This window comes from Ammospiza caudacuta, chromosome 5, assembly GCF_027887145.1.
Source record: "Ammospiza caudacuta isolate bAmmCau1 chromosome 5, bAmmCau1.pri, whole genome shotgun sequence".
Taxonomy (NCBI): domain Eukaryota; kingdom Metazoa; phylum Chordata; class Aves; order Passeriformes; family Passerellidae; genus Ammospiza; species Ammospiza caudacuta.
The window spans coordinates 69,030,007-69,318,364 of NC_080597.1; the positions used below are offsets into that span (position 1 = coordinate 69,030,007).

At 37.9% G+C, this 288,358-nt stretch overlaps 1 protein-coding gene across 1 annotated transcript; it reads right to left on the reverse strand.

The window, feature by feature from the left end:
* Positions 1 to 17,145: 17,145 nt before the first annotated feature.
* On the reverse strand, positions 17,146 to 182,475 carry SEMA3A (semaphorin 3A). The gene is made up of 17 exons (XM_058806151.1): positions 182,211 to 182,475; positions 134,494 to 134,651; positions 131,803 to 131,865; positions 115,243 to 115,362; positions 84,242 to 84,335; positions 77,355 to 77,474; positions 54,623 to 54,765; positions 53,382 to 53,496; positions 53,215 to 53,284; positions 52,020 to 52,164; positions 46,400 to 46,619; positions 41,278 to 41,369; positions 38,509 to 38,550; positions 32,854 to 33,011; positions 28,692 to 28,759; positions 22,904 to 23,046; positions 17,146 to 21,388 (listed from the first exon to the last, which is right to left on the reverse strand). The coding sequence occupies exons 1-17, from the start codon at positions 182,320 to 182,322 to the stop codon at positions 20,933 to 20,935; spliced, it is 2,319 nt and encodes a 772-aa protein (XP_058662134.1). The 5' UTR covers positions 182,323 to 182,475; the 3' UTR covers positions 17,146 to 20,932.
* Positions 182,476 to 288,358: the final 105,883 nt, after the last annotated feature.

Here is a 288,358-nt window from a genome sequence, read left to right on the forward strand (position 1 = left end):
TGAATGTTTCTATTATTTTGTGGTCGAGAGCTCTTCATTAGCTGAATGCTGTCTCCCAATGAAGAGCCCCCAATCTGTGATGAAAACGTCTTTGCTTTCCTTTGGTTAAACTAAACAGATTGATTCATCCTTGTTAGTTGAGTTTATTGAAACAAGAGCACTTGAAGTTAATAATAACACTCAAAAAGGACAGACCCCCATCTTCACTGGTGCCCTGGGAGACAGGGGGTCTGCAAAGAAGAATTAGCTGGGGAGAAGCAGAGTGGAAGAAGCTGGGCAATGCAGCCTCCTTCAAGCCTTTGATAGATTTTTGTCTTGTATAAACAGTATTAAGAAGTACACAAATGCTCTCTTGTTTCTGAGGAGCTGGAAATCCTTTGTAATTCACAGTGTATTGAATCTCACATCTTGCCTGGAAGCTAGACAAGCATTATCCCTGTTTTAGACAGGGGGAAATGGAGGCAAAGGGAATTTATATGATTTGCCTCAGGAGCAGATTATCCTTCTGCCTTATCCAACAGCCTGAGCCTCAGCTTTTCAGTGGATAAAAACATTTATGTTTGAGTGGATCTGCAAGGGGATAAAGTTCAGGAAATTTCCTTCTAATGCTACCTGTAGATCTGTCAGTCCGCAGAGATGAATATATTTAATATGCATGATTATTTTCCTCCATATTGCATAACTTCGAATTTCCTTTCTATTCGAAGAGGACCTGATTCAAAGCCTGTTGAAGAATGAAAGTACTCTTACCAGTTTTGAATTATGCATAAATATGTCTTCCATTTTAAAATGTTATGCATACACTAATGGAACACTATTATTTCCCAGGGAGGCATTAAAAAAATATTTTAAATAATCTTATCTACTGTTTCATGTAGGCAGAAAGATTATCAAGTTATAAATTTAAAATCTAAGTCAACAAGAAAAAAAGCTAGTGATGGTTTAAAGTAAGTTCATAGCCTTTCTTGTCTCCATGTAGTTTGCTGCTGGTGTGCTATCTGTGTTAAAGATTAAAACAAAAGAGAAATTTGGAGATTCACAGATCCCCATTTAAATAAAGAAAACATGGCATTTTCTCCAAACCTGTTGCTGTTAAATTCAGTTTTGTGCTAGAGAAGAGCCACTGGATGGCAGCCTTGCTCCTTAGAAATTAGGAGCTGAGCAAGCTGTGTCACAAACCTGCAACCCAAGTGTGTCCCTGGCCTGTGCCCTTAGAAACCGAGGTGCCTTTGCCTGATTGTTCAGAGGCACGGAGACTCTTCACATGCAGGTGCACTTAATCTGTTCAAGATGTAACAAAGCCCTATAAAGCCACACTTTGTTGCGTAAAATGTCATACCTCCGCTGATCTTTCATGTTTATTCAGCCTTTTTGGGGGAGGAAGGGGGTGCCACAACAAAAGAGAGGTAGAGTCAAAAGTATCCAGCTTGAATGTTTAAGCAATAAGGAGATTGCTCCATTGTCTACCGTAAACCCCGCCAGTGTGCAATTTCCTTTTTCCTGTGCTCCAAATTAGTTGGTAGGACCAAGTTCCCCCAGGTGGGAATAAGTTCTCCAGACATCTTGGAAAAAGCTGACCAAAGGTTCCCTGTACAATTCCATATTCTCCTTGCAACAGCTGGGGAGTTTTGCCAAGATGCCACGTATCCTATTGTTGTCATTCCCACAAACCTGCTGACATCAATGTACTAAGTTTGATATTGAATCTTTGTACTAGAAAGATATGTTTTGAAACAACAATAATCTACTGCTTTTACAGTAGTTAGATCTGTTCATGCTTCTGTGAGATGACTTTCTCCAGATGAATAAATGGAGGCAAAGGGTAGGTCAGAGCAGGCAGATTAACACACTACAAATGCAAATCTTTGCAGCATCCAGGCATAATAAATGTTATCTTGGTGCAATTCTCAGCATGTTGGTAAGATTACAGCTGAAGAAATTTCACCTCTACTGCCTTGGACACGTGGTGTATGTATTCAGTTACCCCTCTCAAGCTTCTTTCCCCTGCCAAAGGCCAAGATATCCCTCCTTCATGACCTCCTTCTTCCAGCTGGCACAACAGCTTTCCCTGTTGTGTCTGTCACCCTGTAAGCAGCAATATTATCACTCTGTGATTTACCATGCTGCTGTCTGCTGACCTTTTGGTGTTTGGCATTTCAGCCCCAAGGAAGTAGAGCCTGTTCCTAAATCTTCTCATCTCTCTGAACTACTAGAGCAAACCCATGGTCAGCAAAGGTTTCTGCCTGTTCCTGTGTGGCCTCACATTGCTATTTAGAACTTAATACAAGTTTTTCCCAACAGAGCAAGGACACTGCTTAATCAGTGAGGATTAGTAAGGAGACTGCTGCCCTGTCTCCCCATGCATTTCCCACTGAAGGAACAAGTAATCTGCTTGTGAATGAGCTCTTCACCCTCCTTTGTCTGTGTGTGTCATGTAATGGAAATTCATTAGATGTTTTAGTACTGGTGGTAATTCCAGAGCTGATACCCACATATCAAGGCCAGTACATGCTGCAAGCTCATGAAAAATCCCAAGCAAAACTGTTCCTGGTTATTCATGAACCTCTGAAAAAGCCTTGCTCCAAAAACATCAGTCTGCTGTTCCAAGTGGAAGAGAATCTGCATCAAAGAATGAACTGACACACAGGTTTCCAGGAAAATACTTGCTCCATTTTATGCATACTTTATGGCAACCCCCTTCCATAGAAGGAACATTCTTAAAAAAATAAAAATTTCACAAAATGAAGTGTGTGTGCTCCACAAGCATGTTCTTCCCTCATTAGGCCTGTGAAATGAAATGTCTGTTACTGGGAAAGAGACACAGCAATTTTAAAAACATTCAGTATCTGTACCTCATAGTTCTCATATGGAGCGAGGGCCTGGGACAATGTAAAGAATTCACACCATTTCAGCTGAACTATGCAGATGAGGTGCTTGAGGCAGTGAACTGGTGACCCAGACCTCTGCTGAGTAGAGAAGAGTGCCTAGGGTATCATTTAGTCCCTTAAATTAGATGTCTAAAGCCACAGTGTGAAGACTATTTCCTTTTTCACGTATTGTATGAAGATGTCAAGATCTAAATGTTTCTACCCAAATCATACTGCATATTTCTGTGATACTTACTGATTTTCTGTTCCAGTGCATTTGTTTTGCACATGGTAAAGTATTATACTGTGCTGCAGATGTAACATGTTCAAAACTGGCCAGGTGGCTGCCTCTGGAGAGCTTTGGATTTGCCTGCAGAATATGCAGCTATCGCTTCTGCTCCTCCGGAGGGAGCCGCAGCAGAAAACACAATCAGATGAATTTAAAATCCTCCACAAGTTACTACAGCACTTCAGCACAGCTGAGACTGAGAGCAAACAATCCTTTCTCACTTTATCAATGCAATCTGAACACAAGCCACCCTGGAGCCTAACTCTGCATTACTGAGTGCAAAAACACCCTTTTTAAAGAGCAGTCACCACATCTGAAATACAACCCCAGACAAGCAACAACCATTCACTGAGATATATCCAAAGAACATACCAGCTTCTTTCCAAGCACACCACAAAGTACAATGCACAAGAAGTGCTAAAGGAAATCTGAGCCACTGTCACTGGTTTAGGCTCGTGCCTCTCGTGCCTGGTGAACGAGGTCCCTGCCCTCAGTGACTTTGCTGATAGACTTCATGTGAAGAGGCAAATCTATCATCCACCCTGCACTCTGCCTAAGGCTAAAAACATCTCATCAGATATTTTGTGCCATTGCCTCATAGTAAACCTTCTATTTATAAATGATAGGTGATAAATTCTTACGGAAATAAAAAAAAAAAGAAAATCTCTTTCCACCCTTAATATCCTAGATTACTGTAAACATCAGCTGAGCCAAACTAAAGGAGGTTTGGCAGTGACAAGGGATAACTTTTTCAACAACATTCTTTTAAAAAATAGTGAAAATGCTCTTTAAGTCATCAGTAAATAGCATACTCCTTCAGGGCACTGATGGGGACTATAAAGGACACATAACTGAGAAACCAAATATGTATAAAATAGACTTTATTAGTTGTAGTTATGACCTTTGGTCTTGTTTGTCTTACCACATAATAAAATGTATTTACAATACAATGACTATCCAGAATATAAAAATTTCCATTTCGGAAAATGCTACTTATTCAAATTTTGAGCCAGCTCTGTAGGGCCTGGGATCTCTGAAAGCAACTAACCACTTGCATCAAGATTCAGCCTTTAGTTTTCTTTTTTTAAAATAGGCCAGGCCTCTCAATCTGGACTGCTGGAGCAGTCACCAGTTCAAGATCAGACCTCAGGCCATCATTTCTCTTGAGTGGGGTGAATAATCAATGACACTACAGATGTTTTCTTACTTTTTTCCTTTTTCTCTTTCTATCCTCCTTTCCTTTCCTTTCCTTTCCTTTCCTTTCCTTTCCTTTCCTTTCCTTTCCTTTCCTTTCCTTTCCTTTCCTTTCCTTTCCTTTCCTTTCCTTTCCTTTCCTTCCCTTCCCTTCCCTTCCCTTCCCTTCCCTTCCCTTCCCTTCCCTTCCCTTCCCTTCCCTTCCCTTCCCTTCCCTTCCCTTCCCTTCCCTTCCCTTCCCTTCCCTTCCCTTCCCTTCCCTTCCCTTCCCTTCCCTTCCCTTCCCTTCCCTTCCCTTCCCTTCCCTTCCCTTCCCTTCCCTTCCCTTCCCTTCCCTTCCCTTCCCTTTTTTCCTTTTTTGTCTTCAAATATAATTATAATCTACAAAGAATGTTCAAAGCCTTTGTTTCCACAACCGAATAAGAGTTAAATAATTAGAAACAACACCACATTTAACACTGAAAAAAATTAGTGTTTCTTGTAAGATTTCTGAGTCACATTCCAAGAGCTTATTTTAAAAATATTTTTTCTTCTTTTACTTTTTCTGGTCTTCTATTTCTTTAATTTTTCAATTATTCTTTCTTCCAAACTTAAACAAACCAGTGCCAAGACAAGATGTCTTTTCTATGCCACTGTTTTTGGCAAAGGTACGCACCTCCACTCTTTAAGTGGTAGAATTTGAGATTGCTTACAATGTCCAGCTAAGTGAACTAATTTACCTAATTTATTGTTATCAGAAGGTAAAGGCTGCTACTATCCTTATCCTGTAACAAAATGTGGAAGCGAATAAACATTTGAAACAGAAAGTATCTTCTTGCACATCTTGCTTGGGTCCTGCCAACACAAAGCCAAGACCCTCATTAGGGCAGCTTTCTCCCTTACAGGGGTCTGGTGGCCCATCTGTCCCACCTCAGCTCTTCTCTGGTTTGAGGTTGAATGTATTCCTCCACCTGATGCTGTATTTTCATTTGTGGCTATTTAGAACTGCTTGACAGCAGAACTTCTCAATGACATAGAAAGGGCAAATCCTATGAACGAGATAGAGCGCTATCTTTCTGATTCTTATGTCCTGGATCTGCTCCCTCTTCTCCAGCAGTGTCCCTGTCCATCATTCCTCAAATCCCTCAACTGATGTGAGATGCGGGTTAGCTCTCATCTTCCTTTCAAAGGGCATTACTTCTAGGGGGATGTGGGCTCTCTTATTATATGTGAGAAAGGATATTCGCTGTTCCTCCTTTTAGCCAACTTTTACCATGAAAAACCAGATGCAGATTTACCAAAGGTTGAATCTGAATACATCAAAGCCTGTCAAGTGAGGCTATCTGAAAACTGAGGCTGCTAACTGAGGCTATCTGAAAAGTTCTGTGCATCTGTATAGTGTTCTTCATATATTACCTCTATGAAATCAAAAAGTAGTGCTATTACAATGCTCAATTAACATAGTACCTTTATAATTCATTAATCTTCACAAGTTGTTCTAAGTCTGCTGCACTGAGAATGAGAAATAACAATAATAAAATTATCAAAGAAGGCTATATTATTTGTTCCAGGTTCTTCTTCCTCAGACAATTCCCTTCAGTGGTTGCATTCTCTTTTGTGGGAACAATCTTCAGATGAAGGTAGCTGAGGACATCCTGGGTGGAAGGGTTATATATGAAGAGAACAGGTGGAAAAAAACACCAAGAAAAACATTCTTTTGGATCATAAGAAAAGCAGAATCATATAAACAGAAAAAAGGCAAAAGAGAATAAAATACAACTGACAAAGATCAAGCAACTCATGTGGAGGAAAGTCATCCCTTTGTGGGAAATGGAAAGCAGAAGGAAGTGACCATCAAGTATTCCCTTTATAATGGGCTGACATCACTCGCTTCTCTGCCAGACAAGGGTATCAAATTGTTCGTGTTCCCATTTTAGGGCAGTGGGGAAAGTCATACCTGGCTGTAAATTTTACTACCACTATGTTTTTGTTCTCTGGAGACTCTAGTCTGACAGCAGGAAGACAAATATTGATACATCAATGAATGAATATTCTTCTGGGTGGTGACCTTAGCGAACGCTCTTGTTCTACCCTAATAAATAGTAATTCAGAAAATTGTTGTCATTCAGTCTGCTTCTGACAAACAAAAGGGAAAAAAAACAGGCCTTACTTCCTGAGTCACTGGATTATCAGGAGTAGTAGGAAATTAGTGTATTGGGAAAGGAAGGAATAGTTTTATGCAGATTTGTGAATCTCTGAGACCTCATCACTATTGGTGACCTTCATGACCCTCCTATGTGAAAATCCAGCTGGACACCTGCTTCTCCCACTTTCTGGTTTGCAACTCTTTACCTATTATAAGTGTCTGAACATATTATGTTCGCCAAAGAAACACTAAACTCCCTTATGTGAAAACTAAGCCATATGGAAAAATCATATTTCCCAGATAGTTGATCAAATATATTTCATATGTTTGAAAGACACTGAGTAGTTTAAACAGAGCTGGCTTGAACTCATACCACATATAATTTTTGCTATGAAACAAGATATGTTATAAAACGAGTGAGAATATGAAAAAAAAAATTTGAAAGGCTATATTATACACACACACAAAAAAAAGTAGTTAGTTTCATATCAAACAAAAATTGTGGTAAGGAATTTAGGTAATTTTGTAGATGATTAGGTTATTTTGTGAATGATTCTGGGGTAGTGCAAACACAAAGCATGTGGAAATATATATTGCAAACCCATTTACTAAAGAAGAACAAACACTTTTGTGGTTTCAGGCTTGGAAAAGCCAGGTTCATTTTCTGGTTGAGGCACTCAGGCACTGTTACCCATCCACTTGGGTTACCCTTGGCCTGAGTTCTCAGCTGGAGAGCAGTGAGAGCACTACTTCCTACATGTGACACAAGGAAGAAAGAAATCTCTTACCAAAAGCATGAGAAAATTAGACATCTAAGTGCCTTTATAGGTCAAGTCCTATCCTCATTATATGTCTGAAAAATTTGCTCTAATTGCTTATAATTCATAAAAATTGATGCTAGCTTTGTCAAGATTTGATAGCTCTAAGCCCCAAACAGTTTGAGGAAAATAATACTTACTAAGAAGATTTTTAGGAGAAATTCAATTTTTTTAAAAAGGAATTTTCCAGTTGATTACTCTTTCCCTACAAAACCTGTGCCATTTCTTGTAATATTAAAAGAAGCCCATGAAATGAAAAACCATTCATAAAAGAAGTTAAGAAAAACAGAAATGATTTTTAAGAAAATATTGAAGTCATTTTGGCTGTCTCAATAATAAATGCAAAAAACTAATGTTTGATAAGGATCTAATAAATAATTCTTCAATTTAGTTTACAATAATTATTTGACTATTTATGGAAGAGGTACTTTTAATCTACTAGTTATGAACAAACGCCAAGATAAATAATCACTGTGGTTTCAAATATATACAGATGTCTTTCCTCTTTCAGTCATCTGTTATTGCATTCCAATCCCAAATTCTGACTGTGGGCAATGTGCTAAATGTTCACATATATACACTGACATCCTCTGCAACCTTCACCCCCCTCATGGAAAACACACAAGCTCATACCCGAAACAGTGAATCCATGAGGGCATTTTGAAAGTTAGATAAGAGCAATGCATATCATAAACAACATAAAATAATCCTAATTTTTATTGATTTGAATCATACCTCTAGAAACAAAGTGGCTACTTATATAGTTTTAATTTGATTATTCACTGAATTCAGTTGTTTTTAAACAGCTGTTAGAATGAATTAGGAAGACACTAGGCTGCACTGTGCATGTAGGATCAGGTTTATTTTTCTTTCTAGTTATTCCTCATATGGATAATGAGAAACAAGATGTAATCAGTATAATTTTTAAAGAAGACTTATCACAGCTGTCATCATAATTGGTTTCCCATCATGCTTATAAAAATAAAATGGATAATGATAGAAGAAGTATAATCCCATTTTTTGCATTGTTCTACAGAGTTTCAGCTGTGCAATTGGTTTTCTCACAGTCTTCAGTGGAAATGTCTTTGGCATTTCATAACACAGTGCTCAGCAATAGCTTGTTAGCTGTTGTGATAAAGCAATTATTAGATTAAATAGAATCTCAGTATTGTCTGGTGGTTCTTCCCAGCTGACTGACTATTCTATTGACCTGCTCTTTCTTGATTTAGGCTTTAATTACCTTTTTGGCATAGGTCATCTTCTTACTTGTGTATTGTATAAATTAAATATTGTAATTCATAAGTCTTTTTACAATCTTGCAATATACCAGTAAATAAAAAATAGCACTGAATGCTACACAGGAGTTTTAAGTATCTGTTGTCTCTCAATATCTGACAGTTATGTTTATATATTTACCTGCAAAATACTTCTCAATGTGGAGACATAGTGTGTACTTTGGGATCTTATTTTTAAGAATCACATTATTCAATTTAAAGCAGAACAGTTGTTGAACTACAGAAAAAATTATTAATGCTGAAACAAGAACCAAATCAGCTTTTAACCTTAGCAGAAATACATTGAGAATATCAGAGAGAATGCAATTAGCAAACTTCATAAGAAATTAGAAGTCAGAAAATTAGAAACTTCGTATGAAATTAGGGGTAGAAAACAAAGCCTAGGTGAATCTTTTAATATAATTATTTAAAGGAAGCAGAGAATGACTGCAGATGGATTACTCAAGCACTGTCCAAGTAAAAGTAACAAGAGGGCATTATATGAATTTATCAGATATCAAACATTTGAAAAGTAGGAGATTATTCTGAGGAATTATCATTGTATTTGTTTGTGATTTTTTTTGTTATAGTCATATGTCCCAATTGACTTTCTACCAGTGTTTCAGACAGGTTGTTGGGCAAGATCGCTGTTCATTATGCTCTTATTTTATGAAGAGTTAAAAAGGAATTCTTGGGTCCTAATAACGAAGCTTTGCAACTTAGAATTTATAGAACTGTGGAGTAATTGAGGCTGAAAAATGTCTTTTTGTAAAGTCCAACTGCAAACCAAATCCTGCCAAGTCCACCACTAAACCACCTCCCTAATCACCACATCTACAAATCTTTTTAAATAACTCCAGGGATTTAACAACTCCAAGCACTTCCCTTTGAAGCCTGTTCTGAATCTTGACAATCCACTCAGTGAAGACATTTTTAGCCTAAACCACCATTTATCCGATGAAAGAGATAAACAAAGACACACATACTTCATAAAAATAATACAGAAATTTACCATGTTATCCAAAAAGATATGCAGTCCAGCATGAGGAAACATTGGTTTACATTACCTTCATAATGACCCACAAGCTAATTAATGTGTTGCAGATTTATTTCAGCTTCTCAAAGCTCTAACATGATTATATATAACTTTAACTGAATGAACAGCCCTGAACAGATCCAAACAACCTACATTTCCACATTCCTCCAGAAAGAGAAAACTGTCCTTGAAAACTTCGATCATAAGGTATCCTTATGATGAACACCAGGAACAAAGTACTCCTGTGAGTAGCTTATCTCTTTACTACCCTTGAAGAACAGTTTTTCTCTGAGGCAACTTGTACTTCTCTTCTGAAACATGGAACTGAGTGACACACATCAATTATTTAAGACAGGTATTGTACTTTTTATATTAATCCATTCTTATAACGCATCATTCCCGAGAAGATGCTGCAAGAAAAAAATCCAGACTTGAAACAGTTGGCTTAAAATTCAGTCTGAGCTCTTTTTATGATGTGAAAATATCCTTCTTGGTAATATTAGAAGCTTATACTCCCTGGAGGTGTTTATATGAGAAACTGACAGTTCTCTTCAGTTTTCTTCTCCAAGTCTATTTCAAATATCAAGATCTTCTGCAAGAGATCTGGAGGGTGATTGTATGGTGTTGAAAGTGTTGTCAGTCACCTTTCTGAGCGACCACAGACTGCCATACAGCCCAGAGTGAGTAAAAAAAATGTAAACTTTTATGCGAATCAAATAGGGTGTTCAAATTAAAGTTTCTTGCCATTGTACCTAAAATTCAAATGCAAAATCAGGACTAAAGTATGTCTTATCTGTAACAAGTTCGTTTTCTAAAATAAAATGCAGCTTCATTTAATTTCATGGAAACATTGTTTCTGCACCTCCTTCTTTTAAGTCACTACCAAAACAGGTTTCCATACAGAACCTGACTTTGAATGCCTCAAGCCATTGCTTTTAGTGACTCATGGTAGGAAATGCAAATCCTGGATTGATCCTGTTCCATTGAAGACAATGGTGCAATTTCCAAGAGCTATGATGGAAGCAGATTTCAGTAGCTTCCAAGAACTTTTCCTGGGTTTTAGCAGTTCCTTATGCCTATAATACTTGAATGAACTGGAAGAGCCCTGTGCATGAGCATGTATCCCTTTAACCTTCTAATAGAAAACTGGGTCTAAAGAGGTTACCAGTAATTCTAACTGCTTCTTGTATTTATTTTGGAAATATTTCATATTTTTAATTCTTTTAGCATTGTAATTCTGATACTGTTTTGATGATTTGGATAAATCCTTATGGAGATCTCTGGTGGTGGGGTAAATTCCTGGCTTGAAGGAGTGACAGAGGTAAAATATTGCAGGCTTCATTCAGGATCAGCTGCCTGGTAGGAATCATTGGAATAAAGGATTAAGAATGCAATTCCTTGGCACTAACAAATTAACTTCCACTTTGGGAAGTCAGTTGAAGGGAGGAAATAGTAGTACACTGCCTTGCCTGGAGAAAAAGAGTGAGTATTCCTCAACAGATCACATTACCTCTGTGGTATATGTGCTGGTTCTACAATATAAATCTAATTGACCCAAACTAGTGTAAGAGTCAAGGTTTAACAGTTATACATTCTATTTTACAGACTTGGTAAGCATTTCTTTTCCTAGTGGCATTTATTTTTACTGGCTTGCAAGGAACACAAAAATGTTCAATGCTTGTAATAGAAGCAACATTTATACTTGTGAATATAAATATAAAACAATGAAATATTAAAAAATGTTTCTAGCTTTAAAAATAAAATAAAATAAAATAAAATATAGAAGACAGTGAGACTTAAAAGGGAAACTGCATTTTGTGTTCTTATTCCCTATTACACTAAAATGATGTTGGTTTTTAAATATTTTCTCATTAAAAAAAATCCATATATTGTGTTGTGGTATTTTTCATTTCCATCCATAGACCACCTCTAACCCTTTAATGGTTCTAGAAAGATTTTTCATGATTTACACAGAGATTACAAGCAAACTGTAATTTGTGATGACCTGGAAATATCCCTGGAGCTCTACTTAAGGTTTCAGCTTCTTCCAAATCCAAGAGCTAAAAAAAAGGATTTAGTGTTAACAATAGATCCAAATATTTGCAGAAATACTTCTCTGTCAGGCAACAGTATGTACAACTGCCAACATATTGTGCAAGCAGAGTAGATGCCAAACAGGAGAATTTCTAGGAGACAAACATTATATGCCAAGCATGCCTGTGATCCATCCTGTGTCCAAAGATGATTTTCTCAGCTGCATTTTGTCTGCTGTTTTGACATGCAACTGTGAACTTAACTACAAGTAGTTTAATTTTCCTACATTCAGCCATTTCTCCCCCTCCAGCTTGTGAAGATCACAGATACAGATGTGAGACATTTATCATAGCTTGAAGCCCTGTTATATTCAATTGCTTTACACTGGCATCGAACTGTTAAGCTTTCATAAGTAACATTTTGAGCCACAGTGAATAGCACAAGGACTGAATTCATACCTTTCAGTACCCTGACTGTTTGATGGATTCCAGTCAACAGAAATGGTGGTGGAGCACACAGCTTTATTTATTTGGGTGAGGGTCTAGCTAAGTATACTGGTTAGCATTAAAGACAAAAAATACAACTTGCTGATTTCTAGAAGCATTGGCATGTTTATAAGAGTGGTATGTGCATATCTTTCATTACTAAAGAGAAATACAGTGAAAAATTCCACAGGGTTCTAACAGATCCAGATCAGTTCCAGCCTTTAAATTTCAAATACTACAGCGCAAAAACCATAATTTCTCCTAAACTGTCTAGAATGCAAAACAGCACAATCAGTCTTATTCATCTCTACTGGACATCAGACATCTATTCAACTGGGGAAAGAACTGGGTCCACATTATCTTCACATAGAACAGCAACTAAATTCAGCTTAAATGAAGAGACAGGCATGAAGCAAGAAAACATTCGAGTCCAGGACACACCTTAGGAACAGCCACATGTGATTAAGACACAAATAATTAGAGAAGAATGTGCTTAAGCTGCTGTCTCATTCAGGACTTCTGATAAGTACACAGATGTTTCGAAAACAACACAAAATCCAGCCAGGTGAGCAGCTGTTCATTATACTTACTAAGCTTTATACCACTCATAATTTTTTGTAGTGCAGTCACTAAAACAACTACCTGACATGGCTAAAGTTGTAATCTTTTTTAGCTTGTTTTCAAAATGGAATTTTGATAATTGTCTAGCAATTTACAGCAAGGAACTGTAAAATTATTTGTTGATTAAAAGCTGATACTTAAAATCTTTAACTTGTAGACAAATTTATAAAGCCCTAACAATAGAGCTTTAGAATAAAAGTGCTGACAAAACCCTTGCAGAAAGAGAAGCAGCAGTCTTGCTATAATAATAAAAATAACAAACAGAAGAGGTAAGTTAAGCCTCCTTCAGAGGAACTGGCACAGTCTCTTTGTTCTGATTTATGGAGCTATTCAGCGTGGTATTGTTCAGCAAAAGCAGTTTGTAGGAATGCATGCTCTCTATGCAGTGCTACAAGGGCAGAAAAAAAGTGACATATGAAACTTAAGGGCTTAAGGAAATCATGACTGCAGAACATAGCTGAAATGTCTTTATTTCTTTTGTCTGCCCTTTTCCTCTCCTGCCTGCAGCTATAGCAAGAAATGAAGAAATGAGAAGTTCAAGTCATATTTGATATTTACTTGATGTAGCAGATCTAATAGAATTACCATAGTCTCTTTATCCTTTTTCCATGCAGAAACATGCATCTCCATTTGCCTCTGCATAAACAATCATAATTCATGTTAACCTGCTTAGAAGAAAACACGACCATGAAACTCACAGAGAAATTAATACAATGTATTAGGATAAAGCATAAAAGTAATACAGGTTGCAGGGGTACCCCATGTTGAAAAATGAAAACTTTTTTTCCCGGGACACAGGACCAGATTTAATTTACTGTAAGGTGGAATGGCCTGAAAAACTACTGGGCCTGTTCATGAAATCAGATTTATCCTTTCAAAACCCGTCCCAGGTGCCTCAGACACAGCTCCGTGGAACGTGGCTGTGCACAGGCAGACCTGGCAGGCCCGCACATGGGGAGAAGGCCAGACCTTCATTGTCTCTGATTAAAGAAAAAGTGTTATAATCCTGTGTACATTAATTCTTAGTAACTGTCTGGTGTAAATTTACCTTTTTATTTCAACATCAACTAACCCGATCCAATCCAATTGGAAGCAAATTGTGCTGTTACAGTACTGTTGATTTACTGTAGACTTTCAGAAAGCAGACAACTGACTCTGAATGTGGCAGACAAGTGACCTCAGGTGATTAAAGCAATTCAGGAAGGGTGTTTGAGTCTCCTTAGCTGCAAGCACCACGTACACCTGACTGAACTCAGGAGCCCTAATGCCCCAGCCCACTCCAGAGCTCATCCCACCCTGCCCACAGCCTCAGACACTCAGTGCCTGCCCCAGAGAGGCTGCAGGATTCCATCTCCAATCCCACACAGCCCAGCCCATGGGCCATTGTATAACAAGCTCTACAACAAGCTCGCTCTGCGGCCGCAGGAGCTGGATAAATGCTGGCTAGCTGTCCCCTTTGTGACCAGAGAGGACCACAAGATCAGCCACCCCGGGCTCTCCTCAGGGAACCTGTGGGTAACGGTGCTGTCTGTGGCGTGGGTGGCACAGGCAAGAGTGTGGCTACGAAGTCCCGAGGCGAAGGAAGGAGAGAGCAGACGTCCGTGTACATACCAACGAAACTTTATTCCCAGACAAAACCAAGGACAAGTATCAAGGGAGAGGGCTTTGGGGAGGCACTGATAATGAGAGTGGGAATGATAGGAGGAGACATAAAGTAACCAATAGGCAAAGGTCAGGGGAGGAGTGAGAGACACAGCTGAGCCTATAAGGATCACATAGGGGAGGGAAGAAGCTCTAGAGGCAAATCATATCTCAAGTTAGGGAAGATTGATACAGAAAATTCTCGGAATTAAGGGGGAGTGGTTACAATGACAGACAGGGGAAGTGGGCAGCACCATGAGGGAGGAAAGAAACTAATAAGGGCATAGGGGGAGGAACAAAGAAGCAATCATTTTGAGGGACAAGCCACTGACGGGAAAAATAGGTGGCAAATAACTTGGGGAGAAACCATTCTGAGGGGATTACATGGGGGAAACCAAGGATCAAACCATTTCTTAAATTTATACAAAGGATAAAAAACTTTACAACAGAACCAACATAAATGCTTTTAAAAACACTTGACGCCACAGGCCGTGTCAAGCCAGATCCACCTGGGGACTGATGCTCGGGAGATGTGCCTGAGGCCAAGGCTGGAGCTGCCGCTTCTGTCCCCTTGCCTGCCCTGTCCTGGATATAGAGGTCAGGCTCTGGCTGGCATGTCCTCAGAGACCCCTTACTGCCCCCAGACCAGAAACTTTCCATCCCTTGAATTTTCCTGACAGGAATCTTCTCACATGGTACCTCATAGCTCAATGAAGACATGTTTTTGCTGCCCACCAAGGCCTGATTTTGTACCTGTGCATGAGAACAGGATGTTTTTAGGCCTAGTATTAACACATGTCACAAGAGAAGCAGCTCAAGGTTGGCTGGTTGTCAGAAATGGGGTTCCTCAGGTGTGTTGAAGAGTGTAACCTTCAACAAGGCCTGTAGAAACCATAAAATTACTTATTCAGGTTAATATTGAGATAAGCAGAAGCCCATTTCCTGAGGGGTGAAAAATTGCTAAGAGAGAAATGGTAGTTGGTTTTCTTAAGCTAAGTGAAACTTTTACAGTTTGGATACTGCTTCACTAGAGCTTTGGGATTTAGCTTGGATTATCCTGAAGTTCTCTAAAATGTCAATCTTTTATAAATTCCAGGACAAAAAAGTCTCGAATAAGGCCTCTTCTCCACAGTTTCTAGGTTTTCTATGAAGCTGCTCCAGCCTTTCATGCAAGTATTTATGGGGAGCAAAGAAGCTGGCTGAATCACTATTACTCTGATCTGCTTGTATCCTGTTACTGAGCATTCTAGGGATAATAGTCCCTTTGTTTTATGCTTTGGAAAAAAACCACCATAACTTTGCCATTAAATTGATGTTTGATGGGGAGCTCAGTGAATGTGACCTGTAAGGAAAGAGAATAGTGTATTTCAGTCTTCACAGAGGAAACATTTATAACAATTTACAGTCAAAGCCACCAAGCATATTTAGAGATGTACTAGAATTACATCTAGAGCCTCAAATCCTTAAGAGAAAAGAGGATTTCATCTCAGTGAAAGCTGGCTGTTTAAATGTATATCTACATATCTGTGCATTTATATATAAGAACATATATGCATTATATCTTAAATATTTCTTCTTTCTTCCCACTCATTGTCATTGAAGGTGGCCGCTGGGTATTGTATGTAGGTCCTGGCAATGTATAGAGTAGTAACAGAGGACACTCAGCTGTGCTCTGCAGGGAGTTCTAGCAAAGGACACAGTGTGGCTGCATCCAGAAACAAGGCTCTTCCTTTGAATTTCTAAGCTATGCACTGGTCACAGAAATACAATGTTATTGCTTTTGCAATTAGCAGATTCATGGCTCGTGATATTAATTTTGTCCTTTTTGTATTTGCAGCATCTTTTGTGACCCACTGAGTCGCTTGGCTGCTGCTGAAGGCTTATTTGCAATTTCAGAAAACAGCAGTAGCCATAAAATTCCCTTACAGCATCCTTTTGAACTAGACTCCTCTATTATCCTTGCTCTACAGGAAGGAGCATGGTGAGGCTGAATGGATTAGTGACAGCTCAGTACTACTGGTTGATTCTTCAGTTCTGTATGTGCCAAATAGAAATAATGATACTTTCCTTCCTCCACTCCTTGTCTAGTGTATTTAAACTTCATGCTTTCCAGAACAGCCATTTGTCTTACTAGCTGTTTGCACAATGCTTAGTGCAACAGCATATTACTTTTAGATGGAGCCCCTAAGCACTTCCAAACAGCTGCTAAGTTTACCTAAGGATACAAGAGTACGTTGGTAACAGACAGAACCTGATTTATTCCACTTGCTGTCTGTGCAAGTTTCCAAAGGGAAGCAGCATAGCTGTCCTGAGCCATTAGCATTGCACAGAGTGAAATTTCATCAAGTACAGCAACTTGCTCATATTCACACGGCTTCCAGGCTGATTTACAGTTTGGTTCATGGGCAGAGTGGAGAGTGGGGGTGTGTGTATATGTGTGGCTTTATCTGCACAAGCTCAGCAGCTGTGCCAAAAGATAGGCTGAAGATAAGTTCATGCCTTTCATTTCAGGCTTATTAGTTTGTAGCCTTCAAAAAAAGAAACAAAAAATGCCACTAATACTAATAGCAATCCTTCTGGCCTAATAAACAGAACTCATACACATTGATAGCATTATATTGGCAACAATGCACTCCATATGCTCATGAAGGTTACAGGGCACATTTCCGTGTAAACAGTCAAGACACTGAACTTCAAATATTTGGAAGAAATGTTTATTTAACAACTGAATACATGCTAAAAGAAATAATTTACAGCAGCAGTTTCATTACACTTTCTCTCCAGTTTTCTAGTTCCCATCTGAATTGAAGTGATAAATACAGAAGTGGAATTATTTACTACCCAGTGAGGAATGTGTTTAAAGAACAAGCACACAACTCAGACACTGGTATAGCAAATAAACCACCTTATCACCTGTGTGGCAAAATCTTGCATTTTAGTATTTTGCTGAACACACCGAAATGGAGTACCTCTAGATAACAGTACTTTACACTGTACCTCCTTACCTAGTCAAAAATATTTACATCTCTTTTGACTAATGTGTAGGTAGCAAAAACTGAACTATTAAACACATACCATTGATATTCACTAAATAATACATAAAAAGGAACAGTAAATGCGCATTCACATGCATTTAATTTAATTTTTTTTACATAGTGACTTTATTGGGTCATGAAGATTTAACTTTGTTTTGCAAAGATGCATGTTTTCTCAGTTTGATATTATAGTTTAACATAACCATACAGTTTTTAGGAGCCATAGAACGAATTCCCATTTCAGTGATCTGTGCAAGTGCAAAGAGTATAAGAATAAGATTAAATATATTTTTGTTCCTTGCAGATGGATACCTTAAAACAATGAAAATAGATCTTTCTGGTTATAAATTAAATCCTTTATTTCTCTCCAGCTTAAACACAACTTTTTACTTACTTCTAAAGTCTGTAACTAGAGGTTTAAGGGGTTTTATTGGCCATTTACAGAAATACCATTTTAATCTTTATTTTCAAACTTTATGTTGCTTTTAACAATAATGACATAAATGGGGATATGAATCTTACTGAAGCTGCAGGGCATCTTTCTATACATTAATTCATTAAGGCCTAGGCTTTTTGAAAAGAAGTTCACATCAGTATTAAATGTTGCTTTAACTTGACCATAACATGAACCTAAAAAATCAAAAATTTCCACTGTTGGCTTGATCTTTTGCCCTCTTCTTTATATAAACAAATACAAAAACTTAAACAAGACTACTCATGTCAGTGAGGACTGGGCTGAAGTTTGTAAGATATGATCATATCAATTGTTCAATGAGACTGCCAGGTCAGGGTAAAAATGCTGCAACTTCCGTAATTTTGTTCCCACAGATTATCTTTCTCAGTATAGAAAAACATATCTTGGAATTCTGATTTTATTTAATATGTTTACTCTTCAGGCATTGTAAAAGAGGATGGTTTTGTTTCTTTTTTTTTTTTGAGGAGTTTCTATAGAACCAGTTGCTCTGAACATGGAAGAAAAAAAAGTTACATAGCAATTCCATGAATCTGTAAAAAAGGAATCAAAGTGATTTGGGGTCTATTGAAATCAATCTGAAATTTTCCCACTGAATTCTCTGAGGTTTATTTTAAAACTGTTTCCTTTTGTAAGAAAGAGTATTGTAGTAACTAGATAGTAGAAAACAGCCCTTTACAAAAGGCTAAAGAATGTTCTGTGATTAAAATTAAATAATTCATCTGACAACAGTGCTCAGAAATTAACCATAAACTGAGCTGAAAAATGAATACTTCTGTACAGAAAAGTACATAGTCGAACATATGTTTTAATTCATCCATGTTCAGCACATCATGCAATAATGGGAATTTACCAGCATACTGAAGTTCACAAGAGTCAGGTTAAGCATAAGAGAGACTTAAAGCTGCTTTAAAAACAAATTCCCAAGTGCTTTCTTAAATCATGGCCCTACAGCCTTGTCCTAGCCTATTCAATGACTTTTTTCCCGAAGAATTAAATGACAAAAGAATCCTGCAAGTTCATCCCCTCCAAAGAATTCAAAGGGGACTGAAGTAACTCAGCTGTTAGTGAAAATCCAATTTCTAATCCAATAGGCAAGAAGCCAAGGCTTCACTAAGCAGAAGGATACTTGAGTTAGTGAGTGGCAAGGAGGCTGGGGCACATTGCGAGAGATGCTGTCACAGCAGTTGTGTTATATTCTATCTGATAAGGCTGGTTGATAGTGTAGCAATAAATTGATAAATTAAATACCACAGAGTGAATAACAACAAAACAGATCAGTCATCAGTGCAGACACACTTTTATATAAAAGCTCCTTTAGCAAGGTAAGGATTTTGTTCTAGTAATTTTCCCCACAATGACATTACTTGAAATTATGTCATTTACAGACTCTACCAAGATAAAATATGGGAGGCTGGAGAAAGATGATCTCAAAAGAACTGGACACCATAGAACTGGGGACCAAAGGCACATCTGTGCTGAGGTGAATCAATCCACTACTTATAACCCTAAACTGACACTCATGATGCAAGTACATTGTCTGTTTTACTCTGTTGCTCTTCTGTATATAGAATAATACAGAAGTGCAGGACCAAATTTTCTGTTAGCATAAACTAGTCTTTAAGCTGAACGTCACCTATTTACTACTTCAGCAGATTTCACCCACAGGTAAAATTGTCCCTCAGGTCTTAAAATGGGGACCTGGCTTTGGGGTTGTTATTTAGGTGGCCTAGTGCTGTTTCTGTGCATTTTGGTGATCTGGCCCACAGAAAGAACAGAGCACTGAGAGTCAGTAGTGTGGACAAATCTCTACCACAGAGCTGGGAACACAACTCCTTAAACTGAATGTGAGCTTTGCTCATGGGTATATGACAGTCTATGAGCATCAGTATTTAAATATTAGCATTCACAAATATGAACCAAGAAAGCAAGAGTGTAATTAGCAGAGGGTATTTTAATGCTATTTGTTTTTTTTTAATTAAAAAAAATATACAACTGAAAATCAATGCTCTCCTCTTCATTGGTTCAGTCTATAGCAAGGTATTAACAAGTTGAATAATTTCAAATACCATACTTAGAAAAACAGAATGCAGAATACTTCCATGCTATACAGTGACTTTCATGTTAAAATAGCTTAGTTTAAAATTGCTTTGAAGTTACATGTCATATAGATTATTGACAGGGGAGGAGGCTAACTGCAGTGTGACCAGCTCCCCTGGAAGTTTTCCCAAACAAAAGAGTAAAGCAGTCATAATTGGAAGTTGTCTTTTTTCCTCTAAACCAATAATTAGAAAGTACAATATTTCTAAGACAAAAAGTCTAATCTATTTTAGAAAGGAGCTAATGTTTGCTGCATATTTTTTCATGGTACATTTAAATTATACTTTTAATAAAATACATCTTTAGATCAAAGCTGAAAGAAGTCATCAGTAGTAGCCCAGTGTACTCCACATTTTTTTCTTCCAGATGATGGATGGCTTATGTTGTTCAGATTCCCACAATCAATCTCATTCAGTGTTGTTTTTCCTCTTCTAGCACATATAAACAGGAGAACTGGTAGACAAAACAAGAACAAAATCCTTGTGTCCAATCACGTGTTTCGACGTTCATCAGCTTAATGAGTTCATGCAGTTTTATATAAGTCTAGAAGTGGTAGTGCTGATGATGAAAGGTGGGGCTTGTTTTTCTTTCCTGTAAGATGACAGCATGAAATACACTATTTTCTTTATATCTCCATCAAAAGAGAAAGCAAAACTTGTCTGCTGAATACTTGCAGAAGTTTTTGAGCAGTAACCTAGGTCCAGGTGAGTTATCATCCTTGAAACTCTGGTCTTTCTGGTCTTAGAATCAGAGCAGAGAGGAAGGACTTGCAAGGAAAATTAGAAATGGATTTTATTTAAACCTAGTGGAAATTGTTTGAACTTTCCACTCTTGTAAACATCCACATAATGCCATGAAAAGGTTCATGAATATTGCATTTTTTTCCAGTTATCTGTCTATACAAGTTTCTACTTGGATGAGGTTCCTAGAGGTAATGTAGCTCAGACACTACGTGGTGCCCTCTCAAATTCATGGGTCCTCCTGTTTCTACCTTTTTTATTCTCTTGTAGGTGCTTCCACTTATTTGTGTTCACCTGCGCGTTGGCAGGCCGCTGCCGGCGCTGTTTGCGGTCTCTTTTCCAAACCTGCTCACAGAACTCATCCATGGAGTTGAGATTGGGGTGGTTGATCAGCTGCATGAAGTCTCTGTACCAGATCTTCTGGCTGGGGGTCATGCTGTTGGTGGCATCCTTGATCTTGGAGCCGTCACCATCCTCTTCTTTGTGGAGCAGCTCTTCCAGGTGGTCGTTGTCGATGACCTCGAGGGTCACCTTGAGCAGGGTCTGCATGAAGCCGTGCTCCACAGCATGGCAGAAATAAACACCAGAGTCCCTCCGGTGAAGGCTGCGTAGCAACAGGCCCTGTTCTGTCCGGATCATGTGGTCACCCACTTTTATCTGTATTGGGAAAAAGTGGTCATTTCAATGGTTATTTTTCACGCATGTGCTACATTATCCTCTAACCATGCTACTTCTTTATTACTGCTCCTTTTAACTGGCCAAGAATGCCCAAACCCACAAAAATGGAAAACCCTTTGCCAGTCATCTGTTACCATGAAAGGCTCAAATATTTTGAAAAAACTGATATAATGCCAAGAGTTTGGGGAAATAGGAATTTACTCCTTAGTAACTACTGCTGATGAACAAAGATCTGTTTCAACAATGTCAGATGGAGTTGCTGGAAAGATTACAGAAGATCTGAGCCTGTAATCAGCGGAGTAAACATGGATTCATTTGGCTGTATTACTGAGGTTAGTATCTGTTATCTGTTAGTCAAATCTAGGTCCATTTGCAGGAAAGGTTCTTTGTCTTCCTGTTGTTCCTTATTACAAAAACCCTCATGCATAGTAGTGGGTTCTGCCTAAGTGGAAAATTTACAAACAAGCAACTAAGGATCAAATCTAAAAATTTTACTATTCAAAAAGCAACAGTTTAAAATACAGGGGGTTTTTTTCCTGAATTAATTCATATCTACAATGGAACTTCATTCTCTGAATGCACATGTTGCTGTAGACAGAAAAGGCACAGACCTGTTTGCTGTTCTCTCACCAAGTATAAATTCTTAATAATTTACTACTTATTCCAACAAAACAAAAATATTTAAAGCAGCTAATGTAATGATTCTGAACATGCTTTAAATATATGTATGTATACTTACAAATACTTCAAGGCAACAAAACAGTTTTTGTTCCCTAGCTTGACCTCAGTACCTACCAGAGTAGACTGTTCTCCTAAGATGTTTGTGACCTGGCTTGATACAACTTGAACACTTGGATGATTAATAATATAAGAATGCCAGTGACAAGAAAAGGAGAAAAAGTATCAGCTTAGTGTAATACAAACAGGGAAATAAGTGTTTCAGCCTCTCTGAATACTGCTTTTGGTGAAAAGAAAAGTTTCCATACTCTTGTGTCCACTACAGTTCTCAGTTCTTCATTCAGACTCTGTTGTCTGCAGTGAAGTCTCAGAGCATGCAGCACATGGGATGCTCCTGCCAGTGTGTGCTTCAGTCAAACAATATGATCAGGGGAAAGCAGTTAAGCTTTTTTTCAAAGGCAATTTTAAGGCCTTGTGATATTTAAATTGGGATAATCTTTGTGTGATGTTTCAGGTGACAGTTAGATGGAATTCTAGCTTTTTTTCTGGGATCTCTGATGCAAACCAGTGTGTTTTGCAGGGAGTCTGAGCAAGGGGAGGATATGAATGCTTTCTGCTGTAACAATCTGTAAAACCTATTAAGGACCTTAGAGGATTTTATGGTAATAAGAGTGAGAATATGCTGAAGAACAATGGAAATCATATATTACAGAAAAATTCTGCTCAACTAAAATTATTCTGGGAAGGACTCAGACTGAAGTCTACCTTTACAGAGAAAATTAGTTGCATCTCTTTGTTTTTCTTTTTCTACTGTACCTCTTCTTTGCGATCATCGTTTTGCTTCTGGAATTGCCAGTAGATTACAGCACGCTGAGATTTCGGGCTGCACTCAAGGAAAGTGCTGCTGTTCTCTACTCCATAGATAATCTTCTCCTCCAGGACCTGACCACTTGGGTTATCTGCAAAGCATGAAAAAAAAAAGAAAAAAAAAATCCCATGAAACTTAATAACCCTTAATTGCTATGTAATTTTTTTTTAGAATTTGGACTTCTTTAAAGTGTTTAAAGATAAAAACTTAAAAAAAAAATTCCCCATATTAGTATACTGTTTGAAAAATCTCCATCAACACCTCTATCTTTGTAAGGACCCATGGTATGTTTTTAGTTTATTGTTTTGTTTGGTTTTTTTAAATTGTATTTTAAATCCTACCAGCTGTTAACATCTCAATATGTGAAGTTAATGAATTTAATAGTGAAATTTTTTGTAAGCCTCATTATTATTCATCAAGGAAAACATCTAGGACATGACTGGAATTTTTAATAGCAAACTGTATGCAACGAGAAAACTCAGGGTGTAGTTGCAGAATGTTTGTAATGATGCCTCCTGGGCTCTATGGTCATAATACTTTAGAGCAAAGTAATAAAACATGAGGCTATTTAAAAGTAGAATAATGTTTTTAGATTATATGGCACTGCAGTTTGCTGAAACTGTTAATGATCAGGAATAATGTTTTTGAGGAAACGATCTTCAATTAATCATTTCCTCTCATACTGATATAATTTATGGAAATGTAAGGAGGTTAATAAACCAGACATTATGGGAGGGGAAAAAGAAAGTTAAATAAATTACTTCCTTTTGTAACAACAATGTTTCAAGATATTAATCAACTTGCGGGAAATATCACATAGCTATAGGACTTATATGGTATTTGATTCTTCTCCAATACCACAGAGGCTTTCAGGCATCATGTTTCAACTCTCCACCTTAGCTCTTTGAAATGCTGGTATGGACTTAAGTGACAACAGAACAGTAATCCTGAAGAGTAGATGAGGAGGAAGGGGTGGGTAGGCTGTTGAACACTGTGTTGATCTCATGGGGTATCCCGAGTCTTTGCCATTCTTTGTCTTTCTTTCCATTTTTCATGTTTGAAAAGTTTTTCACATTTTTAGCACTGTTTTGATATGCTTTAACAGGAAAATTATGTCTATTTAAAACCCTATTTAAAGAGAAATCCTTTGTCAAGTTTTGTTAGCTCCCAACTCTGCCTTTGTTCTACTGACCATGTTGTTTAGCAAACACAGGCTGTTTGTTAGATGGCCGTGACAAAGGTAAAAGTAAAATTGAGCTCCTGACTTATGCTGATACAGAATCACATGTGACTTTCAATAATGACTTTCAGCCTGGGAGAGGATGGCAAAAGGGATGTGGAGCAGAATGGTGCTTGCCCAGTTCTCATAAAACATCAGATGGCCTATTAACACTAAACAAATAGGAAATGGGTTTGCTTGCCCTTCTCTGCTGGATTGTGGACCTTTTAACCAAGTGAATGGGGTGTTCTATTAAAAACTGAGTGAAAAAACTTTTATGACATCTCTCATAAACCATATTCCTGTGAAGAATGTCAGTACAGCTGTGGGTCAGGAAGATAGGGAGCAGTGAAGGCGTGAATTAGAAACAAAGGAGCAAAAGAAAGGTAAAACAGCTGTAATAGAATATAGCCAAGGTGGTGAGGTGGATGGAGCACAGGTGAATTTATTGAAACAGAAGAACTGAAGTATGTGAAAATATTGACTGAATAAAGTTAGAAGTGATAAGATAAAGATTGGAAATGGTAACTGATGGGTCCAGATTTAACACTGTGAATGGCTGATGTACTGAACTCCTCTGTTTCAAGCCAGATGCTCTACTTAAGGAACAAAATTCACATGATTGAACAGGCAGCCAGATATCCTCATGCAGAGAAAAGCTGTTTGATATCTGAACTGGGATCCACAACAGACAGCACATACAGGCCTTCAGCATAAGACAGTAGAAAATATTCCCTTTTACAGCCTGGGACACATATGTTACTGCTCCAGTGATGTGTTTCTGGGAAACAGTGATTTACAGGCTTCCATAATAAAGAATGGAAACACAGAGATTCCACCCTAGGATGCACGCTCTGTCTCAGTTCCTCAATTCCCAGGCTCCCATCTCCAACAACAGCAATCCCATAGTTTGGATATTTGCATTGGGAGTAGGAATGTCAAGCCAAATTTCTAAGCCTAAGTGAACTGTGGGTCCTCATCTTCAGCAACCTAAAAGGATGATTTAACCAGCAGATTACTCATTAGGGGGCTTGCAGCTCCACTTCATTATATTTTCCTGAACATGGCTTAGTTAAGTGAATTACACAGGGGCAGAGCACATGTTACACTGTTCTCATTAGATCCAGGGCAGGCAGTTTTCTAAATCATAAATATTGGTAAAAAGTACAGAACCAGGTATTTCTTTTGTAAAAGTCCTGTGGCCCAGGAGCAGCAGAATATTTTTAAGTATGTAGAGAAGTTTATGCTGGAAAACTTTCTTAGTATCTGAGAATCTAGTAATGAGTTTTATTAGAAAATGTGCACTCTGGCACCATTTTAAATTTCTGTTTCCTTGGATCTGGTCTATGATATTCTAGTGTGTTAGAGAACACCATGAAAAGTGGGTGAAGTCCTCTTTACATTTTTTCACAGCTACAGAAAACACAATATGAGTGACAGACACACAATGAGAGAGGAAGCCTTTTAGAGAGCCTTCAATTTCCATTTCCATGATTTGAAGGAGCAGAAGGCAGGTCCAGAAATGTCTGTGAAGTTCACAAAATATTGAGCACATGGAGTGCAAGAAAGTAAGCAATGATGCAATAAGTAAGCAATCACAGGATCAGAGTGAAGCTTTGGGACTGAGAAGACGAAGAGACTGGATGGAAGAATGAAAGTCTGAGAAGTTCAGAAAAGCAGCTGGAGGAATTAGAAAATTATAGAAGTTGGTAATGAAATTCAGCCCAAAATCCTGCCTGAAAGCAGTAATTCCCAAAATGAACCCAACAGCAGTATCAGTTTACTACCCTGATAAATATCCTTTAAGTACATAATTTGTGACATAACTGAAGAGGTATGAAAGGCTAAGTACTTGTACCAAGATTGCTCTGCAGATGAATGAATCTCACAATACAGTTTAATTCAGAGTGATTCTTTGAACTTCCTCTGGGATGAATCATGTTAAAAAAAAAACCCCACCTCTCCTTTAACAAGTTCTTCTTCAGAAAACCCCAAACTTTATTATTTCTTGATAGCTCTAGTATGTTACACTTTATGTAACATTCTCGTTTAGCTGCCACAAGGGTGACCACACTTTTAGATTTAAACAATAATGTCTGGGCAGTTGTACAGTGAAGGCTCCTCAGCTCTCTCTAATATTGCTGTGCAGTCATTTTATACTTACACATTTGCACCGAAGAGCAGCTGAAAACACTACATAAACTTTATTAAAAATATTATTGCTTCAGACAGATTGCAAAGTTGGTTTCTGCAATGTCCTTAAAAGATATACATTAAGACAATATTCTTTTTTCATGGTTTTGTTGGTTCACATGGAGAATCAATTGGAACTTCCTAAATGCATCTGTAGACAAGTAGTAAAAGAAATTAATCTTAAGCTTTTTTTGGTTATAGACAAAACCAATTCTTCATCTGTTGTACAGGGAACTATTGGTCACAAATAAGGAAAAAACTCAGCATAAGTTGGCATAGGAAATTTATAGGCCATGAAGTCATCTGTACTATGTATGAACACAGTAAATGACAAGTAAATATAGATGTTACAACTCAAGTGATTTAGAGAAAATTTCTTTTCAGACCAATCTAAACCATTCATTAAGTATTATGACTGTGTATCCTTCTAGATATCTAGATGTCTAGAATCCAGAACTGCATTCCCTCACTATTTTCTGTAATGTACTGATCCCTCTAATGCTGTCTTATCTTGTTTCATATTTGCTCTGCTCATTTTGGCAAAGCTGTACTAAAACTCATTTTGATCAGGTGTACCATATAACTTTGTCCAGACCTGGAGCTCTCATGACTGTATCAGGGAAAAAACTGCATTTCTGTACTGCTGTGAAACTGGAATACTCTCTTCTCTTTGGACAGAAAGTACCTTTTTCAGACAAATATGTTTACCAAATATGGGAGGACATAAACCTGAAGTGTTTTGAAATGCTTTTTGCATCTGTGAAAATAAAGAAAAAACCTACAGTTGTATAAAGCACAGCTAGCAAAGGCTCATGACTTCTACAGAACATTAAAATGAACAGACCTGTGGTAGTAGACCAGTTCACAGTTTTACTCAGAGAATAAAAATGTAAAGCTAAGAAATGCTTCTGCCGGTATTGAAATCAATGTTTAGTGCCTGGTGAAACTTTCCTATTCTGGAATTGAAAATCTCAATCCCAATATAAGGATGGTCTTATCTTCACTGTGTAAGTATTACCTGATATTATGCAATGGGAAATTTGTGACCTTTCTACTAGTCACAATTGACTAGCTCAAATCTAAACTAGTTGTACATTCATGAGTTCTCAAAATGTGACAACTACATACTGATCAGAGTCTATTCATGCACTTTTAAAACTCCTTTTTCCCTCTGAGTAACTTGGCCTGAGTCTGACAATCAAAAGTAAAAAGAAAAGCCATAATAATGTCAGCTCTGAGTTTCAAAAGATTGAGAAAATTACTATTGGTAGTGAATTATCGTTAACATAAAAGTAATATTTAGGACTATTTATAATTTTTGCTATTACATGGACTGGAAGGACATGAGGATTTTGAGGTATCTCCACTTTCAGTCACCTCCTTGTTTTCCCAGTGGTTTAACCCTGAGATTAGGTCAGTTGGTTAGAGCATGGTGCTACTAACATCATGGTTTAGGGCATGAGGATCTCTGTATGGGCCATTCAGTTAAGAGCTGGACTCAATGGGTCCCTTCAAACTCAGAATATTCTGTGTGAAAAGTTCCTCTAGATGTGCCACAATCATGAGGAATCACTTTTTTCCAGCAGAGGGAAGCATTGCCTAAGCATTCCCTTCCCTTACAGCAAAATGGACATTTTTAATTTTCTGAGTGAAGGTCTTCTGAAAAGTTTGGCAACAAATCAGTAACTGTGAGAAGTTTGTCAGTCAAACAAGTCAGAAAAGGAAACTGATCAATACACTGTGAAAATGAAACAGCTGACAAAAAAAGCAAACCAAAATACATCTAAGAAAACCCATGCTGAAAGCACATGGGTATATGCCTGCTGCAAGAACATCCTGATCTTCAGAGCTTTCAGTGTGACACTTACAATAAAGGTCACTCCATATTTTGCCAAGGTGGTTACAAATACATTTGGTTTGTAATTTGATTTTTTTATTGTCATCTTATGCAAACTATGTACAGCAACATGGACATATTTCTTGATGTCATGAAGAAAATACAATTCTTTTCTGATATAATATGCCTAATGTGATGGCATGGTATTATCAGGGAAGAGAAGCAGGAAAATTAAAATGCTTAAACTGTTTATTTGAGGAAAACAAAAAAACCCCCAAAAAACCAAAAAACCAAACCCAAAAAAGACTTCAGCGTCTGATCCAGGCCATTGTAAGCTATCTAAATTGGGATAATGATATATTATATTCATCTTTTGCAGATGTTCCAGACAATTGTCACCAACAAATCATTCACATGCTTCCTGTCCTACCCTGTGCAGAGTCTGTAGGTTACATACAAATGCACTTGAGTGGTGCCCATAACTCACTGTGATGCTGCAGGTCTGAGCAGTGGGTGAGTGGGTCCCCGTTTCTGATGTCTTGTCGTCTGGTGCGCCTGCAAAGATCACATTGAAATCTGTCAGTGCCCTTCCCAGTGCTCAACAGCACCAAATGGAACATTTCTATAATTACAGAGGCCACAAGTGCACCTAAACAACACTAGGAAGGAAATAATATTGTTACTACTATATTATCATTATCATTTTGTAGACTCAGGCTTTACACTTACAGGCGAAGTCTTCAGACACTGGTAAATACCTCTTGCACTAAGATACTAAATAAATAAATAATGTTCAATGCTAATTATTAGTATTAAATAAATACCAAATAAAATAAAATATGAAGTTGATTTTAACTGTGTGGGCAATACTGGTGATAGATAAATTCATTACTTGATTCACAGATAGAGGGACTGCTGAAGCGTTAAAATATAAACCGTAGGGTTTAACATGCATCAAAATACTCATTTGTGCAAGTTCAGAATACTTTCAGTATTGCAGCAACTTTTACATAGATGAAATGTTAAGATGGGTGCCTTTCAAAGAATGGTAAAGTGCTGTATTTTCTACAAAATTTAAATTAAAAAACATAGATCATTTCAGCTACCATGGGTTTCACTGAAACATTTCTCATAAAACCTTTTACAAAACTGTTCTCAATTGTCTTCAGGAAAAACAAAATAAAAACTTCAAAAGAAAGATGTTGAAATGTCATTTATTTTTTTTTTATATTCTTTTGTAGCTTGAGTCTGAATTCTACCTTTGATTGAATGTCTTTTTAACTCAGTATATTCTTCTCCCAGTTTGAATTCTACTGGCTCTTTTGAAAAACATGTTGATCTGTGCTAAAAAAAATGTAGTATTTCATTGAAGAGAGCTTTTTAATACAGTTTTGTTTTGCATGTGTTTTTCTGTCTTTGTCTGCTCCTAGTTTTGTTTAAATAGCTGTGACACAAAATTCAACTGAGCCAAAGAAAAGCGCTTCATATGAAAAAGAAAGAGAAAAAGAACCAGGCAAACAAAGATGTGTTTCAAGTGTGAGTACTTTACTTTAGGAATCGGAGAAAGCCTGAGGGCTTGCAAAATTAGAGGAGAACAAAGAGGATTAGGCTGCTGAACAATGCTGTGATTTCAGATTATGGTTATCCAGCAACGGATATGCAAAAGTCAAGTAGCCTTGTAAAAAGCCTTGTTGGTCCCTCCCTTGTGACAGCAGCCCACATTTTTAAAAGCCATTGTTCTGCAGCAGAGACCACGTCTCTTCTCCACACCAGCCCTCTTTGCAGGCTCTCACTGACAGCCCAGCAGCAGCTCACACCAAGGGTTCTCACAGAGGCACAACTGCACAGCTGAGCCTTCTTTCCCGAAAGATTTTAACCATACTCTTTTCCACTGAAAGCTACTGAAACGTTAAACCTGAAACTATTTTCCTGAAGTACAGCAAAAGCTTTCCTTTTTAGAAAAAAAAAAGTTAGATAAACATTTTATTATATTTTTCTGAATAAAAACTTCTTTAGAATTATGAGTTAGGACATCTTAGAACACTTTAGTAAGAAGGAATCTTCTGCTGAATGATATATGATTAAAAAATGTATTAATCATAATTTCCAATATCTTCGTATTACTCATTACCAATGACAAAATCACACCCAAGATATAAGGAGCCATAAAATTTTGCTACCCCTTCCTAAATTTTAAACCAGTATATTTATAGATGCAATTTGTAAAAAGGAAAACTGTGGAAAGACTCATATTACTGTTAATGGAGTTTGAATGAAATGTTTAGTTGGGATTTCAGGAAAATGTTGCACATATCGCCATTGTATCAACACAATGATTTATGAAATATGAACCAGAACACATCTGCACAGGGTAAAGTGAAGTGGTCACACTACAGGAGCTCTGAACTGTCATTTAGACTTGTAAAATGCACAAAGAAAGAAAAGCAAATAAAATCATGGCTTATAAAATCTCCAAAAAAAAAAAAAAAAAAGAAGTAGAAAAAAAGAAACAAACAAAACCCAAACCCTAAACCCAACTATGAATAAAACATCTGTACAATTGCCTCAGGAATCCATTTTCCCAATATTTCTGGAGCCTAAAATGACAAGAATTTATTATTAGGAAAATGTTGACATGTAAACTGTTTCCAGCAATGCTGATTTTGTCATCAATGCACTCCAAGCTGGCTTGAGGCAATGGGTGCTGCAGGTACCAGGTGAACAGAGGATCCTCTCTCCCAGTAACACAGACTTCTACTCTGCTGCTGCTGCCAAGGAAGAACTGAGGGCAAGTGGCAGAGACAGCAGCTTTTTCCTACGCATTTGTCAGATCCCAGCTTCCCAGCACTAACTTTTCCTGTCACAGTGGCCTCCAGAACAGTAAATTCTGCACCCCAAGTTTTTCCTGTAGCTGTGCAACCCAGTTTGGCCCCAGTAACCCCCACACCTAAATCCTTGTAAGAGGTCCCAGTCACTTTACCCCTGATGGCAAGGTGAGCTCCATCTGCAGCAGTAAGCTGGAGAGATAAGGAACAAAGGAACAATAAGGACAAGGACCCTATTTCTTCCACCAGTGTAAGCAGAGGAATGATGTGCTCTATGGATCTTGAGATTGGCTGGGAGTAGGAATTTGTGCTCAGAATGCTGAGAAAAGATGAAGTCCAGGGATGGAGAGTAGCAGAAAACAGTGATTTAGTGACTCCTGATCTTACTGTCACCTTGGGCTCAGAGAAAATACTCAATCATATTGATTTCTAATACTAAAGAACTTTTCAGAACAAATCAATCTTTCAGACTGTCCTTGGAAACCTCACTGTTCCCTCTCCTTTCCTTCCTCTTCCAGAGAAACTGCCATGCTACCAGCAAAAATAAAGAATTTAGCCCATGTAGCTGAGAAAAATTGACTGGCTCTTCTCTTGGGATGGGTCCTTTATTTTCTAAAGAATTTCATAAAAAGCTTTTCTCCTATTAACTTTGTTTCCTGGTGCAAAAATAGAACCTGATGAGCAGCTTTTGTCATCAGTATTTGTTTAGGATACACTGTAATGCAAACCTCAAAATTTTAATTCCTTCCATCTGAAACGTCTGTGACAATTTCTCACCCTTTAGCACATTTCATCTCCCTCAAGAACCGATCAAAACCTGGAATTTGGCATTCTGACACTCTCAACTAAGTATTTGCTACAATTAATTTCATGTATATAAACTCTTATGTATATAAATCCTTGTATCCTTTGTTTCTTCATACGTGCAAGATGTCTGGCATACTCAATTTAATGTGAGCACTTTTTTATTATTTTACTCAATTTATCAAGGGAATCTTAAACTACACCAGTGTCTGCTTCTATTTGCAAATGTTTACCAGTTCAGTTATTCCTAATTTCTACTTCAACAGCCAGGAGCTCTTCAGTAACTAGCTGTATACTGTTAGAGAAAGCGTTTCAAAGACAAGAGGAAGCAAAGAAATTAGTACTCTAAACCTTTAGATCAGGCAACTAGACTTTTAAGTTTTTAATAAAACTCTTATTTTTGATTTGGGGAGTCAGCTTTCCACCGATGTTTGCATTGCAAAGCCTTTAGCATCTCTGAATCCTTTAGTGCAGAGGGACTGTGGAACAGTGGTTGGTCTGATCCAGCAACACCTGGACACACATCAGCACATACAAGTTATACTTTTGAATAATAACAATAATGTAATATATCACTAAAAAAGACGAGTTTCTATCAGTGTCCAAATATTTTAGAAGTATTGTTCTTGACTCAGAATTCATGAAAATGTAGGATAACTTCCTTTGGCAAGTAGTGATTTTTTGTTTTTATTTTGAGTGCCCTCCCCATGTTAGAGAAAATGATTTTTTTTTCTTTTTGCTGTTTACCAATGAATATAAAGTTAGGAGCTAATTTCAGAGACAACTCTTGCCTGAATGTTTTCTTACAGGAGCTTTTTAAGCCAGCCCAAGAAGTAGCAGTGGTCACTTTAAATCAACCAAGACTTCATATTGCATGTAGCTCCCACAATGATGTTTTCTTTGGAAGAGAAAGGGCTCCAGTTAACCATCCCCTAAAAAATCTCCAAAGCCCTCTGGTCATATGGAGACCATCAGTTAAAACAAATATCAAACCATGCAGACATGCAGAACTGTCCCTACCTCTTGGCAGTGGGGAAGTAACGTGAGCAGGAGGAGCCATCCCAGGCACAGTAAGGGTCCCTTGCAAGGCAACACTCAGCACAAGCTTTTCCATACACATCACAGCGGTGCAAAGGAAGCTGTGAAACTCCAGTGGCTGAGCCAATGTAGAGCTGTTGCTGTTGTAAAAATTAAAAAAAAAAAAAAAAAAACAGTTCAAAAAATGTCACAAATTACAATTTTCGTTTTTTAGGAAAGCATAAAAATGTTATTATAATAATCTGTTAGGATCATTTCAAATACAATAAAGGATCATGATCCTGATGTATGCGAAAGGAATGAGAACAGAATTGTCCCCAGGGTAAAAAAAAAAATCAAATAGGAAAAACTTCATTTTTTCATGAAGCCCTTGTTGGGTTCCCTAAACAGAAAGAAAATTAAAGTACTCTTCAATTTTTTCCTTTTGTATTCAGATCCTCACACTGGGAAAACACCCAAAGTCAGTGACAGAACATAACAGAGAACATGCATTTGAATTTGAACAAAAAGAAAACCAACACCAAAAAGACAATACATTTCCTAGCATTACTTCAGTTTATGCATGTGAGGGGGGAGCCCGAAGTAAATTATTTCAGACTGATGCTATGATATTTCAGTTTGGAAGTGGTGCTATGCATGCACTTCTTTGCATGCCTGGTAATTCCAGTGTTTTGTATTCTTTTCTATAAGTCATGACTTAACTGGAACATATCTTTAATGAGGGGAGAGGTTTTGTTTTGTTTGGTTTTGGATAAAAACCAGTGTTGAGTAGAAGATGCAGTTCAAATGCAGAAGTAAATAAAAAAAACATGCATGTAAAATGAAATACAGCCTTGCATGGCATCACAATAGAATATCTTGTCTCTCTCAATTTCCTCTCTGATATCAAATTCATGTGGTCCACTAGGGAAGCTGGCCCCAGAGGGATATGAGTAAACTGAACTTCTGATCCCATGTGAAAGTCCAGCGAGATATTTCAGATTAGGAAATTTCACAAAGAAAGCAAGTATTAGTGGGATGCAAAACTAGGGGAACACTAAATAAATAGATACCCAAAGATTCAAGGGTATAATCCTTCTGCTTTGGAAACACTGACATTTTGCTATCAGACCTTGACACTCAGCACCCACAGCAGACCAATGAATAGCTGTCTTCAAGGTCCTACTCCAAGCAGTCCCATGAAGAAAATACATTTTTTTTTCACTTTTCTTTCTTTGAAAACATAAAAGTGGTGTGAAAAAATAGGATTTCAAGAAATGTTATCAAAATTCTTCATCTCCTGCATTGCAATGTCCCAGAGGCACCATTTTCAGGGAATGCAGGGATGGAAGATGGCAGTGGTCACCTACCAACTAGACATAATGAGGACCAGATAACAGGAGATAACAACACCAAAAACATTCATAAGAGGTGTTGTGTTAACTTCTTTCAGAGACAGCAGCTTGGCAGTTTATACAGCCATATTAATTGTAACAGAAACATCCCGTGCATTAATATAAACACCGGTATTTTCTCAAGGAACATATGACAAGGAAAGCCCCCAAAGGAAAATTCACTGGCAGATTGAAAACTAAACCCTTTCTAAGCAGCTGCTTCCATCTATTATAGTTTCATAGCTGGGTTGTAAACCCACATTCTCCAGGCAAAAATCTCTGATCACACAGGGCTTTGCACAAAGCCTGAACTGTACAAACCCGTCCCAGTCAGTGTTGTAGCCTTGAGAAGAGGGGACACACAACAGACTTGATGAGCTGCTTCTCTCTAACTGAAAGGACTTAATCAAATACCCACCTTAGGGCTACATCCTGCAGTAAAAAGAGCAGCAATTCAAATCTTAGGTGACCTAAGTGCTTCTCAAGGGAAGCCTCTTCTCTTTACTGATTATGGAGCCAGCACAGGTCAAATTAGAGCTTCAGTTAAGTATCTTAAATGTCCAGATGGTATTGATCTGAGTCCTGTGTAATTGGGGCATTAATATCTGTATAAGCATGTAGGAACGTGTGGTGCAACTAATATAAAAATCAACCCAGAGAATGCACATGGGAAAATAAAGAATGGTGTAATGGTTTCCTATGTACCTCTGTAACCAATTTTATTTTGCAAAAATCCCCTCCCTGATTTCTAATAAATGTCTTTAGAATTGAAGAATGACCAGGAACCCAAGAAAAAAAAAATGAGGCCAAAACAGGGTTACTTAAAAACTATATTCCTTGTAGATAAGTTCATAGTTCAGCCAGTGAGCTGCAGCATATATTTCAGGTGCTGCACAGCCTTAAGGCTGCTGCCTCGTTTGCTGCTCTTCTGATCATGGTTTTAGACTCCAGCTGGTGATCATTATTCTGGACACTAACAATATAAAAAAATCCAGGCAGTATGAAATTCAGAAAATAGAAACAGAATTATTTGCATCAATGGTCTGACCTTACTTTGCCATACCACAGTCAAACTGCTTTTTCAGCCACCTTTTCCAAGACATTGTTAATTTAATGAATGAGATTATCAGATCAAACCAGACAGTCAAAAAAGAAAAAAAGTTGTCCTCTAAAAATTCTCGCACAAGTATCAGAACTCAAGAAAAACTGAGGAGACTAATATTTTAAGCAATCCAGTGGTTTCTGTTGGCCCCACAGTGCTGCCCAAAAAAGCAGCCTTTCCCCAGACAAAGTCAGAAAAAGGGATAACAGAATGTGGAAAATATAATGCATAAGAGGAAGAACTTCAGCAGAATCTTTAAAGGAACTTTAGGGAGCATGAGATTCAAGTACCATTTGATTAATTTAATGTCTTGAGAAGTAATGCAGGACAGTTCAGGACACTGTTTAAGTGATATATTCATTTTGAGCTGGTCCTTTCTATAGGCTCACTGTCATATGGACAGAAATGTTGATGTCTGAATAAAATTCAGTACTTGGTGAAATAAACTATAAAAGTAGATATTTCTGAAGGTGTCTGCCTTGCTTTTGCTTGAAAATCTTATACAAGAGAAACAAAGCTCTTTGTAGCGATTAACCAGACAAGGACTTTTTCAGCCAAGGATCTTCTTGTCCTTTTCCCATGCCACCAGAAACCCAACAGCTTCTGAAGGAGCATCACAAAGCTGACCCTGAGAAAAAGGCGAGAGGTTGTTCTGCAAAAAGTCACCTTTGACTGAAGCCCAGGCTGGACGTTTTGGCCTGCTTCCATGTTTGTAAGGGAAAAATTATGGAGCTTCACCTGGCAGGCTCTAAGCCAAGAGGTACCATGTGTCCCAGGGAGCTGTGAGCTGAGGCAGCTGCAGGGTGTTGCAGTGGCTCAAGGATGCTCTGAAGGTTTGTGTCTATTGCTAACAAAGCATAAACTGTTTAAGTGATAAGGTTACACAAGCCTAGGGCTCTGAACACAATCAGGGGGAATGTGTAGCTTCAGTGAGAAAATATAGACACAATTTCTGTGAGTTAAAGACAGCAGAGTGGAAAAAGAATGTATTAAGGCTTAGTCTTGCACATAAAAGCTAAATTTACTCATAAGCCACTCTTGCTCAAGGGCTAAATGCAGACTCAGAGAGAGACAGGAGCTTTAGAGCTTAATATAATTTAAAACCTAAGCTAAGTTCTGGTCCTGAAGAATTTGTAGATCTTGGTCTTTAGGAAGAGTAATTTGTAACGTAACATATTGGCATGATGGCAAAAGAGGTAGCTTTGAACAACCAGAGTAGTAAAACATTCAGAAATAAGGAGAAACTCCCTGTACCATGTTTTTATAATTGGATGAAAGATTTGTTAGTGAAGAAACAAAATGAAGTGATTATTTTTAAGGCATTCAATAGAACATGCTGGTTTTACTATTTACATTTCATGCTCTGGCTTTCCACAATGCATAGAATTATCGTGCTGTTTACATGAAAACCACCCTGCTTATCAGAACACAATGAGTAAAGTGTTTGAGTTATAGAACTACAGTATTTTTAAATCATAAATGTAAAATGGAAACATGTTGCCATATACTTATTTCATGCATACTGCCAAAAGCTTGTCATAGTGTATCATGATTCTGTCATTTTTAGCCTGAGGCTGGTTGATTTTTCATGAGTTTTACTCTGCCTGAATAACTTGTGGTTTATGCTCTTTTTTAGCTTCAGACAATTTTAGCAGTGTAAATTTGTTTTCAGAAAACTCAGGGAAAATTGTAATCTCTCCTGAATAACTAAAGATGCTTCGGAGGAAAAGCTGTATGAAAATGCACGGTCCATTTTCAAATATAACTGGCTGCTTTAATGGAATGTACTTATAAAAATAATCCAAATCAGAGCATTTTGGTATGATGTGGACATATATACAACTTGACAGGTCTGTTTTTAAATATCCCAGTATTCAATAGTATCTTTCTCTTTGTCCTGCCATTTTTGCTGATTGAGGTGGTAAACTGTTAGAACAGTGTCCCCCCCAAACATTTTCTGTCAAATACATGAATGCTTTTAGACAACTTTCCTAAAGACAGTGAATTCAGAGTTAAATATACAGCATTTCAAATATAATATTCGCCTCTGTCCATTACAGAATGAATTTGACTTCTGTTTAATAATGTATAGAGTGAGGTAGAATTAACTAAATTTCACTTATAACGTGCACAATTTTTAGTGCACCTAGTCCTGAAAGTAATACCAAATCTCCTCTTTCCTGACAGTGACATGAACAAAAAGAAGTTCCCTATATTTACCAAATTAGCTTCCAAAAGAGCACATAAATGAAAAAGAAAAAAAAAAAAAAGTTAAATTTGACACTACATTTTATGTCTCAGACTCCTGAGACAGGAAATGACAGTGGCTGGGATCCATCCACCTAATTCCAGGCAAAACTGGAAGATAGGCCCCTAATACTCACTTCATTCCTGGACTGCAAACCAATGTTCTTTGCACACCCACATAATTTATCAACTGCTTCACAAATTTGCTTAGAAATGCAGGAAACACCTTTACTGTAAGGCAGACAAAACTTTACCTCTATCCATCAAGAAGTTCCGTTCATTTTAGTTATGGTCTCGTTTTATAGTACATGTTTTCTCTATAAGCAGCTTGCTATTAGTGTACTCAACAGAAAGTAGGAAATATAAATTTTAGAGTGTGAAACCCTTCTCTTAACCACATCACTGAACCAGAAGGCCTTGGAAATTTAGACTGCATCAGATCTGTTGATCTTTTGTTAAAGCTGAATGACACAATGGAATGGACATAGCACAGAAAGACAGGAGGATGTCTCATTCCCATCCTTTGCTTCCACCATCTTCATTTTGTACCAGATTATTCCACAGTGACTACTAGTCCCATTAAAGAAAGGCATCAAGTTTGGCCACTCCTTTTGAGTCTCTCTGTCATGGGAGCATTCTATAATGTGGACTTTTAATTTTATTTTTTTTCTAGAGATCCACCAGACAGCTGGTTAGTTTGCATTTAGTTTCCACCTTACCAGTCAGTAACACAAACTAGACTTTTCCTTTCCCCACTGCATGTCACATTTTCCTGAGAAACTACTGCTGTTTATGTAAAGAGATGGGATGCTGCTGCTGCAATTAATATGTCTCTGCTGACTGCCAAGTTACTGTCTCTAGACGACAGAGACCAATAAATATTTGAAAGGTATTTAACATTTGTGCACATATTACCTGCTTTGTGGAAATCTTCATTGCTGAAATAACCGTGGGCTCCTAGGGAAAAACGGAGTTAAAATTTAAAATGAGCTATAAACATAAAAATTCTGTTACAACACTATTTGCATAAGGTAAACCCCCTGAAATTAAACTAGAAACTCCCTAGTAATAGTCCTTGTTGTCATTTGCAGTGGAATAATTTCTAGCTGTAAAGGAATTAGAATGCATGTACATATCTGGGTGCATCTTTGATTGCTATGTTGATTGTAGGTATTTTATTTTCCATTATGAAAAGAATTTAATTGTGATCACTTTGTCACCAGTTCCACATCTTGAATTTTGTATCAACGCTTAATACTAAAATTGCATTTCAAGAACTTCCCAAGTAATATGAAAATAATAATGGCTGTATGAAAATTCATAGATACTATCTATTAAAGGTAATAACACTGAAAGAAGCAACTCATTTTAAGTATATTGAGGTGAAAAGCCCATTCCTGTGAAATTTTATTCATAAGAACAAGTTTTAATCCCAAGTATAATCTTTTTAACTGCTCCACACTATTCACTTATAAAGAAGTTACATGCATTTTCAGAACATGCAACCAAAACGAGCAAGAGGTTCTTAGCATTCTGGAATATCCATCATTTAATCAACTGTTACAATTTCTAGGTCCAGGTTCTTGGATGGATTTTAATTTTAAAAGTGGCATAATTAGACAGTGTGCGACTCAATTTTGCATGAACTTTATTCCATCTAGAAATCTGCTATTGATCATACTTTTGATCATCATACTTTTGGTTGTGCACATTAATAAAGTGTTTATTAAGCTTTTACACTTGTATAGTTTTCAACTTGCTTATCCTGAGAGAATTTGATATGGGTCAGTGGATGGTAAGCATGGACTCACCCTTACAGAGGGGTTAATAGAGCTGGTATTAGAAATCATCAATTAAATGTAACATTTGAATGAAAATTGAACTCATTAGTTTGTTTGCTCAGCTGTTCAGAGAAATATTGCACAAATGGGGTTTAAAGAGGCATTTTTTATCAATGTAACAGATATGAAAGACTTTCAGCTCTGTGGAATTTTAAATGAAAAGCATTGTACTCAGCACATTGCAGCTTAACATCAAAATGCATTGCTCATGATGCACATATACTCTTTACAACTAAAGTAAACTTACATTTGGATGAGGGACTTGTAAAATCTGTTGGAAATTCCCTATTGAAAGATTCATATCTTATACACACAAATTCTGCTAATTCCACTGAAATACATTAATGCCCTCTTTAAGGCTTAAATACATGTGTAAAGAGATAATTGAGTTTTCAAGTAAATCAGAACACCCAAATACCTTCATGCAATGAAAAAATACACATGTAAAGTAAAATTTAAAATTTGAATTTGCCATTAACTATTCTATTTCTGCAAAACCTTTCTGAAGTAAAATGAATTCCATTTATTTTCCTTCTTTCACTTCTATATTTTTCTGATCTCCTTTAGCTTGGCACTTCTACCTGTTTCATGGAAAAGATTCATATATTACAAACAATTTCCAAATTGTTCCAAATTACCCTGTGTTCATGTAATGTATTTTGCATGCATAACAAGGAAAAATAAATTGTCTAAATTCCTTCTTATAGTTTCTATGTTAAGGAAGAAAGAAAAGAACACCCTAGATTTCTGTCCTCAAAAAACCCCATGGATTGCAAGAACAGGGACACATATTTTTCAGAGGTATCTTGCACTCAGAACAGAGGTTTCTGAGCAAGACTGGTACCAGTAACATCAGCAATGCCCTCAAGAAGCTCTGTTCAGCTAGATGGCTGACAGAGACAAGATTGTCTCTGCTCAGAAAAAGAAGGTGAAGGGATGGCAACAGAGTTTGATGAGGATGTGGTGGCTGGGCCAGGACATGGTCCCTGTCAGCACAAGAAGCTCCTGGAGCGTGCCAGCAGCATCTTCACACTGTCACACCAACCCTGTGCTCCCAGCCAGGGATAACCCCCAGCTGCCTGGAGATGGGAAGGGGTGCCATAAAACGGCACTGACAGAATAACGCGGGGAATGTAAATGATTCCTTGTTGTGTACAAAACACGAGACATCCCTGGGTTCTGTCCAGGAAGTGTTTGAAAGGTTTGCTCAGCCCTGCCTTGCAGGGCTGCCTATGGGATGCTGTATTTTTTAGGTGGCTCAAACGGGAAAAATGGAGGAGATTGATTTCACCAAAAAGTATGTGAGTTAGGGGGTGTTTATGGTGCCTTGTGTCAGACCAAGAAAATGAGACCCCAAAGTGACCTTTGAAAATATAAACACTTTGTTCCTCAGATTATTAAGCATATGAAATCTGCGCAGATCACTGTTTTACCAAAAGAATCTTCCTTGTTACAATATGCTGATAGTCTGAATAGTTTTGAGAATTGATGCATTTATAAATTTGTATATTGCATATCACTTTGGGAGGAAACAGACAGGCACTGTCCCCAGATCCACACAGGTAGATATTTAACTCCAGCATGCAACAGCTCTAAGATTCAGAAATACTAATTTACTTTTGAAACCACTGAACAAGAGCCCAGAATGCCATTTCTTTTATCATTAACCTCCAGCTCACACTGAAAGTTTCAAGGTTTATTTTGACTGGTGTCAGGGTCTCTAAATGACAAGCTAATTAGAGGGGTATGCCAGGCTATTCCTTGGCTAGACTGCAAGAAGTTGAGTTTGCAGCTGTCCAAAGAGAAATCTACAACCTGACACTTGAAATTTAGCTGCACTTACCCTAAAGACTGTCATTTCTTCCAGCAAGACTTCCTCTAATTCGTGCCAACTCTCCTTAGGAATTGAAACCACTTTAAGAACTGTTCCAATATCTTGAAAAGGGAAAAAAAAAAGTATTTTCAGGTGCTTAAGATGAATACTTCTGCTTTGTAGCAGCCAGAATTTCTTGTAGCATATAATTATTTCACATATAAAGACTATGAAGCTACATTTCTCTCAGCGCTCATTCAAAAGAACTGCTATTTAAAATAACCTCAGAAAACAACGAATTTCAGTAGAACATTTAAGTATTTGAATTATCAAAATGCAATCAAGAAAATACATACTATTATAGTTATTAAGGAATAGACAGGACTGAAATACTTTAGGTGACAGTATAAAATGACAGATTCATGACTGGGGAAGGAAATGCTCTAAATTTACCCAGGTGTATTTTATAGTCCATTTTGAATATGATGTTTTTCTTTCTTAAAATGCATGTGAAGATGCTGCAGTATGGCTATAAAACCATCTGGACAAACATTCTTAGACAGATGAAGCTGTTGGGTCTCTTAAGTACCTGCGATCTTCCCTGTGTCAAACAAAGTACCTAAGATGTATAAGCCCCTTAAGGCATCTCTATTTCTCTGTGTGTAAGATGCTGGTTCTTCACTGAGGGGTGAAAAGCATAGAATTTGTGCCTTTGGTTTAGAAATAGGTGTTGTCCAGCATTTTGGTAATATATCAAATTGCATTTTTTGAGTTTTGCAACAAGCTTTAAAATGAACAAGGCCAGCACTGGAAATTCCAGAGCCACAGCCTTTGGCTTTGTGAACATGGTTGAGACTGAAGACCATCTCTGTTATTCAGCTTCTGCATCTGTAATTTATTTCTTTGTTTCTACGAGCACAATTTCCAGGAAACAACAAAAACACAAAGAACCATTTCTGGGCTGGCACACATCACTGCAGACTCTCTGAAATGGAAACAATCTGTATGCGACTTTTCTTTTTAACCAGCCAAGTGTAGTGCCATGTAAATGTATCACAGGTAGAATAACTATGTCCCCAAGGACTCTTCATGTTGCACATCCTACAGCTTTAATGGTTTAGGAAAACACAAGGCATTTTAAGTGGATAAAATTCTCAAATAACTGTAAAGGTTGACATTCTTAAAACAAGAATTTAACCATCAATTACACAAAAGCATATATATACATATATATATATATACATTTTATAAATATATACATAGTTTGTGGGTGTTAGCTGAAATTTCTGAATAAAAATATGACAACTCCTATATCGAAAATGCACATAAAACTGAGACAAAGAAATCACATGCGTTAGAAATATTTTTATAGGGCAACTGACTTAAAAGGTATTGAATCAAAAAGAAAATACTGGTACTTAACTTCTTTACATGGTTTTGTATTTAAGTATTCTAGAAAACTTGGAATATCCTGTAGAACTGAGATTTTTCATTTTTTCCATCTGTTTCCCTTTAAGCAGATGTTGATTTCTAGATACATATTTTTTGAATTTTAGAAAGATGCAATTTCTTTTCCCTTGGAATATGTACATCACTGTTTTCTTTCATTAGCCACAAATTAATATATTTTTTTAAAAACACAAAGCGTTAGTTATTTCTTAAAGCAACAACAAAGCAAAGCACATCTTTCTTTTTATTCAGGCATCTACATGTTTAAATTAAGCTACTAAAATATACTAGATAAGTGAGTTTGGATTGGTTTTCATTATGATCACTGCAACTGATTGACTATATTTAGAACAAGAAATATTGAGAATGTTTCAGAACAAATGCAATATAAACTTTAAATTAATAAGAAAAAATCCGCATTTCTATTACAGAGTAATTCAGAATAACAGAAAATCTAACAGTAGCTATATTTGTAATTTAATTGATGAGCTAATTTCCTTAATTATCCTGATAATATGATGACTGTGGTTTTGAGGAAAATACATTTTATGGGTGAAGAACAGGGAACTCTGACATAATAAATATAGCAAAGTGTCACAACTCTATTCTGTGCTGGCCTAGGACTGCCCTCAGTCACAAACCATTAAATGCCATATCCTAGAAATCAAGGGAGATTTTTCATAAAACAGACTGAGTGGGCATTGAGCAGACACAAGTTTCCCATAATGTTGTTTCAACAAAAGGTCAGACTTTTAAGTGGCTCCTCCAACAATTACAGTTGCCTGATCTCAAGAAAGCCTCTGAGGTCAAAGATACACTGAGTTAATCACTGTGGAGACTCTGGTCAGGCCACAGGTACCAAAGTGGAGCTTTATCTGGCTCCTACATCAAGTTTTACAGAGTAGTATTTCAAACAATTTCACACAAACAGAATCAGGCGTCTCCTTTAGGATCAATAGGCTCTGCTTAGTAAGATAAGATTACTGTTATTAATTTGCTTTACTGACAGAGGTACTTTAACTGTGCCAAAGGATGCCAAACATCAGACCATCAGGATATGCATGAAATCCTGTTTTTCTGATTACTTTCAAGCACACTGATAGTATTTTATTTTCATTGTGAAACACACTGGTACAATCAGAGTGGGAAAGAAACTGCTCAGCTCAAGATTTCCCCCACAGGAACGGAAAATGTGACCACACTGGATGGCTATTAATTATGTTGTGTTCAATTATCATCAGTTATTCAATGAAAAGGAAAAAAAAAAGTATTTCTTCAACATAGTGCAGTTCAGCAGCACATGGGAATAATGTAGATTTCTCTAACAGCAATGGGAAAATACAGAGAAATATTATCTAATCTGATGGGACAGACCTGCACAGAAAAACCCAGTCATACCCCCGGGAGCATAATTCTGGCTTTGTCGTAGTTTCAGATCACTAAGTGGGAAAATGGACTGCGACTAGAGTCCCTAATCTGCTTCCCAGTTAGTTCTTTGCTTGGGAAGAAGTAAAACATGCTGATTGTGTATCTGTGATTCCTCTGACTCTGAGCAGCTGGCTCAGGCAGGCAGGGCTCAGTGCTGCCTCTTTGCCTTTCTCCCCACGTGGAAGAAACCTTTTCTTGATTCTGAAAACCACAACAAGGACAGTGAGCTCAGAGGAACATGAAGCAGCTTCTGTGCTCCAGCTCCAGGCATGGGTGTTGCAATGCCTGCTCTTGTCCCATGAGGCTGTGACCTCCTGCTGGAAAAAAAATGGTTTCTATGGGCAAAAGTAGTATTTCAAAACATAAAGACACTCTGCACTTAGACAGGATTTTAGTGCTGAAATATCTTTTGGCAATTGCAACACTTTTCTTATAGTTTGTGGGCAGGGCTATCACCAGCATTGGGTGGAATCCTGAGCATTTACCACACATCTGAATATTAGTGGTTTAGGAAAACCCTAAACTCAAAGGTAAAAATTATCATTTAGGTTCTTTTAGAGGGAAATCTTGCCTGACTGATTTACCTAAGAACTTCTAAACATAATAGCTAAATAATCAGTGTATGCAATAATAACTACCTAGAAGCTGTAGCTCAGTTTCAAGCAAATCTTCCTGCACTGCCTGAAACAGACAGGAACATCTGTCTTACTTTTGATCTTACTCTAACAGCAGTCTTGAGGAAAGTACAGTGAATCTCTGGAAAGACTTTTTGCTTTCCCTTGCAGAAACCAATGCATCTTTCTTAGCCCACAGGCCAAGATTTGGAGAGTTAAATGCCACCTCTTTTTCTCAAGAAATATACTTAAATAAGTTCCTTATGTTTGTTCAGCATCATACCATATATGTGACTAATTTGTTTTTTGTGGGCCAAATCAGGTCATAGAGGACTTGTTGAAAGGCACCAAACACTGTGAATTGTGGATGACATTCAAGTCTCTAATGTGTGATGGAAAATATATATGTAGTGTAAAATCGTATGAAAATACTTGTCAATGTTTTATGCAAGAACATACTGTAGCACTGGTATCTAATAACTCAGTTTACAGCTTTCAAGTGCTTTAAACCTTCCTGCAGAGCTGTGTTTTCTGCAGTAAAATGTTCTAAATTGTTATTCTTGCACTGTGTTTGGTACACAAAACTTCACCAGCTCTCAGTTTACTCATAATACATTTCAGGCATCAACATGAAAGAGATCTTACATTTAAGATCTTACAATTGCTTTGGAAATTTGAACCCAGGTTTAGAGTACCAGAACTGTATTAAAGTATGTAAAAAGTTGGACTGTTATAAGACGGACACAGAGGTATTTTTTTGGTCCAACATTGAAAAGAAGCAGTGGGGTTTGATTTGGTTTGGCTTCACAATGCCAATGTCTAATTACTAGTAATTTTGTTCATTAGAAGTTTAAAATACTTTTATTCAACATAACTGAAGCATCAGCCAACTAATGTAAAACTTTCACAGATGAAGAAACAGATCCACGAGATCCAATTGTTACTCAGCAGAGTTTTGAAACCACTGAATTTAAGAAAATGCCTATCAGCTAATTTCTTGACACTCTTTCTCAATATTACCTTTCTCAAAAAAATGTCTTTTCTGAGTGCATATTTACACTTCTCTAAGATGCCCAAGCTGTATGATTCTGCAAATGCTATGGAAAGGATATCATCTTTCTATTTGAATACCAGCTCTTCTGAAAACACTCCATTTGTGCCAGATATCTTCATCTTAAGTAAAATGAAGCAGCCTCTTGGCTGAAGGGCTGAGCATCTTAAGGCAATACTTGAAATACTTGAAAGGCACAAAAGACTTTTACCATACCTGGATATTTGCCTCATTCACGTTAATACTTTTTATGCTGCACTTCAAAATGGGTACCTCAACCCCTTCATTTTAATACTAAATTATAATTAATAAGGCAAGACATTTCTAATAAAAATCCCTAATAGCAGTAGTTGGAAAGAGGGTGGTTTGATCTTAATCCAGATGGCAAAGCTCCTAAAGAATTAAGCTGTGCAGGCTATGGCCTGAACCTGTAACACTGGATGTTTGCAACAAAGACCTCCCCACATGCACAGTTTTGGGTCCTGCCCCAAATTTTCACATGTTTACACAATTCAGTCAATGTTTTGTCTTTCAGAGCATGAATTTTTATCTGCCTTAGGTTTCCATCAATCCTGGAGGAGCATTGCAGTGTAGATTCAAGACCTCTCACCTGTGCCAATGAACATCACGTCATACTGGCCATCTTCTGCATCCACCCGATCCACCACGATCTGTGTGAACTGGTAATCCACGTCTGTTTTGATCATGATGGGACGGTTGTTGATGGGGAATACTGGGTTGTACATGGCAGGATGGCTTCTGGCAAATGTGATAACTTCATCAGGAAGGTCCTTGGTGGAATCAAAACCTCCAAATGTCTTGCTGGGACACTAGGGGAAAAAAAGGAAATGTTTTACATTTTATTATTTATCATCCCATCTACAAGTGTTTTGTGACAGACAGCAAAAGTTAATTCTGTCACTCATAGTCTCAATTTTTTAATTTATTTGCTATTTAAACCAATATGGTTAATAGAATGCAAATGATCCTCATAGATCACTTTACTTATTCTTTTTCAGTGCAAAAGGCTTTTAAGTCCAGTTGTGATTAGTATTAGTCTTTATTTGTCAGAAGGAAAAAATCCTGAAATATCTAAATCATTTAATACAAGGCAAGCAATTCAATTTGGTTACGTATACAACACAAAATTAATTAATTATGCCATCGTCCTTGTTTCAAAGTAGTTGACTGGAAGTCCAAATTGCTAGGTGGGGAACCAAATGCTTAAATCCTGGGACAATGCCCTTTTCTACTGACTTTTCAAACCTCTGCTTGTCTCAACAACTCTGTGTCCTCCATGTAGTCCTGATAATGTGGATCCTGTTACGCTAAGTCAAATCTAGTGAGTCATGTCTTAAAAGACACAAATCTTTTTTTTTCTCCCCTCTGACTCTAAAGAAAACCTTCTGTGAGTGTTACTCATCATGCTGTCCACATGAACTCTTAGGTGAGAGGATCTCATTAAGGAACTGCAGTAACTCCTCACTGTCCTGCACAGCTGGTGTGTCCCATTGGGGTGACTCTGGTCCCACGATGTAAGACAAGAAAAAATTTCCCCTGTATATACCCAGGGGTGGGCCAGACAGTTTTGCCTCTCGTCTGTGAGAACCACAGGGCTCTTCTTTTCACATTTAGCTTATATTTCGCCACTCCAAAAGCAGAAACCAGAGGCGGGTAAGGAAAGGAGAGGTAAGACCACGGTCTTGGTAGACACAAAAGTCTTCCTCTGCTTTCACCTACTACATATCCCCATCAGGACACTCTGTGCCTGATCACCACCATCTGCCCTCATCTCTACTGTAGAACTGGTAAGTATTTCATGAACAGTTACCTGTAACATTGTCATAAGCATTAGCAGTATATTAGCACTGTTCAATGGGTGCAGGAAACAAGCCACAATGACCAAAGGCCAAAGATACTTGTCAAAGATCTTGGTGACCCCAACTGCAGATCTGTTCAGATAACTCTTGAAGACATATAAAACACTGAATCGCAGCTGAAATTAATTATTTTCCAGTATTTGACCTTCAAATATAAACAACTGGTGGTAAAATGCCCAAGATAATTTGCCCTTTATATCCAGGTATAAAATACCTTCCAATTAAATTAAAAACCTAGTGGACAAGATCTTATTAAGCAAGAATCCAGACCTTGCAGGATGCTCAACAGAAAAAAATCAATTGTCTTTGCTATCACCTTGATCCAAATTATTAATAATTCAACAGAAATGAAATTTAAAAATCAATGTCTAAAAAGAGTAGTTGCTGTACTCAGCAAAGGGACACTTCCAGCATGGACATATAAAGTGTAAATTGTCCCTTGTGGGCATATTTGTTAGTAAGCAAATTCCATATTTGTTAGTAAGCAAATTCAGTTTGTACAGAAGGTAAGAGAGGAGAGAAGAAGAATATTTGATTAAGGCATGTGGAGCAGACAAAGCAGAAATCAAATTAGTTATCTATTTTCGTTTTTCTAGATTTTTTAACCTTTTTCTTATTATTATATGTTGCTGCTCTTTTGTACAAAAATATTATGAAGAGAAAATCAGACGGACTTTTCATGATTATTGGCCAAACCATTCTCTGTCTCAAAAATAGTGTTTCAAATGCTACACTTAAAATTTAAGTTTGCTTTGCATCTCGATTAATATTCCAGCTACAGTTCAATGCTAATTACTTGGATTAATTAGATAACAATTAATTAGATAATAGCTGTAAAGTACTCTATGCATAAAATTCACTACACAAGAACTAAGTATTGTTAATTGCAGCTGGGCAAACACTGAAAAAAAAATACTAAATGAACTTTCATTTCAATTGCAGGCAAATGAATTTCAGCTGTGTTTCAACTGCTTGAATATTTACTTTCTGGCTCATTTTCTAAGAAAGGATTTTACTTGCAGCAATACGAAACAATCTCCCCAGGGAAATGGTCACAGCACCAAGAGTGCCAGAGCTCAGGAAGCATTTGGACAATGCTCCCAGGCACAGGGTGTAACTCCTGGGGTTGCTCTGTTCAGAGCCAGGAGTTGGATTCAGTGACCCTTGTGGTTCCCTTCCAGCTCAGGATATTCTATCATTCTATGGACCAAGATATACTTTGCACAGAAAATTCATAAAACTAGAATTAGAGTCATAATTCTCTGTGTTTGAATAAGACTCTCAATTCTGAGACCCCTATTACTCCTTGGATCCCCTGCTTTTCTGAGAATAAAAAAATTACTGTAACCCTGTGTCTTTACATGTGAAGTTTCAAGTGCATTACCAGGACTAGGCCTAGTAAGGAATCCAACAGAACAAATCATTATCTACATTTTGGTAGGAAGAAAAAGGTCTTTGGTCATAACTCTTGGTACCATGAAGCAGAGAAAACCTGAGCTCTGTAGCTGAATTCACAGAAAGTCAGATTGGAATTCAGCATGAGCTACCTGAGTTAAGATGAGGTATACAAAGAAGTCCTACCTCCTCTCTCAGAGAAAAGAAAAGAAAAGAAAAGAAAAGAAAAGAAAAGAAAAGAAAAGAAAAGAAAAGAAAAGAAAAGAAAAGAAAAGAAAAGAAAAGAAAAGAAAAGAAAAGAAAAGAAAAGAAAAGAAAAGAAAAGAAAAGAAAAGAAAAGAAAAAAGAAAAGAAAAGAAAAGAAAAGAAAAGAAAAGAAAAGAAAAGAAAAGAAAAGAAAAGAAAAGAAAAGAAAAGAAAAGAAAAGAAAAGAAAAGAAAAGAAAAGAAAAGAAACTCAAGTCCTGTAGATCCTACAGGAAAAATTCTGGCAATTTCTTTGTTGCATGTGAAGCTGATGCAGAATTGTTTACCAAGCTTTCTGATTTTTCAAAAACCATTTATTTTCCTTTTCTTTTACTCATACTGGGCAAATCACCAGATGCTCAAGAAGTTTACTGGCACCTCACCTATTAAATTCCTGAGATAATTCAGCACTGTTTAACTGCAGTGCAATCTGGAAATCAATTACTCTAACACCAGTTTTTTTCCTCCCATCCCTTTCTTCATTTCTTGGAAAAGGAGTCCAAAGGTCTGACATCTGAGGAACTTCAAAAATATTTTTCTTCTTTATTTTCAACAGATCTTCAAATCATTGAAAACACACACAACTTCATCACTTTATAAACAAAAAAGCTTCTTTCCAGCCAGAAATGCACCTCATTTTACAATTCAGTTTTATCCTATCAATACAACAGAATGATTTTAGCAACTGTGAGGGCTTGCCTCTTTTTTTAAAGTGGCAGAGCCCAGGATTATAGTCCTGGCATTGTGCTAGGACAAACTGCTGCCCTCTAACAACACTTACAGTGGCATGGCCTCCTGCACTACATCTGTGGGGCTAAGCAGACCTTAAAATTTGGGATTACATTTGATTTTAGGCAAGAAAACAGCTTATGGTGGAATCCGAACATTTTGCACTTTGCAAATCTTAATAAAAACAGTAAACTCCATTCTGATAGAGTAGCCAGAAACAAAGTATTTGTAACCAAACTACATTTCCTTACTTTGACAAAGGCTCTGGTGTCTTAGCTCAATTTGCCACTTAAGGGCTGGGTTCTGGCCCTTGTTTTTCTGCTTATTCTGGGGAAGTTGATATCCTTGTGTCATGTACAACTCAGACCAAGACCCTCAGAGAAGCTGAGGAGTAACTCCCAGGCAGAACTGAGGCCAGAACTGTCTCAGGACACAGAGCTGCCAGTCTCAAGAGCAAATATTTGAGTTGTGTATTTAGAATCTCAACAGAGCTGCATCTCATCTCTGCATAGGAATGAATGCAACAGAGTCTGTGTGCAGCAGTCAGTTCTTTATCTCAGTCTATTTCTGTAATAGAAACATGCAACATTCTTCATTGTCCATAGTTCTACATAATATCTAGTATCTGGTTTTGTTCAGAAAGGTTAATTGAAACTGCAGTCAAAGAGGAGTACAAAGGAACAGAATAATGAACATTAAGTCTGTTAAACTGAAAAGGTGAGAACAGCTGTACAAGAAATACCAAAAATATCTACACATTCATATTTTCTAGATTTGTAACACAACAGAACTTCAGAAAAAAACCCAACTCCCTGACATAGCAGAATTAACTGTAATAATTCAGAAAAAAAACTTCACCATCAGATGAGAAATGAAACCTCTTTTATGCTGCAGAGCTTGTATTTTAAGTCTGGAAAAAATTGGAAATTCCTTTACTTGCAGTGAAGGAGTGAGGAGTGCTGAGGAATCCAGCTGTCAGGGAGCCACTGTTTTCTTTTACTTAGGAAGTAATTTTCATTAGCTGAGCATATATATCAGTTGAAAGATCAGATTTGAAAGGACAATTTCAAACATACCAGAGAAAAGTAGAAAATATGATGAACTAAAGAAGCAAAGTTATTCCTGTTTTCTTTTGTGCCTTATATTTAAGAAGACTTTGAGAAGAATATTTTAGACATATATATTATTTACACATATGCATTTTTATGTATCCATGTGTACATATATATGTAATCTTCTGCAATGACAGTTCTCAACATAAATGTGCCAAGCTGATTTACACAAGCTGAGGAGCAAGCCCAATGAATACAATTAATGCTTGTTTCATAAATGTCCCATCTTCTTAGACTACTGGAAATTTCAGAGGCAGTTAAATATTTCTAGAATGTGATGATATCAGTTGAAATATGGATGCCTTATATGGATGGATATTTTAGTAATTTATAAACCTGAAACAGAGAATCTGGTAAAACCAGATATTTTAAAAAAATTCCAGTGGAAGTTAGAAACTATTGTAGTCACTCTATCATCTGTTGCAGAAATATCTGTTTCACTGTCCTAGACTTAATATGGACTGAAAGTTCCTAATAGGCAAATCCTCTGTTTTCCATTCATTTTTATGAAGAATGGCTCAGTCAGCCAATATTTGGGGAAAAACCCTAATTCCAAGGAAAGGATAATGCAATATAATTTATGAAACACTTGACTTTCAATAAAATTCTCCAGCCATTACCAAAACTTCTTTTGAAGTTGTTAATACGAATGCCAAAATTAAAATCCAAGCGAAGTTGTTACTGCAGTTTCATATGTTACAAAAAGATCAGTACATTCTGGACCTGGAGGAACTGTTAGCTTTCCCTTCCGCCACTCTATCTATTTCGTTATTTGTGTCAGTTTCTTTCCTGGATCTCAGCTCAGGGACCATGTCATGTGTGAAATATTTTCCTCAGTTTCCCCAGTTCAGATTCCTTGTGGTACTCACAGTTCCTGGCCGTGGGTAGGGCACTCGCCCTTGGTAGGGAACCCACTGGTAGTTGGGGCCGTCTCGGTGGGCATAGGGACCCAGGAACACCCTCCTGACATCAGTCATGCTGTACATGCACACTGCTGATCCCTTGAAGATATTGCTGAAAATGAGGGGAGAAGGAATCAAATCAGTTTCTTTAATCAAGCGCTAGAGCTGTGGGAATAGCAGCTTGATGCTTTCTAATTTATTGCATGTGATGATTATCAAACCTCTGACACGCTCTCAGAGCAATCCTCACTCACTCCTTTCAAAGTTCAGCAAAACTGATATGATCTCCCAGACATTTTCCTTAGCAGATGGCTGCTATTTCACTCTTTAAAACATCTTGTCCCCAGAAGGCCAAAGCCCAGATTTGAGTAAATTTCAGTGAGGCTTTCCCTAGAGAACAATTCAATTTTTTCCTACACTCTACATTTTTCTATTTTTTTAGCAGTCTCTTCCATCATTTGGGCAGCACAAGTAAAAACTTCAGTGTTGTTTCTTACCCTGACATTTTTTACAGAAGACAGTAAGGACTTGTAAATCTCCCTTTTCTATGCCTGGTATCACTAGAAACATTATTTTTATTTAGAAACTAAAACTTGTTTCCTTCACAGATAAATGTGGCAATACAACCAGTACAGCAAACCTTCCTCAGGCCAAAGCTACAAGTATATTTTGTTCTTGGTGAAAGCACAGTGTAACAAAAACATTCAAGTCACAGTTATATGTGATTCAATAACAGAACCTTGAAAGATCATTAGACTTTCCAGATTTCAGCAATATTTTTTATTAAAATCTGCTTGTCTAGCCAATTTCTCACTCCACAGATTTCCTATTTTACACTGCCCCCAAACAAGTTTATTTATGCTTGCATTCATTTTCCAAATCTGTGTGTAAAGGGCTACAAATGCTGATCCCTGCTATAAAAAGCCAATTCAATGGCAAGAGCAGCCTGAGAAACTGATAGTCTTTGTGTTTGCTAGCTTCAGGGTGATGATGTACACTGCTCATAAGAAAGAAACCTAATTCACTACTTCTTACTGACACTGACTTCTCAGTTCAAAGGTTAAGAAAATTTTGTGGTTTTTAAAAACACTTTTAACAAAGAGACCTCTCTAAAACCAGCAGCCACCCAAGTTTCCATGCAAGAAAATGATATGCTCTGTACCTGGAAGTTGTAAACACTCCATAGACTATTGGATTTTTAGGGTCTTTTGAGTTCATTAGGAACACATCCTCTGTAATGGTAACAAGAAAAAGAAAAGAAAATCAGGTTAAATTCATGCAGGTAATACCTGAAGACAATTCTATTTCCCAGCCATTTCTGCCACTTACGTAGTTCATCAAAGTGTGTGTCAATGCCATTGGGTCCTGGCACAGAACAAATCAGACGTGCTTTGAGGAAAGTTGTCCATTTGTTCACAAGGCTCCTGTGTCCACCAAAGTCATTCTAATAAAAGAAGTGTTTTGCATTAATATTTAGCAACAGTCTTTCCTTCAAGTATCAACAGAGTAGAGATAAAATATAGTAAATAAGATGACATTTAGAGAAAACAAGAGAGAAGAATTCACCCTCTACATACAAAAGCAACATTATGTTGAAAAGACACAAAATGTGAATTATTTTTATTTTACATTGATTGTGTCATATTTCATACTAGTCCATAATTTAAAAACAGAAACCCTCAAATCTCTTTATATAACTTTGTACAATTTTGTACATAATCAACACTGGGAAAAAAGAAATTGGCAGAATATCTTGCTCCAAAGCTCCTGGTCTGCCATGTCCTGGAAAAGCTGAGGGTGTTTATTATGCTTAACTGGGTAGCAACAAAGTAGAAATGAAACTTGCAATGGAACAAAGTAGACAAAAATGCCAGAACAGTGGGATCAGCTGTACAGCCACAAAATGTAGAAACAAAGGATCCTGAGGACTTCATGCTTGTGGGGTAATTGGTTTAAAAGTAGGAACCTCTGAATTCAAGGAGGTAAACTGAAGTTGTGCTTATGGATTAACAGAAAATTTTACTGTAAAAACCACAGCTGCCAAAACTACAACATTTTTTAATGTTGAAATTTTTTTGGAAGTCTGTCAGAAAACCATCTGGACGTTTATCGGTGTGGACAAATGATTCATCTTGCAGTCAGTAAGGGTCTTTGGAATGGCTGCCCATTTCTACAGCTAACCTTAAACAATCATTTTGCTGTCCCTTCCTTTGCCTCTGTTTTATGTGGGAATGGAAAGGTATTAACATTTAAAAAGCAAATTCTTCAAATGTTTTTGGCCTACTTGGAAGTATCACATTTCCTGTAAAAAGACCTTCTTTTGCAGACACTTTCTAAGCCTCAGAAGATATCTACGATTTTTAAACCAAACATCATAGTTTGTGAAGTTTCCCCCCAAAAAGAATTGAATGGTATTGATTTCTCTATGTCATCCCCACGCTATTTTTGTCTTGGGATGATCCAAGAGTTAATTCCAATGTTAATACTGAACAGTTAACAGGTGAGAAAACACAATTTCTAAAATTGCTTGCAAGTGCATTCAGCATTACACCAAGAATCCATCATCTGACCTTGCAGATCTGCCCTATCCTGGCGTGAGTGGCTTTTCCAGTGTGCTCTCCATCAATTGCATTTTCGCGGAAGAAGAAGTAGATCTTGTCATCTTCTGGATTGTCGCTCTCTGGTATCAGGTGAGCACTGACAAATCTGGGATCTGAGAAGACAATGCCATTGAGCACATTACTACTGCATGAACTGGGTAGTTTATCTTCCTAACATAAATAAATTGTCATTTTTCTTTCCAAGACCCAGTCATTGCATCCCATGGCAAGTATTTCTATATTAGGAACATCATCACCTGCTAATGTGTGACAGATTTTTACATTCCTCTTATCTTTAATACAGAGAGGTGTTTGCTACAGGTATTTAATGAACAAATCTTAACTTTATTATTGGAGCAATTAAATGTTCATGAAATCTCTTTACAAATGTTTGTATAACATTACAGCATGGTTTCATAATTCCGTGTATTTATTACTGACATTTTTCTTCTTCTTTGGATGTCTGGACTTCAGTTAATCTTTCTCTATAAGTCAAAATTAAAATGAAAGAATTATGGAGACAAATGTAAAGTTGTCACCTTAGCAGTTAAAAAAAATTTACACCTAATAAATTGTTAGTGCATTACTGTTAAAAAAATTTAAGTTGAAAACCACATTTTGGTTGATACTACCTTCCCATGATACCCCAAATTCCCAAATTTTTGTCTTCTTTTTAAAAAATAAATATATTTTAGAATTTCTACTCAAGTTGTTGAAATACTTTGTCTTGCCATTTTTGTAAAGTTTTTTTTTTTTTACATACATTAACTTTATTTCTTAACTATTAGAGTGAAAACTTTATTTGGTGCCAAAAAAGATACATCAATTAGCAAAAATACATATAATGTGGACATATTGATGGGTTACATAAAAATACTATAAAGGAGTTTTGGGAGAGAGAATTTTATAGAATTCACATCAATAAATTCATACCAGTGGTGCATCTGGCTCATCACTGTATTTTACAGAGATAATTCAGCTGGTATCTTTCACTATATTTGGAAAAAGAAGGCATATCCAACAGATTTACCAATCTGTTTCATAACCATTCTACATCCTGCTGGGATAATTAACTGTAGAAGAACTATATTTAACTACTCAGAGTCCTGTTCCTATGTGAAATTGTAAGCTATTTTAGTGTCTGTATTAACATCTTTATTGCCAGATAGTCATGGAAATAATGAACTTTGCTATGTTTTGCCAGTTTGCACTAGCTGGCCTGTGCTACCCATTGCCTTATTAAGGATGGCAGTGTTTTTAAGACACATCGACAAGTTATGCACACAGAAGTTTAGAAGTTTAGATGTTTATATTATATGAGTATATACAGCATAATTTTGTGTGTACGTGTGTGCATTATCACGTACTCTGTGTGTATATATGTATATATTCTCATTTTTTTGTGTGTGTAGGTGCATACATGTATATATTTATATGCAAGTACAGAAGGATGACCCTACTGGCTCAGACCAAAGTTTACTTAGATCAATACACAACCTCCAAGATTCTCCAGAAGTAATTATTTGAGACAAGAAAGAATATGATGATTACAAATAATATTCTCCAACAAGCAAGTCCTTTCCTTCAGCTGTTTTCAATGTAGCTGATTCCCTGAGACTTGCTGCTTCTGTGTCCTTAGTTAACTCTCAATAGACTTTCAATCCAGTTATCTGTCTAGTTTCTTCTTGAACCCATGAACATTTCCAGAATTCAGCACGTCCTTTTGGACATTGTTCCTCACCTAAATAATGTAATGAACTAAAATTTACTTCTGATTTTTGTTTTGAACATTGATTTTAATAACTTCATTTGGTTCCTCTCAATTCCTGTATTGGAAAAATGCTCAGTGATCAAGATGTGGATTAACTATGCTCTTTAACAAGGGCTGGAGCAATTCCCTTTGCTGAATTCTCAGTTTTTCTTTTTTCCTTTTTTTTCCTAATAATTTCTAGCAGTTAATATGGATTAGACAGCTCCTAAACAGTAATCTGAAATTGTCATGGAATTTACATGCCATAACCTCAGAACCTCACTCTTCATTGGTGGTGCTCTGTCCATAGCCCATTCTTTTATATGTAAAGATAGACATGCTCTCCTCATGGTTTTCCCCATGGTTTATCACTACATATTCATCAAAAATAATTTAATTTGTCATTTGATTGCTTAGCTACCCAGTTGCCTTAAGATCCTTTTGTGATCCTTCACAGTCTTCCTCTGTCTCACTCTGCGGAATAACTTAGGTTCATGTGAAAAAAAGCCAACTTCTCATTCAACCTCTTTTTCAGGTTATTTATGAATGTGTTGAACAACACAGGCCACACATCAGATCTTTGTGAAACTGTGTCTACCACCTATTGTCTCTTAAAACAAACATTTTTAGACATCTGAGGACATGAAAAATCTGAGATCTTAAGCTCTCCACCCCAAACCCCAGTAATGCAAGCTATTAAATGTCCTTCCTTTCTTTCTAGTGTGCATTTAATAGCCTTCAAGTTACACTGACACAAGATAAAAAATATCTTAACTACTTTTTATGTGATATACTAGGGCTTTGCATGCAACTTGAATTTCAAGAAACAAGGGTTAAAGCTTGAAAATTTCTTCACTGCAGTCTGGGGAAGGATCCATCAGAGAAAGAGGATACCCATTAGAAGACACTGTTCTTGGCTACTGGCTCTGGAGAACCTCTTTTCTGAATATGTTGTTTTTACATCCTTAAGGGCTTAAAGAAAAAGGGTAAAAAAAAATATTCAACCAAAACCTAAACACATTCCCAAATGGCTGAATGATTTGTTTCTAGCACAATGGGTTTTGTAAATCACAAGAGATCAAGTTCTAAAATAAATCACTATATTATCAGGTGTCAAAAATCTAACTTTACATTGGCCTATGAAGATTCTGTGGGGAGCCCCATTTTGAGGCAAAAATATTACTGATATAGCACTGGTTATGTAAACTTGCCCTCGGTTAGCATATTATTATTCTTTTCTTTCCCTCTCATAATTTTGTAAGTGAACCAGAAATAGTAAGACAGTTTAGTATTAAAGCAGGACTGACACAACAATGATAGAAAAATAGCTGAATAAATTGAAAATATGTATTTTAAATGATTCTGTCAGAGTGCCAGCAGAGAAGAGGGTTGTGAGGCAGGCAGATAAAACTAATGCCACAGCTAGAGCATGTGTGAGTATGCTTTGCATACACTTCTTACAGTGCTCATCTGATACGGATTCAGATTTTCAATGAGTGATTAATAATCCTGACTACATCCCTGCAAATGAAGTAGTCACACAACCTTGTATTAGAAACACATCCATTGTACATCATGGAACAGCTTTTCTTGAACAGCATTTCTTACTGAGCACACCTCGGATTGTTTTTCCATCTAGTTAAATCAATATGTTTTAGTCAATAAAAGAGTGGTTCTTCGTGTTAGAGGGCCCCTGCTCTTGTTACCTGGTGGTGCTTGAGTTTTTCCCCCTCCACCATCTAACAGATTTATGTCTATGCAGTGAACCAAATAAATGAAGAAGGCCACATGTGCTTTGTTGCATATAGAAATAGATTAATTTCTGTTTAGAATGAATGTAGTGGTTACAGAAACAACATCATGATACCATGTGCGGGGAGAGGGAGAGAAAAGTGCTTGATAATTTCATGGGTTATAAAGCTAAGAACCAGTGATCTGTAGTGTGTTCTTTATTGTTCCACTAGCACAGGGGCTGTCTGACTTGCCTGAGGCTTGATGCACACTTGCATTCAACCCCAGGGCTTCAGACCATGCTCACTGCTGGCTGCTGAGGGTCTTGATGAATCAATCAGCCAGATGGCCAGCAGTCACGCAACACAGCCCTCTCCACGGACTGCACAGCACTTATTTACTGCTCCTCTTTGAGGGCTGGAAGGGAGATATCCACAGATGAGGGAATAAGGGACTTCTCCTTGGCTCTCCTAATTGCTCACCCATGCAGCAGAAGAAAGAATGTCATCCATGAATGTGTACGTTCAAGTATCGAGACTGCCCTGCCCTGCCCTGCAAATTTAAACAGGTTTGGTATCAAGGGGTCCCCATGGGAAGTTTAAAATAATTCACTCAGGGTTGACCTATTTCATACATACAACACAACACAGCCACGAAAGAAATGCTGGAATGAACTTCAAGCAAGTTTTACTGAATGGGAAATAGGACTTTGATCCAAACCCACCAGTAACAATTGTAAAAGTGTTACTGGTGTAAAAATAGCACTGCAGCTACTGGGGGTAGACGGAATGACTTCAAATTTCTGAGTATGAATTATGGAGTATTCTGTAACCCTAAAACTGCCTCCAATCCACATAGCCCTCAGAAATGCTGTAGCAACAGTTCAACACATTCTTGTTTGAAAGTAATCTCCCATTGGTTCGAAGTCCAGAAAGCTTGTTTTGGGAAAATGGATTTAAGAAATAATTTGACAGCAAATATTTTGCAATGATTCATTGCTTTTAAAAAACACAGGCAGACAATGTAGAAGACTGCTTTAAAAAACAGCATACATCAAACAAACATTTCTGAAACGTGTTTTAGCATGATCAAAGGAGAAACAAAGCCACAGCACAAACACGATCAAAATAAAAATTACAGCTAAAAACACTTCTCTGATCTTGCAGCCAAAGTGAACAAGCTAAAAATAAAAACTTAGATTTTTATTTAAAACAATCAGCCTTTAAGAAGCAAATTATTAAAGTCCACACCTTTTTCAGTCTCCTTTTTCCAGTTGTCTTGGCTGTGGTGCTGCCCCTCAGATCCCATATGACACCTTTGTGTGCCCTCCTGCAATTACCAGCTCAGCAGACATTTCTCTGGCAGCAGCCCATTAAACTGTCCTTCCTGAGAAATCTGGCTCTTTATGAAAACGACACCTTGGTCCAGCTGCCTTTATGATTTATTTGCCATTGTTTGCTTATTTAAGTAATGGAAACATGTTTTGCCTGTCTCAGCGTTTCAGGTTGAGGGAAAGCGAAGGTAAATCGATCTGCACCGGTTCTTTAACAAATGTTACTCTTTAGCAACAATAACCGCACAAATACACTCACGCACCCAAGAGCAGGAAACAATAAAAGTCAGAGATTGGCTTTCTAAGTGAATTGTATTAGCATTTTAATGAAGATCTATAAACTTGAAGGCACAGAAATTACCTTTAGCTGTCAAGATTGAGTAAGCTGAAGGAACAGAAGCTGGGGTCATCTCTTCATCACTTGACAAGAACCAAAGGGCAGTTGTCTTAGGAAATGCTTTGTAAAGAGTTTGAACTGGATTATTGTATATTTATGGTCAAAATTACTAATTTATCAGTTCACTGCAAGAAAATTCTAGGAAACTAGGGAAATTTTATGCTCACTAAAACTGCAATTGCTGTAATTTAATGAAAAGTACTAGAGGGTGACTGGGACCCTGAGGAGAGGAAGGCTAGAGAAGATGAAATTAAAAATTTAACAACAACAAAAAAAGACAGCTACTCCAGGCTTCATAACCACGTACAGCACCCGTCCGCTGGGAGCCAGCACAGAGAACCAAACACTGTCCTCACAAAATCTGGACTTGCTCTCACTGTGAAGCCCCACTACCCACAGAGAAGAGAGCTGCAGCTCCAGTCACAAATGTGCAGAGCAGAGCTTCTGCCTCAGCAAGGTCACCAGAGGACAAAGCTGTTAATATGTGGTGATGAGAGAGCTAAGATGGTTTGTGGTTTTACACACTCGAATGCAGTTTACAAAACAACAAAGCTTTTAGTGGTGTTCTCTCAAAGTCCCTTCATTTAAATTCCTCACCTTTCACATTCCCCTTGCTGCTGTGGACTCAGGAAAATGCAGCAGAGCTCTCATGGATTCACTGCTTCCAGTGAAGCTCCTCAATAACACGGATGGCCACATCAGACCACATCCTCAAAGCTGGAACGCTGTTTGCACAAGGGATAACTTGTGGCTATTATGGAGCTAATATGAGGGTTTTGTGGTAACTTATTGTCAGATGCTAACACAGAAAGGACAGACCACAGAGTAGAGATGTCATTTAAAGACGCTGTTTACAAAGTCAGGAGGATGTGTGGCATTCAGGCCATGCATGATCAAGCTGTCAGCAGCTATTACAAGGTAAAAAGCCCTATGGTCCCTCACTGATTTTGCAATGGAAATTCCCCTCAGAAAGAGTTTTAAAGGATGATGATAATCATCAAATGCCTTATCTTTGAGTCAAGATGATCTTAGAGTAGTGCATTAGTTATGTCAGCTAGTTTCTCCTTCTTAGAAGTGATATCCTATTTTTTATCAAATTTTCAAGGATTAGTAAAGGCAATTTTTGTGTGACAGATTATAAAACACACTAATAAGTGTAAGGTTTAACTAAAGTTTCTTTTCATTTCAATAGTGTACTTTAAAAAAATATTTTATTGCAAACTCTTTTCATAATTAAAAAAAAATCTCAAACCAACAAACCCTTCCTCTGCAGATTCCAACTGCTATGTTTCAGTGGTGACTTGTGTGACACAAAGGGATTACAGACTTTCAAGGATGAAAGGTATTAAAAGTAGCAACAACATATCACTCTTCTGTCATTTCAATACATGGGTGCAGCAGCACTGTAACACTCAAAAGACATGAATTAAAAAAAGACACACCATATTTTTACACGTGTAAATTCTTCTGCATCTCAAAGGTACACTTACACATACAGCAACAGGAGTCTAGCCCTTGTGGCTTTTACAGTGGCTTGACCATAAGTGTCATCCATGCACCATTATCATTATGAGAGACAATAAAATTGAATTTAAATGGTTGGTTTTTTTAAAGGAATTACTGATCTATATTTGAGGCAAAAAGCAAGAAAGGGAAGGTGTGTGGTAACATCCTAAAGCATTCATGCTCCATGCTGGGGGCAGCCAGCAGAAGGGAAAGCTTGGCAGGGCCAGGCTGGGACCGGGGGCTGGCAGTGATGCAGGGTAAGGGGAGCACAACCCCAGTTTGGGTGCTCAGCACCTCTGGAGAATTGTAAATGAGCCCTGTGTACCTGCCAAGACAATGCCACCACCCCAAGATCCCTCATCTCCTCAGCCTTAGAGGCATAATTCAGCATGAACATATCTTGGGAGTAACATTTTGGCTCCCACAGGAAACAGAAGGGAGAAAATGTTGATCTCTGATGCAATTATCAGTTTCTGGAGCCTTTGTTCTAATGAGACAACAATAGTTTTGATTCCTTGTTAAAGACTAATTATATGGTGAAGAAAAGTGAATATAAAAGTTCAGTAAAATTATAGCTTAATGCTCAAGATAAATTGGATTTCTCACAAAACAATGCTTATGGATCTATCCACCCTATTTAATTTAAGAGAGGTGATTATTATCTCCTTACAGAACAACAAGCAAAATTAACACCTCTTTTCCATTTCTGACAGTGTTTCATGGTTGTTGTATATCTATCAACACAATTAATTTTAAACTTACTTACTTGTCCCTCAGAGAGAGTAATTGGGCAACTGAGAAAACTAGTGTCCATCACAGAACAGAAAGTGAGGTTTGCAGTGCACTGTCTGCATTTAGGAATACTTTAATCTCAATTTTCTCTGTTTCTTAAAGGTAATGAGAGTTCCAGCTAAGAGCCTGCTTCTTCCTCTCTCAGTCATTTATCTGAAGCTTTTGACATTGATGTTTGGAAATAAAAACACTAGAAAGCCTGTGCCTTAGCTGTGTAACCTACATCTTTAGAGCTCTGGATGAGTGACAAGAACTAAATACCAGAGTCTTTATGCTGAGACGTGATGTATTAGGGGAGGAAGTGGAGCGTGGAGGCACTGAAGACAAAAGATGTTTCTGGTTTGGGGTGTTACAGACTTTTGGCATACAGAGCCATGCTGAACGCCTGCCTTTTGTAAGCTCTGAAGATTCACAGGTGGAGCACAAGTCCCCGGAGATGCTGAAGCAGTTTATGGCAGCTGATCCTAGAAGTCAGAAACCAAAACCTGTTCCTCTCCATTAATGAGATTTTCTCAGGCCTTTCTGAATGCTGAGAGATGTGTGTTTATGTCTTGGTGGAATATTCTTCCTCTTTGCCACCTGGAAATTAAGGGCACAAGAAGGCGTGCGGAAGGCTGAGGGAATGTGCTATAGCCAAACTCCTGACACAGCACTTTGCAGGAGGCAAATACCTGGCTGAGTGTGAGGAATAGCTGGGGATTATCATGGCAAACATATTCCAGTGCAGGGAAAATGGGACAGCCTTCAGCAGTACAACTGGCAAAGCTGAACAGCACTGACTTGACAAGCACATCTTCAGCCTCTGTCTCCTGAAAGCTAAATTCCTAATATTTCTCTGCTAGCTCCATGCAGCGTACAACCCTGTCTCCAGAACCCTTTGCCCACAGAAATATTACTTTTTTCTCCCTAAAAAGTGAAAAAATATGTCTTTTGCATCAAAAATCATCTATCATGAAAACAGGAAGAAAAACTCCAAATTTTGTACTGCCACGTTCAATTTGAAATGTGTAGAAGGGGTTGTGTAGCTGTAAAAAGATCTCCCTGATGTCACATCAAAAACTGGACAGGCCTCTACCATAGTCTCAACACTCCGTGAGGGATGCTCCTTCATTTGGAAATGATCATCAGCCCACGCCACTTCCCACGGAGTCATCCAGTGGAGAACTCCTGCAGCAATCTCCTAACCTTTCCAGTCTCCTGTAATTTAAATTCTTTGTTAAATCCTTTAGATTTGGCTAAAGAACTGAGGTAATTTTGTCAAACTACAAGAAACATTTCGTTGGCTTAATGAAATTTTACAGCTAGTGTAAAGCAACTTGACACAAAATCCATTAAAGTGGGATTAATGAGGGATGGCAGCAAAAACTGAGGAAAGGTCTGGATGAATGACTGGTTTTAGTTCATGTGTCCGTGTAGCACAGCAACACAAAATGCAATAGGGCATCTGTAAGTGGAAGAAAAATCCCTCAGCACAACCTGAGGTATTCAGTGTGACAGCATCAGTTATGACAACCTCTTTCAGCGGCCACGTGAGCACTATGTGTTTCCAACTTAATCTAGCTTCAGTCAGCATAAGGTATTAACAGGGTTTTGCACAACTGAAATAATGTACTCATTTACTGTTGGTGTGAAACTTACTTCTGTTCATTAAAAAAGAAAAAAAAAGCATTTGATAGCACAGGTGAGATGAAAACTGTGAAGTTGCTTCAGATAGAAAATTTTGCAACAGTACCTGCACTGTCAGAAAGTTTTGTTTTCAAACAGCTTTTCATTGGCTTATACTTTAATTCTGTACAAGCAATCTGGTTTTTATTTTCACTATTTTAATTTTTATTATTATTCACTGACATCACTTAAAAATATTTGATGCAATTTCTGTGACTTTAAGAATGAAAATTTTATTGTCTCAGACTCAAAATTTTTGTGTTTTTTAAAAGCAATGATGGGGGACTGTGCTTGTGATACATAAATCACAGTGAGAGGAATTGGCAAAAAGTTTAACAGAACTATTTAAAAAGTAATAAAAAAAAGAAAAGCAGTAAAAAGAATGGGCCCTATAATAAATGGGAAATGGATTTTTTTTTAAAAGAATGCTATCAACAGGGCTGGCACAAAATATTAAAGCTGACAGTATGTCAAACATGGAACAGAACTGAGTATTGATAATGACAACCCATTTACACCATCTTGTGAAAAAGCTGATGATCCACATAAAATACCACATAGAAAGGTTTTGTACCTTCTCCCATGGAGCTTTTTCTGCCCTTACTGGAAGTTGCTTTAGAGAAACAGGAGAACAGGACACAAAGACTGGAGGAGTGGGTAGCTGAAGAGAGCTGTGCCCCATGACTACCAAGTTTTACAGGGTGACAAATGTTATTCTAGAGCTCAGGAAATATGAATAATCTCACTGACATCAATAGAACACTTCTGATTTACAAGGATATTGGATTTTGCCCAAAGAGCAGTAAAAAAATCAATAAACACCAATTCTCAGATATGCGGCAAGATTAACAGATACAATGTATTATCACTGAATGCTTGCAACTATTTCATAAAACCTGTGCAGTGAATGGGAAAAATATGTAATCCAGTCTTCAAAGTAACCTTTCTTCTGATTTTTTTCTGAATGATCATCTGTACAAAAGCTGTTTCTGAAATGTTATCTTGTTTCTGTTTATACCAAATTCTCTAACAAAATCTTCCTAAAAATCTTGCTGTACCTATCTGAACAGAAATCTTTAAAGCCTGCCAAAAGGAAATTAAATTTATATATATAAAGATATGTTAAAAATGTTATGTTCCATAAGCTAGGACGAAAACACAGGCCAGCTTATCACTTTAAAAGGTAAATCAGAAAGGGAACTATTTTGTACTCATTTACTCAGGGTGTTTGTGGCAACTCTAAGTGCTCTGGAACAACAAATTCTGCTGGAGGCTGTACAATAAATGGTGGTCTCAAAGATTTACAGTTTAACCCTTGCCTTTGAAAGAGTTAATTTTCCCTGCTAATACCACAAGGCAACTCACCTTACTAACAAAAACATTCAGCCTATAGACACAGTGATACAGTGATCTCAGAACAGAGGGAAATAGAGCAAAAAAAGGCTTATCAGCCTCAGTTTTGGTGGGTCACTCTCAACAGTTTTTTGGACAACATTTGAGACTGATATAGAGATTCTCAAAAGAAATGTTATAACACTGTACGTTATCTGTACACCAGCATATCATCTATGGCATTCACTGCTTCTAACTATCAGCTATTAGCCGGTCATCACCTTCATACTTTGATTTCTTAGATGTTACTATACACTTTATCTTTTCTTTTTTTTTTTTTTTTACTGTATTGCATGTAAAAGCACTTAGCTACATGTTTAAAAATCAAACTTAACAGCCACCCTTTAAAACAGATAAATTTACACAAGCCCATGGAATTCAATGCAATAGCAAGGGATGGGATATTTCTGAAACCACTTTGATAACTAAGAGCTGGACATTGAAGCCTGAAATAAGTAGTATAGGGCATTCTAAAGGTCAACGGGAACAAAAAGCATCACTTTGGCAGTGCAGCAAAATGGGAGGTGCAGGATCTATTCCACTGTCAAAATTCAAAGGCATCAAATGAGGAACCACTTGTCAAAATTTTTTTGTGTCTGTGATCTATATATCATATCTGATAATTGAAATTGTGTGAATTCTTCTTTATTTTCTGTTATTTAGTCCAACATGCTGCCTTTACAAGTGAAAAGTAAGTGTCCATTTGTCTCTGCCATTTGTCCTTTTCTCTTCCTGCTCCCCCTTCCTTACACTACAGTCATGAATGAGGCTCTGTGGCCCAAATGATGCTGTTGGTGACATCAGTTTCACCCTTTTGTTTCGCAGTGTTGCCTTGACAGAGCCTGGGGAGGAACAGGGTGAAGTGGCTCAAGTGGGACTGGAACAGTTTCTATCCTGGAAACATGGGTTTGCAGAACTATATCTCAGAAAAAAATCTCAATGTTTTTGTATCAATTAAACCCTTGCAAATAATGGAATGTAATCTGAAGGGAAATTACATGTCATATTAAATACAGAACTTTCTAATTAGGTGTTTCCTCTGCTCCTCTTCAAAGCCTACAGAAATATTAAGATGTCTACAGTTACAGCACAAAAACGTCTTCAAGACGTAACACTTGATGTATCACAGTACTTCAGAAATAATGAAACTTCTACAAGGAATTAACAAATGTGAATTTAACCACAACAGATGGTCTATCTACATTTATTGATCTTACAAGTCTTTGTGTCATCACAAAGCTCTGTGTCAGGCTCAGTCCTGCTCTGGTAAAGTCCACAGCCACAAGTCTGTTAAACACAGGAGTTGAAACACTATCCTTGATAATAGAGTTTAATATTAGCTTTGCCATTCTATGCTAGTGTAACTTTTGAATTGTGTTCTTGAACTACCTGAATGTGATATCAATGTTTTAAATACACTGACGTTTCCACTTTGTTGTAAAAATAGGCTTTTAATACTACACAGTGTTTAGCATTCTAGTACCAGCCATCAGTTTGATATCAGCCGTGACATTATTTAATTTTCAGAATCACAGAGGTTAAAGCTCACTGAACTATAAACAGTTGGAAACATGGAGTGTAATCCCAAGGCACAGCTCTGCACAAGCTGTAATTTAAATCATATTGCATGCTAAGCTGAAAAGGCAGTGCAGGTCCCAGAGGGCATGAATAAATCTGCAGTCACTGATTTGCCACACACATTTGTGTTGGGATTCTGTAACTGTGCAAATGTGATGTCTTCCTTTAGAGCAGAGGACCTGTCATCTACTGAGATTTGTAATTAAATAACCCAAAGAACAAAAGCAATTACTCAGCCCTACAAATATTCAGGCTGAAATGTGCATGATTTCAGGAACAAAGGGAAGGGGAAGTTCCGGAGACAGAGAAAGGGAGGCTTTGAGTCTGTGATAATTCATCTGTGCCTAGTGCTGGTGGAGGCTTTAATGCATAGAACAGGTATTCACATACCTGGCTTCCTCTGAACTAATAATTCCATCGTCACAGACTCCCCTCTGAAGTGGATGTTTCTCCAGCTAAGGAGCCAATTACGCCTCCAGCTGGCTCCTTCCCACCTCAGGTGCCGGCTTTGAGCAATCAGTTGTGTTAATTGCAAGCAGCACTAAATGCCTTTTGGGACAAGCAATTCACGGTTCAGGAATGTTGCTGGGAAGGGGGCAGGTTCAGCCCCATTACCGAGAACAAACCGCAGAGTTTGCGCAGGTCGCAGGCTAAGAGCTGGAATTCTATGGAATGGGGAAAAGAGGTGGGAACAGACCAGGGGGCCATGTCCTCACATCATTAACTCTGCTGGGCATCTCAGTTAATTGATGGGGTGGGGGCTATGTGGTGGGCTGTGTGCAGCCCTTCATATTTTCCCAAGGCCCATTCCTTTGGGTCTGCCAGGCATTCTGATTCAGGCCAACAGGACTAAGACTTTGCTCCCAAAGAAGACACCTCAACTGCCCATGAACATGGGCTCCTTCCCAATAGCTGGTATTTTCTTTCTCTCTATTTGTCATAGTGGGAAAACAGTAGTTTTAAATATGCATAGGAATTGTTTGATATAAAGAAAATACTACAAGGGTGATAGCAACGCTGAATGACAAAAATGGATGATGAAGGGCAAGCATATGTAAAAAAACAGCCATTGAAGGAATGAAGAGTGATAATGAAATGAGATGAGCACAATAATGAGATCAGAAATCAGATCTTGGCTGCATAGAGGTAATTGTCATGTATTGTCAGCTACAGATCTGGTCTGTTGTACCTTTTAGTATCTATCTTTTGACTCACTACCTCGATAACAAGGTTTAACCAGTCATTTTTTCATAAGCATGGATTTCTAACATACTTGTCCATGAGCCCCTGCATGAGAACTACTTAAAAGCAAAACCCTGTCCAAATGTTGGAGGTGATGAATGGGAAGCTTGGACTGAATCATTGGAGATAAAGGGAGTTGGTGTGTGGTGGGGAGTGGGAGGTACTGGTACAAACCTCAGTCTGCAGGTGCTTAGAAATTGCGTGCAGGCTCAGGAAGTCTCTCTAATACCCTTTAGAGGCTCAGTCCCTGGTGTCCCACATGGATGTACAAAGAAAACTTCTTAAAACAAAGCCATCTTATTTCTCCCTTTAACACAGACTAAAACATTGCCAAACACTTCTGCGTCTGAAGCTGTGAATTTCATTAAATTCAATGCAACTCGCTCAGCACTCTCCATTTTTGTGTGGCTGAAACCTTTGATTCTCTCCCCACCGCCCCATGGCCAGCGTGCTCCAGTCACATCACACTTAACCTTTGCCTTGGCTTCTCAAAGAAGAATTTGTTTCAGTCTATTCACGGCTTCAACAGTTTGGCAAACTGCACTCGAGCGCCGCGCTGGGCCTTTATATTGAACACACTAATCTGATTGTTTTTCCACTCTACAAACTTTGGGTCAACAATCAAGCTGCTGCCAGAAACTAATTAATTTGCAAACAGGCCCCATTTTCACAGGGGGAGAGCTTTTGAAACCTATGTCAGCAGAGCTGGTCACACCATGGTGACATGCATTGTCATGGCATCCACTTTTCGGGGTAATTCTCCTCACTAATTTTTCACCACACACATGAACTCAAATTACCCAGTCAACAGTAAATCTCTATTGAATGCCCACCAAACTCTGAACGTGGTGGCCTGAGAAGAGGAAATTGCTATTGACAGGGTCAACACTCATTAAATTGATGGCTAGAGCAGAAGGAAAAAAGCACAAAACAACACAAGAATGCAAAAGGAAAATTCGGATGTATGTCATATCCCAATAAAGGGGGCTGTAACAGACCCACTCCTCCTTTGTTTAAATCAATTAGTATTCTGCTGCGTGACTCCTACAAACAGATTTCTGCTTAACTTGTCTGAAAAAACTGGTTAGTGACTTTTGTGAACAAGAAAGGAGGCACAGTTTGGTAGTTAAAAGTCACTGGTTTTCAAGCACCAGAGCTGTGATGAGCTCTCACAGAGATCATGGGAAACCTACTTGAATTTGCAAGGTCTGTAACACAGAGGCTTTGTCTTTGGAATCTGGCCACCTAATCTGAACTTTGCTTTTGCTTAAGCTGATTTGGATCTCTGCAAAAATGATAATTACAAAGAAACTGCTGTTGTGTAATTTAAAGTGGGTTCTGTACCAAAAGCAAAGAAAAATGCAAACTTAGAAGTTGAACACTATACCTTTTCTGGACAAATGACTCTTTTTTTCCTACTGAGATTTATCTCCAGGGAAAAGGGAGAGTCCTCCTATGAAGTGATGCATGTGGGTAACAGATAGATAGATAGACAGATAGATAGAAATTATCTTTTTAATTATACATTAACTAAAAGTAGTACACAAAGCTTTCTAGTAGAGGTTATTGCCACTGCTGGAATAATATTCTAAATTTGTCACCTTAAGTGGACAGACTCTACAAAGCCATCCACTGCCATCTCTATGTTATCCACTGAAATAAATCCATAGAAAAAATATTCCATCCTTAGCACAAGAAAAAAAAAAAAGGAAAGAAAAAACACTCATTAGAGGAGATAGAATATCACTGGGACAATTGATAATTGGAAAATTTGAGGTGTTTTTTATCATTGTGAGAAGGGCACAGAGCCCTACTCCTCCAACTAAATGTGCTCCTGGAGTGTGCTCATGCAGATGAAATTTTACACACCAGGTCCTGCTGCTGAAAGAAGCAGAGAGAACTTGGATTTATTTTTCTAAAGGATGACGATAGAAATCAACTCACCTGCACCATCAAATTTGAATCTGAACACCTCAATGAGATCACCAGTTTTACCCAGTACAGAGGTACATTGATTTATCCACATCCAGAATCTCCCCAGAGCTTGTTCTGGCTCTTTCATCCAACTGCCTTCCAGAGAAGGTGATGGGAATGGCTGCACTCTCAGATTTCACCCCAGCACAAGACTCATCAGGATTTACTGGGTTGTTAAACTGATATATGTTGATATGTTGACCTTTCAATTCACAATTGAAATCAAAACCTTAAAATTTAGCAATTTTAAGGCACATCACCAGTAGACCAACTCAGCGCACAAGAGCGAGTGCAGATCTCAAACTGTCCATCACTGGCAAGTCTCTTTTTAGAAAGACTATGCTGCAGTGATCTGGTTGGGACTGGGGTCATATCCCACACTAATTGTTTTGAGAACTATGGACTTCTTTCCTAAAATTGTATTTTATGCAGCAGAGAAACTTCTCTGGTCTCCAGTGGAAACAGTGAACAAAGAACTCTAAGCTCTCCCACTATTTTTGATCTTATATGCACTATAAAGAGAGTCACAGAATGAATGAATTGCAGCAAAGCATGGCTTCTAATCTGCACTCCCAGCTATTACATTTTTTTGGTGTGGATAGTAAGGCTGACCAAGTTAAAACCCATAAATGAGCCCATGGTTAACCATGTAAAATACACATGTCCTAAGTCAGGTTCCTGGACTAACTTGTATCCAAGTTCCTGGAGCACACTGTGGCTATTGTTCAGACCAACTGATGCAAGTCTTCCTGCTCCAGGCCATATTCTCTATAGCGTCAGGAAGGCTTCAGAATGTACAGTCAGACTAGGAGAATGTTCTCTGCTGCTTCATCTTTCCTATCCGCTTTTTCCACTCCAACCTCAAAACTTGTCCTTTGGCTACTTTTACCATCTTTTCAACCTAAACAAAACAAAATATCATCCACAGCACTGATATTTAATGAAGAAAATTACCAAATTATAGGGGGCATGGGAGGGATAGAGAATGAGAAAGAAGATCTCTTTCCTAGAATGATTTCAAATAATTTCATTTAGGCCACTTGATGGGAAGATTTTATTATTTCTGCTTGTCTTCACCTACCATCTTCATGACCTTTCTCACATCCACAGAAACTGTTAAGCACATTCTAATTGCTACTTGGTCTTTGATTTCTGAACCAAATGCTTCTCTTATTTTGTTTAAAGATACAGGGAATAGTTTTAAGACAGGTTCAACTGAATCAATTGGTTCAAATACATGAGAATCTTCTGGTCAAGTGTTCAGCAGGGCCTTTGGCTTCCTGACCTGTAACTATTTCAGATTAGGGACAGGATAAATATCTAGTAATAGCAATAAGAAAGAGCCCTTTATTTTCTGATTTCAAAAATTATTCATTTCTTCCAAGAAAAAAAGAATTGGTAGTAACAAAATATGTATATAGATAAAGCTTGTTAGATTGCAATGAGAAAAACAAATTAAAATTCATACTCAATCTCTCAAATATGGATCTACAGACTTAAGGAGAAAAAAAAAAAACAAACCTTGTAAATTGAGTTTGTGTGCCATTCTGTTCACAGTATTATGCCACCGTCACCATAGTTTCTGAGCACTTCCTAGCACTGTGTTCGGTGACATTAGCATTTGTCACACATGGAATTTATCACTGTGAAATTATTTATTACTATTCTTAGCAATGGAGATAGTGGGAATGGGGGGGTGGGAGGACTTATTGAGTGAGAAATGAGGCTCGCATATCTGGACATGTTTTGTGCCACAAGGGTCGGAGCTGCTCATGCTTCTTCTGCAAGCCGTGGAGGGAAAGTGTGGAACTCAGTCCACACTGCAGCCTGCATGACAGGACGTATCAGCTGCTCAAATATAGAAATGCCTATTTTAAATGCAAGAGATCCCTTCACAGGAAAATTAACAGCAAAAGGACAACAACAAAAAAAAAAAGACACAAAAAAAATTCCCTCAGTGTTTTCACTCATAAGGTTGTTTAAATATGTCCTTGTAAATTCATGGGTAATGCAGACCTGGAAGAGGCTTCTCAGTCTACTCACTGTAGTCTCTTGGGATGCCAGGCAAGTGTGCTATATAATAACACATAAAATGTTACCTGAGTTCCTCTGAAAACCAGCTAGGCTGCCTCACTGACTACTTCTATTGGACAGCTTTTTCTAATTTCATTCCCATCATATTTCAAGACTTCTAATCTGAAGACTAAATAAATTCATATGCAGTTCGCAGTTCACAGTTTTGTTTTTGATTTCATGGGGTTTTTTGTTTGTTTGTTTGTTTCTGTAATGTCCTTTGTTTAAACAGCTCTTCTCTTGATGGAGATTTACTGTATTTGTAGCATCACTGACCTCCTTCCTCCAATAATACCTTAGATGTATTTTATGAAACAACCCCAGGTACCAGGATAGCTGGGTTCTGTGGCCCCTTCCCACAGCTGATACCTGTATTTTGCATGCTGTGTTTCTGGATTGAGAATGTGCATGAGGTGAGCTGGAAAAAGGGAAGCAGGAAAGGCATTTAGGAACAAGGGAGTGGCACAGCAGAAGGGCCATCAGTGGTTATGTACAACTAGGAAAAGGGTTTGGTGTGGTTGACCAAAGACTAATTATAGGTTCAGAGATCAGAACATGTACACACCCAAGTCTCAGCAAGAGTAATTAATTTCTAACATTTTGATGCATTTAATGCATTTTATTAGAGAAGTAAAAATCCTGTAAAATATCTTCAATCTTTTCTTTCTGTTGCAGACATTAGTCTACTGTGCAATACATACATACTCAAGATCATGCGTGTAATGCCAATGCTGGGACATTCAACAAAGTGTCTGAAGTGGAAACTACACAAAGTGATGTCTACAGGTCTGTTTGAATGCCAGGAGAGTATCAAACCTATGTTTCCTGCCTTGGACCCTGTTAAATTTAAGAAGGCATTTTCTTTTTTATTGAACAGTCGCTCAGCCTCTATAACTCTCAGCTGTTTATGTAACTGTAAAGTAAAGATTACCAAGGACAATAACCTCAGGGAACTAAGCACAGTTACTATTCCACTTTAAAAATTAAGCCATGGAAAGTATGCTAAAATAATATCATAGAGTGGTTTAAACCCATAAAAAGCAAGGAAATTCCAAGCCAAGTCTGGAAATCCAGACTGACAATCTCTCTTAACCCTTGGTCTAGTAAAGAGGGTGAGTGAGGCCAGTGTTTCTGGGGTGCAAACCTGATTCATAATACTATCCTAATGCAGCTTTTGTGATTTCATTTCCTTTCAGATTTTGCTCAGCCCAATCCTGCTTTGCTTTTAAAATAAATGTTTATGGCTATTCATTTTACAAAATGTTCACAATTTAAGGCCAGATCCCCTGTGCTCAAGTCAGAGAAGATGAGAGCGGCTTTAAGCTCTCTCCTTCCACTCCTCTAATCTTCAGCTTGAAAACTGCCTTGGGTGCACTGCCTTTGCATTGCTCAGCATTTGCTCTGGTAGACTGCACTGCCAGTTCTGCCTTTTTGCCTGCAGCCATGCCCTGAGCCCTTGCAGGAAGGCGTGGGGATGGTGCACAGCATCTCTGCAGCAGGGAACTCCCTGGCACCAGGGAAAGCTGCTCCCACCTGCACAGCACTCTACTCATCTTTTTTCTTAACTTCTGCAGCAGTTCATGGAAGCAGGACACGATCCATGCTTCTTCAAAGTAACTTTATGCCTCTGAACTATGAGAGGCAATGGCACATTTAAAGGGAATCGTGTACTTGCCAATAGGCAAGACTTTGTAAGGTTTATGTGTGACATCAAGGCCATAGTTCCTTATAGTAAAGCTGAACAAAAAATTTTTTTCAACTTCAAATTTTTTTTTCTCTGAGAGTACAAAACAATTCTTGACCCTCACTGGGACTGAGTAAGATTGCCAGTTTCTTTTGTGCAGAGAAAACTCCATGCACGTACCAGAGGAGCCAGTAATGTTCAAGAGTGCATAAACATGGCTTATAACAAAGCACATGATTCAGTCTGGGGCACTGAACTGCAGCTTTTCTTGTCCAAGATGACTTCCCTGAGCACCAGCTTTTTTTACTGTGTTTTTGCAAATGCTTCCTTGTCACATCTGGCCAACTCTGTATCAATAATTAAATATACATTGCTACAGTGACTGATGTATGGTTCCCTAGCTTCTAGATGAATGCCCTGACTACATGGCTATAGAATCAGTCTCCCTTGTTTTATTTGGCTTGGTGACTGTTTAATTATTTATACAAAATGAAAGCTTTAGAAGCCTGTGAGTATTTAATATCTCTAAGAGACTTAAGAAGTCTTTAAGAGCTGCTGGTCAGCACCTTCCCTTAGGCTGGGCACAGTTCTCTTCCCCAAAACATACTATTTCTGTAAGAAGGTTGAGCATCTCCAAAATGTGACTGTGTGATGTCTGTAGTAACTCTGTGTTCCTTCTTAAATCCCCAAAACTTAATCACTCTGTGTAATGTTGTTCTACTTTTATGCCAGTTCAGGGCAAGACAATTTCTGGGAAAAGTTCACAAGCCCTTCACGTGCAACTGTCTCCTCCTCTCCATTTTTGGTACCAATCAGCTGTGTTTTCTGCAGCCTGTCAGCTCTGACCTTAGCCTCAGTATGGAAAAAGCAATTTAGCTCCTGCTCTGCCTGAAGTAAACACTAGTAAGGACTTAGAACTGGATATCTCATCACCTAACTATTAAACTCTCCAGAGATGAGAATTTGTCTCTGAGTTTGATCAGAACTCTTGCAGCTTTCAGTATATGCCCCTTAGAATACTGCTTTTTTTACCTGAGGCTAAGCACACTGTAAAAAACAACTAGGAAAGAAAACCCACCACTACACAGAAAGCCATGTATTTGCTAAAAAACTTGTAAAGGTCTGCAAACTTAAGGTTCAAAAATAGTTTGTATAGATCTTTAAGAAAGGAGTGAACACCTCAATCTTCAATGAGAGCTTGTTTCATTAAAAGCATATCCACTTCAACAACATGCAAACACAGAGCTTCTTTTATAATTATATTTTAAAAAGAAAAATGACAAATTACAAGCAATTATCAAAGGACTGGCATGCCTGCAGAGTTTCAAACCTGAACTATTATCACTTTTGGATTTCCATGCGAGATGCTGAAATTAGGAGAGCTGTGTGGAAAGGCTGCCAGGATCTTATCACTGGGAAATTAACAGTAAAGCCTCAGAGCCTCTAATAGGAATGTTGTAGTGCAGATTTTAGGCCAATCTTTCCATATTAGGAAGGTAAATGTATTAAGTTGCAGCAGAGAGAGAGATTTCAAAAATGTACTTAAGGATCGTTCTCTATTAAATTATGGACAGTTATAAGAATAATTTCTAAAGGTTTCAATTTGATTCTTATCTTGTTTTAAATTAAGTTTGAAACTTTCCATACAGGAATATAGTGCAAGAATTTTATTTCAGAGTTGGAAATCACCTTCACCCTGGGATACAAAAAATGCTCTTTCTACTGTTATGCTCATTTTGTAAAATACTTAAATTCAAGAAAGCTTGAGATTCATCAGCTCCCCACCTCGAGCACAGAGCAGTTGTGGTTTCTGCCCTGTCAGATGTAACCTCAGTGCTAATTTGGGAAAAGCCGTTCTCACATGGAGCGCTGAAAGACTGATAACCGAATCCACAACGGAATGACACGATTTCAGCAGGGAAGTACAGGGCCTGTGGACAATGGCTGCATTTTCCCACTGCATAAATCCTCCTGACTCAGCTGTCATTGTGCAAATCTACTGCACAAAAGCAGATTTTGCTTGCATGACTGGGTTTAAAGTGTCATTACGACTCTCATAACTGAAGCTGATGTTGGTCATCTTTAACACATTATTGCTCTACCAGGTATCAAGATAGATGGTTATGCCTATAACCCTTGTACTTTACTCTTTCCTGAAGACCAGAAATCTTGTTTACTGTCATAATAAAATAACCCAACGAATACAATTTTTGTGTTACTGGATAACACAGATTGTAGAGCTGAAATGCTGTAGACCTGAATCAGTTCTCCAGACAGATAGCTGTCCACATGAATTGCAGCAAAACTAAATTTAACAGGATATGCATCAGATTCATAAACTCGCAATATTAAAATACATATCCATACTTGTCAGATAGACACTTATGTCATATGTGCATCCAATGTGTGTTATATATAGAGTTAATCCAACTTGCAAGAGCATCTTGTGGTTTTAATTATGAGTCAGGGGCTGATGTTGTTATGGATTGTATATACAGCTGATGTGATATCCAGTTTGATATTAGAAGGTCTTGACTAGCTAATAACAAACTGTGTTTTAAAACATACTCTGCTCTTACACATTAAAATTTGTGTGAACAGTTTGCACTACATTGTAAAACCACATAAGAAAGCCTGAACCTCACCAGAGACATAAATAATATGGCTAGGAGCAAAAAATGTCTAAGAATAAAATAATTTGTGAATTCAAAAACAGGAGTGCAGGTGCAAGCAGTATGTACAGCCAAAGTAGAGCTAGTTAACACTTAAAAAATTAAAATTTAAATTAACTCAGCAACTACAGTAAGTATTACTTAATTCAAATGTCAGCTTTTTCAGACAATGAATTCTCATTTTGAAAATGCTCATATCCTTGTATAGCCAAAGCCAAGTGTAATTCCATTTGAGCTATTGTAAATTTGACTTCAGTAGAACTTGGATAGAGTACTCAGATGCATTCTAAAGTATATTGGTACATGAAGGCAAAATCAAATTTCCTCTGAAACTATCTTCCCTGCCTCAGACATGCAAATAAACAACCACAGGCTTGATTGCTAATATCCATACAATAATGCAAGAAATTGTGCCTTGCTAAACTGTTGGATATTTTGCAACCAAATCACTTGGAATCCCCAGGACCCTTTTTTATTTTCCAAACTCCTGACAACTCTGGCTTGCTCATCAAGTTCTGCTGGGTGACTTTCAGCTGGATGTGGCCAGCATCCCCTTCAATCCAGCCAAAATTAAACCCTGTACAAAGCACAATCCTGCCCAAGGCTCTGGAGCTACTTGGTGCTCATGTGTGGCTGATGCCTCAGGCCCTGAGCTTCTGTCCAACTTGCATGACTATGCTGCTCATACTGTCTGTGTATGTTTTAAATTTAATCACACTCCACAAATCTCAGCGTAATTAAACCAAAAAATGCTTCTTTATAAATCACTTTTGATTAGTTTAACTGGTTTAAGGCAGAATTCTGCCCCAAATAAAAGAGGAGTGTATATGTCACAGATGTTGCTGGAACAGAGCTGTGTGCTAGCCTTTAATGGCTGGATGACTGTAAGCAGAGAAATGTGCATTTTACATACCATTTAGCCACCGGGAGTCGTGCTGCTCTGTCCTGATGGGATGGTGATGCCCCAGAGTTCGGAAAATGGCAAAGTCCCTGCCCATGAAGTCTGCTGCTGTGCCAGAGTACAGTTCTCCATCTGCAGGAGGACATAACTGTAAGCAATATTCCCCAATTTTCCAGTCATGGCAAGTCAGAGAAAGCTGTCATATGTTCGTATTTCACTAATAGGGATAATGAGTAAATTACAAAACAGCAAGCCATATGCAACGTATTGTCATTGAAAATAGAGATTAGACCCAATTCCTCACTGCAGAGCTTAATTGTAACCTCTTGGAAATGAGCTGTATCTGCAGACTGCTGGTGTGCTTTGCAAAAATGTGTTTGGATTCTTAGGCTGGAACAGCGACAGCCAGTGCACCTACCCTGGCAGGCAGGAGTGTGCAGCCTCAGAAAACCCACCTAACTGTGAAATTGCCCTGTTTAGCACAGGAGTTTGGTTTGGAGGCCTTCCAACCTACAGGGTTTATGTGACTCTGGAAACTGAAGAGTCCAGCTCAGCCACTTTTGGTTCAGAAAGTCCTTAGGTCCCTCCAATTTTTCCTGTAGAAATTATGTGGTTTTTACTTTGGTTTGTTTAAGGGCCTTTTTTGTTTTGTTTTGGGTTTTTGCTTTTGGATTTGTCGTTTTTGATGTTTGTTTGTTTTTGTTGTTGTTGTTGTTGTTGTTGTTGCCATTTTATTATAGTTTGTTTTTTTACCCTTTTTTCTGAGCAGGTCCTCAGAAAAACAGTATATTTTACAGGAAATACAGAACATGCCTTTCTGCTTTGGCCACCTTTGTAACTGGTACTGGCAAAGGGCAACAGCTAAGGGAGAAAATAAACGAGGTCATTCCCTGCTACCCTGACCCCCACACAATTCACAGTGAACAACTGAACTAAAAATTGACCTGTGATACTCCAGCCCATAAATGGCACATACACAGCCTGGCTGGAGATGGAACCCATCCCAGTGTGTCCCTCCTCAGCCACAGAGGAGACAGAGGGAGTACGGAAAGAGAGACTGACTAAATTCAGGAGCAGGTCAAGTTAAATACCTGCCAGCTGGAGGAGAGTGTAATAATAATAATAATGACATTGTAACGAGAGCCACAGAAAAGAACCAGGGATCAAAGTACAGCACATATCTTTCTGACATTAATTTACAGCTTGTCCATGAAATCACTCCGAATCAAAAATGCTAAAAATGCATTTTTTTAGGACTGTGTTCTACATCTGTATGTGAAATGAGATAACCTACCCTGTGCTGGTAAAATGGAATTAAAGAGCATTATTCCTTCCAGCTACTACTTTAAAACTACCCATATTACACGGGTCCCTTGTGAAAAAGTCAAGTTTGAGGATAAAATAACTCTTTCTTTAGCTAAGGTAATACATTTTTCATGGTCATCATGAACTCTACCATATCCTCATTTTAAAACACCCTTTTAGGAACATTTTTATCATTTTCATGGCAATTTTAGGCATTTCCATGGCAGGACAACCAGATCCAAGCATGCCTACTGCATATCACTGTCATCTTTTTCCCTGAACACTGACACCATGAAATCACCAAGTGAACTGGAGTGGCTCTGCAGCCATATGGTAGCTGTGAAAGTCAGGAGGGGTGAAAACATGATAGCGGAAAGGCGTGGAATTGAATGAATTCACAGCAGAGATTAGAGGCAAATAGACCAGTCATGCCCAGCAGGAGGTGTAATCAGAAGGGAAACAGAACAGCATATCATTAATTAACGATTTACCATTCTTCTGTGTCATTTTCAACTTTTTTTTGAAGGGGAGACAATCACTTAATTATAGTTATTATTATGTACAGAGTATGCAGCTGAGATTTTAAAGATCATAAAACCTTTTTGCCTGTGAAAAGGGCTTTGATGCTATGCTTAACCTTTCTTTAACCTTATCTTCATTTTCTTGTCTTTCAATCCCCAGAGAGTTCTGATAAATCAATAGAAATCAAAGGGGAAAGGAAAAACCAACAAGGGCTATTTTTCTTCTTAGTTATCAACAGATCTAAAGGTCAATCAGTCAAGAAAAAAATCTATATTTAATACTATATTGCTAAAATTTAACCAAACGCAATTTGAAAATGAATGAAAATTATACATTTGAAATATTTAGAATTGTAAGGTTGTTTTGACACCTCAGTTTCTAACTTGATATATAAAAACCACTGGAAATTAACATATTTTCCAGGCTGGACTCAGCTCAACCCAAGAGGACACTACAAGGCTCTTGTGGCTGATACTTTTTCTTCAATGGTGACAGGATAAAAGTTTTGCCAATAACTGGCTTCAGCATGTTTAAAATGAGGAAGGGTCTGTAGAAAACTGTCTGACCTTTCTATCATCCCTACTACAGCCCCCACAAGTTTCAGTGTACCCAAACCACTGCCTGCAGTTTGAACTGATCTGCTGTAGTCATGCAAAAAGGGGATTTTGACTTCTTCCAGACAGAAATACCAAGGAATACCATTTATTTTTGTAAGGCTTTAGATAATTTTTGCAAAATTCAGGGTGAGCCTCAAGTCATGTCCCAGATGTGCACATCCTTTAAGTTAGTGCTATGCAAAAGCTATATGAGGATTCTGCCTCCTGTCTAGATAGAAGTACATTCATCTTTATTTCCCTGTGCATACTTTCTTTTGGACTGAAATTCACTCATTGCTAGTCTGGAAAATGATTCTTTAATGTCACAGATAATCTTCACTGTGTTACTTCTACTGTCAGCAGTTTAAAAAGAAGTTTTATAAACTTTAAGAAGAAAGTGGAAATTAATAGTTTGAAAACTGACAAACATTTATCGAAGAGAAAGAATAAAGGAGAAAAAAAAAAAGAAAAAATTAGTCAATTTGTATTTCCAGCCCAGCAGCACAAAGGAACCACTGTCCAGAACTAAAGGATGGCCTTCAGTTGTTTGCATAAGTAAAAAATATCTTTTGGACCAAAACCACCTATTGTAAAGGAGTAGCATGATGACACACAAATGCAAACAGAGATACATATATTGACTTTACTGAATAAAGAGGCAACAATTAAAGTCCATAGTAATTCTGATTTTTGGAGGGGAGGAAACTTTTACACAAACAGCACAGAACTCTGAATAACTCCCCAAGGTCATGAGATACAAAGATGTTGAAAACTATGCAAAGTGCATCTATTTGATAAATTGTATCTATTTGATAAATTGCTTCTATTCAGCTTTTAAGTAAGATGGCATTCTGAAAGAAAGTAATTTGTGGAGAGTAAAAAACTGTAAACTTTCTTTTCAAAGTAGTAAGGAAGTTGAATGAATGAGGAATGTAGGCAAAGCCAAGCCCTGAATGTCACCATTGCTCTCAATGGTGAAAGGGTTCACAAATGAAATCTATCCTTGGTTAAAAGGTTTATTCAGTTAAGATTTTCAGACATAGAGGTGGTTTGACTTCACTTCTTTTAAAATCAATAACTAAAATTTCCCAGAAATTACAGTAATTTTAAAATCTTGAACCTCATATGTACTTACTAGCTAATTTCTAAGAAATAGAGTACTAAAGTTCTTAACTAGTGAAAGGCCACTGTCTTTCAGATCATATTAATACACATTTGGGAGCATTAAGGCACCTAAACTGATTTTTAAAAATGAAAGAATAAATAAAATCTAAAAGGAATTGTGAATGGTAAAAGAAAAGAAAAAAAATCAGTGAGGCACAGGAGCATAAAAAGTTTTGAGGTTTCTGGATTACCAAAGCTTTTGAAAAACCCAAATGGTCATTTCCCTAAACAAACAGTTGTTGGGACAATGCCGCCTCCTTCTCTGAAGGTTTATTTTTTTTTCAACTGTCCCAATAGAATTCCTTTAGTCTAACACATTCAGTGATATTTTCTCCTGTGATTATATTCCTTGGACACCATGCTGCTTCTCATTTTTCTCCCACACTGGAATACTCGTGAGTGGTGCCCAGGGATTTCTGGGTCTCCACATTTCATGCATTAGCCCACTCAAATGGAGAGTGTGTAGTTAGCAGCACAGAGATGGGAATGGCTGCACACAGTCTTACATTACTAGGAACCACTTGTATCATGCTCCCAGCTGGCTTTTACTGTAGAGTAGGGCAGCAATAACCAACTTTAATGAACAACTGTTAAAAAAATAATGAAAAATGTCTGCAGGTGGATGGAACAAGGAATGTATACTGGAAAAATATTGGAACAATTTAATAATGATGAACTGTTTATTTTCGTTTTGCTTTAGTGTGGTTTTTTTGTTTTTTTTTTTCAAATGCTATTGATTTTTTTAGGAGAGAGGGAAAACTGAAGATTCTCTTTACACTGGTAAGAGTTTGTTTCAGCTGAAATACAGAATAGGCCTCCTGGGTACTAACGGCTATTTAAGACCTGAAGTTACTTTTTTGCAAATTAACATTTACGTTTTGCCCAAATTCCTGCATTTCACTTACCTAAAATTTACTTTCTAGTTATGGTGTCAAAAACATATTGTCGTTCCACACTTTGCAAAACGTCTGTTTAGTGTTTCTGATGAAGAAGAGAGATAATGTTTCCCTCCTCTCAGCAACCATCTAAATTACTCTTCTCAGCCACTTTTTAACTTTCCTGATAGTTACTTACAATTACGAATTATAACACTGCATTTTAATGAATGCTGGGGAATTCTTTTACGTAGCTGCCCTCTTAAATCTTAGATAAACCATGTTCACTAAAGAGGACAAATATTCTGAAGGGGTGGGAGTAGTTGAATTTCAGCTCAGCCCGGAGAAGAGAAGCAGCAGTGTATCCACGTCCCTGTTGTGACATTTTTGTGTTTAAGAGGCTCCTCTGGCCTGCTTGCCCTCACTCACTGCTTCCCTCCTGTGCTCCCTGCTTTGGACAGCAGCTGGACCAAACCTCTCCATCTCCAGCCATTGCTTGCCCAGTCCATCCCCTGTTTCTCAACTGTTTTGGGGGTGGAAGTTATTTTGCCTTGGGTCATCATTTTACCATAAAAAACAAGGTGGTTTTGGCAAAGAGGAGTTATTTTTAGGCAAAGAACCAATGGTGAATTTGGCATACACCATCTGCAATACACACTCAGCAGAAAAGGGCTGCAGTAAATGCAACATCATAACCACTAATGCAGTGTGGCTGTGAGGCAACTATAAGGAGGCAGAGAAAGAAGGCTGCTCATGTTCAGGATGCAGGAATGCTAATTTCAGTTTCTCACTGAGTTTTGTGTGACTGAAGCAGAAATTTTTCATTGGCTTTGAATGCTCAATTTGCACCATTTTCTATTGTGTTTTTACACCCAGTGGCTCTAACTGAAGCCTGATCGAAAACAAATGATCATGCTCAGTCTATTCTTTATTAGAAGGAAATATACATGGAGTGAAAATTATAGTGTAAGGAAGTGGGCTCAAGAAAGCAAAGATGTATTAAAGAGATGAAATCTAAGCCAAGGGAAGTAAGATAATCATATTTGTGACAGACTGAGAGAAAGAAAAAAAAAAGGAATGTGAAAAGCTAGATGCTGTTGACTTTGTGCAGTTGCATACCAGTTATACCATGTAATACTGGCTTGTCATCATTCTCTTCTTTAGTGTATATTAAAGTAAATAGTAAAGCTATTCACTTGAGAGTAGCTCTGTCACAAATTCAACTTGCTCCAGGCACCAATTTATACACTGGCCTTTTACACACACTTTTTTCCTTTCTGTTTGTACAGGGTACAAGTTGGAGCAAGATGTGGATGTCTTTCCTGTTTTTCCTGTTAAAAAGCATGTGTCCCCAGGTTAGCTCATCACCTGGGATCATTATGGGCTTTTAAGATCAGGAAATGAGGCACACTTAGGACTAAATTTTTGTTGCTGTGTCTTTTGAATAGCTTAATTTTTAAATGCAAAGTAAATAGAATAAGGGCAGACGGTAAGCAAGGCCCTAGGCTAACAATATGGACAAAGGCCTGAATAAACCAATGTATCTCATTATGTGTCATTTCCTGAAGACTTCTAAAATATGAGAATCTCTAATTTTCTCAAACTATTGTTGGATTTGAAGTTGTAATAAATTGCCAGAAAGTTACATGTAAAGATGGTAAAGATAAGGTGGCTACACCTAGGCAGAGGTGTAGGGAAAGAAGAATCTGTTTCCTCCTAATTTAGTCTCATAAAACATCCCTTTGCCTTTTTTGTGAAGGTGAAGTAAAGCAATGAATATATTTAATTTAATTAGATAAGTTAAATCAATTAGATAAATTAAATCAATTGCATTAGTTCAATTAGATTGACACAGTCCAGTTGCTCCGTATTTACATATTCCATGAAATGAAGTATTACCAATTCAGAAACAGTTAATTTATTTCTTTTTGATCTGGCCAGGAATTTAACTTTATATACTGTCAGACAGAATCTCTTCAGCTGAAACATCACCTTAGGGCCTGGACCAGGGGCTGTTCATTGATCTCCAGCTTCCATGCAAGGTAAAGCTGGGTGACAGACATTCCTTGGCAGAAAAACTGATGTAAGGAATTATTTATTCCTGCTCTCACTGAGCTCTCAGCTGTGCTGGTGTGACCACCAGTGTGGCCAGTCTGTAAACTGGGTGATTAAAATGCCTCCACCAAGATGTGAGAAGGAAAAACACTTAGCAGAATCAAGGTATAAAGCAGCTCTTGTGGCACCTGAATCTTGGCTTACACCTCAGGACATTTGGGTCAACTGTATTAAAAGTAAACCAGAATTGCTTTAACTTGGAAATAAATTGCATAAAACAAATGCCTATTGTAGGTGCTGCAAGGAGAAAAAAAAAGGCAGAAAACTGGTAAATTATTTACAGTGAATGTACATCTCATTGAACTTGTTATGTGGCACCTACCTACTAAAAGTGAAGCTGTCAGCAGTTTGGGATCATAAGGGCTTTTCCCCCGCCCATTTTCAAAATGTGACTCTTCCATTCTAAAAATGTTGTCCTGTGAAATAAAAAAAAAAAAATTTAAAATTTTAAAAAATTTAAAAAGAAGGTAAAAGCAACATTATTTCATTAAAGAAAACTAAGAAGTAATTTGAACTGTGTTCAAGAAGAGTGCAGTGTATGTGAGTCCCAGTGGGGTTTGTGGCTTCAGGGAAGTCAAATTGCACTGGGTGAGGATCTGGTAAAAGTGCCCATCTCCTAATCAGTATGTGCTGAATGCTGGTCAAAGGCAAAAATACACATAAACAGCTTGCGTCTCTTCTGTTGCACTTCACATATAATTTATTTTCATATTAATTTTCATGGGTTTATTGAATTATTTTTGCTTTCACTGAGAACACAACTGAGTAACAGTAACTGAAGAAGCAGGAATTTGAAACTTTTATCTAAAAAAAAGATAAAATTTATTTTTTACTGACTGTTATTTTCTGAAATGTGCTACCACTGTAGATTAGTACACAACATGGTGTGAAATTCTGCTTTTCCTAGCCTGAGTATATCCTCAAATTCAATTTCAATTGCATCAGGAAATCTATTATTATTACTACTACTATTACTACTACTATTATTATTATCATCATTATTATTACTACTACTACTACTACTACTACTACTACTGCTCCTCAATGCCTTGAGATGACACTTTTAAAATATATAGGCTGAGGGCAAATCATAGGGGAATATAAACCAAGATTAAAAAGGGCCTCAGTCAACACCAAGTCAAATGAGGTAAATAAATCCAAAGCAATGGGCTTTTCAGTACATTTAATTAATTTTAACTGGGGAACCAAGTCTGCCAATCAATTTGAATAGTATGTTTATCTTACATTTTGCACTGAGGATAAAACCAGAAGAATAGATGCTTTGTGCACAGAAGTTTTCAACATTCACAGAAGACTTGTGAAGAGCTCAGCAAAACCTGGGATTTCCATTTCCCACCTGCATTGTGGTTAATTTGCAGATATCTAATTAAGTCAAGGAGCCCCAAAGAGAAGAGATCAACGTCCACCTTGGAAGCAGCATCCTCCTTGGCTCCCTGCCTTCCCCATATTGCTCATCCTTACAAGGACCAAACACACTTCCAAACTGTGTTATTTTAAACCCACTGTGTCCATGATTCTGTAAGCCACAGCCTACAGATTTTATTACAGGCTTGTTCAATTACATCACACAAGCATGTATTTATGTGTATTTATTACATATTTTCAAAAGCACGTGAGATGGAACTCACATTTCCTTCCATTCACTGAAGAAAAAGGTGAAGGGAGAATGAACAGTTAGGAGGACAGCCCTGTATGGCTTACTGCACTGTAAGATAAAAAGGTTGGACACAGCTGAGTGAAGTTTGTTCCCAGAAAATCTCCTAAGGCATGTTCTTGTACATGCAGCCTCCCTGATTATGTTTATACAGTCATCCTGGATCTGTAGTATCTGACAGAGTATTAACATTTCTCTCTCTGCTGTTGTATTTCTTTCTGGTTCTTAATAATCCAGACACATTCCTTGCTTCTCTCCAGTTTTCTGTTTTGCTCCTTCTAACCAGAGATGAATAAATAATCAAATAGAAAAGCATTTCTGGAATTCTACTGTTGGGTCCATATCTAGATCTTGCACAATAAATAAAAGTAGTAAATTGATGAGAATGCTAAACCTCAACTGCAATAATAGAAGATGCCACTAATGCTACAAGCTATTATTGAAAAATGTTATTATCAATCTACATTTTCTTGGCATTTCTCCTTAGTAGATGGCAATTGCTCAACCTGAATACCAATTAATATCTGATAAGGCCACAGAGTCAGTGGCATGACAGTTAAAGCAGAATATATTCTCAAAACAATCCCATGTGTCATTATAAGACAAATAGGAAACAGATGTGGAAAGTGATTTGGTGTAGGAAGGATCTGATTTTTGACTGTATTCTTCTGGTTTATGTCACTGTGACTCTACTGATATTGGTGTGCAGAAGGCAAGAACAAGTGGAGACCCAGGTCAACCTAAATCAGAGATGATCTACCCTTCTCTTAGTGTTTGTGGAATAAAACATTTGAAATAAGAGGCCTGAAAGGGAAATCCCACAGTGTTTTCACATTTCAGTTAAAGAGCAATGAACAGACACAAACTGTAAGTTTCCAAATTTATGGGTGAGTAACAATGACAATAAATACATCGCTGTTAAGTGCCAAATAAATGTATCATGGTTAGTCTGAGACCCCAGGCAGGTCTGATAAACATGCTGTATGAAGTCCAACCTGTCACAAATAGGGCAACTTGCCCAAACAGCTTTTTGGGTGCAGAAATCAATCCACCTCTATCTACAAACCCACAGAACATACAGGCAACAGAGGAATAAACTCTTCTACATACCACCTGCCATTTTAAAAGACTAGGAAGCAATATGACTTGTGATAGATACTTGATCACACTGGTCACATTTCCACCCAAATTTCATCAGTCTGCCTGGAGATAGCAAAGAACAAGGCTCTGCTCAGAGATTTAGGGGGTCTTTGGACTATGTGAGTGTGTAGGCCCTCTTTTAACAGACAAGAGCTGTCAGATGGAAAGAATACACAGTGTTTTCAGAAAAATTCTGATCAGTTAATTGTAATTTTGGTGCTTCTTGGGTTTTGCAGTTAATTGAATACAAAGAATGGTACTGCAGTGAGTCAGCAAATGCCTGAGCCACAGACAGCAAAACCCCCTCTGTATTAAACAAATGCTCAATCTCGCAAAGCTTTATGAGGGCTATTACAGAATCAAGGACAGGAATTCATGACAAAGCACGATTGCCAGGTGGGAGAAAAGGTTTCAAGAAATGCAAAAAGAAGAAAGAGAAAAAAAAATTTCAAAGAAAGGCCTTTGTAACTCAGCCATTAGCCCAATTTATTGTCTAGACCCTTTCATTAGTTGCATTGGCATCCCAAAAGGATATTGCAATGTACTTCAAACCTTTTTTATAGATCCTTGTAGTTAAAACCTTGCTATGGCATGTTTTATGGGTTATTAAACACTAAGTTTATATTTCATTGATGCTTCTTTATAATCCATAGTAAAACCACCAAAAATGAGATTGTTTAGGTCTTGAAATTCCACAAACCCATAAAGACAACAAGTGACTTGCTGGCTCATGATATGACACGAATTGTTTCACCTAGTAAATGCTTTGCATGGAAGGAGATTAATCTTCTGGCTCCTTAAAACATATGTTTTCCTGAAACAGACAGTATGATAGATGGCAAGATTTAGCCAAAAAGAACTACAGTTAAGTCCTGGAAATGAAGGAAAAAACTGTTGTGATTCCCAACGATCTGCCACTTCCAGGCTCCAGAGACTCACTTCCAAACAGCTGAAATCCTGAAACAATGTGTCAGATCATGACACTGAGTGGTGACAAGACCTTGCTATCTGACTAGACATTTCACATATTGGTATTGAATAGCGTCAGTCAGCCAGTGAGCCAATAAAACATTGTATATATATATATATATATATATATATGTATGTATGTATGTATGTATATGTTTATGCATATATATGCTATATATACATAAATATAACAACTCTATACCTATTTATACATATATAAATAGGTATATATATACACCTATATATATAGGTACATATATATAGGCATATATATGCACCTATTTGTATATGATATATATACCTATATATATGGTATATATACCTATATATATATACACACACACATATATGGTATATATATATGGTATATAGCTAGATACATATATCATATATATTTTTTTTTAAAATTAATTAATTAAATTATTTATTTATTTATGCTCAGTATGATAACCTCTTAAACATTTTTTCTTGTATGTCTGCCTGTACCTAGACCATCCAGTACTGTCTGGAAAACGTAAATTAGCTGTTATTGGTAAATACAGATTTTATTTCCCAGTTTAGTACTAGTGCCTTGCAGGTGAACATGTGGTCAGTGAGGAAGCACTAACCTACCATCCTAAGTCTGGACAGCACTGACTGCTGAATTTCAGTGAGATTTTTTCCTGTAACTTTTCTGGCAATTGTCACAGAAATCATCCCAGGACTGCTGAGCTTAATGCAGCAAAACCACTGCGGGTCAATAATGAATAAACACAGTGAAAGCAAATGATCTGAAGAGACTTTGCTGATGGACTGTGTACAGCTACTATGGAGTCAGTACTGGTGTAAATTATCAGGCATGGAACGACAGCAGTGAAGCTCCCCAGGCATTCTAGTGCAATGGAATGAACTCATATCCTTACTCTGCTAACCCCCAAACCATAAATAGAAAGGAGCACATCTCCAGGGTATCTTTCAGAGCTAACTGATTTCCACAAGAAGCTGCTGAACAAAGAATGGTCCAGAAACATGCAATGTGCCAAGAGCCTTAGGAACTATCACAATCTTTGTTTAACAAAAAAGGTGGAGTTAGCCATAACTGTGAGAATTTTTGATGTTGGCATGCCTCCTTGCTATTTACACAGACTCTGTTGTGCTTTGATGAAGTATTTAGTAAAACAAACTGATCAAGAAAAAAAAAAAAAGACAAACCCCAAAAGTAACACCCCTGACCCAAAACCTCAGAAAAAAATAGCTCCAAATGATTTCCAGAGTGCCTGGAGCATAACAATGCATCCATTGTGCATTGGAGGACTTTAAAGCCAGTGGCAATGTCTCTTAACTGAGCAAGAAGTTGATGGCATGGAAATATTTTGTTCTCTGCATTGTTCAGTATTGTAAAGTTCAAAAGGCAAAGCTCCACTTCCCACTCAAGGGAAAAACTTTCAGACTTGTTAAGGTTTGTATTTCTCCCCTCTATGCAGAGGATCAGTTGAGGTGGCTGAATTTGCTGCCCTGGTCACAGCAGAAGGCTTCAGGTCCCTCTGAAGGAGGAGTCAGAGCAGCTCAGAACTGCAGCTCCCAAGGGCAGGACCTCGTCACTGACCACAGAGGAACCTTCATATGAAGTTAGGTCTGAGCTAAGAATGTTTCTGAAATGAACACTGCAGAGGCAGCTGATTAGAGACACCTTGGAGACTTTTACAAAACAGAAATTTGATGATTTTGCTCTTTGGGTTTTTTTTCCGCCCCTTTTTTTTTTTTTTTTCTCCTGCCTTCCAATATATTAATACCAGTGAATTTTTGATTCACCCCTTGCCCGTACAACTTTCAGTGCACACATTAAATAACTACATCAAGGCTATTTCAGAGAGAGCCTTTTGAGCAGATTTCACTCTGTGAGAATTGATTTATTTATGAATTATGTTACTTTTCAAGAATAATTTTAAGTGAAACAACTGTGAAGGATATGGCTATGTTGTTATTGTTATTATATTTCCTATTTCACACTTAATCTATTGAGTCATGAAAACTGTTAAATATGAGGACTTTGGTTTCAGGTTTGGGAATCATGCTGTTACAGAACTTTTAATGAGAAACTTTTATTAAATGTATCCCCCTGGAATGCTTTATTTTTAAAAAAGTGCAAGTGCAAATAAATATAATGTGAGAAATTATGCAAAAAATACAAATATTAAAACAAATGTAAATGTTGAGGCAAGTGGTAACCATTAGGGAAATAGGTGAAAAGTGATTGAAATAATAATGCAACTGCTTTAAATCATTAATTATTGGAAGAAAAAAAAAGAAAAAATAATAAAGAATAAAGAATAAAGAATAAAGAATAAAGAATAAAGAATAAAGAATAAAGAATAAAGAATAAAGAATAAAGAATAAAGAATAAAGAAAAAAGAAAAAAATGCACACAGTGGGCTTCTGACTTTTAGTCTTAAGGCTTCATGTATTATACGGTTTTACCTGCAACATCTGGAGGACACTGGGCTCTGCAACACCTTTATTACATTTTGCTGTTCCAACCTGAGGCTTAACGGGATTGAATTATGAAAATCAGTTTTAAAATCCTGTGGGAAATCACTCTCACTGACAGATCTTTAGTGAAATGGTGTTCCCAGAGAAAGGACTCCAGCTTGTGTAGGACCTGGAACTGAAACTTTCTGGGATGGCTGTGCTGTGCTGTGCTAAGGGGCACAGAGAAAGAACTTTGTTGAGGAGTATTTACTTGCAAAACTGATCAAGAGCTATGAAGATCTGCCCACCTCTCCATGCCTCCCACAGGCGGTTTGCTCAGTTCCCTCATCACTCCAAGATTAATCTGTGTTCTCTTCTTCAGATTCAAGAGATATTTTTTCCTCTATACTTGTAGATATTTACTGGCATTTTGGTGCCTGAAAATCTTACTTTTGAAATCAAAACAAAAGAATTGTTGTGATGATGACCAGCTCCATGCGTCATTTCTGTAGATTAATGAAAGAAAAACAGATTTCTCTTTCTGCTTTTGTACCTATACATCACTTCTACTGGAAAGTTTTCCTAGCTTCTGATCTTCAGAAGATGCCTTAAAATGCCTATTGCTTAAAATTGTCTATTGACAATTCTGGAAAGCACAAGTTTTGAAAACCTGACTCCCTAGACTGAATTTGGACAATTCACCCTCTCAATAAGTATCTTTCAGTCAATTATCAAACACCCCACACTACTTGGCTTTCTTCTGATATTAAATCTATAAGTATTTATTAATTTACCAAAACCTTTGCAAAAAGGGGAAAGTTATCAATCTATCTATCTATCTATCTATCTATCTATCTATCTATCTATCCAATTATAATCCAATGAATTTAATGAAAGGGAAAACAGCCAACTGGGCTGTTCAGGAACAGCTGGTTCAATCTATTCATTATTCCTAGCTCATGATCAGTAAGTACTTCTGCTTCCGATTGGGAGAGAAACCAAGTGTCAATGTCAAATGGTGAAGACTTGTTCACACCTGAGCACACCGGTCTGCATACTAATATTGGTATTTATAGGAATAATAGCCACTTTCAAATCACTGTGCAACATATGTAAATAAAAGGGAGGGCAGGCACAGTCAAACCGAGCAGCTGTTCAAAAAGGATAAGTGTGTTTGTGAACTTGCTTTTGCAATATTTCACAAACTAAATTCTCCAGATTTACCTGACTTTCATGCAACAGCTTTTTGGGTTTGGTTTTGTTCTTCCCTGATGATGTCGTTTATCTATTTGCACCAATTTTAAATCTCTGCCTAGTTTGGATTATGTGTTGTAATTCTACAGCAAATAAATGAGCAGAGATGAGTTTCATTGTAGTGCCATTATACTATTTATTGCTTTAGAAATTCCTGCAAGTATAGAGTGATGAAAAAAAAGAAAACAACTCAAAACAAACCAAACACACAGTTAACATGAATGAGATGTTAACCTTGACTGATTAGTAAAGACACCAAAAATGTCATCCCAATGGCATATCAGACACTAGATACCATCAAGGATATTGAATAATTCTCAGAGGACACTGAGAATTAGAATGCCTTTGTATTGCAACTTTCTGGGTTGTCAAGTGTAATACATCACCTAAGATGACTGTCTGGCTCATATAGGATGACCTCTGGAAATACAACCACCACACAATGACTGTCTGTTCCAGTCAGGTTGTTAAGTGGCCTGCATATGTAAGAAATAAGATATACAAACCTAAAACCAGTCCACGTAATTGAACTACATAACCTAAAAGTATCCACTCTTTAAGTGTGCTTATTCTTACCCCTAGCATATTTTCCATTAGAAACATTTGGAACAGATTCTAATTGCTTTAGCAGATTCTACTATTATGTTAAATAAATTATTGGGCCGTACTCTATTACATGATTGTACAAGTTTTCTGTGGTTATTTTTAGCATTCAAGACCACTTCTTTCCTCCTTTGTCTTCTGGATTTCCTGTATGTTATTAGACTGTGGTGAGGTCAGGCATCAGAGGAAATAACAGCAGTGCTGACTCCTAGACCCAATGTTTTATGAATTACTGAGCATCAGTGATGTAATGGCAATAAATCTAACCCAGCCTCAGTCTTGTGTCCTGTTGTAAATAAATGAAGTTAGCAAAGGTGTTATTTTATTCAAGAGCCTTCCTGATGAGAACAAAAATGTTTCCCCCAGGGGATTGTTTGTAAAATTGCTTCTGTAATTAGGGTGCTGTTTAACAAGAGAAGGGTTCTCCAGTTTTCCTGGGGAACTTTCAGGCCTCAGTCAAGGATATCTTATTTACAACACAAAACCAACTGCAAATTAGGGAAGCAACATAGAGAAAGGAGTTAGTCAAGTGGTGTTAACATATAAGCATATGGCCAAGATTTTCTAATTTCCCAAGTGATTTTGCACACTCACAAGTTGGGCACCCAATTTAAAACTTGCTCAAGGGCTCTGATTTTCAGCAAATACTTTCTTGGGCAATTTAAAATTCTGATACTTGGAGCTGTTAGTCACTTCTGAAAAGGAAGGCATGTGTCTGCACTGCTTTTTATCCTATCTGCCTTTTAATTCCCAGGAAGAAGTCTCTAATATGAACACATGACCTGAATTAAAGTCTTCAAAAATCTGACTGTAAATGAGTGACAGAATAAGGAGCAAGGCTGGAAGAATACAATTAATTCCTTCTCCCTAAAATAAGACCTTATGAGCATACTTTCAGAGAATTTGTGCCACTAACAAAGGGGCAGAGAAGTACATCACAGCAACTACTGCAACAACTGTTAAGCTTTGTTTTGTCTCTAATATACTGCAATTGATTTGCAGCATTTCATGCAGAAGTGCCTATGCAGTGTCAGAACTAGACCAGTGTTTGACACATATTCAAATTTTTTAAAAGATATAAACAAAGTCTGAAATACAGGAGCTGAAATTCTGACCCTTTGGGCAATTTTGCTTTTCCTGAGGCAAAGCTTAGATCTGAAATCTCTGCAATAAGCACTTCTCTTTCCTCTTTGTTCCCTCCACGTGCTTTCAGTCTTACAGCACCCAGACTTTCTGCAGCCTCATTTCATTTTCCTTCATTAGCAAGTAATAATATCGTCAAATTTTAATAACTGGTATTGCATTAGAGAACAATGCATTTGAAAAGGTAACTTCTATTGTGCACATGGAGCACAATACTAACAGCAGACATAATTATAACCTCTCTCTGTGACAAGTTGCAATTATTCCTCATGGCACTGTGTCTAAGAGCAATGCATTTCTCATACTGGTTGTGGAGGGTTTATTAAAAAAGTGAAGAATGTTTGATATTCTTTTCCCAGTGCAACAAAAACTTCACTGACACAGTAACAGATGGATTTAAGTGGTTTTGATTCAGGGTGACTGAAAAAAGTACATTAAAATTCACTTCTTTATTCACTATCTTTCCTGCTTTTCTAGCACCCAGGAGTCCCCAGAAGGGGAGAGAGTCAGTGACACTGGCAAGAATATTTGACACACTCAGCTGGTATGTATATGTATATGTATATGTATATGTATATGTATATGTATGTTCATAAATAGGACTGCACAGTGTCAGCAGGGCTAATCAGCATCCAACCAGGAAAACCAATTACTGATATTTGTATTTTTGAAGAAGAAATGCAGCCTTTCATTTAACAGAACTTTGGCTCCAAATCCTGGCACATTATATACTATGGTGTAGTATAGTACAGTACAGTTTAGTATGGTTTACTACAGCATAATACAGGTGACTTTGTTGGTTAAAACAAACTGACAAACACATGAACTGGGGGTTTTGGGGCTGGTTGGTTTTTTGGGTTTTTTTTGACAAAGAAAGCTGGCATTCTGATTCCTTCATTTTTCACCCCCTCCCCACCAGATCACAGACATGGTGAGGAGCGGTCGTGGTCATGAACTGAGTTATGCAGGACCTGTGCTCTGCACGGGGGTAAGCACCACAGCACTAAACACCACAGACTGGTGCCATCCCAGGTGTGCTGTGATCCCTGAGACTTTCATGGGTGTCTTCTCTGGCCCTGCTCTCAGAGTTCAGCATGGAGCCCACTGAAGTCACAGCAACGTTCCCTTCAAGTTCAGTGAACACCAGAGGAATCTTTCTCATGTCCCTTGCCATGTTTACATGTTAACTCGAGGTCATGGCAAATCCTTCCAAATGAATATGAATTAAAACAGTTGTTCTCCATTGCCATCAATTTAAAAGGTTTGAACTGATGAATACATGATTCCTAAACCTGCATCTGTAACACCACCACCCTTCTGCTTTTTGTCATCATTAACGTAATGGTAATAAATACTGAGAAAAATAATCATATGTGTTCTTAATCCATACCAATTATTTGTTCTACAATGCAAGTTTAATTTGCATTTATTTAGATAAATGGGAAATGTTTAACTGCATTTAGCTCTTCATCCTTGAAACGTATAATTACACACAAACACATATATCCATAAACAAAAATAATAAGATCTGAAATATTAATCGTCTCACCTGCTGTGCCAAATTACCCTTTTAATTTGTTATTCATGAGCAAAGGCACCTTTAGACAATGATCTGGGTTCTCTCCTCGGCAACACTTGTGCAACCCCAGTGAAAGCCAACAGAACTAAAGAGCAAAGTGAACTTTAGAGATTATCTAGAAGAACAACAATCACAATGATCCATATGTTTTCTGTATATCCACAACATTGGTATAACTTTTGAATGACTGGATTGCTTCTTGTCTTATTTCACAACAAGACTGTTTCCTTGCTTTAACTTAGCCCTGGATCTGGAGATTTTGAACCTAATTGGTAGGCAAGAAACACATGCCTTGGTATTTATTTAATAAAATCTTCTCAGACCATCTGCAAGATAATGCTGCTCAGTTTTCTATCACCTTGGATGGAAACATTTAAACATTTCTAAAGGAGAAGGTCTTTGTGCTGTTTGAGGCACCTTCTGAACTCTGCTAAGCTTATCTTCTCTTTAGGGACAAAACTTTGTTTACCTCAGATTTGAACACTGATTACAGGCCCCTGAGAAATAGGAGACAGTTTTTGAAACTTTGTCAACCATAATTGGTTCCTGAAATGTAAGTCCATTGAAGGGGAAGAACTCAGAGATACGGCCTTGTAGGAAAAGTGACCAAAAACCTGGAAGGTGGAGGAGATCCCTTGTAAGACAAGTCTCACTGGGGCCACACTGTTCAATTAGAGATGCACAGAAAACACGTGGGAATAAAGTGCATCTTTCCCCTTTCCCCTCCTTTTGTATGAAGGCATTAAAATTAACACAAATGGAATTTGAAATATAATAGGCCAGCTGTCTTCCTGTTTCAGGAGGTGTTAGTGGTAGCAGAGAAGTTAAATCACAAGATTGGCATTTTATTCACATATCAATAACCAAGCATCTTCTTCCCCAAAAGCCATTTAGTCCAGGGCACTGTCCTCTAATGTTTCAGTGTTTCTATTCAGCTAAAATAGATCAGAACAACTTGTGCACTTTATGCAAAGCTGTGTTCATGGTTTCCTTCTGTATCTTTTCACAGAAAGCAATTCTAGCAACACTAGTGCAGTTCATATTTAATAGATCAAATTCAAGGCCTTAAAGTTGTGATTTTTTTTTTCTTTTTTAATGAATTATGTCAATGCCTGGTAACAGTCAGAAAAAGCAAATTTCACGTACAGAGTTTTTAGGAATGAAATAAAGAACAAAACCAACAGTGTCTTTATGCCTCTTTAACTTCATGCAGTACTGAAAATGAAGGAGTGCCATGCTTTTACAGTCTTCTAACTCAGAAAACATACCCATTGAAGGAAATAAGAAGAAAAGAAGAGTATTCTCAGTTTTGGTTTTTTTTTTTTTTTTTTTTCCAAAATGAGAAACTGGCAGGCAGAAGGTTTAAAATAAAATAAAGGGATGTTCCTCCCATGTTGCAATTTGTAGGGCTTGAGATGCTGTGGATACTTAAAAGATATATGAGCTCAAGAAATGCCAGTACTAATTTATCAAAACCGAGTCATTGAAAAGCATTAAAGACAGAGATTCCACCCCTGGTTCAGGAAATCCCTGAACAAGCAGTGCTGGAGCCTGGGAGACGATATCACTGCTGCCTGCTCGCCGCTCATTCTCCTCCTCTGACACCCATTATGGGACCCGGTGAGAACCAAGGTCCTGGGCTAAATGAGCCTTTGGTCTGAACAGATTGGACTGTTCTTATGAAATGAGGCAGAGAGAAATTAGGTAATTTAGCCAGGAAATCTATGCCAAAGCAAAAAGCTAATGTTCTAGTTCCTGAGCCTTGCCCAGTGCCATAAACAAAAGTATAAAGTCCTGCCTCAAGCCCCAGTCAAGCGAACGGCGACGGAGCTTACTCAGCACATGCAAAGCTGTGCACAATGTGCCAAGTAAAATTGGTAAGGATCACTTGTGATGGGCAGAGTGCATCAGCTTTTGTGCACAGTTAGCCTTTAGTCTCCCTGTGATTCCCAAGGAATATCTCTGTTGGGTTCCCCATGCATGGACAAATTGCCATATGCAAATTGCCACTTGTTCTCTATTCACTAGAGTTTTACAAAAAGTAGCTGCGGAAGCAAAAAATCCCTCTCACAGATTTCCTGCTCTAAGGCAACCTAATTAACCAATCTATCATATAAACAAATATTTAAAATAAATAAATAATTTAGCTTAGAATAAAGATCAGAAAATGAATACAACAATATTTCATAGAGACAAAATTGGGGTTTTTTTCACTGACTTCTATGATTCATATGCAGCCAGTGGAGATTCATGTGACAATATCATTCTAAATATTACCATCACTTCCAATGCTTATTAAAATAATCTAATCTATTGAAACATATTGTAGGGAAGAAGAGCTGATATGTAATTATCTCTTTCCCTAAACTGTTCTTTGATTTGGTTTCAGGGTTCAAGGATCCACCCAGTTTTTGTGTTAATAGCCAGCACTGATGTCACTGGGAGAAACAGAACGGAAGATAGAGGTGGAGGGTGAATTTGAAGATAAATTTAATAAAAACATTAGAAACCACTGGATAAGAAAAGCAAACAAACATCCAACAAGTCCACCTCTGGTTTCATAACTTCCTTACTTCTTGATGTATCATTATATCCTTCCTTTCCCCTTTTTAATCATGCAAACTAACAGCTGTCTTTTTCAACATTTTTAGACTCAACTTCAAGTGCCTCACTCGATACCATATGTCACACATTTCCTCTCTTTTTTTTTTTGTGGAATGGCTTCAGATAGAATGTTTTAACCTTATTTTCCTGCTGTCTGGATTTTGTCTGTTGGTATTCAGAAGCCTCTTTCTATCTCACACGTCATTCATTTTAAGTCGTCTCATCAAATTTTGGTCACAGGTTTTAAATTCTGCACTTTTAATCTTCTTAACCAATATAAGAAGTTAAAAACTCATTTATTGCAAATTGCACTATGATGAGAATACTCGCTTACAGAGCAGCTAAAGTAAAGATTACTGGTAGAAAATTAATAACTGCAAGTTGCAACCAGAAAATGAAGGAACAGTAACAGGATGTAAAACAGACCAGGCTTGCTTACAATGGCCATATGCTTTCTTCTTTCTGCTACATTCCCACCTTTAGACTGCTGTCTACCTTACCATCACATTAGTTTTCAGCTATTTATACAATATTCAGCATGAGGATTTGATCAACTGTCTTTGGTGAAAATGTTTATGGAAGAACTCCAAAGGCTTCTATTTTTAAATTTACATGTCAAGAGTGTGAACCTTAAAACCTAAGTTTGACAGAATACCTAAGTCCATGTTGTTTTCAGGTGGCTGGTGTGGATTGTTTTAAGATGGACAACAATTTGCCTCAAGTATTGCACAATTAAATTGTAACTGAAATTTCATACTGCTTCCTGAGTTCCCATCTTGGATTCAATATGTATAATTTTATTCTTTGTGGTTCAGAGAAATATAAATCAATATTCAGGAACTTTTCTGAAATGCACTGCTTCTGAGTGCCTGACTCATTTTATTTTATTATTTTAATTTCATTAAGATCTCAGGTGCTATGGTAGATGAGAGGGATAAGCGCTATTTCTGAAGATGCAGAATTCTCCACATTGCCTAAGGATAAGGCTGGATGAACTGAGTGTGTTTCAGGTGAATTAAATCAGGTAAAATGACTTCTACCCTGTGAAATAAGATGTAATCTAAGTCTGTAGGGAATAAATTGCCTTAGCATAAGGAAAGAACAAAATCTGAAACAACCTTCAATCCTCCAACATACTTCCCTGCTGCCATCTATTCATCTTTCTCACTGTCTTTTTCCCTCCATTTCATGATTTGTGTTCTCTGGCACCTAAGGCAACCCCAAATCCCTCTCCTTTTGCTGTGTCCTGCCTGTGATGCTGCCCATGGAGAGCCTATAAAACTCAAAACTAAACTGTTCTTTTGAAGCATATAATGCTGAAAATTGTCAGTATCAGTTTTACTTCACATATGTGAGCAATCTCCCTGAAAACATTGAAATAATTCACTCAAATTTCCTTCTGAATGAGCTCTTGATACTGCTTTATATAAAAGCACCTTCCTGGACACAAATGCAGAGGTAATTAGTGTTCTCATTTGACATTGGCACATAAAGCCAAATGCTAGCTCCACAGAAAACAAAAAGTAGCCAGTGATGACAGTGCATCAGAGATTCAGCTTTAAAGGCAACTTTAAAAGCAAATATGCAGCTTTCATATTCATGGTTTCCAATTGTTCACCTAAATATCTTGAAAAAGATATTGCAATCTCTTTTTAATGAAATAATCTGATATTTTAGCTATTGCAATTAAATTCAGTTTCATTCATTCACCTATGCAATGTGAGTGGCAGTTATTAATGCTTTTTGTTAAATCTCATCTCACCTCTTCCCAGATGGCTACTCCATTTAGAATCCTCCTTACATTAAGCACAAACCTTCAAATCCAACCTTTTTTTTTCCCCTCTGTTCAACAAACTGGCTTCTACTACAACATAATTTCTGCTTTTTAGGAAGAGACTTTGGGTGCAGCTGCAGCTGCTCTTGCAGTTTATCACACCCTTTTTTTGGAAATTTACTTTAGTTTTGAGAGCCTGTAGGAGACCAAGTGATTTAGAAGCAGCAGTGCCAAAAGACAAAAAAGAAGGTTGGGAAGCTTTGGGGACTCACCCCAGTTATTTAACTACTGCTCCAGTTTAAGTCTTGGAGCAATTGAATCCTAGTTAGCCCCAAAGTATTTTGCTTTTATCTCTTCAGGAAATTTTAGAAGGGTTTATTCTGGATTTTTTTCTGACCATACTGCTTACTACTCAGACAAACAAAAAAAGGAAAAAATTCTAGGTATAAGTTTAAAAAACACCCATCTTCTTTTTGGGAACTTTTCCACCAAAGAAATAATTCTGCATTGGGATTTGATTTCTCTTATTCAAATGGGTCATGTGGCAGTGGGTCATTGCTCCATATAAGTAAAATGCCAGGCTTTTTGTAAGCAACTGAAACATTCAGCTTTCTTTATGTTCTTCTATTATCTGTTTTAAAGTATTTTCTTATTTATTATCTTTAATACCCCATGAAATACACTGATTGTAAAAATAATATCTAAGTCACTAAATGTTATCTAAACTACTTGCTACAATGTCAGTAAAAAGAAAACACATTTTTAAGGGATTCTGTATAATCTTTTTACCAAAAAAATAGCAGATATTTTCCTTTATTTTCTTTTAGCCCTCTCTTGTAGACTTTTATTTTGTGATTCTGATATGTGACTGTTTTTACAATGTCAGGAAAGTACCTTGAGTTAAAAAATTTATTGTGCTATAGTCTTTGTACAGCAAGATTTAGCATTTCTGCATTAACCATCCTTTACACTGTAGTCTTACTATCTCCCTTCGAGGTAATCCTTTTTACAGAGGGTCATGGCTTTTCACTGTCTGTATGAAAACACATTTGCACAAAGAAATAAAAGCCAAATCCACAAACCTACAAATGACAAGCAGAAAGGGCTTGTATTCCAGCTTGCTTTCCTGCAAAATCCTTTGAAAGGCTAAACAGCCTTTTCAGGGCAAGCACTAATCTGCAGACTTGTATCCCTATGTTTGAATGTAATGAGATTCCAGTAAACACATGCACTCTGTGCCACAGTGAGCGCAGTTTAAGAGCAGCTTATTTTCAGCTTACTTTCAGGCAGCTAAGACCAGATCTGAAATGCTACTTTAACTGAAATGAGAATGCCTGTGCAGGGATTTACACTGAATTCCGTGAGACGTTCACAAGTTTCCTTATGGACAAGGCTGAAGTCATGTACAAAGCTCTTTCACTATCAAAGCTTCCACTTCGTTGTCCAAACTCTCATTTTTTAGTTTCCTTTCTTGAGGGAGGTTAAATGAAGTCAACTTTACCCATTGATTTTCTGTTTATCCCCACCAGTCTTCAAGAGAATACCTAAATCTTGTACTTGAGTCTGAATCATTGACTATTATACTATACCTGTTGGAATAATGTGGCCTTTTTCTATGTTAAATAGCAATTAAATGTTAATTTCCTTTCCAGGCCAGGTTGAATGGGAATCTTGGTCCAATGGAAGGTGCCATGGCATGGGGGTTGGAACCAGATGATATTTAAGACCCCATCCAACCCGAACCATTTTATGATGAATGATGCCAAATCTTTTCATATTCCAAATTCAGTGTAAATTTCACAGATTTTTAGTTAGGAATAAAAATTAATGGTCTAGACTATATTCGAATCACTTCAAGGGATTTGTTCTTGACCCTTGGTACAGCAACAGTAAGTTGATGAAGACTTACTTTTTCATTACTCCCACACTTAAATACTGAAATGAGATCCCTGTTTCTTATAATAAAAGATGATGAAATGCTTAAACAGAAAGGTTTGTTAAAACAGAATAAAATAAATTGTTATTCAGAGTAAATGAAGTTAAGAACCTCAACCAGCTACAATTAAATTAAATATGCCACCATGACTATTGTTGATATATCACCTTCATGACCATTGATGCTTAGCCAAACAAAAAATGAAACTTGGATTAAGTAAAAGGGAAAAAACCCAGTGCTATTGCTCTGCAGTTTTCTGCCGTTTGACACATGGTTTGTATTGTAGGTGCACAAATATCCCTTATGAAATCCTTTGCAAGCTTGTAAATAAACACTGGCTACACAGAGTAATCTTGATTTATACAAATGGCAAATGCTTTCAGCTTTTATGCTGGTTCCATATTTCAAACAAGCTGGAAGTATAGATGAAATGATCAGAGCCACTGCTTTGAAAAAGTAATCAATGCCATTTGTTTTTCTGATTACACACTTACTGGTTTGTAATTAAAGAAAAAAAAAACTAAAACAACAAAAAACCTCCCAAAGCAAAAGAACTCACTGGAAGATAATCTTCCTCTCTTACAATGTTTGTTTTCTAATTCCCCTCCTCTCTTACACAGCTTGTTTTCTAATCCTCCTTCAAAAGCTGTCTCCAAGTTTGGAACCAGGCTGAATCAATCAGCATATTTTACTGTCCCTTAGAGGTAAAACTCTGTATTATCTGAGAAGCTACAGCACAGAGAACTGACCAATTCTATGAGAATCTGAGTGTTAAGACCTTCTTTTCACTCCTACATATGATAACTTTGTGTAGGCTTGGCCCATAAGTGTGCAGAGGGGCATCTAAAGATTATCTGGAGGACAAACAGTTCCACCACCTCTAGTTATCTTCTCTGGGGACTCTTTTTGGCCCGGGGACACAAGACCATTTTCACATGACAATGACTGAAGCTTCAACTTTTAAGAAATCTAAATTGCAGAGAGCAAAACCAATTAAGGCCAAGGGACTTGCCCTGGGCAGAAGCCTGAGAACTGGAGAAGAACCCCTAACACTGTTGTCATCCTCCACAAAAACGTGCAGCAGTTTTCCATATCACCGATAAGAAGGTGCCACCACTGTGAATTATCTCACTGCCATAAAAAAAAACCCCCAAAAATATCAGAACATGAAAAAAATCCCCAGATTTCTATCACAATTTTTTCATGTTTCCTTTCCTGCTGCTAATGCTTTATGTGCTGTCGTGAGTAAAGTTCTCTGTAGCACAACACATATTTCTTTTTTTATTTCTTTTCTGTTTCATCAGAAGACATACTTGGGCAAAACATTTAAAGAGTAAACTTAAGGTATGTTAATAATGTCCTTGCCTGGAGCAAAGCCAATGTTTCAGGAGGACAGCAGAGATCTGAACTTTACATCTTCCTGCTTACATATGAAAAGGTCTCAGATGAAGGATCTGTTTATCTAGAGGATTGTTTCTCTTTAAACAAAGAATAAAAAACAGAATGTACTTTATTTGTATTCATCACTGCCAGTTTACATAATACTAAGAAACTATTTTTTAAGTCAAAATCTGTCACTGATGTGGTCCATGTCATATTTCTACTTTAAGAGGTGACAAAAAATGTTTATATCCACATCAAACTGCTTGCTCAACTTTTCTGGTGTGGTTTATATTAAACACAGAAGAAGGCAGCAACTTAGTAATCCCTGAAAGCATCCTTGTGATGAGTCAGAGTGAGCTGTTAGCAAAACTCAAGTCATTTGGTACCAGGTTTTAACTCCACGTAGCAGCAGAGGTGTGAAAAAGACCAAGTGAATTTTAATACTTCTCTAATCAGAATGCTGCTACTTGAGCTTTCACTTATGCAGCACATGGAACATCACTGTGATAATTCTGACATTCCATTTCTCTTCATCAGTCTTGTCACTGTTCTTTTTAACATGCACCAGCTTTATTCTACATGTAAGAACAACCAAAACTGTTTTATGCTTAACAGCAAATGGATACATCTTAAAGTCCTCTGACCAATAATATTATACATTTATATGCCTGATATTCTGCATATATAATAATTACTACAAGGCTGATGTTTAATTTACTTAATTAATTTCACTGTGAAGGCATGCTTGAAGCCATGTTAGTGAAGGATTCCTCCAAGGTAACCATTTAACAGCTAAGTAACCTTTAATTACTTGCCATAACGATACACATCTAAGACAGATTTTGTTATACTGTGACATCTGAGCACTTTAACCCAAAGGTAGTTATTAGCACTCCCATGCAAGATTCTTTATGGATCATATTTCATTAATGGAGAGTATTGTGTTCTCATCTGATTGTGTACTTGCAAACATTTATTAATATATCTGAGTGTGACCATGTTGCAACTTGGAGGAATCCATAGATTTTCAAAAATCAGGAAGCATTTCTTAACTAAACTATATAGAATCATACAGACAGTTCTTCTGGACCTAGCTGATTTGGGCTCAAAATGGGAAATTGCTTAGGGATGGACAATGTGTACAACCACGAGTAGCAGTGCAATATTTGAAACTGAAATAATTAAGATGCAAATTAATGCTGCACTGCAAGAATCACTAGTTGTGATTTATATCACTACAGGTGAGAAGACAGTCCAGACTTTGTAGATGACTGCAAATGTACACAAATTAAAATAGATTAGATGACATAGCAACTCATCACCAATTCTAACAGGCGTGAATTCATCATGAGAACATTTATTTATTCTGCACAATACTTCTTTTTAGCTAAATTTTCCAACGGTGACTGTTTTTTTCATCCAAATGTTTCTCACATTTTCTGACTCACTGAGCTACAGAAAAAAATATTTTTACAAATAAAGCTTTTTTCTGGGAAAAAAATAAAAATAAGCATATGTGAATTGTCGACAGCAAGTTACACAGAAGCTGAAGAGAAAGAAAAAGCAGGCATTAACTAGTGTTTCCTTGAGTTCCTGAGAAATGTTGCAAAGTTACTCACCCTTTTCCAACGAAATGAGTTACTTAGGAAATAAACTAATTTACTGCGAGTCCACAGAGGCATGAACGAGCCAGAGGCATGTCTTTCATCTGAGTCAGGTCATACTCATTACATTATTTCTCTTACATGAACGAGGGAGAGGTGAAGGGAGGAACAGAAGGGCACAGAACCCTTCCCTCACAGGAACAGGGTTTGAGCGAAGATGCAGAGATTCTAAATGGTTCATGCTCCAAGAGAAGCCAGCACATTTCCAGACTTACCAAGGGCCATAAACAGAAAACAAGTTGTTACAAGATATGTAAGCAGGAATTCAGCATGAATGGAAGAGTAAACAATTATTTTTCTAAGTGACTTCCAGTGGGTTTATTCTTAGATTTTTGAGAACAGAAAGAGTTGCTGCAATCACTTAGTCTGATTTCCAGCATCACAAGCTGTAGGCATATGGGACAGGCACAAATATTTAAAATACTGCCTGTTTCACAACTACTCTTGATCTCCCACAGCATTTCAGCAGTAAATTGATTAACTCTTCACGGCAGAAGATATATGGACTAATGTAAAAGGGAGATAATTATTTATATCTATACACTCCTTTTGTATCTGTTATTTTTAGATAAATCTGTGCACAGTCCCATGTTCCTTTCCTGCACAAAACACAGTGTCTCTCAAAGCCATGACCTGTTCCTTAAACTGCATTTTCTTCCTGCTCTGAGGTAGCATTGCAGCAATCAAGCACACATCCCTGTACGTGGTGTCTGTACTCACAAGAGCATTGTTTAAAGTAGGATGAAGAATTTTTTTCTCTTGTAAGACTTTCGAGATCTTGACATAACTGACTGTTAGTTTATTTGTGTGATCATATGCCAGTAAAACATACAATGCAAAAAAGATGAAAGGTTGTGTGTATACTGGCAAAGAAACATATTCTTTATACTTTGTAAGGGTATTTAGCAAAGTTACAAAGTGTACCATGGGTAAATTATATCTTCTCTTGTTTTGCAGAGATCCTTTTTCTTCCAGCCATCTTCTCTCTGTGTCTGGCATATATGGGATTAATTCTTATTCACTTTCTCACATGATTCAGTAATTTTTTTCCTTAGGAAGGAAAGTACTAACTACTAGTCAAATAAGTAGTGTTTTCTTACTGAACTATGGAGTAGTGTTATTATTTAAATTAATTTAGATGGCAACAAATTTAAGACAGTCCTTGTATAACAGAGTAGAAGAGAAGAGACTCAGTTTTAGAATCTTTTAAAGATAAGGAAGCATCTGGAAAGTATTATGAAAGCTTTTTTAATATCAGCATGAGTCTGTAAATAAAAGTGAGGATGGTCGAGATAGCAGGAGAAGAGCAATTATTTCCTGTTCCACCAGGCAACTGCTGGAAATACTTGTGTCCTGCTGTTTACTCAGAGAAATAGCAGCTTCACCTGTACTTGCTTTGCTTTTTATTAAAAAAGAGGTAAGATTTCATCATTGTGGAAAAGCCACTTCTGTCATGCCAACTGCTGGTGAAAGAAAGAGAAGTCAAAGGGACTTGAAAGCACACCAAGGAGGCCTGCCATTGTATAAAGTGACTTTTTCTTTCCTGAATCTGTTTGAAAGCTGTTGGAAAAAATCCATGAGTGTTCTCATTTTTCATTTGGGGAAATTCTCTGTTTTTTGGGAATTCTGAATCAAGAGTCTTGAGGTCAGAAGCAACATCAGAAACAGGTTTTGAGGAGATCAGGCATGAACCTCTCCACCACTGCTGAGCAGGCTGAGCCATGGCCATTCTCAGCCTCCCTGGGCCCTTCCTGGGCCTAACTGCAGTCACCTTGCCAGTGTACTCATATAATGATAATATTTAACTCATATAATGTAACATCCAGAAACTATGAATATTAGGTTGGTCTGAAAGCATGGGAAAAGGCAGTGCTTTCAGACTCACATGTCTCTGAGAGTTAAATATATCCCACAGACTTTAAAAAAATGCCTGAAAGGCACTCCACAGCATGCCAGCTGTCAGAAAATTTTGGGCAAAGACCAGTGAAATTACTTCACCAATAAGGCCTTCATTAGATTCTCATGTCTGAGTATTTAATATAACTGGCTAGTTTGCTGTTCAGCATTTCACAGCACTGTGGTCTGTATGTGGAGCATCACCCACAGCTACAACCTGCTGCATTGTGACCTTGGCTGTTTACAGATTATTTGACAAGATGCTGGTACTGAGCCACAAACATAATGCAGTCACTTCCTTCAGTGGCAGAAATCACATTTATGATTCTTCTTCATAAGGTCAGCCCCCGTCAACTGGAGCCTTGTGATGTGAATCCCACAATGAATAATGCTGCTTTGGTGCTCATCTATCCAAACCTGAGCTCGGTAACTCCTTCTTTCAGTTTTGTTTCCTTCTGTGCCTCTAAAGCAAGAAATAATTATATTTATAAGTCATTTCCTCAATTAAGTCAGTCTATACTGTAAGCTGGCTTTCAACTGTTTTTATTACATTGGTTTCCCAACAGATGGTGGTTTGTTATTTTATTTTTTTCTCCCCCATATTGGTCAAGAGATCAAAGGATTTGACCATACTTGTCTTTTGTTTCAGGAGGTGTGTGGATGAAATTTTGCATATGTTGCTTGACTGTGAAGTTGGGTTAATGTTTTCAATTGTTACTCTAACAAGACCCAAATGCTGAACTTCTGTGTTACTAGAAACATTATAGGCTCTGTTGATGAGCCAACATAATATTCCCACCCAGAAAATTGGATCGACATCCTAATATGATTGCCATACCTCTTAAAAGTACAATCTATGTCTGTAATTAATTAGGAAAACTGTATCATCTCATGGTAAAGTAAGGTAACCATGTGTAAGTAGAAATATTTACATTATGGGAACAAATAATTCATCATAGCATCCTTTAAGTGATAGGAGAAATAATGAACATCCAAATGCAAACAGTGGGTGTATTTTCCCCTCCTCTAGTAGTCATCGCTAAAATTAATTTCCTTAAAGTAGTCACCAAGTTCTGAGTAATCCCTCTAACAATGCTAGAAATTAAAGCATTTTTCCCCTGTGACTATGAAAAGAGCACCTCAGTTTCAGCTACCCCAGTGTAAGTCACAGGGAACTCCACTGAAGACAAATAATTCTAGAAAAAAGCACCCCATAATTTAAAAGAGTAAATTAAACCCAGATCCTAAGAGGGTCTTTAAGTTGAATCACTCATTATCTGAGCATATCCAAAGTTACCCGTGGTTTTAGGACATGGACTCACACAACAAGACATCACATGTGGTATCAGTGAAAGTCCACCCAGTGGTTCTGCGTGTGCACATGTGCACGCTCCCCTCCGCAAATTTACTTCCATGGAGGTCTCCCTCTATCTCAGGCTTTTTTTCTCCCCTGCAGCAACATAAACAACGGTTTTCCCACAGTTCTGAGACTTATGTCTTTGAACTTAATGAATATGTGGACTGGCTTTGGTTTCTTATTCATGGAAGCCATTCAGCTGTGGCACGCTGTGTACAGCTCTCCACTGCAATCAACCAGCACTGCTCCGCCACCAAGGACGAGAGCCATGGACAGGGAGAGAACAATGGTCTCCTCAGTTATCCCACTGGAAGCTTTCTGCTGCAGAGATTCCTCTCATTAGGCAGTTGGGGGTTCAAATTTGACACTATTACTCACACCGGACCCTTTCTGTATTGGGAAAACCTAAAAAAACGTTATATGTTATCAATTTCTTTGTTAGACTTGTTTTTTTTCCAACAGTGCAGGACAAGATGCATTATCTTGCCAGCTCCAAGCTTCCTTTTGTGCCACTGCATACCTGTAGAGATCAGACCAGATCCACAGAAACACCAACACTGTCTCTAGACCATATCCTTACTATTTCTCCCTCATCTCAGAATTTTACTTGTTTCAATTAAAAACAAACTCTAGAATGCTGGAACATCACCTGCACAGTGACTTCCACTTACATTTTCCTTAAAAATCTGTATAAAGTAATATTAAAATAATATTGTTCTGGAGTTCTTTTTTCAGTTTGGTTTGGCTTGGCTCGGTTTCTTAAGAATAAACTGGGAGGTCTGCCATACCAATTTGGACATATTTATCAAGTCCTAAACAAAGCTAGTTGCTGAATAGCTGAAATGATCAGACTTGAATAGTGATTAGAGTTTCATTAGTGGTTTCTGCTGTGCAACAAATGGCCCTTGCTGTTGTAAATTCCATGTCTTTGTCCTGTTTTTCATCATATCTTATACCTCTCCTCAGTATGACTCACTAAAGAACCATGCTTCCATTTTACCCTCAGCCATATAGTCTGAGGAATAAAGGTGAAGAAATAAAAATAGCCACCACACTGTTCCCACTTGTGTTAGTTTAAAACTTGATTTCATATCCTGCATGAAAATGTTCAACCTGTAAATCTCAGAGTGAGTCGCAGACATAATTACTGACTTTGTCACTTTAGACATAAATATATTCCAAATTACTTAGATGTAATTATGAATACGCAAGGGCAGGACTGGATGCATTAAATGACAGCTGAAAACCTACAATGTTCGTATTTCCTGTCAGTGATTAAAGCATGACCCCTTTGCTAAATACTTTACTTCCAAAAATGGTATTTGTACCGCATCTGAATTTTAAGATACATAGCCACATCCTTTGCATACTTATGATTTGGAATATCCCCATTCTTACAAATACACTTTTAAATAGGAAAATGGGAGATCAAATGGATCAGCTAGTTGTCAAGCATTCAGCTGTCAAAAAGGCACATCCTCCTTAATTGAATATACCAGGATAAAAAACAGTGGCTACATATTTAATTTATCATACTTTCGTTGTGTTTTTTACATTAACAGTTTAGTATGCATTATCATTTTTATTAAAAAATAGATCCTTATCTTGACAAACAAGGTACCTGAGGGGGAAAAAAAAATTCAAAATTTTTGGTTTTAGTGTTCCACCTTGCTGAGGATGAAATATCCACTGCAGCTGTGTAGACTTTCCCAACAGTGCAGGGTAGGAAAGATGTCAGCCATTGCTGCCACGTGTGCTATTCAGTTGAGAGAAGTTTACTTCATAAATTAAACTATTCCGACAGCTAAATTATCGCATAAAGCCTAACAGTCCTACTTTAAAGGGTCTGCTCTGGAAATAAATGTTTATTGGAAATATATTTTGCTTGGGGATGACAGGATGAAGTTTTGAAAAATCTGAGTTTTCCTGGTTTAACTTCTTTTTTAGCAAAGCAAGAGTTCAAAATACAGCTGAAGTCAAAGGAGATCTGCAGTGTATTCAAAGACAGGCCTTCATAAATAATAGCATTTAACCATGAACCTGATTAATATTTGTTTACAAAGGGGTTTATGGAGTTTTTCAAAAAGACTTTTAAATGGGAATCAGGTTACTTCTTTATGGTGACCTTCTACTTCTGAAACTTTATCACATGATAACGTAACAAGAGGTGCCATTCTGGGACGTAGCACTCAGCCTGTGAGAAATGTGTACTTCATGATGGTGCTTAAAAACATGGAGAGCTTCTGGCAACACATCCTGAAATGTTTTTTAGACCTTAGATTTTCATATGAGAAAGGACTGTCATGTTCTCTGCCCTTTCCCTCTACTCCTCTTGGAAATGTTAAATTTGGTCATTGAAAAGTCATCATATCACATCCCTTCCCAAACAATGACATAATGAATTATGGCTTGGAAAAAGAATAATACGCTATACATAGCTACATATAACTGTATATAAAACTATATAGTTAAAATGTGCTAGGATGGAGATAGCTATGACAAGATTTATTCTTTTTTAACAAGTGGAGGTAAACTGCACATGTGTGAAGAGCCTGATTTTGTGTGAAGCACTTTCACAGAGGGTAGTCTAAGGGACTGGAAATCGATGTCATGAGGAGCAGCAGGAGTGATGGTTTACAGATTCCAGAGGAATCCAGCCCCTTTGTTTTGTGATTTTGGCCACTGATCCTGTGAGGTGCCTGGACAGATGTGTGCCTAGCACTGATTACCCTGTTACCTGCCATCTTCCACAGACAAGAACATTAGCACAAGCAAAATGTTCTGGGATTTCCCTGTATGGCAGAAATCACTTCTCAGCTTTTTATGACACAAGGTGAAGTACATCAGCCTTTAAAGATCTAAGAGATGTTTTCTTTTTCTCCGTGGTAAAATTACTCATGCAATGGAAAGAAGTGCTCTAAGACTGTGCCTTCTGTCTCTTCAGTTTTGTTTTCCTGTACTATAGTAACAGGATATCTGGAAGTTTGAAAGGTTAAGGCACCTGTGAACTAAAGAAGACTATTGCAGTCTGTAAAGCAGATCATCTTTTAATGGTATTTCTCTGTAATTATTGTGATGCCTAGAACGAGTGTGCCACACATAACAGTTCAAACTCAAATGAAAATAATCCTTTAACAGTATCCTTTTCCTTCATACTTTCTCTATATAAGCATATAAATACCATATAAAGGTACAGTTAACTAGATGGAAAGAAAACTAGCCTCAGGTGATTTTTAACTTAAAAAACTATTTGCTGTAATGTTTCACTTAAAAACCACAGCTCAGAATCTTGACTGACATAAACTGACACAGGTCTGCTGTCCTCAATGAAATTGGCTAATTTATGCCACATCTACTACTACTGAAATCAATGTTTCACCTGATTTTTTGCATTAGATAAACACACCATGTTTAGTACCAGCAGCAGCATTGATCCTTCAGCTAGCGTGTTTCTTCAAAGTCATTATTTCAGGAAAAAAATGCTCTTCCATGGCTATAAATATATACAATATATCCAGAGAGACAAACTGATAGACGCATTAATGTGTCAGAACAAGATGTCCATTACTTAGGAAATGCACTCTGGACCTCTTTCTAATATGAAGAAAAGAAGGGATAAAAAAGAGTGGAAAGTATATTTCAGCAAAATTTTATGAGCTGAACCAAAGATTTTTAAAATACACAGAGTCCGGAAAAAGCAAATATGTTACAGGTGGTAGCATTCTATAACTTCATATGCAATAACTTAATGTTTTATGTACATCATAAATCTAAACTGAATTTAAACCTTCTTTATTGATTGAGAAATAACCTGCAAGTAAAGTAATCCCAGATCTTTTAAGTTCATGCAGTTAAAAATGAGTTTTAATCTGTTGGACAATGACAAGAAATTTGGAATTAGGAGACAATAAAAGAAGCTGGTTTAGTTCTTCAGACAGCACTTAGTGATTTACCTCTGCTGAAGAAACCCTAATGTATTCCTGCTGAGGATCTGGCAAACAATTTTGTAAAGCTCTTGCAATGCCTGTCTGAGCATTTAAAAAAAAAAAAAAAAAGGTACTATAGGGCATTCTGTACACCTCCACCTGTGTGTAAGGGTTAAGTAAATGGAAAATCCTGTTCTTACTGAAACAGGACTGTTCCCTGCTGGTTCACTCAAACTGCCCCAAAGGGAGCCCCGGGGAAAGGGAGCAGGGCTCCTTCCCCCTGCTCAGGCACGCATGGGCAGGTGCATTCTGCATCCTGTGGTGATTTTCTAGGGGGTTTAAGGCACCTCTGTGTCTCCCTGCAGTTGGATTTGTTCCTTTCCAGCACAGATCCGACTTGTTTAATTTTGCAACTGTTAAGTACAACACTCCTACACATCCAGCCCTGTTTCCTCAGAAGTCAGTGGGTGCAAAACACAGCTTTACTAATCACTTTCTTGCTTTGTCTGGTAATTGGTTTCTTGTATTATATTGCATTGTAAGGACAGAATGCCACATATTGCCCAAGCCCAGATCCCTGAAGTTTGTGTAGGTATCTGTGTTAGGTCATCTCCCCTAGACTCTTGCACATAAAATGGATGATATCAAGCTTTACATTTGGCTGCCCTCAGGTATTTTCTGCATATCCACACACTATGTTCTCTCTCAATATGTTCTTTCCTGCTTCCTCATGGCTTACGTGCTTAAAGCCTATTGAAACATTAACTTTATTCTTCCCTCTAAATACTGTGGTTATTCAGCTTACACATCTGGAATGGATTTAAGCGAAGATTAGTCTGCTTTACTCCTTAGACTGCGGTGTAATTCACAACATATTAGGTTGTATACATTTGTGCACATCATTTTTAATCAGATGCACAGCATGCCGTTCATATCCTTTTAGCTTTTTATTATTACTTCTGATACTGTACTTCATCAGACTCAATTAAACCTGTCTAGTTCCATCACCAGAAATTATTTTCTTCAGGTATGGAATGGGGCTGTGATACACTGCTTCATATCAAAGACATATTCAGCAGATATAACAATTCATATTCCCATTACTTTATGACTGTCACACAAAGTAATTTATTTCCTTTCCCCAGTCATAAAAATTGTACCATGTTCCAGCTTCCTGCAGCCTACTCCAATTGCTTCCAGAATCTCCTCTATCACATGCCACTCTTTTCTTTAAATTTCACTTCTCCACCCTCTCCAGTTTGGCACACACACTGATTTTCTCTTCTTTGGATTCAGGCAGGTGGGTTACATTCAGAGCTCAGATAAACAAGCAGTCATACTAGAGAGTAGGTACATTCCCTGACTATTTCCCTAATCAGTTCACATTTACCTTTTTAAGTGCTTGAAAAATAAATAAGCAGATGGTGAAATCAGTTAATTTTCCACAAGTGTTGTGGCAGACAAGAAATCTTCAGGAAGTATTTTAGATGGCAATTTTTAACTCATAATCAACTGCTTGTCTCTGCTTATACTATTACCTTCTTTAGTATGCTGGGGAGGTACAAACTCTACGTGATACGGAAGCAATGGCCCTTTGACACGTCCAGTGCTGCTGCCTGACATGAGAACATAAACCATCTGGCTCTCACAGATGCAGCGTGCAGGGGTGCAGGGGTTAAGATTGTATCCCCCTCATTCATGGTGTCTCTAATAGCTGCTGTCAATCAAGCACCCTCCTCTTCCTCACCTCCCACAGAAGAAGCACATTTGAAATTCCTGGCTAGGTAGTATGGGAGAGGAAGGAGCAGGCTCTAGCTGAGAGAAAGGACAGATTACTTTTCACTGCAGATCTAATAAATTAATTTATTAATGTGATTTTCAGCCTTTCAAGGGACAGAACCCAGGCTGACTGTTAGATTTGTCAAAGCCCAAGAAGAGATGGGTACACTGCATCCTGCCTGCCTCACCTTCTCTCTGCATGGGCAGACCTGACCTGAGACAGCACTAAACCCTCCTGCACAGCTATTCAGAGGACACAGAAACTTGTGCCACTGCAAAGACAGGTGAAGATGATTTCACTCGTATTTGAAGTATGAGAAAGAAAACAAAAGCCAATAGTGTTCAAGGCAATTCAGATAAACACAATCCTGATTTCCCTCATTTGCGAATAAGAAAATAAGGGTCATGAGAATAATCAGGCTAAAGGAGACTTACAAACTTACTGCATAAATGAAAAAAAAAAAAACCAAAAATTTAAAAGAAAAAAAACAACCCCCCCTCAAAAAAAAAAAAATCACATTTTGTTTGTAATTAGGGACTGCTAAAAAGAAGCTAAAACAAGACTCCTCTTTCACTTTAGGGCAAAACACATCACTGATTCAAGACTTTAAAAACCCAGAATGTTAAACCAAGGTTAGATCTGGCCTCTCATCTCCGATCATCCTTTCTAGAAATCCTTGATAAAGTGTGTGTTAGTTTTATGGTACAGCAATAAACCAGCCAAATGTAGAAGTAAATGACCTCATAGGAGCTATCTCTGTGCAGATAGATTCCCCTGGCAGATAGCCAAGGATTGATTGACACACATCTTATGGAACTAGAGTTAATTAATATGTCTACCAATTCCCAAATGGATCTCAGGAAGCAGAGAATCTGTTTAATGCAGTAAGCAATGACATACTGTGTGTGGTCAAGAGACAATTACTAATTGCCAAGAATGCACTGTAATAAAGCATTAAAGAATATGAACAAAACCCTTTCTGCTCAGCAGCTCCCTTATCCCTTCAAAACCTTGTTCTTAGGACATTTTAAAGATTTATGTTTCAAATATCAAAAGACATTTTCATGGGGAAAAATAGTTCCCAGACTATGAAGTCAACACTCAAAGGCTCTGTTAATTTATCTGTGAGAAGAAATAGTCATCATTCATTCAACAATGATGTCTTTATTTCCAAGGAAATCTGCAAACCTGAATTGCAAAGGCATAAGGTAACTTGAAAGAGCTGGTTTTTTGAAGATCACAGAAGCTACAAGTAACACAATTATGGATTCACTGGTAAAACACATCCATAAATGCTGAAAGCACATCAGGAGTCTGACTGCTAAACTGAAACAGTCCATTGAGCAATACTCTTGTAAGCCAGACAGAAACACAGTACAGGAGACTAATTTATATTACATAATCAACAGAAAAATAAAAGAGAGGCTGAGCTAGAGAGAAAAAGTATTGAAGGGCAGCACAGAGACATTCCAGTCAAATCTTCAGCCATGAAAACCAGTCTAGTCCCATGGCTTCCTTTGAGTGAATCTGCTTTTTACCAGGGAAGATCTCACTTATCTATTTATGATGATCACTGAGAAAATGGTACAAGAGCTACTGCAAGAATTCTGCAATACTAAGCAAAAATCAGGAAGAGATTAGAGAAATGGGCGAAAAGAGAGTGATTTATTTTTCACGAAAAACTAAGGAAAACAAACCTAGGTGACATATGAAAAACTGCCAGTGTGTTAGGACAAACCTCAGAAGGGGGATTTATGAAGGTGTGACACTTTTTTAGTTCTCAGCTGGGAGAAAGCTGAGGTGGTGTCAGACTGTAGTGACTGGGAGGAAACTAAAACCAGTGTTGGGCCCAGAATAAACCCAGTGGCTGAACTACCCCTCTTATATCTGGTATTTGTCTCAATTACAAAAAAACTAGTGCTTTTTAACTTCATGGGCCAGGTAGAATGGGCTTACTTATACTTATTTAATCCCCTAGGGGACGAGATGCTGTGCAGGGCAGAAAAGTGAGAGATACTGCTGTGATTTATCAATCAGCACGTCAGCACCTGATTCAGGAGCAGGTCTTACCAGATCTGCTTCCCAAGCCACAGAAACTAGTGGGAATGCATTTTGGCAGGAAGAGATCATGGCTAAACACCAACAAAGATTAAAAAGAGCAAAAAGAAAAATATTGTTTTATAACAGTTTACCTCAGGATGGCTTCCAACTTCAATATAGGTGCAGACTGGATGAAAAGCCCCTGTTCCACAAGCATACAGGTGGGTTTGGTTGTAAGCCTTGAGCACCTTGATGAAATTAGCACATTCTCTCTGCAAAGAAAATGAGAAAAAAATATTCATAGAGTTAATTCAGTGATTCTGACTAATGGGAGCTCTTCTGTGCTAGAGATAGACGTGGCTGAATGAACAGATTTGTAAAGTGTGATCATTTCATGCTGTTCATAAGATTGTTTACTGCTAAGCATTTAATAAATAGCCTGATTTAATTTCTCATTTAAATATCTTTGGTTGCTATTTAATAAAGCATCCAACCCCGAAGAAAAGATTACAGAAAAAAAATCTTAGTTTTTGTTTCAGACATGCTTCATCTTTGTAATTTATTCTATTGCTGTGTTTTCAAGACAAAACCCATTTATAGAAATGTGTCAGAATGAAATAATGAAGAAAAATGGACCAACTGTTTGCTTGTATTCAATTAAGTAACAATTAGAAGAAAAATGGGCCAGATGGAAGGAGCTGATGAAAACCAAGTCATTGATATAGCATTTTTAACAATCATATGAATGCTGCCTCACTCCCACTGCCTGTTTCTATGGGCCAGTCTTACACATATGAATACATTACAACCCCTAGAATACAAGCTTTGCAAGACCTGGACTTTCTACTTTATTCCTAAGTAAATTATCCATCATGAGTTATTTTAGTTCTCAGCAAATAAGAGCTTAATAGCATCACTAAAAGTCCCTAGTACAAACATTATCTGTTACCTGTTAACAAAACTGTCATTATTAATGCCTAATGTTATTAAAATGGATAGTCAAGATGACAAATTTTCCCATTTGTTTAATATTTTTATCTCAATCTGGTCTGATATAGAAAAGAAATATGTCAATGCCTTCAAGTCAGTCTGCTGACACAACTGAAAAAAATGGACTTCATACAGAAGGAAAATGAGAACAACGGAATTAAGTATTTCCAGTAAAGTCTGTGTTGAAGATAAGGAATATTTTTCTCTGTGTACTTGATGAGTTTTGATACACTGCTCAACTCTACCTGTCCAAGCAGACAAGAGCCCACGGAAGCACCACCTGAGCTACTGCACCCACAGAAATCTCCTTGGCTGGCATCCTCCCTCTCTGTAGCTCACTGGCTAATTAAACCAGGTACTCCCAAACACAAAATAAAGGCTCTGCCAGGAAAATGCATGTGCAGTTTGAGGAATGCCCTAGGCCTGCACAGGGAGAAGCAATGAACTTACACAGATGAAACACTGATTCCCTGCCTCACACAAAGGGCTGTGCTGGAATGACACGGCTCTTACAATTTTATTGTATATTTGCATAACAGATAATGGCCATGTATTAAAAAGAGCACCCAGAGAAAAGCATCCAGGATCTTACTGCAGCCCTGACTTACTGCTGTTATCTTTTCAACAGAGATGGAAGGGAAAACATAGAGATAGTTAAGGTAATCCAACAGGAAATTGAAAGAAACAGAGATCGATGTTACTCTTAATTCTTTTCATTCTGACCTTTCTTAATGAAAACACACAGAATTTCTGGACCATTCTTATTCTTTCCACACACAAGTATAAGCATGAGCATACATTTATTATATTTATGTTTATCCACAGACTGCTTTCCACTGTCATATGGTAGAGTACTAAGCAAATACTGGGCATAAATCATAAAAAGATATGTTTATATATTTTTATTAATGCTGTTATTCTTTGCTGTTTTAAGTGAAAGAAATATGGATAACCCATGAAAGTGTATTAAAAATTCAATGCCTACAAGAGTAAAATGGACAAATACCCCAAATTCATTTAACATTAACAAAGTTGAAATAGATCCTTTCTTGAATTCTGGCATTCTGTGTTTCAGATGGAGCATCCGACTTTGACTCCATATAATTTAAAGCTGAGTAATGATGTGTGTGCATTATTAAATAAATCAGAAATTTCTCACTTAAAAGTTGTATCTGGCTTGATATAAAACCAACACTGTTTCTCTAAAACAGTGCTTTTCCTCATCAGGTTTAATGTATCATAATTTTAAAAATGTCTTTATGGTGCACTATTATCCTTTACTAAAGCTGTTAAAACTACCTACCTGAAGAACATGAAGTGTTCGAGGCTGGTGGCCACAGACAAAATGCTGTGAGTAGATGGGCTGGACCAAGAGCCAGTGTGAATAAATTGTGCTGATTTCAGAGGAATTACTCTGATTTACAGCAACACAGCACCTGCGAGTGTATATGCACTCAGAATCACATAATCAGAGAATATTCTGAGTTGGAAGGGACCCACAGGGATCACCAGGTCCAGCTCCTCAGTGAATGGCCCACAGGGGGACTGAACACACAGCCTTGGTGCTGTTAACACCACCCTCACTGAGGCTGTTCAGCTTGTCTGTAACACACAGCAAGAAGGTATTAGATGGCTAATGCTGTAAAGGTGGGATGGAAAAACCCTACTTGGATTAGGGGCAGCAGTCTTCTTTGATTGCTGCAGATGAAATTGAGAAAAGTTCTATCACCACCTTCACTGAATTATTCCAGATCAGCCTGTGGGAGAAGGTGGATTAACCCTATCATAGCCATGTTTGAACATCCAATATTCAGGACTGATTGTAGTGTGAATGAGTAAATATCAGTCAAGTGACTTCAAATTTACAATGCATTTCCAAAAGCAGATTTAGCTTATTCATCCTTCTTTTCAAGCTCTCCCAATTCCCTGTACAGTGTGTTTTCTACCTTAGGTATCTGAGAAATACACAATCCAGTTAAACAATGGGAAAGGCAAATACCTACAGCAATAAATCTTTGACTATGACGAATAAATTCATATAAAATTTAAAGTTCCTAGTTGAGTTCAGACTGCTCTTGTAGCTCCCCTCTGTTTTATAGCTGCATAAAGGAACCATTAAGGTCTATTCAGTAAATTCTCATACACCTCTCTACCAGATTAGGTTTCTTTATATATTTTACATGGTAGTAAAAAAATAAATAAAGAAGGGTATTAAACTACAATAAATGACATCAAAGTAAAGTTACAGCTCTGATTTAAGCCCTTGTCAACTCAGGAAGTTCAAAGTGAAGTTTCTGCCCTGCCTGGGAGACGGTGCTATTCTCCCTGGAACAATAGCAAGAGGCACATTGATTTCCATCTCAGGCTCCTTCCTTTGTCCAACTGTGCTCAAGCACAGCTGCACAGGTACACCATTATGTGTGGAAATGTCATATCTGCTCCTTTGATATTCTGAACTTAGCAAGAGTTTGCTTTGGTGACTATTCGGTTTTCCTGGTTTATGTGACTCTGGGACAAAAAAGCTTCCCACAGACCTGTAATAAACCAACTTTAACAGTTTTGAATGACCTGCAGAGACTCTAAATCTCAGCACATGGGTATGACAAAGAAGGGATCAGGGAAAGTGCGTGTGCACCGAATGCAGTTTGGGTCTGCCTCCATGTGAGACTTGGGTGACCGACTCCCGTTCCCATTCCCATTGTGCTTCCCCATTCCTGCTCTCACAGGACAAATTCAGTGGCATTCAGGCCCCATTGCTTGTGAAGCCTGGCAGGCAGCTCTGCTGGTCCCCACACTGGTGGCTACGTCAGCCCCACCACAAAGCAGCTCCCCAGCCCCCTTGGCTGGAGCCCGGGATGCCTTGGGTGTCTCCAGCTGCGCTTGCCCCACTTGGCACCGGCGTGTCCCCCTGCCAGACCCCCAGGAGAGCTCTGGATTGATGGAGGGGAGGTCTGTGCCAGCAGGGCCAGGCATTGCACGGCAGGAATGCAGAGTCCAAGGCACTGCGAGGGAGACAAAGGCGACGAAAGGCAGGCAGTGTCTCACAAAATACAGCAGGCAGGAGAAAATACAAAATACAGCAGGCAGGAGAAAGGAAGAGGAAGTAACCCAGAAGAAGTAATCCACCAGAGGAAGAGGAGGTAACCCAGAGGCAGAAGTTGAGAGGAAAATTTCTCAGGGAAGTTCAACACTGTGCCATGTGTGAATCCAGCCACCCAGTGCTTCTGTATCCATTTTTATTTTCCCCAAGAAAGGGATGCTGTTCAAAGGGAATATATTCTGGACATATCTATACCCTTTGGATATTGTTCTTTGTCAAGTAAAGCAGATGAAGAAAGAAAAGCAGATTTTAAATATTCTTTTCCATGTGGAAATAAGTTTTTTTTTCAAACCCAAGAGCAGGGTGTTGTAGGAGTTTAAATACTTTTAGCCTAATAATGTGGATACAAATTAATGCAAGGTTTGATAAGTTCTCTTTAGGCAGGAAAGTATTACTTGGATGAGTTATGAAAATAAACGTTAAAGAAGAGGAGCACTGGGATTATCACAGTGACTCATTAAAAATTCTTGCTTCTAATAATCTTGTTCATTATAGTCAGTAGCTTAATACTAGGAAACCTTTCTTGTCTATATGAAGCTAAACACTGGTTTATGCCCTAAAGGTTGAGTTTATATATACATAAATACAGCAGAAAGCATGAGTGCTTGCATATGGCATAGAATGTTTGAAGTAGATATTCAAAGGGAAAATTAGGTACATCATGTGGGAGTTACTGCAGTCCTCAAAAATACCCATTCATTTATCTGCCTACCCCTGGAGAGGATAAATCTTCATTTATGTTTCAATAAATGCTCTACGGTTTCCACAAGAGCTGTAGGTTCTGCCTTTGGCCTTGTACAGAAGTGCTGCTATCTTAAAATCCAAGAAACTAAATCCCTAAATCACATCTGAGACCTTCTAGCACAGCCTGCAAAGTCTTCTTCTCTTTTCTGACACAGAGAAATTCTTTAATAGTTACTATTTCATGTATATGACTGGATCTGCTGGATCTGTGTCTGCAAACAGTTGTGATGGCATGATGGCCAACAGCCTACAACAGATGGCCAAAGAAATGGTGACATGTGCAGTAGCTGAAGCAGGCACCACAAACCTCAGGCACAACCCAGTTTGCTTCTTTGTTTGAAGGAATAAGTACCATAACCTTCACCAAAGCCCAAGCAGCTCCCACAGGTTTCCTGGGGTTAGTTTGGTGCATAAATGCACCAGGGTATCCAACTGAAACCATTCTACCTTGCCTCTGGGAGTTACAGGTACGTTTGGCCACCTGAGAGAGCGTGCCCCAAAAATCCACTGGGCGTTCCTGAGTGAGAAAAAGGATTGAATTTCAGGCACCATAAACCTTTTTACACTTCCTCTAGACTAGACTGAGGAAGTTGTGGGGTTCAGATCCTCAGTCCCACGCTGATGATTTATTGAAATTAAAGTGGCTAAAAGAATCTGCACCATACTATGGTAATGCAGCCACAGCGCTACCTCAGCTGCAAATTCTCCTGTGCTAAAGTCTTACTTGTAAAACAAGTTAAGAAATTATTAGATTGTCAATTATATTCAAAGTGTGAATTAAAGTCAAAGAGGTCCAGTGTGCCTGGACAGGTATGGAAACTCAAAATTTTAATTCCAAATTCTATAGCAGCTAGAAGGGCAGAGGGCCTGTCTCGAAGAGGAGATAAAGTGTTAGTTAGGTTTTCCAGAAAAGCACCCACTATATGAAGATCAATGTATCTGACTTACAAACCAAACATACAGATTTATTTTTTAAGAGTTTTCTGATATTTATATATCGAGTTGATAGAAGGGCTTATGCAGAGAGAGATTAGCCTGAAAAAATAAATTACACAGAAAATGTCTGCAACCAAAAGAATAAGAGCCAAATGCAGAAAGATTGAAAAACAAACAGTAAAGATATGTAACACTGATTAGGCTGTGTTATGCAGACTTTTCCCGGACAGTTACAAAAATAAAGTCCATCCATCTGTCAAAACATCTGCTCCGCATATGAAAATTAAAACAGAATTTAGGTGGGTTTTATGAGTTTCCAGTAATTATCTCTTCTCCAGAAGCGTGGAAGTTACGTCCTTCGATCTGGATTACTAATGCAGCAAAGAGTTTTTAATGACATCTTTTTAAGTTGAAAGATAAGTCCCTGTGACTAACTAATATCCAGATTTTTCTCCTTATTTTACGAAAGTGGCTTCATTTTTTTTAAACCAATAGTGATGTCCATACTGCTTCTCAGATATTGCAGCAAATGCAAATGGCCAGATTATGCAGGGCAATAAGTAGTAGGCTAAATGATCCTTTACAGCATCATTAGCTTCAACAGTTTTCTGCTGATTTAATCCAGATAAGCATCAAACCCAGTATTACATTCTTCCTTTATATCAGTCTTCTCACATAGCCAAGTGATTAAAATATTATAAGATTTTGTCTGAACTGGATGGGCAAGAGGATTTAGAACTATCATCTAACAGCTGGACAAGCAAAATAAATACATGTTTTGTCTTAAATCAAAATGGATGGACAGCTTTCATATAAAGTCCCATGCATGAGGTTAATTATTATGTTTACTTTTTTCTTCCTTCTTCTGTCCCATTAGTTGAATTTTCAAGTGATGAGGTCAGGGATATCCATGGAGAATAAGTAATCCCCAATATTACTGCTGTCATTCAAATTTATCACACTGCTGAAAGATGTTCTGGACTTATCAGGGAGCTTTTTAACTTCTCTCTTTTGCTGGTGGGCTACTGCTGACTGCCATCACTTCAGTCAGTACTGGCAGATATCTTTTTCAGCATGGAGCAGCATTGTTTCAAGGAAAATATTTCTGAAGTGTTAGTGCAATAAATATACGTGTGATTGCCATGTACACAGATGATGGATTCTCAGCTAGACCCAGGAAAGACTTCAACATGTCAGTAAATATGGGTGAGGAGGCCTCTTCACTCTGCCTCATGTGTGCTTTCACAGCTCCTCTAGTTTGGGTGCAAGATTTTCTAAAATGCAGGACCATTATTTTAAATTGATTGCTGTGTCCCTCTTTTTATTACAGTAACATTTGGAAAAATACTGGTCCAAGTGCACAGTTGGCTCAAACAGACCCAGAATAAGCAGTGAACAAAGCAAATTACTGGAGTCCTGTTAAAAGGAAATGGTCTTTTAAAATTTTATTTTATTGGAGTAAGCTGGTTGGCAACAGTGCTGCACAGCTATTGTGGTAATGCTGGCAGGAACAGGAAAGTCCCAAGTACTGGGATCTGGGTGCAGGCCCTGATGGGTGGGGAAATCCTGCCTGGCACCTGCACTCCATGAGATAACCCTCCAGCTGAACCTGCAGAGGCAGGTGCATGGTTTTAGAGTGGGGGAGGATGGCTGGCAGGAAAACGTTTGCAAACTGTGATTTGTGACTGCGCACCCCTTGCAGCTGGGACCAATACCATCATCTACGTCCCCTTTTTGTCATTATTGCTCCTGGCAATTAGCAGGATCAATGTTTTATAGTCCTACCCCCTGAAAAAGCTGGTCTGCAGTGCTGAGTGAAGCACGTTGAGCAGCTGAAGTATTGAGGTCTGTGTTACAGAAAGGGCTCTCTATTAACTTACTTCTGCCTGGTTACATCCCCCATTTTTTAAAGCCTTACAAGCAGTGTCCATTTCATCACACACACACACAAATCCAATACAAACTAAGATTATACCTAATTTTTCAAAGCTGACAGATCCCTGGATTCAGTGGCCCTTGTGCAGGGCTGTGATCTACAGGACTTTATATGGTATTGTGATTTGGGGGATCTGACTCCTCTGAAGATTATCATAAATGACTCCACTCTTAGGCATGGCAACCACTGCCAGCATTGCACAGGAACCATTGATTAGTTTCATGCCTAAATTTTCCTCTGGCTGACAAGATATGCCCTGAGAAACTTCAGACTGATGAGGGCTGATAAGACATTTTTGATTGCATAGTTCAGATGTATACTGTGTACAGATATATACTGTGCTCCCAGTTATCTTTCCAAGTAAGCTATGCCTGTTATCTGTCTGATTTTTTTGATATGACAGGAGTTCTTGAGAATATTTAAAGTGTATAATTTACTCAAGTTGCAGGATGTCTGCATGAATTTAAACCATTAAAGCATCAAGGCAAGAAAAGAGAAGCGAAGAAAGCAGATGATTAAAAAAAGCCAGCCAAAAAAAAAAAAAAAAAAATTAAGGCAGATATATCCTGATTCCTTTCAAGCCACAAAACTGCAAGCCATATTAGCAAACAGTTGTACTGTCAGCACACTTGCACAGCAGATGGAAAGCTTCTCTGGTTGTGCCTTTGTGTTAGTGAGGGCAAACACAAAATGTCTCCCTGCCTTTCCCACCTGGAAATCTGGGTCACCACTGGTATTTGGTCATTTGGCCCAGGGTTTACCAGCAAAGCCAAGCATGGAGGTGGCTGAGCTGGGTGGCATATTCCCTAGGGTCCATCCTGAAAACAATCTTAATCCAGGAGCCATTAAAAGAAGTCATTAGAAGCCATGCTTTGTAGATGCCTCCCTTGGCACATCAGACCTCTAAACCTTTGTCATTAGCACTAACCATTTGATCCAGTGATCTTTGGAAGTAAAATTTTTACAACTTTTTCTGCATTCAGTATGTTCAAACTACAAGGCATGGATCAAACCCTGAAATTTTTATTCAGAAGATGCATATGCTAAATTTTCCAGACCTGTGAACAGCTAGTGGGATGCCAAGAAAAGGCTTCAGCACAAAATACCTGATTTAATGACTGTCATATTTTTTACATCTGGTTAATGCACAGTTAACAAGACAAACCAAAGTCTTCTGTGGATGCAGTCCAGCAAATAAGTGGGTTTTTGGGTTTTGCAGGCACACAATGACTGTTGTACATGAAACCTTTCCATAAGTTCTAGCAAGCTTCCCTTATTTTGAATCATTATATTTTTCAGCAGTATGAACTTCCTACAGAACAAAATAAATGTATTTAAGAAACAGAAGAGTATTTTAGAAATAAATCAAAATATTGGGAAGCCTTGAGGTCAAGCAGAAGCCAGTTCTTTTCTGACCATAACTTTTAAAAATCTCTTTTGTTCCATAGAGTAAACTTACCCCACAATACGAGCACAGCTTTATTAGCAAAGAAATGAACATTAATGTTGGGTTTCAGCTCAGGCAGTCTCACCAAGCCCAGCAGCAATTTAAGTCGCAACCACAGCCTAGATCTAAGGAGTCTCTCTCCTCTATCTCTTCCATCTGGGTGGAGTAATCACCTGTCTCCTGCAGAAATCAGATTACACCCCCCCTTTCCGAATTGGATCAACACCTGCTAATTGGGTGGAGTATTTCAGACAAACAGGTTGCCAAGCCTGTTACAGGCATGTAGGGTAGTGAGGCTCCAGATCAGTCAGCTTGTATTTTCATTTTTCTTTTTTTTTTTAAGCAGAGTATAGACATATCCTCTAATGACTTCCACTCACAGCCACCTCAGATAAGCACACTCCAAACCTGTGTGCTGAAAGTGAAGGTGAAGCCATGAAGTGTTGAAATGCAGCGAAAGGCTGTGGCATCTCCAAGGGGCAGCTGCTTAGCAGTGTGTGTGACTGTAAATAAATACTCTGTGTAAGCTACTCCAGGAGGTTTCACATGTCTTACTGAGGGAAATTTCTGTGGGGATATTAAACTGCTTTGACACCACAGAGTGATGCTGAACCAGAGAAACCTTAAGTGACAGAAGCTTAAAATTCCCACTCAGTAAAAACTTGGCACCCAAGTGAAATTGCTGAAATGTGAATTTGTCGAATGGCTTTGCTGGGTATTTTGTTATCTTTTTGTTGGTTGGATTTTTTTTTCTCTGTCTATATATATATTTATGATGCATGTATAGTAACCTAAAGTTTTTTGGAAAATGTTAAAAGGGAATTACCTAAAGGAATATGAGATGATTTGATAATTTAAAACAACAGAGATTCCACCATTCAGTCAGAAGAAGAATAAACAAACAAAACAAGAAAAAAAAGAAGAAAAAAATAGCATGTTATTTTCTAGGTTATTTTAAGAACTTTCCCTTTAGTTCTCTGAGTTACTACAAAAGAAAAAGACAATACTTTAACTTGTGTGCAGCAGGGAGAAATTTAGTAGAACTATTTTTGATATATGTAAGCAAGAGAACTACAGAAAAAAATTAGTTGTGGCCTAAATTAATAGTACTATAGTGACCACATCCTGAGTATAGAGGAACTGTGATATGTGTTTTTTCAGAGCAAACCTATCCTTAATTTTAAAATTAACTTTTATTGAAACAATAGATAGTCAAAAAGAAAAGAGACATGAGGCAAATTTAAGAAAAAATAGTGACCGGCACCAAAGAAAAGGCTTTTCTTTAACTTCATGAGCTTCAGACTGAAGCCCTGAAACAAAATAGGGACAGAACATATCTATAATTTCTACCAGTCATCCAGTTAATGTGTTTTTCTGGAAAGAAATGTATGAAGAGTAAATCTACTCTGTCCATCTTGGGGTGCAGTAAATCACAACATGGAATTACCCAACAACATTTTGAAATAGCAATAGCTGGAAACTCAGCCATAAATAATTCTCAGACTTTGCCAAGGCCAAATGAGGGCTCATGAGGAACACATACTGATAGAAAATTAAACCCCATAACTTTGGGAAGATTTTTTCCTTCATTTCTCTTTACTTTCCCTCTTCTAACGCTATTTCAAAAGTAACAAAGAAAACATTTCTTCAAGACTGAATTAAATCTGCCGAATATTAAATTTCCTTCAGAAGCAAATTTCTATAGTCACACCTATAACAGAAAAATGAACCCAAAATTGGAAAATTAGCTTTCTCCTTGATCTATATCGATTTTTCCCCATACTGAAAGACTTAAATGACTTCCCATGATACATAAATGGGTAAAATATGAAAATATGAACAACTGCCAACCTAATTCTTCCTCTGTACAAGGACGCAAGTTATTACCTTACAGTAACTGATTTTCCTTGGTCAGTTCATAGAAAGAAATATATGCAAATGCCTAATGAACACAAGCTGCAGGACCAACATCTGAAATAAGCCATAAACGAGGCTTTATGCTGCTGTGTTGTGGGGGTCCACCCAAGAACTGGAGCTGGCACAACCAGAAGTTCCTGGGGGGTACAGGTCTGTTCAAGAGCTCCACAGGACTTTGAAAGATTCCAATGCCTTTAACTCCTTTTTCACCAACCCAGTTCACCTCTGAGTAAAGTGGTTGTAGGTTTAGAGGGGTTTTCCCCCCCCATCTTTCTCTTTTGTCTGTAGTCAGCTGTTTTCCAAAGCAGCAGTATTACAGCTGCACACTGCTTACAAATGTCTCACTCTCTCCTCTCCCAAATGGCAAGGAACTATTTGGTAGGAAATTGTGTCCACATTAGAGAACCTTGTGTCCACAAGAAGGGGTGAGCAGCCCTCAAGCTGAAAACCCCAGCATCCTAACTGGAACAGTTGAGAGTAAGAAGGAATATGATCCAGCATATTTATCTTACACGTGTCACAAAAAACACTTTTCTTCTTGTAGTAGGTTGTACTGAGAATAAATTCTGTCCCCAAACTCATTTGAGACCAGTTGTTTAGGATTTTTACTCATTTTCCCCCTCTTCCCAGGGGACATTCACCTTTCTCTTTTCCCCAGGCTGGAAGGGCATCCTGGGTCTTTAGCTTTGGTAAAGAATTTTACTGCTGTGATGGAGACAGGAAGCCAGAAAGGAAAAAGGGATGGCAATGAAGGTTGGTGGGAGAAAAGCTGGAAATTTGGCTGTAGATGTCCTCCAAAGGAAGAACCCTGACAGAAAGGAATGAACTTCTCTTTGGCACACCCAAAGGGCCAGAGGTAATTTGACTGGAAAAACTGTGCCTGTCAGACGAATTTAGAAACATGCTTTCTAGATCCAGCCAGCATTGTATATTTAATTTTCAGACTCCCTCTTCAGATCTTTGTTTATAATAACAGATGAAAAGAATTACTTTTACTTTCTGCCTTTATGTTCTTCTATTTTCCCTAAGGCAACAACAGTAATAAAATGAGTTAAAGGGACTCGCGTTCAATTATAGCCAACTATGTTTTTCCAAAATATCACCAGATATGGCTGAGGGACACTTGTTGAGTCACTTTTTACTTTCTGGGTTCTTTTGGGTTTTTTTCTTTCCAAATAAAATCATTGCACACTGATGGATCCATAAACCTAAAGTTTAATCAGACAATTGATCTTCCTATATTTTAGGAAGGGGATGAAAAACTTTAAAGAAACCATAAAATAAGATCACATATGAACATTTTGGCTTTAAATATTACTGTAACAAATGAGATGGTGCATTAAATTGCAGTCATGTGATTCTATTTGTATGGACAATAAATTTAATAATAAGTGCTAGCTACATTTTAATGCAAAGAAGCATGCACAGAATATAGCTATGTCATAAAGTATGTGTAAAGAGCCTGACTGCTCTGTCACTGGAAATAGGATGCTGATCTAAAGTGATTCCAAACTGCTGTCAAGAGAACTATTAAGTATAAAAAAGTTAAGCGCAGTTGGAATCAGGTGAGAGATAATAACTAGGTAAAATTTAATTCCAATTAAACAGCCCAGGTAGATGCCTATCTCCTTTTATTATTATAATCCAGTCAGTGCTTACCCACATGCAAATGTGCTGGTACACTTCAGCTGTGCACACAGCAGTGTAACTCTGTCTGGACCTGGATGGAGTAACTCTGTGTTCATGTGACAGAGCAGATGTAGAAACTTGCTGGTACCAAGGAAAAGTTCTTGGCACTCTTTGTATCTGTGTGTACATCAATGTGCATTTCTCACCAGAAACATCCAGGGAGAAGCTGATACCTCACAGTGTGCAAAGTGTGTGTCTGTCATTGTGCAGCTTGTCCTATGTGACTTTGTTAAAGCACCTGCTGAAATTTTATACATTTATGCATGTCAAGGCCAGAAGGGACGGTTTCAACAATTTAATTTGACCTGGAATCTTTAAAAGCGGCTATATAAACTGGATAGTCAAATTGCACTTGAAAGTAACATCTTGAGGTGCCCTTCAGAAACACATTTTTTAAGCTTTCAGGTAATAGAAACCTATTGTACCCTTTAATAGGAATTACTCTGATTGTGTAATTTGTGAACTACTGCTACAGTGCAAATCTAATGCAGAGATTTATTGACTAAACAGCCAAAGCAGCCAAAACTTTCAAAGCAATGACAAATTAACAGTTTAAGGACTAAATGAGGTTTCCAGTCAGGAACTTATCCTTGCCCTAAGCCAGCCTGCAAAACTAATTAGTGTTTCTGATAACTTTTGTAAACCACCAAGCTCTGCTTTGCTGGTTTATGATATCCCAGGATTGTCAAAATAGAATTGTAGCCACTTCTTTTTTCTTTTGCTGTTAGTTACCTGTTATTTATCCCACATTTAATGCAGAGATTGCCATGTGTATTTGTAGGTGACTATCATATTTTTAAATGAAATATTGAGGCTCACCAGTGAGGAATATTACTAGCAGCATGACTGTTCTGTAAGTTTAATACAAAAGCTGAGAATTATTCTGTGGAGACTTTGTCTTCTTTGATCATTACCAAGGTCTGGCCAGGAACCATGAGAAATATTCACAGGGCTAACAGAAACCAGAATAGATCAAATAAGACACTGAAGTCCAGAATAGCAAGAAATCCTCACAGAATTACTCATTTAGTTGAATTACGTAAGCAAATATCCTATTTATTATTTATAGCCTTTAATTTTTTATGAACAATGTTACTTTGGTGCTTGTGATACTCTATACTGAGGAAAAGGAAATATATTGTAATACTAAGTAGTTAACACGGGTCAGTAATTACGATTTTATTGGAAAAAAATCTATATTTTAGCAGTTAACCTTTTTCAGAGAAGTCCTGCTTTAATAAGTATTGCATAGCTTGGGGGGGAGGTGGGGGGGGAGTTTTTCAGCAACTCTCCTCAGCTTACTCATATGGAAAAAAATCCAAAGCACATTTAGCACATTTTAAAAATTTTATCTACCTAACCAGTGAGTAAAGCTTAAATAATTAACATATTCTAAGCCCTTTGAAAGCAGAAATTAAAATGACTGTTGAAGCAACAGAGGGGCAGCAGGAGAGCAGGAATGGGCCCCGTTGGCTGCTCCCCTCAAATCCCGCGTGGAGCATCCTGAGCCAGACCCTGCTGTGCTGGGACTGACAGCACCAGGAGCAGGACTCCCTCTGAGGGAGCGAACACAGCACTGAATTACCTCTTCTAACCATGAGGGGAAACCTCAGAGGTCATGGCTGAGGTCAGCAGCGGGGCAGGGCTGGGGCTGTGCTGGTGCTGCAGCTGCTGCAGCGCACCTGGCCCATTAGTGGGGGTTGCATTTGCAGCACTGGCTTACCCTAGAGATCAATAATTAAAAGGAGAGTTTTTTTGTTTTTTTTTTTAAAAAAAAGACCTCCATGCAGAAGTATAGGCTGTCATGTAGAAAGTTTTGAACCACCACAAGTGAGGAGTATATAATATCTTAGAAGTGGTACATGCTGAAAGCAGTATTATATCGAGCCTGGTTTATAAGTTGCTTTATTTGTCCTCTTTTTCTCCTGTTCCCTCTAATGAGAGTTTGTTGAGTTATTTTTATGGCCCTTATGTTTCACACTCCCAAGGTAATGACAATGGCTTTAAGAATTAATAAGAGAGGAAAAGTAAGATTTTTTAAATTATCTCTAATTAAAGATGTTGCATTAAACATGTTGCTTGTAATGCACTGGTTTTTGGCATGGTAGCTGTAAATATTTAAAGAAAATGTTCTGATCACATCAAGATATGTATTCCCTCTTTATAGCCTTCTACATGTTTATTTTATTTCTCACCTACTCCTGTAGAGAACCCTAAAATTACAAAAAACCAAAAACAACACCCCCCAAAAAAAAGCAAAACCACCCCAAACAACCTTACAGGATCCAACCTTACAGGATCTACTGCCAGGGTCACACACTGCACTGCACAGTGGTGTGGGCTTCACCTACTCATTATCAGCAGGTGTAGCTGTCCTTGTATGATAGGAAGAAAAAGAACCAAGGTGAATAAAAGTTACAGTATAAGCAGTCTTCTCAAGCTCACCACAGTCAGATGGGCACCTCTCAGCTTACTCCAATTTTACTTTACAGTTTTAAACAACTAAGCTGAATTAGAATCAGCTTAGTCAAATGTATAAATCATACTCTTTCTTACTATGGTGAGTTTCTAAAAATAATTATTTAAAAAAACTAATATACTTTCATGCTAGGTACTGAATCTCTTATTAGTTTTCTAGGTTTTTACTCCAGTCATGAAAAAAATCTACTTAATGAAATTTCATAATACTTCACATGAGATGAAGCAGGAAGGTTAGTTAATTTACTCATATATTTAACACTAGCCCCTTTTTTTAACCTTGAATATTAGCTATTCTAGGCTTCACCTTGCAAAGTACTGCTGAAAATCATTTGTGGACATGAGCATGGATTACTTTAAATGCATTTTTTCTATGTAATGAGATAGCCTGGGTATCTGGCATTTCAGCTGCCCCATCACACATTTAGCTTAGCCCATATTTCTTACTTTTTACCCAATCTACCTCCACTGCTCCCAGATGGCATTTTCTGAAGACAACTGTCCTCTATGGCCCAGGTAAAGACTGATGAGACTATTTTTATTATGACCTAGGAAATTATTCAAATGGAGCTCTCCAGAGGCATATGGTTGGCATTATGAATATTTTACAGAATCATCTCTGAAAATCAGGCCAATAGCACACACACAAGGGGCCAAGTTCCACTCTCACTTATACCTTGGCAACCACGATGATTTCCCACTTGGCTTTGCTATGCAAGTATTTGTTTGGCTTATTGCATGCATGTATTTTTTATCTGATTTTCCCCTTTTCTTTAGCCCTATTTCCCAAACTGCTGTATAAAGAAGACAGCTACTGTCAGTGTGGAATGATTGCTATTTGGGGGCTGCTGGCTATGTCTCTCTTACCTCATAAATACAGGGAATAGGATGTACACAGGAATGAGGGAAAATGTTCAGAAAATGATGCCTGGTGTAGCAGGGTCTTTCCTGACTTTCCCGAAGCACCAAAACTGATGCAGAATGTTTACACCACCTTGACCTCAATATTGCCATGAACTCCATGCAGGAAAGGGCTCTGGGGAACCCACTGGCTCCAGAGAGATGCTACAAAGAGAAAGAACTTCTTGGAACTCCCTGAGGACTGGGACCTGGAGCAGGGCAAAAATGGGTCAAAACATTATGTACCTTCTCATCAGGAGATGAGTATGCAAAGGCTGATATTTCTCATTCTGATATTTCTTCTTTCCTACTGATTTTTTTCTTCTTTGGTATATAAATTTTATTTTATCTGTATGATTTCCATGTATAAATTGAAACCCTTGGTAATGTAATAACCATTCTTAAAAACCCTTCTATATAAGAGAACTGAGAAAACTCAAGAGTGAAGTTATGATCAGATGTGTGACCTTCCAGAGTAGGAAAAATACTTTAAGAATTAACACAGTAGGACATGATAAAATATTTACAATGTTTTATAAAAGGGAAAAAAAACCCTAAAAAAGATTTGTACTTACCACAATATCTTTTCCAGCCCACTTGCACTCATCCCTTCGGGAATGTGATACAGGCCAAACAATCTAAAGACACAAAACAAAAAATCACATTGTGTTATTTCATGCTTCAGCATTCACAAATTGGAGGCCAAATGCTTACGAAGTCCCTTTACCCAATTTATCTCCCCCCCCATTCTTTTCCTTATTTCCTTTTCTTTCCTAAAATTTGACAACAAAGGAATGAAATACTGGGAGCAAAAGCAGGAATAATAAGTGTCATAGTAAAAACAGTCTTGAAGTCTGCATTGTGAATTTCAGCTGTGTATCTCCAGTCCTAATGATAAGGGAGTTGACTCTCCATTGACTGAGTGTTCTTTCAATCTTTTAAATCTCATATAATGGAAATACAATCTCACGTTAGAGTCCCAGCATCAGAAATAAAGTGTGTGCCTCTTCTATTAGAGTGTATCTAATAGTGAACTCTTTTGCTGGTTCAGTTAATTAAATAATAAAAAACTAGTCATGGTATTTGACAAATATTGCACCATCAAAATAGAAATGTTTATGCTGTTTCTATAGAGCCACCCTAAAGCAACTAATCCTAAATCTAGGTTTTCTGTAGTGTTTGCTTAGCAGAAAATGGATCTCACCTCATACAGAGAAAATCCAGAGACCCTCACAGTCAATTATTCATGTTTCTTTGAAAAGCTTTTAGGAATTACATATAGAATAAAACATGATCTTCCCATAAAATGCCAGGCTATTCATTTGGGAGCCTCAGATAATGCAATATGAATGGCTTTAAGTCTGGATTACAGTCTTGGTGTTCAATATAGTTTGTTAATACAAAGCAAAGGGTAAAATATTAAAAAAAAAAAAGATGGAATGTTAGTGACTGAAGGGGTCAAAGGGGATGTTGCAGATGATATTTGGAAATATAGTTTGCAACATTTTTTAAATTCAAAATTTTCTTAATGGAATCCAAACAGCAATCAAACACCATAAGTCTATAAAATCAGGTTGAAAATTTTATGAGCACATTCTCTCTCAGAGGATTCCCACTACTTCCTGTTGCTATTCTCAGCTTAAAATGTGCAGATATGTGAAAATTTAAATTTACTAGGTTGAAAAACATTAACCAAACTTCTCAGATATCCCAAAAGGACCAGTTCAAGCTTAGTTCAAGTTTTGGGCAAAAATCTGAGTATTTTTCAAACCAGTATATTTCAAGACAGATGTTCTTTCTCCTTAGTCACACAGTAAAATCTTTTCCTCTAATTTGGTTTAAAAGACAGCTAAGTCAAACTGGTTTTAGTACATTGAGAAATTTGGCTTTTTGAGTTTTGATGTTGCCATCAGCATTTAGACAGAAACTTGAGGAGTTTTCTTAGGCGGCAGAAGCAATAACTGATGAAGTTGGAGCTCAAGTGTACCACTGGCTGCATTCTAATTTTGATTGAAGTGTCTTAAATGACTCTCCTATCTATAATAAACAGATCCCCAAACTCTTAAAGCTTTTTGCCTACTCTTAAATCTAAATTCTCTAAATCTGCTGCTAAAATACAATTCCATGTTACTGACAGCAGTTCTTTATTTAATCTCTTATTATTTGTATACAAAGTCAAACAGTGTTCTAAAAGTATCTGAATATGTAAGTACGTAAAATACAATCACTCCCATTCTACAGAGCTGTTGTCTGCAATGGAAACACCTTCTTTCCTTTAATTGTTCCAGATGTTTTGCACATTAAGCTATTGACCCCTCAGAGAATTCAAATAAATAGCTAGTTTCCTTTATAGCTGCTCTAAAGAGAATAGAAAAGAAAATACTCAGTTTTCCTTTTATCCTCTTATCCTTAGAGAATACAAATGAATAGCCTGTCTTCCCTCTGAACAGAAAACACAAGGTATTTATTGCTATCATCTTAGGAAGCTAATAGTCAAACGGCCAAAAGGTCAGGAACACTAAGAAAAAAAAATAATCCCTGGGTATTGAGGCAATATATCTCTCATAAAAGGGTACTCTCTGGATTTTAAAATGTGCCATCGAAATACTTAATAGAACAAATCAAACCTCCATCTCATTGTTTACCTTCTTGACATTTTGTCTTACTCAAAAAAAGGAAAACTTAATTATTTATTTGGATTCCAGCAGAAGAATGACACTAAACTGCTTGTCAGCTTTTAATTAGTCACCAACTTTCACTGGGAAATTACAATCTCCGTCAAGAATGGCAATATTTTATGGACTTCTTGTTCTTTTACTAATACTGGAACTATTTTGGTTCATAAGCAGCAGAGTGCCTACAAGTGCTGAGTTAAGGAAGAAAAATCAACACTTGGACTCCCAAAAAGATTCTTTTATCTGCAGACAAATACAGAGCAGTATGGTCTTTCTGTTTAAGCTGTCATAACAGATGCTTGGCTTTTTTAGCAGTTGCCATGTTTGGGAAATAGCTGGATTATTCACTTATCATTGACTTCTTTTTTTGTAGTCTTATTAAAAAAAATATTGTAGATTATATAGTCAAAGGTCACAGGCTCACTATAAATTTCTTTTCATAGAGTCAGCAAATATTTTTGTCGTAACAGTACTCCTGACATCCAAACACTTCCTATATAATTCCAACAGCGCACAACATAGGCTGAGCAATAAAGAGTCTTTAACATTCAAAGCACATATTTACATTGTACAGAACATGAATGAATGTACCTTTTGGTACTCCTTGATGTTAACCAGGTTGAAAGAAAATATGTGATCCTTTGCTCCAACGTACAGCCGGCCGCGTTCCTCGTCCAAGAGGAAAGTGTGGTAACTGGAGCTATTAGCTAGTCCATTGAAATTGATTACATTGTTGGATTCCAACATTTCTGTAAAATAAAGGTTAATACTTCTGTTGTTAATGCGGTCAAAGAAAATAGAAACTTTTATTTTGACTTGTACAGATATAATTTTAGGAATTTGTGCTCATGGTGTAGAAACAAGTGAAAACATTATTTATCTGGGCCCCTGAATGTGTTTTTATTTCAAGCACCCAAACTGCTTGTGAGATTGAGCTCTACAAAGAGGTTGAAACAACAGTGAAATCAATTAAAAACCTGTATGAGCTTTTAGGTGGCAACATTCTATTCATGTAGCTCATCAACTGTTGGACAAAGTTCAATTTAGTTCAATCAATGAGATTTGCAAGGATAAACTTGGGGATAACTGACCGATAACCACAATTAAACACAAAATCTATTTCCAGCAGAAAAAAACATTTTATAAAGATCTGTAAGTTATGAGAAAAGTGATAAGAATGGCTAACTGATGAGATAAAATAACATGTAGCACCTTTTCTTAAATGTATTATCTTCTGAGCTTTCTCACACAGGTGGCATGTTGTTTCCTTGCTTGGAACAAGAATTTAACTAGAGAAAGTACCCTTGCTTCTCTTTAAACTCAAGAGTAATTTTCTAGTTCTGATATTCCTCACAGAGATTTGCAGTTGCCATAGACAGGATTTTTTTAAGCACAAGGATCCACAGAATCATCTTAGCTATTCAAACACTAACAAAGTCATATGCATTCTTCTGAAAAACGCTTTTACCATAAGTTATGGACCATAATAGTATAAATATTAATGAGAACTCACTTTCTTTATGCCTATTTATATTCATATCGGGACCAAAACCAAACCATCTCTATCATTTTAAGGCATGTCTCCACCAGTAAGTCATCAATAAAAAAGTTTCCTGGAGATGACAAATCCTACATGGTTCTAGCCGTGAGCTTGTGAATGAAGAAGGCAAACATCCAGCTTTAGGAGCAGGAGCAGCTCCACTGATGGAGCCATAAAGACAGATGAGAAAGGAGTGAACACATCAGCATCACTAGGGCTGATGGCCTGAGGGCATGGCCTGAGTTTCAGGTATGTAATGTCTGCATCAATTCTGCCACGTGTGAAAGGCAAGGATGTATGTAACTCCTCTGAGACCACATCCCAAATGCCTGCATGTCCAGGATTCACCTGACAGTGCAGAAACCTTCTATGGCTTTTCAGTAAGATCACTCCCATTTTCCCCAATTATTCCAACTGACAAGTGAGTAATCCCATATACTGACTGAAATCAAGGAGAAACTGCTGTTAAAAGTTTCTGTCTAATTTTCAACTCATTTTCTTTCTTTTTAACTCATTCTTTTGTATGAACAAGGAAGATGTTAGGTGGGGATTTTCTGGACCTAGGTAATAGTGATACTTATGATTTTACAGAATTTCACACCTGCAGCTTTGTAGCTCTGCAGATGTTAAATCTATTTTTGATGTTCCCTTATACCAGGTGGATTTTGAAGCAGGTTGAAACTCTGCAAAAACATTAGTAGGCAACATTCTGAAGGAAGACCAACACTGTTAGTTGCATACCATTTAAGATAGCTTTTAGCTTTAATATGCTTTGCATTTATTTGGAAAAGCTCTCACCACCACCAATAGTTAATTCATGTAGCAGTGTAGCAAAGCATCAGAGCAGACACCATATTTTGTTCCTTATTCTACACTTTTTCTCACTAAATATAACTATACATTTATATCACAAATTGTACCGCTCAAGACTGAAGCTCACTTTTTAAAAATTATTTTTCCTTTAAATGTAACAATCAAATTACCTCAAGCAGTCTTGTCAAAATAATTCTTATGGCTTCCTGCCAAGTTCTAGAATTTGACTCTATTGTCCTCCAGTTCACTTATTTGCATTTTGTAAGAGACTTTACTAATTCTCTTTACTCTGTAATGACTGATTCAGATGTTGAATGTCGACTTGCTGAATAGTGAGTGATGTAGATGATTGATTGCTTAACTTGTCTTAAAACTCTCTCTTGGCTAGAAATGCTCTGCTGTCATCTGTATCTGATCATTTTTCTTATAATACAGCTGTCAAAAACCTTTGTAATTTTTTCATCTTTGTTGGTTTGAACTCGTATACGTATGATTCTGCCCTTTGTGACTGCAGCGTAAAGACAAGTGTCTGCTGAAGCCGATGTTACACAAAGGTAAAACTGATAAAAATGAAAATGAGATCAGTTAGGCACACAGCTACTTGGCTTAAAAGAAGCCTGATATGATTTTGCTAATGTAGAGTTCTAAATATTCACATGTACAGATGGTGATTGATGGTGGGTTTTTTTCTTTCTAATATTCATGAAAAATGTGAGATCATAGCATTGGAGTCTAAGGTTTATTATGGCCAAGAGTAAATTACATCATCATCTTCAGTGTTCATAAGTCTCTACAGTAAAACTTAAAAGGACCAGGTGTGGCTGTGCAGAGAAATATATAAAAGGGGTTTTTTTTCTTTTAATTTTCTGCGACTTTCAGAGCATGCAACCCAAACGCTGCTGGGTTTTTTATGAACATGCAATTTAAAGTCAAACTAAAAGCTAAATTCCATTTCCTTCTCTAAGAATGGGATATTTCTTCTACGTTTTAATTCATTATGTGTCATACTGTAACATTACTGACTTTTGCAGATGACAACTGGATTTCTAGGGTCTGTTGCCCAAAAAATTAGGCCTAGACATGCTCCAAGCAGTGAATTTTAAATCACATGACATCAGGTTTCTCCCTGTCAGGGATCAGGTTGAAAATATAGGCTGAGGAGAAAAATGTCCTTTGTGTGTTGATGATTCTCAATCACTACTTATTTAGGTAAGTTTGAGCTACATCAAAAGTAGGAAGAGAAATCCTAAATAATTTTTGCACTTCCTTTGCTGTTGATTCTAACTGATATGTACTCATTCAGTGATGAATTGGCTTTACAGGCCACCCTGGAAAAGGGTGTTGAAGAGCAAAGCAATGGCATTTGCACAATCAATACAAATTAAGTATTCCACCTCCTCAAATTCATTAAAGTGTTTACTATCCAGTGTCTTCAGTATGCAATGAGTGTCTATTGCTGAGAGAAGGAGCAAGACACGGCTCAATCCCAAAAGGGCACTGGCATCCATCAATTCTACTAAGAGTCCATCACTCATGCTGGCAAGGTTAGTGGATGATCAGCGATAACATAAACCCAAGATTTACAACAAAGATCGCATTGTAATGACAAGAGGAAATGATAAATGCATTAAATTAATCAATTAAATTAATACTGTCTACTAGCAAAGCCTAAATATTTTCCCTTTTTTTTTCTTCTTATTAAATGTTGGCCTAGCCATGTTCTGTGCAGACAGGTAATGGCTGCCCACTCATAGTCTTTTTTTTTTCCTTTTTTACATCCTGTATCATCTGTGCAGTTATTTTTATTGCACAGATGTAACATTACTCCACCGTTTCTTCAGTAATTTCCCAGAGAATTTCTTCAGTAATTGCCCTGAGATAATTTTCTCATTTCCTTTTGACACATCCTCAGCTGTAGTCACACCTGTACTTTGAACAGGAATGAATGAGCCCTATACAGCTAACCCCTGCACACTACAACTAGCATTGTCTGTGAAATGCTGTATGAGGCAGATTTGAAGTGGAGCATGGTATTTTGAAGGTAAAAGAGATTTCATTGCTTTTGTTATTGGTGCTTCATTCCCACATTTATTAAGTGTTGCAGGTGACCAAAACAAACAATTTCAAATGCACCATACCTTAAAAAATAATCATATTATAATGAATGTGATGATCACTGAAACCAGATGGAGATTAAATTTCTCAGGGTTTGTGGGCTAGATGCCCCAAATAACCACTTCAACTGGCTTTAATTCCCATTCCTGACTTACTTTCTCCATCTTAGTCTCCTTTCCCAGCCAGTGTCAGGCTTGAAGTATTTGACCTCTTTCAAAGTGCTTTTCTGTAGACTCTGCATGGTCTTTTTTCTATTAACTGATGTGTCTGTTGATCCAGTCTGACTCCTGTCAGAACATTCACTTTGCCAGAGAGAGTTGGCAAATTTACAGAAGAAAACCAGTCCCTAACTCTTGCCTTCCTTTTAATACGTGGTTATTTAATTTGCTAATGGAATTGTAACTTAATAGTATATATACACACAGAGGGCCAAATTCCTGCTGTGAAATCCATGGAGATATGCATGCACAAGAAATGTAGATTTGGTTTATTTTTATCACACTTCTTCATTAAAGAAGAAGCCAGAAAACCACAGCTATAGCTGAGATGAATACAGTCATGCAGATCCTGAAGTTTGGTTTATCCATGGTTGGTATTCCACTGTAAACCTTGTTTTATGTCTGTGTTCCCTCAGCGGAGTTTGTCAGGAGGAGAACACAACAAAAGAAAACGATGTTATTTTTCACTTATCTACTAGGAGGCAAACTGTCTTTAATCTTTTTAGCAAGAGGGAGTTTGTCTGTGTAACAACTTAGAAAATTTGTGGGCTTTGGCCTACATCCCTGTTACAGACTTCACAACGACACACACCAGCCAAGACTGTTTTTGCTGATAAGGGTGAAAAGGGCACATCAATTTCTCTGAAAACCAGAGGGACGGTTTCCTAGTCTCCTCAGCAGGACTCAGATCTGGTCCTGTCCTATTCCTGGTGACTCTGCAGGGAGTGCTGCTCGTCACAACACGCTCCCCAAGCCAACGAGTGGGCTGCTGGTTGCACAGAACTCCCAGCCTGCATTCCTCTGCCAGCAGCGATAAGATCTCGCTGGAGATCTCCCAGCAGCAGGTAAAAGATGAGTCAAGGCCATTATGCCATCAAACAGGGATTTTGCTGAACTGTGAGCAGTGCCTCCCACAACGTCATGCTGGAACATTTCCTTCTTCTCTCGCCAGGCTTCTACTTTGGCTGCAGAGGATCAGGTGGCCACACGTTTGCACATGCATTTCTTGCTTACACAGATGCATATTGTGCCTGTTCTGTATATCAGCATGTGTATCTCTCTAAATAATCCCAGGTGTAAATTAGTCATTGCTCTTTGAGTAATTATTTGCTGAATTCTTAGATACATACAAGGAAAGAAGTGGGTATGTTAACTTCCAAGCTCTCCTGCAGCTTCCCCATTTCATTGCCGTGAGTGCAGATGGTGACTTCTGCCCCAGTCAAGCAGTTATGGAAAAGGCAGGGACTGGCAGGAAATCAAGAGAGCTTCCTGCAAGGCATGAGCCAGCAGAGCTATGTGGCAAAACCAGCAGTGGAAAAGCATGGAAAATGCACAGTACTTGTTGGGAGCCCAGTCCCCGCCTGGATGAGACAATGGCTGTCACACAGTGACACTTCAGTGGAGTATTTCCATATATAGTGGAAAACACCTGTCTGAATCAGTCTGAAATCAGGTGAGCTTGACCCTATGCCAGGTCTAATGCTTAGTAAAATGGCCAATAGCCTGGAGAATGATAACTCCTTTCCCCCCACCCAGGATTTAACTACTTTATACCACTATTATTTTCTTTCATTGACTCATCAGACATCACTGGGACCTTAGGATCTAGCCCTTAGTGGAGAGGAGAATGGTTCAGTCACCCACCTTAATTAAAAAATAACTTGCTAACAGTTTGTGGTACAATTCAAACTTCTATAAAACAAAACAAGGAAATCTAATTTACCCTTTTTTTTTTTTTTTCTTTTAGCATTTCACCTGAGGGAGGAAAAATAATTGCAGAAACTTTTGGTTTGTGACATCTTTTAGTTTAACTGGTCAGATTATATATCTTTCACTTATATTCAAACTGTTCCAGTATTTCCAAACTATTTTTACCAGAAAGTCTTTGATTTCATATTAGGAGCAGAAGAATAAAGACGTCCAAATTATCAACACCCTCCCTTCCAAAAAAACCCCCCAACAACTTATGCTTTCAGATAATTTTAGAATTATGCTGCTTGGAAATACCAGAAAGTGACCAGTTTTATCTCAAATGAAACAAAAACAGGCTTATGAAGTGCATGAGATCACATAGTGCAGTAAGTGATTTATCCATTTTTAGAAATGTAACATGAAAACTTGTAATCAGCACCTTTGGGTTTTTGCTACACTAGAGTCACAGAAACTTGAAACTACACAGCGTTTGTTGTTGATGGCAATTCAGTGTTATTGTAATTTGAATGAGATAAATCACTGGGAGAAAAGGGAGGGGTTATCTTATCAGTAATCAAAATACAATTGGAACAGAGCCCCTCACAGCTGTTCAATCAGTCCCAGCTTTCATCCTCTTCATCTACCTTATCATAACAGTTGCCAATCACCTGGTTTCACTGAACTCTACTAAAAGGAGAAGAAAACAGTACCATATTTGTTTTTGAGCAAAACTTCTGCTTCTGAGAGAACACGTAGTTCAGAAACACAGTTCAGGGAATTATTACAGCTTATCAATTAGAGGTAGCTAGGACAATATATACAGTTTTTTGTGCAATCGTGATGTAAACCAAGGATTTTAAATGAAACACTCCTGCCCACCTTTCACTGCAGCAAAGAAAACTTGAGGGCCAGAAGTATAGTTTGATTAAAACCAGATACCTGGAAGAAGGAATGTTACACCCATGTTTTGTTTCAGTTGCACCAGTATAAGCATGGAATCCTTTGGCTTCAAAATACTGATGCATATGTTTTTTATACTGTAAAACTGGGAGAAGATTTTAGCTCATTAATGTCAGCACTATTTAGCTACATGACAGCCCTTAAAGTGTTTTTGGTCTGAGTAATTGAAAAGGTCACATGATATTTCAAAGACATAAAACATTTGGATTTTTAAAACCAACCTGTTTTCCCTTTATTATTTGTATTATTTGTCCTTTTGGTCTCTGAAAGTGAATCCAGATTATCCCTATGGCTCAGCTATTTCCTTATAAAACATGAGAAATATTAACCTTTGAGCTAAACAAAGACTTGTAAAGCTTGATCTCATACATTTGTAAAATTATTATAATATCACATATTATGAATTGTCTTTGTGAGAAAGGTTATGGCACACACTTAACCATGAACTTCACAAGTATTTAAGCCCAACATTGTCACATAATCACAGACTTATGTTACCCATACTATCTACAGCATTTTTTAATGTGTATGTGATGCATCAGGCAGGAATATATGATGGCAAAAGGAGACCATAATCTGGTTTTACTAAGACATTGTCTGTCTAAGGGAAAATTCATCTGTCTTGAGATTTGAGTAGGTAACATCTTTGCTGCCTCCCATTTGTGCTGGTATAAGAACTGCTCAGGAGAAATAATGGAAGTGATGCATCATACTAATGAATACCCAGATCTTAAGGAGATCTACAACTATCAAGGTTCTTTAAAATGTGGCAATAATACAGCAAAGTAATCATCTAATGCAAAGTTTATAAACATTCTAACTCAAATACTAAAAACACTGCAGGCATATTAACTCAGCCCTCTGAGTTTGCTTAGCCCAGTGTGGCACTGCATGACCTGAAATTGCACCATCTGAGCTAGCACAGGTAAACAGCCAGCTAAATCCTATTCATTAAATAACTCAGTTATCAGATCTAGTTAGAAGTTAATCAATTTTCAGCTCTCTCTATGATACCTCTGTGAAGTTAGTCTCCAGCGAGCAGAACCGGTACTGGTTATCAATTAAGTAAAACTGTGGGTAGCTGTAACTTCAAGGAGTGATTACACCTTATCTATAAACAGCACTGGCCTTGTCTCATTAAATATCATAGCACAGAGGCACAAACACCTTTGCAGGGACTAACACACACACAGTTGTTCCAAGCAGGAATGAGGTGGGAAGACTCACACCCCATCCTCTGCACGCTCGAGCCACACGTTGGGTCCAAGTGTAGCATGGAGCACAATTCTTACTGACTGTTACTAAATAAAGCAAGAATTTATGAACTTTATATGCCAGAACAAAAGCAAGGCAAGAAAAGAGCTGCTGCTCTCTATAGGCACAGCTAGTTGCTGCAGACATTGACCATGCTGCAGTACAAGTGCACCTGAGTTACCCTGAAACTCACTTACATACTCACAGTGGACAACAACACTGGCTAAGAATATAGCAAAGATTAATTGATTTTGCTCTTCATTTAATTGTCACTGGATGAAGCTACATGTTAAATTATTAGGGTGTTTTCTCAGGCAAGCTACTTTAAAGTTAGCTCAAAATACATGACTTTAATTTTCATAATCATGACAATGAAAGTCAGAGATACACAATGCGAGGACAAAATGTCTACATGATGACTTTTGTACAAGTACAATTTGAGAAGTTTTAGGTTTATTTATTATTATTATTAAAGTCATTTCATCTTCCAGAAATCATTATTTCTGAGTAAAATCTCAGATATAAAACTGTCTGAATAATGCCAGAACCTGTCATGATGTTTGGGGACTATTACATAAAAAAAATATTTAAATACAATGGTGTTTTTGAAAATTCCCTTCTGAAAAGGGAACCTCCTAACAACTGAACCTGGAAGTCAAAAACCCAATCAGTGTCTTTGTGATTTTTACACCATGGACTATTAGGAGTCAAAAGTAACAACAATGTCCATATGTGTACTTTAGTTGCAGTTATGATAAAACCCTTCCTCATGCAAGTGTATTTCTTTCCCAGGACAAAAATATTAAAGTATTTTTTAACTTTAAATAAATCCTGCTTTCAGGTACCAAATCAATGTACTTCAAAAATAAGTTAGCTCATTTAGAAGAATGAGCAAATATGAGCTGCTAAGTTTCATAGGGATATCAGAGGAAATTTTTTAAAAGATTGGTGGCTCTATTTTCAAGTGTGACTTTGCTGTTTGACAAGCAAGCCACCATTGACTCTGGGAAAGACTAGTGGGGTAGGTCTGTAAAGGATTTAGATGTCAAAGTTGAGACAGTGTAGGAATGAGGGTGACCTGCAGAGGGTGAGCCATCAGTGAGTGAGAGTGTCAGTGCTTTCACTGGCTTAACAGGCTGCAAGGGAGAGTGTCTCTGCAGCTTCAGACACTGGGACGGAGGAAATCCAACAGAGACAGATTTCATCTGAAATTAAATGAGCTCTAAACTGATGGCAGGCAGGTTTAGATTTGATAGGAGCAAGGAATTCTTTGCTATGAAGGTGGTAAGACACAGGTTGCACAGAGAAGATGTGGATGACCCATCCCTGAAACTGGTCAAGGCCACACTGGATGGGGCTTTGAGCAATCTGGTCTGGTGCAAGGTGCTCCTGCTCACAGCAAGGTGTCCCATACTCTTGGAACTAGATGATCTACAAGGTCTTTTTCAACATAAACCATTCTATGTCTCTATAAAGTCCTTATCTGATGTATTTTATTTTTATTACCAAACTGACAATATAAACTTGCACAAAATATTTACTAAGGTGAATTTATTTAATATGCACAATAGCGTTAGGAAGTTTCCCTAGAAATTTAGTTGCATGTGCAAAGCTACAAAATAGAATAAGTAACACTTGTGTTTTCAGCAGATTTACGATGGAAAATGCATCTGACCTGCTTCACAAAAGGTCTTTTTATGCTTGAAAATCATGTGTGAAACTCTTGCCTCTATTTGTGTAACGACTCTTCAAAGTCCTCTGATTAATAAGATGCAAAAAGGGCTTTGGGTTAGTCCTGCTAGTAGGTAAATCATTATAATCATTATAATTTATGTAGCAGCTGTCTTAGATGGACTGTGTCCAGGTTTTCATATATGGGTACATATCAGTGACCTCATATTCTTAATTTCAGACATAGCTATCAACACTCCTTCTGTTAAAATTTTGTTTTTCCAGAATGGATCTACCCTTGACTTTGATTACATATCCAGCACTTTAAGGAATTGTCTTTTAACATTAATAGAATGGATGAGTAAAATTCATGCTTGGATTTACATCCTTCTCTCTTCTGCTAGCTCTCGTTTCTTCTAATCTGTAAGTGAGGTTTTGGATTAGTTTCAGCAAGGGGCTGAAAGCAATGACTGCAGTTAAGCAGTCTGTGTAGCTCACATTCAGATACACACAGCTCCACTGTGCACTTTAATTGCAGCAAAATACAGCAGGGACTTCTAACCCCTGACACTCCTTGCACAGACTTCATGCCAAAATAAAGTGATAATGCCTAATTTTGCTCTTAATTTATCCTAATGAAAACCAATGGATTTATATAATGGATTAAAGACTCCGATTGCAGTGATTCTGCAATGTGTGTAATATATTTATTGTTCATTAGAACAAATTAGTAAACATTATTTATCAAATATTTCCAGTTGCACCTACAACCTTCTGCGCATCAAAAAGCAATTTCCAGTTTTTCACTTGCATCCAAATGTCATAAACATAATTAATCATTCAGCAGCTAACCCCTCATTTCTCAAATCAAAGTGAATTTTCTCATGCCTGATACTGCTCTGTCAATCAAAATTGTAATGTCTTTCGAGTTACACAAAACAAACTAGATCTACTTTTACTATTTTTATAATTGTTACATGCTCAAATAAGAAACAAGAAATTTATAATTAACTGCTAAACATTCAAATGCTTAACATTCAAAATGGAAAGTAAACCTTACAATTTCTACATTAATTTTTTGGATTCTGGGCATACTCTAAAGGGGCTGGAAGGAATGAAATTCTACCTACAATTTCACTACACAGAAGCAAACTTGCAAGTGTAATTCTGACAACACCAAGAAACTACAGTGTGAAGAGCTTTAAATAGTTTTTAAATCACCCAAAATTTGTCTAAATACACTTCACACAACACAAAGTTAAGCTGTAGAAATTCTTGACATGGGCCGTTGTAAATGGTAAAATTGGTTATAGTTTCAAAGGATAAAGTGGCAAAATCAAGAAAAAGAAAACTTTAAGAGGCTATTAAATTTAGAGACACAGCCTCTAGCTCACCAAGTTCCAGAAATTCAAACTGCAGAAAACTCAGAGAGTATTCTGGGGAACTCTCACTCTCTAACTGAGCTAACCCTGTTATCTTCTACCATGGAGCACCCTGGTTATGGAAACACCATACTGTGTATTTGCTTTGGCTGTGTTTGGAGACAACACATTTCCCTCCTAATCGTGTGTGGATAAAAATGCAGCCGTGACCTGAGTCTTGACAAGGAAAGTGAAGATGCAAAACTCGAAATCTAATTCAGCAAAACGACGGCTGCAAATCCTTTCTCAGCTGGCCATGGAACCTCCCTCACCCTTCCTCCTCCCCACTCCTCCTCCCCTCCTCAAACCCTTTGGGTGAGTGGAAGTATCTGCAAAGAGCATAATGTCACAATGATTGAATTCAGTTTCTCTAACAGCATTTCAACCCCTAATTCCTTCTAAATGCCTTTTGTTTTGAAATAGCTTGTCCATATTGGATCTTTTAAGTGAACTTCAGAAAGAGCCCTCAGCAATTTCCAGTAGAGGTGGAAGAGGAGAAGTGAGAGGATTATGAGCAGCAGTCAGGTAGCACCTCCTGTCTGGCTGGGCTTAATGCACGATGGGGTTTGGGTACAACTTCACAGGGCCTGACCTCAGAGCACAGGTTCACTTGCTCAAAGACTTGTCAGTGTAAATACAGTCGGATTTGTTTGAGCAACAAATCACCTGGTACAGCAGCCCCTATTTAGAGCAGCCTCAGAAGGGGATCCAAAGACAACTGGAAGTAACTTTACGATGTTTTGGCTCCAAGAGCACTCATCCAGTCCCACCTGAACTGGCTCGCAGCAGGCTCCTGGTGGGTGCTCCCAGCTGACAGGGCCCAACTGCAACGTGTCCAGCCACATCTCCTCCCACCTCCCCAGCAAATGTCAGTATGAGGGAGGTGACAAGCACACAAATTAGAACGGAAAAAGTGAAAATACTGTTCCAAAAGTAACGAAAACCAAGCAATATTATGTTCAATGAAATTAACTTGGGAGGAGAGGAGGAAAACCCTGGTGTGGCTGCCTACCGTGCTAAATATCCATCTTTTTGCAGAGGTTTTATTCTTTTCCACTCTCCTTGGACTAGCAGAAAGGTGATCTAGTCTACACCACTGATCCTAGATGTCTCATCATTCTAAATAAATGGTAGCTCTTCTTGCATCAACACAATAGCATCATTATCCTTAGTGTTACCATCAGGAAAGAAAAATAATGGAAGTTTTTATTTCTGAAGCTCCAGTGGAATATAAATGAGAATCATTATACCATTTTTCCTCAAGCCACAAAAACTGCACTTTTCTTAGCAAGAGAGAAATCAGAGCTCACATTGGTATCATTTACTTTGTGTCCCTGTCAGAACAGAAGTCTTTAGAGACTGATCTGTAGACTGAAGGTATCAGTGAAATGGTCCAGGCACACTGAAATGGAAAGCAGAGTTTGCCTTCTTATCTTTACTATGTAAAATGAGAAATACCAAAACGTAACCATTTTTGCAAAATGTACTGCGAATTTTAACCTAGTTTATTTTTCCACACTCTGCATTTATTTGCACTTTTTGTGTTTTGAAGCAGGGCCATTTTTCACCTGGATTTAGGAAACACTGTCCACTGGCACCATACTGCCATGCCAGCACAACGTGAATTTAATGAATTTCTTACACACGTTGTGTAGCCTCAGTGTAAGTTTGGTTCATGTAAAGGGCGCATTAAAACTTGGAATGCTGTGGGGGAAAAGGCAGGGCACTTTCCAGTTCCCCTTCCAGACCCAATGATATTATTCATTCTCGTCAGCTCCACTGGTTACTCTACTAATTTCCCTCCAAAAGAACGTTCCTTTGGGTGCAATATTGAAGTGTATGTGTATGTCAACTGCCACACAGGCTTCCAAATGCCCACATTGATCCAAGATACCATGAGTCACTGTTGACAGATGAGGAACATTCACACAAAATCCCCGCTGAAAGTTAAAGGAGAACTCACATTTTTCCTTGATGCTCATACACTAACACATTGTGGTTAATGGTACACTCCAGAGATTTGGGGAGGGGGGTAAATTAAAAAAAAAATTGAAGTTACAATTCACCTAAAATTGAACAGGACACTGATTCAGTGTTTCCAAATTAAAGCAGCACTGGGTGGTTCCAAATAAGGTCTAAAGCCACATTTCAGCAGACTAGAAACTGATATAACTATTGCCTTATTGCTTTTAGTACACCCAAATTAATTTACAGCAGATGTGGATATAAGTTAAACACTTTAAGTGAAATCTACTAAACATGTCTAAAACTTCTTATTGTCTAGCAAGATTTTGATTAAATTTGGAATAAACTAATGTCATAATATAGTTCCTACATGTTTATAATATTTGAAGACTTAGTAATACCCAACAAATACATTACAAGGCAGCATCATGACATTGTTTTGCAGACCACATTCATACTTCCAAGATAGCTGGGAAAATGACTCCTTGTCCTGATGATGAAGAGCTTTCCTACTGACTCATATATATTTGAAAACCTTCAGGAATGGATATCTCACAGTCTTGAAAACAGTGCATTACCAATCAGTGCACAACAAATACACTACTTTTTACAAAGTTTTCAAAACTCATCTATACCATTTGTTTCCTGTAATGCCGAATAGATATTCAAAATAAAGTCTTTGTTTTATTTTTTCCCATAAACAAATGTAATTCCAGTAGCAGCTTGCACAGCTTTGAGTATAATGGCAAACACTTGGGTTTGTTTCTAGCTAGTCTAATTATGAACGGCGTCAGGGTAGATGTGTTTTCTTTTTGTAGCCAGTTACACTAATTTGACCTTCTGGGGAAACAATTTCAAAATGTCAACATTTGCATGCCTGAATCCTGCTACGAACTAAAAGGATTCGTGAGCAGAGGTCCTGCCTCCAGCTGTGACACACTACTTACCTCCTCAGAGGGAGTTAACACATTAATTTGAACAAATGAAATTACAACAGCCAACTCTCCGTGGTGGGCAGAGGAAACATACCCTGGCCAGAGTGTCTGACTGCAGTTTCAGTGCAGAATTGCTTAATTAAGCTGTTGTATGACAGCTGCACAAGGAGCGCATAAACACCCCACAAAAGAGGAGGTCTTTAAGCTTGGACGTGTAAGCAAACATAGTACTGAGTTCCTTAAAAGGAAAGTTACTTTTGCCCTTTTTAGAAGTAAAACTTTGAGATTTAAGAGAATAATTTACACATTTGCTGGTTTCTGCAGATGTATATTCCAGAGAGCACTCCTGAGATTCAGATGCTAACAAGTCTGAACAGGAATCTGGTAGAAAGGTCTGCAAGTTGAGGAAGCTCGCATCTGCTGCACTGCTTAGTTCAACCAGTTGGTGACCCTTGAGGTCTAATCCAAAGCCAAGCAAAGGCAGTGGGATTTTACTGATTGTGCTGAAAAGTGCATCAAGCCAATGGATTAAGGGTATGATTCCTACAGGACCTATGTTTTCAGGAACCTCCTCCAAAACATTTACCCTTATAACCTCAGAAACATTTTTTTTAAAGTATGTACTTTAAGCTAAAACACAGGGTCCCAATGGATGTCACTAGGTAACACTCTTACGCACAGAGCTCCAAATACATTCCTTATTTTGTGATTAAATGTTCAAGCTGAAATGCTTTACAATGATGTCTGTGGGGAAAATAGCAGCAGTGGGAATTTTCTATTTTGCCTTAGTCCAACTCATCTGAGCTGGAGTGGGCTTTAGGAACTGGGATTTGGTGTTGGTTCATGCATGTCCCTTGCATGTCCCACTGTCTGCCATGCTATGTGAGAACTCTGTTTCAGAAAGTGTGCACTACACCTCACCTGGATGCCTGATCTCAGCCCAAGTTTTAGTTTTAGGCCCAGTTGTCATGAAGCAGTTTGCCGAAAATAAGTGTTAATGTAGGTCAGTGGAAGTTGTTAGGTGCCCCTGAGGATCTCCACAAACAGATCAGTCTGCCTATATTTAAGAACATAAATTAATCAACTGCCATTTTATTCTGCAAAAGAGACCTCAGCATTAAGCTGTAATGCAGTATTTTAACTGTAGGTATTCATTTATTAACATGACAGATCCAAATGCATGTTTTCTTCACTTTGTTCAATGTGCAGAATGAATGAGAAACATCAAATTTATCTTTCTTTTTGAGCTTTTCATTATTTCTCCTAATGACTACACACCTTTCAAATGCTGATCTGGAATGGGGAATTATTAAATTGCTTTAATAATTTACATTGCTTACCTTTACATTGCTTGATAAATTACATTGCTTTAATAATTTAAAATTGCTTTACACTGATACTAAGAGAAAAATCTGTGTCAGAAACATGATTCAATTAAAAAGAAGCAGTTCCAATTCCTAATTTACGCAGGCACAAGAAGAGAGAAAACAAAAGTACCATAAACTAACTAACAGGCATTTGATCTGACTCATCAACCCCCAATCTTTGAGAATAGCAGGAATCTGTTTGTTCCCTGTCTCACTCATCTCACAGACCAGAATCTGCAATAAATGAATAGGGGTGTTACACACAGATCTCACCTTGCTGCTTTACCCAGCCTCATTCTGCTCAAGAGATGCCAAAGTGCCATAAAAATAACAGGGAAAAAAAAAAAAAGGGAATTAAAAGCGGCAAGATACTTCTGCATATGAAATGGGCTGCTGAATTGTCCAGTTGTGTGAGGAGAGAAAGGCTTCCTCTCTGGAATTCAGATTTGCGAGTAGTCCAGGCTCTGTCACAGATTCACATCCAAAAGTGAATGTGCTGGCCGAAAATTTCCAAATAGAAAGAAGCAAGACACTCACCATGCAAACTTTCAATCCAGAGTGTTACACACTTTGAGAAACCAAAACTATCAATTTATCACAGGAAATACCAGGCAGTTAATTAGTGCTCAAATAATAAGGCATTTACTATGAGGAAACATATGACTTCTAGCCTTAAAACTTACTTAACACACCTTTCTTCTGAATTCAGAATTTAAATCCTGATTTAGATTTTACATACTAAAATGTTTCTGCAAATCAGGAATACAGACTGTACAATAATTAGGGGAGCACACTCCACATTTTACCATGGAGTAAAAGCAGAGTGAAATGGACAACCTGTAGTTTCCTCACATCTGAAACCTCCATATATGCATGCACATCCTAATTCCTGTATAATCCTGAGTGGTTTACCTCTTAAAATAAACAGACTCTACCTTATGTCCTTACTGGATTACTGTGAGTAGGATGTTTACATAAAGGATATAGCTAAGTATTCACTGAACATAACAAGACTACAATTCACTCCCATGCATTAGAGCCCATTATAATTTGGTGGCTATATTTAAATAAACCAACATTTAACTATGCTGGCAATTACTATCTAAAGTTAATACTCTAATTGTGTCCAATCTTTCCACTCCAGAGTCTGATTCACCAAACTACCCATTAAGTGTAGATATGAAGATGAGAATTTTGTGTGAGAGAAAGAAAGCATAATTTATAGTCCAGGTGTGTTAGATGCCAGTTTAGTAAACATTTGTATTTTCACAGTTAATAATACTAATTACACTGTGCATTACCCTTCATGCAAGAATCTAAACCACAATCTATTAAACAGGACCCAAGTCTCATTCTCAGTCACTTATTTGGGCAGTGTAGAAGACTTTCAAGATGGAAATAAATGTTTTAAACCTTTCTTGTACTATCCTAATTGTGGGTTATCTCCATGACATGAAGCAAAAAATCCTGAAGTTGTGCTGAACTGAACCATGCTGAACCACAGAAACCAAGTGGCATTTCAGGCTGACACAGCACCACAAGATTGGAACTTGGTGAGCCTGAGTGAGTAATGTCTGTGGAGAAAAAGAGATGGCTAAGGGGTGATCTAAGTGTTGTCTTTGATTACCTGTTGGGCATAGTCACAGAGCAAGAGGTAACATGCACAAGTTGAGTCAGGGAAATACTGAATGAGATATACAGAAAAAACTCTCAACTGCAACAATAACCAGAGAGTTTACAGTCTTCACCCTTGGATATCATCAAAACTTGACCCAATCAGACATAAAACCCCCAGTCTAATTTTGAATATAGCCTCGCTTTGAGCAGGAGGTTGAAATAGAACCTTCCAATCATATTTTTTTCCCTATGCATGAAATATATTGATTTAGCTGTGATAAATTCGGAGCTAACTAAACAAACAAACAAACAAACCAAAAACCACCACAGGACATTATTGGCAAGTTCCTCCTGTTATTAAAACAAACAAAGAAATCCTCCAGAACTTATTAATCTCTCTTAAAGCTGAATTTTCCTGATTCCTGAGGGTAAGAATTCCATTACAGTAAATAGGAGCAGGAAGCAAAATGGGCAACAGGAGACAGAGCACACAGTGGTCTTTGTAAAGCAGCTGGGGGTACAGTAGAGTATAAACACTACAGATTCTCCTTCATTGAGCAAATGAGCTTTCCCTAAAAGACAGGACTGAAATGTAAAATGCATTGCAGTTTATGCAGGTCAAATACAGGAATTCAGATGCAATTGTGGCCAGATTCTTAAATAGCATAATAGATGGCAATACAGCTATGTAGATTTTCATCTACTTATCACATTTTCATTTGTTGCACCCTCATAAATTCACAACACAATCTCTTTTAAGTAAAAGCATTTTTAAATCACGCAAACATGAATAGGCAATAGTTCCTCTGGATTGATACTTTCTACAAAATAGTCCTTTATGTATCAGTGCTGTTTGCTTATTACATTACCACATTAACAATCCCTGTGAAAAATTTTCATGAGACAATGTGGTAAATAGCAAATAAAAGGGACACAGGTAAATATCACCTTAATGGTGATTAAGTAACAGTCTGAACACACTGAAAAAATTTGTGTCCATTTGACTTCAGCATTCCCCAAATCTCACTCCAGCTGCTGGACAGCATATGCACCACAGCCATAAAGAACACAAAGAGACTTAACAAACATGGTTTCACAGTCTATTTTGCAGAAGAATAGTCTGGAAGAAATAGTGAAGGTACTTACAGAGTTCAGAGTGTAATTTGTTGTGGCTATTTAAAAAACAAGGGAATGTTGATACAGAAAGACAAAAGAACTGCAGTGTTAAGAGTTTAACTCCCTTTCCGTTTTATGGCCTGTTACTGCATGGCTGAACACTGCCACTTACTTTGTATTTTCAGAACATACTGAATTTAAGAAAACTCTTTTGTTCCACTTGCAGCCCACATGCTGACACAGCAGCTCATCTCTTATTGTTCTGACTTAACTATCACCTGATACATTCGATGTGCTGGAAGATAAGAAGCACAAAGATTCCAGTTACCCTAGAGATACCAAAAGAAGAGTCACTTAGCAAAGAACAGCTGAGCAGAGGGTGTTTCACTCTGGGCTGTGTGTTAGACCCACGAATGTCAGTTCAGAGCCCGTAAGTCAGGAGTCTCTGTTGGGGCTCTGCTGAGCACGGAATGATCTCACCCTCTCCTGACTCCCACACACAGAGAGGTACACAGAGAAGAGCAGGCTCAACCAGTCTTAAATTCCTCTGACAGTTCAGACTCCAGATAGATTCTGCAGCAGTGCAAGCAGGGCTCATAGCAACAGTTAGAGAGATGTGTTTTGAAGGAACAGATTGATTCAAGGTTAATAATTGTTTCTACTGTCATTTTCCATGGATGGTAGTTCTGGTGATGAGCAAACCCTCATGATGGAAATCTAGCTCATAATGAAATTATTAAAAGCCTGCAGGATCTGATAAGGCACAATACTAGGTAAAAAGGACTGATTCCCATATAGTTCCCATGAAAATTTCTGAGACAGCAGCTTCTCAAAATCTGAGCTCTCACAGCTCCAGCCCTGGCTAGAATAGACATAATCAACCTGTACTTCACCTGTATTCCGTCAACTTGATTTGTATCAACAATCTGAAGATTATTCTTTTAAACTAATTAACAAAAGAAATAAAATTTTGCTGTTTGATTTCCCCATGGAAATGTAAGTATGTAAGTTCTGTGATTGTGGCAAAAAATGTGAAGTAGATGACCCCATAAAAATCAAAACCTCTAATTTTTTGTTGGGAAATAGAATAGAGCATAGGGTAACATGATCATTAGGATCACAGCAGAAACTAGGAATCTCCATAGCTCTTCAAGTGATCATTTTACATACTAAAAAGGAAATCTCAATGAATACATGGTATGAAAAGCAAACTGCAAGAGAGTAAAAGCTTTTTTACAAAAAAAAAAATTGTACTGTGGTTCCAGGAGAGACGAACACTCCTAGCTGGGTTCCTGAACAAAGCATGAAGGCAGGAGGAAATAAAGCCTGACTCCATGTGATGTGTGCCAACTGTGGTCTCATAAAGCCAAGAAATCTTGGAATGCTTTGAGTATGTAGTATTTTTAGAGCCCTAATAAGGCACACCTGAGCTCCTCTTTACCACATTTAAAGACATGTGCCACAGAAGCTAGATTTTGCTGTGCATTTTTGCCTCTTACAGTAACCTGTAATTAAAAAGCATTCATGTGGAGGAGAGCAGAGCACTCAGTTTGCCTATTCAGATTCCTCTGAATTACTCCTACATACTGTTCCAAAGGGCATAACATATAGTAATGCTCTCAAATTTTTCTTAACTCATTTGGCTATGAAGAGTAGATGACACTGCTATGTCTGCCTTGTTGAAATCAAATATTCTTGTATCTCCTACAGATGTTCTTCCTCAATTCCTTGACTTCATGGAGTGTATGTCTACACCAGCTGTCTTCCTTCAGCATCTCCAGAACTCTGAGCCAGAACGAGAAACAAACCTGTCTCTACTATTAATAAGATTTATTTCCATTTCACCTAACTAAGCAGTGCAGTAAAAGAGAAAACTATAAGAATTAAGCTCCTCCACACCAGACACACAAGTTACAATAACTCTACTGTCCACCCTGGTAAGCAGGTATTGGTATCAAAAGTTACACTGCACACAGAAAGTCAAAATGAGCTATGACAGCATGAAGGAACTGAGGGACTGTTGGTTTCACTCCATCCAATTCATGTTCAGGAAGAGGTGATGTTACCCAGAAGCCAGATGCTGTCTCAGCAGTGCCAGAATAATCAGATCTCATATATACAGTATATGTGATCCAGAGATGGAATACCGGTAGCCAGTCATTTGGAACAGACATGTGCCAAACAACTCTGGTAGCACAATACTAGGAAAAAAAGCATGGAATCAAAATACACACTGTGTCTATCAAAACAAAGGAGGACTAGGAAAATGTTCAAATACCTAAGTTTTACAGGAATCCAGTTACATTTTTATTAAAGATAATAATAATATAGAATTATATTAGAATTAAATGCTGTCTGCTCTAAAGTCAAGGAATTTAGTTTGTATGTCATCCAGGAGTCACCATTTCAGTACAGAACATGCGTAATTATCCTTCCCCAGTCAGAAACTGGGCTGGCACTTTCTGTACTAGCTGATCTCCTGTAATCTTTACAATTATTTTCTGCTGGAGTATATTGCTGTAGTGATCCCTAAATACACACACACTGGTTGTCTACTATGGCAACATCTTATTGCTGGCTTGAACTCCAGAATGGAAGGCTACAGAAAAGGCTGACACAGACTCTCCCTAAAGTGCCCAGTGAAAAGAGTCAGCACAGCAAATTCTGGTTAGAAAGCAGCTCAAGCATCTTGAGCATAAAGATTGTCAACCATTGGCACAGAGGGCTAGAGAAGCTCTGGAATTTCCAACTTGAGGATACTCAAAAGTTGCCTGGAGAGAGCCCTGAACAACCTGATTTAGTCAGCCTTGCTTGGGGCTGGATGTTAAACCCAAGGACTTTCGGGAGCCCTTTCCAACCTAAATTACTCTGATTTTTTAATGATACACCTGCCCACTGAGTAAAGCAAACTCTTGCTTCCATTCTCTTTTTCACAGCTACTGTTGTTTTCATATAGGCATTCATTTTTTTTTTTTTTAATATATATCTCACCACTTCTACAGCAGCCTACATGACAAACTTCTTTCCTTGAGTAGGGAGGAACAATCACAATGATGAATTAGGTTTTTCTGTCAGGGCACACAGGCACCTAAAGCAGAATCAGTGGGGCAAAACAAGGTAAAACACCCAAGACAGCAGCAGTGTATGTGTACCATGTGTTATGCAGCTGAGAGAAGAAACTCTAAGGTTGATCAAGCCCCCTAAAACTGAGATCTTGTAGTTCAGAGAAAACTATTGCAACTAGTTAAAATTACAAACTGAGATAAAACGAACGCAAAAGCTTTTCCCAGGTTTCTGTCAGTGAAAATGCCAGTAATTTTGCTGCTGCTGCTGTTGTTGAAATAAAGATATCTCGGGAGCACAAGAACACTGTGGGGGTGGATACAGAGAAAGTGGCAACCATAGACACAACTTCAAGCAAGCAGGTTCAAACTTTAATGACCTGTGTAGGAAGATAAATGAGACTTCAAGAGAAAACAGCACTGTTGGCATGAGGATGTTGTTAGGTGCAGCAGGCAAGCACTCTCAGTGCTGATAAATTGGTAGCTGACAAAGAGCTACATCTTATAATGACGACTGTGTAAGGCACGATGTATTTTTCCTACTAGTTCTTTGTCTTTCATCACATGTGTTTGATGAATCCTAAATTAATCTTGTGCTCTGTTTGAAATCAGAGAGGAAAAACAACAGCCACTTATCAATCACATTATTTTATCTCTCAATTATCCTTAATTTAATAATTGTATTATTTTCACTTCTGTTATAACTTTAAGGGCTTCTACTGCAAACACTATTTTTTCAGATGGTTTAGGTTACCAATAATTTTCAGTAAGAGTACTTTTCCATCTTTTTTTCTGCTTTTTTTTTTTTTCTCTAAGCTCCTTTCTATATCATTATTTTGTCTAATCATCAGCCTTCCTGGAAATATTAATCATTATGTCTACTAGACTTTCAGAATAACCTGCGTCAAGTTTCCTTAAATTGCTTCTCTGTTTATGTTAGCCACAGTCTGAATAAAATTATTTGAATAAACAGGTCTGAAGCATATCCTGAATTGTACAGTTGGGATATGAACCCAAAATCCAACATAATTCCTGGCATCACAATAATAGTATTTAGGAGAAAAAAAAATTGTATTAAATTATAAGTGCCTGTGGAAAGGAATTCTGTGCAGCTAGCCCTATTTTCCCTAGTAAAACATATTTTATTAGCATTGTTTCTTACAAAAAAGAGCATGAGTCCTATCTGGGAAGAACTATGAGAGTTCTGCCATGGCATTTTTTGACTGATCATATACTCTATCATTTGCATGTCAGTAAGAACAAGTCAGCTGGAAGTACCAACTTAAAGATATCATGATGTGAAATTTAATGGCATCATGTTATGTGAAAGAAGCAACAAGATTAAGATTATACAATTTAATGTCCAACTCAGCCTAAATACTATAGTGCTTTGTGGCACTATAGTAAATGACCTAGGTCCAATATATTCCAATTTAGATCAGAACAGCAGCTGCAGTTTGGAAGCCCCAAAGCAAAGTTTCTAAACTCATTTTCCATCATTTCTTTGCAATATGTGGCATGTAAGCCTACCACAGATGGATGGACACCACCTTGATGTGGTCCTTACCACTGCTCTATTTCAAACCTCCAATGAAGTTTCTGTGTTATTGATTTTAGTTTTCATTTAGTCCTGTACTGAGCAGAGTGGTCTGATCTAAAACTTTGTATTCTGAAGACTCGCACATCTCTCTATCTCCACAGGAACAGAAGGTGTTAATGAGAGCACAGTTGTAGCTCTAGGAGCTCACAAAACTCACATAATTATTTTGGCTGCTCAGGGAACACACAAGGACATTTTGAGATATTGATAGATTAACAAGGCTTGGCATGGAGAGTGCTTTGACTGCTGGTCTGTGTTTGTGCAAGTGGCTGCTCTGTGCCAGGGATGGGCTGGACAGAGCTGTGGCAAGGACAGTCACACTTATTAAGCTTCAGCTATTGCCTGTAATTAAAAAACCAACTGGCCTGATATTTGTCTCATAAAGTAACGGCTGCAGAAGTGCTGGCACTAATAGCTCACACAGTATTTACTGTTTCACATTTTGCAGGTTTAGAAAACAAAAGGCTTGGTTAGCTAAACAAACCAGTGTAAGAAATAGGCCAATATATTCTGAATAACAACAGCATAAAACCAGTTTAGTTGAAATACAGAATAGTTTCGCTTTGCTCATTGAGTGCTATTGAATTTTTGGCAAGGAAGAATAAAAAAAAAAGAGCAGATGGTGAAAGAAATAAATTAGGCTGCTGGTGATGGAATACAATATCACACTGAATTATAAAGCATGATGAACAGAAATCCCGTCAAATAGGCTCTTACACCCAGTATAAGAGGTTCATATTGTTGAAGTTCATATCTGATTATTTTGGTTTATGCTCTATTTTTTAGAGCTTTTATTTTCAATACAAATTCCAACATGAATTCAAAACAGAAATCCAAGGCAATGTAAAAAAGATGCAAAAAGTGAAAAGGTGCTCTTTTCACAGTCTTCACCCACAAGCCAGACGTCCTAGTAGTAATATTCTAAAATGTAGAGTATTGTAAAATCAATCAAAACCCTTATACTTTTCTTTTTTAAGAGTCCTTATTCCCTACTGCAGATTTGAAGGTCTATACGTGTGTGTGGCTGAAACCTTAACATCATTTTCCAGTCCTTCCAATTTTTTTTTAAAGTTCTCTTTTGTCTCAAAATTTTGCTTTGTTTATATCTTTTAGCTTTGGAAACATCAAACTTACTGTTAAAAATCAATGCATTTAAGAAAAAAGTGTAGCATGTTCATGTGAACACTGTGCAAGGTACCCCTATTTTCAGAAGAAAACCATAATGTCAAACTTTGCCCTGGTAAAGAGATATATAACTTTTCAGGAGTTCACAGTTTAACTCTTCAGTAATGTTTCCATTTTTTAATGTTATCTGATCAGCATTTACATCACAGGTACTTTGGTACTTTATCGATTGTGGTAGAGAGGCTTAATTTTTCAGATATTGTAAATTCTTTGGCTTCACAATGTCCTCCTCTTTCTTTAACTTAGTGTCCCTTCAAAGAACAGCACTATGTGGTAAACAGAGTCTAATATCAGTGTAGGTGTCTCAAGAGAATTTTAGTTAATTTAGTGTAGACAAATCCTCTGTAATGTTTATCATTATTATTTATTATTAAAAATATCAATACTTTTTACCCTTTAGCATCCAGACATGGCTCGAAGAGGAACTCATAACACAAGCTCCACTTAACTTTTGAAACATGAAGTTTAATTTGGTTTTGAAGGTACAAATCATGGTTTGAGACTCAGCTCCTCTTCCTGAAAACTGCTCTGAAGCCTTGGACTCTACTTTGGAGAGTGTGCTGCTTTAACCTCTATGGAAAACTCATACTGTAAAGCACATACACTCCTTTTGCACTTGCTTTTAATAGAGAGATGGGGAATCCAATATCTGGTTTCCCTTTATTCTGAATTTTTACAATATAGGGCCATATTCCTAAGGTTTACACTACCCATTTTTACTGTCTAAAAATTATTTTATTTCAAGACCTATTATATTCGCATCCATAGGAATATTTTAGGCCTTTGTATCTTATACAGATCAATGGGCCCTATTTTGCTTTTTGCTGCTTTCCCTTATCCCATGCCCCACAGGGATGGGGTGATCAATGTCAGTCCATATGCATTGCTAGCCCTGATCACTAATCAACACCCACTTCATCAGACACCAGCAGATAACTGGAATAATTTCCAAAACTCTGGGCTTAGTACACCTGTTCACAGAAAGAATAGTAGGAGTTCCTTATTCTCGAGCATTTTGTAGTCAAAAACATCCTGACAAGCGCATGAGCCATCTTGGTAACCTCGTGGTTGATCCCCGAGTACATTTTGCAGCTGCACTGAATGCAGCTGGCATAACGCCACACATTTCCTGGGAGTTCTGTGATCACAGGCAATATTGTAACATGCCTATATACATTTCCTACCAAGCATGACAGACTAACATCTAGGGTAATTTTCTACCCCTCATGCAATAAAATATAATGTTCACTGCATACACAGGATCTTAACAGTGACTTGAGTGGATCCTGACTCAAACTGCTTTCCCAGACCACTATAATATGCAGTTTTCTTCTGGGAGCCCTGTCTGGAATCCTTGTGACCTTCATACACATCTTATTATCCAGCAAAAAACCAAACAGTCATAATCCATAACAGATATTCATGCTGGGAAGCTCCTCTAACAAAAATATCCTGATTAAGGACAGGACATCGGGGTGATGCAGTGCAAACACTTCTAACTTCAGTACCTGCCTGGTGCCACTGTCTCCTGATTGACCAAATATGACCTTGGGCCAAATCCACAAAAGAAACAGAAACAGCCCCCCACATTCCAGGGAAAAATGTGCCAAATTCATCTGGGGCAGAAGCAGCAGGAGAAAACAAAAACCTGCTGGTGCAACTTAATTACACTTGAGGAGTAGGGGACCACAGCCATGAACAATTAAGAAACCTCTGTATGGAATAAAATTTGTAAAACCTTCAGTTCTTGAGTCAGAAAGCATCTCATATGTGCGTTCTCTGACAATTACATATCAGAATGTGTTAGACCCTGTCTGTGCATCGTCCTTGGAAAATGCTAGACAACATTAGCACCTTGCCAGATCTCTCTGATGAAGGCAGTGAGATGATATCACCTGAAAGTCTCTCAGGTATATAAGTCTCTCAGGTAAATAATTAAGATGACAAGACAGAAAATTCTTACTTGAGATGCAAATAGAATCTCATGGCAAGAGAGATTAGCAGCCCTCTGATCCAGTGGAGTGAAAAATATCAGAAAACTGCTATGGCCTACTTCTTCAGGTCAGTGGAAACCACTACAGCAAGTAAAAGAAAATACTACAGAAAATAAAAAAAACAAACCAAACATTAGATAATAGGTTCCAAAGTCTGAAAAGTTTGGCTTGGATTTCTGGTAAAAGGCTCAAGATTATTTTTTTTTCTATTTTATTCCTTTTTTTTGTTTCTATCTCTCTCTAGTATCCAGGAGACATTATAATGTACTTGCAATATTTTTATCTTATATTACAATATCTATATATCATAATATACATTGCATATATACACTAGAAGGCACAGAGACTACTGGGACATCTGATTAAAAGTGAACTTTGGACATGACTTTAAAAATGTATAGTGTGGGGCAGAGATGAGAAGAACACATAACTTTTAAAGGATGAATGAACAATATTATTTTGATATGGTTTTTCTTTCAAAAGACAGTACTTTCAAAGGTGTTAAACATTCAACACTTCTACTGACAAGCTACCTTTGAAAAACTGAGGTTCTGAGCTGCTTTAGAAATATCAAAGGGCATAGATAAAACTGAATATAATTTGAAATCAGTCAATCAAAGAATCTGAAAATTCATTATCACTTTGTCCTGACTTTGCTTAGAAGAGCTGCAAAGAGAGCTGCAGAGGTACAATGGCAGAGACAAATCCAAGCAATAGATGGCAAGGAGTCAGGGATGTTCAGCTCTAAAGGAACATGGTTACTTTACACCTTCTGTAGAGTGGATTGGATAATGATGGCAGGGAGACTATAAAAAAGGGAGGAAGAGTTAGTACAGATGTATTTTGGAACAGAACTGTGCAAATACAGCTCCCATTCCTGTCAGAAACATCCTTGTAATCTCTTGCTAGACTTGCAATGATTCAGAGTGAAAGCTGTCTTGATGGCTTCTTTTGCTTAGGTCCCTGGTCATGTTTGGTTTGGAAAAGTTCAATATACTGATGCTCTTTTATGATTACAGAAGAGAATTTAAAGACACAATTTGCTAACAATAAATAAATACAGAAATTCTCAGAGTTTCTTTTCCATCTTTATATATAAACTGCTTCTTGACAGCTTTCAATCTCTGTAGCATCTGCTAAAGCGCCTTACATTTTATTCCTCATAATTAAAATAGATTGATAATGGTGTTTTTGTTTTAGTTTTGATTGAGTTCAGTTTGGCTTTTTTAGTGCTTGCCTGTTCAAGACTTGAATAACTGAGGACTGATGTGGTTGTGTCCTTTCCCCATGGCTCCCAAGGAGTCACAGCGTGACCTTGGCACAACCATTATTTCAACAGCTCTCAGCTCCCAGCCTACCTTAGGGCTGACTTGTTAAATGGACTGTCAGGTTTTCCACACAGAAACATTGTTTTCCATTGCACAGTGGCTTCCAGCCTTCATGGGGATATTTAATTTCTCCTGACATTCAAGTAACAGCACAGAAGTACGTCAGTGAGGGGAAAACTGACCAAAGCAAAATTAATATGATCGCTAAAAGGTATAACAGACACACGTTTATTGTCTTCCCTAACATCAATAAATTTTCTCCTCATACTAATCTACCTCTGCTTGTAATATTATCTGTTTTGTGCTAGAGAGGTCTCCAAACTATTGCCTTGGCAACCAACAAACATTAATCCATGTGAGATTTTCCTCTTCAAATACGTTCTATATTCGAAACATTATGTAGGAGGTAAATTGCACTGGAACTGGAAAAGATATGCTGATGATTCGATTCACATTTTTTTCTGCATTTTGTACAAAATACAGTCCTGGATATTTCTTGTGTGAGAACAAATCCACCAGCAGTCCAATGGAAAAGGCTCCACTGGCCACGCTTGGCGTGAGTGTTGATCTGCCCCAGCAGACCTGCAGCATCCTGAGCAGGCTAATGAAAGACCCAGTCACACAACACATTTCACTCCAGGCCTGAGGTAGCTTGTGTAACACCAGGTCCTGCACTGCTTTATGTTACCATTCTTAATTTCAGCTGTCACACACGCGTAATAGCTCAGTTTCAGGGGACCAAAGCAAGGGCTGCATTTAGCTGGCAAGCGAACGTGCAAAAATTGGCACTTGCATCACTGCTGTGTGTTAAAGCACTTTCCAGCTTGCATGGCTGCTGATGTATCACCTGAAAGAGTTTGTCAGAAAGCCCAGGCAAGCACATAGTGTCACACCTTGGGCTGTCCCTGCAGGTAAGGCAAGGTCTTGGGGTTGAGGTCAGAAAGAGAAGGCATGTTGGAACAATAACTATAACTAAAGACTGTGGGCTGGTTTGCAAGGCACTGAAATCAGTAGGAAAATTCTTACTGAATTCAATAGGGTTCAAATTGCACCTCCAAAGAACAATACCAAGGACTTGAACCCCATCCAGAACCTCAAATGGACAAAGGCAGAGGCACAACCAGCTCAAAGGACTGATCAAAGTCCACTGATGCTTTTCCAAAAGCTTGCAACAAGTGTCACAGAAGGGAGAGCAGTAATCCAGGCAGGAGGTGACAGAGGTTTAGGATGCCTGTGATGAGGCCCCATCCTAATGCTCTTGCACAAAGCACACTTGAAAGTCAAAATGCATGGAGAATATTTTATTCATAAGTGCAAACACTTTCTAGCATTTGTCAACGGGAAACAACACATTGCTCGGGTCTCTGAAGACATGATGTGAACCATAATGTGTGTTATTTCAAAATAACACGTAACTTGTCACTAATTATTACTGCAATAATCTGTATTTGAATGAATCAACAATGGCAATGCGTACTTAAAGCAAGGAAGGAGCAACTCTAGCACGGGAGAAATTCTGGTTTTGTATTCCTTATGGGAAATACAGGAAACCTTTTGTAAATAAGGACCATTGTTCCAGACTTACCTCCTGAAGAAAGGTTAAGCCCCTCAGAATGAGTAGATGGTTTCCTTAACATTCAAATTCAACATGGGATTACCTTTTCAGAACTGTTTTCTATGCCTAGTAACACTCACGTATTCATCAATGCCAGAGCCTAGAGGACTGCACAGCTTGTTTTGGAAAACAGTTATTCTTCTTGTGTGACACCTGGAAGTCCCCTGATAATCTATAGTGTTCCAGTCAACTGATATGACAAACTACACCTAAAACCACAGACTAAAATTAAAAAAAAAAAAAAAAAAAAAGGGAAGAAGAAAGAAAATGCACAAAGAAAGAGTTTCAGCACCAATCAAAATGAAATGGGAACTGCTTCTCCTCACCAGAAATGTAAGACAGGCATATTCTTCATATTGGAATGAAGTATGTGTGTAACAAACTTGAATAATTTTCCAGCCTTCAGCCTTTATATCCAGAGAATTGCATAACATGTAAGGGAAAAATTTTCAGCTTTTGCATTTTATATGTAGTGGCATTATCACTTAAAGAATCTTTAAGATAGGAGTAAAGTAACCTTTTTAACTAAAAACAAATGTTTTCCCTCCCCCTAAAAGGAATAGGTTCCTAAAGACATTCACTTCTCAGTGGCAAAAACAATGCAGTCAGAAAGGTATCAGGAAAGAAACGTAACTGAAGTTGCTAAAGAATTTAGCAACTTTAGTTATGCTTGGACTTGTGGAAATAATCTGATTATACCGTTAGGGAATTTTCAAAAATTTAAAAATTTTTTTTTTAATTTTTTTACACCAGAAAGCAAGAGTCATTTTCTTAGTGCTCAGATGTTTGTTTGAGCCTTGAACTAAATATTCTGCTATTTATCAGTTGTACTACTTGTTCTGAAAGTCCAGATAGAATTTCATTGTGCAAAAGCATAGTCCTTGCCTTCAAACACGTACAATGTCACTGAAAATAAAACAATGTACAAAAAGCCTGTACAGATTAGAAGCTGAGGCACAAGGATATGGTCTGACATCACTTAAAATGTTTGAGTAAGATCCTGGAACTGAAGAACATCTATCCATTCACACATTAGCCACAAGACCAATCTTCCCAGCATTATTAACATCCTTGAAACATGAAGACAAACACATACTCAAATTATTAATGTTTTAAAAGATTTATTCTTTAAAAGTATAGCAAATGTTCTGTTGAGCAAACTATAACCAGTAACAATACTCATTTTTAAAATAATGTATTGAATTATATCAAAGAATCAGACATAAATTTTTAATGCTGTTTTAGCTGCAATAAATGTTGAGAACTATGTTTTGACATTAACACGTAGCTGAATGTGTCAAGCTGGTTTGGAGCTTCACAACTCACACAGGAGCGCTATGAAACACTGTTTCTCTGTGACAACACGGTTTCATAGCAGAAATAAGGAAAGCTGAGAAAAGTAAGGATTTTTTTTTTTTTTTGTCTCAAGGGAAATTACAATATTCCAACATCTGTTTTCAAATTAAGTCAAACAGTCAAAATACTGAACTTCCCAGAGTGACAACTCAGGAAAAAAAAATAAATCCGGGAATGTGTGACTCTTGGTTTTTATCATTTTATCTATGTTTTTTCTGGTCAGGGTGTCCAACTTCCTTAGACTGTAAGGAGGAAAAACACACTCCACAGTTCAGCCGTGGCCAAGTCATATCCCAGAATCAAGAGGCCTGGAAATGCTCCTGGGTGTGTCCTGTCACCCTCTGACAGTGAACTCCACCATAAACAAATTATAAACCTGCCTCATCCCTGACTGGGACCTCTTGCCCAGGATTTGAGAAACGCTATATGGCTTTTGCTATCCTGCTATCATAAAATCCTTATGCTGATCTCTGGGCCTCTCAAAGATTTTAATGTGAGTTAACTGTGCAGAAAAGAATGGGCAAGAAAGCAGGAAAACTACACAAAGCCTTTGCAAACCCTGCTGCTACCCTGAACACACAGAGGTTAATGTCAGATGAATATTATATTATGTGCCTTAGATCAGCACCACAGTCCAAAGTAATGTTTTCATTTGGATAGAACTGGTGGAAAATTTGGATTAAACGGAAACTTCCTTTTTCATTGACAATTCATGCTGATGAAAAACGCCTGCCTAATCCTTGTAATACACCACCAGACAGTCCCACAAGGCAAATTCGCTGCCAGGTTGCTTCACTGCTTTGCCATTGCAGCTCCAACTTATCTGCCAGCTCTGACCTGGGGAGCCAGTTGTGGTGGTAAGCAGTGTGAGCTGGTCAGTCACTCGTTTTACACACGCCACGGATCAATTCCTGCATGACAGTGCTTTTCCATTTACCGCAGATGCTGAACTGCATTTGACCTGCTGGTGAAAGGTTTCATTTACCATTACAGTCACTTCAGCTGTGCAGTCTCCAGTCTGTATGCTGATTTATGGATGGATGGATTTGCATATGGCAAACATCCACACAGCTTTCTAAGCTCACATTTATGCCAATAAATGTAAGGTCAGGGCTATGATCCTAGTATGAGTAATGTTTTTATTAGAAATAGGTCTCCTTGGGGTTTTCGTTGTTGTTGTGGGTTTTGTTTTGTACTGTTTTTTTTTCAACGCACGTAAGGATAACATTCCATTACAATTCCAGATAAGACATAAGGACACTACTGAAGAAAACAAATAAAACAACTCTTTAATTCTTCTTACTATTCTTTCTTCCCTTCTTTCCTTTTCTTTCTTGATTTTTTCTTTTTTTTCTTTCTTTCTTTGGTCTTGCAACTGCTCTTTAGCAGGTGTACACGGGGATCACCTTGTCTCTAGGTGCAGGACTGAGTACATGAACTTATGGCAAAATGTCCATGTTGATCTTGGAGATGGGAACATCAGAACAGGGCAATCCAGCCAGACCAAAAGGCAGCCTCATGAGGAAGCCACCCTAATACTGAAGATCAGCCACCAAAGATTAAGGAAAGCACATGAGGACAAGATGAGACATAAATCCTTCCAGCCCTTATGTCAAAATTGTGCTGGGTTTTCAGCTGGGGGGATTTTAGTCAGGTTTAGGTTTTTTGCTGCTGTTTTTTGGATTTAGGTTTGGTTTTTTTATTTTTTTTTTTGTTTGATCTTTGATTTGATTTTTGGGGGATTTTTCAGGGAGGTGGTTTAGTGGCATTTGATCTCCTTAATTTCTGGCTTAACTGACTACTGCACAAGGCTCATGGCTGGGTGGCTACAGTATCAACACTGCTAATACCCCTTACAAATACTAAAATGCCCCGGTTTTCAGAAAACTTCAGAGTAAGCAAGCTGTCAGTCTTGCCACAGGGTATCTCCAGCTAACATTAACAGTGCCTCGATGAAACATCATGACAAATATTCGTTCAGTCTTTGTTTCCTGGTATGAGCAAAGATCCACCTCCCACCCACATTCTGTAACAGATTTAGGAATGCAAGACCTTTCATGCTTAAATCATTCACTATGCAATGCAAACGTTTGTACCCACTGAAACACAAAACACATCATTCATTATTTTGAAACTTAATTATGAGCTAGACATTTACATTGAGGAGGAGCTAAAAATAACTTGCAGCCGGGTGTGGTGTAATTTTGCACTGTCTGTGGATCTGGGCCAAGGAGGGGTGTGTAAACGGCTTCATATTTGTATACATCATGTAGGTAAATGCATGCGTGCACCTAAGGATATTTCCACAGCTCAGAATTTGGAATGTTTCTTCCCTCTGCTTGGCATCAGAGAGGGACAGGCTGAGCCTTGCCAGACCCAAAAATCCCTTTGCAAGAGCAGTGAGGTGGGAGAGAGCTTCTGGTCTCAGCAGGACAGAACAGGAGAAGGAAGGAGTTTCTCATGTTGCATTTACACTCCACGTAGCCTGGTGATGCACTCCATCGCCCCACTGGGCTGACAGTTTTGTGCAGATGTCTGGTGGTCACATGTCCTTCAGTTATCACTTGAACAGGATCAGGAGTTCCCTTAGAGCACATGGCCTTTCCTATATATGAATCTCTTGCATGTATGGCAATAAACAATGCAATTTCTGCCTTCCAACATCACCTGTGGCCAGCATTACAGAAGCATTAGGATGCCTCTGTTCCAAGCATCACAGACTTACTCACAAGCTACTCTGTGGGCTGTTCACTGATTGCTAACATAATTTAAGTAACAGCTCTCATTAATTAAACTGATGCCCCTTACAATCTACTGAAGAACTTCACCATAACCAAAAGTTTTGTAAATGTGTTTCCTATTGGATTCTATGCCACAAATGGTTTCCCCTCCTATTTTTAATAAAAAACATTATTTTTGCTTCCTTCTTTAAATGTATAGTTATCATAAAAAGTTAAAAAATTTTATTGCCTCACCACCCTCTGCTGCATTTGAGACTTTCTGCGTTTCTTTAACATGTGGCACAGACCACAATAAATTTCAGGGTAATAGAAGTGTCTGCACAAATGGCTACATCTGAGTGGCTGCAATCTGAGATTCCTCTTGCTGTTTTGCAAAGAGCACTGAGAGCCCACTGACAAGATGTCTGGGGCGAGGGAGCACACAGCCCCGTGCTCGCCGTCCCACTTTGTCAGACTGATGTTTGAAAAGGAGCAGGGATTCCTTGCTCAGTTGCTGGCCTTAGCAGCTCTGTGGAGAGGCAGGAAAGCAGCTCTGGAGTCTCCTGCTGTGGGGAGATCTCCTGGGCCCTCTCCAAGGAGCTCATGTGAGAAGCAGTCAGGGCAACTTTCGCTCAAAGTGCCTGGAGCCACAGGTACAATAAATAAGTAATACTCCAGCAAAGGATAAAAGTTTCCACAATGCTGTACCCTTTTTTGATGGATTGGGAATGGTTATTGAGACAGAACTGCTGCATTGTGGAAACCACATTCCAATGCTGTGGTATTACTTTATCAAAAGTCACTGTGCTTGAATTCATCAGCAGAACTGCCCGATGTGTGCTCCACATACAGCCACACAGATGGGCTTTGCACAGAGGGTTTCATGGAAAGACCTGTTAACAGGGAAAATGGGACAGGGCTTGGATAAGAGATGACATTCCCTTCCTCAAAAACTCAGTTTAAAATTGCCTGGCCATTCAAAAAATCAGATCACATTTCATATTCCAACTCAAATATCTACCAGACTATCTAAGTGTCTTTCATAGTGACTTTAACTGATGTTTTGTCCCACTGGACATGAGGATACAATCAACCACAGCAAGGCAGGGAATGCTCCTCTAGTGGAGCACAGCAGAAACATGGGATAAAACAGATTAAGACAGATTATTACTGAATTAAAACTTTCATTTGAGTAGAACTACATTTTGAACAGTTTTTGCATCATTTCTTCCCATTAAATGGGCAGAGCTGAAAAATTTCAAGTGATCCCTACAATTGCTTGGATTCATTGGTTGATTATTTTCCAAGTGAAGAATAACTTGCATAGCCTCTCAAAAGGGCACTTCACACCACAAGTGCCAGGTACATTGAAATCAAAAGGACTACTCATGTGAGTAGGAATTTGTTAGATCAGTCCTTTTTGGTTTTGTTTTTAATCTCCTGGCAAATACCAAGACAAATCACATTTCATTACAGGAATATTATGTAATAGAACAAATCCCAGAGCCTTTGAATAACAGCCTTTTGTAAATCTAGTGAATTAACTTGCATTTAACTTTGTAAGTTTTTTGGAACAGTGTAAACAGACCAAATAAGTTCACAGAAGCTTTGTGAGAAAGAAAGAGTGTGCTGTAAATGATTACAGAGGTGACATTAATTATTTTCTGAAATATGGAGGTTGAATGAAATACATCATGGTATTTTAAGGCAAGTAGATGGAGACTACAAAACAGTATCAGGGAAATTACACTGGCAAACTACAGCAACAGTCCCAAGTTATCCTATTATCAAGGGGTAGGTACATAACCCCTATCAATTTTGGAGGTGAACTTTACTTTGGAAACATTTTCTAGTCCTTGTACCTGCCTAATCACAGGCTCTGAAGCTGTTTCAGGCATAAAGGGCTTAGTAAATCATTGTCTCTCCATATATACACATGCCAATTCTATCTAAACAGATATGAGGCACAATAAAATATGTAGAAAACTGCCTGACTCCGAGCCTATTAAGATTTTGTTTTACTCTGTGTTCCTCATTTTTCTACTGTTTGCTTTTACTTTTTCACCTTTTTGGAGACACGAAGAACTGTGTATTTTGAAGAACACACTTGGTTTTAAACTACAACATTCAGCTTTATCTAGCTGAGCATGTACTGAAGTATGGCAGCAGAACAGAATAGTGAAATGCTGGGCAGTTTGTAAGGAAGGTTAAAGTAATGATTTTCTTGGGTGGCTCCTGGGTCAGATACTGACATAATACAGAATAATACTCAAATCTTTTACATTTCTTTCACTCCTATCACACTTATCTGCCAGATTTCCAATGAAGGTCTCCATCTGCTTACTGCTTAGATCTTGTGCTTTTTTCCCCATTTTCCCCCCCTTCATTGGGGGAGAAGGAAGAGTGGCATTTTTAGCTTATCTTTTATGAAATATCAAAAGAAGCAAAAAATGTATAGTACTTGGAGACCTGATATTGCTTTTTAAGATTCATTTTTCCCCAAGTGGTCATTATTGGAGTAGATCAATTTAAGGTGTGGGAGTTTCCATGCCAGTGAATAGGTTAAAGTTTTATGGTGCTGCTTTTCACAGCACTTTGAAATGCAATGATCTTTGCCAGGAGCTAGCTAGAGAATTATTTACATATCCCCCTTCCTACCTCAGCTGACCATTCACATGCAAATGGGAACTTTGACAGCTCCTCCACACATTTATGAAGCCCAATGATCTGTCCATTTTTCAACTCAGAATAAAAGCTATGACAATGCCTTAGAATAAAGGCCTGCCAGACTCTAGATTAGTTTCTTATTCTGCAATACTGAATATTAAAAAAAAAAAGAAATCCAACTTTATAGGAATGGAAAATTTGGGGAGCACGGTGTATGCCTATTAGCCATAAAATAAGTATTGATTTCCTAGTCACCATCTGACGGACAGTAAGTTTAAAACATATTTGAAAAGCATAACTGAAGTAAGCTCTTGGTTTTTCCTCCAAAAAATAACTCAGCCCCTCGAAACCTGATTTTTAGAATAGGCTCAAGTCACTGCACTGTGGGCACCATGACACCAGAGGAGGAAAATGAAAAGCAGACATTTAAACTGGCCCTGCCAGTTAAACCCTGTGTTTGAAGAAACTTGACTTGTACTACTGAGCACAGTGGGTCCCAGAACAATTTACCTCTGCATTTCAGGAGGAGCTCCATGGCCTGGCCCTGCACATGCAAGCAATTGCCTCTTAAACCCTGAGATCTGCCTGGGCAGTTCAGCTCAGGACAAAGCTGTGCTTTCATGGTGATTATCAAAAATCATCACTATTCTTCACTTTCACCAATTTCTACTTTTAAAGGAAAACTTGACTTAAGACTTAAAGTCTTTTCTGGTGAGCTCTCAGTATCTTATAACCACAAACAAGTACACATTTCCTTGTCTAGAAAGCTGTATTTCACCTCTCCTCATACAATTTACATGCATTGATCACTTCCATATGTCTGGCATAAGGTAAAATAGTTTCTATGCACAGTAATGGGGGTGAACCTACAGTGAAACAAAATTCAGTATTTATCATATTCCTACATACTGGCAGAAAAAAAAAATTTAAGAGAGTGGCAGTTATGAGAAACAACCTTAAGGGGCTGTTTATGGTCTCAGCTATGGAAATTGTATTAAAAAGCTACAAGATGCATTTCTCAGACATGTCTCTTTCCCTTTGGTAAAATGTCAATTAGCAGCATCAGGGTCCAAATGTGCAGCACTGCAGTCACAGTTATGATGTTACATTTGGTTTACACCAGAATAGTTCATAACTGCTTAGAATTTCTAATATAGAATAACAATACACATGGTACTTGACATTTGTCTCTCTGAAAACATATGAAAAAGTATTTTGACACCAGTAAACAGGACCTTTTCATTGCTGTCAGCTGGAGCCAGCCTCAAGAACTGAACTTGGCTCTTCTAGCACCTGCAAAACTGTAAGAAAACCATGTGGCATGTGGTCAAGCAAGACACTATGATTTAGCATGTTAAACTACCAAATTGTGTCTGAAGTTCAAAAGAACATCAAAATCCACAAAAACTTGTATTTTCCCTGTGTTTCTTAATTAATGGCATGAAAATGGTTAGCTTATTACAGAAAAAGAATGCTATTCAAAACAACAATTACATCATGTAAGTGGCACGAGGAAGTATAAAAGCAAAGAAAAACATTCCTTGAGATAATTCACTGAAGATAAGATTTAAATGCTGCATTTAAGGTATGTGGAATATATGAAACACAAATTCTATTTTCATAGGCCAGGCTGACAAAGCGAACAGGTGCTTTCTTATTTACTTAAGGAATGAGGATGTGAATCTATCTGAGATGCAAAATTCTACATACGAATTTATTACAGCACTTCATCCTCATTATTAGGTCTGAACCAGGGCTGTCAAGCAACAGTTTTCCAGTGAGTGAGTCACAAATGATAGGCAATTATAACTGACTCAACTGATTACTACTGAATACTTCCCCAAGTGTCTAGGAAAGGTTGCCCTCATCCTGGAGAAGGCTGGGGAATATTTGGGGTATGGGAAGTCATAAAAAAGGATGTGTGCCCAAAGAAAGAGAAAGTTTTTGTCCAGAATCTCTTGGGAAGGAAACACTTGAAGGAGCCGGGAAATGTTTAGCACCAATGGCTTGGTAAGGTATGTTCAGACTGAGCAGAAAGGGAGAAATCGCCCCTTTTTTTTTTTTCTGATACTCACAAGAAAAAAATAAACAAACAAACAAACTTCACTTTTTATTCCCTCTTAATTTTAAAATATGACTATCAGCCATGATAAAAAAAAAAACAAAAAACCCTAGCTTAAACTTAGAGAAATTGGCCAGACTCTCACAAGCACACACACACACCATTGGAAGACAATACTGCAAAGACTGAACACAAAGGCTCTTCTGCAGAGCCTTCTGTAATCACCTTCACAGTGTGTTTAGCTTGAAATAGAGGTGGAAACTCCAAAAAACATTTTGAAGGGCTCTTGTCTAAAATTGTCTGGAATATCCAAATAGAATTGAATTGGACATGCTTCCTGGATAATAGGGATGTGATTCATGTCATAGGTACACACAGCTGTGAATATTGCTATTATAATCACTTTAAAGTACCTGTAAGGCCTTTCTATGTTGATCAAAAATAAGTTCTGACTCAACTTTGAATACACACATTAATGGGATTATTCTGAGAGCAGGATACAGCTCTGAATAAGCACGGCAAATCTCTGACCTCCAGCAATTTCTCAGGAAATCACGTAATACCACTTTACAGGTGAAGAAGCTGACAGAGAATAGCCAAGGAATTAATAGGATTTCACATTTATGTTATTTTCTTTGATTCTCTTTACAGTACAGAGTTTCTGTGTATCATCAGCTGTGGTGCTGGGTTTCTGTTAATGCCTAACCTCCATTTGTAGGTGATGTAGGTGAGATTAAATAAAAACTTTCCTGATTTATGACTATTGCCCAGTAAAGAAGTGAGTCACAATTCAGGTTTAAAGAATGATGAAACACACAAATTTGTAAAATGATGCAAGAAAAGGATGTAGAATATCCGGTAGTTTCCCATTACAGATGAAAAAAAAAAAGTCTGAACAATTAGAATTAGAAATGTATGTAATTTTGGGTCTCAATACTACAAGCTGCAGAGAAAAGCAAAATTATCAACATATAATATTGTTGTCAATACTTTACTTCATCAAACTCCTTTAGAATGAGCTATTAAAAATTTCCTTCAATTTTAACAAATTCCTGAATCTTTTAATTTAAGAAGAAATCTCGCCAACTTGTTGCAGGTCAGTTTTTACGGCTAGAGAACAAACAACTAGGGATACACATTTGGAACAAAAATACAGACTGAGGTTTACCATACTGATAACCCAACAGCCAACACTCTGGAGTACTGTTTTGCTGATGCTCCTGACCTTGCGGAGAAGTGACAACTGGAGCTCTTTGAAAATGAAATCACACCTTCCTGAACAACTGAACATACACTTGATCTTGTTGGGTGGACTCTCGACACTTCTTGGAGGAGCAGAAATTCAGAATGAAGAGATTTCCTAACTCTGCAATTTGCAGGTACCTCTACATTTATGTTGTTGTCCACAAGGCCATCAGAGCAAGGAGTTTTGATAGAGTCATTCATCTGCTGTAGTAGAAGTGAATATGGGGAAAAACGCAATCTTGAAGATTAAGTTTTTTTTCCCAGATCCCCAGACATCATTTCTGCTGTCCCTTCTATCACTCAACAGGAGCTACATTTACCACATGGGCCTAGCAGGATGGAGATCTTGGAAAGGACCTCTTGTGGTGGAGGAGAGACAGAGCTGACCTACAGATACTACAGAGCAACACTAATCATTATTGATATGACCTTTTTGTGCTTTGAGAAAAAGAGCTTCCCTAGGAGTCAGAACTATTTCAGACTACACATTCATGCAAAAGTAATGAAGTTGCACTAGGAAATCCATGAAAAAATTGAAATATTAACACCCTAAAATCATCACTTCATCTTAAGGGACCTCATTCCGTGCCTTGGCCACACATGGGACCTGTGTCTAGCAAAGTAGAGTTATTGCCATTCCAGCATCAGCTGGAGATGAAAGCTGTGCCCTGCACTCTCTGCAGCTCTTTTGGATGTTTGTGAGCTGTATTTATCGTGCGATTCCTCTAGAAAAGGCCACCAACCCATCCCCCTTGAAAGGCAGCTCCAAATCCTTTAAATTATCTCACAGAGCTTTTTTGTGTCCTTTTCTCATACAAGGCTGGAATTTCAAAAGGAGCCAAGAGGGGCCGTCAGAACCAACATGAGCTTTGCTTCATTAGAGTGAGGAGTAAAGGAGAGCTTTCTTTTTCCTCCTTCCACAAGTCAGATGAAAGCAAATAACTACTTCATTCCTCAGATTGCTCCCTGTAAGATCCAACTTTGCATGAAAATATTTATAAGAGATGAGAATTTTATTTGACTGCTCGCTTCTAAAGTTTCTGCAACATCCAGCTGGAGAGATAAGCAGGCAGCCCAATAAATGTCAAACAACTTTAAAACATTAGAAGAATGGCAAAAACTTCTGACTTTACTGTGTTTGGCTATCAAACAGCAAAGGATGAAAACTAGATGTGACACAAAGTAGAGTAGTGCTCACACATTTCACAGATTGCTGTAGATATGTCTAGTTAAGGGGGATCTGCAATCCCCAAAGGGAGAAAAGAATCCCCCAAACTTTAAATCTATTCACAATTTTTAGAAATCAATAAATTAGGTTTCATCCCACTCTCACTACTGAAATTGTTCAGCTGAAAAAATGTAGACTCGGGGGTCAAGGCACCTGTCCTTTGAATTGCACATATACACACGGATTTTTATTCGCAAACCATGCTCTATGAAATTGAATCTTGAATATGTTTTTCTCTTTAAAGCACAGAAACATTCAGATGGTAATGGAGCTAGCCAGGGGACAGCTTATTGAAAGCTCTAAATGATTAAGCCATTAAATTAGTAAAGCTCTGTAGCCCCAGACAGTCACTTCCAGCATGTGTCACTGGATTTGGGATGAGCTTATTAAGGAGGTGAGACATGGGAAACAGGAGAAGTAAATTAGGTAATTGTTTTAAGAATGTGAAAAATGTAGCGGTGCTGTTTATTTCTTTCTACACCGCAAGTTTGGTGCAAATTTAGACAGAGTCACAGGTGACCTCAAGATCACAGATACTGAGTTCTTATGTATATTTAATCAGCTCGATTTTTACACTGCTTTAAATACTCATTTAGGCAAAAACAGCTTCTTAAATTAGGAAGATTTGGATCAGAATACAGCTTAAGTTCTTCCATAGCAGTTAATCAGTACCTTCTTTTGATACATTCCCAGAGAGAAAGAAACTAAATAAATGAACAGGAAGCGCAATTCCTGTTACTGTCAATGACAAGTGATGAGCACCCTTAAAGTCTCATTCAGTCTGTGCAGTCCAAGATTAGCTCTCTGGAGGAACCTCTCCTTCCCCTGAGAGTGAAAAGAGCCTGAAGTGGCTGACTGTGTCAGCGACAAAGAAAGAGAAAGACACCACAGAGAACCTCCTGTGGCGCGGGAGAAAGGTTACAAGACTCTTAAGATTTCGGATGCTCTCAACAGCTGTGGCCATCCTCTTCTCTCTTGTATATTCAGATGCTATCCCACTTGGAAAAAATAGGAAAAGTTCAAGTAAAAGTACTATCCCCACAGTTATTCTCACTATTCACAGCTGTTCCTGGAAGAGAGCAGCTAACCTATAGAAGGCCGCATGTGGGAGGACCGTGAACTTGCAGACATTTCTGAAGGGAGCTTTAATCCTGCAAGGGAAGGAATTTGCTGAATCGCCCACCAGCACAACAGCAGCAACAATTTTTACACATAACCTTAGTTAACAAGGGCACCATAACAGGTTACAGTACCTCCATTAAAAGTTTGACATAGAGCTCCCAGGGTCCACCCCACACATTTGCTTAAAAGTAAGTGTGTGGGAGCCTGAAAATAATTTTACCCTTTTTAGTTGTCAAACAACTGGAAAATGTCACAACCACTGACACTGCTTAGAAGGATTTGTTTGCTTCTCAGGCACTGCCTCAGGTGAAGATGTGATTTTGCTTCAGATTGAACTGGGGTCAAGTCAGGCTCCAGCTGATGAAGAAAATGTTGAAAATACTGGAACAACTTTGTATTGCAGATGCTTCCATTGCAGTGTTCCAGGTATGCACATGAGGGAAAAGTCTGTGGGCCAGAGGAAGTAAATAAAGAAGATTCTCTAGCAGCAGCTGTGGGCATTACAGGCCATATGCACAATCAGTGATTAAGCAAAACCAAAACCATATTAAAAGGATCAGAGTATAGCAATGCATTAAATTAAAACTGAAAAACACTTCCAAGAAAAAAGCACGAGTTAAAAATACAAATCATTTCATGGTTTCTTTTCAGGTGGGAACTCCATGGAAATGCATACAGAGTTGCCTGCAGGAGAGATTATAAAAAATAACTCATTTACATTGTAACAACCTGCTATGAGCGGCTTTCTCATTTTAAATACTGTTTTGCTAAATGTTATGGGATAAGTATACACCTGAATAAACCCTAAGCAAATAGGTAAGTACCTCAGTCCTGATCAAAAGCTTCAAGCACAGAAGTAAATTTTAAAGGCAGATTTCACATATCAGAAGATTCACTGAGCTCAGGGTAACTATGGATATTTAAATTCCCCACTAGGTCAGAGTTTTAAAGATGCTGTTACCAACAATAGAAGTAAATGCTGTACACCTTGTCTGCAGCAAGAGTAGAGTTTCCATGGCTGTCAATGCAGCACCTTCCATGAATAATTCAGTCATTTGCAAACCATACAGTAAAAATAATTACAGAGAACTCCAGCTTCTCAGAAAAGTGAGGCTCTGTAATTCAGAAACCACTTTTTCCACTGGAATTAAATGGGAAAGTTGGAAATGCAAAATGAGAATGCTGGGCTAGGTTTTCACCCTCCTTGTTCCAATTACACTGCCAGTCTCAGGCCCTAATTAGCTAGCTGAAAATTTCCCTATATAGGCAAGATCTGAGCTTAGGCACTTCCTTCATCAGCTTTCCCCTCCTGTCAGCCTGTGAGCTGTCAGAGCCAGGCAGGGTAGTCCTACCATCTCCCTGAGAGCTCCCAGGTCTTGGAAAAACCCCAATCAACCAGTTGGTAGAAAGATCAATGTACAGATCTTCCCTGAAAGACTCATTATTTTGGGGCAAATAAAAAAAGCTGACGTGGCTGTGGATGCCTCTGGTACCTTTGCAGCCTCCTGCACTGACTGAACTGTGAGGTCTGAGAGCAGTGGAGCTGTGCAGAAAGTTTGTCACAAATGGTGGAAGGTAGAGATGCAGATGTCCCTAATTTACTTTCCTTCACAGTCTTCTTCCTAAATCAGGGCTTTTCTCTCACTTTTAGGCATGTCAGAGAGGCTTTTCCCTCAGACAGTACTCTTACAAGATAGTTTAAGCAAAGGTTTCTAAGCAGACACCTTGAAATCTGAGACCAACTCCAATACTGGTCCCAGCTCAAGAGAAACAGGCTCCCTTGCCAGTATTTCTCTCCCCATTTCCTTCTCCCACTTTGTCCTGCTTTCCCAATATTTGCAGAGGTATTGAATTGTGAGTTATAAAGTTTGAAGGAAAGGAAAAACCACAATCAAACCCACTGGCAGGTCATCAACTACAACCAGACTGGGTGAACAAACTACAGGCCAGGTATCATATTTACATTAGTTACATACAGGTAATTCAGTGTGGTGCCATTCCTCCCTCATCACCCCACGTGGGACAGATTGAAACAGACAGAAGTTTTGCCATTGCTTTCACTATGGCCAGGATTTCATCTGGATAAAAATCCATGCTATAAAATTGTAAATCAACTGCACATCAAGGATGGAGTAGTTGTCACTATCACTGCAACTTTAAACAAGACACTTACTTTTAATATGGCTTGAATTGAAGCCAGAGAGTAATAGAGCTAAATCTGTGCGCAATGCTTTTCCACTTACTTTTTCTGAAGTAATATGTATCCAATTGAGCAACAATAACAAAGGAGAACCACACATGTACTCTTGCAAAACATACTTACGGCATTTAGTAATTTTCAATAGACAAATAAGACGTGACAGATGGATTTGAGAAAGTTGGGTTGACAAGATTTACTCATGTGGAGGCAAAAAATCAGGGTTGCTTTATGAAAAAAATCTGGAAATCAAGGAATTGTTAATGGAAACTTTCATTGGGCTTATTTGTTTATATTTAAAGGGTACTTTAGCTGGTTCCATCTCTGTTATGTGCTGTTACCTCCCCATGCAGAGGACAGCAAAAGAAAATACAAAACAATAAACGATACAAGAAATCCATCTGGAGTTAAGGTTATATTTATTGTTTTAAACTTTGCACACTCAACTTGATCACCATCTTTCTGAGAACTCTGAGCTCAATAGGAGTTTCCTGAACAGAATCTGTGACCTGGTGACACAATATAGAGACTCAAAACCAACAACAGAATTGAAGTCAATGATATTAGAAAAAACACACCAAAAAAAAAAAAAAAAAAGGCAAGAACAAAGCCCCCTGCACTCTTTAAGGGAAGATTCTTTTTCTTTTGATACATCAACAATAACATTTCTTTTTACTCTACAATAAGGACACAAAGTCTTTGAAGGACACAAGAAGAGGAGGTGAGTGGTTGAAGAACTCAACTGAGCTTTCAGTTTTATGGCTGGTTTTACCACATTTAGGCTATGATCCAGCATACAGTGACTTCAATGAACTTTAGATCAGGCTTTTAATCATATTAATTCCTTTCAACTGAAATAAGGAGATGAGTATCATCTGAGCAAAACCTTTCCAATCCATGTACAAAGATGAAAATGCTTGGAAACTTTATAAAGTACAGGGCAAAACCCAGAAGCTACTGAACAGGAGCTTCACCTCACATTTCAGGTGGACAAGGATTTCCCTACTGCTCTCCTCAAATTTCCTTTCTTTCATATGGCAGCAGAATCCAGGTGATGTAAACCAAGCACCCAGCACTCTGTTTCACAATAAACAGAAAGAATCTGTTCAGATCACAGATGTGGCCTTAACATATGCACTTAAACACTTTCTGTATCATTTCCCATCCAAACCATGCCCGTACGATGCTTCTAATCTTCTGCAAGACTGGGTGATAAGAAGTTAAGAGGAAGTAAGAACAGGAGTTCACCAAAACTTCTGTCCAGCAACCCGGGAAATGGCAGAGCTAATACCGGGCCTTTGAAAGCAAGTGACCATAGGAAATCAAGGTTGGCAGGGATTTAACCCTTCATGACTCATTTTGCTAACTTTTAAAGCAAATGCCTGAGCTTTTTAACCATGTTTGACATCTAATTAGTCGAGACAATGAAGAAGTTAAAATACATCCTTGATTTTCTTTTGAAATAAAGCACCAACAATTAGCTCCAAGGTATTTGTTCAGCCAAACAAGAAGCATACATCTTAAAAGAAAGCACAATGACGGTCACAGAAAAGTGAAGTCGCCTGTGTCGGTCTTTTCACCCTGCATGTTTGGGGGTTTTTTTTCAATATCATAAGTTTATTTTTCTCAACCACATCTCTTCATGGAGATGAGGAATGGGTAAGTAAGTGAGTAGCTTCTTTTTCTACTTGCAAGCAGTTTAAATAGAGATGAATCACTTGGTATCACCTAGTCACATGGTGGTGAAGTATATCCAGAGAGATAAGTATTAGCATGTGAGCTATTCTGTCAGTGCCTAAAAGACGTATTTTCAATACCCACAGCGCTCAAGGATGTTCCTACGCAAGGTGTTAACACTGATCCGTGCACTGAGCACTGTGCTGGAAGCAAAATTGCTCTGGAAAAGCACCAGCTGACAAGGCTTAGTCTTCCCTGAGTAATAATGATATCCCCATACCTGGGGATCAGTGCAGCAGCACTCTCCTATTGACCTGGCCAAGCACTTACACCAGTGCTTAACACTGAGCATGCAAGCAGCCCCATCTGATTTTCAGAGTTACACGTTTGAAGTCAAATATGTGACTCAAAGGCTACAGTGTGAATTCCTGTAAGTCTTCAGACTTCAACTTGCCTTGGATTAAGTACACATTTGCTGTCTTCACTAGATAGGAAACAGGGTTGCTCGCCATTTGAACACATTCTTGTTGCGCAATGACCCACCAAGTATGAAAGAGTTTTGATGTTCCACTCAGTTTCCTGTTTTGTTCATATATGACTGACCATACAGCAAAAATTGATATCTGATATTTTAAAAAATGAAAATGAGAATCTTTATCCCCACAAGAGCAGAACTGGAAAACAACCAATCGGCAAGTAGCAAAATATTTTTTAAAGGGTCCATTGATACAGCATCAGCGGGGTGGAAAAAAAAAACTAAGAGAAAAAAGAGACAAGAAAGGGAGAAATCCACTATCAGTCACATTTGGCATCTCTTTAAAATTAGTTTCTGTGCATTTAGCCAATATGAGCAGGGGTAGCAGACTTGAGCCATAGATAAACTTTAAAAGGTGAAAAAAAAACCCCAAAAATAAATAATTAGCCATTAAACCCCTTTACAGTATATTTTTACAGCATGTATGCTTCTGTGTACTCATCTGAGTTTCAACATGACTACAGAAGTTTGGAAGCAATTAAGAGTTTTTTAATGAGTTTTCTGACATGACATGTAGTTACTGTAGAAGCTTTCTTTAGACTCCATGACTCAAAAAAGCCAATTTTGTGTTAAACATAATTTTTTTTCTCATTAACAGACTCTGAACCCCTTAAACTGTTCTTTTCATTCATATATTTTCAAGTTTAAGTACACATAAATATGCACATATGTGTTCTTTAACAAAACCCGGCACATGCATTTATTTCACACAAAAGCATCCAAGTTTTGCAGGTGCTTAATTCTTTATTTCATCTGGAGTGTGAAATGACGCCTGCCCTGTATCAGAGAGGATCTTCCCCCCTCTCATTTGCAGCACGAGAAAGATGAAAAAAGAAGTAAAACGTATTTCTACTGGCAAGAGATGTACTGACACTATGCTGTAAACTGAGATTGACATCTATGACCAGGCATGCACACACACGTTCTCTTTTTCCCTCTGTAGGAGCAATGTGTCATTTTCCCTCTCTCCTTTCAGAACCGGAGCTGCAGCTCCTTCTCTCAGCCATCAATAATCTAAGAATTATGAGGAGGCAGCTCTTCAGAGAGATGTGTATGTACCTAGGTGTACAGCTCTCCGTTTAAAAAAAATACTCCACAGCTCTTACATTTTAAACTTCTTTCCCAGTTGTACATTCTCCAGATTTAATGAATTGTTCTGAAAATGTACTTGGAGTGGAACTATGCTGATAAAGAGAAGAGCCTGTCTACTTGACTGTTCTCCTTTAGTACTGGCACTATTATACAAAAGTTAATTACTGACAACTGCAGTGTGAGTGGCATTACACAATTTCAAACACAAACGTAATCTCACAGCTCTCTTTCTTCAGTTACACCTTCCCTGTGATCTCTAATGACACACATCAGACTACACCGAAAACAACCCTGGTTCAAATAAATCGCACTGCATTAAACATCCATAGGCAGCATTTTCTGGTGCCTAGCAGTCCTCTCCTCCTTTTCTGGACTGATCTGTTCCTTTCAGTTTATAGTTTCTTGGCAAACCCACCATCTACTGCTTATGTTAGGCATCTGATTGTCAGATTTGTACAAACTGAATATTCATGACTTGAAAATTAACCACTTCATGCCTAAAATATAAAATAAAACAAATATATATAAATCTTTATCAATTCCATGATGTTTAAAGCAGATCTGAAATTGTGGCTGCACTGCACGCTCAGCACGGGGGAGGTGAGCTGGGTGGCCAAACGCGACTCATCGTTTTGAAGAGTAAAGTCCGGTGAAATAGCACAAGACTGAAAAAATGCTCTAACAGGGATCAGCACGATCCGGAGTCCTCGTCTGCAATCGCAACTAACTCTTCTTTGTCTGGGTTTAAACTGCCTGGTACCGACCGCAGCACGGAGAGGCTTTTTAAGAAAATGTTTTCAGGAATTTCTTCTAATGTCAGTTTCCCCTTTGGAAGATAAGGGAAGAGCAGTGAGGAAGGTGAGGAGGGAGGCAGCGACGGGGCAAGGAGAAAAAGAGGTTCGGAGGAAAACCGAGAACGAGAGAGAACAACAGACTTACCTTTATACGACAATTTGAGCCTCGGCACATTATTCTTCACATGCTGGCAGTTGACTCTTCCCGCTAGTAATACTCCCAAGGAAAGCAAGGCAATCCCCCTGAGCCAGCCCATGCTGCAGCAGCCACCGGAGGGTCCCCGCCAGCCGCAGCCGTGGCGCTCCCCGTCCTGCCGGGCGCCGCCGGGGAACTTCAGGCAACCTGGGGAGCGGAGGTAACAGGTGATGGGGGTGGGCTCCGCTCCGCGCCCGCCGCGCCCCGCCGCCGCCGCCGCCGCCCCGGCCCCCCGCTCTCCTTCTGCTTCTTCTCCTCCGCCGCCGCCGCCGCCGGGGCAACTTGGAGCCCCTCTCACGCACACGCCGCGGGCCGGAAAGGGAGGCAGCCCCCGAGCGGCGTGCGGCGGGGGGGCGGCATGCTGCGGGCGGCGGCGGCGGCGCGGGCCGGGGGCAGGGGCCGGGCCGGGCCGGGCCGGGCCGGGCCGGGGCGGGCCCGCTGCGCTGCGCTCCCCGCGCAGGGCGGGCGGGTCCCGGCGGCGGGGGCGGCCCCGCGCTGCCCGCGCTCCCGGAGCGCCTGACAATGGATGCGAGCGCCGGCAGCGCGACCCCCCCGCGCTTCCCCGGCTGTCACAGCACATGCAAGGAGCGTAAAAAATAATAGGGGAGAAAAAAAAAAAAAAAAAAAAAAAAAAAAAGGAACACATCGCGGCAGAGATGAGAGAACAGAAACCTCCGCTCCGCCGCGCTTGGGGAAGGCACGGAGCTAGACATTTCACCAGCTGTTTCATGTCATTGTCCAGGTTGTTCGGTTTGGGTTTTGCTCGGTTTGGGTTATTTGGGGTTTGTTTGGTTGGTTGTTTGTTCGGGGTTTTGGGGTTTTTTTAAGCCGTTTTGCAGTTCTGATCAAAAGATGCACGTCCCACTTTAAAAACAACAGCACAACACAGCCCACGACGTTGCCACCCACTTAAATAACAGCTCCTGCCCATAGCGTAATCCTCTTCGGGTTGTTCCCAGTTAAAAACAAGTAACAAAATCTCCCATCAGCAGAACTTTACCACTGAAGCTTTTAAAGCCTTGTTAGGGAAGGTTGCTCTAACCTCCCTCCCTCCCAGCGCTACTCCGTCCGATTCAAGGAAAGAAATTCCTGGTAAAGCCCACTTCAACAATCAGTTCAAGACATGGACAGGTCTGCAGGGGCTCATAAATTACACAGGAGTATTCTCTAAAGTGTTCTTACAAGTTGAAAATGTTCCAAACCTTCCAATCTCTAGGATTGTGTGATTATTGTAATATATTTTTGTGCAATTAAACTAGATAAAGATTTTTTGTTTGTTTGTTTAGGCAGGAGGACACACAAAATTCCCAGAGGTCTTTAAGGAGGTGTAAATACAAACATATAAGCAAACTCAAGCTCTCCCCTCCCACATATCTGAGCAAACTCCCTTCTAGTCAGTGGTGGTTTATTAAAATCTCCATGCTGTGCTGAATATCAATGCAATGTGTATTTAGGATGTAATTTCTTACACAGATATGTACCCTGTTTTACATTCCTAATGCAGTATTGACAGAAACACTGGCAATCGACCTTTGTAAAACATTGGCATCATCAAAGTGTGATGACCCCTCTGTATTTCATTCTATGGTTTTCCAGAGCATGGGAGTGCTTTATGGTGACAGAGTCAATGGCATTTCAGTGGGAGTCTCTTCCTTCCTTTTACCACTATTTACTGTGGTTTAAAAACCAGTAATCCAGTCCCACTGATGGTGACCACACTACATGCTGAATCACACAAGCACAGCATCTCTCTTCTGTGTTCAGACCTAGCTGCTAAACCAGCATTTAGGAAATAGTTTCCAGTTTAGAAGTGAAGTTCATAGTTGAAAAAGCGGGTGTCAGTATAGTTCTAATTAAAATGTAAAGGCTTGTGCAGAACAAGGCTTGGTACTATGGTAAAACAAGGGCTAAAATTCTGTCATTGCTGCTTTCATTGCTTGATATTCACACACCAGTGGAAAAGAAGGGGCTTTTCCCCTCTCCTTTTTAACTAATTCTTCTGCTTCCTGAGCTTAATTCATTAATCCTGTGGCATTGTATCTGCCAGATTCAGCAATTCTATTGATCAGCAGCATTGTTAAGAAAAGAAAACAAAAAAATAATATTGATTTTGGTCATTCCCACACTTGTTATCCTGAGCATTTTCATGCTCCAGGCAGTGGATTAGAGCTCCAAAATGACAAGAGACGCCTGTCTGTTTTCCATGGATTACTTGCTACAGACATTCACTCTGCAAAGGAATTCGTGTCACTTTGAGATTATTTGGAGAATTGGCCTAATGAATTATCCTTTTGTATTGAGCAAACAATTAGAAACAAGACACAAAAGATGCACCATATTCAGGGCTTTATAAAGCACATCATTTTACAATGATGTTGTTACACTCAATTTACTTCTAGTTGCATAAAGAAGGCACTGCTACTTCTTTTTATTCTTATAAGAAGATAACACAAAGCTAAAAACCTATCTTTCTCATGTAGAATGAAAGTGTAACACTCCAGACTACTTTACATCAATCAAATAAACAAACCATGTTTCTAGTCAATATATATTTTTTCCTAGAAAACATATGGATTGGATACAATGAACACTTGCTTATCCAAGATTGCATGTGAGAAATATAATACAGCATTATTTAAGGAGGGATGACAGAGACTTTTTACATCCTTCACGTGAGAGACCACTCGCTTTTTGCCTTCCTCTGTGGGATACTACGGTCCAAAGACACAGAGAAGGGTAAATCCTGATCCTTCTGCTATTTAGCTCTAAGTAGTGCTAATCAGCCAGTCAGGAGAGCATATGCTGCACCCCCTTATAAGGACAGGGGCAATGGCAGCACTTCAGTGGTGCTTGAGGAGGCTTTATATCTCACAGGCACCCATTGCCATATGGTGCTTCTGCCAAGGCAAAACCGGGCTCTGCTTGGAAGGAATGACTTGGCCAGCGCTCTCACAGCCAGTGCCAGAAACGTCAACTCTGGGAATTTAGGGTGGGCAACAACTCACTCTCAAATAACAATCTATTCACCTTTTTTCTTTGGTCTTTTTAAAGAGATCTCGCTGCTGAATTTAGAGCGAGGCAAAAAAGTAAAATCCAAATTTTCTCAGTTATTCAGATAAATACCCTTAGCCCCTGAGGAAATGAAGACCACCCTTATTAGCTTAATGAATTTTTCTATTATTGGGAAGCAAGTTCAAAAGGAATAACAGTCCTTCTGCATGTTTTTCCATATTTGTTGCAGATTTTATTTTCTGTAATGGTATTTATAAGACATTCTATATAGTGTTTTATGTTTAAATCCCACATAGGGCCTTGTGAGCTCTGTTTAACATTTCTGCTCTCATGCTGTGTTGCATTATGATTTGGAGGTTTTTTTATGCCACCTTCCAATATGTGCAGCAACTTCACATTGATAGATCTCACAAAAAGTTATACTTGGACGGTTCTGGGCTTTTACTGCTGACCATCCATGCAGAATTACTCTAACAATCACTTACAATTTGGCATCGTTTGGTGCTTCTCATTACTCAGAAATAGTGTTATTTGACTCATGATTACTTCAAACCTTGCTGCTTGCTGTGATTTTTATGCTTAGAAGCTCTTGAAAGCTTAACTGCTCTAAGAAAGTCGTTAGTGTGCTTTAGAAATGTACTTCTGTTTTCAGGATTGTTTCCTGTATTTTGGATGAGTCATTACTTGTTTGTATGGATGTGATCAGGTGCTTCTCAAAACTGCACAGGAATTACCAGAATCTGGTTTTGACACTTGGTACTAATCCAGCAATCTTTGAGACAAAGATTTCTTGGACTGAGTGTGCAATTTCTGGCTAAAATCAGAGAAAAAAATCAAAACTTTTCATTCTGCATCTGATTGCTAAAAACTTCCTTAGAGAGCACAGTCATGCAGGAAATGTGAAATCTTCTCAGATACACTCCCTGCTATTTTTGTCTAGAGCAGGTGAATTGCTTGATAAGCAGAATGTTTACAGTTCTGCAAAGGGTCCCTTTGAAATTCTTCAGCTGTACATATAATGATTCTCTGAAAGTGCTTTCAAATAACTGAATCATTATTGGTCCAAAAGGAGTCTTAGTCTAGAAAACAATCTTAAGTGCATTTTTTCATTTGATGTGTGAAAGACTCAGAATGCAGTGTCACAACCTCATGACTTCAGAAGCAAAATCTCCTGTAAGGATATCCAGACATCATCTACCACATTTTACCCTTATGTCATCACAGGCTGCCACTCTGTCATGTGGGATGCTACAAACTATTGTGGGAACATACTGGAAACATGGTGAACAAGAATGTTTAGAAATTATCCTTCTGGGCATATGAAAGGGGTTGTTTTTCACACATTTTCAGTGCGTGCACCTGCTAATGGAGTGAAAAGAATAATCAGGTGGTGCTGTGGAAAAACAACAATGCAGAGGAGCTTTGGATGTTGGCCTCTCTCCTGAAGGAAATATGTCATGAAGCTCTAACTCTGAAGTTCAAGTCCTTTGCCTGTGTGAGACAGGAATCTAAACCTGGAATCTATTTGACATGAAGCTTAATGCTGACACAGTTGTTCTCTTTCTCTCATGGAAGAAAAAAAAACAAAAAAGGAGGAAACCTATAAAAGGCCTATACAGGGAAGAAAAATGCTTCTGATAACCAGACCTGCTAAACTGGATATCAGCTATTATTTTTACAGTGTTGATGATTATCACATTAGCTTGAGTGGTTATAAGTATCTGTTTCCACCTGTTTTTTAGGGGACTTAAAATTCTGTTGAGTGGCACTTTTTGAGTTCTGAAGAAATCACAGAGCCAAGTTAGTGAAAAATGCATCGGCAAAAAGAGATGTGCAGGTGTAGAGTTTAAAATTTTGTGAAACTTGGAGTTGCCAAAATCAGAGGCTTACATTTAGATCTGGAAATATTCTTACATTTGGAAGTCTAGACAGGTCTTTTCCCAGCTTTCCGTTGGGCAGTGTTGCATTTGGTAGCCTTATTCAAATCTCCTCAATCTATATAAATCCATAGCATTTCGTATTATTGGATGTGATTGGGTTGCTGACCACACCAGTCAGTGTCTGCATTCTCTCAATAACACTGCATCTTACCATCTTGTCACAATCAACTTTTCCTTCATTTCTCAGGACTAATGAGACTGTACTCTGTGTGATGCTAGTACTTTTGGCAGCATAACGGGATCTGTATCAGTATGATGTGTTTTATTCACAATGCATTCAGGTCTATTAAACACCTCATTAAATTCTTCAAAAATTTTCTTTGCATCCTGTTCTGTAGACAGGTTATATGCCTGTCTGAACAGCAACATTTTCAGATTGCTCTTCAAACCTAAACAAATCTTTTCTATTCCCTTGGCCTCTGCTGCCTGATGTTCATCTCAGACACAGATGTACAGCACCTGTGATATCCAGAGCCATGGTAAGAAACCCACCTTAAAGCTTAGTGCCAGACTTTAATAAGAGTTACAAAAAGTTTGTTTTCCCCAATTCCTGATATGGGTCAGTAGCTTCTGTTTTCAATGGATTAACTCCAGGGTACTCATGCAAATTGAACAAAACTTCCAAGTCTTTTAACTTCCAAGCACAGAGACTTCTGTCCCTCTAATTGCTTATGTTTATTGGCTGTTGGGCCTTCACTGAGGAAATACTGGACATATGTTTTTTTTACAGGAGATGAGGGAAATGCAAAGAAATATTTGATGTTCTAATTCATCAGAAAAAAAGCCAATTTAAGAAAAATCAAGGGGAAGGAAAAAGCGAAGGGAAAAACCAAAGAAACTGCAGCTTGTGGGGGAAGTCTAATCAAGCCGGAAGGTCTCCTCCCAAATGACCAGCTGCAGAATCATTTGTTTCTCTATCCCAACAGATTTAGTGGTTGTTGGGTCTCTGAAAAGTCAGATTGGAAACCAGTTCTCTCCTTTTCTCTACTAGTGGCTACAACTTGCAAGGTGTATTACACACAAATGCATTACACATTCAGCTATTTTGGCCTTCAAGTCCAGTTTTGGCTTTTATCGCTCACTTCTCTTCCCAAATTGGAACAACTGACAATACATAAAATATTTTCCTACGCAAAACCCAACAAACTGCTATGATCAGAAAAATAAGACATAAATAAGGTCAGGATTTTCTGCTTGTCTTTGAAAGTTGTCTTCTGTTCTGATTTGCATCTTTAGGCCCCTGTGTACCTTTCAAGGTCTGATCCTGAGGGATTTCCTCAAAGCCACACACTGAGACATTGACATGACAAGAAATTGATCCCGCATTTCTTGTGTACCATACCAACAGCCACATCCTTCCCTCTTCATTTGTCATAGTATGCAAGTCATTACTGTCAACCCTAAAAGTCCCTCCTTATCACTCCATGTACAGAAAATCCCCATTCTATTGTATCTGGGGTCCATCATGGCCAACCTTTTGGCCCTCTGTAATTTTGCTCACTTACATTTAGTGCCAACTGTGAAAGGCTTGAATGACACAACACTATCTTTTGTGCCACCCATTCATCACAGGTTTTTAAATAGTCCAGGTGAATCGCAGGAAACCACAAACTGCAACCGTATGCAGCATCTGCTAAGATCATAATTCTTTTCTGGACCTTTCTTCTATGCTTTTTTCTTCTTGTGCTGACTGGTTCATTAGTATATGACAAAGATTCAAACCCAACAAAAATGTAACCACCCACTGCCATCTTCAAATATGTTTCCTGTTTGATTTTCTGGAAAAACTTTTCATTGAGGGTGCTTTTTTCATAGAAAATTTGCTCTATTCTCTTGCATAGAGCCTGTGGGTGCAAATTGTCTTTGGAAGATTAAACAATATCACACAAACATAAGGGCTAAAGAGTCAGTTTATGGCTTCTGATTCCAAAAACTGATAGGTATTTAATCACTGCTCAGATAACCTGTGGAAACTGGGAATGGTAAGTAAACTGTGATAGCTTAGAAAAACTTGGTTGAGCTTTCAATAATTTGACCTCTGGGAATGCTTTTAGAGTCAGCAATATGTACAAATGTGTGCTAGAAGAGGAGAGAGGGGAATTCAAAGAAAAACAAGCTCTAAGAAAGCATTAACTAACTCTCTCTTTCCCTCTCTGAATCCCCAGTGAAGAGGGATTTCAGCAGGGCAGGGGAGCTTTATCCCTCCTCTAGATTGCATTTGTAACTATTTCAGAAAATCTTTACACTACATTCTTTTTCTATTTGCTTTTCTGACATCAGATTTCATTATATTTTAGGCAGGTGAATATAGACATTGGAAAGAAAGATTTCTTCTCTCTCCTGAAGTGTTGAAATCCAAAACAAAGTTAGGATGGAGCTGAACCAGTCAGTCACATAAATCTTGTTTGTGGAAATCCAAATGTAGGTTGGATACATGCACATACATTTACCATTAGAGCAATTTTCTAGGAAAATAGCTGAAAACCCAGCTTGGTTTCTGTTTCTCAGAAATTCTAGAAATACTTTGATACTGTGACGATTGTATGTGCACACAGAGAGAATAACCACAAAGAGCATCAGGTATTAAAGCAAACATCCCTGACTCTACAATGACAATTTTTACACCATTGTATTCTTGGAGAAGGTGTAGTCAAACCCAGGTCTGAGCAATTGCAGTCCCCCTTCCCTCTTTTCTCTGCAGGCAGGATAAGAAGCTGCTCAGAACTCCCTGGAGCATCTCACCCTGTGAGTGGGGACTAACCATGGTGGTAGAGGTGTAAAAGTGGCAAAGGAAGGGGAACATATGGCCAGATGTGGGGAGGAATGCTGCACCAAGCCAGCCTGACACCTTGCTGGAGATGGTATGATAATGGAGCTCTGCTGACACTGGTAACACCTTCTCTCTCAGAGCCTGCCCTCCTCCCTTTAACTGAGGAGAAGGAAAGGCAAAGATGCTGGAACTGCCAGTAAATATTTCCTAAAACACTGGAAATTCTTAATTCTGGACCAGAATTACCTACTTAGCAACGCCTTAGTGACTTGTGATCAGACTAGGAAGGAAAAAAAATTTATACTAATAAGCCAGCTTATCTGTTCATGCAAAGTAGTTTAATTAAAAGATATAATATATTGTACCAAAATAGTAATGGGAAAAGGCTGGACTCATATAGGCACACTATGTATATATGTACATTATATATATATATATATATATGTGTGTGTGTGTGTGTGTGTGTATTGTATATATATATATGTATCTATATATATATGTGATATATGTATCTATATATATACACACATAAAGACAATACATGTTCCATATTAGTAGTAGACCATAATTAGCATAATCAGCCATTTTCATTTCCCCTGGACTCTTTACAATATCTCAAAGATTAATCTCTCTCTCTCTCTCAGGTTTTCTTTTTTTGCTGTTTTCTTTTTTTGTTTAAATCTTATAACATCATGTACTCATTTCCTTAATCTCTCAGCCAAATTCTTAAATATCTTAATTCTTTCTTAAAGTTTTACCTATCAATTTTTTAAATTATAAATATGTCTATGAAGATTTCTTTTCTTCTTTTTTTTTTTAATGTTTGTCTCCACCTTCAAGTGAAAGAGAACAAAAATATGCTCATAAAGACAAAAATTCCATTGTTTATACTGATCAGCACAGACTAGGCAGTGAGGGGGAAAAACATTGAGGCATCTGTTGAATACAAATGAAGGCAGCAGGTTGGTGTGTGAGTTCTTAGACTCTGAAGCTACTTGTCATTTGCTTTTAATGACTGAAACCTCACTCTGCTCTTCTCCCCCTTCACCACAGAATAAAGTTAAAGAAAACGCTGTCACTCCAGGAAGGTTACTTTACATGAAATGTGATGTGTGCAGAAACTCAGTCTTTACCCATTTGCAGCAATGTTCCCCGACAGACTTATGTTTGCCAATGACAGTTTTGTTCTAAACTCACCCTTTTAGCTGCTGATCAAGAGCCTTGAAACTGCTTCTGTGATGTGGCTAACAGGGAACAGTGTGCTTAGAATTAGTGTCCTTAAAGGTTTTATTGTGGTGGCAGACATGACTCTTAGGAGAGCTGCCTTGTGCCCAAAAGGTCTATTTTGTACTTCAGCAGTAGGGGCTTTCACAATAAATTGTGAAATTTGAATGGACAACAGGACAAAACCAGCGCTCCGTACTTCAAATGAATCTTGCTTCCCATTTTTCTTCCAAAGTGTTGAATGATACATGACATCATATGATGTGTGCTAATTCTTCCTTCTGTATTTTGAAGGGAATAAATGGGTCCTATTTCTGAGAAAATGTATTAAAGCCAAATTTTACTGTCAGTTGCCCTGATGTCAGTCCCTGGCAAAAGAATTCAAATGCAGTTCCTCTGGATTCACACTGATGTAACGGAGAGCAGAATGTGGTGCTTGAAAAAGCAGCTGTCACCTTATGGAAAACTTATGAAATATCCTATTTGGAAACAAGCACTCTTCTGTTCAGTTTATTTCCCTCTACTTCTTTTCTTCTGGTCATTTTGTTTTTTTCTGAAGACAGTGTTTTAAAACAGAATCACTGTTGTTCCCTAAGAATTTATCTGCTTCTGCACTTATTCCCCACCTGACATCATAATCCTCTTGGTTGTGATATAATAATCATTTTTACAATGACCAATTGTGATTTTACAAGCTGGGCTTAAAATCTGATCCAAAAAATGCCTTTTACTCTGCTATCTTACATAACGTCATATCAAATTTTGTCTCAGGAGATAATAATTTCAAGCAAGTGACATCAATTAAGTTTTCATACAAGGGAGTGGTACACTTGGTATAACTCCCTAGAGATAAATTCCTGCAGACTTCACAGTTTTATGATTTGACCTTTAAAAATATTTCCACTTTCTGCCCAATGCTTGGTGATAAAGGTCTAATGATTCTGATGAAGACAAAAACATTACATATACAGTTCAGTCCAGTCTCCCACAGGAGTTAAAATTTGCAACAAACAGAAGCTTAAGGAAAGGAAAATCAAATGCAAATATATTTCTCATGAATTGTTCAATGAATTTTGGATACCATAGTGATTTATGTGAATAACTTGAAAAGCAACATCCTTCTTGACAAGTGCTGAGTGAGTACCCTTCTAAAGTTTTGCAGTCTTACGTTTGAGGATACAGTTTCATCCTGTATTTTTGCTCTGAAATTCAGTGGTTTCTCTGTTCATCCTACCATCTTTGGCAGCTTTAACTGGAGTTATTCATGGGTTTCAAATTATGCACATGGTTTGCTGGATCTGTGCCTGTGTGTGTTGAAATTTTGTAAAGAGTAGGACAGACAGCACAATCCAGAATCAGGGAGAGCCAAGTTTTCTTCTCTAGCACACTTGAAACTTCAAGGAAGGACCTCTGGGAAAAATAGATATCTAGGGAAGCAGGTTATCAGATGCTGCATAAGCTAAACCTTGTCTTTTTGATAACTGATAGCACTTGAAAACTGAAGACTGCTTAAACTTAACCCTACTGACTAACTCAGCTAGATGCAGGGCCAAGATTTCTAGAATCTCAAACTTCCATGCGTAAGTAAGCCATTATACCAAGATTTGAACTGTAAATTATTTTTAACAAATATTAAACTCTAGTTTGATTAAAGGATTGGATTTCGATGTTTTCCTCTGTAACAGATATTTCTAAGGAAATTACTTCCTTCATTTAAATATTCTGATTTTTGTAAGACACTGAAGGTACAAATGAACACACAAATGAACACATGAAAGGAGTAAACTAATACTCTGTTAATAGTTTCTAGTGTGATTGTTATTTTAAACTTGTTATTTCTCATTAAAAATCTCAGAAATTTCCACTCTTCCATAAGTTTTATCTTGCAAAATCAAGAGAACTCTGGCCTGTGAAGGAGTTATTTTCTTCTTGGTAAGATGTCCTGCTATGGTAAAATGATCCATCTGGAGTGCCCAGTTATAGAATTGTTAAAGTAAATTTCCCTGTGCTGTCATCTCCATGAAAGCCATGTGCACACAACATGAGTCTCACAGAGCAGAAGATGGATCTCTGATGACATGAATTAGTACATAGCATGTGTTGCTTTGGAAAACTTTGTTTCATATTGAATACTGGTTGATGATACTCTCCAGTAATATCACATTACGAAACTGATTATAAAAATACCGCAACCACATTATGGATAAAGTTATTATCCATTCTGTTTGCCACACCAATGCCTCACCATGCAAATCCATCCTAGATTTATTGACCGCAAATTATTGTATATGTGAAATAAATGAGTTGGAGAAAGAAGTATATCTTTATGGCTTTCAGCACATCTCCAGTGGAATCAGCGTGAAAAATGCAAAAGCTATTTCACTAATCTCTTCCAGCATTTTGTATCTGAAACAGCCACTGCCTCAAAAGCTGTATTTCTCCACTGATTGTGTTTTCCAGATTCCTGAAATGAAGGTTTCAAAGTATAGTTTAGGATAGAGATTAAGTTGTTCACTTGTTTGTGTGTTTCCCCCCTTTTCTTTTTTTAGCATATTATATAGTTCAATTACTGGAAAGGCGAAGTTTGAGATGGTTACTGTTGTTATTGCATAAAATTGATCTGAGCTCCAGCCAAACTCTAGTCTCATTCTCATTAAGGCGGAGACATTCAGATGAAAATTAAGATCCTTCTAATGAAATATACTGGAGGATTAAGTTACAAGTGGCAGGACACATTACCTTATTTATCTAGTTGTGCTTGCATGATTTGCTAGACCAGCCATTATGACAAATGTTCCTTACGCAATCTATTTCCAAGACTATTTCCATTAAAAGTAACATGATTGAGTGCACTGCTTTGCTCATAGTTGAGATATGCTCCTATGTTTATATCAAACCAATTAAACTGTGTTGCTTTAAAGCAATAAAAGTGGTTCTGTAATTGCCACATGTTCTTCTCTGCCATTTTCAAGTCTGGAAACGAGGAAATAGTTTGCAAGTTTCTGTGCACGCTATTTCTTCCTCACACATTTGACCTCAATTTTATCTTGTGCTGATTTGCGTTATAAACCATTCTAGGTCTTTTATGTGTGTATGATCTAGAAAAGATCTTATTTTTTTCTAACATTTGGAATAAAGATACCTAAAGTGACACTATTATTGTTACTGTTACTGTTATTTCAAGTATTTTTCTTGCTTAGCATTATAATGGTTGTACCTACCACGTTACAGGTAAAAATCCCTGAGCAGCTACATTAAAACAATGTAGTTGCTGACTATCACATCATTAACATCCTCTTGCTGGCAGTTGAGAAATGTATTACATAGGCCCCCTTGACAAATCTGCTCTTGTGCAATATGTACCATCATCTTCAAAAGTATGTATTAATTCTGAGTGCCTCCATCTGAACCCAATTAAAAGATTTTGAATTTGCAGTAACGGGTGTCCTAAAAACTGTTTTTCATAGAATGTTACATTTGGAGCCAAATAAAGTTAGCTACCATTTCTGGAAATCTCTTGAAAAGCATTAATTGTGGGTTTAAATTTGGGGAATTAAGCTGTTTAAAATTCTGTCCTATGGGGTCTCTGTATGAAAGCAGATAAATAAGGAAGGGTCTTCTTTTCAATATCTGAAATTAAAATGAACACATTTCTCTATGGAATTTTGGTACCTTCTGTGGAAACCTTTCCTTTGCATTCATAAGTTTCCTTGTGTGGGGTTTGTGAGACCCCACCTGTAGTTCTACATCCAGCACTGGAGTTTTCAGCACAAGAAGGACACAGATTTGTTGGAGCAGGTACAGAGGAAGGCCGTAAAGATGATTAGGGTAATGGAGCACCCCTCCTATGTGGAAAGGCTGGGAGAATCGGGATTGTTCAGTCTGGAAAAGTGAAGGCTCCAGGGAGAAATTATTGCAGCCTTCTGGTACCTGAAGGGGCTGCCAGGGACCTGGAGAGGGACTTTGTCACAGGATGTCGTGATAGGACAAGGGGGAATGGCTTCAAACTGAAAGAGGGTAGATTTAGGTCGGATATTAGAAAGAAATTCTTTACAATGGCAGTGGTCAGGCACTGGAACCTGTTGCCCACAGAGTTTTTCAGATCCCTTCAAGGTAAGGTTGGATAGTGCTTTGAGCAACCTGGTGGAAGGGGTCCCTGCCCACAGCTGGTGGGTTGGGACTAGATGATCTTTTAGGTCCCTCCCAACCCAAACCATTCTATGATTTTATCATTCATGCAAGCTAGAGCACCAAAGGCCTATTCAAGCTAATTTCAGGTTGAAGCAAGACATGGAAAGATTTAGGGCACAGAGTTACATTCAAGGCCATTAGGCGTATTTTTTCACCCTAAGTGGGGCGTAGCAAGCTCCCTTGAACACCAAGCTTTAATGGGATTAATATGACCTGCCTAGGAACAGCTCTGGGTGTATGGAAACAGCCTGGGGAGCAGAACAGATAGCTTAGTACATGGACAGTTATATATAGGGGATTTTTCTGCCATGTGGAACATCTTAAGGCTACTCAGCAGGTTGCATGTTTTGAGACTTAGGCTGTAGGGCTGAGGTACAGTGTTGTGTGACTGTGAGTTGTTATGCAACATCTGATTATGTGAACACAGCCTGTGCTTAGTTCATGGTAAAAATGTGTGAGATCGTACCTCTGCCACCAATGCAAAAAACACCTCTGGTTCTACTTTTGCCTCCACTGCACAGTAACTATGCACTGCTGAAGCCTTGCTCTTGTCAATGCAGCACAGTGCAGAAGCAATTTACCCATCACTCAGGAGTCTAGTTGGAAATCTCATCAGAAGCAGAAGGGAAGATGATGCAGAAAGGAATTGATAAAAATCCTCAAAACCTGGCATTGTAAGTTCAGAGACCAAGTGGTGGGAAAAGAAATTGAAGCTCTTTCTGGAGAATGTTGTGGTTCGTACTGGCATTGAGCTGATACTTGTACTATATCCTGTACATTCTCCAAGAGAAAAAAGTCTGAAAGAGACAGATGATGGGAAAAACAGAGATGAAGAAATTCTCCCATGAGATGCTATAAACTCAAACCAATGTGAATATTCTATACATTGGTCCATCTTGTGTCTCTGAGAACTCTCAAGTTGATGGAGGAAAGCGCAATGTCGAGCACATACCTGTCAAGGAGAGGGCTGCTGCTGATAATGTGCTTTGTATACACCTAGAGAGTAAAGGAGAAAAAGAGAAAAATTGTGCATACATATTTTACCAGCTGCCATATTTTTTTGCAAAAATATCTATATTTGTGGGCCATACTCTGCTTCTGTTCCTGTCAAGAGCCCAGCTTTAGCCAGTGAAGACCTGACAGCAGATATCTACGATCATGTAACAGTAAATGGAAGGCTTTGAACTCATTTGCTTGCATGAGATAAATAACTTTAGGAGACATAGTTAATGGCATACTTATCTTGTACACAAGTGGAAGAGTTGGCTGTTATGCACTTCCGGCTTGAGATTTTTACTACCACAGTTAGCATCAGATAAAAGCTGATTTCAGGAACCAAGGAAATTGTCTTAGAGAGAAAAGGAGGGTTTTTCCTCCTTCACAGCAGTTGGGAGTTAGTGGACATGCTGCCATTTAATTTCAGCAATTTATGTTGGGACGCCTCTCATTCCAGAAGGCAGCCTTTGTTATACACATGTAAAACAGAATATCAGCAGTGTCTGGAACAAGACAGGTTAATGTACTGATAAAGAGTAACACAAACTTCACCTCAGAACAGCCAATAGTTTGAGTTACAGATCATCAGTCAGCTAAAGAGTGTGGCCAAGGCAGATGGAGTTTATAATTTAAAGGGCTTTACTCTGCTTTTACTGTGACAACAATTCACTACAAAAAAATCTGTATAACACTGATTCTCCAAGGAGAAACAAAAACTGCACAAGCTTAAACACTATCTTATGCTGTATCCACAGCACACTTAGTGAACAGGACAAGATTTAGTGTTTACATTGCTATCCGTATTTCTGATGCTTCTTACTATGTACTTAAAAGGATGTTATTCTTCAGTGAGTAATAAATTTCCTTTCAAAAACTACCCTAGGTTCACTGAATTTTTCTTTTAGGAAGAACATTTCACACACTCCATTTCACCTATTATTCAAAAGTATAAGTGTTTCCCCAATATCTCAGGAGCATGAAGAATCAGTTCGGAGAAAAGAAAATCACGTCTAGATTCTCTCTACTGTTGCCACAGCTTCTCTGTTTCTGCTCTGTTTTTCTACTGGCCAGAAATAAACAGCCTTCAGCTCTGGGGAGGCAGATAGTTTAAAAATCCACAATAAAGAGCAATCTCTGTCTTCTTCCAACACCCATTGGAACCTGGGCTGTTTCACAATGAAGTTCTTTAAGTACTAATAAGAATTTAATCACTATTTTTAAAGAGTTTTGTATGAGTTTCAGCCTTTAGTTATCTGTGTTTAGAATGCATATGATATATTCTTTGTAATATCTTTTAGCAGCAGAGAAAAATGCTGTGTGAAGTATTTGCTGTGATCTATGAAATGTAACAAAAAAAGAATGCTACTGTCAAGTGGCATTTCTATGTATCACCTTAATGCAAGGAAAAGTAGTAATTAATAATGTATATCAGGGAAAGCTGATTGCTTAAGTAAAAGCTGTCTAACAGTTTTACTTTGAAAAACATATGGATACTCTGTTCATTTGTATGTGGAGATGGCTCTGAGATATGGATATAAAATATAGCAGGATTAGAAGGTTGATCCTATTTACGCTCAGGAGAAATAATTCACCTGCCATGTGCAAGAGCAGTCACCTTAATAGGAAACTATGATACCTGAAAAGAAGACCAAAAACACCAGAAAAAAAGTTGTGATAAATAGTATCATCAATATCCAACCTGACCCCTGCCCTCTCAGTCACTTCTGATTTTTGAGGATAGAGGTACCATGCCACCATGGAGCTTCTGAAGCTGCCCTGAATAATCTGTGTATTGCATTTACTTACACCCTAAGTCCCATGACATAAAGGAATCATGTGCAGTAGTGGAGCCAAATAAATCTGGAATAACTATGAGCAGTGCAGCTCCAGTAGCTGAATAAATCTGGGTGTGGGTAAACTTAGGAAGGAAGAGTTCTTAAATTGGCTTCACATTAAATGTTCCCACCCTACACAGTGAGACTCACAAATCATTCAAACATGTATATCTGAGAAAAAGCACTACATTTTAAAATTTTAAGTTTATAATTTTAAAAATTTTAAAATGGAGAGGGGGTGGTTTCAATGTCAACCTGAAAAGAAATCTACATTTTTAACTTTAGCAGAATAATTAACACCGATATCAGAGTTTATATATTTTGGTTGCTAAAGGCTGGGGTCAATATTTCCTCCCCTAAGAGGCATGGGGTAGTAAAAATCAACTTTTTAGAGAAAAAAGAGTGATTCTCCTGTCACCCTTGCAAGAATAACTCCAAGAAAATAAGGTTTTTTGAGAAGATGGAATTCATGGAGCTCTCTGTCTGCTTCCCCTGCTCTGTTCTTGGGTATATTTAAATATTTGTCCCTATCAGCACTGAGCTAATGTAGCACCTGCACCTAAAAGATGAGCTATGAGAGGCTTTGCTTGCTGTGCTCATTCTCCAGATATACTGTACACCCTTCCCAGGAATATCAGATTTATTGTGTAAGTGCAGAACCAAAGCACAGTGCACCCTCATTAAAACTGGCCTTCCTGACCAAAAATGGATTTACAGAACACTTCTAAAAATTAATTACATTCATTATGCCCATATTAAATGATATGACAGAGAGAATGACCTAGAGACTCTTGGGGAAGGTAGAGACCTGGACAGTGCATCATCTGGGAAATCCTTCTGTCTCTCATTACGCTTTTACCAGCTTATCCTGGAAAAGAGAAAACATATAAAGGGGCCAGGGACTAAATGATATATTTCTTTGGGCTGTACATAGCTGGTTTATATAGTACAAGTTGTACATCTGTGCTATAGACAATACTAAGGACTGTCCAAGTAATATTTGCTTTAGAAAAGGAAAATGAAACATTAGCCATGACTAACAGCTCTGAGCTGTTGGAATTTTGAGAAGGAACAGAGATTGTGGCCCAAATCTGAATATTCATAATTGGATATAACATATCTTAACACAACTAGGTATATGTGCAGTTTATAATCAACCTGAAGTCATACTGAAATGCCTGATGCCAAATAAAGCTTTCCAAGTTCTGCTCAATGCTAAATCATACAAGCAAATTTGTGATAAATGTTCCTAAGTTAAACTGTACAAAGAATATCTAATGACCATCAAGGAGAAGCTTAAAGAGGTTCTAAAACTGATGGGTTTGTTAAAAGACACAGTAATACATACCTACTATGCCAGAAAGCAGAAATCTAATTTTTTACTGAAAGTTCTAGGAAGGGCTCTGGCAAAGTCTGCTTACAGTAGTGTGATTGAAAATGATCAGCCATGGCTCATGTATCACACTCACCACAGTAACCACTAACCAAAACTGAGATTCAGCCTGCTCAAAAGAAGGCATTGACCTTAAGCAGCGAAAATAAGAATCTTCAACTCATTCTTTCTAACTCTCTGTGCCCTTTTAAAATGAACTTGGTCAGCCAAGTTCATTTATTGCTATCAGATGGGGATCTGGAAAACTGCTCCAGTGTTCAAGAACCTGAAAATGATTAGATTTTCAGATACAAAGTTTTGTAGTCAAACTGATAAAAAAGGGGGAAAGATTTCAGATCTACGGTAGAACTGTTGGGGCAAAGATAGAGTGGAACAGTGTCTATAACAAAGTTATGGAGTTGCCAACACATGAACAAACTCAGGTCTTGGGATAGATGAGGACTGAAATTGCAGAACTATATCTGAGATAGAACTGTGGGAAATTATCCAAGTTACCAGCATGTGATGGTAAGATCAGAATTTTTCAAGAGCTTTGCAAGGGAGCCTATTGAGTTCTAAATGGGCTTTTGGTTAAAGGAAACAACCCCCCAATTTCTAGGGTGTTACAGGAATATATCTATTCAAAAGAACATGTAACAGTCATGTGATGGTCCAAAAACACCTCAGAGGAAGGTCAAAAATATTTTATAACAACAGTGAAGTTAAGAACATTGGCAGGAATTACCACCTGAGCCAAAACTAAGTGAAAAAGTGATAAGTTCCTGCTAATGATAAAGGAAAATCAGCACCTTGAAGGAAAACACGCATAGATGATATTGCTTAAGTTGGCAAGGATAAATATGCTTGTGTTAGAATATAATTCTGGAGAATTCTCAGGAGATGACTTTCAGAGAAAATACTGCAGCTGAACATGTAGCCACCTGTGCTGAGTAATTTTTTTGCTAAACCAGCTCTACATCTAATAGAAACCTGTTGCATAGTAAATTCTGCCAGAATTTACTTAATGTTATTTTAGGCACTTTCATTACAGGTATAGAATGCAACTCCTAATTGATATTATCCCAAATGTTATAGGTAAGCAAGAAAATGGTGCCAAAAAACCCCAAAAAACAACAAAACCCAAAGTGAAACCCCAAAACCCCTGAAACTAATAAAAAACCTGTGGAGTCATGCTCCTAACAATGCTAAGCATGACTAACTTGTGGGGTGCTGTGATGAGTCTGCCATGAAGTGTTATTTGTTCCCCAGGGAATAGAAGACATTCGCAGTCTGTCAGACCCAACACTAAAAGTAGAGACAGGAAAAAATACAAACTTTGACCTGGTGCCACCAAGAGAAATGACAAATTCATTAAAATTAAGTGAGAATATGTTGTGAGACTTAGACAGTCACCAGTGGCATCCTTTGGGTGAAACTGTGTGGCCAAACTGACACAAACTTTAGAGAAAGGGTAATGTCCTTACAATTCCTGGAGAGATGCTTGAAAAGGTCATTTTCCCTAAGGAAGTGTCACTTGAGTAAGAGTAGCAGAAAATTGACACAGTGAAACCTGTGGGCATGGCATAACCAAAAATAAATGGGACTGATGGTCCCAATGGGAGAGCACAAAGTTTTCTGGGACAGCATGTCAAAGGCTGCTGGTCACTTCAGATAATTTGCAACTAATGAATAAAATATAAAAAAAAAAAAGGTTATGAATATTTGAAATTCTGAGTTATTTTAATGATGATTTTTGTTCTTTTTAATGTTCTACTGGTAAAAGAAGAAATAAGATTCTATGTTTTCAATAAGTCTTTTCTTGCGTGTGTTGAGCAAGAGCTAAATTTACATGGTGTCTGATATGAGTTGCACTGCTCAGTTCAAAACATCAGGAGCTAAATGCTGCACAGTTGACTCAAATATCTGAACTCTGGGCAATTTTGAAGGAATACAGCAGTAACAAAGTTATAAAAGAGGTGGAACAATATAATTTCTCATCTCTTGCCCATCTGAGAGTGAGTTTTAAGAAAAGCATAAAAAAGTAGATTAACAGGCTCAAGTTCATGGTTAAAACATCACTAATAAAGGAGCCAGGGCAACACAAAAATCAAAATATCTAACTGTATCCCAGACAACCCATTTAATCTTATCTAAAAAATTTCCCTATACCCTTGATATCTTTAGAAATATTTAGCAGTGTTTCTGAAAACATTTGAAAAATGTTACTCTGACTTCCCTAGCAAACTCTTTCTATAATTTGTTTTCCCAGTTGTCTTTCTGTAGCATTAGCATCACCAGGGTAAACATGGCTGGTGCAGGATGAACCAGTTTCTGCTTCTTTAAATCCCACTGATGAGTATTACTAGATTGAATAGACTCCTGCCTCTGATATTCCTGAGAATGAATCTTCAAGCCACTAATTTTATAAAGAAACATCTCTCCCAGAATGGCTACAGTTGGTTCATATATTATTTTCACTCCTTTCATTCTCTGTCATATCAAGGTACATCAAAGTTTAAAAAAATTGGCATTTAGTCTAAGAGTCTAAAATATGCTAGTATGCGACTTCCATCATCATCATCATCATCATCATCATCATCATCATCATCATCATCATCATCATCATCATCATCTCAGCTGTTTGTAAATCCTGCAAAAATACTTGCTCAGGTTGTAGCTTCTGCAGTTCACATAACTGGAGCTTTTATCCTGCTGTGAAGCATCACTGATAGCCTCCTATCTTTGCTTCCTCAGATCATTAATAAAAAATTCTGCCCAGATTTGGTTTCATACATAACAAAGCTGGGATAGAGTTAATTTTCTTCTTAGTAGCTGGTAGAGTGCTGTGTTTTGGATTCCGTATGAGGATAAATGTTGAAAACACACTCATGTTTTAGTTGTTGCTAAGTAATTCTCAGTCTAAATCCAGGACTTTTCAGTTTCCCAGGCTCTGCCAGAGGGCAGGTGCACAAGAATCTGAGGGGGAGCATGGCCAGGAGAGCTGACCTGAGCTGCCCAAAGGGACACCCCACACCATGGAGTGCCATGTCCAGTGCAGAAACTGGGGGGAATTGGTCAGGAGCTGCCTGGGGACAGGCTGGGCACTGCTCAGTGCATGGTGAGAAATTGCATTGTGCAGCACTTGCCTTGGGTTTTCTTTCTCTTCTTCCTTTTTTTTCCCCTTTTCCTTTGCTTTTACTTTTCTTTATTTTGTGGGGGTTCTTTTAATATTACCATAGAAGCAGTTGCATGGTAATTAGTTACTGGCTGCAGTTAAACCATGTAATCCTCATTCTCCTGCTGTAAAACCAGGGTTTCAAAACTGTGTTTGAAGATGATCTGGTTACAGTTTAATGTGTTTGTATGTGTATATGCCAACTAGCATATTGAAGATGAAATGAATTGCATTACATCTATAGTATAGAACCTTATTCATTTGACTGCTGTGTGCAGACAAAAAAAAATCCCACTACATTGACTAAATAGCACTTCAAGACCTCCTGCCCTGACAATTGTGTTTTATCACTTCAGTACTTTTATTGATTTCTTACTCATTTCTGCTGGGAATTCCATATTTATATGGAGATTAACTTTACAGGCATAAAACCTTTGCTTTATTGTGCATTTTTCCTTGCTATTTTCACACTAATATGATATTTTGGAAGGGAAATGTTGACAGTGCTAACTACTGAAATGAAAAAATCCTCATGTAAAGAAAACTTCAAAGAATTGTTCAATTCTAAGCTGTAAATCCTTATTTCCTTTTATTAACCTTCCAGTCAGACATAGAATTTGCTACAGCAGGAAGCTAAAGCGATCCCTTAAATTTTAGGCTTTTTCTCTTTATGTTAAAATCTTTCTAATGCCTACTGTATGGCCCAGGAGTTATTTTAATCCTAAATATGACAGGTAAATTTCTATTTAGAGAGAGGTAAAACAGATTGGATATATCAGGTGGATAAAGTCTGAATCAAGGATTCCAAGCCTCTCATGCAATTTTTAACATTATTAAACCTAAGCAACTGACTTTGCAAATCTCCAATCAAATTTGAATTTTTTTCAGATAGATAAGGAGAGTGTTTTCCTTCATGGAGGGGGGCAATGGGTACTGCTGCAATGCTGACAATTTTTCCCTGTCACTTTGGGTAACATGAACATTTCCAGTTGCCACCAGTAACAAAAACAAACAAGCAAACAACGCCACAAGCCAAAACTGTTATCCAGTTCCTGCTATTCTAGCTACAGAAGTTTCAACAGACTTCTTCTTTGCTCAAATTATCATCAAAAGAATATTCTTGTATAGCAGTAGAAGACAAAAATAAAATCAGCATAGTTCATACAAATTCATGTTTCTTGCATTGCATCAAATTGAAGAACTGTCTGCTTTTGATTGCTGTGTTTTGCTAGCAGTTGTATATTTGCTTTGGAACATGAGCTCCACAATGCCTTTGATGTGAAATGTCTGGCAGGTGTACCCATGTGCTCTGCACAAACAGCTAGCAAGCGAGGAACCTTGTGTGACAAAATAAGCAGACAAGTATTTGGGTAGTGGTGAGACATCTGAATTCCCACAGTGCCTTTGAAGAGGCTGTTGTGCCATGGCTCACAAGATTTAGTCTGAAATGCAGGGTAGCTCTTCCATGGTGTCACTAGCAAGGCTGGTGACACTGTTTTCTACCTCCTTGTTCTCTGTGCATTCAAGAACTTGGACTGTGTTTGCTCCTTTCTAGGACAGATAAGGAAAGAAATTTGATATTGCACTAATGGGTATAAAGATAACCTATTCCTGCCCCTGTTTGTAAATGTGATATTCTCTCATGCTCTTATGGCATATCTGATTGCAAAGCACAGAGGTACAGGCCATGTCTCCCATAGCTCCATCAGTATTCACTCTCCTTTTGTGCTTTCCCTGGCCTCAAAACTCCAAGTTTTCTTGGCATTAGGTGTAACTTTAGCTCTGTCTTTGCACAAACCCCTGCTTTTAACTTTTGCTAGTCTGTCCATAATAAAGAGCAAAAGCTGAAATTCAGATAAGCACACACTCATGATTTCCTAAGAAGGCAAATTTTTGATGCTGACAGAGAGAAGCTCATCTCAAGACAGCTACTGGGGTCACCCATGTGCTCAGAGAAACTTGAATCATGGAGAAGGAAGTGGTGAGATATTTGGCTCACTGCTGTGTTGGGAATCACCCAGCACATCATCTAATTATGTTATCAGCTTTGCTCCAAAGTGACGTTCACATAGCCACAGTGCCCAGGTGGACTTAGGATCAAGAGTGCTACTCCACAGGGGGATTTTCACACTCAAACTTGATTAGCACAAATGGTGTGAGTGTAATGAAAAGCCTCCACCTCCTGGCTGGAGCAAAGAGGATAAAGCCATCAGGATAAAAACCATCCTTTCACCATGTAACTTAGTGGGGGCTTCCCTTCTCGCACATTTCAGCTACACAAAAAAACCCAAACCCAAACTTCAGGAAAATTAAAAACAGTTGTTTTTTTTTGTTTGTTTTTTTTTTTTTTTTTTTGGTGTTTGTTTGTTTGTTTGGTGTTTTTTTAATTGAGAAAAATCTAATTGCAAATGTTCCATAGAATTTTGAAGCGTAGATGAAATAAGACTTTGCAAACTCTCTTCCAGCTCACAGAAGTGACAGTGACTGGTTATTTGGGGGTGTAGAAGTCTATGGTGTCAAAAAATAATCCATGGACCATGCCTGGCATTCAGCAGTTGATCAAAACTTTAGGAAACTTCTGAAGTTAGAAATAACTCCTTAAGATGTACTAAAAAAAAAAGCTCTCCATGACCTATGAGTCATGACACAAATGTCCTTTATGCCTTGATATTTCATTTTACAATGTTTTTTATTATGGAACAATGGAATAAGCCATGACCAAAACCTTAGTCATTAACTCTTTTCTGATCGACTACCAATTTGGAAAGTGGTGACCACATGATTCATATACATAATGCCAAAACAGGAGCAGCATGAATGTTAAATTATTTGCCATGCTCACAGACTGTCAGATGGGGCAGATAGCCAGCTTTTCAAAATAATCACAAAGCTATCTGCACAGCTGTATCATATTTTCAGCTTGTACTCTTTTACTACTGCAACCAGCATCCAGTGTTCTCAACCCAATGCTCCCTTTGATGAACATGGATTTCAATTCATATTTCTTCTTGCTATAAATAAAAGGAAAGAAAAAAAAAGTGTGACTGTCTAGTCTGATCTATAATTTCCTCTGAAGCAATATTGCAAAAATTTCCCATTTGCAAAGCAGGAATAAAAGAGGGAGGTGATAAACAACAAGCACAGAAGTGTTGCATGGATGACATGAATAGATGAAGGGCCTAAACTAATTGTGAGAAGTGAGAAGAATGAATTGGAGTGACAACACATAATCAAATTCTCTTTTCATTGCTTCCTATCTAATTTCTGCAAAGTGTGTTGAACTCATGATTGTCTATCACTAAAGGACAGAATGTTTGCCTTTATTGTAACCAAACTGCTTCAGTTACTATTTATCAATCTGTTTAATTAATAAATGAATTGCTGCTCCAAATTGTTTTGGAGATGCTGCACAGTACTCCAAGATTATAACAAAAGAAAATGCATTGGCAAAAATATTACAATTTAATATAATGCAATTATGTTACTGATAACGTGGAAAACAAATCTATCACTGCAACAGTTCTACCACCCACACACCCCAGTCAGAAAAAAGCTCTGTGCAAAGCTCTGTGAGACAGGGAGCCTCAGAGAGAGCTGACAGTCTGGGGCTGTGGCAGGAAGCAAGTGGGTATGGGCAAACAGATGGGCAAAGTGGAAGCTAGCAGTGAAATGGTTATGATTAGTGTAATAGTTTCCGAATATTTGATCACGAGCCTGCTGCGGGGGCAAAGAAAAAAGCCTTTATTTTATTCTTCCATAAAGGGATGGATGTTAATAAGATAATTAGGGTAATGATGTAATTAAAAGTGAAGCTGGGATCCCAAAAGATATGGTTTATAATATGAGTGAGGAATATTACCCCATATGATGTTTTTTTAATATTCAGTACAGTCTGGCTTTGAGAAACATCACAAATGCTTTAAGGCGAATTTAGAAATGCCATCTTCTAAAGGGAGAATTGGGCTATTCCTTATTCCTTAAATAAATATTGTAGGAAAGTGTAGTGGCTAGAGAGAACAGGTTATCCAGTTGGCAAGGACTAGCACAACTGCCACCTAACAGCTCCAAAAGGGGCACTTGGCAAACTCAGAGCTCAGGGAGAGTCAGAAAGGGAGTGGAGTCAAGCTGGAGAATTCTCCCTTCCGGAGCGTTTTGGCTGCATTGATGGAAGCACACTGCAATTGATACCACGGGATAGCAGTGCTCACCCTTTCCACTCAGCAGCTCAGCATTAGAAAGCTTTTCTGGAGGAAAAATACACCTCAGTTCTCCCAGCTCCAGCAGAAGGGAGAGTTGTGCTAAAATAAATCAGTCAAGCACTTAATAAGAATGACCTGTGAACTCCCTTCCCGTCAGAAATGGCCTTATTGTCAGAAAACTGCTGTAAGTGAGAATATTTGCTCCTTGAGATTTATTTTTTCATGATTGCCTAAACTAACTACCCTTTCTATTCCTCTGGGCAATGTGAAGTCTGTGTCAATGCATTATAAAATGGCTTTATTTGCCAGAGCTCTTTGGCTGCTGAGGGTTTCTGAGTGTTCACATTGATTGGAATTCATTGGCCTCTGCAGTGTCCTCACCATCAATATGTTATATTCAGAACACAGCAGGGAGAAAAAAAAAACCAACAAAACACACACAGTAAATAAAAGTATCCTTCAAAGCACAATTAATCAAATTTCTGCAGTATTAAGATAACTTTGAGGTATCTCTCCTTCCTGTAAACCTCTGTCTTAATAAACTAGATTACACAGGCACAAATTCTCAGTCCATAGGTTTCAGCTCAGATAGCTTCCCCTCTATAGACAGTTTAAGTCAACAGAAAGACTGTCACCTACTCAGACAGCTTTGGATCAGCTTTGGGAGCTCAAAGTTTTCCTGAAACCTGACAATTTAAGTACAACTTCACCTATGCAGAGATAAGATTAAAACTGCTTGAAAAATGGGACTTCTTCCTGTCATACTTCACAGGGAAAAAAAACCCACAATTTTTTGGCTATGATCAAAAAAACTTTGACTCACAGATCTTCCTTCAAATAAATGGACCTGAGGAAAAAAAATTTAAAAGCTTAGAAAAAGCAAGGAAATATTCTTGATTTATTTCTTTAGTTGATTATGTGTTTATTTTCTTTAAATAAAAACCAATATAAATATGAAAAAGTGTTATTTAGATTACTCTAAGACCTTTTGTCTAAACTGAACTGAACCAAAAAATTTAAGCCAAATGCCAACATGACCCAAACAAAAAAAAATACACATCCCTAACCTTGGCATTACAATTTTCTAAATGGTATTTTTTTCTGCACTTGGAATCAGGAAAGCTAGAGAGGTAGCACAAGATCTTTGAAATGAACAGTTTTGTTTAAATTTCTATTTTTATATCCAGTTTCCCAGAATAAGCACGCTCCTACATGAGGAGGGAGAAGTTCAAACCTCTTTTTTCCTGGTTCAAGGCAAGGGTCAAAGGCAGGACTCCCCCCTTCCCCAAGGCTGCTGCAACCATCACAATCTGCAGTAGCCTTTGAATGTGTTTTTCTCCATTGCTCATGCAGAGGGTCCTTCGTTTTGCATAAAATACTTCAATATTTATTGAGACAGCAAGGGAGCGTGAAAATGACAGTATAAGACAGTGGTCAGACCCATCCCTGGGGATTTGAGGCACTTGTGTTCCCTTCCCGGGCCAATGAATTTTTAATTGTGTCCTAAAAAGTGGAACAGCCTTAAGAGGAGAGACAAAGCCTGACTCAACTTCCTGGAAACCAGATGAGCTTTATTCAAAACCCTCATATTATTTTAGTATAAAGAGTATGTAAGCCCCTTTCCCTGGGTTTGCTTGGCTGCCCTGATACCTGGGCCATAGGATTGAATGAGGTATGATTATAATATACATCTCTCTAGTTTACAAAGGAAGGTAATTTGGGCATTTGACTGCTTTCATTGATAGTTTTCAATGTATGTAAACACAAAATAAATAACTTTTCAAATGTCTAAATTTCAGAAAGTTAACATTTTGATTCTTAACAAATTATCTTTCTTCAAGATGAAGAGTCAGCCATTTTCACAACTCATGGAGAAACTTTATTTTACCATTTCCCAAAACTGTCACTGATTTTTCTTTTTGTACATTTTTTTTTTCCTTCAAAGGAAATGTTCTACATAGAAATCAAGTACAGAATTATGTTCAAAACAAACACACAGCTTTTGCCTCATTCATCTTGGAAAATCTTTGTCTATGAATAAACATCTACATTAGAAAGGGTTTTGATCCTATTTTCCTAATTCCTATGGTTCCGCACATTTATACCATGATGGGATATGAAATGAATTAAATTCAGCGCGTGTAACACTAGTGAAAGGCAATGAACTTTACATCAGGAAGGAACTGGATTCATGCTATATATAAGGGGAATCCAACAGCCTTCAAGTCTGAGTTTCATGAGACACCAGAGGTATGCACCTTTTTCATTATAATTGAATGTAAGTGCTTGTATGGTTTTTAACAACCAGTGATTGCTCTTGTGGTTTTATGGCCTGGTCATATGCCCACTGAAATCAACAGAATGAACTGTGAAAGGCTTCTGAGCTTGCTTAAAAGTGCAGCTCAGTGACACAGAACAACCCAGCTGCCTTATCAACAGAAAGGATTTGAACAAAACGACGAAAAATAAATTTTAAAAAATCACTAAAGCAAAGGTGATTGCTTACAGAGTTTAAAATTTTTAGATCTACATGGTTTATACTTTCCCATGCTCCTTTTCCCATCAATAATCCAACCATTCATCTTCTGTGAAATCTAAACCTTCTGTGCTTCATGTTTTATTCATCCTAAGGTGCTTAATTTATACCAAAGGACAGCAGAGGGGCTAAGAGTAGCCTGTGTAAGGGGAGATGCCTTTAAGGCTATTATTCATGCCCTTTGATCTCAAGTTTTCATTCAGGAAACTTTGGTTCTGTGGGTAATTAGAGGCTGCCACTAACTTTTACTCTATAAATTACAATAAATCTGAAGCAAGCCAAGGATGTTGGAGACTGTAGCCATGTTTTGAAATCTACAATACTCAGAGCAATTATAAATATGTTCTAAAAGCCCAAAGCTAATTCTGAATCAAGGCTAGTTATTTTCTTTTAAATCTATATTACATAATGTAATTGATAAATATTACCAAATCCAAAAGTATTTATGATTGTTTATTTTATACACCACTTAGGCTGACATCTAACAAACTACAGTATGATGGATGAAGACTGGCACAACACTTAAGCTTTCCCATGGAAATATATGTTGTGAACTGTACACAATCACTTATTTCAGACAAAGCCCATGCTGTTTCCTCTTCTAAGACACTGCTACATATTTAGGTTTTCAGCTTGAAAGCCCATTTTGGCACCACTAATGAAATAAATTATGTTTCTTGTCAGATCTCCCACTGGGTGGCGTGTGGTACCTCATGTATGTTCATTTGTCACCCTCAAATAGAATAATACTTCCTGCAGGTTCTCAGAGCAGATAACTGCCCAAGTGGAAGTTAATTAAGTCATTGGTTCACTTTGCTCCAAAAGATGTTAAACTGCTGATTCTAAATGAGAGACTTATGGTATCACACTGGAGACACATCCAATTAAAACACCAGAAGAATTCACATGTATATAGAGCTGTTCTCACAGATTATGGGCAAGAGAGGACTAACAGATAATAAGTAATTTATGACGTAAAACAAAACCAGAAATTAATCTCAAAGTAAGCAGAAATTGTCTTCTTTGAAAAATCTAGATGGAAAAACTATAGTGAAAAAATTGCACTTTCTCTTATTTCAAATTTGAAACTTGATGTGAAATTTTGTTGTGTCGTGTTTCCACTTGTGATCTTTCTCTTTTCTTCAGTAGATAATAGAACCACTTTTTCTAAGTGCAAATTCATCCAAACCCAAGGAGTTGGTTTATTTCCTTAAATATAACCTAAGGGAAATATTTACAATTTATTAAATACTTAAGATTTGCTGTTAACAAAGTGATGGAATCATTCTAATTTTTTCTGATGGAAGAGGAGAATACTTGTGTTGCTGCAACAGTTAAGGGAAAAAAGTTTTATTTCTACACAGTAAAGTAGTAGCCACATAGCCCAGAGTGATTTTTTAGGCAGAACACAAAGTTCACCAATTCTTTTGTCTCTCTAGTAACTATGAGCACAAGGCTTCTACCCATTACCAATTTGTTCAGCTCCCATTACAACAAAACCTGGCAGGCAATAAAATTTGACATTTTGCTTTATACTTTACAATCATCTTTTTTTCCACTTGACAGTAAGACTAATTGAAGATCAACGAAAAGCTAAGAACAATAGAAATTAAAATCCTTCTGCTTCTGAATTGCCTGTTCAAACTCATATTCCATTTCCAAAGGGAAACTCTGCTTTGGGCTAGAGATGGCCTTCAGTGTCCCATGTGCTCATTGGAATAAGTCTGTGGATGTTTATTGAGCCTCAGGGGAATATTGCAAAATCTTAATAGGAATAGAGTATTCCACATGAAGGAAGTACTGTGAGGAGCTATAGAGTAAGGAGAGTTTGTCTTGAAGATAACTGGATTGGCAAAACTCATACATGAAAAAAGTGAAGAAAAAATAAAACAAAATATCTGTGTAATTTAGCATATGGGCATAAAAGAAAAATGGACCAATTTTGCTGTCCTTGGAGAGGTTTCCTGCCCCATTCACAAGGAGTGGGCAAGGCTGGATATCAGATTTTCCATTTTCCATTTCTATGAGAGGACTATATGCTGCCAAAATTATTAAGTTTGCATCACACCAACTTAATGATAAGCTGTCCTCCAACATAAGCATAAACAGAACCTGATCTGCATTTTATCAGGGTAAAACATCTGGCACATAGTTGTACATAACACAAAAGAGCTCTTTTGTGGGCACATGAGAGCTTGTCCTGTTGAAGGATGGGGCGCACAGCGATTCCATGCCAGATTCTGCCCTCATGGACAAAACTGCTCTCCTAAGTAGAGAGTGCTCATTCTCTGTGTACGTCCCTTCAGGAACAAACCTGTTCTAGGCCCAGAATAGTCTGAAGGTCACAAAGATGAGCATGGTTTAGGACCTGTTATGCAGTAATGCAGATGTCGACTTCTGGTAACGCTTCCTGCAAATGTGAGGAAGTAAAACAACTTACAATTGTTACCTGGGACTCTGAAGTGCCCTACCACCTGCACTAAGAGTCTCTATCTATTGAAGGTAACTCAGTTTAGAGAAAAAACTGGTGCATACTGGAGGCAATGACCAACTTACGTATTCTGTCCATCATTGAAGAAACAAGGGTACTATTAGAAGTCCAGATTTTAACTGATTTGGCTTTCTCTAAACAGAATGGCAAATATGTACCATGCAAATTGCAAATTATTTGCAACAGCTGCTGTTTGCTAAATTCTCCTCCCCTTGCTGGGTTTGGTTCTCATTCACCTGAAAGACACAAGTGTAGGTGGCTGGTGTGTGTCCATCTGGTGCTTTGGCCCAGAAGGATGGAGGGGTGGGCAGATAGCCCTCTTGCCAGGACTTTAGATTTTAATTCTATATTCAGCCCTGATGTCTCTACATTCAGTTGGTAGAATGTCCACAAGACTTCCTGCTTGTCTTGTTCATGTAACCTGGAAACTTTTGCAGATATTGGTTGTATCTAAGTACAGTGCCCAACTCAATGGAACTGGTCAAAGCCGGAGCCTTCCTGCAAGGAAAGTGATCACAATGCAATGTAACTTCTCAAAATTACTACAGTAAACACATTACTACATCTCTAAAAATGAAATACACATTTATGATGAATGCCTCCAGACAGTTTCAAAACTTTTCCAAGAGGAATTGCATAGAGATTGTTATTACTTAATGGAAGGGCATTTATGAACATGAGGTTACAATGAAATTAAATTAATTCCAAACAAATAAGGAGGGGATATATATTTCCAAGGACACCACATCCTTAACAAAGACCTCTGCTTTTATCCTCAGCACTAGGAGTTCAGGGCTGCACATAAGCTTTGATCAGCCTTAATTAACTCTGGACTGGATCTGTGTCTGTCAATTGTTTATAGTATCTTGGCTGAAAGCAAGATGCTAACCAATACATTTATAGGAAAAAAAAAAAAAAAACCAGAAAAAACCAACTCTAAACCAGAGTTTGATTTGTTGGATTAATATTATGCCAGCTAGCTTGAAAAAAATGTAGCCTTAAATATATTGCTGTTCATCTTATTTAAAAAAGGAAATCCTTAACAATTAGGATTTGTAACAGTGTTTTCCCATGTGCAGTATTTCTCTTGGAAAACTTGATGAGGAGCCCTTGGTATTGCCCTGCAGCTGTGCCTGGAGCTGAGTGTCAAGCACTGAGGCTTCAGTTGTTTTGAGCAGCCAGCTGGGTGTTGGTGGGTGGTTTCCCAGCTGGCATCCTCTCAGGACTTTTGCCCAGGAGTTCCTCTGGCTGGTCAGGCAGCTTAAGAGTTGAAGTGTGGCTGGGATAACATCATCTCACTGCTGTGCTCAGCTGACCTTCACAGTGTTTTTGTTTTGACTCATATTTGCTTGTAAAGAATTTCCTTTTTCTGTCTTCATATAAATACACAGACAGATGCTGGCCAAATCCTGGATCCTTGGCTTTGCAGGCTCCAAGCCCAGCCACAAATCCGAGCCCTGGCTGGGATCTGCACTGAAAAGCATCAGGCAAACAACACAGAGGCTGTGGGGCTTTATGTGCACACAGCCCTGACACCTCTGCATGGAAACCCACAGGAGCACAGGTACCTGCACTGATCCTGCTGCAAAAACATCCATGGGGCTCACTGACAGCTGGCAAGAAAGCCAGGTCCTCTTCTCTCAACAGCCAGCATGAAGCACTCTCAGTGAGCGGCGAGAAATCACCTGTACCACAGTAACTCTCATAATTTTGTGTTTATACAATGCCAGCAATATCTGCTCAGCCAGGAGGGATGGATGCCTTCTTGTAGGGAATTCTCAGCTCCATTCAGTAATGGACAAGGCATAGCAGAGGCTTGCAAGAAACAGGCATCTCCAGAGAAACTGAGAGCAGGTACCAAACAAGTGTACTTTTCTGAAAGCACCAGTGCCAAAACCAGGATCTGTGGTAACCATGGCTGGTTTTATTCTCTCATTTCCATACATTACTGCAGGCATCAATGAAGTCATAACAGTGTTACAGAAGTAAATCCAGAAAATACTGCTTTAGTCAAGGCTTTTTGCACCTCTTAGACAGGAGCAATTCCAGTGACCGATCTTACCTGCCAGAATCAAGTCCTGGGATTAGCTGTGCTCAACGATTTTCAAACTGTGGTTCTCCAAAGTGCTGGTAAATCATCCCTATGTGGTCTCTGGTCTATTAAACAGCATGATCTCATCAGCCCTAAATAGCTGAGCTAAACTCTGTGAGAAACTTTGAGAGCTGACAACAGACTTAGTACCAAACTGTGGGCGTCACTGTCCTCCACAGTACTGTCATTAAAGCAGCCTGTGGGTGGAAGCTTGGAATCACCACTACTGAAGAAAAAAAAGGCATTCTATGGCAATATCTACATGAAGCTTTCCCTGGGCTGGAGCTCTGGGCTCCAGTGTTGAGCCCACTGGATTGGATATGCTGTGAAGGCAGACAGACATCCCAATGAGCCAGAGGAGATGGTGGTCCCAGCTCCTGGCACTCTTGCTTATCCCAGAAAATGTTTCTGCTCAGCTCCAAAGAGATGTTTCACTTGAGACAGATCTTAGGATGTGGCAGGTCTGACTTGAAGCACTGACAGGCATCATTTGTCCCTCTGTAAGGCCCTCAGCAGTGCTGCCCTCAGCTGATGGTATGGGGCTGGGTATGGGATGCTCTCACCTGACCAGGTCCTTCACTGCTGCTTCCACTTCTGCTTTGTCTGGCCCTAGGAGCCCTAGAAGGTTCTAAGATGTGAGCTCCAATGTCTGCTTAGTGGTTTACCAAGGAATTGTGCTATGTGACAAAAACGTATCAGAAAGCACTCAGCGCAGAATGAATGCAAATATTTTTTTTCAATAGAAAATGTTTAACTTTGTTTTTGCTGCTTGTGCCTCAGACATGCAGCAAGAATTCGAAGTTTAATTTTACCCCCTGCCTCCAAAGTTGTCTCTAGTCCAGAGTAAGATATTTCCTCTCTTTTCTTTTTTAATGTGACATTTGCATGGATACACTTATAAAAAGAAATCATATGTCTCAGAAAACAAACAAACCAATACAAAAAATTCAAACTATGCAAAGACAGAAGAAAATAACCCACAAGAGAATGAAAAATTATAATTTCAATGTTTACAATTGAAAAATAATTTTGGAAGAGGGTTGCCTTTGTATATAGTTGGAACACTTTCACCCAAAGAGAATTTAGTCAATATGTGCTAGCCTATTTAAACTAAGATGTTCCACAGAACCATCTCTATATTGATGATAGTTTTAAATTTCAAGGTTTCTGTGGTCATTTTCTAATGAGAGAAGTTAAAAAAAAAAAAAAAAAAAGAAAAAGGAGAAGTACTGAAAAGCAGATCCTTATGATAGGAAAATATGTTTTACAGCAATTTCAACTCTGGAGGTATGGCAGAGACTTCTGAAAGGCTTTTGCTTTTATGCTTGTTTTTTTCTTTTTCTAATGCACATCAGAAACACACTCCAGCTGTTTTCGGGAATTGGAGGTGTCCAGTATCTCTCTGATCATCTCCAGCTCATTATAATGTGACCTGTGGGGCTGTATGGTGCTGTGCCCTGCAGTCCTTCTGCTCCAAACACCCTGACTAGGGACTTGTTGCCACATGCAGACTGGATGGGACCTGCAGCAATTTTCTTTTGTGGGCAACCCAGAGCACAGACAGGGGGACCGGAGGCGCCTGCTGTACCACGCCAGGGAGTTGGGCTGCTACCAAGTCTCTCCATCTGAAATTCAAGCTCCATTTGCCATTTCCCCCCCAGCTTTATTTCAATTTGCATACACCTATGGTGGGAGAATGGATGTACTGTGCATGAATGTCCTAACTGGCACACTAACAAAGATGTTTGTACATAAGCAAATTCATCCTTTGTTGGCTATTAGAGTCATTAGTCTCCTTCAAACACTTGAGTCGTTCCATTCATGGAGCAGAAAAAGTACCACTGACCTCAGTGACCCATCACAGACAAACCAGTGAGCAGACAGGGATGGAGAAAGAAAGCAAATTTTCACTTGAAAATAAAATAAGTTTAAAAATTTATGAGCTTAAATTTTTGGTATAAACTGTTTAAAGAATCACACCTCACAGCTTAGTGAGGAAACTAGTTTTTTAAAGAAATTATCAACACAGAATGAAGATTGAGTCTTGGCCTGATGCTCATTGTAGTCAATGGAAAGAATCAGGGTTTAGTGGGTTTGGTGAATGCTTCCCACTTTCAAGTCTGCTTGAAAAACCACAATTTCAAACCCTTTCAACTATGCAAGGAGATGGACCATCTTTCCAAAACACTTAGAGATATTCAATATCCACAGACAAGGAAAGTCAGTTTGAAGAGATATGTTGGCACATAAGGGAAAAGGGGGTGTGTGGGGAAATGAAGGAAAAATAAGACATTATTTTCTTCATGTCCCTGCAGAGTGGGATGCAGGACAGAGAACATAAATTTAGGCCTGTGCTGCTGGGAACAGGAGAGGTGTCAGAAATCACACATTTTGCAGTGTGTTCCTCTACAAGAAAGTCCTTTGAGAGAAAAGCCTCTAAGTGTGTGAGCAGAACCCATAAAATTTTACACCCACCCCCCCAAAAAAGGAAGAATCGAGAGTCCAAGCCTGCCACAGAAACCTCGACCCTTCGTTTAAATTTGTCTGCAATGCTTTTACAAGACATAGGTTTAAAAAGGCTGCGTGCTTGCAGTAAAAAATTACATCTATAACTTTTTCATTGTAGCAAGCTGTTCTTGCCAGTGCCAAGATATTATTTTTTATACACAACAGCGTGCATATATAGTTTTAAAATTCTGTACAGTAGTTGCATACCAAACTCTTCACTGTTTATATAATTTTTCATGTCAAAATGCATTCTGTGTTCCAGAAAAAAATGGAATATAAAATATTTTAATCATTTTGCATGAATTGTGTTTACTGTGGGTTTAAAAAAAGCCTTTTCCTTCCAACTACCAATCTGATTGAAAACAATTATGCTTCTGGCACAAGACTCTGAGCAATATTCAGCACAAATTACATTTCATTCTATTATTAATAGATGTGATATGTGAGAAATGAAGATGTATGGCTACTTGTTTCTGTTTATAATTATAGCAATGCCATTCCTATTTTCCTTCTTTTATATATGCTTTTTAGAACCTTTGAGTTGGATATCTATGTGTTTGTGATCTCTTATCCAAAGGGCAAAATGACAATGAAAATAAGAGCAGCTATCCTGTTACAAGATTAATTTAGGTATGATAAATGAGTGTTTTTAGAATGAATTGCATAGGTTACCACTTAAACAGGTCTTGGCAGCAAACCAGCTCTTTTCTTCAAAAAAAAGGGGGGGAAAAATGTAGAGAATGTATAAATGAGTTGATTGCCCCAGGATGTCTCTCTCAAGAAGGATTAGAGAAACCTACTGGGGCATTTTCTATCCCCACAAAAGCACTATTTGTGCTGCAAAAGTTCACCCCGATAATCACGTTACTACAGAAAAAAGAAAATAAAAAGGTTTTTTGCTCCTGTATAACCTCTTGTAAGACATTTGAAGTCACAGGAGCCACTAAGTCAGCTGTGCACGGCAGGCCCAGCTTATCCAAAGAGGGGGAGTGAAAACAAGTTCTCTCAAATACTCTTCAGCAAAGACACGGAAAGCCAAACAATGTATTTTCCTGCTATCATTGAGAAACTACTGTGAAATTGAGCTGCACAGTCCAGGCACAGCTTTGTCAGGGCTGTGCAGGTTTTAACTCCCAGGTTTCAACTGCGCTGTGTCCTTAGGTTCAGGCCATGGTTGGCCTCACATGCTCACTGTAAGGAAAAAACCAGCAGCAGTACTGAAGGGCAGCTCCCGGTCACGCACATTCTTACTCCTGAAGCTGTTTGTTCCAACTGAGACACAGGGATTTCTGAAATGCCCAATCAGTTGAGAGTAAGACTCCAGCATGGCTTAAGGCCAGTCATGACATCCATTTGATGAGATGGGACATCTGTGTTTCAGTTTGCTCTCTTTATAAGAAATTTATTGGCAGGAATAAGTCTAAACCGGGTATGTGACAAGACAACTGGAATATTTTTTGGTGGAGCCTTGTAATTTTTCTTCCCTTTGCTTTGTTTTTCTTGCAAGATTTCTTCCTATAGCTATTTAAGGAAGATAAAATGTCTTCCTCACCTTGATCTCTGCATTCTTTCCTCTAATCTTTCTGTACTTAAAACTTTTAAAGCTGCCATAGCTGTTCAGATCAAGAGCCCAGTTCCTTTCTGTGAAAGACATCAGTAGAAATTTATGGAAATATTATAGGAAAAGGAAACAAAAAGGGAACCATCCTCCCAGCAGAGTATAATCAGATTTTCTGAGGGCACAGCTGATAAAGCTCTTCTCCATGGTTTATTTGTTTTATGCCATTTATTCTTTACTTATTTGGCTCAAAATCCGGTAGCATTGAGCTTCAAATTATGCCTTTCTTTGGATGTGCAAATGGATATCTCATTAAAATAAGGTGTATTAGCTGGTCATTTTGCTGTGTTCTCCTAAGCTCTAGGTGATGAAAAATTGGACTTCTGTACCCTCTTGGGTTCAAAGACTTGAACTGGGCATGGCAAGAAAAAGCCGAACAGTGGAACAAGGTGTAGCAAAAAGTAGGGACAAAGAGAATTGTCAGAAACCTGAAAAGCAAAACCAGAGAATAGAGAAAGACTGGTGATGGGCATATGCCCAGAACAGAATGAACAGATTTTTCAGAGGTGAGAGGACTTGAAATGGCATCTAAACAACCTGAACACAGACACTGTCTCTCAACCACTGCTCTGTGCTGTCTCCAGATATTTTGCTCATACCAGAGTTCTCTGTTCATTAAAATTCATATGTCTACAAACAAGCAAAACAAAAGACCCAAAACCAGATAAACAAACCAATCAAATACTGATGCATAACAGAGGGGAAAATAAAAGGAAAAGTTGCCTCCCTGGCCCCAGCTGTTCATATTTATATTCACTTGGCAAACACTTGAAAGAGTTTCTATCTGATGCATTCGTGAATGTTTGAGGGGGAAAAAATGATCCTGGATAGATTCATACCAAGATATTGTTATATTTTGTGGCAATCACAACCATCTTGATGATATATTGTATTTCTGTTGTTCTGTGTTTCAGCTACACTATGAGTTTATGGGATGGAAAGGACAAGAATGTGGCTTTCAGAAGCTATTTTAGGATGACCTGTGAAAAGGATTGCCAAGTCCATGGCATGTGGTTCATATCAGAATGTAGAGAAGGATACAGGTATTTTTTAACTGTGAGAATGGTGTGTTCACTTCTGAAACAAGTGCTAGAGGAACACTTTTGTTAAGTAGGAATGGAAACATGGCCTCATGGACCAGCCTTTGGGTAGAAAACAGGATGTCAGCTACTTTGTTCTACTTGCCCCTGGCACCGTATTTGCATATGAATGAACTGCCTTGAATTTAAATATAAGCCATCCAAAAGAGCTGGTGCTCAGTCCAAACAAAATAAGTAATTTCCCTGAGATCTGAAGAGAAGGTAAATTTATTCATAAAATTATGACTGTGAATTGTGGTTCTGCCACTTATATTTGAGTGTTGAAGACAGCAGTCAAATTTCCCACTGTGACACAAACCACTATTGACAACAGAGAAACGTGTCTATGTGCAAAGCTCTCTGGCATGTATGCTGTCATAAAATTTATGACTGACTTTAAGACAAAGAAAATTCTGATTACAGGCACTCCTTGGAAAGGATGAGTGAAAAAAATATTAATACTATTTTTATTTTGCATTTCAGTTAACAAGACAGCCTCGTCTAAAACCCAGTTAAGCAAAATATTATATTCCAATTGTTTTCACTGAACACTGGAACCCAGTGTCCTCAGAGACTCAGATGTTACACACACCAAGGAATATATAATTCCTGCCCCAAATAATTTGCAATATAAACCTCTGAACCATTAATGCATAACTGAGACTTTTTTTAGACCTACAGATATCAAAGCAAGTACTTGCTTGTGCCTGAAAGCTGAAGAGAGTAGCAGCATTTGGAATCAGAAAAGAAAAATGAAAAAATGTCTACCATTCACCATTGAGACTTTAAGGAATTAAACAGAATGATCATTAAATCTTCTCAAGCAAGATCCTCTTCCACTTATAAATTTCAGACTTCCAACCAGATGCAGGTGCCAATGCTGTCACTCTAAAAATAAATCCCAGATTCTGCTTTGAATATTCTGAGTTCTCTGATTTTGTTTGCTTAGAAACATAGGATAATTTGGGTTGGAATGCATCATTAAAGATCATTTAGGCCAACCCCCAAAGGCTTGGGCATTGTCCCTGGTCACCCTTACCAAGAGGGAGTTTTATAGAAGACAAATTCCCAGGGACACGCTGGGCAATTATGCAGGGACATGAAGAGGATGTCACATTGCTTAAGGTGCTACAGCTCCAATCTCATACAGCTTTGTAGGGACATAGGAAGGCAGGTCAGGTGCAAAGTGTGTGTATGTCTGGACACACAATGTCTTCCCAGTGTCAGTATTTGATAGGGTTGGGTTGTTCTGCACTGCTGGTCACAAGTTACTCTGTTCAAAGGATCAAGAACTATGAAATCAAAAACTACTCAAGAAGTCCTGTTAAAAACACAGCAAATGCATCCCTGATTTTACTTTTGGTTGTTTAGACCCCATGCTGCAGATGGTGTATATTATATAGATAATAAACACTTGCAAAATGTCACATACCCTGTTGACCATTCAAAGCAATTTGCTCTTTTTGGTTTTTTTTTTTTTTTTTTTTTTTTGGTTTTTTGGGGGTGTTTTTTTTTGTTTGGTTTTCTTTCTTTTTTTTTTTTTTTTTTTTTTTGTTGGTTTTGTTTTGGCTTTTTTTTTTTTTTTTAGAATTATTTTTTCCTGTTTTAATGCTGCTTCCGACAGAAGATACCAAGCCACCTCAGTCACCAGAAAACAAGTGGTTCTGATTTTTCTCCGTTGTTAGTTGGATGTTTGTGGTTTTGCAGTCCTGGTTGTTAAAGTTCATTCAAAAGCAGCCCAAGGTAAGCATCCAAAGGCTCTTTTTACATTCACCCATTTCTAACATTTTCTCCCTTCTCAGTAAAAAAATTTATTCCAGGCCTGCAGGGACTGAAAGACGTTGTGGTCACCTGTGTGTGCTTCAAGAGACACAGGAGAGGTGTAAGAATGCTCAGCTAATGAGAAGGAGGAAATCCTGAGCTCTCCAAAGGACTTTGAGCTTGCCCACTGAGCACAGCAAATTGTGAACCCAAAGAGCAGTGGTTGCAAAGGGACACACTTGCTTAGCACAGGCTCAGGATGGGACGCCTGCTTTGGGACTCCAACCATCCAACCACTTCTCATGTCTTTATTAATTAAACTGAATTATTACTCAGCTCTTCCTCTCTGACTACGCCTATGAAGCACTCTGAAACTGCTTCTAATGCAGTGTTACAAGAAATATGTAATACAGAAACAACTTTGATCCTAAGTACAAATTGAAGCATGCCAGGCTATATTTTTGTATGATATTTTTGACCTTAGGTAATAACAGTTGTTGGAGAAGCCTGGTCATTTGTACAGTGCTGTCCTGCAAGAAACAGTAGGAGGTATTGAGGTTCCAATGAAATAAACACACATTCTTAGGTAATGTGAGTCAGTATTTCTGTTACTGAAGCTCAAAAAGCCATAATACACAAACAATTTCATTAAAAGATTTCACAGATTAAAAAAGGAAAAAACAACTTCTGGAAATGGGGATTTTATATAGATAAATAGAGTATTTATTGTAATGTTCAGACATTGGAAAACAGAGATAATGTCTACTGGACTTTGGAAGAATGTGGCTTTGAAATTATTACTGAAGTAAGGACATTTACTTTCACTTGGGCTGTCATTGGACTTGGGCAGCAAGAGGCTAATCACATCTAATGTTTTCTCTCATCAAAATGTTCCCAGTACTTAAATTGAGTCTTCTTTTTACAGCCTCTTTCACTAACCTTGATCAAGGTACTAATTCATACAATGACCAAATGAAGGAATTGGAGTTGCACAGCAGGAAGTCCAAAGATCTCCATTTCAGCTGCATGCTGTTATACCTGTATCCAGTGCCAGAGCTGAACACACAAACTCCAAAGCTTTGGAAAACAAGTTTGCCATCAGCTCAGTGATGCTAAAAGTGCCAGGGCAACCATTCTGCTCAGCTTGTTGCCACCATCTGGAACTAAGCAAATTTTCTAACTCCGTTTTCAGCTTCAATAACTAGATAAGTTGTGACAGAGTTTGAGTGGATTGTGTAGCCACTCAAAGCCAGAGATGAATTCTTCACAGAACACAAAAACAAATCCCACTGTATTTAATTAGCAGGAAACCCACACTTTTTTCCCTTGATAAAAAGATGCAGATTTTTAAACATAACTGACTTGATTTTTTTAAAATTTGCATTTATTAGATGGATGGAAATCCATTGACCTGGTGAGATAGCTTGTGTGTTTTAAGGGATGGTGAGAATACAACCCCTGTAGCTGCCACTATTGCTTTTATATAAAAGCTGCTCTCATACCTATTGCACTTCTGAATTTGCTTCCCAGCCTACAGAACACACACAAGTTTTAGTGCTGGAATATTGAGAAAACATGTAGATACAGAAGGACAAAAGCTATCAAAAAGGCTGTTAAGAAAGAATAAAAATTACCAGCAAGGTCTTAGCAGAAGCAAATCTCTTTTGGACCAGCCTTCATGCGGTGAGTACTGAGAAACTTATATAATTGGACTGACAGTTTGTTGGTTTCTTTTCCAGCATCTGGTTGTCACTTGAACTACAATGCAGCTCCAATTATATTTTATAGGGAGCAATTTCATTTTTATAGTTTAGGAATCCTTTGGAATTAGTTTGTGAAAAGAAATAAAATATTTACAAAAAAAGAAAAGAAGAAAAAGAAAAAGAGAAAAAGAAAAAGAAAAAGAAAAAGAAAAAGAAAAAGAAAAAGAAAAAGAAAAAGAAAAAGAAAAAGAAAAAGAAAAAGAAAAAGAAAAAGAAAAAGAAAAAGAAGAAAAATATTGGCTGGTCTCAGAGCTTCTAAAGAGAAAGTGATATCAGAAATCCTAACCCAGACTGGCTGTTTATAATAGCTGCTACTGAAACTGTTCATTCAAAGCAGTGCCCTGAAATATCTATCTGTCTTGTCCTCCCTGCCCATTCAAGGGGAAAGAATGAAATCCCAACAAATTATTGGGGAGCAGTCCAAAAGTCTCATCTCTCCTTTCTACACAAGCTAGTATGCTTCAGGAATGAAGACCTCAAATGACAAAATGACTCCTTCTTTTTCTCTTCTATGTAAATCCATGCTCTTGGTGCTGGAATGAAGGACAAAAATATTGTCCTTCATCCTGAATGCAGCACAACCCCTCTGATCTCTTGCTTACAGAAGATGGATGTCCAACTTCTACAGAGCAGCAAAATTAGTAACACTCAGTGTTTGCTGAGAGTAACCTAATTTTGCAGCCTCAGATACTCAGCAGCTCTCCTCAGTGAAAGTTTGGGAAATTTCATCTTTGGGAGACTGGAGTACACAGGCTTTTCTCAGAGATCTTTGCCTCAAGGATTGATTCCTGCCAGTAGCTTTAGTCTGTACAACAGCATTTCCTGGTGCATCCTATTTCTGACCTGAGTTTATTTTATACAGCACAGCAATTTACAGTGGCCTTTTACCTAAGCAAGGCAGCAGTGGGGAGGTGGGTTGAGCAGGAGGAGGTGCAGCAGTGACAGGAAGATGCAGGGCAATTCAGTGGCTCCTTTTTCTGCTGTCAGCAGTGAGACAGGGACAATAAGTTACAGCCTGAAGTCACCAAGCACCACTGACCCCTGCCAGGATGAAATACCTTCCAGAGTAGCCTTCAGTTCTTTTCTAGCTAATAAAATTTATATTTTTGGAATGTACAAGGAAAAAGCATTGATGCAAATGTGACATAAAGATCCTGTGATTAAACAAGCTGCTGAATATGAGCTTGTACAGATTTCCTAATTCAGATACATCTTCACACATCTTTGGATATCCTGCTTTTGGAGACAAAAAAGAATAAGACTCTCCCTTACGCTACTCTGACATGACACAAAAACAAGTATCAGCACATCAGGTTTGTTATGCTATGGAAACTTTTATACTGTGGAAGCATTTTCTGTTTGTGTTCTCATATCTAGTTGCCTGCTTGTCTATAAAAAAATGCCTGCACTATCACATTTACGTCCTTCTTGCATCTAGGGAGCCAGCATTAGAGGATACATAAATCATGGCATGGTCCAGTAGTCTATTAATTTGGAGGAAGGAAAGGAAATTTATTTAATTAAGCAAGTGGCATACTACACTGCTGTTACACAGTCAAGTGACAGTTTTGTATTAACTATTCAGATTCAAATGTTTCTGAATTGTAACAGAAAGAACATTTCCACTAGGCCTTCATACTGTCTTGTCTCAGACAAGTCAGAAAAAAATCAGGCTCTTGTTTTCTTTACCATATAACCTAGGGCAGGTGCCAGTCTTTTCCTCCATTTGCCCAGGACCTCAGCCAAATCAGTGGCCTTTTACATGACTTTACCTGTATTTTTATTTATAGCTTCAACCTTTTCATGACAGATGCTCACAAATGATAAGCCTGTTCTAATAGCACAATACAGCTTTAGAGTTTTAAATAAAGAATAGTCCCATTGACTCTGAGAGCTTTCCACTCCTTTAAATCTGAATCAAGACAGACCGAAATATGTTCCTTCATGTGCAGGCTGTGGTTAATTATCAGAGATGCTTATATATTTGTCTAAGAATATTATTTAGTCTTTACCATTTACAGTAATGTTTTGAGAAGTAAGAGCCTGATTCATCCCTGAGCAAGCTCTTTCTATGACTGTGAATCTATTAAATCTTTTTGTGCTTGAACATTTTGGCTCCTTCAACAAGCTGTTTTTATTACTTTCTCTTCATAAAAAAATAAGATTGGTTTGAGAGCTTTTTTAATTGTTTGTTAGTTCGGATTTTGCTTTTGCTTTTTTCTTTTTTTTTTTTTTTTTTTTTTTTTTGTTTGTTTGTGTTTTGTTGGGTTTTGGTGTTTTTCTGCAGAAGATATGCCATATAATTGCAAGCTCTTTTAAAATTGTAAATCCAGCGCTTTCCTCCTATCCTATTCACTGATGATTTTTTTCTTAAGCCTTGCAACAAGCTCAAACGAGATAAACACTTCACAGGATACAGAGCACTCTTTGAAGGAGTCACCTCATGTTTGGAGGTGTGACACAGGATCACAGAAATATTTCACCATTAACTTTGCAAAGATTTACATCAATAAAGAAGCAATTTTAGTAGCATTCCTTCAGGGTACATTTTGCAAGTGTCTTACATAATGATAAAATTAGACATGCAATTCTTCATTTGGGTTATCTGTGGAAGCCCTAGTTACCTTTCAGAAAGACAAGTTTCAATAAACACTGTTTCAATGCCTGCTTATGGAATTAAAACATTTTTTCCTATGCTTTCTTTAAACATATCATGTTTCCAGGACTATTTAAAGTGTTTTTCTCCTTAACAGTGGTGGAGCTACAGGGAATAAAGACTTCAATGCAGCATTTAGCCCCACAATAGCAGCAGTGTTCATGCTGCAAGTGAAACTTGTTTATGCTGCTACCTTCCATATTTGAGGAACAGAAAAGCCAAGGCTAGTGAGGGGCAGGTCTCATCCCCTCACATGATGCAGGTCAGTGGAAGGCCAAGTTTGACAACTCAGCTGTGATATAACCTTGAATGGAGTAGAAGAGTCAATTCCCCTTCTTGCAATCTGAAGTCTGGAGCAGGCCAAATCTGCATTCCCCATCACTCTGCTGCTGCACAGAGCTTTGTCTTTCTCTGCCAAGTCCCTGAGCAGAGGAGCGAAGTCACAGCTTTTACAGAGCACCATGTAAGTCCTGCCCTGACAGCGGCTCGGAAAGTGATGACAATGCTGCAAAGATCAGACACCGAATGGGGGCTGTGAGGGGGCCTGGGAGGAAGCTGATAGTGTTTAAAGCAGCGACATTCCCCCAAAGATTTAGGTGAGGAGGCTTGGCATGAACTTAAATAGACAGATGCTTTTAATGATTGTGAAGAGTTGGTAAAGTTTTTTCTTATAGTACCTTTTTTGTCAGTGAGGGTTAAAGCAAACAGTCATCCATGATCCCACTGTGTAATTGCTCCCATTTTGTTTAGGCAGTTTAACCTCCCTTTAACCCCTCTGACTACTGTTCAAGACGAAACAAAATGACTTTGATGATCTTAGGCCAGCAATAATAATAAACTCCTCTGGTGTTGTAAACCTCTTTGTGTGAAGGACAGAGAGACTGATTACTTCTCCAAACTGTTTGTGCTCTGTGATTGATAACGACCAGTTGAAATTCCCCTTGCTTTTCCCTGTGTACCTCCATGCAAGGGTTATTTAATCCACTGGCACTGGGGAGGAGTTTACCTCGAGGCATGGTGTGGGTTCAAAGGCACAATGAAGAATGGCTTTCCATAGACAAGTTCTGGGGGCAGAGCCTTCCAAAACCTGCAGTCTCCTCTCCTGTATAGCAAGCTGGGAGTTAGCTCACTGACTAGCACAAAGAACTTCAGTTGAGATGCATTTGTTTTATTGCCAGGGTATATCAGTTTCATTAAAGCACGTTCTGGAGTATTGTCAGCCATTCAAAGAAAAAGCTGTGCCATTCAAATGCTCTCATCACTTTTGGCTGCTGACAGATCCGAGGCATCTCCAGACCACTCAAACTATCCATACCTGCAATTCCAGTGTGACAGCGTGCTCTGCAATTACCACAAAGTGCAGGAGCCTGGGAGAAAGACATGCTGTGGCAAGAAATGTCTTTTAAAAATATGCAGAGTAAACATATTGCTGAGTTAAATTGACCTGATTTGCATTCATAAATAAGGTAAGGTGAATGTAATTATGCTGTGGCCATGGACTAAAGGTCACATGTCATGATTTTTAATTATAAACACTCTAACAGCAAAACAGCAATGATGCATGGATCTGTGAGGCCATCCATTTAGTAAAGTTTTAAAATCCTCAAACTCCCACAGATGTGTGGGCATCCCTGGGTAGGGGAGAAAGCAGAAAAGAGAGAGTTCCCTCTCCTAGAAGTCTGTCTTTCATCAAGTCTGCTGTCTTTGGAAATATATTATTGGCTATATTGTGTGGTGAAATTAAGTTTCCAAAGTAAATTGCCATTAAATTAATATTAGTGCTTCAGATTACCCAAATTATTCTTTCAAGCATGTTTCAAAACAAGAAAAAGGTAAGTTTCTTTTCAAAGCCTTTGGCCATTCTGGCTCTGTGGCTGTTGCTGCAGGATTTAACCATTCCTTTCAAGTATGAATGGTCAGAAGTTTTGAGATGAAAAGAACATGCAAGAATTTTTTTAAACATTAAAAAAAAGATATTCAGCCATGTAACTTGGGCCATTATTTAATTATTTGAGTATCTAGTAGGCAGACATATCAACAAATAAATCAAAGTAATGTGGAGGAATTCTTGTACTCCCACTGCTGATGGATCTACATTGCCCCTACAATTCTGCTGAGTGTGTGATTCTGGGATCAGTCTACATTGGGTTAAATTATGTTAGTTTGTGGGGCTTTATCTCTGTACAGTTGCTTCTGCTGAATTGTTTTAAGCCTAGGTGGACTGGAGCGAACTCCTAAAAATTTTATCAGAGAGGAGAGACTCATTAAACGAAGCAGGTTTTCATTTTGTTTTGTGTTTCTTACAAGGAAACTCTAGAAAAGTTCATGCATGGTATTAGGCTTAAATTTTCTTACTTTTTTTGGAGTTACCAGATTTTGGAAAGGAAAAAAGTCTGAAATGTAAAGAGGATATGTTCCTCAGCAACTGGAGCTTCACCAGCTCATATAAAGAACTAGAGCAAAAAAAGTGAACATATGAGACAATAATGAACACATGTGAAGCATGGAATCACAGAAAAAGAGGAATTCTAGACTGATCTTTGGAGTGCATCTGTCTCTGAACTGTTTAATGTGGCAAAGTGTCCCCTAAATTTTTGCTTTCCATGTGGATTCAGCAAGATATGAACTTTAATGTCAAATTTATGCCTGGGGAAAATCCTACCATTTACTGAGGACAAAGTAAGGTACAATATTTCACTGCAAAGTGAGATCAATTAATTATTTGAAATAGTGTTCCCACAGCTGTAACATTCTTTACCTGAAGCTCAGACAGGTGCATAATTCTTCCCTGTCTTAGAAAACCATCAAAGGTTTTTCTTTTGGCATTTGCTTTAAAACTGTAGTCCTCACTGATCACTACAAAAAGGGGTAAAGCTCACTAAAAAGGGAAAGATCAGAAGAGTGTGGTGATAATTCACAGCAGCAAGGACCACCTCAGGAAGAAGATGCCTCAGCAGACTCTGGAATTCAGTGCTCTTTTGCAATATGAAATGCATTAAACAGGGTCCTGCATGGTTCCAGATCTGACTCCTACACTGAAGTGACTTCAGAAAGGTCATCTTTCAGGTGTGAAGGAGATTTCTCTACTTTGGCCATCTTTGTGATGATTTCTCTCACCCCTTCACACATGTGTCATGAGCCTCCCTGATATAGTTTTCATACAGGTGGAAAAGATGTTTTCAAGAAAATTCCATTCTCAATCTGAACATCTATTTAAATGCAAGCAGATCTTTTCCCCAAAAAACACCTAACAAATTAAAACATCTGCTTCAAGGGAATCACAAGTTTATTGCTGTCATAACAAGCTGAGTTTTGACATGCTGTACTTGGCTGAATTAAAGCCACAGTACACCACACTCCAGAGAAGCAGTGCTGGGTTATAGTTTGCTGGAACATCTGCAGAGTAAAAAATGCATGTTAGCTCTCAAGTTCAAAGAGCTCTTGGAAATGCATTCTCTAAAAACACAAACTGGAAGATGGCATATGGTTAGTTCCTCTTTTTGCTTTGTTCATAGACTTGTTTGTGAGATATAAATATCCTTAATTCTGAAACTTAATAATCTGCCCTGAACACAAACACTACCAAGCCAGGCCAAGTGAAAGATCCTTTTTGTAATATTGTGCTCCATGGGGAAAAAAAAGTGTGTTTGGGGAAAAAGTAGAGAGAGAACCAGATAAGCACTTCCTGAAGTGCCCTTTCAAGTATAACTTTACTGATGGACCAAGGAAGAATTTAATATATTGCTGTGTTTATGGCTTACTTGGATGTTCTGCTCTGCAGTTTAGTTCCAGTTTCCTGTTTGCAAAACAGAGACCATAGTAACTCTGTGCCAGAAAACTCTCTCTGAATTTGTTATGTGAACTGTCAGATCCTCCTGTAGTAACTCAGGATTGCAGGTCGTGTAAACATGGAGACAGAGGGATGGAGGCAAAACCACAGTGAGGGCAATCTACCCTTTTTCTTTCTTTGCACTCAATGTTTCTCAGAGCAAGGTAGAAGAATAGAAAGATTTCACTGCTACTTCTTTCTTCTCACTCTGGTATCTCCATCCTCTTTCACAGATCAAGCAGTAATAAGGAAATATTGCTTACCACCTCAGAAGCTAGTAGTCAACTCATCCTAAATCACCAGAATATTTCTAAGAGAATAACCTAAGGGAAGTAATAAATATCAAGCTCACATGAAAATTTAACTATTGAGGGATTTTTTTTGTAAGGTTGTTCTAGAAATTGAACATTTTTGAAAGGTTTGAAATTTTTACTTTACAGTGAAAGTCCCTATGCAGTTCAACTCTATCGTATATTGGCTTAGTGGATTATCTAATCAAAAGCATACATATTTAACTCAGAAATTAGTTAAGTAGGACCTCCATGATGTAGAGAGAGAACTGTCTCAAGGATTTCTGAAAATATTAAATTCTAAATTCCTGTCATTTTCATTGGATCAATAATGTAAATCTACACAAAAAGCTTTAGGAGGAGACTGGTATAACCCTGTAACATTTATGTTCTTGGCAAAGTATATGCATGGAGTCAGCTGCATCCTGCTCTCTGGTCACTCATTTTTACTAAAGTATGAAGCACCTGAATGGGAAGGGCAATCCCTTCCAGGGATAGCTGAGGGCCTCCTGCTAAGGTTCCAAACATTGAATGTTTTAGTTTGCACTAATCAGTGCAATCTGCTGCATCAGTTGTGTACGTAGTTGACTCCTCTTAAATAAAATGGCAAAGGAGGGAGAATATAAACAAAAAAAATCAGGTACAACAAAGCCATTAATTCAGCAGGCTGATGCTGAGTCAGAACTCTCAGTGGCTCTGTCTCCTCTAACCAGCCCTTGAAACACTTGGAGAACTGGCAAGCTCAGGAAGACTAATCTGGTAGTGACAGCACGCTACATGGAAAACACAGCATAGACAAAAGCAAACAGGTTGACAGAGCAAAAGATTTATGTTCATATTGTGGATACAACGTTTTCACGGTGCCCATTGCCTCTTTCCTTTGGATCAACTGCAGGCAGCCTTGCACGCTGTGTTGTGACTTGGCTGACACGGCAGGAGCGGCAACTACTTTAACACTGATCTAGGATAAGGGGAGCAGCTGCTCCCATCTAGACCCAAAGATACATTCCTTTTTTCCTTCCTTTCAAAAATCACTCTCTACCTCCGTTCTGTCAACACTCCCCTACTAAGGGTCAGGGAAAAATTTATTCCACCTCTTTTATCACATGCATTCATATGTAGCACTTCATTTACTGAGGTATTTTTTGCAGGAGATGATAACTCTTAACTCCTAAAGGTTTGGAAGGCTGGGTCTTCTGATCATAAGCTCTGGCTCCTAAAGGTCAGATGCTGCTTGCTTAGTTATGTCAATTTTATTACAGTCACCTCACTTTCCATGTACAATAGGCATTTGATGATTGATGCTTCGTAATGGGACATTCCTACTGAACTCTTTAAGAAATTCTTTCCCTCCATTCAAAAGTTCAAAGGAAAGAGAAAAATTGAAATAGCAATTGCATAAGATTTATGTACTGTACAGTGAGAAGCCAAATACTCTCCTGTTGAACACAGTTATCTAGCAGCAATTGAGAGCAGCATGTGGAAACTGACTTCAGGTATTCTTGGCTTGAAACTGCCGTCTATTTTTATAAAAAAATGGGAGATAAGGAGAATCAAAAAACGGACTATATAATCTTCTAGTTCAAAAGTATAAACTAATTAAGCTATTTGAAGCAATACCTTAAAAATTATATTTATGTCTACAGTGGAGTTAATTCTTTTAGAGTCTCAAATAGGAAGTTTGTGACAAATAATTTGTTTTCTACCCATTGAAACTGCTATTTCTTTCCATTTGGTTGTGGCTGCTAAGAACTGAATTCACAAAACCAGCCTTTGTACAACATTTCTGGAAATGTATAATTCATTTATAAATTCAGTAGAATAGACATGATTATAATCTCATCTGACCACTTGCATTTCTTGTTATAAAAATCAAATTAATCAAAAGATCAGAACTAATTGATTGTTTTCCCAACATAGGAACAGAAAAAAAATGTTCAACTCTGAGTCATTCTTCATGGAAATTTAGTTATTTCTGTTACTATAGCTAAGGTGTTCTATTTACCCTTTTAAAATGAAGAGCTAATTGAGACTGTGTGATATTCAGACCACCAGTGTCTCTGTGCTGTGATAAGTGGTATCTTTGAAGTTTTTAAAGAGGCTCACAAGTGAAGTTTGATCAAGTGTATTCTTTATTTGGGTCCACATAAAATTAGATATTTTTTGGCACACATGGTAAGAATTTCGTCAGTACTCTCCCACCTGCCTTCATGAAATGGTGCCTTATTTTTCAGCACAACGCACTGTAATACCTGCAATGTTTAAAATTACTGGTTTTGAACTGTACATAGAGAAACCATGATTTATATGCTCTCATTCCAGGTATTCCATAAACACTAGCAATGTGAATTTCATTTCCAGGAAAAGTGCTGCCACTTAGTTGCAAGCATACTATTTCATTCCCAGGCATTTAAAAACAGCTAGTAAAAAAAGTTGAATGAGAAACTGCCTAAAAATACCTTTTTAAAGAGGGAAAAGTATTTATGCATGTGATCATCTGAGAATACAAAAAGTTTAGATGTTTCTAACTTTTTGAAACTCAGTCACATACCTCAAAATTAAATCTCTTTAAAAAGCAGGAGGATAACATGGGGTTAGAGGTTGTGGTTGCAGAAAAAAATAAAACATGAAAATGTGTTTGAAAGATACTATCAAAATTATCTATTTGTTAAAGCAGGTTGCAAAGGCCTAGAAACTCTGATATAGTCTTTCCAAGCTCTTGACCCCTTTCATTTCAGGAACTTCGTCTCTCTCCAAATTGCATCAGGCAATATGACAGACACCTGCCATAGGTGACTTCTCTCTACTTTCCCCCCAGCAGAACTGTCTGTGCTGTGTTGCTTTGTGAGAGTTTTAAATGCCCACACTGTTCAAAACCTATGGACAAAGGCAGGGAGGAGTATGGCCAGAAAGAGTGGAAAGGAGTGAGATTTCTCCTGGTTTGTGTGCATGTAATTTACACCCTGAGATTAATCTAGAACAGAGCTCAATTTTTTGGCTCCAGCAAAGATGGAAAGAAGAGGTGATATTTAAAGGCAAAGTGTAAGAGTACTTGCCTCTCCTACAAAAGAAACAAATATTCTTGATTTAATGTGCTATGTCCTTGATATCACATGATGAACCTGTGCAATTCTCTTTTGAGAGAGCTGGCAATGAAAAAACACCCCATGACTCGGGTTACGTCATCCGCTTAGGAACTCCCATTCCCAAAAACTCTCTCCTGTCTATATCCATCTGACACTAACAATTTGAAAGCTTTCTCTAAATAAAAACAAAGAAATATGAGTAAGATTGAAAGTCCTGGTTTCCTCAAAAGTCCAATGGCTTAAAAGGAAGACTTCAAGAAACTCTGCTAATAAAAATAATAGTTCTAACTTCTTCTCTTTAGCAATTTGTTCTGGACGATGTCAGCTTGTGGATGGAATAACAATTCAACCCCACATTTAACAGAGCTGTGTATTGTCATAAAACAATAGAATAAAGCCATAAATCAAGGTGAGTACCCTTTTTTTTTCCTGTGCCTTAAAGACTTCTTTTGAGAAGAAGCATTATATTCTCAAACTTTGACTATTCACATTTTCAGGACTTTAAGAATGATTTTAGACATAACTTCAGTGCAACCTTTATTTTAAAGAACTAAAAAGAAAGATTTAGAAATATATTTGATTTCCACAGCAAGGGTCTGGTAATGGGAGGGAGAGAGGGAGGTCCAGGCTTGGCTTCTCGTCCTCCATGTCCAACATAGCCAAAACCAGCTGGTTTCAAGATGCACCCATCCCTGTCCAAGGCTGAGAACTAAGAATAAACTTAAGCCTAGGAAGAAGCAAGTGGCAGGGCAAGGTGTTTTTCAAGATGTTTTACTTTTCATTATCCTGCACTGATTTTCATTGATAATAAATTCAGCTAATTTTCCCTAAGTCAGGTCTGTTCTGTCTGGGACAGTAATTGATGGGTGATTTCTCCCTGCCCTTATCATCTCATGAACCTTTCATTATATTTTTCTCTCTTCTGTCCAGCTGAGGATGGGAGTGGGCTTTGATGGACACCTGGCATCCATCCAGGGTCAAAACACCATGAGAAAAGGAAAAGGGAAAGATGCAAACCAGCACTGACAGTGTTCTTTCCTACCAGAGTGATTTCTGCCATGTTATGCTGACCTTGGTCACTGCAGAAAATGCCCCAGAAGCACAAGAGCTATTAGCAAAGAAAACTTGCCTTTGACCGAATCAATGAATAGCCCCAAGACTGTCTCTCCTTTTTTTGTGTATGTGTTGTTGTTTGAGTTTCTGAAGCTTCATCATCCTAATAGGACTGAATTTTCCTGTAAGGATTGATGCTGCATACCAGATTTCCTCTATTCATCATGAAAGCCCTGACATACTATTGTCACAAACATAAAAGGACCTACTTAATCCAACTAGCACTGAATTCTCCACCAATTAATTTCGGGTGAGTGTCCTGCTCAGAACAAAACATCAAGAGTCAAGCAGATGCCGGGACTGAGTTTGAATTGAGGCATTGAGTCATTGGATGACCTTGTGGACAGTCTCTTGACCTCTGTGAGCCTCAGCAACCCAACGGCACTGCTGGGGAAAGGCAGGACCTCACTGCACTCCAGAGGCTGTGCCCAGGACTTCCAGGCTATAAAACAGCCAAATAAGCAGGCTAATACAGAAACATTTCCTCAATGATTCAGCTGACCCCTCTGACTTCTTCCTCAGAGGCTGAGGAAATCATCCTTCTTCCTCACTGACTTCCTGGTCACTGACTTCCTGGTCACTGACTTCCTGAGTGACCAGGAAGTCAGTGAGGAAGAAGGATGATTTCACTTGTTCTTGCTGGGTGGGCTCCACTCACTGTTTAGCTGCAGAAAATCTGAGTGGGACTGCCAAAAAAGCCTTTAAAAATACATTGCCAGTGTTGGCAAGACAGAAGGTACAAGCAGAAGCACCTGTACATAGACTACTAAAGAAGTTTCCATGGTGTACATGCCAGAGTGCTGCCATGCTGAGCATGTCTGGCTGGGAAAGAAGGGAAAGGCAGCAAAATCCAACGAGGTTCAAATCCAGGGAAGACAAGCATCACTCACTGACATTCTCCAAAGACCTCTGCACAGTCATTTCCTCTCTGAAATTGCGTAGTGTCCCGTGTTCTCCATCAGTACAATTGGTTCTGCACAGATAGTTTATGTGACTTGTGATCTGACTTCCCTTGAGGAAACAGCTGTCCCACTACGAGATATTATTGTCCCCATCACTGGCAACACTAACGTGAGCCAGTGGCTCTGGAACAGATCACAAAAGTGCTGTGCATCCTCTTCAGAGCAAAATCACTCAGGTCAGCTAAGGAAGCCCTTTGCTATTCAGTAAAAGCTAGCTATTTGATTAGAGAGGATTAGACAGTTTACATAAATTATTTTCTCATTTCACATCACTAGGTTGAAGAAAATAGTGTAGGCAATGAGGAACAGGCTTTACCATAGAAACAAGACTCCACTTCCCAGCTCAGTGCTCTGATTTCTAGATAAGGACACCTAAAAATCATGACCCCCTGTTCCTGAATTGCAAGTCATAATCTATCAGCAGAGATAAAAAATCCCTTCACCCAGAACACATCACAAAAGACAGTGACTGAAGGCACTCCACTGTGGTGTAGAAACAAGGAGTCCTGTCTTTCCTGAAGCAATACTGCAAAGATTGGTAATTGCATCAGAAGGTATGCCAATACTGCTTTAAGTTAATTTAGTCTAGTTAGATGTGATCTAAAGGTGTCTAACAAGTCCATGAGTTTACTTCATTTAGGGCATGCATTTTCTGAACCACAAACAATCTTAGCTCACCTGAGCAAAGGCAAGAAAGTTAATGAAAATACTTAGCAGAACGAGTCTCTTTCCCAAACCTTATATAAAAATTTTAAATGCTTTGAAGTTTTTCTGTATAGCCAGTTTTAATATAGCAACATATTATTCCCAAGCAAGTTTTGTATATGTTTAGAAAACAGACAGAAGACAGAAAACAAAGCTGAAAGCATACTCATCATGTAGAGATCCCTCTAAAACAGACTAGTCTATACAGAAAGACTCACATTCTATTTGCAAGGCATCTAACAGTGCACAATAAATCTAAAACCATATCTGATGCTTTTCTCAATAGCAGGAAAATGTCCCAGTGGTTTTGCCAGGATCACAACTGCATGCTCACTTGGACTTAATATAACTTATGCCTTTAACTTTAGTTTTATGTATCACAAGCAGTAACAACTGAAAAAGCTTGCTTCAAGTATTCATAAATATTAAAAATATACTATGCCATTCTACAGCAGTGAAGCTTGTACTCAATGTGATGCATTTAGCAATGTCCTTGAGTTACCTGTATTTAGGATGTAACCTAAAACCATGGCTCTTGACCACTTTTATAGCTGTGAATGGTCCCCTGGCTCCTTTCGCTTGAGCAGGGGTGTTAACCCCAGTGTCCTGGCTTGCTTCCAGCTTACGTAATGATATTGTGCTGCCTTACATTCTCCAAGAGGTCCTAACTGTGGAAGCTATTCTTCACTTTCTCTTCCTTGAGAAGCAATGCCAGCAGAACATATCTACCAATCTGTGTCTGAGAGCTGGTCAGATTTCCCCATTGGAGTAAATGGTCTCTGTCTATAATATATAAACTTGTTCAGACGTGCACAGCTATGTGTCTGGGGTTTTGTGCTGATTGCTTGGATATGGATAATTTTGGATAAATATATGGCTAAATACACATGAACATATTTAGAGTTGTTCTGGAATGGTCTTTTTAGTAGAAGGAAATATTTTTCAGCTTTAACTGGCTCTGGCATTTTCGAAGGAATTATGTAATATATGGAGCAAATAAAGAACAAAACCTGAGAGGATTTAATTAACTGACATAAGATGCCTATGGCAGAGGCAGGAACTTAACCCAAGTCTCAAGATTTCAGCTTTCAGTATGACATCATTTCTTTCCCTGAAGAAACACTATGTAATATAGTGCAAAATATATAACCAAGGTAGAGCTATATGTAATATAATGCAGGGCATGTAATGAAGAATGTATAGTATAACAAAGAAATACAGTGATCTAATCTCATCTCTGAAAAGAAATTTCTTTTGGAGGGAAAAGAAAGTAAGTACTCTATCTATTCTGGGGCCAGTGTCTCTAGAATAGTGTTGAAGACCTCCAACAGTTAGAAGCTGGATGCCTTAACCTTCTCTCCATTTCTGCCCTTCAGACACCATGTTAATTTCCTTCTACTCCTCTAATTCTAAGGATAAAGCTGCCATAGGCACATAATGGAGCCTTTACTACATCAAAGAAGACTACAACACTCTCTCTCCGTCAAAACCATGGAAGGGTGTGCTCAACTTCTACCATTGAAACTGATTTCCATACATTTCATGACAGTATTTGCATCCTGGTGGTGTAATAATATAGTAATATTATATACTTGTGGGTTTTGTTAGAGAGGGAGCATGACTTGTGGTTTGACACATCTCTACTCTCTCTCCATACAATTATTTTGCAAATATGTTGGCAGAGGGCAAGGGAGAAGGGATAGTAGATTTTTTAGCATTCACTATCACAGAGCTCTTTGAAAAATCTGTGGCCTAATGATTTTTCTGTCACAGACGATGTGCCCCTGTTTTTTCCATCTATGGAACTGCAATAATTTTAATGAACTCATAAGAGTGTTGTGAGGTTGAACATAGTATTGTCGTGGTTTGTAAACTATGTGGAGATTTTTGGCTAAAAGGTGCTGTAAAAGTGTAAAGAAGTTAATTGAAATTACAGGAGTCAATTCTTAATGCCTATCTCTGTGTTTATGAGCAGGTTTTTCACCTTGTCCTTGTGGAATTTGAGAAATAAAAAACACAGCCCCAAAGAATTTACATCTGAGAAGAAAGTACAGATGAAAGGCCAGAAGAAATTTCAAATTATCATCCCCATTTTACAGAGAAAGAACTCAAACATGAACAACATATTTGTTTCAGTATGTACAGAAAAGGAGCAGCAGATGCAGGGATGTAAAGGCAGATCTCCTAAAGACCAGCCCAAGTGCTTAATTTAGATGAGATTCTAGTTAGCAGAGTCTCTCTACAATCTTCCCACTGCTCAGTCTAATTACAGATTTTTACTGCTGCTGGAAAGGTAAAACCAGTCCCTTAAAAACCTTCAGCTAGCTTGGAAACCGAATACAGCAGCATGCTTTGTTTTATCACCTTCTTGTTTAGTTAAGCCTTTTTTTCCCCCCCCCCTTTTCTTTTTGTTGTCACATGGAGCTCATGAAACCCCTTAGTTTTGATAGTGTTTTTATTATGAGGATTTCTTTAGGTAGCTGAAGTGGCTGAGAGCAGGGCTTGCTGAGGAAGTGCTCAGCCGTGGCCCACTGGTTGGTGTCAAAAGGGCAGCATCTGGTACCATTCTCCCCGGGCTCAATTGCTCCTTTCTTCCAGCTCTTTTCAGACCCAGGTACAACTTGAGAAGTGCACTCTGTGTTATAAAAGCCCTGATAGAATGGCAGCTTTATGTGCATAAATCTGTTCTCACTGCCAACACCACAACTTAGCCAAATAGCAACTGCAGCCACAATAGCAGGAGGCCAAAGTTTTCTAAGACTAAATTTGTCACCTCGTCTCTTGCAAGTAGCTGCCTACAGGGGTGAATATGACCTTAAATTTGATTCTCCCATTGTACACAAGCTTCGGAGAAAATTGAGAAGTGTTGATTTACTGTTCTATAGATTTCCTCCATTTTTCTTTAATTTTTTTTGTATATTCTTGACAAAATTATGTATTTTTTTAAATATTAAGGAAAAAACCCCACAACTGAAGCAGTGACAGAGCCATGGTTAACTGTCAACAAATCTATGTAAAACTCAACTGTCAGAATTTACTAATCTGAACAAAGGGAGTTTAATTTTGATTTTATTGAAGTATAAAATGTCCTCAAATTAAAACCAAATGAATATATCTTTATAGTCAAACTGAGACTCAACCAAGGCAGACAGCATCAAGTGCTAGTTCACAGAGTGGGGTCAGCACTCTTTCTTCACTGCCTTTGCCAATGTTTATGTTTTTTTTTTAATCAGGGGAAAATCAGAGCCATGTGGACACCTAGAGGAAAACCAACAGGTCTCAAAATGTTATTGGCAGGGTGAAATTTGTGATTCTCCCATGGCACTTAGTTTATTTGTCAATTTTGTTTCAGTTACATTTTCATGTTAATGTCTTCTATTTTGTGAAGTCGTTTGGGCTGGAAACAAATTTTCTCATGGTTTTTATAGAATTGTAGAGCAGCCATTCCCAGGTGGAACTCTTATAAAGAAAAGCTTTATTTTAATCCACAGGCCTAAATCTAATATATAACCTCTCTATTCTTATAAGGCATAGGTTAACACAGCAGGTGTTTCAAGTTCCTGGGAGATGCATTAAATAGACAAATTTAAACCATGATTAATAACAATCTTTTTTTTTTTTAATTTGGAAGGAGAAGAGAATATGAAATTTCAGTCAGTTATATACTATAAACAGCTTTAGGATACAAATAACCTTCATAACATCTGCATGGGGGAAACAAAGTTATATTTTAGAGCGTGTTTAATAGAACAAGTCAAAAAAACCCACTACTAAACGAAATATTGCAGTGCAAGTGCATAGCAGTCATAATTTTTAAAAGAGGTACCCAAAATAATGAACAAACAGCCAATAACTAGAAAATCACCTGAAGTAGTGAATTCAAAGGGCTTATTAAAAATATCAAATTTACCTTTTAAAAGACCTGTGTAATTACATGCATCATGATAAAGCAGGCAGGGCAGGCAAGGCAAGCATGTGCTGTAAATTCTGGACCTTCTATGGCTGTACACGTGCAGAAAACGCAGCAGGTTCCCCAGCACGTGGCAGCATAAACGTTCAGGAGAGCAGGCCTGAAGGCAGTTTGTAATGCTCCATCATGGACCTGCCTGGCCAGGAAAACTTTGCCTATCTTACAGTTTGTCAGCAGAGGAGCTGAAAACATCCAGGGTTAATGGGATATGCCACTTCTTAAATCCAATTGGCACATTGCTTCTAACAAAGCCACCAGACTGTGGTATTTGAATTCTGTCTTTGCTGGTATCAAACTTCTTCCTTAAACAATAATAAAAAAGACCACTTTTGTCCTCCAGTCTTAGAGACTCATGTTAAACACAGCCATGGCAGGCCTGAGGGTGCACGCCAGAGCTCTGACTCACTAGGGTGAATGAAAAAAATATGATCTGTGAAGAAGGATAAAGGATTTTTGTTACATTTCTTTTTAGTCAGAAGAGCTAATCTCAGGGCAGATTCCAGAGTTTATTCATGTGAAAATCACTGTATAAACAATCTGAAGTTCTCCTGGCTGTATTATGTGTGCTTAGGCTGAGTACTGGGAGTGGCATGTTTATCCATTCTGAACATGATGGGATGCTGATTTAGATAGTAACTATGGATTGGACACCCAGTTCATATCTAATCTTGATGTGTAAATCTTTTGGCTGACTCTGTTAAGTCTGTTGGAAAGAGACTGTGTTCTAGATTCTTGGAAGTCCCTTATGAATCCAATAGGTGATTATTTAACATCTTGGTTTCTGATTCCACTTAGTGTACTGTCAATAATATCAGTCAGAGGATTAAACATGGTGAGTCATTATTTACAAAGAAATGAGTGTGGCTATCCAAGAAGATTTCAGTGCCTACAAGCCAAATCCCCAAAAAAAAACTTTGTGAAGTTACAAAAGCAAAAGCAATCAAGGAAAAACTATACCTGTGGGCTCCTCAGATGTAAAGGAGGTTATAAGGAGTGTATGAATATTGGCTTTCCTTCAAGTAGTGAAAACATCCAAGGGGATGTTAAAAGGAAGAGTTTGGGGGAACTGCTGTCAGTGAAATGTCTCTGCATTTTGCCTTCTGAAACCAAGTGTATTCTTCTCCTATTAAGAAGGAGAGTTGTAACTGCTTAAAAATGTCTACTAGCCAGAATGCATTTCTCCTGATCCTATAATGTCTGTGATCCAAGAGGACACAGAGTTACACTGAGTTATACTCATCAACATAAGCTGAGTATTCTGCTGGCTTTGAGTGTGGGGGACTATTTTATTTTCTCCAGTGATACTTTTTGACATAAATAAGACGTGCTGTTTTTTTCATCTGAGTTGCGTTAAATAACTGAACAGTTACTTGTGGATGTTGGATTCGATATGGGGAAGTCAGTTATGGTTCATAATTTAATACACATAGTGGATTTGAAATGGTCTCTAAAGAAGCTCAGAGGAAAACTCATATACAAATGCCTATTGGTTTGCTTTGGATTTGTGTTTGTACAGAGAAACCAAGAAGCGTACATAACAAGAACTTGGTGTTTCTCCAGCTATCTGAACCAGTATTTCATTTTAAATATTTCCATGTGTATATCAAGCTGAAATATTTTTTATGCAAACAGCCATGATATAATTTCTCTCTTTGAAGTTACTAGGCACAATAAATAATAAACCCACCAGAACAATAACATTGAGAATTTGAGTTCAGAATATCTTAGGAAACAAACATATCTTCAGGGTGGTTAGCTGGTGGGAAGGCATGGCAGAGCACATACAGCAATGACATGTGATATGTTTTCATTCCTCCCATAATATTTCAAGTCGGTAGAAGCATAATTTGATGACCAGTCTCTGTGAAACATGGTGATACTCACAGTAAAATGACAAAAAGTGCCAACCTGACTGACAGAAGTTCCAACCTGATTTACAGAGTGAGTCACATACATTCTTTAAGAACCTTTGGGTAAGGAGTCAGGCTGGCTTGAGCTCTATTCTTTTTGAAGCTTCAACATTTACCATGTATAGTTACATGGCTTGTATACTACAGCATGCCAGATCTCAGACTAATTATTACTTTTTCTTACCTGCGATAAGTACACAAGCCCAGATGTTCAATCTAAACACCACACAGACTACTTGCTGATGCTATAGATCATCCCACCTCCATATACCTCAGTGAAACTGGGTCAGCTAACACGAGCTGGGCACCTTAATTTCTTCTCTGCAAAATGGATCACGCAGCATATGAATTTCATTTTCCATCCTGAGTTGTGGATATGTCTCCAGGACATCTGACAATGCTCTTGATAAGTTAAAGATTTGGTGAGTCATGGTTAGTTAGAGATCGAGTATCCCAAATCCTCCCTGCCTAGAAGGAGGATTGGGAAATGCCATGGACACAATGCCCATCTGTAAAGGGTAATAAAGCCTCAGCTGTTTATGTGGAGATGGATGTTCCCACTCCACTGCTGCTGATGGCTCCATTCTGCAAGATGTCAGCAAAATACTTGAGCACTTGTGACTTTCATGAACAAAGGACAACGGAATTCCTCATCTGCTAATACCCTTTGTGTTAAAAAGCCAATTTGCCTCAAAGTCACTGCTGCAAACTTCTTTCATTCTGTAGAAGAGTCAGGCACACTGAAAAGTTGAATTTCAGTTAGGATTTTTGAAGGATAGAGTTAAGAAATAAAAGAAAATGTTGGGTTTTAGGTTAGAAAAATTTTGTCTTTGGTGTTATTCCCATGTGCTCAATGGACATATAGTAGGGGTGAATTTTACTTGGCATGTTTAGCCAACACTTCATCAAAAACTAATTTTCCTACAGCTAATCACCCAACCAGCCTCTTTCAGTTTTTATGGTTAAAAAAAAGGGAGCTGGTGTCACTGACATCATAGATTTTCTTCTACAGAAAAGGCAGGAAATTTCACCTCACTTCTAACTTGCTGTGCAATAATCACAAAGTGTCACTTTGTTTATTAACTGTATGTTGACATACAATTGCAGTGTGAGAGTGACCCCACAGTTCAGTTACAGCAATCACTGGCAGGTTAGGTTTGACGTAAATAATGCCCCTTCTTGCACTAAAAACAAGTGCAGCCCCATCCAATTGCTAAACTCACCACTCTGCTGCTAAAATCAAGCTGAATGTTGCACCAGTGTGAGCCAGAGAACTTCTAAGAGATATTATTAATTGTTAAGAGAAAGACATCTTAATGAGGGCTACAGGGTTTTCGTTGGTTACATAGTCTTTGGAAAACCAACTCTGGAAATAATACATAGTATTTGCTTCAGAAATCAAACTCAGGGATTTGTTCTTATGGTTCTTTCTTACAATTATCACGCTAGGAAAATTTATGAAGAAATAGTGAAACAGGAAAAAAAGTATATTTGCTGCTGTGGGGATGCAGAAAGGAACAGCTGGGTACAAAGCACCAGAGAGAATCCTGAGTGTCAACATCTTTATTGTTGCTGTTGCAGTCATTGACACAATGCAATTCTCTTAGAAACTTGGTAGGCTTCACATTAAATTAGTTGGATTTTGTCTCCTAATATTTGATTTCCATTTTTTTTTCACAATTTTGTTTGGTATTTTGTTTCTGTTGTTTCAGTGATAGATTCCAAGCACAGTCGAGTCAAGATACTGCTAATTTTTGTTTCAGAGGGTGCTATGGAATAACTGTTTCTGAAACATTACATTATCATTTATTCAATACAATTTAATACAATTAAAACAAAGAAACTACTTCTCTTTTCACACTTATATGAAACATCTGCTCTGAAACTCCATGAAATTATTGAAATCTCTGCATTAAAATTATTACTGACACAGGAAAATAGAAGCTAAAGTAGCACAAGAGACAATTTCTAATCTTTTCATGTATGTAGACTGCATGAAATATGCTGTTCCCTGGAACCCTGATGCCTCAGCTGGCTACTAAGCCAAACATAGCAGAGCACACCATGACTCTGCACTGTTCCAGGAGGATGTGCTTCCTTTCCAAGGGAAGCATGGCAAGGAAGGAAGTGCACTTGAGTGTCATCTTTATATGGCTCTGATGCTTTAGACAGAGAACATATTAACTCTGTTTTTTCCAGATTTTGTTTATTTAATTTTTTCCTAATGCCCCCAAAAATTCTGATAGGCATCTAAGCCACTTTTCAGATTAAAATTCACTTTTAAAAATGTTCTTGGTCATGAGGAACCAGACTCTAGCCAAATTACCCTTGAAAAATACAGTAATCAAATGGGTTCTTAAGACTTTAATGTCTGACAATAGAAACATTTCGTATTCCTAAGGAGCCCATTTGAAGAATTCTTTCAATTTTATCCTAAGATTTCTACTGCATCTCTCTGAATAATTCTTTGACAAAAGAAGTGTTAGCAACTGTATCTAAGGGTTTGAAGTAAAAATGTGATTCATTGCTGTATTTGGGGTTGTGGTATTTATACAACCACAAATATCTGGGTGAACAGAGTCTCAATTTGAGAAGTCTTAATTCTTGGTGTTTGCATTGTGTCTGGTTATTCCATTGTAAAATGAAACCATAAATTGCACATGCCCTGAGAGTAGGGTGTGAAGCTTAATATTTTATCTGCTTCAATTATTCACCATTTTTTGCTTTCAAATTTATATTGTCACTACAGCTCAATAACTAGGTGATCATCATGATTTATCTCTATGGTTTAGAAAGCTTGTTAAACAGTTAAGTGATTTTTATAGACTTTCATTTTAAGTTTCAAAATTGTTGGTTTTTTCACATTTTTAAGTGAAAGATTTCCTCCTTTTTCTCAAGATCAATTTCCATTTCAAAATCTAGTCTTCTAGAGCAAGAAACTTATCCTGTAAGCATTTTAGGATGTCAGAATTCATTTCAAGGAAACACTGTACAAATATTACAATAAAGATTCTTAATTTATCTAGCTGGACTTCCAATATGAAATTCTAAATATATTGCCCCAAAGATCTTGACCAAGGTTAGACAAAAAAGTTCTCCAAAATATTAAAATTTCTCACTGTTAGAGAACTATATTCCTCCAGGCTTATTAATTCAGCCCAATCTAGAATTCCTCATACTGGCAGTGTACAGAACTCTTTCAGATGTTTCTCCCCATGAGGACCTTGGCTCTGGTTTTCAGTCTTGTCCCAGCAAAGTTTACTTGAACCATTCACCTGAATCCCTTCAGAGCTTCTCGGGTCACCATCCCTGGACTGATGGCAATTAACACGTTCAGTTTCTCACTTGAGCAGCTACACAAATATCTCTGTATTCATCAGAGGTAGCTGGTGGTGAATGCCTGAGCAACTTCAGGTCACTGCCATCAGCACCTGCTTGCTGACCATGAGCGGTCAAGGCTCCAGCGTCTGTAACCTGCTTGGATCACAGTGCAGGGACCTGCAGCTGGGCATTCAGCTGGGCCTGAGCTTGGCTGGCAAAGAGGATGGGCAGCCAAGAGGGATGGATGGGGTAATAGGGCTGTACTGATTTTCAAGAGACAAAACTGTTCAAAGATGACAGAATGGTACTGGGAGTCTTCTCCCAAGGCAGGGACAGGGCAGGAGATGATCTTTCGCTGCCTGTGTGCTCACACAGCCCCAGAAATCTGACCAAACTCAGGTCATTTGTCACTGGAAATTCCAGGAGATCGTGTATTAGTCTCTGCTGGGCTGCTGCAGAATTCTGTGTTCACACAGCAGATGCAGCCCTTTCCTAAGAAAAGGGTGTGCCACCTAATCCTTCTCACTTGCTGCTACTGATCTCAGACTACAAAGCTCATTCTCAAGAGAGGGGGAAACAGTTCCACCCGTTCTAATTCTCCTAAACTGTTTATTCCCTTAGGCAAAATAATCAGCTAACACACCTGTGGAACACGAGTGTGGAGCAGGGGAAAGCCAGCAGGGAAACTCCCTGCAGGCAGGGCTGCCTGTGCTGCCACTGAAGTGTGCCCGGGGTGCAATGGCACATTAGGTGGGCATTGATCTCAGCCAGTTTATGAGCTCTGTGACAGAACTGAATCACTTGCTGCTGAATCCCATGGAGCAGAAATTGCTACTTCCTAAGCTAATCCATTTTCAAATTAGCTTCCAATTGTGACAGATGACCTCACTGAAAATCAGTTTACCTAATTGCTAACACTCGCTAGGGAAGGGAAGAGAAATCAATCTTTATATCTCTTTCTTTGCCCTATTTTTCTTAATATTTCTCACAGCTTCCTTTCACACTGCTCCAACTGGGAAGACAAGCTTTATGAGAAAGCAAAGATAGCTTAATTGTCTATTCCAATTCAGAAGTCAAGAGGAGTAAAGGGAATCGATGACTGTCACTGTGTCACTGACAGGGGAGTCGAGAATGTGCAATAATTTATTTGTGCAGCTTTCCTAAATCGTTACTTACCATCCATAGCACACCAAGATACAGAGATTACTGCATAAATAGACTGTTTCTTGATCATTGTGTCTAATTATGGACAGCTCATTTCCCACTTTGCAATTGAGGAAAGAGAAGAGTTGATGGCCTGCTAAAAATCTATAGCAGAAGCAATCTCAGGTTGCCCCATGTATCTGTTCTACATGACTTTCATTATGAGAAGGGGAGGTTGTTTCTTTTAGGGTTTTTTTTTCCAATTTCCAAAGTAGGCTATAGGTACAGATGAAAATGCATAAAGAATACCCTACAGAAGAACACTTCAAACTGAAGAAAATACAAAATCAAAACAATTAAAATAGGCACATCCCATTAAAAAAAAAAAACATAATTCTTTTTAAAAAAAGCTCCCTACATCTAATTAGAGATGTTTTTCTGATACAAAACAGTTTCTCAGTTTGAAACCTCCCTAATTTTGATGAGTCTGAATTCTGAGCAGATACCTCTTCAAAGCAAAGTGACATATTTATGTGTGATATATATTGTATGTGATAGAATAAATTACATACATGTACAATACAAAGAAGCTCTGAGTACCACAGAAAGTTTTCAATATTTTTTATGGTACAATGAATAATGTAAAACTAAGAAAATTTACTAAAAGAATGAAAAGGGAAAAATCAGGAACTTAACACTAATTCAGTAAAAAAGTCACACAGACCAATCCAAGCTGTTCTTCAAGGCAATCAACACAAATTTAGTAACTACAAAGTTCATCCTACACTGACTTAAAATAGCAGGCAGAGAGAAAAGGATGTCTGTGCAGCTGAGTAAGGGACAGTCCAGATTTTCATTTTGCTATGTCAGCTGGCTCAGAAACAAATCTGCATTTCCTCCTGGGAAGATACAGATGTACTTTTTAAATAACAAAATAGCCAATATGTCTCTAAATATGATTATCATAACCACATATAACTTGTTGTACAACTGTGTTCAGCTTCACAGGTAGGGCAGAAAGCCAGAAAATGTGGTGAACATATCCTCTTCCTCAACCCCTTGACCTACGAGTGTGATGTTTATCTTCATGCTGACATTCCTAAAAATCTATATTTCCCCCTTGAATCAAGCTACCATATATTGAGAACAGAATAGCAACTTGTGTTCTTTTGGCATTTTAGAAACATTTTTTTTTGCTGCACACACATTGCCTTGCTTTTGCTTTCCTTTTGGATGCCTGTGTCCTCACTGAGTCCACGGTTTATTTCTGACTGTGTGACTCTGCAGCCATTCCTGGTGACATGTTAGAAGGGATCCCAAGGAAACACTGTGGCTAGTGGTTTCAAATGTCAGTTTTACTATGTCCCTGAAGCTTAGACATGAGTGACATGTTGACCTTTGAGGTAGCATTGTCCTGGGACATAGCTGAGATTTTCTACTGGAGTGAGGTTTGCCTTTAACAGAAGAGGAATGTTCAGATAGCCTGATTGGTACTTGGCCCCTGGCTAGGCTAAAAGTATAGCTTTCCCTCTCAGGCTTAATTCCTAGCACAGGAATGCAGAGGCAAAAAGAAACACAATAGGGAGATAAATCTAGCAGAAGTTATTCCAAGCAACTTTATAAAAGTTTGTGCTCTAAATTGGAACACATACTTCTTCCTTTGGTTATTTCATCCATTTTTGACTGTGCCTAATATATCATTAAAGTGCTATTATAAAATTTAAATGGATTGGTGAGTGTGTTTTTCTTGGGGGAAATGCTTTGTGAGAGCTCCAAAGTAATTGGATAAGGTATTGCTTATTTGCTTTAGAGTTCACTAATCACCATTTGTATGGAACTCAGCTTCCAAAATATTTGGACCCCCACTGGAACAAATAGAAGTGTTGTAGGAACAGAAATGCACTGGTGACCTCATAGCAATTTTTAATATTCTTAAGTGCTGCTTCCAAATACTAAAATCTTTTGAAGTGATGTCTAGCTATTTTCTCTTATATCACAGGATAAACAAAATTCTTTATTTATCTAAGCAGGGGTTCTCCTTCAGTGAATTTCATAATATTGAGGAAGCTAATTGAATTAAGTAATTATAAAATGTACTAGAGCAAACCCATGAAACCAAACTCATGTGCTATTCAGAATGCTCAATGTCATTGTCATTTTCCCATTTCATTTCAAAAAGTCTTTAGAAATGAGATTTAGTGAATGTTCATGTAAATTTAGATTTGAGATAGAAACTCCAAAAACGTAACCAATTGTGGTGAATGAACTTTGGCATAAGACTGCTTCCCTTCTAAAGACAAAGAAAATACAAACTTGTTTATGAAGCTAAACTTGACTGAAGAATAAAGGCCTATCACTAAGTCCAGCAGTGCTGCTCATCAATGCGTGGTACTGTGGAGGACAGCGAATCTGTGACCCTTTCTTCTCTCAGCCTCAGTGCCCTCTACATTAATGTTCTTTTCCTGCTCTTTCTCATGGGAAAGATAATGAGGAAACCGAATATTTGCAGAGGAGAACCAAAAATACTACTTTCTCTGAATGTAAAATAACCTGTATTAGAGGACTGAGTTTTTAACATTAGGATTCTTAAATTAAAAAAACCCAGACTGCAACTAGCTTTATTCTCTTCCATCACTGCAAATGGTACAAAAGTAGCCCTCACTTATGCTAACTTTGAAGATATTTTACTCTCTCATGCTGATGAGAAATAAAGCTGAAAATCAGATGTATTATCATCTCTGTATAAACTATCTATTAGAATAAAACATATTTTTGCTATGACTTCAAAACTAGGCTCATATCTGAAGGATTCTGCAGAATGGGTGTCAAGATTTTTTTCATTAGACATGATCTGACTATTGACAGATTTCATAATCACATCATGATTCTGACTGGAATCATGGAGTACAATCCTGCCAAGACAAAGATGCATCTGCATAAAACATGGATTATATATTATAACATTTATAAAATTATAAATTATCTACTGCAACTTTATAGGAAAATACTAGTATGAAAAACTGAAGAAGTGCAACTGCTTAGAACAGTTTGAAAGGAATTGTTATTAGAGGAGTTCAATAGGTGTCTCCTAAAGTTCTTGGAATTAAGTGTAGTATTGTACTAAGCATAGCAAAAACCATATGATGGTGATATGTCTGTATTATCTTTTTTTCCCCATAAATTATCATGAACATACCAAGATGATATGCATACAAGAGAACAGAAGGAGAAACACAGTATCTACCATGCTGCTGTCATGAGTGACATTTTAATTGGCTCACAAGCGAATGGGGACTGCAGTATGTTCAGGCTTAATTTCCACATGTACAGTACAGCCATTACCACTAGACTCCTCTACATCTGGGAATTAGTTTATAGCATTGCAACTGCTGCTCATCTGCTCTTCTGCTGCCTCTGCCACGAACATGAGTCTTGACAGAGAGTCTGTGGCTGGGTAGAATAGCTGTCAGACATTAACGTGGTCCCTTTAGGAATGCTAGCAGAGAGCACACCTCTGTTAGCAGAGGGAAGTCACAGGGTTTGGAATTGGAGCCAAGTGGAGCAGGGGTGGGACACTGAGAGCTGCTTCTTGCGCTGGAAGGGGAAAGGCAGGGTGGGTGAAAGGTGCAGCAGGTACAGCACAAACTCACAGCTGGGGCTGGAATCCACCTCGTGAGGATTTACTGTTGTTCCATGCAGGGCTCAGACCCTGAACAAAGGCCATCTGCATTGCACATGGATGGGACTTCTCCAGGAAAGTCCCTTTCCTACCCAAAAATTATGATTTGCTAGAACATTTTTTATTATTACTTTTAATGAAGATGAATAGTTTTTGGGAAGGTTTGTGCTTGAAACTTTTCTCAGATAGATCCATAAAAAACTATCCCTAGGGAGTATGTTTGCCTTGACTGTATTTTTACTTAGACAAAACATGAGGATAGAGAATTAATGCATGTGTGTCATGGTCCAGTGAAGATAATTTTGTATAAATATGCAATGACAATCAGAAAGACTGTATCTCTCCAAGGACATAGGGTGCACAGAGTGACAGCCTTGGAGACACTTCACAATCAGGGTTTTACCTCATCATCCTCTTCCTGAGGGATCACCATGAACCAAAAAATGGATATGAGCTGTGGTCTCCCATATTCCCTGAGACCCAGAACAGTTGTCCACAGAAATTTCATTTTTATATCCCCATCAAGCCATTCAGTCTATTTTCCAATATTTAAGTATTTGCACAAACCAAAACAATTGCAATAAAAACAATGAAAAGAGACTGATTTTATCCTGGTTTTTATTGGAGACATGAGAGAAATAGAGTTTTGCTTTACTTTTTAATCAGAGGTGATCTTCATAACAATTGAACCATTTTAGACCATTAATATATTGGTATTTTTAGGAAAATAAGGCCATAGGGGTTGAGGATTTTTTCCTACCCTGTTTTTCCTTTACACAATCTGATTTAGCCTGATGAAGGAAATAAAACAAACTTCTAAACCCTGAAAGCTTTCAGAAGCCAGAGTTCTAGTTTTCCAGCCAGCCCTCATCCACATGGAGGCCAAATGCTCTTCTCACGTTATTAATTCAGCCTGCACAAGAGGTTGTGGTTCCCTTGCTAGAGGAGCTCTGCTATGATGGTGCCAGAAAATCTGACAAGTGCCTTCCCTCCCAGTACAATGTTTTGGAGAGAGGAAGCTCAGAGCAGAAGGCTCTCTGTGGGTTGCTGTGGGACGGTTTGCGCAGCACTTACACTTCTTTGTGATGTGGTTTGGAGGGGGAGAAAGTTGGGACAATTCAACAGCCCTGCTCCCTCTCTGTCTCCTGCAGTTTACACAGCAATGACACAGAAAGCCTAGCAAAAAAGGAGGAACCAATGTTGTGGCTTTTCTGCTTTTTCTACCACCTTAGAATGAGGTCTAGCAGCAAATCCTAGTAGATGATGCATTACAGCCATGTCTCGGAACACGTATAGGGGAAGTTTTGGCAAGTACAATAAACCCAAATATTTCATGAGAATGTGTACTTAGTTTCAGATGTTGTCTTAAACCACATTCAACAACATGATATGTGTGCTTTTCTGTTATTGTTATTTTCATTCCCTCTCCCCCCTCCACTTTATTTTAAAATACCTGAAAAGTATCCTTAATGCTTATTTCTCCTTTCAGGTAAGGATATTAGCAGTCAGATTGAGAACCATGAGTGCAAGCATTAGATCTTGGAAAGATGATTGAAACCTTAATAAATTTGAAACCGTTTTCAATTAGTACACAGGAAATTTACTTTGTGAGCCATGACTTGTTTTATTAGTGCCCTGGAGGGCAATTTAGATTGGAAAAATCAGGACATCATTTTTTGCCAAAAAAAGAAAACAGATACTTAGCTTTCATCTATAGTCTGGGACACAGCCACGAAAATGGGACTAAAATATAATTGAGTATCAAAAAATATCTATAAATTGGGGTCAATCATAGTTCCAGAGTGTTGCAAATGACATTCATCCCATCCTAAAGTGTGTGGTTATCTTGGAAGTTTGCCACTTGCTAACATACTGCTTTTACTTTTAAATCAACCCAAACTAAAACCTTTATATTACAGTTTTAATAGGTTCAATTAAGATATGGAAATAGTTGCTCAAGGAATCAAGAACCCCTTTAAAATTTATCATACCTTTCAAACTTTAGTTACCTGAGTTCTTTTGTGGGGTTACATAAAATACCCCACTCTCAAGTTTTTTCTCTGTTATTGCTCACGTTCTCAGCTAGCCAGAAATGAAATACCCATATCAAATGCATAGAATAGAGAGAAATAAGTACAGGTTATGTGTTAGCAGAAGCAATCCCTTCAAAAATTATGAATAGTGAGATCAACTTCTATTACTGCAAAATTTGTTCTGCCAATTGCAGTCTGGCCAGTAAGGTGAAGGAGAGGATAGAGCCAATGGAACAATTCTTAATTTGCCTTTGCCTGACATACACAGGCATCAGCTACAAAAGTGCTCCTTGTGTATTAACCTGCCTTGACCTCATCCACCTGAATAAAGGCTTCTTGCAGTGTGGTCTATAATTTTTCAATACTTTTTAATCATACCCACATCATTGCCTTTCACACTTCAGCAAGCTCCTTCAAATGATGCCAAGCTCAGATTCAGCAGCACTGGAGCATGGCTTAAACACTTCGGGCTAAATTATTAGAACTCTTTTTTGGTTGTGTAAGGGAGGGAGAAATCTCTCCCTTTTCCCCCACTGTGAATGCAACTCTAGGGGTAAAGGACAGAAATATGAGAAGACCTTTGTGTACCTTGCTGCATATGCAACCGCTGATACAGTGGGTGAGAAAAAAAATTCTCCAAGCAAACAGTGAAGTGTTTTAATGTTTTCACTGAAGCATGTCCTGGAAAGATGCAACTCTAAACAAGTATTTGCACCATTTTATATTAAGTTGCATCTATGCAACAAGCACAGTGTAATTAGTTAAAAGGGGCAGCTCCAAAAAGAATTCAGAATATCTAAATAAAATTGAAGCTCTAAACCAACCCCTGTGAGAAGAACCTATACAAACAGTTATTGTAACTACTCCAGAGTCCACAAAAGGAAAATTATCCCCCTAGTCACAATTCCTATAAAAAAGGGAACATTAAAAACCACAAGGATATTAACCTAATGGATTTCCTTTCCCATTTGAAGTTTTAATTTTAAAAATTAGTGCTGGTCAAATCAATCATAGGTGCAATAACTGAGCTCTTGTATCTGAAACTATTTCAGACATCCATGTACCCAGCCAAGAGCTGAGCCTGCAAGAGTGGTCTCTTGTAAATTATGCTTCTTCCAGAACAAGAAGATTGCCAGGTATGAAAACAACATTTACAGTTCAGAGCAGGAGTGTATTTACCATCCTACCACAATTTCCACCATGGGCATCTCTGACCCAGAGGCAGAAATGCCAGTCTTGATTCCCAGTTCCGTGTGAGGAAGGCCCCTGGTGTGGCCATCCACTGAAATTCCCCAAATAAATCAAAATGTACAAACAATGTCCTGTTGTGCCAGGTCCTACCTCAGTAAGAAAGCATGACATTGTCAGGACACAAATCAAGCACCAAAACTATAGGGAACATCATGAGCTTTACCTGTGCCTTGTTACAAGCATAGTACCTCATCTGTCTCCATCAGATCAGTAGTGTCTGGATGAACATCTAGCCAAGATTTTAACAAAAAATTAAACAAAACCAGTATTCTAATCCTTTACACGTATTTCAGAGAACTAGTTAGGCCCTTTTAGGAATATGTTAAATTTACACAGCATTCCTAATCCCTGGGAAAAAAACCAGGAAGGAACTGTTAGCTTTAACTTATTTAAATGCATGTCAAAAAAGGAAAAAAAAAAAAAAGAAAAAGAAGAGGAAGAGCAAAAGATCTTACCTCACACAGCCACAAGAGTTTAATGGTCAAAGCAAAATTATCCAGTTTGATTGATGTTTCTTGTGATATTCCTAAAGGAAAATAATTTTTTATTTAAAAATACAGGCAGTTTATAGGAAAAAAGAAAACAACCATAAAAGTTTACCTACTTCTGAACAGTAAATAAGAACATAATGCATTACCACAGCATTTCTTAGAAGCATCATTTAAAAGCATCCAAATTCTTGACTGTGTAACAGGTACTATTCTTAATTCAGTAAGATTTGTGATAGTGCATGGCAGGGTTCTTTTGAGGAAACACAGTCATAATGCTCTTACATAAATATCAGCTTTTTTTTGCTGTAATGAAGTGAATTCATCTTGGTTTGCAACTGGGGTTTGTTAGGATTGTCTCATTATTGGAAAAAAAATCAAAACCAAGGAAACTCCTCCATCTCCCCAAATCCCTCACTGATTTTCATTGGAATGAAGTTATATCCACTTATAAAGGCAAGCTTAGATGAATGATATTGAAATAAAATAGTTCCACTTTTTGAAACTTTATAGTGTAGTTTTACCGTGGCCCACCCCGTTAATCTCTCTTAGGAGAAGACCAGGGATTGAGGGGATGTTCATTTGGAGAGGGGCCCTGCAGGTTTTGGAGTAGCTCAGAGCAGTTAACTTTAAGCTTCAGCTGTAAACGAGAATCACACTTGACTGGAAAAACTCAAATAATTGACCTTTCTACACCTATATGAATGTCTGCTCTCCATCCAGTCTGCTTTTTATTTTTAACCTGAAAATGTGGAAGAAGATAAAGTAAATGAAAAAATATTTAAGAAATTCTGCCACTCGTTAACAAGAAATTTGCTCACATAAATGGACTTTTCAGGCACTGGCACAAACTTACCACTGTGATGCCCATCACATGAGCACAGACACCCTGGGATGTGATTTCCTGCTCCAGGGCATAGAAAACACCCTGGTTGTCAAGATGCTAGAGAGTGACAGTGCTATAGATGAGCAGAGAAAACAGCTTTTCAATACTCCCTGTATGGAAGGTATCCATGAAAGATCAAGTCCAAATGGAATTAAACCCAGTTGGATCTACAGTTGACTCATTTCACTGAAAATTTCAAATTAAAGATTTCTTTTTGGAACACATGGACTGTGTTGGTTAATTTTGTTATATTTCTGATGGCAGATGCTATGAGACCCCACAGATTTCTAGGATACAGTTTGTATTTTAATATGTGCTTGCACAATGCCTAACATTCCTTGGCAAATAAGCTAGCAACATTCTCACGTAAAATTAGGCAAGGTCTTGTTTGCTACATGCTTTTCAAAAAAACTTTCTATATTTGGACCCCGATTTACAGTTTCACTGAAATGCTTTGGCTTTCTAAATATGATTGACACAGGAGGAACTATGCTACAGCATTTTGAAATGAGGAAGAAACAAATGACATTATGGGACAATTTTCTTGTGCAAATATATTAGAAGAATTTTGCTGAGAGACAATCTAACTTCTAGTTTTAAAGAGCTGACAGAGGAAAACTCATCCAGTTTTGGGAGAAACCAGTGCTGAGATCTTGCCCACACTGAGTGTCAAACAGAAGACAACACACACAATTGAAGTAAATAGGAAAAAAAGTTTCAATATCTCAATAATAAAAGAGCTGATCTTCTGCAATCCAGACTGTCAGTGATTCAAAATGAAATAAATTACTTTATCTGCTAAAGGTAATAATAGCTGATTTGCTCTCCAGAGAGCAAAATCTTTTTTTTTTTTTTTTTTTTTCTTTCCTACTGGTGTTCTTCTTTGCAGACTAAAGACAAATTTCAGACATTATTCTGCATTGTGTTAAAACCTGGACAAAACCCAGTTAAGACATTTCAATGGACTCTGGAAACAAGACCCAAATTTGATGCAAATCCATCAAACCTAACAGCCCTAGATCTGAGGAGGCTGACAGACACCTCTTAAGAAGCAAACTGATACAGAAGCTATAAATGATACTTCTATAGATCCTTATGTTTTGTCTTTTCTTAACCCGATTCTAAACCACTATTTGGGAAGACAACAGAGTGTCCTGAGTATTAAACAGGTTTACCATCCCAATTCTGCTAATTTTCTTAGTCACTACACAAGCTCTGTAGCCACCCTGCTAATCCAGTCTCTGTACAGTGCTGTACAACACCCATCCCAAAACAAACTGGTTTTAAATCACTTCATATTCAAAGTTTCTAGTTCCTGCAATATGTATGCACTTAACTAAACTATTGACTTCAACATGCAACAGCTGAATAAAGCATATTCTTAATTACAGCAGAATTTGGGTGATATTGAAATATCGTTATTGTGATGCTTCTGTCATAGCTCTATCAACACTTTCCTGAGATATAGTAGCAGCTGTATTTTTATATTTTTATCATCTGGTCAAAAAAGCATTCTCCATACAAAAGTTTCTCATTAAAACTCTGTGTTGAAAAGGCTATACTTTTTTAGATCAGAAGTGGAAAAGATCTGCAGTTTATCTCTAAGCCACAAAATCCCCATTAAATAAATTAAATTATTTACTGTTGAGATTTTTTTTCCTCTTTCTTAAACTGATTTTTTATCATCACAAAAAATACACTAAAAAAAAGAAGAAGAAAATGTCAGGCTTTTTTCAGATTCTCAGGAGGGGCATTGAAAGTTTAAGCACCCGACATTATTAATCCCTTGTGAAATTCAGATTGCAGGTGCATGCACTTCTTTCTAATGCATATGAAGCTCAATGTAAACATCCCAGTAATAAATAGAACAAGTACCACTGATTTTCATCTTTCCTATTCATCTTGCCAGGACTCACTGGCAACATTCTTGTACCCGTTTCAGACATTTTACTTCACAAATGTTTTAATGTCTCAGGGATGGCGATGCGAAGATCAACCAACCCACCCACCCACATGTAAGCACACAGGTATGCAGAAAGAAAAACTAATCTTTGTTAAAAAATTTGTAGGATCCTCACTGCTTTTTCCTTGTGTGCTCCCAAAACTTCAGGGCCAATCACAGGAGCCAAGCTACCTCCTGCTGTTTTTTACAGCTGAGGTTTCTCAGTCCTTTATAGGCACTGTTTGACCCCTTTCCAGCTGGCTCTGATAATCAAATACGAGCAGCCAAGTCCAGTTCTAGCTCCCTGCTCCCCTAACAACTGCTCTAGGGCTGAAAGGAGTAGACCACCCTGTTGAACCAGCAAAAATTTAATAGGAAATTCTGTTCACTTTATTATTTCTTACAAGACAAAAGGAAGAGAGAGAGAGCAGAGAGGCATCTTTTGTGGATGTGATTAGCTTTTACTCAATTGAAAGTAAGTCCAATTTGAAAATAAATTCTTCATCGTGAGTTTTTGCAGACATACAGCAATTTCAAGTAAAACAGATATTTCAGATACACTTCACTAGGTTAGTCTCATCTGTGGAATACTCCACATACGAAGTGGTAGTTTTGGTAGCTCTTTTATTAGTGGGCTTATACACCCCACTTGAAATAAATAAATTTGGATGAAACATCTCTTCGTTGAGCTTTTTTTTCACTCCATGATTATTATATTTTATATAAAATATATTGTTGAAAAGTCTGAGTGATATCTAAGAGAGAATTCCATGAGCTCACATTGTCTGAGCTACTGAGCTTGAGATGAGGCAGGAGCCCCTGGAAGCAGAATCTGTTTCATGAAAGCAAACGAGTGAGTCCATGCCTATGCCACAAGCTCAGAGAAGTTCTCTGGGTTGATGGAGGAAGCATGAGAAGGAAGACTGAGTTTGTAGCATGGATTTCTTAAAAAAAAAGAGAGGAAATATGGAGAAAAAGGGAAAAGTAGTTTTCTCCCAGGTAACAAGAATCCCAGTGCTGACCGGAACAAGATCTTGATCTGACAGCTATACTGGGCAAGACGGAGATTTCAAACCATCTTACTTTAATTTCCTTCACCTATGATCTATGAGCTTTCTCCAAGCCTTTTTTTTTCCTAAATCAAATGCAGCATTGAAGGTCTGGGGTTTTTTTCCTCACTCTAAGAAAAGCTTGGACAGGCTCATATCACAATTATGCCTGATTTAAGATTTAAGTGTCCCGTCCCAGCATCTCATCAAGGACAAAACACTAAAGATGTGAGTGAATACATTTTCATAAAAATATTCCTCATTGACATAAACATCCATATTTGCATAAACAAGGAGCCCTGAGAGGTGATGTTTGGCTTTAAACCAATGCTAAAAGTGTTTGTCTCAAAGCCTTGAGATAGGCTGCAAGCAGATAGAAAGTTATGTAAAACATGTTTTTGTCTTCTGCAGATAAAAACTTTATGCCAGATGTAATAATTAAACCATGAGTGATAGCATTTGAATGCAAATATTCTAATAATGGAGAAATGGCATGTTATTGTACATATCATTGTTACTCTACAAGTCATCTGCAAAGGTGTTTTTCCTAAAACCTGGCTTTTCAAAATTGGACTCACAGAAAGGCAAAGTCCCAGTGTATGTTTGGAGAAAGTTCATGGAATTCCTGCTAGTCAGGTTTTGTGGTCTCCAGCTGCCATAAACATTCTCAGAAGCTATATTATGCATACTGCTCCGTGTGTGCATAAAATTTTGGTAACCCACCAGCAGGGGAAGAGATGCAGAAACACTTCCTTATCTTAGAACTTATTGGTGAAAATGAACACAGGCATTTTCAGAACTGAGCTTATTAATGAAAGCTTTTCCTGGCTGGTACATATAAGGGCAAACACATTATTCCCAATGAAAAACAGCTTTGCAAAAGAGAAAGAGGAAACCTCATGGGTGGCCTTCTGAGAATATAAAAACCTGTTTTATGCTCTCGATGCATTATGAAAAAAAAAAAAAAAAAGAAAAAGAAAGGAAAAAAAGAAAAAATTAAAAAAAAAAGGAAAAAGACGGAAAAAAGACGGAAAAAAGACGGAAAAAAGACGGAAAAAAGACGGAAAAAAGACGGAAAAAAGACGGAAAAAAGACGGAAAAAAGACGGAAAAAAGACGGAAAAAAGACGGAAAAAAGACGGAAAAAAGACGGAAAAAAGACGGAAAGGGAAAGGAAAAGGGAAAGGAAAAGGGAAAGGAAAAGGGAAAGGAAAAGGGAAAGGAAAAGGGAAAGGAAAAGGGAAAGGAAAAGGGAAAGGAAAAGACTAATGGCTACCTTTGGGTCCCATGGCCATAGAAGGAAGATGACATGTTGGAATCCATGAGGAGCTATATTCTTTCTTGAGCAATTAAGACTTTGTGGAATCTGACATTCTGTGTCTAACTCATATTTTTAAAATCTTTGCCTCTGCTACCTGCACTACTGTCTCTACTACTACATCTTTACTATGCAGGCATACACACATTTCTCCTCTTTATAAGATGTGATGATAATTAAATATTTTTGTATTTGGGAAGGAAATAGACTCATCAATAATACAATTATCAATTCTTGTCATTCTGGTATAAATTTCATGCCATTTCAATACAGAGACAAATAATAGAATTTGGACATAGAAGAAAAAGTAGAAACATCCAACAGCATGTTACAGATTTTAAAAGGATAGGGAGTAGTTTCTGAACTGTTGTCTTTGTTTAGGTATTTTAACATTTATTTTTTGGTGTTATATAAACAAATCATTTATTGTGATGAATATTCTCTTTTGATCTCTTTTGGTGTATGCCTTCCAAACAAAATTCTGGTAAGTGGAGCAACTGCATTTCTTCCATATGCAAAATTGCTTAAGACATTTCTGATCTCTCTGTGTTAAATGTTGCAGGACGAATGAAAGAGATGCAGAAGCAGATACAATAGTAGAGTAACATAACCTAATGCTATAGGATGTTTGACTTAAAGCAGAGGCAGGGCCTGAATCCATCTCCCATGCCTCCTACTGTGTTTAAGTTTCCTCCAGGCCCATCTATACCCAGTATTGCATAAACATCATCACATAGCTTTGCCATGACTGTAGGATTGCTAATTGGCCACTCTGTTCTCACTAATGCAAGACCTTCCCTTTCTCTATTAAGTCATCTTTCCTGTCCACAGATGTCACAGGACATGCAATTTCCTTCTGAAAAGGCCATTAAACGTGACAAACACATGAGCATGCTTTGCTTCCTCCCTGAGGCAGGGATCCAGAAATTTTGCACGGGAGTCTCTTGCATCATTCTCCCTGCCAGCCAGTTTGTCAGGTCCAGCCAGCACCAGCAGCATGAATTGACTCGGTGAGCTGAAAGTTTTTCATTGCAACTGTAAACAAAGAGCAACACTGGGGGAAAGATTTTAGGCTCTTCACTGAATGGATTTGGTGATTTTAATTCAGCGGAATATTCTGCTGTCATGCCATGTTATTTCCTGCAATTAAGGGGTGGAAACTGGTCTACAGTAAAAGAAGTTTCAACCCACATTAATGACCTTGATCTAAAATTAAGTTAATGATAAGACTGCAGGCCATTGGAAAACATTAAATTGCTTATTAATTTACACTTGAATATAGTGGAAGTCTTGCCACTGGAGTCCATGTAAGTGTCCCAAGCCCTTCCAGCTTGAGCAATATTGTATTTATAATCAAATCCACTGGCCAAAAAACCTGAAAAGTTTTACTTCTTTAAATACAGTCTATATCTATAGAAAAAGAAAAGTAATATATCTATAGAAAAAGAAAAGTAATCTCCTTGTGATAGTTCAGCAGCTTACACTGGTTTAGTTAACTGGTCTTCATTAAATTCCAGTACTGATAATGTCCATGTTGTCTTTACTATGGCTGATACTTTGACTGGAAATTTTATCAAATAAACATGAAGCTGCAACTCTTTCTAGCTCTTTGAAATGTCCTATTCAAACTAAGGAGCACATAAAATACATAGTAATAATGAAAATATCTTGCCCTATTTCCATACACTAATCTTTTAAATAGAAATAGAGAGATTTAACTTCCTTAAGTTTAAATAGTTTAATTCAGAATTATAATTATGTTTTTTAGGACAAAGATTTTTCCTTCTTTTGTAATAAAACAGGTTGAATCATTTCTCTGCTCACAAACCACTCTGAGCTTCTATACAGAAGAGACTGGTAAGGATTTCTATAATGGCTGCTAAGAAACTACATCTCGTAGATGGCTAATAATTCTTAGCTTAGTGAAAAAGAAAATATGGAAAAAAATATATATGCTTCATTGTAGAGTAGAATATCCTCTTACAGGGAGGATATTTATTTTTTATAAAAAGGAACAGTTTATTCTCTGGTTGTGTTCTGCCATAAATCATACAGACAGATGTGTGCCTTAGCCACACATCAAGGTTGATTACCATTTCTTTAAGTTTATATAGCACAGGCTAAGGATTACTCTTTTTTATTGTAACTTTTTTCATTTTTAGTAGAGAAAATGCAATATTGCATGCATTTTTCTTATTTACAGCACATCTGTACAATAAAACCGATATTTACATCATGCAATTTTCTGCTCTTATGAAGAAAAATCTAATCATAGCTGGATCTGCTTGTTCTCTTTCTAAGAACATATTTTGGGGGAAGTCCTCATATGGGCTAAGATAATGATAAAAATTTTTCATTGCATATTCTGCTATCCACATGTCTACATTTTATATTTTCAAAATTATTTGATCAAAAAAATCTTAGAATATAAGTATAGATGAAAGTATCTGGATAGACACCAATTTAATAATTAAGCCCTGTTGAATTCCTGCAGTCTTGAGGACTATTAAATGTCAGGATGTGTACAATGTTTTTAATTTCATTGCACTAGGCCAGCTTGAACTATTCTTTCTCAGTATAGTTCCTTACCAGAGAAAATTCTGTGAGTAGAGAATACACATCAGGGATAGTGGTCTGACCTCAGCTATTATAGCCAGTCAAGGCATGAATTTACTCAATATTTCTATTAGATAGAGTTCAGATTTGAGTTTAGTCATGGGTATAAAGCAAATTTTGAGTGTGTTTTGGAATTCAAGCTCCCTTTGTTATTTGCCAGTTCCAATGAACTTGAAGAAAAAAGGTTGTTATGCTGCACAAAGGCACAAGCACATGGCTGAGACAATAGAAATCTAAGATTTGTCTGAGGAACTCATAGTGAAATGGTCACTGTTTGAAACTTATAAAATTAAGTTTAGTTCCTTAAAAATTAAAAGCAAAGTGAACATCTAATTCATCCTTGAAATAGCAGCCTTCTAACTTAGCATATTCTGTTACTTCTGGAGGAATAACAATCCAAGAATATTCAAAAAGTTAATAAAATGTGATACAAAGTATTTTTGTCCTGTCATAATACAATTCACAGCGTAGAAAATACTGGTTATTGGCATATTTAAGAAAAAATAACACTAATGTCTTAGTAGCATTTATCTCTGAAATTTATTGGTGTTTCACACTTTTATTTTCTCCTCCCAGTCAGAAGAGAAATGGGAAAGCTATTTCAACAGTTTGTGTTTCTTTTCATAGTAAATATAAAAAAAATGCAAGCAAAAAAACTTGCAAAAAAAGAAGGGTTTTTTTAATTATCCTTTGCTCCCCTCCCCCCTCAGCTAGTGGTACATTTTCCCATATAGCTCTGACGTTTATGTTCGTTCTGACTCACATTGGAAGGAAAGGAGGTGCTAATATCCATGATCAAATCAGTTCATAAATTTACTTCACTGCCTTGTCACACCATCAACACTTGTTTTTCCACTGAATTTGTTTCTCATTATTTCCTCTCCTCCACCTCGCCCATGAGTAGTTTTACACCAACTGAACAACTTTTGCAAAAACATCTCCATGCAAAAAAAGCATTTTAAAAGTAAGGTGGCTTACCTTGTGACAATTTTCCTTCAAAATGGATGAGTTTTGTGCTTTTTTTGAGCAAGAAACTCTCCTCTGAGCTCTTCTGTTTCTCTGCCTGTCCTACACTGTGGCTTTAACCTTTGCCATCATTATAATTTCCCTAACCAAGGACTATGATGTCACAACATTTTCATGTTATGATGGACCTCTCTGGGTTCTGGATATAATTACTACTTCTCTGGGCGTAGCTATGCAGTTGTCAAAGAAAAAGAGATAATACAAAAATAAGGAAGCAAACTACACTGCCTGGTTCTTGGCCTATTTTTTCCTTATGTTGATGTTGTTTGAATACCAAAGTCTCTGGTACCTTAACCACTAACACATGGATGCGTTTTGCTATCTGAAGGAATCAGAAAGTAAACAGGTGATTGAGTTATTTCACTTATCCCTGCTGAAACCTCTTATTGGTTGAAACACAGGAAGAACCAGTATATCTACTGCATCTCATTCTACTGCCTAATCACCTTCTTTCTCTGTTCAGCAGAAATTGAATATTAAAATTAACTACAGAGTAGGTCTAACTGATGGTGCAGAGTAGATAATGTCTATTTTCCTGACCTGCTTTCTTGCCTGGATAAATGACTTTTGGGTCTACAAGGTCTCTGAAAGTGGTCTGGCAATAGGAGCTCTGTGCAAAGCAATATTTTATTGCAAGCTTTGCCATTGGAAGGAAGCTAGGAAATCTCTGCTGCTTCAGATTTTTAAAGATATATTTCAAAAGCTAATTTCATCTCAGTTGGGGGTGAGGTCTCCCAAAAGGAGAATCTTAAAGAAATCAGCTTTTCAGTCTGCTAAGGAAAATATCAGAGCCAAGTGATCAAGGCTGAAGTCAAAGCTCTGCTCAGGTCAGGAGAGTTTAACCAAGAGTAACACTTCCTCACTGAATGCCACAGGCATTTATTTTCCCTGCTGGAGTTCTCCACATCTTCCCCAAAAGCAATGGACGAGATGACACTTGGTTCAAGCAGCAGTGCAAAGTGCCATGCTAACAGTGCTTGATCCTTACTGACATGCCCTGGCAATGAACACATCCCTGAGGGCAGCCCTGGTTGAGACAACCTCATGCTCTGTCCTTCCCTCTCTGCCCATGCTGAGAGCAGCACAGCCAAACACAGACTAATCTCTCTCTCCACTCCACCAAGGAAAAACATTGTGCTCCTTACCCTGCAATAGACAGAGTCCAGCCTTGGCAGTCCCCTGTGGGTTGGGTCTGAGTGTAGTCAGAGAGTGGACGTGCCCTGTGTGGCACAGAGGAATGATGAATTCCTCACCAGCAACCTGGAAATGAAGGTCAGGCATTCGGTGTTCCCTGAGCCCCATGAAATGGCCTCAGCTTACTTGAGTCATGGGGTGTCAGGATGAGAACACCAAACCCTACAGTAAATGGTCGAGTTCAGAGCCTTAACACCAGCTCTGTGGGTGCCCAGATACCTTTATAATGACCCTGGGCTATCTTAATGCAGCCAGCTGCCATACAGGGAGCTTGGTTTTGCCTGGAAAAATTGTATTTGAAATACGATGCAAGAAGCAAGCTTCACTACCAAACCTCTGCCTGTTGCATGAGTAGTGGTTTTATTGCTATAGCACACAAGTCAGTAGGAATTTCTTGGTCTGTCAGCTTGTAATAAAACTTAGGGAATCTAAATCTTTACTGGCCTATTTGAATGTCATGCACCATGCTTTGTTTTTGTTGGGTGTTTTCAGATTGGTGACTTAAAATACAGAGGGTGGGTGTGGTTAAATACTCAGCTCCCACTCAGTCATTGCTAAAATGTATGTTCATGCTCAATTTCTCCAAAGGCCCTCTGGATTTGTGTCACTGCAGAAGTGCTCTGCCAGCTCTGCAAGCTGAGAACAGGCATCCTGCTCTCAGTTGCACATCCCCTGAGATTTATAGTACTGCCTTGGTGGAAGGAACTCACTCTCTGCCTAACTTCCTTCACAAGTGATTATGGAACTTTGCTTCAAGCTTTTGATGCCTTGGACTATCTGTCATACCAAAACAAATCCTTCCCCAGACTCCATCCTACCCATCCTAAGCAAGAACGTTGCTGGACACATCGCACCACATAAAATAATTTACTTTCTTTGTAAAAATTCTTGCAATAAAAAAAATGAACATCAGATGTCAATTTTTTGCTAAAGTGCTGACACTGCATAACAAGAATGCTTCAATTCTCAGCCCAGAGCAGTCTTTCCTACTTTTCATGCCACAGACCCACAGAAACCACAATTCAACCCCATATTATGAATATTTGACTTAAATAGATGTCCATATCTTCTAATGAAATTTCTGTAACCAATGAGCAGATGTAGACACTCTCAATCTCATCTCAATAGATGTAGTCTATCTCAATCCCCTTCTGGAGAAAACTTATTACTAGCAAAATTCTCCTTCAGTTGCTCCTTTTCTGACTTCACTCTCTTCAAAAAAGGCCTGTAGGGAGGGGATGATTTAATATCTGGCTTCTCTAACTTGCTTTTCCCCATATTCCTTTTCATCTTGACATTATTTCTGGTGGGAATTCAATTAAGTAATAATCATAGAGTCATAGAACCATTTTGGTTGGAAAAAGACCTTTCAGATCATTGAGGGCCGCCATAAACCTGACACTGCCAAGCACATAATGAAACCATATCCCTAAGGACTCCATAGGATCATGGAATCATGGAATGGCTTGGGTTGGAAGAAACCTTAAAGATCACGTAGTTTCCACCCCCCTGCCATGGGTAGACACACCTTTCTCTAGACCAGGTTTCTCAAAGCACCATCCCACCTTATCTTGAACACTTGAAGGGATGGGGCACCCACAGCTTTTCTGGGCAATTGTTTTTTAAATGCCCCTGGTGAGGGTGACTCTGCCACTTCCATGGGCAGCATGTTCCAATGCTTGTCAATGCTTCTCATAAGTTTTTTTCTAATACTTAATTTAGGCTTCCCCTGGAGTAACTTGAGACAATTTTCTCTCTTTCTGTGTTGTTATCTGGGAGAAGAGACCGACCCCCTACCTGGCTGCACCCTCCTTGGGGTAGCTGTAAATATCAATAAGGTCCCTCCTGAGCCTCCTTTTCTGCAGGCCAAACACTCCCAGCTCCCTCAGCTGCTCCTCATCAGGCTTGCACTCCAGACCTCTGTTCCCCACCTCTGTCGCCCTTCTCTGGACTCCATCCAGCACCTCAATGCATTTTTTGTGATGAGGGGCCCAAAACTGAGCAAAGTTTTTGAGGTGAGGCCTCACCAGTGCTGAGTACAGGAAACATTCACTGCCTTGTTCCTGCTGGCTATTGCTGACCCAGGCCAGGATGTCTCTGACCTTCTTGGCCACCTGGGCACATCTGGCTCATGTTCAGCCACTGCTGATCAGTGTCCCCATGTCCTTTTCTGCTGAAAAGCTCTCCAGCCACTCTTATCCCAGGCCATGGTGCTGCCAGGGGTTGTTGTGACCCAAGAGCAGGACCAGCCTCTTGGTCTTGTTGAACCTCACACAAGTGGCTTCAGCCCATTGTTCCAGCCTGTCCAGATCCCTCCTCAGAGCCTTCTGACCCTGCAACAAATCAGCACTTCCCCAAACGGTGCAACATCCTTTCTGCACATTCATGACTTTAACCTGCACGGTGTAGTTTGTAATGGGAAAAGAAAGCATTGAACCTCTGATTTTGTCTGCAGTTTTCCCCTGTCTTTTTCATAACTGTATTTCCCACCTGTGTTTGTTCACTGCATAAAAACTAACAGGAGTAAATGTCATGCAAATTTTGACAATTTCAATGCTCTATGATACAATACACAAGACAAACCTATTGAACTGAATCACTTCTAAGGTATGCAAGAGGAAATCTACCATGCACTTGTCCATTTAGGCATGAGACAAATTGAAATCGGTATCAAATGAGGTATGAGAGAAAAACCAACATCAGCTGGCAAGTTCAATGTGTGTTAAGTGGAGTAAGGTGAGAACTTAAGAGACCTTAGATGCTGTGGTTGATTCCTTTCTCCATTAAGTGTCACTCAAGGACTCACTGATCTTCAGAAAATATAATAACTTTTTAAAGGTCAAGTTGTTGAAATTATCCCTGGCCAGACCATGTAACATTTGTGTCTTTATTTTTTTATCAATACAGTTCCATTTGATCTATTTTCATTTTATGATATTAATCTTATGGACTCACAAATAAAATATCTGGTTCTTACTTACAGGTGTCACCCTGCCTGTTTAATGGATTTTGATGAAGCGTGTTATTTTTCCATTTTTATAAACATGTTTTCTTCATCTTCAAAAATATCCAGGCCAATATTTAGGGTTTTCTGCAATGTGTATTCTGATAAAATTTGAGGACAAAACCAGTGCAGAAAAACAGTATGTTTCTTTCCTATGTGTAATATAAATGTGAGAAATTAGTTTCTTACTTTGTGCTGATGTACATACCGATTAAATAGTTTATCTCTTTATATTTATCTCAATATAAAGAGATAAATTATTTAATCAGTATCACAGATAAAACAAAACATAGCAATTAATATACAGAGTTCTTTTTAATAGATTTTATTTGCTGTTTGTTGGTTGCTTTATTGTGAAAGTAACTAATTTTACAACCAAAAATTATTTTAAAAAATTGCTGTCCTGTGTATCTTTTCCAAAGTTGCAAATTGTAACTGCTGGTCATGGTGCTAATCAGTATTTCTTTGTTTCCTTGGACTCCCACTTTTGTGTGTTAATCCTTCAATAAAGATTGCAGAATTTTTGAAAAGAAATCATTTTGAAGAGAAATCATTTTTCTCTAAATTCATTCAGTGTCTCTCATATGATCCTAAATACAGTATAATCTTCAGTTCTTTTAAAAAGTCGTCTGTCCCAGTATAGAAACAAAAATCTCTATACATTCCCTGTTTCAGTGTTGATTTTATGAAAACTCATATAATTACATTATTATACTGTAAAAATTGTGCTATAAACATAATGAAATAGCTATAAGTATGGATAGTTGTCTATGTAGGGGATATTTTTAATCTCAGAAAGAATACAAAGATCAGTGTAAAACTTGTTTTGCAAGGGAAAGTGTGCTACTAATGCCATGAGGGACATCCATGCGATTGGAGGAGGACAGGATGTGCAAAGTGGATAAACACAGACGTTTTACACTGAAAAATATTTCTGTGCTGGTAAGCTCCAGTTTAGCCTAGGGTTTCAGTAGGATCTGATGAGTCACACTGAGCTGCTTTGTAAGACTTGCAACTGCTGCTGCAAACCACCAGCTGGCTTTTTGTCCTGGAGAAGCTGCACCATTACTGCCACGATATACCATGTGATTTTCATATTCCTGAGGCCGTTCCTTGAAAAGTTAAAGACATTTTTAATGCATGGCTCATCGGATTTAAAGTGTTTTCTTTTTAATATGCTAAGTTTCTCCAGGAATTAGTTACTACCTTTTATTGTAGCAGTAAATTATATTATAAATGAGGGGTTTACTGTCTTTTTACTGACAGTGTCTGAGAATAAGCAAGGTTAAAGAACAATGCTAAAAATATCATCACATGGCATATGAGATATGGTAATAAATAATCACAGGACAAGTTTTGTAGAACTAATTAGAATTAATTAGTTTTCTTGACTTTAGATATTCCCTCTGTAAAATGAGGATAAAAATATTATTTTTTCTGATGAAAAAGGAAAGTAAGCTCTGCTGTAGGAAATTTAGGCATCATCCTCCTCCTCTGTAGTGGAAAAAAAATTCTTTTTACATGTTAAAGTATTCTCCCTATATATTAGTCCCTGCTTCAGCATTTAATAAAACAGCGCTTGGACTCCAGACAAAAATGTGGTGTTTGTAGCACACAATAACGTCTGGTTTTGTGCAGAAAAACAACAAAAAAAAGATCATTACTCTACTCATGAGTAACCAAAAATTTAGATAGATTATGTTTGTCATTCATCCACAGAAAAACTTGGAGGAAAGGATTAGGCTTATTTCTAGAAACAAATGTATGTTTTACTATTCAAAGATTTCAAAACTCTTTCACCATACCTAGAAAATATGTACTGCATTATGTTTTATAAGTGAATTTTGTTCTGAGCAAGTTTTTTCTGATTTTTATAAAACTTTGCTGTAGTGGCTTGAACTTGAAATTTTAATAATTTTATAAATTTGCTGCCTTCTGCCTTCTGAATGATTTCTCCATCCCAGTGGTACTAAGCTAAGTGTTTTAAAGAGTTTCTTGAACTCAAATATAAAATGTAAATGAGACCCTTAACTAAATCACAGATGCAAATAACATCCAGATGGATCAGTACATGTATTTCATAAACAGTCCCTATCTTTGTAATGCATTAAATTAAAATCCTGGACCCAGCATTCTGTAAGTGGAAGTTTCAATCTCCTGAAATCCTTATTTGGATCTGATCTGCATGGCTGATGTCCATCTCTAATCAGAAATCTCTTTGCCCAGAGGAAAATGATTCCCCCTGCAGTCACAAATGGTTGCACGTGTTTCCATGGGTGCCTGTGAAGCCAAAAGTTTGCTCAGGCCATAGAAGCATCCTTGTCAGTGGGAAAAATACACAGATCTCATACTGAAATTGTTTACTGAATAAAATATTTTAAGGCCTGGCATGTCTGGACTGCATATGGAATGAGCATCTGTATGTTTATATGCACATACTTATGTTTGTATATGGTCTCCAGTTCTAATATATATTAAAAAAAAGATAATAACTGAAAGTTATATATTTGACATCATCAACAGTGAGGATAAATGACCACTCCAGACTAAAATTTCAATTGCTGTCAACATTGTAAGAAAGACATTTTGCACAAATAAACCTTAATTTTATGTATGTATGTACATGCATATATGTTATAGAAATAGATTCCATAGAAATATATTAAAACATTTGTAGAACTGTATAATTTGATGGGACAGAGATTTCTTATTTAAATGTACTGTTATAGTACCAAAGTCAGTAGTGAAAAGAGTCAGCAGTGTTAGAGCCAAAGGGGGAGACCCAGACTCAAAAACAATGGGAGGTGTTTTTGTGGAGATAAGTGGAGACAAACTTGTCCTTATAGCAGCAGAGAGCAAAGCAAGGGGCAAACAACAGGAATTACAGCTTGGGAGGCTCAGCTCAAACTTTTAGAGGAAAAAAAAATGTTATCCAGGAGATTAGTGTTGGCAATAATCCCATTTTGAGCAGGAAGCTGGACTAGATCAGCATTTCTGTGGTTCCATGATATTTATTGAAAAATGTCTGCCAGGTATCCCACCTTGAGACAAGCAGCACACTGATACAATAACTCATGTGGTTTAAAAAGGCTTGGCTATGGATATTAATTAGTAGAACAAGAGGCAACTGTTCTTTTCCAGGTCAGTAACTTATGCCCATTTCTGAAAATATTAATGGGATTTCTCCAATAAAATTTAAGAGAATTGACCAATAGTAATTTACACTACAAGACTTTCCCAGGGGAATCTCTAAAATTTACTTTCTCTTTGATGAGTATTGTAATGCTAAGAAGAGTAGGACAGCTGTTAGGAATTATTTTCTGTATCAGCACCTTGGATTCCATTGTCTGGTTAGTTTTCCTATTGCTCAGTTTCTTTGATCAGAAAAGATTTTCTATCCTAAATGTGCCAGAAATGTACCTGCATGTAATAGCAATCTAACCCAGAGGGTTATCATTAAAATATCATTACAAATAAAAATAAATAGAATTTATTTTAGTATTCAAGTACAATGTCAGAAATTGTTTTAATTTTTTGTTCACTGTGTTCTGTACCAAAACAAATTATGAAATATGTTCTTGATTACAAATTTTAATTTATTCATTTGAAAGCACTTGCAAACATTCCTTATGGTCCATTCATTGTCTTATGCAATTCTCTGCACTGTTGCATCCCTTATTTCAAAGGGGAGAATGACCTTGTACTTGTGAGATGTAGGCTCAGACACTTTGAGACACGCCCAGAAGTTTCCTCTTTTACCTGGCTTCTGCCAGAAGATTTCTAAATGTAAATGTAGGTGCTTTAAAGCATGTCCCGATTGCTTCGTGATGAATAACCACAGATTACCTCAGTTCTGCTTGCTTAGGTACTAATTATAGATGTCTAGCTGAAATACACCCAACATTCTGGGTTAGCAGGGGAGGAGCTTGGCTACCATTCTGACAGGTGCTGGAATAAGACTTGAAGATGGACAAACAGGAGTAATTTAGGGAATTAATCGCTGAAAAGATTGACTGTAGCTATTATTTGCTGTGGTTTTCCACCTGTAAAATAGAGAAAATAGTATTTCTTAGGAAAGAACTCTTTGAAGTATTATGAAGACGTGCTGGTTTTGCAGACCACTGTGATTTTCTTTTCTGGAAGGTGTTCTATATGGTGAGAAGAAGTCATTACTTTTTTGTCTGGTATGGAAGGCAGATAATGGAAGGCATAGTTAATCATGAATCCCATACTTTCATCTTTCAACCCAAATTCTGCAAAAATATTTTTTACTTGCCTTCAACTTAACAAGCAAATTTACTGATTTCTAAATGAATTGTGTGAGCCTGTGCCTAAATCCAGCATCCAGTACCTAACTGAAAAGCTGGTTCACAGGACCCTAATAGATCTATCTGCTTCTTTCCTAGTCACTCTGCATGAGTATTCTCAAAAAGTCAGTGCACATTTTTAGAATGTCACTGCACTTTTACACATCAATGAACCTCGCAGGTTTGTGCTTCTGCCATACTGATCATGAGGAAAGCCTGAACTTGGTTTTGTGATATATTGGTTTTGTGATGATGACAAGTTACAAGTCTATTTTAATTTACTTCACTGTTTGGTAAATTTTAACACCTTATGCTCAAAGCCTAGTGAAAACAAAGCAAAGAAAAAGTATTATTTCTAGTTAACAAAAGTGAAAAATTATTAAACTTCCAACTACCAGTTTCCCAAGTTTATCAAGAAATATCTCTTCATATGAAGAAAAATTCAAATGTGTCTTCCTTACATTTCTTTTATGAAAAGTGCAAAGAACCTCCACCCAAACAAAAATAATAAAAAAAATCTACTGTTGTCTCCTTATTTCTTAGTACTGCTTTATTGGTAACTTACATTGTAGAAGCACTTATACGCTCAAGAACTAGCACTTGATATTTTTTACTCCCAGCTCTACTTTGGGAAGCAATTGGCTGTTTCCCACTTGAACCTGCTAGAGAATTACTTGAAAGGATGTTTAGGAATAAGCATTTCAGTAACTGAAGAGAAAATTAACCATATACAGTGTGATATTTTATTTCACTTGATTTTAAAGAGGAAAGGGGAACTACACAATAATTTGGTGCTCTTGCCAGAAAGAAAATGGTAGAATAAACTGTAGAATATATATTGAAATATCCTTCTTGCTTCATATAAATAGAAACATAAAAGGAAACTAAATGTCTCCATCGCTTCCCTAATTTCTGAAATTCAGATACCTTTAATGTGTTACTAAAGGAGCAGCCTGTGCTGAGAGCCAATCATTTCTCGGGCTGGAGCTGCTGTGCTGAGCACCAGGCAGCACCATGTTTCTCTGAAACTGCCTTATGGCCCCAGCCCATGAAGAAATTCCTAAGAAACCCTTGATCAGATAGGAAGAATGTTTTCAAGCAATAATCATGCAAAGGTTTCCCAGATGGATGATTTTGTGCCATGAATAGAACACTGTGGGGCATTGTTTTTTACAAATAGCTTTTATCCTTTCTCTTTCTTTTCACACAGTTGTCTTTTATTTCCTCTCAATGTTGGTGGTAGGAGTTTCTGTAGGCCTCACAGGGAACGACCAGCCAAGTCAGAACTTCATAATACTCTGTGTACAGGCTTAAGCCTGCCTGCATACCCTGCTAAGCTGAGCTCAGGGCAGCTGTGTTACCTACAGCCAAGCGCTTTTTCACCAGTAATTCAAATTAGAACATAATCTGATGTGGGCTATACCAACAGAGCAATGCATCATCCTCTTTGAGCTACCTCAGGAGCCGGGAAGAATACAGGTGATGCTCATAAAGTTCTTTTCTCAGCTGGTATAACCAATTTCTCACCTGCCTACCAGTTAGCCTAGCCAGAAAGCAATGTTGAAGGGCCTCTTCCACTCTCTGCATCCTAACTTCTTTGAATATCATGAAAGAGCACAGAACTCTTATGTGTGTCCACCATCTGAGCTCCTGGGTGCAGTCAGATCTTCCTTGAAGCCAGTAAAATTTTAGGAATAATTATCAATAAAGAATTTAACTAAGAAGGAAGAGAAGGGAACATTATGCTCTTGTTTGGTCTCTTCCCTTTTTCCTCCCCCATAAATAACTCTGGAGTGAAAACAGTGATAAGAGAATCAGACTTGTGTTTCCTGCATGATTTCCAGCAGCAATACAAACTGGAAGCCACCCATCTATCTGATGCACAAAGACCACTAGCCATGTACTCAATAACAAATTTCCAGGTTTTGCTGCCTTTTTGGATTATTTCAATGGTGCAGCTCAAGGCAGCTGCAATCAGTGCCTAAGGAATTACAGCTGCTCATCATGGATGTGTCAAGAAGGAGAGGATTTGGAGCTTGTTTCTAGGATTTGGAGCTAGCTCCTACTGTGTGGAAGGCTGGCAAGGGCTGTGGAAAAGGGAAGGTACTTAAAAGAATTTCTACAAAGATTTTTTCCATAGCTGTGGCTTTGGTCACATGTGGTGAATAGTTGAGGTGCCTTTTGGTTGGGCAGCCTGGGCATTTTCATGGCAACTATCAAGCAGTCAGCGTTTCAGAGCTGGTGACTAAACTAGTGAGGGGTATGTTTTTCAGCCATTTTCCTTGATATGTCATATAAGGTCAGGCATGGAAGAATGTTTGTAATCAAATAATTCATTCTTTACATTTGCTGTTTCAGGTTCCCAGCACCTGAGGCTGTGTCAGACTTTCAGTCAAACTCATAATTTTGGGGAAAGCACTTTTCCTGTGAGCAATTACAATGAGCTGCTGAAAGGAGACTTCCCAATTTATTAAGAGTGAGAGAGAAGGTTCTTTTCTTATCCCAAATAAGCCAATGACTTTGTTTTAATTATATCATGGTGAAGAAGGCCCAGTGTTTTTTGCTGCTGACCTTTCAAGATCTCAAAAGCAACATTATTTGCAACTCTAAGCAGTTACCATGGTGCAGTGGACTTATTTTTAGCCAATAGCTGGATGATTAGGCTTGGCAGAGAATGATGTAGATATATGGTGGCAGAAAACTTCTCACATGGGATTTGTCCAGAAATCTACAGGGCATCTTTTTTTGTGCAAATGTAAATTGCCTTTATGTGATTCAAGTTTCACTCTGGTCTTCTGTGGTTGCCTGAAACATGAGTGACCAGCTTGAAAGCAAATTTAAAAAAAATATTGCTACATTGTAAGGAATTTTCATTTCTACAGATAAGTGTAGAAGATATATATTGACAATTTTAATACAAATCGAATGATTCACAGATTATGGAATCTTTTTCCATATGGCACTCACACAGTGCAGTTTTATGGGTCTGGCTCTCCAGCTGCATCAGTTTATGGGAGGTGTAGATGCCTACGACTGTCTCTTGGTGCTGAGCATATTTCATGTCTTACCTCCCACCACTGTGGCAAAGGTAAACAAAACAGGATTTAAAAGATAGAAGAGGATGAATGAATCCAGCAGTCTTTGTGTCAACCAAAGCCAGAAGATGGAGAGGAAGTGATATGTAGCAACAGGAACCTCATGGAAATTCCTGACAGTTATGCCATTCTCCCACAGATTTTACAAATGTTTTGGATAATCCTTAGTGCCATTATGACAGGGACTGCACACAGGAATGCAGATGATGTCTAACAAATGTCGTTCCTCTCTCCTCCTTGGTGTGTGTATATATGCACATTCATACATATAAAATTACAATCATCTCTTAAACAGAACTTTTATTGCAAGACATATCCTAAGGAGCTTCATGAACCATAAAGTGTGACAACAATGCAAATAGGTACCATGTGCTCTACACAGTCATGGGAGAGACATTTACAGGCACTCAGGGATAACAGTGATATACCTGCATGGATTCAGATTATACCAAGCATGAAGAAACTCTAGAATTGTTAGAATAGTTATGTGCATTTTCAATGCCTATTTCGTATATAAATTCCACATATGCCAAGACCTTAATGTGATTTAGGAACAGTTTTTTTCTAATGTTTACGTGACTGAAAGGTGGAAACCTAGCAGCTTCCAGGCTTTTGGAAGTGGACTGGGGAAAATGTTAATGAAGAAGATTCATGGACACTGATGTTAGAGAGAAAGGCAATTAAGGCTGGCCTCAAGCTATGTTCAGCATCAGGAGACAGGCAATGTAGGCATATAAACCTCCTATAAACTGATGCAGCTGGAGAAGTAGACCCATAAATCTGAAATCTGACTGGCACTGTGTTGGTTTCCCATAAAATGCTGCTACCTGTTCAGGTATGGGTATAACATCCTCATTGAATCCCCTACATGTGTCCTCTAAAGCTCTTACCATGAGAAACAGTGTCTACCAAACATTCATATAAGCATGCTAAAGTAGGATTAATAAAATAAATAGAGGAGAAAATGGAACAGAAAATATCTCTCCTTCCGTAAAGTAAAAATTTACTACATAAGGGAAGGGAAAGCACAGGGAAATTTTTGGTTACCTTTAAAAATGTCCTCTCTTAATTGTTCCCTTTCACAATCAGTTTATGTTCAGTTCCATGTAACTAGATTATTTTGTGGAATATTATAGGAGATGTAACATCTGAATGTGCTTTAATAACATACAGTAAATGCTCTCCTTAGTAAAACTTAGTAAACTTATGAATGAAAGCAAACAAGAGATTCAGAATCAACATCTAACTTCTCTGCAACTGAAAGAACAAAAATTCAAGAGGTCCTTTCTTTTTCCCTTATCAGTAAAACTGTTTTTCATCAATATTCTTATTCTGGAAAGAAAAAAAGGATATTCTACTTTTGAAAAAAATATTTACTTTTTTTTACAAAACTCATTAGAAACTTAAATTTTCAGTGTATTTTTTCAGTAAAAGCAGAGATGTTTGCAAAATCAGATTAATTTTTTTATTTGTTCTTTGTTTGAACAAGGGGAGTTTATTTCTTATATCTGCTTCGATATCTCAATTTGTTGGTTTTTTTTTTCAAAAAGTCTTTGCAATTTATAACTAATGTTGAAATGGAAATATGATTTTCTTGGACATAGTTTGGCCAAAACTGATGAAAGAATTCTTGGATAGTGTGAGGAAGATTTAGAGGAGAAAGAAGAGAAGATCAGGAAAATCAATGAATGTTAAAAGAAGTTACAAAATGAGAAAATGAAAATGTTAACCTCCTGCAGGAACAAAATCAAATATGGTAGTGCATTGTTCATTTGGGTTACAATTTCCTTATGCATTTGGAAATGCAAAATGGAAATAGGTGAGGTACAAAATGTGCACCCAATTTCTGGAAGAAATTTGCAAAATCATTAACTGCGCACTTAGCATGCTGCCAATAACAAATGAGCCCAAGACCATAAATACAATTTTTGTGTTGAATTATTTGACTAGTTAGATTCAATAAATCTTTAAATCATACCTTCCTTCTGAGGTATCTTTTATTGTGTGCTTTCACATTCATGTAGCTTTATTGATTGTATCTTCTTCACTGCCATATGTTAAATTGCAAGCAGTAAAATTGAAACATTAAATCACATTCCTTTCCTTTCATGTGTCACTTACCTATTGGGAACATATGTTACACTGGCACAATAAAACTTGCCCTGAAGGCGCAGTCTGTGTACACCAGGCTGTGAAAATGGAGGCGTATAAAAATGTCCCAGTGTCCTACCTGAAGATTAAGCTTCAATAAAATAAAATTATAAATATTTCGGACATAAAATATGACTTGTAATGGTGTAGTAACAAATTCTCTAGAGTCCCTGGCTGTAAAAGGAATGCAGAGGATATCTGCAGCATGTGTCTTCCAGCAGATTTTACCACCCCACCTATGCTGCAGGTCACAATATTTCCTTGAAAGGGCTTAACTCAGACACTCTTCCCATGGAGTCGAATTTTTTGATTTTTTGCCAGATTAACCTAGCTAATATTTCTTCTTTATATAATGCTTTTTTTTTTTGCTATTCATCTGAGACAACTGAAACCTACACAAAGAAAATTAATAATAATATCAATATGTTTTAAAATAATATCTGATACCCATTTAATTGACATTAATGTATAAAATATTTACTTATGTCTCCCTTACAACTAGACTGATTGGTTCTTTCATAGACACAGGCTGTTGAACTACATAACACTTCTGATAAAATAATTCCTTAAGGCTTCTACCTTTATAAAGAGCTAGAGTAGATTAAAATCTAGTTTTTAGTCAGCTTTGTTCCTTACTCATAAGCTCCGGATGATCCTCATACTAATGTCCCAATACTTTGATTTTAAACTTACATTATACAAACAATGTACAAACTTACTAAAAGGAAGTGAAAATTACAGGATTAGGGGATTTAGCAGCATACATATTTCAGAAAGTTTTGTGTATCTTATTTCTTCCCTCTTGTCTGGCCTTGGCAGAGATTGTTCTGTAGCAAGCAGAAGCATGGCAGTTTGAAGAAAGTGAAGAAAATATTTTTTATAGCTGAATGTTAAGTTAGCTGAAACCAGAGAGCATATAATTGTCAAAACCACACTGGAACTAACTCACCTATTCTTCCTAAAAGTGCCATGGGGTTTTCATTTCACAACTGGGCCATGGGACATTACAGTTTATTGTTTGTTTCATTTCAAAAGGCTGTGAAATACTGAGATTGAAAGTAACTTCAATTTCATTTCCAAAAGAAAGAAAAAAGTTTAACTGATATTTTCTAGAGCATGAATCCAATAAAACAGCTGGAGTTTCAATGAAAAGGACTTCTATCTCCAGTATAAAAATGAGTTTTCTGTGTTGCTTAGGAAAGATGCTTGGTTCCTTCATCTGATCATAATGCAACAGTTTGACTATACTTATCTATCTCATCCAATTCTTTTTCTTCTGACTACAGTCCTTGCAAATGAGTTTTTCAATAAAAAAATCAAAACAATGTCTGACTTAATGAGCATTATGAAGAAAAGCTGTCAGTTTATCCAATCCTTATTATTTCATCATGAAAAGTCTGATTTTGAGGCATTATCCATTGCTTTTTATTCTCAAGCCCAGGAGGGAGCAAATCAATGGCAAATGCAAAATTTGTCAAAGGCCTTGGTCCCAACCCTTGCAGAAGAAGCACAGCCCTTACTAAATGGCTGTGGTCCACAAAAATTACAATGGGGTACTGGGAAGGAGTCTTCAATCCTGGCCAGAAAAACTGCTTATGCAGCTGGGCCACAGATGCTAATTTAGAGGAAGGGGTACAGAAGTGACTGCAGGCATCTTCTTTCAAAAGATTTGATCTGCTATATCTGTACAGCATTTCAATGTTATATATGTTCATGAACTAAAAATACCAATACAAAGCAGGGAGGATGTAACAATTTTTTATATAAGTCCTCTTGTAGCTGTTGCTGCCCTCTCTGTCAAACAACTTTCAAATCCCCAGTGAATGCATCAGTCCCATGGATGTGTGTCTTAGGGTAGGATACACTTCAAATTTTAGCCATCTGAGGTTTGATACTTAAGTATGAGCTGGTTACCCTTCCTTTGCCACAAAGCAAGATTTTTCAGAGACACAGATTTCTATTGTAGATAAAGGTAAACCAGTGTTTGGATACGCTGAGGTTTTTTGGGTTTTTTTTATTAATATGAAAAGAATTTAGGTGATTTGATCAGATTTTTTCATACCTTTAAAATCCCATTCCTAGTTCTCATTTATTATTCTTATAGAGCTGGATTCTACAGACCTCTGCCACTCCTAAGGCAGCCCCTTCCTGGACAACTGAAATCATTGTTTTCAGAGAGTTAACTGGGCTGTCCTTACTTCCCAGTGAATAAGCATGGTCAAATCTGGCTCTCCCCCCAAGCATGTTGGCTAAGAATCCTTGATTTACTGTGAAGAAATAGTTAAAGCAAAATTCAAACCAGATAAATAGATCATTTATGCAATAGTCACTCATTACTACCACCCCCTGCTACTATGACATTATGAATACAAAATATCATTAAGGAATTCAAATTGTGAGGATTGACTGCGCTGAAAATTCTGTACATGGTTACATGTGGCTCAGTTTTGTGAGTGCAGTTCCACAGGGTGCTTTCTTGTAGAACCACCCAAAAACTGTAAAAAAAACCCCAAACTCCACTGTGTCTGTGAAACTGTCTTTGTATTGCATAGAGTGAAAATACAGCACAGCAAAAGAAAATATTTCTAACACATTGATAGTGTCTTCTCATCTGTAGCTTTGTGTTTTGAAAAAGAGCAGTGTATGGTTGCATTTAAATCATAGCTGGGCAGATAAGGCAGGTCTTTAGAAAAAGCAAAGCTGGTCTGCACTGAAATTTCTGTTGTTGTAGAGAAACTGCAACCAAGGGAATTCACCAAAGTTAGGCTGAATGTGTCACAAACACGCATATACACATAAATAAACACATATCTACAAGCTTGTACAGCCTAAAGTTCATCCCTGCACAAAAACCCCGACAGAGCTTTTAGAATAAGAACCTCTGACATTTTGAAGGTACTTGGAGTCAGGTAATGCTTTGAGATAGATCTGCATAGACAGTGTGGAAGACTTTTGAAGACTTTCAACCTGAAGAAAGCCTGATTCAATTAGAATACATGTTAGGACGACTCTGTAAATACAGCTCATCACAACTCAGTCCAGACAAAAGGGTTTATGCACAGCTCTCCACAGTGCCTCTGCAGGGATGCTCTCAGCTTCTGGCCAGCTCAGTAGCTTTGAGTTGCAGCAAAATTGGCACAGCTCTTTCTGGCCCTGGGGATGTTTTCTTTCCTCAGTTCTGATCCCTGGTTTTCTCTGCCTGTTGCTCCTCTCAGCAAGCTCTCCCACTCAGTTTTGTGGGGACCTTTCTATGATATTTGACTCCTTGCTGGACAACTTGCAGTCTCTGAAATCTTGTACCCTCTGAATGAACTAAGTCATTTCCAAGGAAGGAAAAATTTTTCTGCCCAAGGGGCTTCACCTGACCCAATGGTTTTTCTTACAACAATGTGATACATGAACAGAAATAAAGAAATAACAGTACTATTTTAACATTTTTGTATGTAGTAATACTATTTTATATACACATATGTGTGTGTGAATGTGTGCATTCCTTAGGAATGATATTACTTTCTGATCCTAGGCAAGAAGGAAAGGATACACGGAGGGTTTGCAGTACCCAGTGCAAGACTGAAGTGCTCAAAAATCAACTGACTGAACCACACCTATGGCAAAGACTGGTTCACCTGTGCAGGATATTTTTACATAAAGTTTGACTAAAGAGCCTAAGCAGGCAATAGAGTCTTTCTGATAATTATCCAAAGTGTATCACAGGAAGAAAGATTCTTTAAAGAGCCCCACAGACAAAACCAGATAACCAAGCAAGACATTTTATACTGAGAAATCCCTTCAGATGAGAAAATAAGAAGCATTAAATTGAGGATATCTCTGAATTACTTCTATTCTTTAGGGAACTGGCACCAACCCAAGATGAGCTTTAAGATGAGCTTTAATTCAGAGTCTGGAAAAAAACAGCCTAAGTTTCAACCTCTCTTCCTTGCAGGAAGACATTCTGAGTTTTGGTTGCTCTACTTAATTTTATTTTGATTTCCACAGGAGGAATAATAGTGGTCATAAATATTCTATTGCTTCCAGGGGATTTAATAATATTTTTTTTTACTAAATGTAAGATATGTCAATACTCCTGAATGTAGACTGCACAACAAAATTGCATCTTAAGCCACCAGCAGCTTGATAAAGAGGAACTTACATACAAGGAAGTTTTCTATTCAAGCAAGGAAAGTCATATTTGGTGACAGAGTTTCTAAAATGTGTTTTCTTGTCACCAAAACCCCTTTAGGTGAATGTAAATATGACTTCTTGAAACATTATAAAGATAATCATTAATTATCTTTAATTAATAAAGATCTATTCAACATATATTTTAATGAGAGAAAAGTACCATACATAAAATAACTTTTACAATATTTTCTTCATAATCTTTGCCACCAATCAACTCTTGAATAGAGGGAATTTCTGGAAAATCTCCATATCCTAGCAATACTTATTGCTATTGAGTTCAGCACTCCGGTTGCTAATTTATCTCTTCATTTGTAATTTTGTTAAAAATACAGGGCAACTTGACAAAAGTAATATTAAAAAAAAAACCACCGAAAACAGGCTCCCAAAGAAGTACCTTCTTCCAATACAAAACTGTATGAAACTTTTTAGTCAATAGTTTCAGATAAACACTACGTGAAAACCATTTTTAGATTGATCAAGGTAAAAATTTCTGACCTTACAGTAATTGTTATTTATACTTTTTCTTGATCAGAAAATTAACTACATTAATTTTCTTGACACTCTCACCTTTTCTTAGAAAGCATCAAACCTGGTTTATTTATGGCATTGGTGAGATTAACTCATATTTTATTCCTCAATTTACAGCTTGAAGAATATTTGCTTGCACATTGCATCTGTCTATCCAATTCACTACCTCAAAGGGTAGTGATAACAAAGGGAACAAACCACTGAGATAGTGAAAGTGTTAAAAGTAAAAGGAAGAATAAAAAATATTTTAAACAATGGTAAACCTACTCCCAGAATGGTATAATGGAAGTGGATTGAGAAACACGAAGAAGAAAACCATACCTCCTGTGTGGAATTTTATTTTCCAAAAACCCGCCAGCTTTTATGGAAAACTACTCTCTAACACTCTTTCCTTTCTCAGTGGTGCTTAGATTTTCTTGAGCGGAAAAAAACCCACAAAGCAAATCCTGAAAGAAATCATCCCATTTCATATCTTTTGTTCACACTTACCATGTAGCTCATGTTTTTTTCTAGTAAGGCTGAGGTATGAAATTTGCTTTTGTCGTGTTTCACCCAGTCAGCAAAGCAAACCATTCCAGGCAATGCTCCAGGAGACTGACCTCCACAAAAAGTGAATCTGGTTAATATTAGAAGTCTACATTGCACTGCCCACCCTTGTAGGATGGTGACGAAACCACTTTTCCCATCTGACATTCCAACATGCCATCTCTGAAATTTAATAGCTAAATCTACTTTAGAAAGGTATTTCCAAGTATCCCACGTTCCCAGTATTTTTCTGCAGGCTGAATTTATTTTTAAAGTCTCAGCATCTTTACTTGTCCAAGAAAAGGATGCCAAATGCCATTCCTATCAATTACTAAATACATATATATGATCCATTTGGAAAGTATTGCAAAAATTTGAAACTGTAAATATATTTGCGAGCTTCAGAAAAATCAGACCAATATGTTCAAAGGTGCTGTGAATACACGAGTGCCGGATGTACTGGGCTACAGAAAACATCACTACTTTTTGTTATTTACTACTTAGAGTCCACATGGCAGGCTATTGGTAAAACCAATATTATATGTGTTCATATTATAATGTGTTCACTAAGGAGGTTCACAAATGATGAGTGATGTCAGCATTTACTGAGATAGAAGTAGAGAAAACAAGGACATATCAGTGTTTAATATGATCAAAATAAATGCAGCACAACTTTGAACTTATAGAAGTTCCAAACCACCTGGTTTCCAGAATATTGAGCTCAGAGTGGAATTACTATTCTGGTTCTCCTGTAACACTGCCATGATGGAGGATTGGTTTTCCAAAATAAATATAATAAAAACAAGCCTGGGCAGTTGTGTATACCCAAAACACTCTGCAGGACAAGGCCCAGATGTGAACAAATGGCTCAGATGTACACTTTATAACCCTTGTGGTTACTTTCTGCTGAATTTAAGGGGGAGAAGTAGCAAACTCTGTATTTTTACATAGTTCAGAAAATATTTGATACTGACCAACCTTATCTCAAGCTAGTAGATCTTCTCCTGCATTTAAAATCAGATGCATGCTGTCAATTCTAGTACAATTGCTGCATTTTACGTGATTATATGTGGTCCAAGTCTTGATTACGGTCTGTGGGTATCCTTGCAATATGAATTGATTGATTATACAGTTATTTAGTTATAATAACAAATATGTAAGGCAAACTAAATCCAAGATAAGTGCAATAAATAGCACACTGGTTTCATAAAAAGCATAATTACAATGTTGAGAAGTAAGGAAGAGAAATGGAGAGTAAGATTAATAACTGAAATAATTTTTCTCTTCCCAAGTCAATTTGGAGACCCATTTGTCCATAACTTAATGATATGCATCTGGTATCACTGAGACTGCTCTTTTGTCTAAGCTTGGATTCACCTCCTCAAAAAGCAGCTGTGAACAAACCAGGCAGAAAGTTTAGCCAGACATCTCCAGTCTCACCATGCCTGATGCAAACAGGAAGGGTCATTCCCCCTTTTCTTTCAGGAATGAATGAATCCTACCCATGGGTGTTGGTCTCTTCTCCCAGGTTACAAGTGACAGGAAGAGGGGAAGTGGACTCAGATTGTGCCAGGGGAGGTTTAGAATGGATATTAGGAAAAATTTATTCACTGGAAGAATGGTAAGGCATTGGAATAGGCTGCCCAGGGAAATGGTGATCCCTGGAAGTGCACAAAAGGCGTATGGATATGGCACAGTTTAGTGGTGAACACAGCAGATCTGGGTTAATGATTGGACTTAATAATCTAAGAAGTCTTTTCTATCCTTGATGATACTATTATTCTAAGAGTTGGTAAGAAAAAAAATGCATTTCCTTCAGTATGAATTATCAGGATGAGTTTATTTATAGCACACATTAATTTAGTGATTCACTGTTGCTAGTTTATCTATTCAATGACCTTTTCAGATATTCAGATATTTTCAGATTTTCAGATATTCAATGCACTTCTTCTGATTTTAGCTGTTCCAACTCATTAGATTATCAAAGAAAATTTTTGTATCAAAAGGATATAGGTTTGAGGTATACCAGCATGAAGCTTTGAAGGCTTTCATTTAAATGACATACTAGGCTTCTATCAGAAATCAGTAAATTTACAGAATATTGTTCTGGAGTTTATAATTGTACTTTCATTATTAATAATGAGTCACATTTTCTTCTGGCATAAACTGTCACATCTCCTTTGAAATCAATGCCATTTTATCATAACTGAGAACTGAGCCCTTTTCTTCAGTTTCTGCCTGTTGATATTCTGTGAAATAACAGTGCTTTCATTTTGAGTTGAGCCCTCAGGATTGCACCAAATAGTCTGGCAATTTTGTATGCCAAAACTGTGGGCTGTTGCTGGTGTGTGGCAAATGCGTAGATGAAATACAGAGGAAATGGAAACAGAAAGAAATCTCTGCTTGAGCTATTTCATCCTCCACATGTGGTGTCACTTTAGTCAACAAAAACAGTTTATTTCCTTATGCACGTCTTTAATTTTCTCTTTTCTTGCTTTATTTGGGCTATAACAATGTTAAAATGTTGTTTTAGTTAATTTTTTGATTGAGCGCCCAGAAGCTTTTGCTCTGAAGGAAAAAAGCTTCGAAGTGTGAAAATTTTAGCATTTAAAATTAAGTTTCTGTCTTACAAATATTTGCAAACATGCTCAATTCAGAGGTAGTCAACCTAAAATTTCTGAACTATGAATGTTTTGCAAGCATATGGTATGAACAGATGATATAGAACAGGATAATGGGAGTTTGTAAGAAGAGCCTAGCAATATCACGGCTGAGTTCTGAAGTTATCTATCTAACTGAATCCTAAAAGCTACTATAACTTGCTTTGCCATGCAGAGTTACTCTCTATATAATTACTATAACTGTGATTATTAATTTACATTTAAAATAAAATTACTATATATTTAGTCTTAGCGATGTGTTTTGGATTCCATGCAAGGAATAAAGACTAAGAATTATTATTTTTTAATTGTGTACCACCATTTTAGTTGTATGGGGTTATGTTATGGATTCATACAAGAAACAGGTGTTTTTGTTATTGCTGAGCAGAACTTACACACAGCCAAGGTTCTGCTCCTCACCTCACCCCATCTGCAAGTAAATTGGAGGTACATGAAGAGCTGGGGGGACACAGCCAGGACAGCAGACCCCAATGACCAAAGGCATGTTCCTGACCATCTGGAGTCATGTTTAACATAAAAAGCTGCTGGGAAAAGAAGGAAAAGAGTTCAGAGTTACATCATTTGTCTTTCCAAGTCACAACTGCAAGTCATAGTGGAGTCCTGCTTTCCTGGGGATGGCTGAACACCTGCCTGTCCCATGGAAAATGGGGAATTAATTCCTTGCTTTGCTTTGTTTGGAAAACCTTCACCTATTGGACTGTCTTTATCTCAGCTCACAACTTTTCACACTTATTCTTCTCATTCTCTCTCCCATTCCACCAGAGGAGGATGAGTGAGTGACTGTGTGGGTTGAGTTCAGTCTGGGTTTGAACCACGAAAGTGGAATAGAACAGGGTGAAATACATCCTGTGCATGAGGACACTGAGCACTGAAACTAGACAAAGTAAGAAATGAATGTGATACCCCAGCTGTGAAAGAAGAGACGAATGAGGGAATGAATAGGTTGGTACTGTACTATGTAAATAAAAATGTGATTCCTACATTTCAGAGAGGAAGTAGCAATCTAAGATGATCAGGAGTGATCTAAATTTTCTGAAGGATTGTTGGAGATATTATATTTTATTATATTTCAAGACCAGTAGAGACCTCTAAGGTTATCCATTTTAAACTCTCATATCATAAACAGAAGAATTAAGCCAATGATTTTGCACTATCCCCAAGATTTTTTGATTGAACCAGTAAACATCTTTCAGCAAGGTATCCTAAAAGACTCATCCTGATGAAGAGTAATACCTGAATTATTAATAAACTACCCTATTAAGCTATTATACTATTTTTCTTACCATTTCAGCACTTAAATCCATTTTCCACTGGATTAAAGACTGTCCTGCAATTTTACCAATGTCAGTAAAATTTCCTGATGACTTTAAAAACAATGCAGCTAGGACCCTAAAAAAAGGACAGCATGGAACAGCAGATTGAGGTAAATATAAGGAATCAGAAAGAAATAAGAGGAAACATGTGATGTCAGTTTTGTGAAATAAATTCTCATCACAGGAGAAACATGGCAAAAGAAATCACATTTTTGCCAGATGCATGAAAAGCAAAACTTATGGCTTGTTTGTCTCACATTTTTCGCATATTTCTTCTGTGTTGACAGACAGGTTTTGGGAAGATGGAAAGTGCCTTTCATTTTAGTGAAAGATCCATAAATTTTTATCTTTCTTATTTCTATGTTTGCCAGCTTGAAAAGGACTGTCTCAAATGGTTAAAGATTATTTTTAAAAACATTAAAACCAGAGATATATTGGAAAAATTAAAGAACAATTGAGAAATTGTGATTGATTCTCACAGTTTTATGTAACATTTTTTTTCCAGATTCCTTGGAACATGATTTTAGCAATGAAAGGAAACAGTACTTAAATATCCCATTATTTTTTAAGATAAAGGAAAATCTGTTCAACCGGGTTAAAAAGCTAAGGTAAATTGCTAATCCACCTGACAAGCATTAAAAAAAAAAAAAAGCAAACCCTCCCCAGATTTTTCTACACTCCTAAGTGTGACAGTCCCTAAATATAGATGCCTAGTGCTGGGAATAGACTTCACAGATGGGCTCCCAAGTTTGTCTCAGTCAACAGAGACATTTTGGCAGCTGAGAGTGGGCTCTGCAATACACAGTGGATTGGGCAATAGGACAGCAAAAGCAGTGAGAAAATCTGTCCTCTTCACAGCCTGGGGGATGTCTGTCCCTTGAGCATCTGGTCTTGCTTCACAGATCCCAGTCTTGCCTCTGGATGTCCTGGGAATAAGACATCAGGATATCTAAAGGGGTATCAGGTTCAAAACTCCTCCATTTCAGCATAAAGCATAGTTATATGAGCCCATACCTATGTTCTTCCAACACCTTCCATTTCAAGGAAATCTTGTTAGCAGCAGAAAGCACTTGGCCTAATTCTCTCCTCATTTTAGCAGGTCCTGGGTACTGCAAGCAGGGGATGAAGGTGCAAAATTTTTCACAAAGTTTTGTGAGTTGAAGGGAGAACTTATTTATAAATATCTATATTTATATATGTTATTTTCATTACCTGTTCTTTCCTCTTTAAAAAAAAATCATCTACTTTGTTTCTCATCTTACCGTTTTTGAAAGAGATATTATTTTGTTAGAGTTGTATAAAACTATGATTCAAAATGGTGCAATAACTTAGTTATGGGTAAGTGCCACTGTGCTGGTAGTTAAATACACAATTTTAGAGCAATTTTTCTTTTAAAATTATCCCAAAGCTGTGACATCAATGATTTTTTTAATGAAGTGGAGATGAGACGTGATATTTAGTAATTCATCTACAACATATAGGTTGCCAGTAAAATAATTACTATGGATTAAAAACCAGAAGAATTACACAAGTCATGAAACAAGAACAGAAATAGGCTGTGCGTCCGGAAGGTATTTAAACATCTGACTTAAGAGGGGTCCTCTGAAATGCACTGTTTTAAAGCAGGAGTGCAGTGGAGTCAGTGAGATAAAATAATAACCAGTGAGACTATTCATGTCTGTAAGTGTTTAAATATTTTGGGGGTAACTAGGGATATGTTTTGCATGAAAAATAACACAACATTCATTTAATGAATATGCTTTCAGCTAAATATTTCAGCAGTATGCAGCAACTATAATAAGAATCTGCCTGAAAAGTGTAAAAATTGAATAAGGGCCCTGACATTTGTGTCTCTGTACAATACCTTTATAAATCACTCCTGCTGAACCAAGTCAGCGTCCTGCTATGCACAGCTGCTTGTCCAGAGAAGTTCAAATAGAAAAAATATAGAAAAAAATTAATGTGGAAAAACCCTATACAGCTGAAAAATTAGGCAAGCACAGTTTGTACTGGATAATTAGTCATATATTGGCAAGTCTTGATTATCCAGGGTGTCACCAGCTCAGAAGTCATTTGGCATTCTGATTTAGCTCGTAAATATCCAGTTACATGCTAAATAAAACAGTATTTTTTTTGCTAATGCTGTTTTAGTGTAAGATTCTTTATCTATTTAAATATTTCTGCCAGTGTTTTGGAATTTCAGCATTCAGAACAACTGGAGAAGCAAGTCCTTGTCTGAGCCACTCAGAAATTTCTCTGCTTTTACAAAGTGGTTTATCCATGTGCAGCAAACTATCCTATGACAGTTGCTCACACTTTGTTGAGCTGAGCCAAGAAAAATTCAGGTAAGATCCTGGAAGGCAATGGTAACTAAACCAGAGTTTGTTGGATTGCAATTAAAGATTAACTTAGATTAAAAAAAAATACAAAAAATAACTCATGCAACTTTAGTTAAAAACAAAAATGTCCATTTCAGAGAATGCCCAAGGAAAATCCTGCTCCATAAAAGTGGACAGAAATGGTACTTTTGGAGTGAGCAAAGGAGCTTTACAAATGGACCAGGTAATAACATTATCTAAACAATTAGGTACATTTTGGAACCTAGGAATTACCAGAATGCTGAATTGAAATTAATAAAATCCACCCCAATGCACCTACACAGAAGATGAGCAAGGAATGCTTTATCCATTTACAAAACAAATGAGTGAAGTGTTTTCCATTTCTCCAGATGCATTAGATTAAAAGGAGATCAAGCCAAGGAGATGGTTTCAGACTGCTAAGAGCAAATACTCCATTAAAAGCAGATTAACACTGAAAGCACAATTGTTCTACACATTTTTCTTATAGATTTTAGTGTCACCTACTAGGGTGAAAAACACAGATGATGACTGGAAATGCTAGGTCAGGGAATAAAGGTGAATTCAAGGTGAGAAACGTCTTAAGAATAGAAAGAGAGAAAAAGTAAATCCAGCCAGAAAATCCATAAGATGAATTGGTATGATGGTTTAGTTTATGCTTTCCCCTTAGGGATAATGTACTTACTACTAAGTAGATGATATCAATGCCAGATCTGAAATGAGAAGAGTGCTTTTGCTTTTTCATTGTGAGCAGAATTTAGCAATATCTACAGGGAAATACAAGGGTCTGGATTATATTTACTGTAAGAAAAGGCAAGAAATTAAAAGTGAGAAAATATATTAGCATAGATTTGTGACAGCTGGATATGTAGAGAGATATTATAGGTTTTCTTGCATTTGCATTCTTTAAACACTGTTCTAGATTA

Excerpts from the sequence above, each read along its gene's own strand:
- SEMA3A (XM_058806151.1), bottom strand. The coding sequence starts at position 182,322 with ATGGGCTGGCTCAGGGGGATTGCCTTGCTTTCCTTGGGAGTATTACTA. Across the intron at positions 53,285-53,381 it reads CACACACTTTGATGAACTAC|AGGATGTGTTCCTAATGAAC; the intron begins GTAAGTGGCAGA and ends TTACCATTACAG. Across the intron at positions 46,620-52,019 it reads CCTACCCACGGCCAGGAACT|TGTCCCAGCAAGACATTTGG; the intron begins GTGAGTACCACA and ends TTTTTCCCCTAG.